We start from the raw sequence: 241,316 nt of genomic DNA on the forward strand, positions 1-241,316 counted from the left end.
GCCAAAGGCCTGCTGCTGAGCCACCCAAGACACGTGTGTGTGTGTGTGTGTGTGTGTGTGTGTGTGTGTGTGTGTGTGTGTGTGTGTGTGTGTGTGTGCGTGTGTGCGTGTGTGTGTGTTCCAGGATCACTGCGGGAGGTCGAGGTGTCGCCTCGGGCTTGCCCTCTCCTACGAGCGCCCCTGGCGACCTAAAAGCCCCCCCCCCCCCAATCTCCCCTGTAAAGTCCCATTTTGCAACGGGTAAGCGTCCGTGAATAAAGTGGAAAGGGAATGCTAATGAGTATGCGAGGGGCCCCACTGGAGACTAAAAAGAGAGACTTTTAAAACGAGGCCTTCACAAAAATGATCTGTTTGATTTTCCAAGAGGTTAGGGGGCTCATTTCCTCTTTCACTGTAGCCGCCTCGATTCTTTTAACAGTTTGACATTGTTAAATTCATCGTTTGTTTATTGGATAGCATTCGCGCATGATTGCCAGGCATCACAAGTTACAAATGTCGATGGGTCAGAAAATGCATATCATAATAAAGTACACGACAGGCATTGATTAACACTCAACTTCTTTTTAATTTATTTTTTCTCGTTAGTTTTAATTAAGGTGGAAAAAATCCTATGTACCTGTTTGCTTGTGTGTGCGTGTGTGTGTTTCCTAAAGCTACATATATTCAACACGCACACAAACACACACACGAAAAAAAAAACATTTGAACACACATGCAGTGGTTTTTGCACTCACACACATAAAATAAATAAGGGTAGCCTATTTGCGAGGCATGTTTTTGCAAGTGCATGGGGAAAATATCACCGGGCAGATGACAACATGCAATTCACGTTTGAATTCATTGCTAAAATAATTTATATTTGCGTAAGTGTGTGTTTGCGGGCGCGCGTTCGAGATGAACTCCATTTTAAATATTCTCACAACAAATTATCTTCCAGGGTTACAGCATTTTATTTTTTCCCCCGGTTGTCATTATTTGCAATGACAAGAATTCATTTATCACGGGGGTGGGAACAAAAAGATTATCATGCCAACCTTTTAAAAAAAAAGGGGGGGGGGGTCGGGAAGTAAAGAAAAATACTGCTGAAATCATGTCTCGTCGGGACACACCAAAACATTTAAATACATTTGTGTTTCAAGCAGCTTTCTCAATGTGAATGACAATGAATTATTGTCGATAGTGTTTTAAAGGCAACTATTGCGTGCCCTTTGCTTTGTGTGTTTTATTGCCATGTAGGTCTTTTTTTGTTGTTGTTTTGTAATTATTATGTTGCAGGATGGTGGTGAGGTTTGTTCCTTTGGTGCTGAATGTGCGTCACTGGCGGCCTGTCAGCACTCAACTTGCTGCTTTTCGACTATTTGCCAAACCAAAGTCGATACATCGACGGTACCCCCGCTCGATATTTGCCATTTAAAGCAAACATCCTTGATTAGATGTTCGACAAAGTGTAAATACCAATCGGGATGGAGGGGGGGGGGGGCACGACGTTTTTCCCCTGAACGCGTCACGGGATCTGTGTCCGTGCATTAAAATGTCACACCTTGTCCAAACTAACAAAAAATACACCACGCAACCCCCCCCCCCCCCCCCCACCGCCACCTATTTTTTTCTTCTTCCTTACCTGCAGTGACACTAATGGAAAAGAGAGGCCTCGACGTGACGTGACGTGACGTGATGAATGCGAGTCTGCAGCAACAGATGTCCATACACAATTCTTGGTGGTCGTACTGGAGTGGACGCAAGAATTGCGTTTGGACAATCAGCCGCTAAAAGACCCCACTTGTCCTCAAGGGAAGGTAACGAAAGAAAAAAAAAGACGTGCTTAAAATATCATTTCAGCTGTTGTGTTTTGAGAAGGGTTTGCTGTCATGTGCATCTTCTCACTAACTCCTCCTCACCCACTCACGGGTTAGGACACTTGAACATATTTGCCTGTCATTACAAACCAAAAACCTATCGACATAAAAAGCAAATTGACCTTTTCGTAACTAGTTTTTAAGTTAACCTCAAGTCAGTCCACATCTCTGCAGCAGCTCCTCAATCACATTCTCCGCTTCATTCAAAATCATAATCATAAAAAAAAAACACCTCGTTTGACGTGAAAAATAAAAAAGTAAGCATTGGTATTAAAATATGCATATTTGACCCTTTCGAAAGTCCATTAATAAGAGGACGCCATTTGTGCACCTGTCATTGGTTCACTTCCAGACGCACAAAGGCTTTCCCATTGGAAGAAGAAGAAGGCGAGAGGGGGGAAAAAAAATCCTTTCCCCGTTTAAAGGAGAATACGCGCTTCAGGTATCTTCGGGATCGTAACCCCAAAACGTCATGGAAAAAAAAAAAAGAAATATCACACTCTTAGCTCCCTCTTTTTGAGCGCGTCCATGCTTCACTTGCCGGCTGCCTTCAAGTGCCCGGTCGTGCGTCGATACGTTCGAACGTCGCCCAGAAAAAGCAAAAAGGTGCAGCTTCGTCCTTGCAGATGCCCCCCCCCCCTTTTTTTCCCCCTTCCACGCCATCCTTCCCTCGTGGGTGCTGAGCTGTGACTGGGTGCGTGTCCGTGTGCCCCGCTGCCTTTTTCTTGCTTTAACAATACGAGGGAGAGAGAGAGAGAGAGAGAGATGGGGTAAAAAAAAAAAAAGACGCAAGGCGCAGGGAGGAGCGCGGAGAAGCCTCCTCGCTTGGTACTGAATTTGAATAACACCACGGGGTGATAAATGTCCATTGTACTGCTTAAGTCATGAATCTCTGCTGTCCTCTGTGACACACACACACACGCGCGCGCGCGCGCGCGAGCCAGCCAACAGCTGCGATGAGAAACCAGCAGCTCCTCTTAAAGACACAACAACCGTTTTCTCTTTTCTCACTGTCTTTGCTCATCCCGATTCTATTTATTTATTTTGGGGGGTGGGGTGGCTGAAGATTACAATTCTGACACTGTTTACTCCGCGGCCCGCACCGCATGACGCGTCAGTGTGCCTCTTGCAGCCAGGCACTTGCCACATAAAGTGGTGCCTTCAAGCGCCATGTGCAGCCATTCTGCAGAGAAGAGAGGAGATTTGTGTACTAAGCAGGGCTCCTTGTTGGCGAAAGAAGAAGTGCATTATGGGAGGTGACAGAAGACGCGTTGGCACACGGGGCAACTTTTGTCTATGTGGATGATTGCGCCACGTGTGCGGCTGTCAGAGAATTTGACAATGCGTTTATTATTGTGGAGCACTGCGCCATGCGTGCTGTGATGTGTTCCTAATATTTTGGAAATGTTATTTGGCTAACCCCCTTACTCTATGTCGGATAGTTTTTCTTACATTTGGTATCGGTGGCTGATATGGGCAGCCTCCACGAGTACCCGATACTTTAAAATAAGGCCAATATTGAGACCTGGTATCCGCATTCACCCATTCTTACTTTTGACACTTAAGTCCCACCTAAGAAAATAATTGACTCTTCAAATATCACCGTAATAACGAACACAAATTAGTGGGTCCAAGTCTTCACCGAAAACGAGGGAGTAGTTGTGTTCCTACAATGTGTCGTGATATATTGAGCCACTGTAATATTATACACAGTTTGAACATTAATATGAAAAATAGGAATATAAAATATGCAGCCTCGTACTAGTGGTATGACGCTGAAAGTGCCTTGCCACTCTATTTGCCACCCCTGTTGGCAATGAATCTACCAATACTAAATTCTACATTTGATCATAAATGTCCCGTAATTGTCTCCATAGTGTGTATAAAAAGTGTGTTCAGAATTTACTCCCACTCCAGCCTCCCCCCTCTATCAAGAAGAAACGGTTTGCCGCTCAGGGCTGTAGTCAAAGTGAGTACTGACTTGGCCGTTGAAAACAAAATTTCCAATTTGAGTAAGAATGTCTCATAGCATATTGTCGTCAAAGGAAAGTTTGGACGGCAACGTGCGTCTTGCAATGCGCATTCAATATGCTTGTATGGGAATGTTTAGCCGGCATCCAGCACAGCATAACACCCTGTGCTGGATGCAGAAAAATCGCCCTAGCATAATCGAGCCTGTGCTCTTTTCTTGGTGTTCTTGATTTCTGCAGGGTTGATGTGGCTTGCCCCAAAAACTCGACGTTTGGTCTCATTTGCTCAACGCAACAGAATCTTTGTGGCTTGTCGAAAAGCCTTTTGGGGAAAAAAAAGGTCAGTTTCACATTATTTTAGTGCCGTTTTCTTATACTTGGAGCAACTCGGCATTATTATGTTTGCAAAGGCTCTTTTTGCACTCGAATGTGGAGGTGTACCTAATAAAGTGTCTCAGCGTTTTTTACCCTGCAGCATTTGTTTGAGTACAAACTTGCCCCCCTTCCTCCCCTGCATCCAACCCCTTCTTCTTCTTCTTCTTCTCTCCTCTCTCTTGTGTCTCTAATAAATCATCCTGACTGATCCCGCCCTGGGCGCAGGGGGTCCTCCTCTTTAAAGCTCAATCCAACCCCCTCCTCCTCCTCCGCTTTTCATCTCTGTGAAGGAACCGAGTTAACCTCTGCTGATCCACGGGGCCCGAGCCCCTCTTCAGCCTCAGCCCGCCTCTTATTCATCCACCCCGGCGCTCATTCATTGCTCTTTTCTTGCAGGTTGCAAAAAGTGGTGAAAAGCAAACTTCGGCGTCCTCGCCTTCCTCGCTTTGCCCTTTTCATGGGCCGACTCGTCCCGAGGCGGGGAAACCCAGTAAGTCAAGAGGCTTCCACTTTCACTCTCACCTTGACGCTCGGGTCTGAAGAGCTTTCGCCTCGTAGCGACGATAAATGTCGGCTTTTTGCACACAGAAATTCCTAAGCATTTCGGTCTTATGTTTACGCGTGGTTTTAAGACCAAACTCATTCAAATACGAACCAGTATGAGGGCCACTCTGAACAAGATTAATCTTGCGAGAGAAAAGTTGTATCATTTGTGATAAAAAGGTGTATATTTTCGAGATTCAATTTGTAATTTAGGAGAATAAAGTCAGACATTTTCGGGAGGAAAAAAGTGTAATCACTCATGATAAAGTTATCATTTTATAGGCAATGAAGTTGTATATTTTTCTGATTAAAGTAGTAGAAAAAAATACATCTTTGAAATGACAACATGCAGATTTTTTTAAAGGTGTACTCTTCCGAAAATAAAATGTATATTTTTAAGGCGAAAGTTGTATATTTTAAGGATTAAAATCATAAATTGGACAACTTTAAATCTGGGCATTTTTTTAAAGACTAAAATGATAGTTTTATGAGAATTAAATTATTATACTTTTGAAATAAAATAACTTTTTTTCCCTAAAATTAAAGATGTATTCTTTTAAGAATAACATCATATTGTCACGATTAAAGACATAGGCCCTATTTTCGTGCCCAATTTTTCCCGGCCAATGGAAGGTGGCTCACCTCATTCCCTTTAAATCCAGCGCAGGAGACGTGCCCACCATCTTTGAGATTGCAGAAACGGAAATAAAACTCACTGCAGTTCAGGCAGAAGATTGAAGCGTGCAAAGCACATTTATAAGCAACTGCAAACAGACCTCCAACTCAGAATCCGTGTGGCTGCACCTGGATTAAACACCTCAAAATGGCGGCACGCCGCCTGCGCCACAATTTAGACCTGCCACCATTTCAACTTTTCTTGTAACTTTAATGTCATAAAATTACAACTTTTAACAATCATATGATTTTCATGTTTATTTTTTGCCGTGCATATTTAGCTCAAATTAATGAGATGAAGAGAATCAAGCATCGTTGTCCAAATAGCTACAGTGACCAAGGAAATGCGAGGGCTCAGTATGGCGCTGTTGAATGAAGGCCATTTGGCTGACTGCCTTTTATGGCAACCGATACTCTCGGTGGTGTATCGTGGCGGTGTGTGTGTATGCGTGTTCACACAGAAGCAGTAGGGGCCAGCCGTGCTCCACGCGGGGACCACTTGTGCCACTCCCCATTCACAAATCAATGTTTAACCCGCTGGCTAAAAGGCTTGGCGGAGGGGAGGCCCAGTCGGCAGGGAGGGTCGGCAAACCACGCCGGTGAGGAATAGAAGGGAGACGGGGGGACAAAGGCCGCATGGGAATTCGTGGGCGAAACCTCCATCGGTGAAGGCATCGCCAACCTGCTGCTGAGGATGAGGTTGTTCTAATACCCTGGCAGTCTGTGCGAAGGGTTTAATGGGCTCTCGGTGCAGTGGTTCAGTGGTTAGCACGGCTGCATCACAACCATGTACTGTAGTTTCTTCCCCGCTGGACAATAATGAATCAATGAAAAAAAATGACACATAAAAGTTACATTGAAATTATGAAAATGTCCTGTACATCAAAAGTACAGGATAAAACAAATGTTTCAACTTTTTAAACCTTATTTTGATATAGGTGATTGGAATTAATTTTCTGAATGTGAATTTGATTTGAAATTAATTTAGTGATTCTTTCGCATACCACTGGTGATAATCGTACCTTGCTTTGAAGACCACTGACATAAAGCGACACTTTTGCTCTGCCACTTGTTGCTGGGCAGACTTCGTAGGACTTCAAACGTAACTGCTTACTAATGGGAAAAAAATGGGTTTTTTTTTTTTAAAACAACAATTACTGGAAAGCAAGACAGCGGCACCTGGTGTCTGCCAAATAAATCCGGGAAGAATCAGATCATGGCATAATGTCTCACATTAAAGGATTAAAAGTGACTCTTTCTTCCACAATCGCCCCCCCCCCGCTCCCTGCCCTCTTCACGCCTCCAATAATCCACACCACACATAAAAACACACCTTCCTTCCCCCTCCCATTCGCATGCCATGACATTGGATGCACTGTTGCCTAGCAACCAGGGCGGATGGACAGCGTCATCCGTGGGAGTAGCAGGGGTAATGTAAAGCTGCTCCCTATACATCAAGTTTATATCTTCATCTGCATTTTATTTTAATTATGTTCATCTGTGCTACATGCATCATTTCAGGCCTTTGCATCATGAATCATACTCTGACCAGCTCGCTTCCAATTATTTTCAATGCATTTTTAATTCAATGAAAGTGCCATCGCCCAGTATATTAAAAAAAAAAATAGCTGAGTATATAAAAGGAGGTTTCCCAAATATCTGAAAAATCAACCCATGGTCTCCACTCTAAAATGGGATGGGTGCTTACTGTCGGAAACCGTGCCCCGCTGAAAAATGTATCTTACTTTCTTTAGAAACTTTCTTGTGCCTACACACCCCTTACGTGTTTGAGCTCAAAAAGATACACGCTTAAAGCCTCCAGTGGCTGGAATATATCCAACCGGTTGTCACGGGGCTTTCAGAGAGACAAGAGCCACCAGCTAGCTTGCGCGCTAACAGGTTTCCAGAGTTCCTCTCGGTCGATAGAAGCACGGTAAGCCCTGTGGGCGGCATCACCTGTCCGCTTGTGAATTCATGTAATTATGCCGAAATGTTTAGTAAATTGTGACATCGAGGAAAGATGCATTTTTTCAGTGTAGGCATAGCTAGCTAGCTAGCTACGTAGTGGTAGAACTGGGCCAAGTAATAATAATTAAATGGCTCGCAATTGAACCAAATAACCACCGATGCAAATAAAAGCGCTCAAATTTTTATATCGTGGCGCGAATGCATCACTGGCTACTGTTTTAGCCAAGTCCCCCACAAAAATCATGAAAACTCAAACTGTGAAAAGTAGTTCAATGTAGTAGTAGTTCAATTCAATCAACAGATTTTGCAATAAATGTCTGAGTTCACTTTACAGCGACTTTAATATGAAACATCAAATCAGTGAATCGTGGGGGGGGGGGGGGGGGGGGGGTTCTGTTTGCATCTTTCACTTGCTCAATTTGCTTTTGGCTTGGCGCAGAGCACCGCAACATGAGCATCACGCTGTGACGCACATGACAAAATTGGACTCAAGTCCTCATGAACGGTGCACTCATACAGTATGTGACTCTTTGAATTGTCCAAACATGACACTACTGAGATGCACGGTGTCCGCGGGCCGTTGGGGAGTGGGTGTAGCCGTAGTAAGACAGAACGAGCGCTCTGTAGCTGCTGAGTAAGAGGGTACGTGCCTCGTTTCAGACCCTGAGTGACAGCTATTGACCCGCCCCGGCCAAAAAGACGTCTCTGTGGGAGCGCTATTGATTATTGCCACAGCAATAAAGGTCCCGGAAGCTCGGGAGAATGTCATGGATCTCAGACGCCCATACGTAGCTGATCTGAACACACACAAGAGGCACATTTGAACCTATACAAAGAAGGTGTATTGGTTGCTGCTGTATGGCGAGCTGGTAAGGTCAGCCAAAACATACCACGAACATAAGCAGTTGCGTGCTAAAGTGGAGGGGGCGATGGCAGCGGTTGGGCGTTTCCGAGTTCCATTTTGGCAACCAAAAAGTTGAAACATTAAGAGAAAAAATGTGATACATAAGATGTCATATTCAGAAAACATATAAAAAGGAATTGATTTATTTATTAGGAAAAGAGACACACTGTTCTGAGAAAAGAATTCCTAAATATTCCATGAAAATAAGTTTTGTTTTTTTTTTAATTTTCAAGAACTAAGTCCGACACTTACGTGGGGAAATCGTATCGCTGGATAATAATCAAGTCGTCATATCTTTTAAAAATTCTATGAATATACCAATATCAAAGTTGTAATATCCTGAGGACATTTTGGGTTTCTTGGTCAGCTATGTAGGATTTCCTGACTGCTCATTTTGTTTAAGCCATCTCAATCTGCAAATGGTGCGTTGTAATGTGCGTCATTTAGCCCTTTAAACATGTCAGGTGAGGTCAAGTGAGCCTGTATACGTTTTCTCTTGCCAAACAATGATGAATTTCTTTTTGTCTTGGATCCTTTCTCCAACGGTCCCGTTTTCCTTATGCCCCGAATTCACACCCCCCCCACGCATAAACGCCAGCGCCACCCTTGACCTCGCTGTGAAAAGTTAGTGCACCCGATGTTGAACTCTCCCAGCTCACTCGCAGACGCCGAACGCTGGGAAAGTGGCCCCCTGACATACGTCTGCGGATGTGTGTGTGTGTGTGTGTGCATGCGTGTGCTGGTGTGTGAGCGTGGCGACACTCACGGTGTCATGAAAGGAAGAGTTTTGACCCTCAACCCCTGACCTGTCCACACAAACGACCCTTTCAATGCCCAACGCTGCTATTGTCGGCCATCGCTGCCCGCTTGTGCTTGGAGCCCGCTAAATCCAAATTCATTCTAAACAACAGTTTTATAAAAAACAATAATCTGGTATTCATATAGGATGACTGTCACTCCCATTCTTAATGTATATTTTATTGAGTCCGGTATTTGAGGAAATACGTGGACATGGATTTTTTTAATTTTTTATCTCACTCGAAGTATTATGACATGAGCCCACATCGTGTTGATCATTTTAGAGCATGAGCATTAGGTGGTGTGAAGGCCTGCTTGGAATTTCTGTTTATTATTTGTATTTCAATGAGTGAATCATCTTTTTGGGGGTCTCAGCATGCCTGGAATCACAAAATAGCGCCCCTCTGACAGGAAGAACAAATTAGTCCTGCGCCGTTTTCACTAATCCCACAAAATTGGGTGGACATGCTGATTATAACAAGATCTGCAATCAGATTTCAGTCTCTTTGTGTTGCCATGTCAAATTTGATCTTTCCAAAGAAATCTCAAAGAACAATGCCTGAAATTGAACAGGAAGTTGGCCATTTTGGGTAACTCCAGGGACTGGTACTTTGACAAACTCTTTGGAGGTAATTTGTCCAAATGAGCGACGGTTGGAATCAGTTATCCTACAAACAGGTCAGATATTTTACTTATTTTATCACCATTTTGCTGTTGACTGAAGATGACATCACAGTGCCGAAGGGCTCGGGTAACGACCAATCATGGCTCACATGTTTTCTGGGTTTTGTCATGCACGTTCACAAACCGAGCCCTGAGGCACTGGGATGTCATTTTAAGTCGACAGCAAGTGGCAAAATGGCTGCCCCTGAGCTGTATCAAAACAGCACCCTAGTTGGGAAACACTGGTTGAAATAGACTAGTGTAAAAATACATGCACTTGTGCTCAGACGTTTATGTAACCTGGCGGAATTTGTAAGATCTGTAGTCATCACAAGGCAATTTAGAATAGCACAACCATTAAAGCAAACATAGCAATAAACAAAATGAAGAGATAGTCCCAAAACGTGCCACTGGTGTATTTCACAAATTCTCCCTGGGTTTTACATTTATGAGCATTAAAAAAAAAACGTTTACATACAACTTATTTTGAACGAATAAATAGCACGTGGTTTTTATTAGTTGTAGCTAAAAACAGAGAAGCGGAAATAAACGCATATAAATAGAATTTATGTCGTATAAAGATATGACAGCAGGCACCGCGTGCCTTTTTTTGGCCGTGTGACGTAATCTCTTAAGAGTCCCATGTCTGGACCGGTTTAGTCTTAAATCGCGTATGTCATTTGTCACACAGCACTGCGGTAATATGGAGCTTTTCAATTGGTCAAATGGCGCCCCTCAGTGGTCAATACTTGCAACTGTTAGCGCGATGTCTAACGTCACGTTAATGAACTGCAGCTTTTCCCCACAGTCGGATTGTTTCCACGTTGCACCATTTAATTATTTTTAAACCAAAACTCGGTCGACGCTAACGTGGACTTTATATATGATACCACAACATTGGTTAGATATTGTCACAAGAGAACGCTTTTATTACATGATTTTTTTTTTTTTTTTAAACAAATCCCATCGTTTTGTGTCTTAATTTTGTGATATGGAATTAGTTGTTACATAGGCGGAAGTTGTAAGACGAGAAGAGGGGAAATGTTCTAACTTGTACTCTGGAAAAGGGAAAAGGGGGCTTGGAAACTTGGGAATGCCCTATTTTTGTAACTTGGACTGCTGACGCGTCCGGCAGCTGCCTGTACTCCTCCTTCCTTCTTTCTTTCCAGAAGAAGACGAAGGAGAAGCGGCATATTCGGAGTTTGTTTCGCCATGTTGCTGCGCTACCCGATTTATGTTTTTGTGGTCTTGCTGTCCCCGACCCAAAGTTATTTCTCCGAGGAGAGATATCCCGAAGAGTCGAGAATGCAGCCCCCGACGGTGGTGGTCGCCATCATAGCCAGGAACGCTGCTCACTCGCTGCCTTACTACCTCGGAGCCCTGGAGAGGCTCGACTACCCGAAAGATCGCATCTCGGTGTGGTGGGTGAATCCGTTTAATATGAGCATAAAAGACACCAAGTCGCATTCTCCCAATACCTCCCGCTGCGAGCTCAACGTTTTACGCAAATCCTTCTGTTGGCTCCACTTTGTCAAACTTCGGTTCGACGCCCAATGTGGGTCATTATTGTTTTTTTTTGTTTGTAGAAATACCGTTAGGATTCGTGTTTGTTGTAAAGTTCATGTCTTTTGTGTTGTCATCAAAGCGCTTTAATGCACAAATCCCAAGGGAAGACACAAAACCACGAGTTTTCCTTTCAGTGTCGAATTTTCTGTTCATATTATACCGTGAGCAGCAGAGTACCGGGTATTCGTCTTGACACTATCGATAACGTGCACGTTCGGTTGACCGATGACTCTTGATTGGCGTGGTTCCGAATGAATGTCTGTGACTGACAACCAGCACAGATTGTACTCCATCTCTCGCCCAAAGTCAGGTAAGCTAGGCTCCAGCTCACCTTTGACCCAATTGAAGGGCCCACACTATAAAAATGGAATGATGTGGGCCAGGCCCGCACAGCACAGTAGTGGCGAGCATGTCTGCCTCATAGTTCTGAGGTTTCCGTTGAGAGTCTTTGCTGTGTGGACTTTTCATGTATTGCCAGAGTCCATCTGTCAAAATGAGTGGCACTGAACTCATCGCTCAGCCGTGAGCAAGCGTGAAAGAAGCTGAATTGTCCGCTGGTTTTCGTGTGTGGTGTTTGATAGAAACCACAAGGAAGGAGTTGGAATTGCTGTGATGTTTTAACCTTTGTTTAGGGGCCAGTTAAGTAGAGTTGTCCGCAGCCCTGTGGCGAGAGCATTGTTTGATTTCTCTTTTGTGGAACCAGCTCGCAGTTTGTTTCATTGAAGTTGGAGCTTGCGTTGTGGCCAATAGTACAGATGTTGCTTTGGGTGATATGTAATTTTAGTTGCCTGAAATTCAAGAAATAATTATTATTTTTTTTAAACTGAGGTGTGTGATTTTGCGCGTATAAAGAAACTGCTTCCATCATTTAAAACATGGCAAATGACAGGGACTCCTTGGACCTTCAGTGGGCACTTACCCGACTTATTCCACCCGTGTCTCATGGCAATTATCAAAGCTGTCAATGTGACACGAAATTGACCGCTTTTATTTTTCAACCTGCCTTTTGGGTGCTCCTCAGGGCAGCCACAGATCACAATGCAGATAACACCACAGCCGTGCTGAAAGAGTGGCTCACCATCATGCAGAAGTTCTACCACTACGTGGAGTGGAGACCCATGGAGCAACCTGTGTAAGCTTTCATTTTCAAAGCACGTTCAATCATCTCGAACTAATTCTGTCTTCAGCCACTTCGATGTCTCACATTTCTCTCTGTATGTGTGTATGATATTTATTTTTTTTGTCCCCAGAAATGTGACTCTATATATATTCAATGCCCCATTTCAGGTCCTACGTCGGAGAGTTTGGACCAAAACACTGGCCGAACAGCAGATACGAGTATGTGATGAAGCTAAAGCAGGCGGCGCTCAACTTTGCCAGGAAACGCTGGGCTGACTACATCCTGGTACGGAATACAACTGCGCCTTTCAGGAGGGAACACACCTCCGCCAAATTTGGGGGTAGTGCGGGGGGTGGTGGGTTAAAGATTCAAATAACTCCTCTAGATGAATTCTTTGTGCCGCTCCCACAATTACGGTCGACCAAACAAAAATAAGGATTATATTCCCCATTGTCCACATCGGCAGAGGTTAGTATTGTATTGAGTTCTGGTCCTTTTTTTTTTTTTTTAAATATTCTCCAAACACAAATTTGACTCAAATGTCATTTTTGTTTTAGTATGCAGACACCGACAACATCCTGACCAACCCCGACACCCTCAACCTGCTGATCGCTGAGAACAAGTCAGTCATAGCCCCCATGCTGGACTCTCAGGGAGCGTACTCCAACTTCTGGTGTGGAATCACGCCACAGGTGAGGCGCAACGTTACACTCATCAGAAAAGTTGACTTTTGTTTGACATTTTTTTCCACTTTTTTTTTTAGGGCTATTATAGAAGGACAGCAGAGTATTTCCCCACCCGCCACCGCCACCGCTCGGGCTGCTTCCCCGTCCCAATGGTGCACTCCACCATGTTGCTGGACTTACGAAAGGCGGGAATGAAGAAACTGGCTTTCTACCCTCCTCACAAGGAGTACTCCTGGCCCTACGACGACATCATCGTCTTTGCCTTCTCCTGCCGAGCCGCAGGTGTGCTAACGTTTTGTGAAAATATTTTGCGTCTACGTTTCTCAGTGGCTCATAACGCAGTTACATAACAAAACAAAAAAGCTCCAAAGTGCAGCATCTTTTCCGTACACAAAATTGAATTACTAGCAGTGATCACTGGCGGTGTAGCGCTTCATTTTCCACTCGGTGATCTCACTGGACTCGTAATCGAGAGGAATAGTGCCATCGAGTAGCATCCTATTGATATTAATGGGAGTGATAAACACTTCTTGTATTTAATGAAATGTGTTGCTTATATTCTAAGCAACCAGACAGTGTTCGTATGTCCAAGTAAGTTCAATTTCTGGTTCTGTGGTGATCATCACAGCATTCTTTGTCAATCGATTGCAGAAATTCAAATGTACTTATGCAACAAGGAGCGCTACGGCTACTTGAATCTCCCGGCCAAACCACACCACACTCTGGAGGACGATCGCCTCAACTTTGTACACGTCCACTTGGAGTCCATGAGTAAGCTCAAAACCGAATTCCTCGTTTGCCTTCTTCCTTCTTTTTCATTACCCCGTCTTTTTTTTCTGCGGTGGCTTTTCCAACAGTTGACGGCCCTCCTATGAAACCTTCCCGATACGTCCACATGTTCCCCAAGCAGAGAGACCTCATGGGCTTTGATGAGGTCAATCTTTTTTTCCCCTCCCCCCACTCTGAGCTTGAAAAGTGGATAATTCTTCTCATTTGTTTAGTTGTGTCCTCCTTTTAAAAAAACAAAATGCATCACAAATTAAAGATTTAACTAAATGCCATTTTGAAAAAAATAATAATAATAAAAGGTGTTTTTTTTGGAGGGATGGAGGTGAATAAACATCCTCGCTGTCTTCCTTAGATTTACCTGATTAATCTGCGCCGGCGGCCCGACCGCAGAGACAGGATGTTGTTCTCCCTGAACGAGCTGGAGATCGACGTCAAGGTGGTCGACGCCGTGGACGGGAAGTGAGTACGCTCTTGAAAGAAATCCCCCAAATCGATGTGAAGGATGGGCAGAGCAGTTAGCCCCGCCCCCTTCCCCCAGAATCAAAAGTGATTCGGTCCCTTCATCTTGTGCCATTTGCAATGATGAAATATTGTCACCTGGAATGTCGTTTATCGGCAAAATATCCCGTTTCTATACCGTGCTGCATTCGTGTGCGTGCAGTGCACTGAACAGCAGCGACATCAAGATTCTGGGGGTGGACTTGCTACCGGGCTACTACGACCCGTTCTCGGGACGTACCCTCACCAAAGGGGAGGTGGGCTGCTTCCTCAGCCACTTCTACATCTGGAAGGAGGTCGGTAACATGAACAAGAACAAAAGCTTCACCAAAATGTGAAGATTTTGGGTCATGCGCCCCCGGGGGTGTGCTCACGTTGTTCTCTCCAGATGGTGGACATGCAGCTGGACAAGGCCCTGGTGCTCGAAGACGACGTCCGCTTCCAGGCAAACTTTAAACGACGCGTTTTGAGGCTGATGGAGGAGGTGGAGCAAGTGGAGCTGGACTGGGACTTCATGTGAGACATCTTTTAGTACCTCTTTCCTAGGCGTGAGGTTTTGTTTTGCTTGCTGTGCAGTTTTCTTAATTCGGAGCATGATGGATGACGAACATTTCCTGGTGCTAAGCATGTCTGCCTCACAGCTGCGAGGCTTGCTCTTGGAATCTCGGCTCCGGTTTCACATGTCCGCCCTGTGCTTTGGTGTTCCGCAAACATCCGTTGCAAACGTGTGTTCGGTTCACAGGTGTGGAGTTTAGTCTGAATGGTTCTTTGTCTGCGATTAGCAGAGATGGGCTTCATGCCAGCCTGGGACGAGCGTGCAAACTGCACACAGGAAGGCCGATTTAACCCCCAAACCTTCGAAAGTGTTCATTTTTCCTTCTCGTTACTTTGCTTGGCCACAGATACTTCGGCAGGAAGCAGGTGAACCCCACTAAAGAGGAAGGGGTGGACGGCGTCCAGAACCTGGTGGTGGCTGACTATTCCTACTGGACCCTCTCGTACGCCATCTCCCAGCAGGGGGCCCAGAAGCTGCTGAACGCAGAGCCGCTTTCCAAGATGCTTCCTGTCGATGAATTCCTCCCCATCATGTACGACAAACATCCCAAGTACGTCTCCAGACTCATTTCGTTCCCTACAACTCCACCGTTGGTCTCTTCTGTTTTCTCATTTGAAGCATAAAATGGATGCCAGTGCTTACTCTTACGTACGTGCGTGTGTGTCAGGTGTTCCGCGATGGATTGTTATTCAATTATTTGAGGACAATTTGTGGCCGCACGTCATCAGACAGGAATTCACAAAGAATCTGAAACGAATCATGGAGCTCAGCTGATATTCACTCGCATGCGTGTTTCAAGCATTCCCAGTGGGAGCTGCTGCCTTTTCCTCCTCCCTACATTTTGTTTTCATGACCCGTGTAAAATGTTTGCACATGTTGTCAATGTGTTCTTCGTCGCTTGCATTTTTTTTTTCTTTTCTGTATTTGCCTGCGATCCCAACTCAGTCGTCGATCCCTGAAAAGCCTCTCTGCCGCATAGTTGGCCGTACCGCAGCAGCGAATGAGATACATAAAGGCCTGCACACCAGAAGGCTTGGCCGTGTCCGTGTTCTCCGACATGTGTGGAAAAATGGATTGCGGCCAGCACTTCTGGGATTCTAATTCAACGCGCTTCACTTGTCCGCCAAAAACTGTACAATGACTACACAGCACTTTGGAGTTCCATATTTGGCCTTTGCGTTCTTGAAAGTAGTATAAGCAGCCACTGCATGAAGTGCTATCATATGACAACTTTATGTCATGGGGATTCATATTTCCGTCCTTTTTCCCTCTCTCTCTCTCTCTCTCTCTCTCTCCCCTCCCAGCGAGGACTACAAGTCCCACTTCCCCAACAGGAACTTACAAACCTTCAGCACGCGCCCGCTCCTGGTGCAACCCTGCCACTACGCCGGCGACCCCCAGTGGGTGAGCGACACTGAGACGTCCACGCTGTGGGACGACGACGCCGTGCGCACCGACTGGAGGGGCTCCCACAAGACACTGAAAGGCGGCGTACCGCCACCTGAGATGCTGTCGGCCTCCTACAGGGACGAGCTTTAGAAGCGTCGGCAGGCGAGAAAGAGAGGTGAATGTCGTCGGGGCAGAAGTGTTTCTCACAATCCCACCCTGTGTCGCGCGGACCACCCTAAAGGTGGGCTTTCCTGCAAAGCGCGCTGCATAGCGATGTCATGACGCAGCAGGACGGTGGGTGGGGTACTGCATTTTTGAGTTTATCAGGGACTGCTTTTATTACGACTTGCACAACAGAAAACATTTTTTACAGAGAAAAGACGTTTTTAATATTCTGAATGTGTGATTGTGACAAACTATTCATTTGTTTGCTCATGAACAAATGTACCTCATCAGTGAACTCAGTAGACATTTCATTAGGTACACCTACACACTCTGAGAGACAATGAAATGAAAACCCCAATAAGAATCGACCGTTACAAGATAATTATGGGGGGGGGGGTTGTTTTGTTTTGACACTGCAGGACAGTGCAGGGGTGTCAAACTTTTCATGACAGGCCACGTCATAGTTTGCCAAAAATCACGTTCTACTACCTATACTGGGGTGTCGTTGGGTTCATAACAGTATTGTAAGGTTACAAACTGCTTATCTGTTGTGTATGCAGACATTTCAAATGAATCGTCATCGGTTTAAATCTTTTCAACATCACTAAGTTGTGTTCTTCTTTGGATATTTCAGATATACATGACCGCAAAAGTAACTGTGTGAATTGTTATGCCATGAAAACAGTGATGATGGCACTGGTTATTACTTGGGCTCTCACTAAAGAGTGCAGGACAGTGCCAGGAATGTTTTTTTACTGTGCGACTTTTTTCTTTTTGTTGTTTATATACACAGGATATAAACATGGCTAGCCACAAGCTGAACTGCACTGTTTGTTTACAGACCACATGTGTGGCTCGAGTACAAGATGGTTGCACTTCCTGTCTCTTACGTAAAATGTTCTGTGTGGGAAGCCTAGTAATTGCCCCAACATGTTGCATAATTGCACCTGCGTTTGATTTTTGATGACTCATAAATTGTTTTGAACTGAAGTCGAGGGGAAAAAGTGGGCAAAATTTGTGAGTGGTGCCGCATCTTGCCCACGGGCTTCACGTTTCACACCCGTGGTAAAGATGCAGCATCATAATCGGACATGTTTCCGTTATTACCCCTCTCATCTACCTAAATAACCAAACTCAGAACGTAAGCTTTAATTTGCTTCCTGTTGGACGACTGGCTTGCTTCTCAGGTTCATCTCGACGGAGTTACAATTAAAGTAACCAATTTATCTTGATGCTCCAACATCGATTTTAAAGACAATCATGGCAATCACGGCTCAATGCAACCAGCAGTTGCATTACTGATTTGTTCATCTCGAAATACTTTCATGTCTTAATTTATTTCTTGTCTCGCAACTCCCCCCCCCCCCCCCCACTTGTCAGTGTCTTCTGAGCCTCGTGCATTTTTTTTGCGATACGTGCTCTAAAGAAAGCAACAACTGTATCATAAATAATTGGAATTAAAACATTCTCATTGTATGACTGCGACTTGATGTTGGAGATGATGATGTGGAGCGGCAGTTTTATCAGAACATGAAAAAAAAGTCATTCAAAGAAGATTCCATCTGATGCTAGAGTACATGTACAGGTCTTTCAAAGTTGCCCGCAATGACACACATTTCCACTCGATGGCGCGTTCCCTTTTAAAAAAAAAAAAAAAATCTGCATATGTATGGTTTTGTGAACAGACTTGCATGTTGCATAACCCTAAAGAGTGTACACGTGTATTTTGCGAGGGGATGACTCAGTCACTCCTATTAATGATCAACTGAAGGCTACATGCCGAATCATGTCCCCATTTATTTATTTTTTTTGTAAGACTCAGTGATACTTACATTCAACCTTGTGCAGGTTGTATCCATCTGTGCATTTCTCCCCCGAGCAGTAGCCCAGCTGCACATACAGCCGTTTGTGTCATTTGCATGACCTAGATTCATCTGGAACAGGGATACCACCACAAATTAAATGAAATTACATATACTGTATACATATATTTTGTTCAGTAGATTTCTGTTTGTAACAATGTTACTCACCAATATGTTTTACACATTGGGGAGAGGGGCGGCCTTATTATTTTTCTTTTAAATGATGCACTGTTTGTAAGGAACGTTCAATCAACAGCTGAGTATGTGCCCGTGCCTTGACAGTATTTCCTTATTTCGCCGAACAGGGACTAGAGATATTAACCAATTTTTACTACATGAATCCCCTGCAAATTCGAGGTTCACTATTTAAAAACACAATTACATTTTTTTTCCTTTGTGGTCTATGAGTTGAGATGTGGATGTTTGTGGTCTTCTTTGAATACCTTAAATTGCCACAAGGTGGCACCAAAGCTAAATCAAATAGGCGTAAAATGATACCTACTATATCTACAGTACAAAGAGGCGAACTGTTTCGGGAAGGAGCTAAGTTTAGCCCGAGTTGTGAGCGGAAGAATTTACAAGAGACGCTTCACGACGTCCGTATACACACGCATACACGCTTGTGTAAGCCTGGAAGTCATTTGTTTTTTTTAGGGCATCGGTGTAAGATAGCTCCATGAGTGAAAAAGAAAAAATTCCATTGCATCGTTAGAATTGATAATCTACCTAACTCAAATGTCCACATTTTTAGTTTCTTGTTTCTCACTCTGTGCACACTTGATATACAATAGTCCAGATTAGATACTGTTATCCAAGACCACGGCTCGGATTTGAAGAAGGCGCTGTTCAAAGGTTCCCCAGGTTAATTTTCACACTGTTCACACGAAAGCGCAAATGCAGGCAAAGATTGTGAGATTCCGCCGCTGTTGTCCCGTTACCTGGCTCAAGGCTGCGCGAACAGGAAAGAGCCACTTTCTGCAGGAGGCTTCCTAAAGTCGGCTCCCCATTGGCCGCTGGCCTGGAGGTGGCGTTTCAGAACGTACAGGCCCTCCGAGCCGGTCTTTTACTACGGTCACATAAGTAGTTGATCTCTGTACACATTTTGGAGCTTTAAATGGCACACCAGCGCACTACATCATGCATCGACTGTCTCTTGACTTCACTCAAGTTACCTGACTCGAAAAAAATATCTGCAGCTCTGAGTTTGGAAGGTTATGATTTCTTCGGCTTTTTCCTTTATTCTTTTATTAGGCGTAAAACATATTAAGTCATGAGGCAGTGGACACTGGAACACAAATTTTATCTGGCATATTTATGGATTACTCCGATTGGCTGGCAAGCAGTACAGGGTGTACCCCGCCTACTCCCCCAAAGAGAGCTGGGACAGGCTCCAGCATGCCCATAACCCTTGTGAGGATAAGCAGATTAGAAAATGGATGGATGGATACTTCTTGTCTGGGGGCACTTTTACAGCATGTGAAGTTTAGTGAATTCATGAATAAATAGGTCATTTTGCCAGTCAAACTGCAGAGAAAGAGAGAGAACATGCGTGACATCTTTGCCACACAACTCGTGTTTACTTATGTTTTGCACATTTGCATGATATAGTCGCACAAGTCTTTGGGATCAACCATTTATGTACTACTTTTTGGGGCTGCCATTTTTTAAAAATCTTATGCCCAAATTGTGGAAGTGTATGAAAAAAACAATTGTCCATCGAACCTTTTGAACTGAAGCTGTTGACTGCATTTTTTGCAATTATTCAGTATCTTAAAATATTTCTAAGTAAGGATTCATTCTCGCAAAGCATGTTCTCTCAGCTCCATATTTTGTAATAAGGGGTTAGGGTTAGGAATTTGACTCCATGACGGGCCGGTCCTGGCACAGGGGCCATACTTTTGCCACACTTGTTTCGCTAGCAGGAAAGGGGCGTGGCTAACGACTAGTCAGCTCCGCGTTGTGTACTGATGTCCATGTGACTTCTTCGTAAGTCTCCCATCGTTTTCCTCGTAATTCATCTACTCTGGACATTTAACTCCAAGCATTCTCGAGACCTGCTTTCTCGCTTTTTTTTTCGTCTTTCTATAATTACGGTAAGTGTTTACGAGTGTCATGGCTGCTGCAACTGTGTGCCACGTAAGGCAATACTGTCGCTGCCTCGCAGGCATGGTTGATCTTGTGCTGCACAGTGTATACTTTTCAGCTACTTTCTTTGCACACATAATGCAAGCCTTTCGAGTGTAACTTAAAAGTGTAGCCAAATAATGATTCAAGCGTGTTTCTCCTCGACAGCATTTTTTCGTTCACAGTTCGGAGAAATGTGACAGCCCCTCCGCACCTTGGTTTGAGATCGTTTATTTCTCGTGTTAGAATGAACAGACAGTCTGCAAATGTCATCTTAATAATGTTAATTGATTTGCAAGGTCTTGTTAGATCTCGGGTATTGCTTGTGTTGCCCCCGTCATTCAATACATTGAAACTTGAGGTAAATGTCACTGCCAAAAGGATTCGGATGAAACCACGAGTGATCACAAACTCTTCGAAAAGTCGAATCCCTAAACCATTATAGTACCTTTCCTTAACCTTTGTTGAATTACATCGTCAGGTCGTGGAGAGGTGAAAAGGTGCTTCTTTTTGAACGTGGGAAAAGGACGGCACAGTTTCAAATTAATTCGACTCCACTTTTCCTCACTGACGTCATCTCGCGACCGTCAGTATTGCTGACGCGGAATTTTACCTGCAAAAGCGTTTGCTAAATAACATGAAATCAATACATTTGAAAAATAACAGATCCTACCTATACAGAGCGTTTCTACAGCAGTTAAAAATATATACATACTGTACATATATATCGAAACTAATAGTTTTTGTCGAGAATACCCTGAAGACTATTCTGTGGCACAATTTCTTTGGGCAACATTATTTTGTGCAGTGCAATATTGTCATCCACATTCATCCATTCGTCATATTTAATGAGAGGTTTCTGTCCCTTTATTCTCCACAGTGGCCATGGCCTCTCTTGGGTGTACGGTTCGGCGGTTGGCGTCGGCAACGCGCCCCCAGCTCACCTCCCCTCTGTGCCGCACAAGTTGTCGGACCTACAGCTCGGAGCCTACCACAGAGAAGAGCGTCCCCTACCAGAAGACACTCAAACAAGATGACACAACCGCATCTGGGCCAACTAAACCTTTACCAAGGTGAGCATACCACCGGATGAAATGGATAAGCCTGGATTTTCCGATGCCGAATGCGTCGCGCTGTGCTTCTGTGAATAGTGACAAGCAAGCAACCCAGCTCAAAATGTGTAAGCACCGTGATAAAAACCCGTGAGCATGACAAAAGTACACATCCAGAACCAGATATTTCTCTATTTGCACAGAAAGCATTTAATCTGATGCGCATCACAGACGAGCTTCTGCGTGATGGCTTAACGTGCCGCATGCCAGTCCCGGTACTTTACCGGAACTTGCGGCAACACTGGGTTATACAGTCTTCAAGCCAGATCTCGGTTAACCACACTTTGATGTCATAAATTGTACCGAACCAAAAGTGCTCGGTAGAAACTACCGGCTCATGACGACACGACCGGCGTTAGCTTCCTTTCTACCTTTTGTTCTCCTGCCGCCTGGTACAGATCAGCAGATGTGGTGGTGATCGGCGGAGGTAGTCTGGGCTGTCAGACGGTCTACCACCTCGCTAAAATGGGCATGAGCAATGTGGTTCTGCTGGAGAGGGACCGACTGACTGCCGGAACCACCTGGCACACGGCAGGTAAACGCGGCTGGCGTAGGCTGCAGCTCACTCAAAAGGATGCACGGAACTACAATTACTCCAAAACATTTCTAGAATGTTTCAGTCCAAGTGTGACTAAAGTGACATCCAAGACATCAACTGTCATTTTTTTTTTTTTTTTTAACTGATTTAGTGATCAGCATGTGTGCCAATTGTTGGCCCTTGGTGCCTCGATGCCTAAAAACCTGCGTGTGCGCCTTTCTGTTTGTCCGTCCGTGCCTTTCGTTGGTTCTTTCGTTCTTCGAGGCCTCCTGTGGCAGCTGCGCCCGAGTGACGTTGAGGTGGAGCTCCTGGCCCACACGCGGAACGTGATCAGCAAAGACCTGGAGGAAGAAACGGGCCTCCACACCGGCTGGATCCAGAACGGAGGACTTTTCATCGCCTCCAACAAGCAGCGGCTGGACGAGTACAAGCGCCTCATGTCGGTGAGAAGCGAGATCGGCCCGGCTTTTTGACTGCCGTAAAGCAATGGCGGCCGTTGTTGCCGGAAGATTAAATTCAGCACTGTTCAAATTTCCCGGATGACGATGCTTTGTTGTTCTCTATCTCCGGGTAGATTGCATTTGCAATGTTATGTCGTGATGAAATTAATTGTTCAAGGTCAGTTTGAGGGCCGTCGTCGTTTTTAAAAATTAAGAAAAGTATTTCTGTCAAACGGCAACATGCCATTTCTGAGGATATATTGATGTTTTGATTTTAACCGCCTTCACGGTCTACTATACATGGTACTTTCCAGCGAAAATGTTTTCGAAGATGAAAATTCCCATCGCAGAGCTGCTAACTCTTGCTTTAAAATATGTCCTGTCGTTGTTGTTTGGCTCCATACTTGAGTAACACACGTTGGTAGTCGCCGCTTTGTTTGCTTTGATTATATCATTGCTAAAAGTCTGAAGTTCATTTTCCTGGAATGTGTGATTTCCTACCATCGAGTCCCTTCTTGCTGATTCGATTTACTGTTGCGAATGTTTCTTTTGTGTGTATGAAATCCCATCCACGAAAGCCCTAACGTCTCCTTTTCTTTCAGCTGGGTAAAGTGTACGGTATAGAGTCTCACGTGCTGTCACCTGCTGAGACGAAGGACCTTTATCCTCTAATGAACGTTGACGACCTCTACGGGACACTTTACGTGCCCAAAGATGGCACCATGGACCCCGCGGGGACCTGCACCACCCTGAGCAGAGCGGCCTCTGCTCGGGGAGCGACGGTAACATTGACTTACCAGTTCATGTGAAATGTGGTACCCATTTAACATCCGTTTGAATGTGTTAATCGAATTTAAACATGTCAGGATTTTAACACAAATTTATCGATAATATTTATTCACTGAAGTTCTTTTACACATTGTATAGGATGCCGATATCCGTGAATAATCCTCAATTTAAAACGTATCCATGCCACTCTGCCAAACCAGGTGATTGAGAACTGCCCTGTCACTGGTATCAAAGTGCGGGCGGATGACCTCGGGGTAAAGAGGGTGAAGGCAGTGGAGACCCCGCATGGCACTATCGAGACTCCATGCGTGGTCAACTGTGCAGGTCAGGCAAAAATGTTCATTTGTGTGTGTGGGGGGCGGGGGGGGGGGGGTATCATACACCCACCACTTTACAAGTGCAGGAAAATATGACAAAAATATTTTCAAATGCCAACGTTAGTAACCTACCCTTGCTTGCTAGATATTCAGAATAGAAAGTGATCGCCTAACATTGCGCTCTTGTGCTCATGCAACAGGAGTGTGGGCCACCAAGTTGGGGGAAATGGCTGGAGTGAAGGTGCCCCTCATTGCCATGCATCACGCCTACGTGGTGACAGAGAGGATTGAGGGCATTCAGGTGAATAACCGCTTTGCAGCCGAACCAACCGTCCCTGCTGGCTGGTAGAAATTCTGTCAAAATTAATATCACCAGCAGGGGGCGCTGTGACCATTGCTATCCAACGTGTGAAAAGCTCAGCTGGTTCTTTCTGTGTGTGTGTGCGTGTGTGTGGGGTGGGGGCTACCTATTCTAATTGCATTAAGTTGGCTGTGTATACACAAGTTCTATCTGAAGTGGCACAACTTAACTCCGTCATGTGAATCAAATTAGTGAGCGTGCACTGAGCCAGTGGGCACATGTGTTAACAGTGCTCATCCTCCAGAGGCTGGCGTTTTTTTTAAGTCAGAACTAGTCTCTCTTATGTAGTTTAAGAGGAGCTTAAAGAGCATTAGAGCTCCATCTCACACACACACACACACACACACACACACATATGCTTCCGTGAACTCGATCAAAGAAGTGGATGAAGGCAGTCGCTGTAAACTGCCTTCTTTCTAATGGCCAGCGACTCAATCTATGACTGTCTGGAAAGAATTATTTCGCTTCTGTCGCACACTTGATTGATGAGAACAGTAAACGTTTTGCTCGTGAGTTTGTTGTTTGAATCACAACACCTTTTTTTTTTTCTCATCCATCGTATCATCAGTCGTAAATGTTGTCACCGTTAAAAAGGAGATGAGTTGTCGCGATGCTGCTGGAGAAAGTCTGTGTAGCTTGTTCTCCAAATATAGCAGCAATAGTATATCACTCATCCCTACTATTATTATCAAGCTGAATCCATATCTTTAGACTGAGCAAGCGTAAATATTAGGATTTTGACAGCAGTCACACACACCCTTGAAATTAGCCCTCACCGCCACAGTGTTTACATTGTCGCCGAGCAATAAAGTGACACTTTTCAGCAGCTAACGCAGTTAGTGCATCTGACAAAACTTACGGCTCCGGTTTGCCTTTTCGTTTTGACATCGCAGCATTGTACCTTGGCGGAGTCCAACTCTTCACTTGAAACAAATACGACACATTGACTACCCGCAGAGAGCATTTTCAAACTCTTTGCTCCTCTGTAGCTCCAATAAATAAGAAAACCAAAAGACAGAAAGTAGTGCCTTACCGCTGTGTTCATGATTTCATCCCGCCTACGACTCGCTGCACTGTCAACAGAACAAGTCGTAATGAAAAGAAAAAGTACCTCACAAAGCAAGTAGAGACGGCACAACAAGCTTGGAGTCAAAACTATTCATTCCGTGCTTTGTCACCGCGCCCCGCTGAGGACGCAACAAGGTGAATACTTCCCACCGTTGTAGTGATGTGTCCCAATATCCTGTTTTTGATCCATCCGTGCAGAATATGCCAAATGTAAGGGACCACGATGCATCGGTGTACCTGCGCCTGCAAGGGGACGCCCTGTCCGTGGGTGGCTACGAAGCAAACCCGATCTTTTGGGAAGAGGTAAACTGTGACATGTCATGTGACTGGTCATGTGTTGTATGATGTCATCTTTGAAGCACTTGCGCGCTGACGTCACATCCTGTGAGGCCTCAGCAATCATAAAATCAAATAAGTCAGGTGTCATCGGCCATTTCATCTGATCGCCTGTCAACTGACTTCATTATTTTACTTAACTTTATTGAGACAAGGTACATATTTTACATCCGACAAAATAAATGTCACTGCAAACCACTCAACACAAAAAGTTAATTATGTACCGCCTGTCATCTGGTGGAAGGGCATTTAATTAATTAATTTATTTTTTTGCCTGTCACTTTAAATTGCTAGCGTGCAGCGGCTAGCTGAACAAAGATAAATTATTTCTCGTAAATACATCAATAATTTTATGACCTGTTAGCGAAATTGGATGAATATGTTATTTCCCACGGCGCACTGGTTCGTAATCACTGTGGTAGACGTGCGAGTCGTGGTTCGCTTATTAATTTAGATTAGATTTTGATGACCCGTTGACATTCCCGCACATATTGGGGGGTTTTTTTCCCCACTACGGTCGTTGTTTATTTATCCTGCACTATTGGAAAAAAAATGAAATTAAAAGTAAATCATCATTAATGATGAACTAAGTTTGTTTGCAGTTTTTCTTGTCATCTGTTATGAATATCTCGTGAAAAAAATAACACCACTCTGACATCGTTAATCAATGTCTTTGTCAAAGCAGACTTGCAGTTCCTTTTTTTTTTTTTTTTTTTTAATCAATTCGTGCAAGTGTACTTAATTGTATGGCGAACCAGAAGTGCAAATGACTTTGTCTCTCTGACGGGTTTCAGGAGTGCCTTGATCAAACGATTGAACGTAATCATTTCACGACACTCTGACTTTGTGTTTTCCTGCTGGCCTGTGCGGCGACGTGATTCATGCGTGTGCAGAAAGCCACTTCTTGATCTTTTTCTCCTCGTTCCGCAGCCGAGTGCAAAGCTTTGATCGCTTTGGAGGAGAAAGAGGAGACGGGAATTAGTCAGAAACGGAGAGAACGCGAGGAGAATAGAGGGCGAAGTAAGAAGGATTGATGTCTTGGGAAGGATGTGGAGGACTGCGCTCAATTGGACAAAAGCAATCTCCACTTTCGGCGTCTTTGCTCCGTAATGACACAAGAGTCCTTGGCAACGTCAAACTGGTGACCGTCACCTTGAATCTTCGTATTAAAACCAAGCCGCTACTTAGACAGCCTGCCGTTATCTTGTTGCATTTTCATGCTTGGGAACTATGTGAAAGTCAGTTGAGGAGCTTTGTGTGGTGCTTTGCTGCCGGCGAATCTCAGCAAGCAACGGTTCCTATTATTAGTGCTTATTAGAGTACAGTGGAACCTCTCTTTAGTTTTCATGATTAATCCGTCCGGAAAAAAAAAAACCAAACTGAATGGAAACTGAAGCAATGCTTCCAATAAGAAATCATGTAAATCCTGTTAATCTGTTCCATACCTCTATCACATTTTTTAATTTGCAGATTTTCAAATAAATACATTTCAAAGGTTCCCTTATGGGACATTTTAAAGACAAAGAATTAGTTTGACCTTATCCGTGGCAAAATGTCGAGTTGAAGAGCGAGGACGGGACCAGACTGATTTGAAGTGCCGTCTTACTGACTGAGCCAGATAAGTGTGGAAGGCAAGAATTTAAAGTTGAAGCATCAGTGACCTGCATGAGTGAGAAGAGAAGAACTAAGCTTGGATCAGGAGAAGGGACTTTGAGATGTACAGCTCGTGAACTTGAGGGGGGCTGGGGGGGGGGGGATCTTGAACTGACAGATGTCAGCAATGAATGTTGTCATGTTAATGATGTTGAGGATTCTGAGTTTGTGTTTTGTTCGCAGGTTTCTGACAAGTTTGCCTTTAGCCTGTTTGACTTGGACTGGGACGTATTCATGCAACATATCGAGGGCGCTATCAACAGAGTACCCGTTTTAGAGCAGACTGGTATTAAATCCACTGTCTGTGGCCCAGGTACACACACACACACACACACGCTGATGCGGAAGCCGTAAACCAATTTTCCATATAAAAAGATCTCACACATTCAAATTTAGAGAGGAATAGAATCCATCTGTGATCCTGCTGGGTCTGATTGCTCATAGACACCTCCGTACTCGCAAAGAAATAAAAAAAATGGAAATATGGAGAAGTTGAAAGATCATATTCAATACAAATTAGTGATGACGAATGACTAATGGCTTTCGTCATATCTGTTTTGCTCGCCTATCTGAATATCAGTCTGTTTCTGTTTTCTGTTTGGTCCACAGAATCCTTCACTGCAGACCATAAGCCGCTAATGGGAGAGGCTCCAGAGGTCAGAGGTTTCTTTTTGGGCTGCGGTTTCAACAGCGCCGGTCAGTTTTTGTGTTTTTATTTTTGTTACGTTTGACATACCCGAGTGGTTTAGAAAACGGGAATTTGTCGTCGAATGCATCACAATGCAGTAAAGAGGGAACAGAGAAAACAAAGGCATATTACATAAGCAAATGATTGCGTTGAACTTGGTCATGAACTTTAACCTTCCTCACTATAATACCGGGACGCTGACAAGCACAAAGTAGTACACAAGTGCCTTGGGCTTCACATGTCATTCCATTAAGTGACTTGACAGCTTTCACCCCTGACTTTAGACCGTGAAGAAATGTCGGCGTCTAAGTGGCGAGATACACAGTGTGGAGGTGGACTGTAAATGTTAAAAGTAAATAGGAGAATTTTTATTTATTTATTTCTTGGTCAGGAGTACACTGCAATACACTGCTGTCTCGAGAATTTTTGATTAACCAAGTAGGCAACCGTTAACTCGTAGATGTTAAACTCAAGGCCCGGGGGCCGGATCTGGCCCGCCACGTCATTCAATGTGGCCTGTGAAAGCGGATCAAACATGTCATCTTCCACGATGCTTTCTAAAACGTCGACCAAAAATGTAATTTCTCATGTTATAAATAACAGAGATATTCTAAGCACATATTGTTTTAAACTGCTGCTCTGCCCCGCCCTGGTGTTATTCTTCTATCTATTTATTCATGTATTTATTTAGTTAGTGTGGCGCGCAAACATCTCACCGACTAAACAGTCCACTGTAAGTCTCGGCTCAAGCTGAAGTCTTGTTATGAAATCCTTGCCCCCTTCCATTTTGCCTTTGAAGCGCACGCCGCAACCCCCCCCCCCCCCCCCCCCCCCTCCCACCACGCCGCCGTCTCATCTCTCATCTCTTATCGCACAAAACACATTCACGTCACACAGCAGCTTACTCGACTCAGTGTTTGGATATGGGAGAAACCACAGGGCGAAAGTTCTTCGCTGGCTTCGAGTGCTTACATTCGGTAATTGGAAGTGTTGCCAGGCAACATTGAATTACCTTCCCCGTGTCACAGCATCAGTCAGAACTCTTAAAGTGTGTTCATTTGCTCTGATGATTATGGGCATGTAATTGCTTTTAACGACTGTATGGCTGTTGCCGTGTCACCCCCCCAGCCCCCGTATCGTGGCAACAGTAAGAGAGCGGTACGCAGATAGCGGAGTAGGGAAAGAGGAAGTGGCGACGAGGAGTCCCGACAAGACGAGTGGAAGCGTTAGCGGGTTCTCGAAACGTCAGCGCGGTTATCTCCAGTGACATTTCTCAGCGCCACCTGGCCCCCGCCGCTTGTCCAAGTGTCTCGGGAGAACTCTATCATCCCGCTTTCCTCCTCCCCCGTCGCCCATCCATCCACTCAGATGTCCACCTCCGGCTGGGCCTCGGAGCAGCGGCGCCTTGCAGATGTGTGAAATGATCCTAGATGGAGGGAGGCGCGACGGACGGAGAAAAAGAAGGAATTCGACTCTGGTGTGGCGGCACGTACACAAACGTGCATGTAGATTTATGGAAATTGCTAAGGACACCCAAGGAAGGGGGTCGCTTCAAGGGAGAAGCTCATTAATGCTGCTGTTTTGGAACAAAGATGGCCGAATTTAGAAGTTTCTTATGTGCCATGCGTATTTTTACGGCGACACACTGGTGTCATGGTTCGCACTTCTGCTTTCAAGTTCGAAAGCGCAGTGTCCGAATCTGTCGTCGAACCTTCCTGGGTGGGAGATCGCATGTGGTTTGTCAACAGAATGCGGAACGGATTCATGGCACTCAGTTCCAATTTTTGAGGTTCCGCTATAAGTCGAATTCTTCAAGCGATATATTTATGTGATGTCACATGCGTAATGTCTTCCAGGTATGATGCTGGGAGGTGGCTGCGGTCGCGAGCTCGCGCATTGGATTATCCACGGCCGCCCCGAGAAGGACATGTATGGATACGACATCAGGTACATGCAAAAAAAATAAATAAATAAAAAAAAAGGTTTCCCGTGGCCATGTCCCGATGTTCCATGTCCATTTTTGAATCGTGAATGTACAACATCGCACACTGATTGCAAATTTAGTTCGACCGGCATTAGATTTGTCTTCGTTACGGCATATTTGTCTCTCAAATAACCTGTCCCGTTTGGCTCATTTAAGCAACTGCAGCCCTTTATAGTTGCGCTAAATCAAAATGAGCTTCAACTATCCTATCAATCCCCGGCAATAAAGAAGCCTTATAAAGTTTAATACGGATCATAGTTGATGAGCCGCTACATTTACGTTACTTGTATAGACACAAAGCAGTATAGGTAAACGCGGGTCCGCTATTTCGGGAGAACGTGGTCACGACAAGTTCTTATTAAATGTCTCAGAGAAAATATTCATGTTATAAAAATGGGACGCTGGTGCCCGATTTATTTATTTATTTGGGGGGGGCATGAATTATTGGTACGTCCTTAGACTAGCATTAAAACAAATACACAAAAATAATTGGTAATTAATTTTTTTTTTTTTTAAACTCCCATGGTGCAGTGAAATGTTTCACTGTAAAATTTTGAAGGCAACCCAAAGATAGTTTTCCGATCTGCCTGATTGCGACTTTTTAATTGTTTGAATGGCTCATCCTTCCCTTCTCAGGCGGTTCCATAGCTCGCTGACGGACAACCAACGCTGGATCCGAGAGCGCAGCCACGAGTCTTACGCCAAGAATTACTCGGTGGTGTTCCCGTTTGATGAGCCGCTGGCCAGCAGAAACATGAGGAAGGATCCGTTCCACCAGGTAAACGGCGGGCTTTGATCTGCGCCTCACAGGTGCTTCGGTAAAAGCTCAAACAATCCCGATTGGACCTTTTTAAAGCCGTTTAATACGTTTGCCTCTTCTAATTTTTTTTTTAATGGCAACTGACTGAAAGACCGAATCTCCGCCTTTGCAAACACTCACAAACGTTGGCCTCTTTAACTCATTCAGTACCAGCCAATTTTGGACCAAGTCTGAAAAGACGTTTAAAAACGTCTTTGGGAGTGAATGAGTTAATTCATTTGTCATTGTGATGACTTGCCCCCACCGCTGCCGTTTTCATGCGGTCAAAAAAACGATTGAGGCTGAGGCAGACGGCAGTTTAGCTGCGTCACTCTTCTCCGCCGGCTCCATTTATGAATGCCGTCCGTGACTATAAATGATACACTTAATCTCCGGTCGCCGGGGCTCGCATGTCTTTCAACTTCTCCTTACGCTCGACACAAATTCCTAATAGACCCCTTGCCCACTGCATTTAAACATTAATGGCCCCACTTAGTCTTCCTTTCCTGTTGCTGACTTCATTTAACTGCCACGTTGTCTGGCGGGGTCCGTCCTTGAAGGTGCTGCCCGGCGCTTTTCTGCACAACAGATTGCGTTGAACAGTTTAGATTGCCGTCAGACTTGATGCCCCCGTGGCACCTTGCTGCCTCATACAAGTTCGATGGCGTAGACCTGTACTTATTTTATTTTTTTTCCCCCAGCTGAAGCGTTTATGTGGCATCGCAATGACGGCACCGGTCTCCCCTCCTAATAGGCATGTTTTCGCAGCTCCGAGAGGAACTTTCCCCTGAGACCGGGGCTGTTGCGACCCTCATCTCCGAACCTTTTAAGATCCGCGCTAATCACTTGCTGAAGGGGCGATCACCTAGCAACCGGCCTTCCTTCAGCTCGCAGAGCAGCGTCGACGCATTTTTAGTGGCAACGCCGGGAAAATAAAAGTCTGTTATTCTCGAAATGATTTGTATGCGTGATACTGGTCTCGCCAGGACCGAGAGGTACTTAGTGTTCGCTTGTCCCTTTGAAGCTAATTAGATGGAGTCATTTTCGGAGGCTTCCTTTTTCCAACACCAAGTGGGGCCACTCTTGACGCGGCTGCTCACACGTTTGCCGGGTGGCGCAGATGGTAAATATAGCACGGTGTGGGAAGGTTTGGCAGGAGACGGCTAGCACAACATATACCTACGGTAGCAACTGTGGGCGACTGTCAGTTCGAACGAGGAGGAGGAGGAGGAAGAGGAGATGGTGAGAGGTGAAGCATCTTCTTCTGATGTTTCATCCCGTCAAGAATTCAGAGACATTTTGGATGTCATTTGGCTGCTCATTGATTTTTGTTGGATTGTAATCATATTATTCGCGACATATTATACGATTATAAGTGACAGCCCATTATTGGCAAGGAGTGAAAAATATTACATTCAGATATGCGGACATTATGATGAGATTTTTTTTTTTTTTTTTTTTGCTTAATTTTACCATGAATTCAAAAACCTTATTGACTAAATTCAGACCAACGAAGAAAGTATGTAGGCGTATCAAGTGTTTCTGCTCAACTAAATTTGGATCATTTGGCTAGTACGCTTCAAGGGTAAAAACAGCCTCTCGGTTTGTGGTTGCGTCCAACCGAAGTGTCCAAAGTCAACACTTGAACGATCTGCGATCTGCACGCTTTTCTTCCCCGTTGACTGTTGGTCTCCTTTCTTTGATTTTGTAGGTGCTGACAGAGCAGGGCTGCGTATTCCAGGAGAGACATGGCTGGGAGAGACCGGGCTGGTTCACCAAGGACGGACAAGCTCCTGTGAGAAACGCACGCATCCGCATTTAGAACGTCAATATCCAAGCCTAACACTGGATGTCGTTGTGTCGACACACCACAGCTTTTTATTTATTTATTTTTGATGACCTCATTTGCGTCGACCTTTGTTGTTGGAAAGGTTAAAGACTACGATTATTACGGCGCCTACGACATCAAGAGGAATCGGCAGTACAAATACAACGAGCTGCTGGGCAAAGAGTACACCTTTGACTTCCCCCCGCATCATGACGTGGTAAGAGTTGAGCCTCGCCGCCGTGACATGACACGAGCGTTTTGGCTATCGACTGCTCACGGTGGATTGGATTTCATGTCAATGTTTTTTTTTTTTTTTTTTTTTTTTTAAATGCAGATAAAGAGCGAGTGCCTGTCATGCAGGCACGGCGTCGCCGTGTTTGACATGTCCTACTTCGGAAAGTTCTATCTCACCGGTCCCGATGCCAAGAAAGCAGCCGATTGGCTGTTCACCGCCGATGTCAACAAGAAGCCAGGTCAGTGGGACTGCCGCCGAAAGCCAAAAGCCTCGCGCGCGTGTGAAGGGAGTGGCGGATGGTCCAGAGGATTGACGGGTTTTGTTCAAGGCGAGCCAGAGGAAATGAGACGTCAAACACACGAGCGGTGCGTTTCCTCCGTCGCCTCCGATGATGCGTTGGGAGCCCGTACGGTGGTGAAATGAGACTTCCTTACTCCATCGCTCGGCCGGGCAGGATCAAGTTCCTCTGTGGTGACAGCGAGATAGAACGGGCCCTTCCACGACTCCCTTGTTCCCACTCTTTCGGTTTGAAATCATCAAACGCGAAGAAATGTCGATGCCCATCATTCCAATTGGCCTTTTGTTATCACACACAGACACACCAGGATGCTTTCATGTTGATCCTACCGTGTCAATCATCTATTGCAGTGCGTGATGGCTGAAGGACAGCCACGATTTTGCATGTCCTCCAGCCAGCCGGGTGACGGACGCGTTATCGTTTTGCGTCTCCTGAAATTATACACAGATGTCATTCGACACAATGTCGCCGGCGGTCCTGCGGTGACTGTTCCTGCCAGTGATGCGCTGGGTTGACATTTCCGCTTTAATGGGGGGGTTCCCGTCCCCGTCCGCGGCAGCTTCTGGAAAAAAAAAAAAGGCCTAGCCTTTTTATTCGGTACATCTTCTGACAGTGCTTGGGGCTTGATATTATGAGCGAAAGCTTTTCACAATGCGCAGACATGCTAATTGTGAAAATAAAGTAAAAGATGCGTGTATGCGTTCCAGGTTCCACCGTGTACACGTGCATGCTGAATTCAAGAGGAGGGACGGAAGCTGACCTGACAGTGAGCAGACTGGAGTCCGGAGCTGCCAACCTCCCGCTGGCACCAGAGTCCAATGGTGAGGAAGCGTGCCAACGTGCTCTGCTCTTGGCATCACATCCGCCCCGATCGCCATCATTTCCATCCCTAGAAAGTTTTCTTTCCGTCATCAGTTGTCATTATGTCTTAAAACACTTGTCGCGGCAAATCGCCGCCCACGTTTTTTTTTGGAAACTTGGCGTCAGGACTTTTTGTGACAGTTAAATTGCAGCTTTCGTGTTGTTGCGCCTGCCTCTGGCTCGCCAGAAAATGGCAACCAAAAAAAATGGAATGTCATTTCCGAATTGAATTTCTCTCCATTTCCCTCGAGGTGATGCGTACTACCTGGCCATCGGAGGCGGTGTTGCCGAGCACAACTGGAACCACATTCGAACGGTGATCCAGGACCAGGGCTTCCGCTGCCAGCTGACGGACTACTCGGAGGACATGGGCATGATCAGCATCCAGGGACCAAAGAGGTAAAGTCGGCAGAAAAAGGATCAACTAAAACATTTTCTCACCTGACAAGTTCAGATGTCCCCCAAATCTGAAAATGGGTTGCAGAAAAAAAAAATTGTTTGTTTGTTGGGGAAAAAAGAAAACGGGCCAAACTTCTTCAGATGTCAGTCGGTCAAAATGACCGTATTTTCCGCACTACGAGGCGCACCTTCCATTTTCTCAAAAGCCGACGGCGCGCCTTATAATCCGATGCGCCTTCTATACGGATCAATATTCCAAATTCTTGGACTTACTATTTTAAATGTTCCGTAAAGCGCTTTGTTGCAGCAGCAGTGGTTGTAAAAGCTCTGTATAAACAAAACTGTATTGTATTGTATTCCCTTTAGCACAGCTCCATCTAGTGGATGCATAACGCAACCGCAGCCACTATTGCAGCTTCTCTTCTATGTGCCTTATACTCCGAAGCGCCTTATCGTGCGGAAAATACGGTACTGTGATGATTCATGATTGAAGCAGGATGTTGAGAAGAGCTCTCTCCAAAATACTTTTCAATTCATGTCGTTCTTACCCATCACAAGACCCCTCCGTCATGCCTTGGGATTCGCATTCCAGTCGCATTCTGCTCGACGCGTGCGTCGTGTTGACGTCCTCCCCTTGAGGAATATTTTCCTTTCCTCTTCTCTTGTTCTTGGTATCCATCGCATTCTTCCCCCGTACATCCATCATTTTCTTTTATCCTCCACCAGCGATTACGTTCTTCTCCCACCCCTCGCCCTTGTCCTTTCCCTCTTGCTGCGAACGCTCGCGTCAAAGCCATATCGAGTGTGTCACTGGCCCCAGGAGCCCGTCGCGCTAAGTGTGTGTGTGTATGTGTGCGAGTTTCACGATAGATTCCTTCAACAGATTGAACGTCGACTCGGGGGGGGGGGGATTATTGAGTGGCTCTTGATGCGTGTCACCATACGAACTAATGAAGGCCTGTTTTAGGCACCGAGAGCGAAATTGTATTTATGGTCATAAACGTGCGTGTTTTTCGTTGGCATTTTGAAGGGCCGTGCTCAGAAAAAATAACTCCCCAGTGATGGGGCATTGTGATTTTCTAGTCATGTTTGTCAAAGTAAGAATTTGAAAATGGAAACACTGGCAGAGATTTCTAGAAATAAATTGTCGCATGTGGATATTGATGTTGCCTAGTTATGAGATGTGAGTGACACTGATAAATCTCAAAAATAGATCATCCATGTATTCTTTTAAATGAGCTCCACACTTCAGCATTTGCCCCCGTGACTTTCTATTATCGGTTGAACCGCACGTGCGCAAGTCCTCCAGGCCTCAACTGGGGGGGGGGGGAGCTACCGATAAGTGGCATGTCCAAGAATGAGATTAGCGGTTGCGAAACCTCACGAACCAGCACACGCAACCTTTTCAACAGATTATTTCAAGCTAATTGTTCCGCCTTGTGTGCTCTCAAGTTCAATGAACAAAGCGTCGCTTCGGGGAAGACGCAAAGTTCAAGGAGAGTGCCGCATGCGCCGCTGCGCCTCTTGCAAGCAAGCGCACGGTTGCGCCTCTTCTAGCAACTTACAGCAACATTGATTTCTTTTGGGGAAAATAGAAAACATGCCTCCCCAACGTCACTCGCGGCTTCTTGACGCTTGTTTTGACTCCTGCAAAGAATAGCCTTCAGAGGCGGCGTTGCGTTCTATCACCGCTACCCTCGCATGCGTACAAGAAGCAAAGTAAGCTAAACTTAGTCCTTTTTTGCCGCTGACTCATTTGTATTTATTTTTTATGTAATATCGATTTTGTGTGCTTGTGGGAGAGGTTATCAGAAGAGCGCTTTTGGTGAGCGATGAGCTTTTTTTTGTTTAACATGTTTTTGGTTATTTTATGAAATAAATAATAAGTAAGACAATATATATTTATATTTTTAATGAGATTTTGAATGATTGAATTTTGTCTTCTTGATGGCCTTGTCCAGTCGGGAGGTGCTACAAGAGGTGTTGGACACAGACCTCAGCAACGACGCCTTCCCTTTTTCCACCCACAAAGTTGTCACCGCCGCCGGCCATCATGTGAGAACACACACACACACACACTCGCGTGGAGCACACAAATACACACTCGGTGACTTTTATTTGGAAGTGATGCGTTTAATGACTTCACTTTAACTAGCTCTTTGAAATGAGTGTCCAAATGTGTGTGTGTGTGTGTGTGTTTGTGAATTATTGCAACTTTTGGTCTTGTGAAACTGACCAGCACAGTCAGTGACCTGCGACCAAAGCAAGCGTGTTGTTCCGGATCACGCTGCGACGAACACATGCCCGAGCTCGCTGTCTTAGTTGCTCTAGCGTGAATTATTCAGGGCACAAGTGACTGCAGACGGCATCGCTCTCTGGTAGTGTTTGCGCGCATACGCAAGTGTGTCGTTTGCGCAGCGTTGGGTGCTGCTTACTGGTCTTTGCCCGGGTGATGTTTTAATGGCTGCAATGCTGCGAGAACACGGCATACTCTGCCCTTGGCTCTTTTCCCGCGGTGCCCCCCCCCCCCCCCCCCGCCAAACTCACCAGAGGGCTTGTACTTGGGTCATTTCAATTCATCTTGATCTATGTTTGCGTTCGCTCATGTGCAGCGTGAGTCCATGTTTGATGCGACGAGCGTATGCATTTCATCTCTGCGGGTTTGTGAGTCTGCAGTTTTTTGTTTTTTTCTTCAAACGTGCGCGGCGGCATGTACAGTACATATGGGGCCCAGGGTGAACCTCGGCCGGCCAGATGGCCCGACCGTCACTGCGCCCACTGGGGGGAACTGTTGGAGACATTTCTCTCTCGTCACTTCAACACTCCCTTTTTTTTTTTTTTTTTTTTTTCCCCTCATTTGCTTCACGAGCTGACTTTCACTCTCCAGCCGTCTTCTGAGCTTTCGCGTTGCTTCCTTGTCAAAGCATTATTCAAATACAGCGGGACCTCGAAGGATTAACACACAATCTATTTTTGGGGTGGCGGATTGGTTCATATTTAATTTCCCATAAGGCGGAATGGAAAGTGAATGAATCGGCTCCAGCGTCAGCGTTTGTTTTGTTGTCACGTGCACAGTGAAATGAAACAATGTGATTGAGTATTAGTCTTAAAAAAAAAAAGATGTTCGCCAATGTTGATAAACTGTATAGCTTTACCGGCTTTTTGGAGACACCATTTGTCAAAAAAAGATCATATTTGCATCTTTTCCACTGGTGTGCTCTGTGTTGTGTCATTTCTATTCATTTTGCTTTTTCTCTTCCTGGTTCTTTTTGTAGAGTCACTATTCAGATCCGGGTCAGTGTGAAGCCTGAAGATTAACCGCGTGCATGGGTGAGGTATGCGTGCGTGCATCCTTTTTCTAAGCCTCCTCTCCTCTGCTCCTCCAGGTGCGTGCGATGCGTCTGTCCTTTGTCGGCGAGATGGGCTGGGAGCTCCATGTTCCCAAAGGCTCCTGCCTTCCCGTCTACCACGCCGTCATGGCCGCCGGCGCCAAGCACGGCATCATCAATTCAGGCTACAGGGCCATCGACTCGCTCAGTATCGAGAAAGGTAACTCGGAATCCGAAGTCTGCTGGGAACCATCAACACATTCTTATTATTGAGACAGAAATCGTTTCAAATTCTTTCCGACCGGGATAGAAATTTTTATTTGTGAAAAGGGCATTTTTTTTAACACTATTGGATGTAACGAGCACCCTCCACCTTTGTCAGGTTACCGCCACTGGCACGCCGACCTCCGCCCGGATGATACGCCCCTGGAGGCGGGGCTAGCCTTCACCTGCAAGTTGAAAGGCTCCACCCCTTTCCAGGGTCGGCATCGGCTGGAGAAGCAGAAGGAGGAAGGCCTGAGGAGACGCATCGTCTCCTTCACCATTGACGAGTCAGTCTAGCTCGCGTCGACACTGACAGAAAATGAACGAAATCCACCTGGATGGTTTTGACTCTGACCGCTTATGTGCACCCCTAACACATGCTGTGAAAATCGAAATACTGATTCTTGTTTCGTTTTTTTTTTTTTGTTGTTGTTTATTTGTTTGATTTATTTATTTTTTTAAATACAGGAAAGTACCAATGTTTGGCCTGGAGGCAATCTTCCGTAACGGCGTCCCGGTTGGTCACTTGCGGCGTGCTGACTACGGCTTCTACATCGACAAGACAATCGGTTACGGATACATCCGTAATCCAGACGGAGGAGTGGTAATTATGTTCTTTTACGACAGGCGCATTCGGTCGAAAAACAACAGCTTCCAGTTGTTCAGTGCTTCCCTTTATGACCCGGTTGTTTCAATTTCACCTCGTTCTAAATTGTCCCCTTCTTCAGGTGAGCACCGATTTCGTCAAGAGTGGCGAGTTCACCTTGGAGAGGATGGGAGTGACGTACAAGGCCAAGGCCCACCTCAGATCTCCGTTCGACCCCGAGAACAAGCGTGTGAAGGGCATCTACGATTGACGCGGACCTTCACCCGGAGTGAAAACCTCCCCCGCTCGGGGCTGAGATGAGCTCCGGTTGTTTGGCACGCTGCCGCAAGATTTCAATCGTCTCAGGCAAATACGGAACATTTATTCATGCTGTGACCGGATGGGGATTTGGTGGGTTTGATTATTCACGTATACGGGGAGGTTCTGATACGAAAACGAATCTGGTTTGAGTGAGGTGCGGCCAAAGGTCCTTTCTGCCCTCGGCTGCATGTGTAGCCGCTCGCGGTGAATAGTGAGTTGACTCGTTCAATTATCTTCAGTAATCGTTTCTAAATCAATCGGGGTAGAGAATTGATCTGGAAGGAGGAAATTGACCGCACGGAATTTGAGACGTTTAGTGTTTCCCTCTCGCTAGTTACCGCAAGACTTAACCCAGCTAAGCCGCTATTGTAGCGCCTCAATTAGACACTGGCATCAATCATTTGTTGATTCATTTGCATCGGAAGCAGTTCGATTCATAGCTTTTAGCAGAAATGGTTTTTTTACAGTTACCTTCAGAAAAATGCCAATATATACAGTACATAGAATTTTTTTTTTTAAACCGGTAATTGTTTTCACTCAGGGCATTTGTAAATTGATCTTGCCTTTCATGCACTGCGGGAAATATTATTATTATTATTATTATTATTATGTGATTTACTAAGAGACTGAGTGCACATGCTAAACTGTAATAGTCTTAAAATGTGACAGAAATTGTGTTTTTATTTTATTTTTGGGGGTGGGCGGGGCAAACACAGCGGCGTCCGTTACAATCCGCCAATTGAATCAAATAATCCACGACAAGATGTACCCTTCTCCTTCTAACAAAGGCCAAATGAAATCAAAATGGCTTTGAAGCTAAACGTATGACAGCTTGTTGCCTCGCATTCTCAATTTGGAGGTCACAAATGATATCTGTTCTCAGTCAAGTGGGCAATTTAGGTTCCGCGTGGCAGGATCCTCCAAAAGTACATACAATAGAACATTGCTAACCTTGTTTCTCAGCTCATTCTATGCGGTCTTACGGTATTAGATTCTCCAGTTAGACACTACCATCCCCGAAGGCACTTTAAGTCACATTACAGATGACTGATGTCTATTATAAGAATCATGACCTATGAAGAAGAAAAAAAAAAAACCTTGTGCAGGATGACTTCAATGACATTGAGCTCAAAGACAAAATCTGAAAAAAAAATGCCCCTACCTTGAGACAGCGCCTTTTCGCGCAGTCGTCATTGATGTTTACCGTTCAGAAATTAGTAAGAGCCACCTTTCTGTGCGTCGAAGCACCTCTTTGTCTCATTACGTGTCCAAATTGTTGAGAAACACAAATGAAATTGTAGCGCGTTGGGATCATTTGCCCGAGGGTCAAGCTGCTTCCATGACTGTGTAGCCGATGTTTTAAATAACACTTTAACTTTCTTAGCATCTGCTTACGGTGAAAAGAAGTCAAAAGCTATTTCGTAAAACGTTAAAAAACGTGCAAAGGGAGACGTACCGAGTGTGAGTTAAAAGCTACAAAGCAGGAAAAGTTCAATAAAATGATTCTCGAATGAATGTTTTAAAATCGACATTTCCAAAAGGTTCAATGTTCATGGAGTAAATTAAAAGTTAAATACAACTGAACTGGAGTAAATCTTAACCACTGTAGCACGATGCACACTTTAAACTTAATTCAGTGATTCTTTCGCACCACATTTTAGGATTGACGCTTTAGATTTAGATGCTTTGTGTGTGTGTGTGGGGGGGGGGGGTCGAGGGAGGGGGGTAGTACTTGCATTGCTTTTTTTCCCAACTTCAGTGGTGTCTTGCAGAATATTTTGGTCAAATTACAAATCGCATAGCCTCCAAGATATTCTGTTTTCAGATGTCCGCTGTATTCATTTTCTAGTAATGACTTCATCCTGCGAATGCTAAATGTGAAGACAACAACAAGACACTGGGAAGGTTATTCTCAAATGCTTTATGACATGAACTATATCCATGCTTTCCACATGCTATGTAAAACACAATTATTTGTCCTCATATAAAAGGAAAACAAAAAGATGCAGCAAGACACATGACTGCAGTAAATATTTCTGTTAAAAAACAAAATATTCATGATTTTTATTTGAACAGTACTCCCCACTCCCTCCCCAATGCATCAAAACAACACTCTGATCCACAAAAGTATGTCTTTAATTCTAGGCGTACAATTAAAATGGGAAGTTGACGATGAACCCGCGGAACCCAGACAATGTCCCTTTGCCCCAGAAGTGGGGCCCTCCTCCTTAGGCTGAAGGGTGCCGTCAAGCCCCCTTCCTGGCTTGGCTCAGACTGGAGTTCCATCCGGGCGACTGGTGGGACGCACTCTGACCTCACAAGGGTAAGGGGGCTTTTTGAGTGGCGAGGTTACCATGGGTAGAACCTGTTTCTCCCACTCACCCTGGAGAAAGAAGCATAGGATTAGAATATAGTAGGAATTGTTTTTGGAAAAAACGATCCATATATCGATATCGATCCATTTTGTAAACCCTATGTCCTCTTGAGGCCCACCTCTTACCGGCGATTCACAGCCACACACCAGATGAATAACCCTCACGCAAATAACCAACCCACCCATTGGAAAAATAGCGACCCCTTAATTACTGTGTTCGTTTTTCAAGATTCCCAAAACTTGTGATTGACAAGGAGGAAGTGGATTGGCCTGAAATGAAATAAAGAGTGGATATTCGAGAAGCTCTTGGCAGCGATCGCCCATTCATTGACTGCACTTTCAGTATCTACTGGCATTTTGATGACGAAGACTCTCCACGCTTTGCTTATTTTAGCCACAGAAATGAATTGGATTATAAATATATATAGTTTAGTATTATTGTAAAACACTAGATATGGAGATACTGCACTCCAAGCCCAGCACCCCTTTTTGGCCCGCTGCTTCATTTTATGTGGCCCATGAATACAATACAGGCACATAAAATGACAATTCGCCATTGAAATGTTGCAAGCATTTTTTTGTGACTAATCGTGTTTTTGAAATTACGAAAGCGTATAGCTGTCACACCAGGGGGAAAAAAACGATGAAAAAATTTGATAATTTCTTTTCCTGGTGTGGCAGCAATACGCTTCCGTATGAAATAACTGAAAATATATACAGTATGTATATATATATATATTTTTTTAACTGCATTTTGATTTCAAAACTAATTATCCGTCAACTTGTGCACATGTGATAATATGAGGCTGATTTAGAGCCTTCAATAAACCTAACCTGCCTTTTTTCTGGGAAGTGGGTTGAATCCAGAGTACCCAAGAAAGCCCACATAAGTGCGGGGAGGTCCTCAAAATTCCACACGGAAGGACATCGACACACGTTTTTTGAGACTCACAGGGAAGAGGCGTGCAGTGGATTGGTTGCAGTGCATGGAGATGGGCGCCGTGTTGTAAAGAGAGTCCAGCACTTGCGTGGCGAAGCCGTCCCACTGGAGTCTGGAGTACTGCTCTGTCACACCCTCGTCGCCACAAACACACTGCTCCTTTCCCTGGAATCTAACGACAAATGGCGCACCTAGATGTCACCGGACCGTGAGGGAAGTTCAAGACCCTGCTGATGTTTGCACGCTACCTGTTAATGAAGCTGAAATATTTTTGCAGGTGTTCCAGGTCCACGTGGCTCTTGCACAGCTCCAGCTGAGTGCGAGGGTAGTAGTGGACGTAGTTGACGCACATTTCCTCCATGATGCCGAAACCACCCTGAGGAACCACCGTCAAGAAGGACATGAAATTTATGAAGGTACTTTTTTTTTTTTTCCAGATTGTATTTGTGTTGTAAATGGCGAGTCACCACGGTGGGCTTGTCCCTATCTTCTGTGTTATAAGTACACTTTGTGATGAGGACATCTCCCTGTCAGAAGACGCACATCATTTAAAAAAAAAAAAAAAAAATTATGAGTTAAATGCACCAAAAAAGACCAACTGAAAAATAGAAAATGGTTTGTTAAGGTACTGTTCCCCTTCATGCCACTAAAAATAGAATCCAGTTTCCAAGGTTGACTCTATTTCATTGTACAGGATCAATTCTCGGGCACCTTCGTACTCACCGGCAAAACGTTGGTCATCTTCCTCAGAACTCTGATAGTCTATAAGAAAAACAAAAAACAAAATAAAGACTAGGAACTATATTGTGTGACTTAAACTAGAGTCAAAATGGATGCCGCACAAGCGAATCACTAAAGAAAACAAAAATGAATAGAATATGACAAAAAAATATTGTGTACTGCTCTGGAATATCTTTTTGAAATCACAGAAACGAATTGAAATGGGGGGGGGGGATCTTAAAATTTGAAATAGGCGTGTGATGTGAAAAGGCTCAAATCTTTTTACGTTTTCTTACTGTACGTTTTACGCATTAATTGGCTGAATAATTCATTTGCGCACCTAATGGTGTTCATCCGTTCCAAGTGGAATGAGAGAGTACTTAAAAATGAATGAGGACCCCCCCCCCCCCATTTCGATATTTCCCTCCGAGCATTTGTTCAAGGCTTCGCCGCCGCTCGAAGAAGCTTTCGTGACAAGCAGCCTTCATATTTCCTAATGAGGCCGAGTGCTTAGACAGCAAGCACCACTCAGGTGGGCTGACGCTCAACAGCGACGGGAGACGTGCGAGGCGGAAGGCAGGTGTTCCTCGGCGTCGCGCTCGTACGTTTAATTCGCCTTGATTGGGATCGCAAGACAAAGAACAGATGTGCGCCGCTTGATGGTTGATGTTGAGAGCAAAAGCAGAAATATTCAAAAGCATCTCTGCATGAAAGTTGACCTCACCACTACGCGCAGTACCTACAATCAACTTTATGAATACCTTTCCAATCATCTCAATGAAAAAAAATGAACCTTTTGATTTTGTTTTCAAAGTCGAGACATATTGGGAGATTGGCACGGCCACGTGTTGTTTGAGGAGTACCGTACGCACGCACACCTTCTGATTGACGTCCTCCTCCACGAGAGAGGCAGAACACATTCATTATCTCCCCTTGTTTGTTTGTCGCCCTCAAACGACACTTGGTGGTCGTTGACAGCTTCAGCTGAGGCAAACCAGCGGGAGGTCTTCACCCTCACAGCGATCATAAGCAACATCGCATGTTACTTTTCATAATATGAACCATGTATTGCCGTGATAGACGTGACATAAGTTGATGATGTATGATATCATTTCATACAATAGAAATTGATATCCCCTTTCACGCAAAAAGGGTCCTCGTCGCTTCTCACCTGGTAGTGTGTGCTGAAGTGTTGGTCCTCCTGCACCACCTCCACCTCTTGGCCCCCCCTCACCAAGACAGTGCGCACCCCGCGGCCCGCCAAGTGCGTGTGCAGCTGGGACGCGAATATGAAGATGCCGCCCCGAGGCAAAGCCTATTTATGAAAGCAGACGAGATGATCACTGATATAGGAATGGATTCTGCTACGCCAGTGGTTCACAAACTGTTTTTAGATAGAAACACCTTTCAGATCTATTCGAAACAAAATCTGGGACAGAACATATACCGTGTTTAGTTTCAATGAATACGTAAATGTTAACATTTCTCTTCTGTTTCAATTCTTTATAAGATACATTGTCCAATCACTGGTGCGCTATTTTTAGAACAGACCAATGGGCTATTAATGTTGCTCTTAGGGCTAACTTGCACCCGCTGGTACCATTTTTTTTTTTTTTTTGAGGCTTTGCACATTAATCAACCGAGCAAAAAGGCATCCATGTTTGCAGTGGCTCAGTCGTCTTGCTCCCTCCCTGTTCCCGCTCCTAAGTGCGTAACTACCCATCCCTCCCCTCTCTGCTCGCCGAGAATGACAAAGACAATTAAAAAATACATAAAAGAACGACATAATTTGATTGAAATTAGATATGCATAAATTTAAATTTGGATTAAAAAAGACGTTTAAGCCACTCTTTCATCATGCACAGTTTGAACACCTAATTTAGTAACTAATACCACCCGTGGCACTCGAACCACACTTTGCAAAGCTCTGTACCACAGCACGCGTCACGCGTTCTTACAGTGCGTGTACACCTGGAGGTGCAGTAGCCGGTGAGGTAGAAGCTGTGTTGCTTAGGCGGGACGGCCATGATGGGCGTGTAGACCAGGCCCAGCTCCATGATCCCGGCGTCGTAGCGCCTCAGACTGGGCGTGTAATGCAACCGTATCCCCGATGAGTCACGTCTGCCTGCACGCAGCGACGTGGCAGATCGTTAATGCGCTTTACGTGCGGTCCATTTAACCGCCTGTAACATATTCACATGCTCGCAGGGCAGAATAATTTCAACAGGATATTCATAAGCATTCATGAGTGAATGATTTAAGGCGAACGTTGTTTATCTCTCAGAGGTTTGTGAGAGGACACTCGGGCAGGAATCAAGATGCCATTGACTCGCGGGCACAAAGCGCAATGTCATTGCTAAGTTCGCTGATGCACGTCTTTCGAGTGAAACACCATCTGGGCCAGAGATGGGCAACTCGCTGGCCACATTCTGAGTGGCCCTTAGATTGATTTCAATACCCACCTACCCCAAATTTTGATTGATGTGTATGTGTTTGCTTGTTTGTCTGTCGACAGCATTCAAACGCCACACTAACATTACAACATAAAGGTTGTAGATTATGCTAACAGGACGAGCACTCCTAAATTCTGAAAAAAAAAAAAACGATAGGATACGTGAACATGGCACGGGAGGTCACATGAGGAGAACACACTGTAAAGTCTGTCATGACGAGCGCTGGCCAAGATGAAAAGCGTCATCTGGAAAATTTGAAACGAATTGCTCAGTTGGAAATTAGCCCGCAGCTTCTCAGGAACACTTTCCCGGTGTGTGTGTGTGTTTGTGTGTGTACCAGATATAAGCAGAGGGTTGTGGTAATGAACTTCCAGGCGAAGGAACCTTGAGGAACCTGGCCCACCAATAGGGAGGCCTGCATCAGGAGGGTAGTAAAACGCCTGGAAACACGCACAGGACTCCTTGTTTGAAAAAAAGGTATTCGCTTTGCTTAAAGCTGAATAAAATGTGTCGACAGCCCAAGAATATTGCAAATATGAAACTAGGGGTCTGTCGTCACATGATTACTCGTATTACATGTCTTGCTCAGTTTGCAAAAACCTGCTTTCCAGGACACTGTGCTTAGTTATTGATCATAAGAGATCCTGTACATTTCCCATATTTGGCTGTCTTTATTTGACTCAAATATTGCCCAAAAACAGATTTTAAAAATTCCCATTCAACACAATGTTAGGTATTTTCTACTCGGGTCCTGGAACTGGAAATGTTTCTGAGTTTGGGGCAAGCGGAATAGAAAATGCAATTTTTCAAAAGCATGAAAGACCGAGACATATTTTGGCAGTGCGCAAGATGGCCTTGTCCATTTGTCTGTGACGTTCAATGAAATAACAAGCCTTTGGGGTATCCGTCTCACTCTCGTCAGGAAATCTTTATGCAATCTTAATTCATCACTTAATCTTGCGCCAGATGCAACCCCGCATGCCTTCTGCCGATTCAATTGAGGAGTGTGGTTATTTTGATATATTTCGTGGATGTTATTTTCCTTGTCGGCGAAGCCAAAACATTTGAGGACTCGCCGTCTCCTCTGTGCATCCACGCGCGACTTTGTGTTTGTTTATTTTTATTTTTTGCAAGGTCGCATTTCTTTGGATGGTGCTGCCGGGGAGAATTGAACAACGCTATTACGAGGTGATGAAAGAGGCCTGAATATTTCCCACCTAATCTCGTCTTGGCGGCTCACACAAGGCAAGGGAGGCATCCTGCTTGTTGTTGTTTGGCTGACACATAATCCAATCAGAGAGCAAGCCCGGCCGGGGAGCACAGAAATATGGTGACAGGCTCCCCGTTCCCCTGTCCTCTTTGTTTTATGTGACACCCCCCTCCCACCGCTTTGCTGGGCCCGCTCAGCCGGCTGCTCTGTAGCTTCGGTTTATTGCGCTCAACTTTTAGCTGCTATCGATTTCTTCAACTGGTCTACCGCCGCAGTTTTCTCACACCATGAGAAAGCGGTTAATTTTGTCTTAATTAATCTTAGTTAATAAATTAGTTAATCTTAATTAATTAGTTAATCTTGCAAAGCCCCCGCAAATCTTGCGAGGCTCCAAAGGAAATCTGAAACAAGCCTCACAAGACCTCAGCAAATCTCACGAGCCTTCAACAAAGCTTGTCAGTCCTAAATCAGTCTTGCAAGACCTGTAAGTCTTGTCAAATGCTGCAAAGCCTACTCATTCCTGAGTGACCAAATCAAACTTGAAAAACTGAGGCGAGTCTTCCTTATGTACTGCTGTAAATCTCGCGAAAGTTTAGCTGCTACGCATCTTGCAAGATCTCAGCACCCTTTGCCAGAATTCAGCAAATATTGTGACCTAAACAAGTGCCGCAAGTATCTCGGCCTGTCATGTGCTGTGTTTGTTTGGTTCCAGCTCTCGCTGGAGTGAAGGGCGTTGCCCTCCAACAGGCTCACCTGTTCCTTGTTGGCAGTCAAAGCCTTGCCCAGTATTTCAGGACTGCTAAATTGTTTACTCTCTGTCGGATTATTGACCTCGCTCGCTGTACTGCCTCCAGTGTTTTATTTTCTCGGACTTCTAGCTCATGCGCCGAGTCGCCCGTGTTTAGATTTTGAAAATAAATAAATTTAAATCCCAAAAAAAATTTTTTTTTTTTTAATCGATTGTGCATTTTTCGGTTTATTGACCCTTGAGTCCAATGGAATGGGAATGAAATGTCCTCTTTTAAAACCTTACTGCTGTATTGGTTTCGGTTTGTTTTTCTCGTGTGCGAGGCTATGCAAGCCATTGTGTGTGTGTGACGGCTTGCATGCGAATTGTCTTCCCACATAGCGACTGGCTGCACACCCTAAATAGACTTTGTGCAGACACTTCTAGGCTTACACATTATTTGAGTAGGAGACGCTCTCCAATGAATAGTCGAGGATTGCACCAAAAAAATAAAAAATAAATCGAACTGAATTCCAAGTCCTCCTCGAATTAGAGGCTTCTTGTGTAAAGACGGCACTTCTGTTGTCGGAAGAATCCGATCTTGGCCCTGTTTTAATAGTTTATCCCTATCCACCATAAAGTTCTGGACATTTTAATTCGCCGAATTACTGTATCAATGAGAAAAACACCCAGATTTCATGGTACCTCTGCACCCATGGCCCAGGCGGCCAGAACGTGGCGGCAGAAGTTGAGATTCGCCGGCACCATCTTATTGTCGCAAGAGCCGCTGTACTGGGGAACGTCACCGTCGTCCGGGGAGCATTCAAACACCTCGATGTGATGCACGATGGCTTCGTTTCCTGGTGTTATCACCGACTCGTACTGATGCAAAAAAGAAAGAAAATGTCACCTAACATAAGCAATAGAATTTCATTAAAATGATAATGTGCACAGGAGTCAAGGGTCAAGCTAGCTTACAAGTTATATGACTCGCATATAAGTATAAAAATAAAATAAACACTGCAACATTAATGCATTCAAACAATATCAGCATTTAGCAGCTGGCCAGCCAACTAGTGTTTCTTTTAGCCCCCATGTTAGTGTAGAATCAAGTTAATTAAATTTGAGCTCGCTTAGATTTGATTCCCTAACAACTGTAAAAATAATAAGATTTTACGTGTATAGCAGTTATCCAGTCTGCAGCTAGCTAACGGTTGATTTAGTGCCACACAAGTGTAGACCGTTGTTATTCATCTTCTTATTATGATGTCAAATTTAAAAATAGGCTAACTACTGACATGACAACTTTAGAAATAAAACCCAGTCCTTTTGATAACGTATCGTTGAGTATATCTGTTAGCCCGATTGCAACAAAGCACAAAGTTACTTTCCTGTCATCAAAGCGTCAGTGGCGTGCGAAAGTGTACAGTGTGTAAAACGCGCAGAATTGAGCAGGAATTCAATTTGTGGAGTTTCTGCATTTGCCTTGATGTATGCTTCGTCCTGCCAAGCATGACAGTCCATCTGTTGTTTGCTTCCTCCAGATGCTACAAAAAAAAAAAAAAGAAAGCCGCGATAATTGCAGCTTGTGCACTATCCCCACCCCTCGGCACCCCCTTTTTACCATGACAATGTGATTCTCGGCCATGTTTTCGGGCAGCTTGTGGATGGAGCACCAGTAGGTGGTTTCTTGAGTGGGGATGACGACGTCGGGCGCCACCACGTCCAGTGTCTGCACGTCGGGGGGTAGCGCGGGGGCCGGCGTGTCGGGGCGCAGCATCAGGATGCGCTGAAGACCCGTGTGGATGCGGGAGAGGTTGAGCTGCTCCGGTGAAGCAAGTGGTTGATCCAAGAGGCCATAAATGATGTGCACTGTTCCCTCCTAAGCATAGCGCATTTATCAGTGCACTAGGAAAAAAAAAAAACCCGAATCTTATCTATTAGCTGCGATGCTATTTTAGTGTAATTTAACTTCAGGACTGTCAACCTTACGGAAATGAGTAATGTTACCTCAATGAGGTAGTCTCTGGGGTCACATGTGCTAAAGGGTCTCTTGAAGAGCAAGTAGAAGCCTCCGGACTTCCATTTGGCTTCAATCAGCTCATAGTTCTGTTGGCTGTCCAGCGTCACCTTGCCTTCGCTGTCGCTCCAAGCGTCCTGAAGGCAAACGTGACAAATGGACAACATTTGGAATGGAGTCAAACGCTAACCACTAAGTCAACGTGCGGCCTGTACAGATAGTCTAAATGAATGTATGTAGATTTGTTTTGCAGCAGCTGCGTCAATCCACTTGTTATCTTTCTCGCGTTTGTCTTCGCATTTTGGTCCAGAATAGCACCCAAGATCTTTTATTTTACCAGTCTCCTCTTACATAACTCTTCTCAAACGTAACAACCTGCTCACATCTCATACAGTGTATCGACTGTTCTATTTTATGTCCACAAAAATGGTATCGTGTACTGTAGTGTGTGAAACAAGCTGTACCAATTGTAAGACTCATATTATCACCTATACACACCACATTGATGGACCATATTTAGAAATCAGAAGCCAGTAAAAAAAAAAAAAAAAAAAAATCAACTATTTTTCAGGGGGGGGGGGTTTTATTGTGAAAATTTTAAAAAATGCTTGTGAAGACAAGTTGCAATTTTGGTAATTTTTTGGAGGTACGTTTGTTTTGCCTTCACAGGCCAGATAAAATGACATAGCGGGCTTTTTCCCTTTGCCCAAAGTCAACTGATATCGACACCAGCTGACACGCAACAAGACAAGTGTCATAGGAAATGGACAGATGGATGGTGTGGGTAAGAAAATTAATCAAGATGAAAGGATCTCATTCAACCATAATTGATGAATGTATTGAAATCGAAAAGGAATGTAACCCCATTAATGTCACTTGTCATCTGTTTTATTATTTACAGTTCCATTTTTGAATGAAATGTTTTTTCTATATTATCCATTGACTCACCCCAAAGTAACTTTTGCTTCCAGAGTTCCAAAGCAGCACCAGATCAGCGTCGGTCAGCTCCCCTCGGTCGGACATACCCAGCACCACGCCGTGCTTCAGCTCGGCCACCTTCAGCTCCATGTAGACCTCCTGGCGAGCGTAGCTGACGTTCCAAGCGAGCTGTAGCCTCCCGAGTGGGTCCAGCAGCACCCGGAAGGGCAGCGGCAGCGCGGGCGGCGTAACATCGGAGGACTTTAAGTCAGGGGGGGCCAGCTCCACCACTGTGATGTGGGACGGAGCCTGGTAGGAGGCCACCAGGATGACCATGAGGGCGGCCAGGGCGGTCAAGTACATGACGGTGACGTCCTGGAGGCGGAATTCTCTGCTCAGGATCCTCATGGCCAAAACACGTGTGAGTTTATTTTTGTCAAGTTTATTCTAAAGTACATTCAACTTGGAAAAAAATATCCTCGCGGGTAACGGAAGCTCAACAGTGTCTCCAACTTGTTGCGAGTTCCATTCCTCGCGTCGTCTTGTGCGCTCGCACCCTATCTGTGCTTTTTAAGAGACTCCTCCCTTAGCGATTTGTCTGTTTTGTTGCAGACTAATGCTATTATTTGTTGAGCGCAATTCAATTGTGTCCGAGAAGGCCCTCGGGTCAAACATGATGTTGCGTGTCTGCCATACTCTAATTGTGTCCAAAACCTACCGTGGATATTATCAATGACAATCATCAGCATCGTTGCTCTGTCCTTTCAAAATAAAAATAAATAAGTGCATTTATCACGTACTTCCTTTTTGAAGAAATCTGACCTTTTGACAAAAGTATTTAGTTAGGCAGCAAGCGTTTGAGGAGACATTAAACAACTTAATGTATTTGTAGCTTTCCTCAAGACGCCTCCTCAGGCTGTGAACAACCTAATTGCAGTGCCAATTACGGCCGGCACATACAAGATGGACACTTGAAAGGTGCCTTAAAAGGTTAGCGCGTCCCCTGAACGAGCACGTGTGTGCATGCAACTGGTGATCGTGTCCTCGAGCTCACATTCGAGTGTCAATTCAAACTTAACTCATTCAGTACCAGCCAAATCTGGACCAAGTCTGAAAAGACGTTTAAAAACGTCTTTGGGAGTGAATGAGTTAAAATAGCCGTCAATACGTCGGGATACTCTGATGGAACCCAATAATATTGAACCACGTCAAAATCTAACAAATTGAATAATAAATATCAGTCTGTCTTATCATTTGTAGTTAACAAGTGGGAGAACCACAATATCCACTTGAGGACAGCACAGTGACGGAGTGGTTAGTAGATACAGTATGCCTAATATTGTAGTTCTGATGTTTTACTACAATCTGGTCTATTTCCATTGCACTTTGCATAGGTAAAAATGTTCATTGTGTATAGTTGATCTGATCAAGTCCAGGTTCATTTTAACTCAGGACACATTTACAAATGTTCAGAATACAGACCTGCCTGCACTTTTTTTAATTGAATTTTCTACATGATAACATTGAATTGTCTTTTCCTGGATAAAGGGCCGGAGTTTCGGTAAACGGCAAACCGAGGGTAGAGGAGATGTGGTTGAGCATCCAGTAATACAATCAAAATGTAACGTCCGAGTGCATTTGTTTTTACGTGTCCTTCGGCTGTCGCGTGACCGGCTCCATTTGTCACGTATGCATTACACGTTGGTCACGTTTGTGCTGATGTGTCAGCAAACGCAAATATGGCCGGACGTCACATTGGAGACATTTTCACCGCAGGGAGCGATGCACAGAGAGAGGGGGAGGGAAATGGGTGGGCCGGGACGGGTGCACCGGAGAAGCGATTTAGAAGGGAAGATGACAGAGCTTTGTCTGCACGTGTGATCATATGTGCGCACGTGCTGATGTTTATGTGGCAAGCCTGTAGGTTTTTACGACTTTATCCTATACATGACATTTAAAGGATACATTTTATGGAAAGGAAATTGATTCCCAACCAGTGTGCAGCTACACATTAGTGAAGGGGGGTAATTATCCAATTTGACTTAATTGGCCCCAAAAATATTGATTTACTACAAATAGTTTGTTTAGCTCTCTATGCCAGTTACCTATTGTGACAGGCCGAACAATTAAGTACTTTCCCATGATATCACAAGGGCCATATTTCACCTTAGTATGCATGTTTGGTGGTTTCCTCTAAAATGAGAGGGAACGGTACCATGTCCACTAAATTGAAGCAAAAAAATAAATAAATCTGAAGACAAATACTGTTTTCTTTTTCTTAACTGTATGTTATAATACAATTACATGATATACTATACCAGTAATATACTAATTTCAATCAAAAGGAAATTGCCAAAGTTTGTTAATGTAGAAGGCTGGCACAGATTCATGATGATTCCATTCATTTCAATGGGGAGGGATGATTTGAGGTACAACCTATCAAAACATACAGAGAAAAGCGAGGTAGGAGGTAAGCGCAATATCTTCTACTGGACATTGTATTAAGTACATGTCCCCTAAAAGGAAATGGCTTAAAAGAACATTTGGGTTCTTAATATGAATATATTGAAATGAAGTGTTGCACTTTGATTGCATTTGCATTTGCAGATTGTTAGCACAGGCTTCATTACGTATAAATCATCCAAAAAAAAAAAATATCACAGAGGATATCATGTTATGCGCAGCCCGGCAAGAAAAGGGAATAAAAGGCGATTTCAGCCAAACGCCACCAATCCAAACGTATTTTATTCTCCTATTCCTTCAATGTTGAATAATTCAAAAGCATACACTCTCCAAATGCACTAATCTTCATGTCTTTGAGTGTGCATAATGGATGCAATAAAAACTCAGACATTCATCCGATGTGGAACACGGCTGGAGAAGGTGGACAGGAGGAAAGTGGAGGTGGAAGCAAAGTGGCGAGACGGTTGAGTATCGGGGGGGGCTGACAGCTGAGGGGGATGTTTGTCACACCCGCAGCTTGAATGCCTGATCGATGTTGTCGTGAGGAAGTGAACAACCCCTGGTGGGGAGGTGGGGGGGTAAAAATAAAAAGTGTAGCACATAACTAACTTGTGTCATCCAAATGGAGTTCAGGGAATATTTTCTTTGTTTTCTACCTCATGCGCAGAGAAGACGGTTAGACTAGTGTACAAAAGGATTTGATCATCTGGTCATTACCCCGAAAAAGAAGTTAATATGGAGTTGCCGCTACGTAGAACAGCTTCCACAATTATGATTAGACTTCCAGGAGGGTGCCCGTGGCAATTTTTATTGCATTCATCCAAAACAGCAAATAGGCAGTGGTGCATTGACATCCAAGTTGAGTTGCTGTCAAAACTCCTAAATGATATGAATTTTTACGAATCCGTTTCCTTGCCTTGCTAAAGTTATCCTCGTCTCGTGTTGGTGAGTAGGTGATTGAATTTATACCCCACTGGCTCAACGGTGTGGTTGACTTTTGTTACCATGACGATACTCACCATGTCGAAACCTGAAACATGCGACTCGAGTATTGAACTATGAGCAGCTGTGAGCTAATGCTAATCTGTTCATCCACGAAATCTTTATGCAGCTCTGTCTACCTTTGCCTTTATGATGTTCTCGTAGGCTTTTCTTGGCCTTTTTTTTTTTTTTTTTGGCAGGCAAGGGTCGCATGTCTTTATATAATTCTGATTGAGTCTTGACTATCTTCCCCTGTTGTCGTTATTTCCTCTGTGCGGTGCCAATTGCTCATGGTGACTTTTCGTTGCATGAGCCTTTCTTTCATTCATTTACTTTCCAGCCACATCCTTCCACTTTGTCAGCATCCAACCATGCGCCGCCTGCAGGCTCAAAGACTCCAAATGGACTTGTACCCCCATTTTTCTTTCTTACCCCCACCTTTTCTCTCTCTCTCTCTCTCTCTCTCTCTCTCTTGCACGCTCTCTCTCGATCATCTCTCAAATCCAATGTGAGGCTGTGACTAAAGCGCCATCCCCCAGGCTGCTCGCTCATTGAGCGTGCTCACTGGCACCACCGCCGCGTGTTTTCAGTCGGCTCCGCAGGAATCGGCGTGCATTCCTCTATTCTCTTGACATAACCCCCCCTTCCCACCCCCCGACACAGTTTATTTTTGCTTCCGAAGGGGCTGCATGGGAGGTAAATAGATTACTGAGCCTCTGCTTTGCCTGGTTGCGGATGAGCCGGAACCAAGAGACCAAGCCGGACCTCCTCGGACTGTTTGATTTTTTTTTTTTTAATGATCATTTAAATGATTATTTTTTTAAATTTTGGGATGGAGGTGTGGAGTTTTGCCATCACGCTGTCTCCGCCTCCATCACATATGCCGCTGAGACTGAGGGGGGTATTTGCGTAGGAGGCTTTTATTTGCTCCATCAGCCTCTCCTGCTCATCTATCGCCAAAAAACAACAGCCGGAGCCGTGAATGGAAGTGTGTGTGCAACACTTTGTAATTGTTTTTTGTTTTGTTTTGTTTTTTGCTTTTGGATTCAAGAGTTTTGCATGAACACAATGTATTTGGGAAGAGATTAATACCTTCTTTGCAACGTTCCTTTTTGTCTGTTTACGCGTCTATTTATTATAAGTGTGGCGCTCGGCTCTTATTTTGACTTACTTTCTTTATTTTCTTTTACATTTTCATCCTATTATCCCGTGACTGTGGTCGACCCGTCAAGCAAAGATCAGGACCTGGCATCCAATCAGCCGCCGCTAGCCTCCATGTGACCTGCTTGATTCATCTTATCTCTGAAGGTGAGGCTGAATTCTCAAGTCGTTCTCTTATTGGGGTTCGATTTAAAATGAACACATCCTCTTTGTGGTTGTGTCCCACATTATTTTCCCCCCAAAGTAAACTTCGCAAGGCAGGGGCGCGTCCAATTTCAAAACCATGGACAGCACCACTGCCTCATTCAAGCCATAATGGGAGACGTCTGCTTTTCATCTCCCCGTACACTCCTCGATTTAATGCATAATTGGTTATAGTCCATCTAGACGGCATCGGGTGCAGTGCCAGTGCTTGTTGTTGCACATGGAGCCGAGCACAAAAGCAGCAAAAGATTGAGATGAGAGCGGGGGAGGGCTGGGGGGGGGGGGGGGGGGTGAGTGAGAGTTGCCACATGCGAGTCACAGCTCCTGCAGACAACTGGTAGCCATACTCCCGTATTTTTTTATTTTTTTACTTTTTTGACATGTAACCCAAAAAGGCAACACTGTTGAAATGGTGGCCGACGCTACTCATCGTCCGGTTTTTGTAACGGATGCAGCAAGGTGGCTTTGAGGACGTTCATGTTGGAAGCGTTAGGGTTCAGCAAGGGGTTCGTTCGGTCAAGTTGCTAAGTCACAAAAACTAACGATCGGTGTCTAAAACTAAAATTGAAAAAAAAATTCATTCACAAAATAAAATATACCGGTAATTAAAAATGCTTTAAAAAAAGTATATGTTTGTAAATCTAACTAAAATTACGGCGAACGTGTCCTTCCTGTTCATCTTTGTTAATTAATATCATAAATGATCCTTCAGAGTTGATTATACTTATATTTATTTTGGTAATGCTATACATAAAGAAGAAGCAAATGCTGTTGTTTGAGAATTGTACTCATGTAGTGTGTATTAAGTGGCATTTTTTGTTAGCTTGCACTGAAAAATTACGCTATGTATTTTAAAAAAAAACTGAAAAACTTTTTTGATGAACAATTTTCAAAAACATAAAAGTGAACAAACAAAAAATGTTTAATTACAAAGACTAACCAAAAAAAAACATCAAGACACTTTCTCTTTTTTTGTCCCTAGTTTTATTTGCTGATTGGCTTGAGGAAGTCACATAATGTGAATTTCATCTCTCATCGTGGTGAAATGCGTGGCATCCATTTTGACTTAAGTGACCAAATGTGTCTGCTTCCAAGCATTTATACAGTCACTTCAACCAACAAGTATATTTTGATGAGATAAATATTGATATCACTTTGTATGAAGTATGTCATTGCCACTCCCTGATCAATTATAGTTTCTTTATTATGAATATAATTACAGCAACGTATCATTTTCAAGGAAAGAATTCCCAAGGATTTTTTTTGTTTTGTTTTACATCTCAAAACAATCCACCCGCCCATTGTGCCTTTTAAGATGGCCTCCAGCAATGGGAGAAAAGGCGGGGCTTGGGTTCCCATGGCGACATGCATCAGTGACCCTCCGAATAACCTTGGCCCCCTGAGAGATCAGTCAGACACACACACACACACACACTGAACCCCCCCCCCCCCCCCCCATAGAGCGTGACTGTGTGTTTTTACTGCTGATGTTTCAGCACGGAGACCCTCGACCATTAGAGAGCTGGAGTAGAGATGGGGAGGTGAAGGACGAGGAGGAGGAGGAGGAGGAGCAGCAGCAGGAGGAGGAGGATTGGAGATATCAAAAGAACTCGATGAAAAAACATGAGGAAAGGTGCGGCGAGAGGAGGAGTGGGAGAGCATATGAGATATGAAAGAAGGAGGGGGGGGGGGATTCAACGGTGTTAGAAAAGTGCAGAGGTATAAATGCAATTACATGTCCACTTGAGTGCTCACACAGTGCGCCTTGATTACCGTTAAAATGCACCATGTGGAGTGAGCATTCTTGCAGATCCACTGTGGGCCACGAAAAGAAGGGAAGGATGCGATTGTGTTAAACAGTCGCCACCCTGCTCCTCCCTTCCTCCAAAACACCCCCCCCCCTTCCCGGCACCCCCAGCACTGACTCCGCTCCACCCTGCCGTGCTCTCTGATGGCGAGTCCTCATGTGCCAGCCACTGGTCAGCTGACCTCATCCCACTGAGTGAACGTGGGGGGGGGGGGCATGGTCATGAGCGGTGGAGGGGTGGGGTCGGGGGGGGGTGTAACAGGAAGTAGTGGGAGAGAAGCCACTGCATTTTATTAGAGCTACAGTGAACAGACTGTACTGTGGTTCATCATTAGCTACCCAGCTGTAGCGCAAATTTTCAAGTGATTTTTACTGTGCTGGCCCACACGGCCAAATGCATGTTTAGATATGTATGTCTTTATTTCAGTTTGAATTATCCATATCCTATTTTCCAAACTTGACAAGTTGCTTCCAGTACAAAATAGGCTCGAACTTTTTAGTGAAAAGCGCCCACTCAAGTAAGAAGAAGGTGATGCTAAGTCAACCAGTAGCCATAGTAACACAATCCCTCTTAAGGTTTTTTTCCCCCTACTTTTTCTTACACTGAACCGTATATATTTGTCAAGGGCACTTGAATATCCATCTTTTCCTCCTCTCTAAGGCTTTCTCCATTTCTGTGTTTTCTTCTTTATGTGGCACTAAACCTTATCCAAGTAAACAGCCATTATTTTATGGGGGGGTCTTAAGCTGTTGCGGCTCTCTTTCAATTCTCTCATGAGCACGTTACAAAATAAGGCGATATGCTGCGCAATACAATACGTTGCAAATTGGGTAAGTTAGTGTACATGTGATGCGTTTATGGGTTACTTTTGCCATTAAAGTACAGAACGATTTTTTTTGGGATGCTTTTTTTTTTAAAATACCCCAAATATCAACAATTGTAGTACACTATAGTCACTTTATTTATTGTCTTGCTGAAATCAGCCCGATTTTGTCCCATGAAAGTCATATACTGCTCGGCCAGTGACCTCTCACTCCCACTGTGTGGACAACTTCACTCAGCAATCAAGTATGTGCTACTTATCAGAGGCTAACGCTAATCCGCACCTATAAACAACAAAACACAACGCAGCTCTGCTTACCTTTTGGCATGATACCATCAGGGGCATCACACTCATGGAGGATATGTGGGTCACTTCATGATTGTGTTTCAGACAGTGTAGTCTGTCAGCTGCGACTCTGGCCATAGCTGTAAAGTGGCTTTGGATATTCACCCAGCCTAGCTGATGCTAGCTAGCATGGGCAGAGAAACTCAATTTGGCAGGGCAGTTCTCAGGACTTGTTTTCCCAAGTTTCACATTCGATGGGTGAGTAGGCACTCCAGGCACACAACTATTTTTATACTAGCAATTAAAAAGCACATCATACTGTATGCCCACTTTGAAGTTTTTATGATGCTGCTGCCTGTCCCCTTGTCCGCCCTCTCCTTGGCTCATATTTCTTTTGCAGATAAAATAACATTTTAGTTATGGTCAAAACAAAGCAGACGTAATAACGGCCTTCACTGATTTCATATGTGCACATTAAGCAGTGCCTGGGTTAAGAACGCACAACGATTGTGGTCATGGTGACAAGAAATTACATTTGACGACTTGCAGCGCTGAGAAGAGAGGCCGTGCGTTGCACAGTGCATCTAGTGTGTTATACACTTGATCATAAAAGAGGCGATGGAAGAAATGAGACACCTCTGCACATCTGGCCAATCGGCGAGTGTGAATGCAACGTGAGACCGCTGTGTTCCGAAAAAAAGAATCCAGTCCATCAAACAAGCCGCTACACCGTTCAATTATTCAGTTGCATTTTTGTCAGTCATCACCAGGCTTTGATAATTTGCAGCCTTTTGTTGGTAAATGGAATACCGAGCACGGTGTTGCATTTCAAGCAGCATTATTGCGCAGGAAGGAGCAGAAGCTGTATTGTGGATGTTATTTTTAATTTTTTTAAATTCTATTCCACTGCCAGATTTTGGTGAGTCACCGTGTCCTATGGTGGGAGCGCTGAGGCAGAGGATGATGGTTGTTGGCAATTTTCTGCCAGGTTCTACTGCATATGGTGGCTGTGGGAGAATTTTGACATTCTGAGTCTGTGACCCCCACGGAACTTTTTTTTGTTGCTGTATTAGCATAAACGGTAATTGCATATCCACTACAGTAGGTGGCAGCGGTGCGCTCATTGTTGTATCACCCCTCCGTTCTGTGCAGCGCAAGCATTGTCTTTCGTGGCTCAGCCGCCGTTCAAAGTCATGTTGAAACAGATGCCTCGCGGCGCTCCCGGGGTCGCGGGCGTCCCGCATCAGCCGAGCAACGGGAGGCAGAGGGGAGGGGAAGAGGCTAAACAGACAGGAAACCACCTACTTAATATGTTTGCAGTGGTAACGCTTTTCCCCAGCAGGAGGTCATAACTGCGCTGGCGCTTTCGCGACAAATGGCGTCCTCTGTCAACACAATTTCTCAGGGGCAAATTTGACTGACACTGAACTTGTGAGCGAGTCCCGGTCATGTTTTTGACATTTCTCACAATATCACGAGATGGCTTCAAAATGTGTCAAATAGGAACAAAGTACGTTGGTGGTATTTTCAAGCGATATATCACAACTTCAGAGACAAGCTTTGTATGTCGGACAGGAGCTAAGTTTAGCCTGGGTTGTTAGTGGAAAAGGTTACGACAGAGTCTTGGGAGCATTATTTCAAAATCAAATCATCTAGAAGCCATTTATTGCTCATCATATTGTTGCGTTTGAAGTGATACCAAATATGTTGGAATGTATAGTCGGTGAAGTAAGGCAGCCTTTAGAGTGACGACGTTGGAGTGTTTCTCTTCTTCTGTGGTCATTCTGCCATGGGCTGACTGAAGAGCTGCAATGAGACAAATGTGTCAAATGTGTCAGTGTCAAATGGGGAAACGTGACACCGGGCCGGGCTAAATCAGGTGACGCTGCAGTCGTGCGGACAGGACGTTGCACTGTGTCACGGCTCAAAGGTGTCCGATTGTCTGCCTGGGCCCTTTGCCAACTCCGCGCAGCGCCTATGCAGATGAGTCCAGATTTTTTTTTCTTTCCATGCTTTACTATATTACAAATCACTTATTCCTTTCAGTGAAGGATTCTGATTATTCACCGGTTTGCCATTCACACAGCCTAGTGGGCATTGAAAATACAAATATTTTCATTAGCCTGCATGAGGCTTATGGGGCCAATCCTGATGGGCCACGCCCTGTGAACTTTGATTAGCATTCGCTGTCATGACAACTGGACGCAATCAGAGCACTGGCCGAGAGTGGCTTCTGCTTGCTAGAAACCAAGTGTAGAGTGGAAAATAAGATAACGACCTTTTCACTTGAGGCGGCAGCCAGTTTTAGGAGCTGCTCATCTGCAGTTCATGTTTGCTGTTAATGCTCATCTTCGCATCCATCAAAACTCATCGTGGCTTAGCTTTTAGCTTCGACACCATGTCGAGGGTTGGGGGTCCTTTTGCGTGCCGCTGTCGCCTAACCCATCACGTCATGGGCGGAGAAACTCGGTATGTGGGTTGTTATTTTGTAAAGGACTCGGCCTCGTCCCCAATTTCAGAACTGGGCGGAGAACAAAACATTTACTTGGCTGTTCAATTTCACACTTAACTCCTGAGACCCATAACACGTCTCCTATAAACTTTCACTCATTTACCTAATAGCCACTTTGCTATTTTATTGATTCATTGAGGACATTGTTTGGATCCTGAACAGGTGCTTCATTAGCATCGACTTATTTTTCAATTAAATAAGTAGCACTTGTGTTGAATGTTTCACGGCGCTAAGTTCCGTTACCCAACTGGAAAGCAGCTTCATTAGTAAGACGGAATGATCACTTGTAGACTCGAGTGAATAATCGGGGACAAAAAAAAAGTTGTTGATTGACACTTCTATTCAAAGAAGTCACAGACGGAAAGTACCAAGCGCGGCGGAAGTTATTCACACAACGCCCTGCCGAACACACACACACACGCGTGCGTGCGTGCATGTGTGTGTTGACAGCCTAAACTTGCAACAGTGTGAGTCTCATTGTTCACCACCTCGCAAGCGTTCCACTTCGCTCCGGCTGAGCGCCTGTCAGCGGCCATTATTTCCAGCAAGACCTCCGCTGTGATCTCTGCCATGTTCCATCAAAGTGTGGCGCTTTATTCCCCGTGTTGTTGTCTGAGCGCGTTAGCGGCGGCCCAGGATTGCCGCCAACCTCGTGTCACGATGGTGGACGAACACCAGCCAAAGCGGAGCTATTACACACTGTGGAGCGTGCATGGGTGTGTGTATTCAGCGCGCGCTTGAATAACGAACACCGCGGTAACACGCCGATCGGGTTAAAGTGGCCTCATGAGAGAATGCTAGCCAACCGTGCACGAGGGCTAAGTGGCATATGCGCGTGAAGCATGTGTTGACAGTTTCGATGCGTAAATATGTATGTGGTTTGATAAATCACATGTGTGAACCAATTAGAGAAGGGGGAAGAAGGTTCAAGACGAGCACCACTCCCCAAGAAGTACAGCGCTAACGTTGCACTGACTAGTCGACTCATGCTTACTATAGTGGTTGTTCGAGCCTGACTAGTTGCTAATGATGTGTTTTTGACTTGAGGGGGCGGAGCAGCCTCCAGCAACAGATGAGTGCCCTGAATTAAATTAGTCCATCCCCTTATTTGATTTAAATTGTTCCCTGTTTCTGAATGTGCAGCTTTGGTAAGTGGGGGGGAGAAACAGTTCAAGGGAGACAAAAAAAAAAAAAAAAAGCCAGGCTCAAGCAGGATTTGAAACAATCAAAGTGAAAGGTGAGCTGGGAATTATTCCGCATTTGTCAGAGTTGTGCGAATGTTACTGTGCTTTGGTTTCAATATGGCTTTTCTGCGTAAATACGGTGCACGAGCTGTTCGTGTTGAACATGTTCGAGGTCATCCTCACCACTAGGGGTGCTATCCAGCAGGCTTCCTAATCATATGCTTGAGCTCCTCTCAACACAGCGGAGCAGCGGCTCGACTTTGATCCCCTCCTGAGATGATCGAGCTTCTCAAACTGTCTCCAAGGGAGAGCTCCAGACACCCTGCGGAAGAAACTCATTTCATCCGCTTGTATCTGGAACATTGTTGTTTCGGTCACGACCCACAGCGCATCACCATCGATGAGGGCAGGAATGTCGATCAACCAGGAAGTTGAGAGCTTCACCTGTTAGCTCAGCTCTTTCTTAACCACAAAAAAAAAAAAACGTATGGGATCCGCATCATTGCAGAGGCTGCACAGTTCTGCCTGTTGTGCTCCAAATGTTTCACTTTTTTCTTTCTTTTTTTAAAATTCAGATGGATGCATCCGCCATATGAGGGTGTGTCCATGTCATCTGCTGTAATGACAACTCGGAGGCTGCAGATAGTGGCTTGCAGCGTTGACTCAAGGCTTAGCAACAAGCTCACAGTAACACCCCCACCCCCTCAACAAACACACACTCATCCTTGAAGATCGACCCCCCCAGCTAATATTGATTTTTAGCAGTTCACGTGCAGCGACTATGTCAGTGCGTTCTTTGCCGTTCGTATTCTGCATGCGTTTGCTTTATCTTTGGGAGTTGACACAAGTGGTTTTCTTTAAAATTGTTCCAGTTCATCGCACACTGTTCATAATCGCTTCTCATTGGATTGTTTCATATGTGTGGCCTAAAAATGGTTTTCCATCCATTCACGCTAATTAGGATTATTGGTTGTGTTAGCATCGGTTAGTTGGCGACGACGACGCCTCCACAGGAATGGAGGACTTCCTTTTGTTCATTTTGGAATGTCTAATTCTGTTACTTATTCTTGTTTTGGGCAAAGGCGCCTTATTCCTAAAATGATAAATCTTGCTCGTGATTGTGGGGAAAATGGCTGTTTTTGTGAGGCTGTCAATTTTTGTCCTCGGGGACAACTAAGTGAGGATACTTCAAGTTTAATTGCCTAGTTAGTGATGAAAATAATGTGTTCTGTTTCTTTATTGATGCCTTCTTTTCATGACATAATCACCCTGTTTTTGCCTTTTGTCAGCATCCCAATGCTCCATTTTATTCCCCCCCCCCCCCCCCCATCCTATTTCACTTCCTCCCAGCATCTTCATCCCCTTCGGTCCTTCTTGTTTTCATTTCATATCCACTCGTCATATCTGTCTCTCATCCTGACCTTTCCCTTCTGTCTCTCTCTCCGCTCTCTCTTTTTTTCCTGCATATCATCTCAATTGCTTGTAATCAAACATCCTCAAACAACTTTTTATTTTCTCCCTCTGCGCCCCAAACGTTTTCAAGTCTGAACCGACACAGCGAGCAGCTCTTGCCAGATGATTCCATTACATTTATTTGTAACAGCTGGATAATTCAATAAGCGGTGCCGAGATGACACGCTGGTGTAATCTACTTGATGGCGCCTCTCCGTTGTGAGCCTTCTGGGCGCTCGTTATTGTCATCCCGCTCTTCACCTATCTTTTTTTGTCGTTGTTGTTGTTCCTCTTTGCTCCACGCAGGCAGTTGATGGAGAGCCATTCGAATGACAGCCGGGACAGTGGTCATCACCGGTGGAATTCTTGCTACGGTCATATTACTCCTTATCATCGCAGTACTGTGCTACTGCAGACTGCAGGTGAGAGTACACGGATTGCGGTCGTCAAGGATCATCCAGCTTTTTTTTTTTTTTTTTGTAATTCATTTGAAGTTGCATCTCGGGAGGACAGTCAGAAATGCATCCAAATGCGATTTTAGCCCAAAGTCATGGCAAGCCGACATCATCGAGAAGGGGCCAATGACATATTATATGATAAAGACATTATAAATAGAGCTTGGATGCGGTGACCCTCCGGAATGGAAAATTAACTTGTACTCGCCAGGTTGTTTGAGGAATGAGCGGACCAAAACTCATATCCGCACTCACCAAAGTGTGTTTGCATAGTTTTCATTTCGCGCCAGCCTCGCGAAGAAAGGAACACGCTGCCGCGACTTACATCAGCTATTCTGCCTCAGTGGCTCTCACATCTGAGCCGCCGGTAAATCATTCATGAGATCCCCCCCTCCTAAATTCCCCTCTCACTCGTCGTCGTACATCAATCTCGTTTTCCAGTGAGTAAGTCCTCTCTTTTTAACAGTGTCTGATTTCATACAAGACAAACCTCAGATTGCTATATCAGGCTGGTGGGGAGTCATTGGAGTTTAAATTTAAAAAAAATAATAAATACATCCCAGAATCACAGTGATTTCCGAATTGGAAACGCTCTCCACCGTCAAGTACAAGAGCACCGTTGATTGAGTGTAAAACAATATTATCGTCTGTATTCAGGGCATGTTACGGTCGATTTAATTGTCAGACGAATCCAAGCAATCTCTTTTATTGTGGTTTGATATTAGCTGGCGAAATGCCCGGGATTCATCTGCAAGCTGATTTTTTTTTTTTTTTTTTTTTTTTTTTTTTGTGAGTAACAAATAGCAGCCGCAAATGTTTTGCTTTGCAAAGCTACAACTGCACTGAGTAGCGACTGTGTATGAATGCTGAGAATTGCCGTCTCTGAGCTGGATACAAAAGGTTTATTTTTTTGATTGTATTTGATTTGTCGGCAAAGAAAATGATTGTGCTTACTTTGTAGCGCAAGGAAAAAAATCTGGTAACTTTGCACAGCAAGGTACTCGATATGGGTACCGATAATATTTGACCCCATCTTATCTCTTCCTCCCGTCTCCAGTATTACTGCTGTAAGAAGGAGGAGTCCGAGTCGGAGGAGGAGGAGCCAGACTTTGCCGTCACCTCGCGCCTGCCGCCGGTCCACTCCAACCACAACATTGTGGCGGCCACGGCCGCCGCCTCCTGCATTCCCAATGGCCCCGCCCTCTTCCCCACACCGCCGCTGGCCCGGAAACTGACCCGCTCGCAGACCTTCTGTCCGTCGTGCACCCACTACGAGCTGCCCTTCTACCTGCAGCCCCCCGCTCCTCCGCCGGTCCACCATCAAGCCGATGGCCTGAGGAACGGCGGCGAGCGGGTCAGCTATCGCAGCATGCCGCCACCCCCGCAGCAGCCGGACATGGAATTGCCCGTGCCCGTCAACATTTCCAACTACCGTAAGCCACACTTGGCCCGCTCGGTCACCATGAGGGAAATGTTCACTCGCAGCTGTAGCATCAGCACTGATGTTTAGCCGGGCCTCCGGGTTCTATTCAACGATGGATGTGTTCAGTGTTAATGTGCTCCCTATCGTCCAATTTGGTATCATCTGATGTGGTCTGCTTTGGACATCCAACTGGCTCTCAGGACTCAATTTGCTACGCTATGTTCAGGTCAAGGAACTCACTTCCACCCGCTAACACAACTATGAGTTGTGACTTGAACTGTTGAAGTGTACCAGTTGTTATATAACTTCTTGGCTTGAGAACACTTTTGTAAAATATTACAAAATGTCATTTCTATAGTCCGGCCCCTTCTCCAGGATGACATCACGGTCAGGGATTTTCTCTCTGCCATCGCTGCTACAAAACAAAGCAAAATATGATTAGGAGCTGCGTTTCCCTGCCATGGAAGGATCTGTCTGCTCCTCCATGCACAGATTATAGAGATTATGAAACATAATTCAGCGCCTGTGGGACGGGGGTGCCTTGTTGTTGTTGGTTTTTTTGCAGATAGATTTAACTTTGGCTGTGATGTCGAAATGACATAAAGGGCTCGCAGAAGATAGAAATCCTCTATTTATTTTCCCCCCCAAATCTTTTCAGTGTGCTTCGTACTTTGTACATGGACCTTCCCAGAAGTAGTGTGACTCTTTCAGTTATACGCTCACATGACTGTGAATGTCTAACTATTTAATCCTTCAACACGTTCTTGCAAGAATTTAGAAGGAAACGGTACAAAAGGCTGCACCAAAAAAAAAAAAACACGTTCATTCATTGGAGTATATTTTTTAATGTATTTTTGCCATTAAAATGTTAATTTCCCAGCATTTCACAATTCTTAGAAGTAAGGTCATAAGAAATCTACATTTTGTACCTCTCTTAAAGTAGGGCATGGAATCACTTTGGGTGTCTACATAGAGCAAGGAACTGCATTTGGTAACATTTTAGTGCAAGAAGCCCCAACTGGTAACTTAAGGTGATTTAAAACAGCAGTGAACCACGTTTGGTCACTTTGTAGAGGAAAGAACAATAATTTGGTCATGTTACCAGGCAAGGAAATAGATTTGGGAATCTTATAGGGGGCAAAAACAAAAACCTACATTTGGTATCATTATGAGGACCAGGATCCCTATTTGAATGTTTCATAATGAAAGGAAACCTAATTTGGTGATTTTGCAAAGGTATGGAACCATATTTCGTAACCTTGCACAAAATGGAGACATACTGTAGTTGGTGGCATTAAAGGGTGAGGAACCATATGTGGCGAATCTATAGGTCAAGAAACCTTATCTGGTGGCTTTTTAGAGTAAAGAACCGTATTTGGTTACCTTATAGAATAAAGGGGTCCTACTTTTTGGACAAGACACTACATTTGGTCATTTTACTTAGCAAGGAGCCCTATTTGGTGATTCTGAAGGGCATGGAGCTGTCACATTATTGAGGAAGGAACCATATTTAGTACCTTTCTTGGGGAACCCCCCTCCCCCACACACGCACACATATTTGGTCATATCATATGGCAAAGAACCAGTTTTGGATGTACAAAATCATATTTACAAACCTGATTGTGCTTGGAACCATATTTGGTGACACGCAATTCCATTTACGAACCTTATAGGGAGTGGAACTATTTATGATCATTTTAGGGCAATACACCATATTGCTAATTGATATTTATTATTTTTTTTGTCACCCATGTACTTATATGCAGCAATAACGCTGAAGATGATTTAGTTCAAGAATGATAGCGGGGACTGCTTTCTGTCAAAACCAAGGACTGATGGTACAACAGGTTTTACTGTCATTCTGGATTATTCCTTTCAAAAAAAAAAGAAAAACAAAAAATTCCATTCTCCCCTCCCCTTTGCTGAAGCTTCGTGGACTCTTGCAGCCTTTTTTTTTCTGTTGTCTTTGATTTGTCGATCGGCGCTGAAGATGACTCAAGCTTTGAAGGCACTTGTCTCAATATTCAACAGGACACTTTGTCTCTCCACTCCTAAAAGGTGTCAGACTTAATTGAGTATTCATTCCCACCACCTGACTCACTTTGCTGGAGGACTGCCGCTCGGACTGAGAATCGGCGACTTTTGAATTTTGATGTTCTTAACTCATTCAGTACCAGCCAATTCTGGACCAAGTCTGAAAAGACGTTTAAAAACGTCTTTGGGAGTGAATGAGTTAATGAATAGAATTCATTCCGGTTTCATAACAAGAGAAAGGGAAAGTGGATGCAACTGCACTGGACGCCCCCCCCCCCCCCTCTCTCTGTCTATCCTATTACAGAGCAAGCTCATTTATTTTTCCAGCGGATCAAACACGGAGTGATTGACGAGCTTTCCCGCAAATACGCATACATACGCACACAAACAATGCGATGTTTTTCTTGTTAATGATGCGACTGGGCGGTCACATGGGGAATTTGGTGCCATAACGAGTGGGGAAAAGAAACTCTATTCTTGTTCGTATTATTCCGATGATAACATATGTATTCAGATGCGCTGTTGCTTTTCCGTCAAGTATTTGAATGACTTCTGTTTATTTCACGAACCAGCTTGTTTTGTTCTCCGAGTGTAGAACAGACACGTTCATGTCCTTGTTTTTAAATGGATAACTGGCTAACAGACACAATGTTGATAATAAAATGGTGTTCAAATTGATGTGATGTCTTTGCACCCGTGACAATCGCATTCCATCAAAGTCCAGTTAGCATTCACCCGCTAAATGTTATTTTCTGTATTTTCTCCAGATTTTTTTTATTTTGTTGGGGGGGGGATACGTGAGTGTATAGTTCAATGCACCGCTGGGTAATGGACCGAGCCTGAGTTGTTTGACCTTAACGCAAGGTACAATACACACATGCCAATAAGCAGAATGAAGATGAGCATTTTCACCGCCTATCTGATCGAAATCAGTGAAGGCCAAGCTTTCTAATGTCCATCCATTCTCTGTGCCGCTTATCCCAGGGTCGCGGGTGTACCGGAGCCTATCCCAGCTGACTTTGAGCGAGAGGTAACCCCCGAATTGGTCGCCGTCCAGTCGCAGTTCTCGGATGTCTCTAAACCTGAACGATTCTAAGATATGCTTCGCACTCCTACTCGCGAGAGAGCGTAAGTGTGAACGTATCGTTGTCTAAAAGAGATCATCTGAAAGGTTTTTCATGTCTGAATGTAGCTCGCAAAAAAAAAAATGTCATCACAAAGCGACTATTCATGTACCGTGCCAGGCGAGGCTCCTCACACGCCTCCCATCTGTCACGGTCTTCTGTGCTAGCTCTCATTCATTAGCTCTGACTCACTTGTGCTAATAAGTGCATCTATTTCCTCACCCGGATCGTTATTCTTTATAGGTTGTATAGAGATCAGCCGCTCCCTCCTGTACAGGTTATGGTAATCATTTCCTCACCTTGCTGTCAGGGTGGTTCATTATCACTCTCGTGCATCTTGGGCAAAGTAAGCGATCTTCACAAACAGCCGTCTTCACTTCAAGGCTGACTGGAGCTGTGTGCAAACGGCAAACTCCATTCCGTCGCTGCTGATCTGATCAGAGCTTTGACAGTCCGCGCTCGGTTCCCGGGGTAACATTTAATTCTCTGCCGTGTCTGCCGTTTGACTTGAAACACAAAACACTCGCCGGATCACTGGTTCCTTTTGTTGAAATATCTCACACGGAACAAACGGCTTGTAGCAGACAGCTGTGAACCGAAGCAAAATAGAGTTTGTTTCTTTCGTGAGGAGAGGAGAGGAGCAGATGGGGTCTCGTTTTTAACAAACAGTGACCAGGAAGCAGAAGCGAACCATAATCAAACACTAGTATGCCAAAACAGCTGCAGGATGCTGGTTTTAGATCTTTACACTGGAATAACAGTTAGGAATGGTTCAGTTTTACTTAATATATCCCCTGTAGAGTTAACAAATGTTCATTATTGGTGACAATTTGACTCTGGAACTTGCTCATGTACAGGAACGTAGCCAGAAAATATTGAGCGCGGTGGCTAGGGTGACACAAGGTCACATCGAGGGATGGCCATGTGCATACACGACCATTTGCATGCTGGGAACACGCATCGTCATTTATCATACCATCCGCAGTCAATGTTTCACGAAAGAAAAATGCCCACGTATCCGCCACATTGCTCAACACACTCCTCCTACATTTTTGTGTTTGTGTATGTTAGCATGTGCCCATTGTTTGTTCCGCTCACCGTATCTCCAACCGTGAAATTTAGATGCTGCAAAGCAGAGTTGCTGGGATGCCCATGAATTATGGAGATGAGACTGTAGATATGAGGCTTTTTTTGCCAAAATATGCTTCTAACCACCATCGCATTGCAATCACTGCCGCTGTTCAAATGGAGATTTTGCACAAAATGCTCAGAAATGTTATGTTGGGTACTTGTCGAACTGCACAGAAACAGTTGTGTTCAGTGAGCATACACTTGAACATAAACAAAGACAGCTGCTCCATACATTTGTTTGGAATGTTAGGGGGCATAACCCCGGTCTGGCTCAGTGCTGCTGCATCAGCTGGGGGATGAAATCTCAGTTGTCCATCTCTCACTAACACACACACACACACAAACACACAAAGCCATGCATGAGCCATTAGCAGCCGGTGTGTGTGTGTGTGTGTGTGTGTGTGATCTTTCTAAAAGGAGAGAAAGGCCATTTCTCCTGTCTGAATTTTTCATTCCCACCCTCTCGGTCTTTGTACAAACTGATAAATAAGCAATGAATCCTTAGGACATAAAACTGAACGGACTTGATTTTATGTCCTCCGTTGCCAGAAGCGGCACGTTTTCTCCATTTTTTTCCCCTCTCGCTCTGGGAAGTCTTTCCTCTTTCTGTTTTAAAAGCGAAATCTTTTACCGTGTTGCTCTTTCTCCACTTACCCAGTGAACCATAGTGAACATCTCCAGCCTCCTGCAATGTGTTGTAAAAGTCTTAGCTGCTGCGCGCGCATGTTGCATACAGTGCTTGACCTTTTGCTTTGTTAATCCACCACCAGTGATTTACTTTGTCGATTTAAAGCAGTGGTGGCTGTGAATCAGTCTGAGACGCAGCCCTGCAGCATGAGATCTCCAGAGAGGCCTGGGTGTATACTAACACATGAATATGTCAAAGTGTCACTCCCTGATAATGCCACTTTTTTTTTTTTTTTTATTGAAGACATGGCGCTGAAGAAGGCAAGGGGAGATGGACTCAAGGATCAGAGGGATATTAAGTGGTAATTTATTGCCATCTGGCGGTTACATAAAAAAGGGCTTTTTAATTCAACGTCAGAAGTCATCTATTTTTTTCCGCCCAAACAATGCTTCTTGCAAGTTTATTCATTTATATTTAAACAACGCCTGATTCCTGAACAGGTGTTCCGGAGACTATCCCAGCTAACTTCGGGCGACAAGCGAACTAAACCTTGAACTGGTCATATAGAGACGAATAACCATTCACACCCACATCCACATTGTCATTGAGTGGGCACCAACTCCACGTTGCTCGCTTATAAGTCAGGTGAGTGTATAAAAAATACAACATCCGCGACTAGGCTTCATCTCAATAGTATAAACTTTTCCTTTTATCGGCCACCGTAGTTGCTTGTCAAACATAAACTTTTCCTTTTATCGGCCACCGTAGTTGCTTGTCACCAAAGCACCGCCTCTTACGTTTTCACAACCAATCACTTTCAGTGTGACCACAACTTCCTGTTCGTATCATTTCAATCGTCACCAAAGAAACTATACTAACGTCAGTGCAAATATGAATTCACAGCAATCGTCTGAAGATATCACGGAACAAAATAAATCAACTAGCCTAATTTCGACACCAGAAGGGAATGATCCAGAAAGACCACAGTTGAAAAGGTCTATTTTATTGACTTTCGCTTGATGTTTAACTCAACCTACTCCTACATTACAATGACTGCCATTTTATTTTCTAAGCTGAATCAATTACACATTATCTCTATATGTTGTATTTTCTGCGACAATATGTAATAGTCGCTAAAACGTTTTTGCTTTCCCGCTAAATTCAGTTCCACTTTACCAGCGACCCTAAGGCAAGCACGATGGAAAATAGATGGATGAATGTTTGGATATGCATTCATTATTTTACCAAGACAATTACTTGTCATTTATCTTACTTGTCACCGTATTTTAATCACCAGTCTTAATTATGCCCTCCCTAAAAATCATTATCCTTGTAGAACTCCTCTATCAAAGTTGAAGAAAGTAAACTCCAACTTCAAATCACCGGTAAGTACCCACTTCAAATCCAAACACATACCTCCAATATAATGTTTTTTTGTTTTATTTATTTTGCATCACAGGGTCAAATAAACAAGCCTTCTAAAGTGTGTCCTGAAGAAGAGGTGGCGGAGCTGGAAAGGAGGAGAATGCAGCTGGATGCTGAGATTGCACAGCTGGAATTCCAGTGAGTACAGCTGCTTTTGTTCCTCTAAGATGAAGTGAGCCTGGAATACAATCAGCTTATTTCAGTATTTATTTCAAGGGAAAGATAAGATCATGAAATCCATTTTCAAGTCTTCATTCTGATAAAATAAAGCTGTGTTTCTCCAGGGGATACAAAGTGGGAGAGCTGGACTGTCATATTGATATGCTTCATGAGTACAATGACATCAAGGACATTGGACAGTCTCTCCTGGGCAGAATAGGTATGAAAAACGATCATGTACAGTCCAGTTTGAATGAATCACAACTAATGTGTATCATGGTGGGAGACTTTTTAGCCACTTTTGCGCATATACACATGTCAAGGTGACCGCTCTGCTTGTTATATTTTCAATTTCACACATTTATTTATTTCCCATGTCTATCTTGACACACTACAGTATTTTTTTCCAAAAGCTTGTTTCTCCCACAGCACAGTACAATCTAGTCACGTCAATACAGTAATGATTCCTTTGTAAACAGAGGTAGTACTTCCCCTCCTGCACAATGGCCGTCCGTCATTTACGACACATGGGCACAATCACCATCTCTGTTCATCATTTACACACATTCAAACACCCAGAAACTTCCTCCCTTCTGACCTCGCTCGCTCATTTTCAACACACGCTTTCACAAAGAACCCGCGCTTGGCCACAAAGTTTGACGCGCTACACGGCGTCAGTCTGGGGGCGGACATGGTTGGGCAGTGTGTAGCGAGAGAATGGTGATGTGAGGAGATGCTCTGTCGTACTCCCCGGGGACAACTGTCACTTTGTCTCGTGCCGTGTTCATCTGTCAGCCACCACTTTGTACATCTCTTGGACCCTTGAAGCTGATTCACCCAGCCCCTGGGGTTCAATGCCAGTGAATTAACAATATCTGCAACAGAATAGTAGTGAACTGTAATACCCGTTTGAGATAGCTACAATTGGATTCTGATTGGTCTCTAAAGGGACATGGAGCTGTTTTTAATTCAGGTGAATTGAAGTTATCTTAAACTGGAATTATGACTCGTCAGAATCAAATTGTAGATATCTCAAACTGGAGTTAGAGATCTGTACCCATTCCTTTTACTTTGTATTGGAGATTAGCCTAATGATTAATATCGTTGATAAGAACAGAAAATCTTGTGGCACAAATTAAGTTTGGTTTGAAATGGAAGAATGGAATTTATAATGTGTACATCACTTTAGTTAGATTGCCTGATTGTAGTCAAAGTATAAAGGACCATATTGAAATTGATCTAAATCAAGCATACCTGGGTATGTTGCTTCATTTGCTTTCAATTGTCAAAACAAAATTGGACATGGACAAGTTTTCAGGAGCATTGTCGAGCACCAAATAGTTGTTGAAAGCCATCAGGTTGTTGAACAGCCGAGACATCGGCCTGCTTAGTGTTTTGTAGTTTGTTTTAAAAAGAAGACAAGAGGGTTTGAAGGAGGGAGGGGGGCAGCCCTGGGAGGGGGTGGGGGGGGCAACCCTGCCATGAGTCAAAGGCAGGTTTAACTCCTCCTCCTTTTCTGTTTCCTGCAGCTGCTCTACGCGGGACCACCACACGAGACCTCTACAGCCACTTTGGTCTGGAACTGGAGGACTGACAGTCAAAATAACTCTTGAAAATGTTTGAACGGTTACTTCTCTGCCATGTTTATTATTTGAGGAAAAAAAAATATTTTAAACGTGTTAAAGCATTGTGTCTTACAGGTTTTACTCTGACTGACCGTTTGTTAGAATATTCAATTAACAGCATCCCACAATTCAGCCGCTTTCGGTTGACAGTACTTCTAAAAAACTGCACAAAGTAATATCTATATATTCTTTTTTGTTTGTTTGACTGAACACACTTTTCAGTATTTCGTTTTGCTGTGCATGTGCACACTGAATTGAGCAATAAAATAGCAAAACAAATATACAAATTATAGTTTCAGTTCACAGTAACAGGAAATGTGCATAGCTGACAAAAACAGCCGCATGCTATTGCCAGTCGCCTTTGTACTGCTGTCAGTGTCAGCGGGGAGGATTTTAAATAGAGAGCCATAAGTGACACTTTTCATTATGTTGTATTGAAGTTATGGAAATGGTAAACGAGTTTAAATTAAATGTTGATTCATATTCATAATAACGAATGTTGAACTTGTTCCCTTGTTAGTCAGTAACCCTCAAGAAGAATTCTAAGGACTATATCTGGCTCAAGAAAGAGAATTTTCTTTTAAATTCGGAGTCCACACACGCGCATTGGTGAGCGCAGGGATTGGAACGCATGCGCAGTTGGCAGTGCTTGTGAATCCTCGTCACAGTTCCGCATCTAGGCCTTTTTCACTACCGGGTACACGAATGTTGTGTGTCGACGAACAGAAGCGGCAGCAGCGGGCGGCGGCAGGCCGCGCCGCATTTTCCTTCCCGTCAATCTACCTCCCCTCCCAGTTGTGACGTTTTATAAATAGAAGGCCGCGATTGGTCGTGGTCCCTGCCAATCACCGCATATTCCCCCCTGCGCTCAAGCAAACTGCCGGCGGTGGGCGGGCGCTTGCTGAGAAAACGATAAGGTCATTTGAATTACGGCTTCATCAGTCACAATGAAGCTAGAAATCATATCGCGGATCGGCATAATGGACGGATGATGCTCGCCGGGTCAAAGTCGAGGCGCTCAGCCAGGCCAGACGCAGTGGAGGCGCTCTGGTATTAACAACAAGAGGGAAGGCGATCCCCGTTACGCGTATCCGTCTCCGTGCGTCTCTTAGCGCCGCGATCAAGCCGAGCCGAAACGGCCGTGTGCGAGGCGGAGAGGAGGCGACCAGCAGGCTGGCCTGTAAGCCGATCAAGGATCTTCACGTCTGGGATTTCTTCTTTTGCACGTTACATGCTGTGAGCGGGCCAGGTGAGAGGCGTTTTTGTCTGTGTGTGTACGCGTGCGTCTAACAAAAGGTTGACGCTGATGATGACCGTGTGCTTGTCCTCTGGCAACCTTATGCGCTAAATCCATTTGACTGAGATCTCATTCGGCCGCTTCACGCAGCTCGGCCGGCGAAAGGCACATCCGCCGTATCTTTTCGTGTTTTTAAAAACGTACCTCAGCTTCAAGCATCCACCCAACCGTACCCGTTGCGTTTAAATTGCGCATGGCACCACCCTCAGGCTGGTCCTCCCCGTTCACTCGGTCTCTCGGGGCCCTGTGTCAAAGCGCACATGGCACACGGTGCCATCCCCACAACCGCAATACGATGCAACGCGCCTTTTAAATTTCCGGGTGAACCAGCAGCCAGTCGGAGACTCTGCTTACCTCACGACGCACATCGAACGCTTAATGTGTTTTAGAAGGAAGGGGGAAGGAAGAGTGCTTTTCTGTGCAGTCGCTCTCTGACTAATATCATAAGAATGCACCCTTCCACTACGCAAGATAACAGATCCGCCGCTGCGTATTTTCTATTGTTTCATGACTGCATCATGAAATCTTAACTTCATCCCGAGGTGTCACCGGACACCTTGGCAGCTGTCACGACACACCCGTGACCTCCAACAAGCAGCATAGGCAGTTTTACAGGTTGGCAAGGGGAGACAGCTACCATCCCCACCTAAAGTTTTACCGCCCCAATGACCAGTAGATGAGCTCCAACAAAACTGGAACTGGGAAACTTTGCAAACAATCAGGAGATTGGGCGTGAACAGAAGGGAAACGCTGGGGAAAATATGACTTCTGTTAAAATGGACCATCCAGAAAGAGGAACCGGTGGTGGCGTTGTGGTCACGGCAGGCCTTGCCTTGACTCTATCACAACAGGGTGGAGATTCACCACTTAATTTTCACTGTGTCTGATCTTTGGCATATTTGTAGTGTGGCCAAGAACGAATTGATGATGACATCACGGCCGGTCATCTGACACAGCGACAGTCATGAAAAAAAAAGTTGTGTAGTCTGACCTCTCGTCAACTTCATCGTATGAGAAAAACTGATATATAAAATAATAATTTGCTGTTCTATCTTCTAGATATTTTCATGCAGCTGCAGCTGCTGCACTTTTTCCTCTGCCTCAAATTATTGTGTGACTTTCGAGGCATATTTCCTCTGCCCGCAAAAATTAGAGAGTCAAATTTCAAACCAGCCTTTGCCGAGTCATTGTTTTCGAATGTGGATGTGGCTGTGTGCGTGTGTGTTTTTCTCCAATGCACGACAATAAATAGCCTTATCTCTCATGTAACCTTTCTTCTCGCGGGTTGTTTGCCCCGAGATCCTTGTCATAGCCTTGACGTGTTGTTGCAGGATGCTGCGTTTGGCGTGCTGCACGGCCCTGCTCTTGGTCTTGAGACTGTTGATGGGCCTGCCCTGGTTCCAGGTCCTGCCAGCCGTCCTGATCTTCTACCTGGGTAGCGGAGGATGGCGCTTCCTACGGATTTTCGTCAAAACAATCGGCAGAGACTTGCAGTAAGTTTTGCTTTCATGTGTGTTATGAGCGTGAGATTAAAAAAAAGGACAGGAATATGAATTTGCATTTTAGTCATTGGCTGCCCAAAGTCTGGACAGAGAGAAATTCAAAACGCAGCAGTAGAGCAGGTTGTTGAAAAATGGTAGTTGGAGTTGGCAGAAAGAGCCAAGCATTCTTCCCTAAAGCTGTCTTCGCTGTTGTCGTCAATCACGCCACTTTGGGAAAGATGAAAGGCTGAACTAAGCAGCTGTAATTAAGCGGAAGGAATTATATGCTTTTTTTTAACCCTTTCAGGGACAGCGTTTACTGCAGCGGACATTTTATCATGTTATCAGATTACAGAATGCACGAAAGGGTTAAAGTCGTGCCGATAATCTGGAGAATGTGTCGGGATCCAGCAAAAGAGTTGTATCAAAGTAATGCCCGGTCTTGACTGATACTGTCAGAGAGGTATTTATTATTATGCTTGCAGAAAGCCGTGGTGTACATAAGATAAGATATGATTATCCTTTATTGATCCACGGGAGTGAAATTTCAAGTGTTACAGCAGCAAAAAAAAGTGGGGGGAGGCGTAGTCTAGCATAAAAATCGAACCTTAAAATCACTATCATCCCTCTCGGGCAGTGTCAATCGAAGTAAATGTAATATGAATAAATAGAACTTCTCCCTCATGTTAAATAACGCTGAATGTATTACTTATTCAAGTTGCAGATATTACACACACGGTATAGCTAAAGAGTTTTTTGCTGATGGTCGCAGGAAATAAACGGCACTCCGTCCATTATCTGACTCTTTGCACCACCTTTGCTCCGTACGTGAAATATCAAATGCAATGATTCCATTTTGCTCCTCGGACCAAGTCTCTCCTCTGCTGTCGCCTTTTACGGCAGGCGTCATTACCGTCACTATCGTTGGTAACGCATGACCTTTGTGTTTGAAACAGAGAGATTTGGAAATGGTCTGGTTTGATGTTTTCGCAATGGTGTACTTTTGTTTTCACTTCCAGGCTGATTTGACACACAAATGCAATTTTACTTGTCGGGAGACAGATTCCTCCCCAAAAGCCCTGAAATAACAGCAGTGTGGCCTTAAGAACAAAATTAAACAGGATTTGTCATGAATGCCTGCTTCTATTTTTTAAAAATCCTAATAGGAAGTAGTTACCGGTACATCATTTTTTTTCCAGTACTTTTTATAACATGAACATCTGTAGGTTGTCCAGCGGGATATATTATGATAATCTAACCCCCCCCCCCCCCCCCCCCCCCATTTCTCTGTCAAAGCAGTACTCACGGAGTTTTTGCTGTTTGTTTTTTTTTGTTTTTGTTTTTTCCCAGCGCGGCAGCGGTGCTGTTACGAGTCAAGATGAACGTCAAACGTCACCTGCGGGAGAAGAACACCATTCCCGCCATCTTTGCCGAGACGGTGCGCCGTCACGCGGACAAAACGGCGCTGATCTTTGAGGGCACCGGCGAGACGTGGACCTTCCGGCAGTTGGACGAGTACTCCAACCAAGTGGGCAATCTGCTGCTCCAGCGTGGCTTCAAAGTAAACCAAATCTAAAAAAAAAATCCTCTCTGGAATCTCCCGGGCGGTTTTGACTCTCACTCCGTTTTGTGCGTCGTCACCTTCCCAGGAGGGCGACGTGGTGGCCATTTTCATGGAGAACAGGTCCCAGTATGTGGGACTCTGGCTTGGCATGGCCAAGGTTGGCGTGGAGGCGGCGCTCATCAACTTCAATTTGAGACTGGAGGCCTTGGTGCACTGCATCACCATTTCCAATGCCAAAGCTGTGGTCTTTGGATCCGAGATGACTGATGGTAAGAAGCATTTGCTCTCCATTGTTTTGAAACATCACGGGGTAATATTAGAGGTGAAAAACTGCAGCCCCGCATTGCAGCGTGCTCATAAATGAATCTTTTACTGCCTCGTGGTGCTTTCTGGGTGACTGCCCAACGTTAAAATGAAGAAGGCGCCTATGTCAGCACGAATCCTCAACCTATTCTTCATGGTTGTATGTATTTTAAAAGGTAGTCGAAGGGAACGCTCGAGCCAGTTGGGGGCAACTTGTTTTTGAAATCGGAAAAAATAAATCAATCATCGGTTACCTTTTTGAAAATTCAGCGTCATGCGTCCGGGCTTTATATGGCACCGCGTGGTGTGGTCTCTCAAAAACATGATAATCACGCCTTGTTTCCTCCAGCTGTCTCCGAGGTCCACGTTTCAATGGGGAAGACGGTGCGGATGTTTTGCTCCGGAGAATGGGACCCCAAACGGGTACCGCAGGGTACAGAGTGCCTGGAGCCGCTGCTCGCCGCTGCCCCTTCGCATCTGCCCAGTCGACCGCAACGCTGCTTCACTGGTAAGAAGGCCACGCCACGGGAAATCTTCCACCGCAATTGCAATTCTAATGACAAAATGTTCATGAAAATTTGCACGATCTGAAATGAACATATACATTTTTAACGGGGAGAAAAACAGGAGCAGCAACATCGAACAATTGGCATCGATCTATCACCAAGGGTAGAAAAAATGTACGCTTGCAGGGGGGAAAAAAACGTTCATGTATTTTGGTTGTTGTGCCTACCTCATTGATTGTCTTTTTATATCCACACAACATGAATAAAAGAATCCCAACGTACTTGTCATTTACTCCCCATCTGCTCGCGTAATTTTTGCGCGTGTAATCAGTGATGGCAACGGTGCAGTTGCAGTGGCAATCAAACGACTGACCTTCGCCCGCGTTCATACCTGGTAAATAAAAGTCACTTGGGCAGATTTAAAAGCAAGAGTCATTCGGATCAATAAGTTTAGGCCTTGATCAGAGCGTCTTTATGTTGCATACACACATTTGTGATTGACAGATGACAAACCGCAGTCAGTTTGTTGAAGGTAGCGTGTGAATCAAAGGGGGGCACATTTTAGTTGCAAAAGGGTGAAAAATGCGTTTAAAAAATGTAAACCCCCCCGCCCCCCCACATCTGACTCCTTTCGACAAAAGATCAAATCAGCCGTATTTGTGATCCCACTGCTTTGTTTTCCAGATCGCCTCTTCTACATCTACACGTCAGGAACCACCGGGATGCCTAAAGCGGCCATTGTCGTGCACAGCAGGTAGGAAGCAAGCATGCTGCGAAGACAGTAAGCTCCAAAGCAATTGATTCACGTGACCTGTCATGCAGTTAAGAGTCATGCGACAAACATCGTTTTGACTTGACTCACCCCATTCTTCTGGTCAAAAGGTATTACCGCATGGCCGCTCTGGTGTATTATGGCTTCAGGATGACACCAGATGACGTCTTGTATGACTGCCTTCCACTCTACCACTCTGCAGGTAAACATGATTCTGTATACCCTTCATTTGATATTTTTGGAGATGAATGCCGTCAGAAAGAGAGGTTTGCGCCATTGTGGGAGTGAACACAGCCAAATTGCTTCCCAGCCAATGAAGACGGCTCCTCTGATTCCCTTTCGATTCAGCGTAGCAGACGCGCATATAATCGTTGATATGGCGGAAGCAGAAATGCGTTCTGTCGAATTCCCAAACACGCTTCACCTGCACGAAAATCAATATCCGCAGTTCACACGCCCGTGCACATGTGCGCTTTGTACTAAAATAGAGCCCCAATGTGGTTCATTTTACTTTGAATTTAATAATGCAAAGTTGTCGACAGGTAACATTGTGGGTGTGGGCCAGTGTATCATCCACGGCATGAGTGTCGTCATCAGAAAGAAATTCTCTGCCTCCCGTTTCTGGGACGACTGCGCCAAGTACAACTGCACCGTAAGCAAGCACGCGAGCGACTTCTTTTGTCTACAATCTTTTGTCACATTGACGTCACCGCCGTTAAGCTACGGTTGCTTTCCTCTCGTCCTTGTCCATCAGATCGTGCAGTACATCGGTGAGATATGCCGCTACCTGCTCAACCAGCCCGTTCGGGACATGGAAAAACGGCATCGTGTGCGCATGGCGCTAGGTAACGGCCTACGTCAGTCCATATGGGAGGAATTCATGACGCGCTACAACATTCCACAGATCGCCGAATTCTATGGCGCGACTGAGTGCAACTGCAGCTTGGGGAACTTTGACAACAAGGTAGGGAGCCACGTTTTTGTACCTTTGGCTCCGTCTAAATGACTTTCCTCACCATTTGATGTTGCAATCTCCTCCAGGTGGGCGCATGCGGCTTCAACAGCCAAATTCTACCCTTCATCTACCCCATCCGACTAGTCAGGGTCGATGAAGAGACCATGGAGCTCATCCGAGGGCCCGGCGGCGTCTGCATTCCTTGTAAGCCCGGTGAGTGGCTTTTATTATTTCTCCATGTACGAAACCATCCTGATGACCACTCGTCTACGAGGTCCTCACTTTCCAACTGTTCATCTGTCTAGGCGAGCCCGGTCAGCTGGTGGGCAGGATCATTCAGAACGACCCCCTACGCAGATTTGATGGTTACGTCAATCAATCCGCAACCAGCAAGAAGATTGCTCATAGTGTCTTTAAGAAGGGGGACAGTGCTTATCTATCTGGTAAGTGTGGACCGCGTGTACAAAATATTGACGGGATTGTCTAAATGTCCGTTTCCTCTTCTCCCCAGGCGATGTGCTGATCATGGATGAGTGCGGCCACATGTACTTCAAGGACAGGACAGGAGACACGTTCCGCTGGAAAGGAGAGAACGTCTCCACCACCGAGGTGGAAGGGACCCTCAGCAGGCTGCTGGACATGAAAGACGTCGTGGTCTACGGGGTGGACGTTCCTGGTAAAAAAAAAAAAAGTGAAATACTCAACTCAAAATGCATTTGTCAGCCGACGCAGTTGGACCAAATGTCTGGACATGAAATCAGAGTAATAGCATAAACCAAATGAAGTCTTCTCCATTTCAAAGATAATCCGGTTGACTCCAGTGGTTCGCCGGAATAATCTTCCTGCGTTTCCCTGTATGTAGGCGCGGAAGGGAAGGCCGGGATGGCCGCCATCGCCGATCCGAATCACTCCTGTGACCTGGAGAAGTTTGTGAAGGATCTGGACAAGGCTCTTCCTCCATACGCCAGGCCGGTTTTTCTCCGCTTTCTTCCAGAAGTCAACAAGACTGGTAAGAGAGCTCTCGCGTTGGAGATTCCCGTGGAGTGCGCGTCGGTCAGCAAGAATATTGCAGAATCCTTCTTTGATGGAAGTGAAGTGAAACTCGGATATCGTGCAGATATTATTCAACTGCAAAGTAAAATAATTCAACTAAAATACCTTTGAGAAGACCGAGCCATACCAAATTTCAATTTGATTCTATGTTGAAATATTTTTTGGCGATTCTCATTTGTTTTGAATTATTTTTCACGCGTTTTCCTGTCATCCCTCAGGAACGTTTAAGTTCCAGAAGACGGATCTTCGACGAGACGGCTTTGACCCCCGGGTGGTGTCAGACAGACTGTACTTCCTGGATTCCAGCAGAGGGCGCTACGTGCGACTAGACGAGGAGTTGTACCGCTCCGTACTTTCAGGGAAACATAAATTGTGATCATGGAGCTTCCCTTGACATCACCACGTGTATGTATACACACGCTCACACACAAACGGATACAAAAACGACAAGGTATTGCGTGATCGAGATGGAAAATTGCAGGAAATGAAATGGCCACACACATATTCCCACTTCCCCAGAGTCCTTTTTGGATCGCTCCGGCACACGCAGCAGCGGTCCCTTCATCCCCGCTGAAGTCTCTCTGGCACCACCTCAGGCTACCTCAGTTAACACACATAATAAAAACACACACACACACACACGCAGCATCATAAACCCAGTAACCAGATCTCACTGGTAGCTTGAAACCAACCATCAGAACCACATCGAGTCTGCACTGGATCATGAAAGCCTGTTTTTGCTGGAAGCTACCCGAGACCGCCCAAAAAGTACAAAGAACCACACAAGTCTTGAAGGATGCTGAGAAGGATTGTGACCCAGAGGAAGCGGTCTGTTTTCTTGTTTTTGTCTTTGGATTTTGTCTGGCAAAGAGGCTCCGTGGGCACTGTAAGCCAAGCGCGGCAAAGCACTTCCTCTGCAACCACACCGTGTGCATTTCAACCTTGGCCGACACGAGACGACACCGTGGAAAAGAATTCATGCCGCTCGAGCGGGACAGCAGTCACTTAGAAAACGCCCCGCAGGAGCTGATGTGAATCAAAGCTTTCTATTCAAATACGTTGCACCAAATGTTAAGTTTGTTTACATATTCAGTGGAAATGGAATTTATTTATGTTCGCCGTAGTTGTGAAAATAGAATTTTTCTTTGACACCTCTCAAGCTTTATTTTTATGCAGAATTGCGCTGCAGAAAAGAATATTACCGTGATTTGTTCCATAGTCACAAAGAAGTCACGGAGACACACTAAAAAGAAAAAAAAATCGGAATAAAACCCAGTCCGAATTTTATTGAGAACACAACAACAAAGTTGTAATTACAAGAAAATAGTTAATTGCGTTTTTTTAAAATAAAGTTGCAATGTTACGAGTACAAATGTACATGCATCAAAATGACCCGAATATCATTACGACTTTTTTCTTGTAACGATGTGACTGTTTTTCTCAAAATAATAAGCACATTCTCATAACAAGACAACTTTGTTAACATTGCGACATCGCCGCAATATTACCACCTTTTTCGCATTATATTGTCAATTAGAGTAACACCGTTAATCTATTAGCAATACGACTGAATTGTCGTAACATTACGACTTCTTCTTCTGTTCTTGTCACATCTCGGCTAATTTCTGGGATCAATATGACCTTGTTCAAGTAACATTGCAACGTGTTTCTTTACACCGGTAACATTCCAGCACATTTCTTGTGACATTGTAGGAGATTCTCGTAAACAGTATGGGTTTTTATTCCTCAGAATTTTATTTCTTTTGAGTGTGGCCGTTCTTTATGCAGAACCGACTCGGGCAATGCAGTGAAGAAAACAGATGTGTTTTTTTTTGTCATGAGCACATTCAAGTGAGCCGAAAAAGATCCAAAGAAGGCCGGTTCGAGTAGGGAGACCTGCAAAACTTCAAAGGTCTTTTTATTGTTTGTTTTATTTTTTGTTTTCTGTTTTCAGTGTCTGGCGTCAAAGTTTGTAAAGGCATCAATGAGCAATGTCAAACATTAGCAGGGCACTGTGCCTTACTGCGATTCACAGGCCTTGGACCACTCACCTCCAGTACAATACAGCAAATATATGAAGTGTGGTTCTCAAGGTCGCTTTCCTTATTCAGTTTTCGTCCCTTCCTCTTCAAATTGAAATCTCGTGAGCTCTGGCTTTTACTTGTGGTACTTGTGCCGGCAGTTGATGCCAAATGAGGCTGCTGCAGACAAAGCTTTAGGCTAGCTTGTAAAAATTTGCTCCATCATGTTTGGACTCTGTCCCCTAAATGTCTTATATCCAAATTACAATTTTTGTTTTGAACCCAACAAAACGTCGGATCCGACGCTGCGCCGATCCAATCGGCAAACTGAACGCATCCGAAATTTTGTGTTTTCCGCGCTGCTTCATTCACTTCTCCGTCCAGCCAACCTTCTTTCTGTTTACATTCTTGCAACCATATGAAAAGAGAAGAGAGCAATCTCATGTGTTTGGTTGTGGTACATTTTGAGGCGTATCACAAGGAACCCAACTGGGTGAAACACCAAGTTGGTCCATCAGCTGAGTGCAACCAGTAGTTGCGAAAGCACCCTTAAAGGGGAAGTCGACCCGATCTATCTGTCTGTCTATAGATATCTATCAATAGATAGATTTTTTTACAATATGTTTTATGCGCCTTGACCAGTCCAAACACTGAATTCTGATCCGCATTGCATTTGTGGGACCAGTTTTTAGCCACATCAAGGAGCGGCCATTTTGCCACTTGCTGTCAACTGAAAATGACATCACAGATGCTCAGGCTTCGGCACTGCGATGTCATTTTCCGTCGACGGCAAGTGACAAAATGGCCACCCCCTGAGAGGAATAAAAAGGGGTTGATTTTGAGTCTTAACTCGTACTCCACACGCACAATATTGATCACAATGCCGTGTTTAGATGAGTGGGGCCACAAAGAACATATTGGAAAGAATTTTGGGGGGGGTCGTTGATGTGCTTTGGTCTGTTTCACCTCCCACTTGTAAAACGTAGCTGTTCATCCCGTTTATCTCATGGGAAACACTTGAGGCCTGTTAATGATGCTTCCAAGAGTCAACTGATCACCGAGGGGGCGCGTGACTCAACAGCCTCACAAGAGCAGTACACTTAAATGAATGGTTGCCATGTTCACTTTTTTTTTTTTAATGATCTTAAATTATTTTTCTGAGCAACTGTTAATTATATTTTGATTGTTCCATCAGTGTTTGTATTTTCCATGTTGCGTGTGAAACCTTTGAAATGTCAGATTTTTTTTTTTAGTTTAAAGATGGGAGGAGTTCATGCCTAAATGGAAGACAATCTGCTGCAAAACATAACACCATTATTTGTTTCAGATTTCTGAAATGGTCTCACGTTAAAATATACGTGATACGCTTTTTAGAAGAGTGTATGGCGACCCTCTATGTGCCCATGTTTAAAAACCAGCTGCCGCCTGTGGTGAAAGGGAATGAGCGTGTTTACATTTTGAGACTTATTGGCCAGAATGGGGTGTTTTTTTTCAAGTACAATCTTGAAAAGAGGCACATGAAGCATTTGAGATTTCAAAATCATGAATTACAGTGCAATTTATAACCACTTGTCACCTTCTGGTTGAAAGGGCATTGTTTTGGGGAGCTGGGGGCAGTTCTCTCTTTCCGCATTCAAATACTGAGTGTGGATTTGTTTTGTTTAAATCATGAACAATTTATTGTGAAAGGAATTTTTCAGACCTCCGGTGCTGATTTCAACCATATACATGCACACATCCTGTTTAATTTGACATTAGGTATGGGTTGGAGACACTCTAGAGACCAAACTATTTGTATACAAGCAATGATTTTTTTTTTAATCAGAATGTGTTTCATTGTGATGCCATGAGTGAATATGAATACAGCTAACAATGATAATTTATTGGAAATATCCCTCTACTGTCTTTCTATTGGCCTTTGAAATTATTCATCTGTAATATATTCATTTTACTTTGTTATCATTACCATGTGAAACACATAAGTTGACATTCTTTAAAACTGAATTAATACAATCTGCAAAACTTCCAACGAAATTCACAATATACATTTTGAACTACTGTACTGTATATCCTAATGTTTTTATGTAGCACTGTTGCGTCCCCCTTCCCCCCTCATGACTCTAATCAACACATCCCAACCTGATTCTTGCACTTTTTCTTTTCTCTTCCATCCGCCGACGACATGAAGCGACGCTAGAAAAGGAAAAAAAAAGTTTATACACGAGTGCTTTAAAGCTTATTTTTGTTTTGTAGTATCATGTCCCTGCGCAGGTGGCAGCTCTTGGCTTATGCAGAGTGTGTGGAATATAAAAGAGGGGAGGTGTGTGAGGTGTGCTGTGTGTCTGACATACACACTGATGTCCTCTGATCCACCACAATGTTGCATATGTGGATTTCAAGCGAACGAGAAAAGCTGTGCTGAAAAATAAATAAAAATTATTTAAATTGTTGACATGGGCTATAGTTTGTGAACTGTACCATGTGAGGCAGTAATATTCATTCCTTTCTCCCATTTCAGTTAACAGCATCACCCTTATGCCCATCAGAGCCTTTGATCATTCATATAAAAAGTCTGCACACCCCTGTTCAAATACTGTACCACTCTTTTGTGAGATGCAAACATGATACAATAGAAAAGAAGTTAGCTGCGTGACCCAAAATCTCATGAAACCAAAGCGTCTGTGCTTGTGAGGTCCCCACATGAACCTCAGCTGATGCTCCAAACCACTAAGCTATGATATATTAACCCCCCCTCCACTGAATTTATCAGAGCCAGACGCTTGTTTTGGCTCCTCCAACTCTTGGCCCCCTTTTCCTGCTCTCTGCTGCTGCTCAGCCGTGATTGGCTGACCACTCGGTGGGTGGATCGTCCGGAATAAACAAATATCGCTGCAGGCAGTCTTCAAGTCCACTTGGACAACAACTCGCTCGCTTGACTTTTTGCACCTCTATCGTTTATTTCGGCCCCCGTCCACGCCACCATGAGGACCGCCGAGGTGGCTGTTGTCATGGTGATGTTGTGTACATCAATGGCGCACAGTGATGTGAAGCCGCAGAGGGATTTCAATTTACAGAGGGTACGTTCAGCTTTGTGTTTTTTTTCCGTTTATCTTAGTCCATTCACCATTTCATTGACTTTACAAGAGTTCCTTGTGTTTCCTAAAACCAAACTTGAAGCATTGACTTTAACATTATCATCTTTATTGCTACACTTAGACAAACAGGCTGTTTTTGTTTTTGTTGTTTAAAAAAAACTAACATTAATAGATCTAGCTAATGTGCTAATTGAAAAAAACCCTCATAGCAAACTTGCTAAGTGTTGTAAAGCATTTAAATTTGAGTTGTCTCATGTTTAAATGTCTTTGAAGGTACCGTATGTCGAACAGGGGAAAAGGAGCATACAAATGCTGATACAGTCACGAATGGTTTATGGCTTGAACTCACGTTTAATATGTGATTAACCTCTTGATTACTCAATGAACTGCACAAAATAACATGTTTTAATTTCCATCATTTTTTTTAAAAACAGGACATGATTTCAAATTGACTAACTTTGATAGCTCATTTTAAAAATGATTTTGAGGCCATTTGTTTTGCATACAATTATTGCTAGGAATTTGTCAAATAAATAAGTAAATACAAATCAAGACCAAAAATAAAAATTATACCAACAAGCTCATAACTAGCTCTAGAAAGCTATTGAGGTAAGTGCGCTTAAATAGTTATAGTGTATTGCTACTGTACCGCTTGCATATTTGGTACATAATAATTTTCCTTTGATTTTACATTTCTAATGAAGTTCTTACTTATTCCACACAGACTACTAAAGGAGGCAGGTGTTTAATTTCCCCCCAAAATATTTCCTTCAAAATGCAAAGTAGCTAGTTGTGAATGGGCACTACAAACTGAGTAAAGCGCAGCAAAAAAAATTGAAAAATGATTTTGGGTCCTGGAGAAAGTTTCTCCTGTTAGAAAAAAAATATTGTTTGATATCGTCAATATAATTTTTGGTCAAAACGTGACCAAACAAACCACTACCCTTGGTGAAAATCCAATTCACAAGTTAACTAACTTCAAAATAGCTAGCTAACATGCTAATTAAGTAATTAAATTAAGTAGGATACGTTTAGCCTGTTATGGTGTTCGATGATTTTTGCTTACCATGGAAATGAATTTTGATTATGTTTGTTTAGGAGTTGACTGAAGCTTGAAGCAGTTTGATGAGTCTGTGTGGCGTTTTGCTCAAGTGGTTTTTCATGTTGTTAATGTGGTTTGCTGACGTTTGTTTAACGGGTTGCTAATTTTAGCTGGCAAGCTGATGCTGACGAAAACTCTGCTGATACCTTCAATGACCTTGAGTGCTATCTTAAAAGATTTGAGAACAGACAAATAGTGTAAACCTATTGATTATTCGTTGTTGTCCACAAATGACCTTTATAGAGTCCTTTTACTGCACTGTTTTGTGTTCTTTTACCGGCAGCAAATGACTCCATGACGTATGCGTGTGTTTAGTTTGCAGGTAGGTGGTACCGCGTGGGCCTGGCATACGACTCACCGAGCTTTGTTCAGTACAGAGACAAACTGAGGGTCTCCCTGGGTGTCGTCACGGCGCAGGCAAGCGGCAACGTTAACCTCACGATGTGGGACGCCACGTGAGTGTCTGTCGACTCTATTGTCTGTGCGAGAGAAGAGAAAAATTTGGACGGAAAACTGATGATGCTTTTTTTTTTTTTTTGTGGACAGCGATCATTTGATAACATGGTTTTTATGTAGTACGTGTGTGTGCGTGTGTACTAGACCTGCAGGGTGTCGCAGTAAAATGTACTATTATGAGAAGACAAACATTCCAGGACAGTTCACCTACTTCAGTACACGTAAGTCACCTGACTAATCACTTTCATAGGGCCAATATTTTGCATTTTCTGCCGATTTCTTTTTATCCGCTCAATGACATCATTGATATAACATTACAGCTCCAAATACGAACAAATGATTTTTTTTGCATTGCTTTCTCTGATTGTTTTCCGGTCCCCCTTATATGCTTAGGTCACAACATGGTGAAGGACATCACTGTCGTCGAGACAAACTACAATGAATATGCATTGGTGCTCAAACACAAAGTGTTTCACAGAGAGTACACCCAGGTGGCCCTCTACGGTGAGGCAGACGACGCACACGTGCACTAGCAACAAACAAGCGCACGTTGTGTCCCGCAGCATCGCATTGAGACGTGCGTTTGCTTGTAGGTCGCACTCCGAGGGTGAGAGTGGAAGTCATTCAGAAGTTCAAAGCCTTTGCTGTGTCTCGAGGGTTTCCAAGGGAAGCCGTTCTCACCCCACCGCCAGCAGGTACGAAATGGAGTAGTTAGTATGTATTTGTATGTATTAAATTATGATTGGCTTTTTCTTTGGCTTTGATGCATTTTTGAATTACGGAAATATGGATTACATTTATTGCATTTATCATTGCGTTCTTTTCTGTCCAACAGACAACTGCCCTCCATCGCCATCTGGATAAGTGAGTTCAATCATAATCAAATATTTAAACCCGTATCCGGTAGGATTTGTCGCGTATCCGGCACCTCTTCACTCCGATGTCTTACATTTCGCAGGTCCCCCTGTCGCTTCTCCCATGTATTCAGTTGGCCTTTTTACCTGCCATCATTTGCTCTCAACTCCAGTCTCTCCTGTTTCACATTTCTACAAATAAATAATTTTCACGTGACCACAATATCCTCCAAACTGTGTGCTGTTCTTGTTTTCCTGTTTTGTGAGGACCACTTTGTGTTTTTAAGATGCCGTCCTGTGACCCTCACACCAAGTAAGTGGAAGAAAATAGATGTTTTGTATTAAAAAAGAAAAGATGTATGCACGATTTTAAAAGAGGAAGTGGTGAGATGAATCACGTGGAGATCTTTTAAATAACCACAGGGAAGCAGAGTTTGTCTCCAAAATCCAACCACGCCGGTGGGGAACCTGGAATTGAAAAGGCCTGAATTGCGTCAGAACAAGTCGCAAATCACAAAAGCAACAACGATGTAATGTAGAACAGAGCTTTTGTGTTGCCTTGGAATTAGATTCAACACAACAGTGGAAATGCTAGTTATGAAATATGACCGGAAGCTATACAATTATGTACAACATATTTGACGAAATTATTTCTTTTAAATTCCGATATCAAAGTGTGTCGTGTTAATGTTCAAAAAATATTGAGGCTTGCGTTCATATTAAATGTCCTTTTTAGGAATAACGTTCTAATGTTTTTGATGACCAGGCGTCTACTTTTTTTCATGTGCTTTAGTACATGAAAAAAACATGTAACACCTGCGACACTTGCCCCTCTCGGGTGTTGCTGATTTGCGACAACTAAATTCTAATCCCCTAATTAATCCACATTCATATTTTATGAGCCTTTTTTGCTCAAAAGTACCACTGCAGACCTTCGTTGTGCATGAGCAACAAACAGTTTCCCCAATATCTCACTCGATAGCGAGTTTTCTCACTTTCAACATGCCTCCCTTCTTGGGTACACATGAAAGGATTTTCTAGGCATCCATTTCATGTAAGTATTACTACCGATCAACTTTATTTTTGAAACCAATACTGTATAAGATGAATCATGACAGTATAGAGATACATTATATGCCAATTTGTAGATTTGATCTCCTCTGGGTTTTCCCCTAGGGTCAGCCGAAATGATCAGATCATCAGCAAGCTCTGCGGAAGCCTGAGATTGAACCTGTTCATTTGAATCATGTGTGTTGCAGCAACAGGGAGACTTGGAAAACATACAGGACAGCGGCCCCCCCCAGGACCTGAGTTTGACGCCCCTGACCGAATCGAAACAAACTTGATGTTGAAATTCATAACGTACATGCAGAACGTACATGCAGACAATGACACTGATGATGAACCTCAGCCTGGCCCAGCTCCACTAAACAAAGTTTGGAGGCCGAGGAAACCCCCAGCAGCTGACATAGACTCTTCATTCCAAGGACCTGCATTCTCACCCCCACCAGATGAAATACCAAGTCCAAAGTGGTATTTTGATCAGTTCACGGATGAATCCGTGTTTGAACTTATTTCTGACCAATCAAACCTGTATGCAGATATGAAGAATGGCCCAGAACTCAAAACATCCCCTTCAGTTGAGGTCAGACTAGACCGATTCGATCATTTTCCCATGCATGCTGATAAACGTGGACGATGCAGAGTGTGCATGAATGGCTACACACAAATGGCCTGTGTGAAGTGCAAAGTACTTTTGTGCTTTACGAAGGACAAAAATTTCCCTTGGACTACAACACAAAGAAGTGACCTTCAGACCTGGCCTTCCCAATTAGGATTTGAGACGTCGATATCGTATTATTGGTATTATATCTCAATATTATTTCATGTCGGTGATGAAAAGTTATTGTTAAGCTTTTGCTAAAAAAAAAAAAAAAAATCTGAATTGTATACTACAACCCCATATGACAATTTTCCCCGAATATCAGATTTTTCCTGTTACAAAAACTTAATTTGAGCCTCAGAGGGTTAAGCATCGCTTGAAGTCAAGAGCTGATTCACTTTTGCGGTGGCACTTGTCAAAAGTTTTGACAAGTTAGTCATTAATCCCTTAAATACGAATTGATTTATCAACTTTGCCAAAATTCTGAAGTCCATCGGGAGATGAGCCACAGAACTTTGCTCCTTTCACTTGTTTGTTTAGGTCTCTCGAGGCACACATATAACGCGGGTCGATGCCCCGGTGGCCTTTATGCTGAGACTTCCGAGCATCGGTCCTCACAGAGACGAACGCGTTGAAAGACTGCGATCATGCGGAAAGTTGCGTTTCTGGCTTCTGTGCTTATCCTGGCATGCATCTGGACCAGCCAGGCGCTTGTTCTCCCAGAACCTACATATCCTACACAGGAGAATTTCAACCTAACCAGGGTGAGTGGTACTTCTTTCTTCAGGGTTGTTCCTTTTACTTACAAGTCAATAATTCCAACACCAAACGTGGAGGCTTGCACTGGTTGAGGTGATGAAGCAGATTTTTTTTGTTTGTTTTCTTGGGAGCGTTGTTGTTACAATTGTCCATCTATTTTCTTCAGCACTTATCCTCATAATTAGAATACTACGATCAAACTTGGCTTTCAATCCAAAAATTGGGTGGGAATTGGCTTTCTGAAAAGTATTTAAATGTGTTTTAATGAATCCATATGATATGTGACTGAATTGAACCTCATCGTTTTTTTGTTTTTGCTCAGTAGTAAGAAGTATTGTACTGGACTGACATTTGTATTGCTACTACGAAAAGGGACTCCTGCCACAAAAACTCAAATATTTCCATACCAGTTTTTAGGGACTTGGCATGATGTTGCTGTGGCAAAGACATGCCCAAATATCGACCACCACAGAATGGACTCTGCAATCGGCAAGCTGGTGTTGCAGAGAGGACCCGCCGACGATAAACTGGAGATGATCAGAACTGTTCTCAAGTCAGTACATATTGTATATCACAGACAAGTAACCGAGAATCAGCTTTGTGCACAATGTGGTTTGATGCCGTACAAACACTTCTACAACATCCGCCATCATTCACAATGCACAGAGCCAGAATCGTTGTGTAATCAATACAGTCGACACACAGGATAATTTGCGCTACATGCTAATGTGTTTGTTTGAGTACACTTTATTCGCATTGATAACACTAGCATACAATACACACTGTATAGAACAGACTTCGGAAACATTATTGACACAACGTCTACAAGCAGACAACAAAACACAAGTGTAATTAGAAAGGACTTTTTAGAGCTAATTAAAAACGGTATATACAATAAAAGAAGAGCGCGAGCTAGCTAGCTAACAACTAGCTAGCTGGATAGATAGAGTAAATAATTTAATATATAAATGTTGACCAATCAAAACCATGTTTTACAAAGTTTTTAATTCGAATGCTGGAAACAGCAAAATTCCTAAATTTTATTTGGAAAAATAATTTACTGATTTGGTGCTAACTACTGTCTTTCTGAACCACCTTTCATGCATCCTGTATGTGCTCGATTGTGCATCGTATGATTTTTGCACGCGTGTGTTCAGAGATGGGACCTGTAAGCAGAAAAGTGGAGACTATCATCTGACTACAACACCAGGACATTTTCATTTTACGAGTAGGTTCTTTTCTAGTCATTCAAAGCACAGTGAGAAGTAGAGTGGGGAAACTCAATATTTGTTATTTTGCAGGAGGGTGATTGAAATGTTCATGGTTGCAATAAAATGATGGAATGGAAGCATTTATACCTCAATGATTTAGGTACATTTTAACTCAGTCTTTATTGAGACCATGATCTGAACAACGCAACACACAAATGGAGTTAGCCTGATCTTGTTCTCACTGGCCCAAATGACAAACACAGCACAACGTCCATTTTACCTGCAGAGTGGGGCACTGAAGTAGACGCCTACGTGGTGCACACGAACTACGAGGAATACGCCCTGATGATATCGGTCAAGGAGAGGTCACCGGGCCAGAGCAGCATCTCAGTGAAGCTTTACAGTGTGTGAACGCTCGTTATGCAACATCACTTTGTTTGCTTATGCTCAGTCGGGTTGTTGCAAACCTCCCACAGGTAGGACCATGGACGTGAGGGACACTGTGCTGGACGACTTTAAAAGGCTGGTCAGAGAGCAAGGGATGAGCGATGACACCATTATCATCAAACAGAACAAAGGTACGGCACACAGCAATGTTGCTTTCGAAATACTCTAGCAGTTTCTCCAGCAAATATTTGTTTGAACGATTATGTCCCCAAATAAATTTGCAGAAGACGGCAGGTATTAGGGTAATGTGATGCATATGAACAAATTAAGGCCAAATCCAGATCATTTAATGCATGACTTGATATTTTTAGCCTCACATAAAGTCAGCCGGGACGCTTTATTTATTTATTTATTTATTTGCAGGTAACTGTGAACCTGAAGAGCAGGTCGAAGAACCGGCAACTGTTTTTGAAGTAAGCAAAGTGATCATTATAAAAATGAACTCTGGTCAACAGCAAATTTGAATCAGATGTGGCTTTATGTGATCCTTGCAGAAAAAAAGTTGACCTACTAGCACAAGTGGTGCAAAAGTTGCCGTGAAGTTGCTTTGTTTCTTTCTTGTTATTCTTCGCACAAGTACGTCAGTATTTTGAGGGCTTTCCCGAGAACCCTTCATCCCGGTCCACACATCTAATAGGGGCAACATCGTCCCCCACACTGGCTGAAAAGTCCATGACTTCTTTTTTGTCTTGCCTATGGTGGTCTTACTTAAGGGCTACGAAAAGTGATGACAGCATTAAAATGTGTTAATATTGTATATGCCTGTGACACAGAGGATGAGGAGGGACGTTGCACCAACTGTGGCTCTGGCAGAAATGGAATTGGACGGTTCTGGTGATAACATGCTCACGTTCAATGGATCGGGTAAGAACCGCAAAAAAAAAAAAAATCGAGAGTCTTCAGACGGTCAAAATCTTTGTCGTTCCCTCAGAGGCGTGCAGTCTAGGGCCGGAACCGGGGCCGTGTTTCGGCATACACCAGCATTACTTCTATAACTCCAGCGCCATGAGCTGCCAGATGTTTCGATACGGAGGCTGTCTGGGCAACAAGAACAACTTCAAGACTGAGAGGGAGTGTCTGCAGAGGTGTCGCACTGAGGGTGAGCATACACAAGTGATGTATACAGAACTGAGGGTTTAAAAAAAAAAATAAAAAATTCAAGTATTGATATGGTGCCGTGTGTTTCCTCCCTTACAGCGGTGTGTCGTCTCCCCCTGTCCCCTGTGGCGTGCACGGGCGAGCCCCTCATCTGGTCCTTCTCTTCCACCCTTGGCGAATGCATGCCTTACAAAGTGGGCTTCTGCCAGACCAACGGCAACAAGTTCTACAGCAAAGCCGAGTGCGAAGAGTACTGCGGCGTAAAAGGTGAGCCACGCGGTATAAAAAGCCACCTTGTAGCACGTTTCATTTGATATTCTTTTTTCCCCACCCCTCTTCAACAGCTCCAAAAATCCTGGAAGAAGAGTGAGGGAACATCCCAGCGCTCACAGTCAAAATACCAAATCTTGACTGGATGTTTCTTGCTGGAAATATCATTATATTAGCATGCCAGAGCATTTTATCAATAAAATGTTGAATCTGTCTCGGCAATTTCTTTTCCTCCTTGAGCCTATCTTCAGCAAAACTTGGATTTTTAAAGGGCATTTAATCCTTCCGCGTTTAAACGTCCTTCAATGAGTGTAAATGACCAGAAGAGGGCAGCATTGCTCTGTTTACAATTTGCTTGACGTCGCTCACATTAATGTATCCGGAACTTTATTGAGCCAGGAAAGATAACATTGATAAAATCTCACCGAAAAATAATATAGTATAATGCTATTCGGAACTTGGATACTTTTCCGCATGTGGGGATGTCAAGCGATTTTATCCATTGCGTCTCAACAAAATGAGCTGAAATTCAGAGCTGTTATTGACTGAGTGGGCGCGTCTTGATCATTTGGTAGCAATTCAAGTTCTTTTTGTTAACTTCTTTTCTTTACATGGTTTTGTTTCAAACTAAAAATGAAAAAAAATTCTCTGAAGGAGCCAGGCTTCCTGCTCTTAGTTCCCAGAGTTCCCAGTTTGTGCTGGTAGAATGCTGGGAATATCCGGAGAGGAAGAGGAAGTGACATCACAACGCTGACCTTCCGCACTGGCCCGTATCACCTGGCGCTGCCTCGACCGCAGCTATGGTAAACGTGCACACAAACACACTTACACACAAGCACGCACACACACTGGAAGAGAGAGGGTGACAAGTTATTGTGTGTAAATTCCCACAGAGAGTAACAGGAAGTGATATCTTGAATTTGGTTGCATGGAAACTTTTCAGTACCTTTGAGCTGGCTAACCACAGCACACTGTACTTGACAATACCTTTATGCCTTATGTTTATTTGATTCAAGTCTTTCATTTCAATTTAATTTTAAGCCAAAGCAACCCGAGATTAAAAAAACATTAAGTACAGTACTGTATGTGGACGAACCCATTTAGAAGGCCTCATTGTCAAGCGGTCTTATTCTGTATGCGTTCAACACAGATGGGCGCCAACACATGTCCAGTTTGGGGGGGTTGTAACAGGGTGGGTAGGAATGGGGGGGGGTGTTTACAGAGTGTGGGCAGGGTCCTAAAGGTTGCATATTTGAGCAGCAGAAGCGGCAGAGGGGGTGAGGGAGATGACGCTGAAGTGGTTGCATGATGATGATGAAGGGCAAAGGGAGGAAGGGGTGGGTGTATGGTGAACATGTCATTATACAATATGACAAAAGAAGAAGAGATCCTTTGGTCAGCTGCTGCTGCTGTCTATTGTTATCGCAAAAGGCCTCTCGACACACACACACCACACACATACATAAACGCACGCGCACACAAGTCGTCTATCCTTCCTTCTAAATATATGAATCGAATCACTTTGGAATCCGTATGAGGTAAAGTCTAAATCTGAAACAAATATTGTACTGTTTCGCTATGCAAAGGAGAGACATCAGCAAAACCAGACATGGAATCATTTGAAACGGCTACTGGCTCGGTATTATTTTTGCAAAGTAAAAGCAGATGTTTGCAAATGTCATATCTTGATTCAGCATCAAAAATAATCAGTCTGCTTTCATCAAGGATGGTAGAGATGACTGATTTACTGTTGACTTGATCGTGAAAATAAGTCGCTTAATTTGGTCATCAATTGTACTGTCGATGAATTGATTCATTTTAAGAACTTGAAATGTGATTACGAAACGCATAAATAATGATGTGAAATATCAGATGTGCTTTATTACAGCCCGCGCAATTGGCACACAGCGCAAACTTGTTCTTGTTATAACGAAGAAAAGCCACAAGTCTGGCGTAAATAAAGCAGTCGCATCATAAATGTGTCTTGGATCAAATCAACTTTAGTGTCTGATTTAACGACGTCTCAGCCAAGGAGTGTCTGCAAAAGCGGAGAGGGCTTTGAATGAATCCTTTTTTTTTTTTTGCATCCACGGAAAAGTCGCATCACTTGTGATGCTTTGAGACGAGGAGTTGGCGAATAGAAGCGTCTAATGAATGAAGCTTCTTTCTCTCCTTTGTGTGCGCGCCATGTACGTATGCGTCTCACGTACTTGCTAAACATGCTGAGCTCTGCACTTCATCGTCTCCCCTTGGCTGTTTTGTTTGCAATCTCTGTGTCATGTTCGACATTGGTGCGTCAATAAATACTCCCCTAAGGCTACGTGTATTTGACAACCAAAATCTACCCGTTTCTATCCATCCCCAGGAGCGGCCATTTTGACACTTGCTGTTGACTGAGAATGACATCGCGGTGCCTAAGGGCTCAATTGGTGAACGTCAGAGGACAAAACCAGAAAACAGGTGAGCCGTGATCTTTACCTGAGCTGCACTGTGATGTCATTTTCAGTCAACCGCAAAAGGCAGTGGAAGGCAAAATGGCCGCCGTCTGAGATGTATTAACTTCTTACAGAAGGCGCAATTTGTCCTCTTTAAAACACTGTGGGCCTATTTTTATGTTTAAAGCAGAGCAGTGATCTGCCCTGTGGTATCTTCTCGGCATATCTGGAATCCCGACTGACCGTATCTAAGAAATAGTCATTTGTAGTACCTTATTTTGTGAATGGAAATGCATCAATGGTGAGCAGGTACCGTGTTTGGGCCCGAACCATTGACTAGACCACTAGGGACTCGCACTAAGGTAAAATAAGATCATCTATGATAAAATGGAATCATCTGAAACCATTTCCAGACAACCAAAATTGATCTGTAGTCATTTTCCCCACATCTCCACTCTACCCATCACCTTTGGCAGGAACGCCTTCATGCCTCCAGCACTGCATCCATCCCGTGTGTGTGTGTGTGTGTGCGCGCGCGCGCGTTGAGCTACTGGTGGGAGGACAATGGGCCGTAAGGGGGCTGGCTGAATAGCACCATTGAGTGTGCTCAGCCAAACAGAAAAGCATCTTCCATCTCACTTCAAACCCCTCGGTTTCACTCTGTACAAGCAGGCCTTTATTCTCTGTGATTACTCCCTGGCACACATGCGCGCGCAGATACACACACACACACACACACACATATAGATATGTACAGTATGCATTGCACACCTTTTTAACTACATCTAAAGGACAATTCTGTACTTGTGATTTTGTGGGAACCGTTTGGGAAGATCCATTTTCTGCTTCAACGTGAACTGAGAGAAATAATTCTCCATTTTCATTTCCCCCAAATATTCAAATATTAGATCACTAAACGTGGTTTAATATGAGTCGAGACAATAAAGGTTTTATGATGGTGACAGTTTGAAGCCAAAACAGAGGTGGTTGCAGTAAGCTGAAAGATAAATTCGAGCATTTCCATACAAAGCCCCGTGGGCCGCGTTGTCTTCGCCACCCGACGGGCGCAACAGATGTGCATCAATGTGATAACAACCTAATTCACGGTAAGCCTCTTTGGGCAAGGCGTATTATGGTAAGCAGGGTGCCAGACGCGGCATCGCCAGCAGGTTTGTCACCATCCCAGTGAGCCATTTAAAGTCGTTAGCCTACATCCAGCGCCATTGTGCTGACGCGCACACTGAATCATTGTGCCGCGGCGTAATCCATCCGGGGGTCGGTGCTGCAGTCCATCATGTGACATGTCTGGATGTTCAGGTGTGCAGCAACAGGGACGAATGACAAATGAGTTACAAAAAGTAATCCTTCATTTAAATTTCATGCACATTAACCAACAAAATATTTTCATCAATTGAATTGTGGCTGGCGTATGCTGCTTGCAACCTCTCCTGATGCTTGTGTGGGTGTTTTTTTTTCCTGCCCCACCCCAGTACATGCTTTTTAGGTTCACCGAAAACTCTTAACTGTCCAAAGGTGTAAATCGGAGTGTGAATGTTTGTTGCTCTACATGTGCCCTAAGATTGGCAGGCGACCTCAGCTTGCTTGCGGCGGGCCTGTGTGCTGGAATGGCATGACATGCAACGACAAAGGGAACAAGCAGCAGGAGATGTGCATGCATGTGTGCGTGTGTGTGCATGTCAGGGTTGGGGGTGAGAGGGGTTGAAGTTCCATATGGGCAACCCCGCAACCTCACCCTCCCTTCCCAAACAAACAGGCAGATGTCAAATGGGACATGGCTCCCCCGATGGGGCACAGGGTCACACTACACAGGCTAAATAACAGAAAAGAAGAGCGAGAGGAATGCCGTCCTGCCAACAACCCTTCCTCTAACTGCCCCCCCGCCCCCGACCCCTCTTTAAAGCCCTCGAAAAGAGATGTAGAAACATGGCTGACACAACACAACATGCCAACACACACTGTGACGTGATCCAAGTTGAGCTTCATTGATTTGAAAACTACAATGCTGTCACGTGTTTTTCAGGAGATTTTTACTTTTTTTTTTACAAATTTCAGTGACCAGGGCTACACGATGGCAGCTTATTAAAACAATACATTCATTTATTTATGTAGATGTGTATATTTATTTTTTATAAGAAGACATTCAATTCACATGTAACACAATTGAGCTGCATGGCCTGTGCAAAAATGTAATCGCCTTCTTCTGACTTGCAGCATGGGACCCCACCCCTGTGACCAGCTAGCTTACTGAGCACAAGTCCCTAAGGGCAGCCGTCCGATGTGAGAGAGAGAGAGAGAGAGAGAGAGAACTTCTCGGCCTCGCACACCAGCTAAGGTTCCTTCCCTGCTAGAGCTTGACATTCCACATCCCAACAGGTCAGGTTGGAAAGCCAAGGTCCCCACCTTGGGCTGCCACCCAGCTCTCGAAAGACCAGAGCCACAGGAAGTGAGCTCATGGGTAGGGGTGTTCTCAAAGAGTTCACGACACATAATGTAAGGAGCTGCTTTGATTGGCCATAAATGATGTTGGCCATGACTCCCCCCAAAGTGGTGCAGACCTCCTTCTCACAGATCCGCTGGTCTGCGTTCATCTGCGAAAATACAGACGTCAGATCTAACCCGCCTCGGTCTGGAGAGACAACACGTGCCAGTCATGAAAAAAAGAGCCCTCTGACATTTTTCTCATGTTAGAACTTTACTGCCATAAAATAGCAAGTTTAGTCTTCTAATAGTTTTGACTTTATTCTCTTAATTTTATTTATGACTTGATTCTTTTAGCCCCAGCACTTGTTTGTCACAATAATACAACTTCATGATTTTAAGAGTATGACTTTGTGCTGATACATTACAAGCCTGACTTTATTCTTAGAAGATCACTTATGTTTCATAATATTTCAAAAAAAATCTTCAGACTTTGTCATCACAGAGAAAGTGCACCATCATTTTGGGTTGAGGGTAAATCAGAAAAAAATGGCCATGTATAGGAAGGCGTTTTTGGCCGAAAAAAACGACCATTTATAGTAAGCCGTTTTTTGCCGAAATTTTTAGCCGAAAAAAACGTCCATGTATAGCAAGGCTTTTTTGGCTGAAAAAAACGACTATGTATAGTAAGGCGTTTTTAGCCCAAAAAAAACGACCATGTATTGTAAGGTGTTTTTGGCCAAAAATAACGACCATGTATAGAAAGCCGTTTTTCGCTGAAAAAAACGACCATGATTAGTAAGGCGTTTTTAGCCGAAAAAACCATGTATAGTAAGGCGTCTTTGGTCCGAAAAAAACGACATAGTATAGTAAGGCGTTTTTGGCCCGAAAAAAACGACATAGTATAGTAAGGCGTTTTTGGCCTGAAAAAAACGACATAGTATATATAGTAAGGCCTTTTTGGCCCGAAAAAAACGACATAGTATAGTAAGGTGTTTTTGGCCCGAAAAAAAACGACATAGTATAGTAAGGCGTTTTTGAGCGGAAAAAAACGACATAGTATATATAGTAAGGAGTTTTTGAGCCGAAAAAAACGACATAGTATAGTAAGGCGTTTTTTTGCCGAAAAAAACGACCATGTATAGTAAGGCGTTTTTAGCCGAAAAAAACGACCATGTATAGTAAGGCGTTTTTAGCCGAAAAAAAACGACCATGTATAGTAAGGCGTTTTTTGCCGAAAAAAACGACCATGTATAGTAAGGCGTTTTTAGCCGAAAAAAACGACCATGTATAGTAAGGCGTTTTTTGCCGAAAAAAACGACCATGTATAGTAAGGCGTTTTTTGCCGAAAAAAACGACCATGTATAGTAAGGCGTTTTTAGCCCAAAAAAACATATATAGTAAGGCGTTTTTTGCCGAAAAAAAACGACCATGTATAGTAAGGCGTTTTTAGCCGAAAAAAACGACCATGTATATATAGTAAGGCGTTTTTAGCCCAAAAAAAACACCATGTATAGTAAGGCGTTTTTGGCCCGAAAAAAACGACAGTATAGTAAGGCGTTTTTGAGCCGAAAAAATCGACATAGTATATAGTAAGCCGTTTTTGAGCCGAAAAAAACGACATAGTATAGTAAGGCGTTTTTGAGCCGAAAAAAAAGACAGTATATATAGTAAGGCGTTTTTGAGCCGAAAAAAACGACATATAGTAAGGCGTTTTTGGCCCGAATAAAACGACATAGTATATAGTAAGGCGTTTTTGAGCCGAAAAAAACGACATAGTATAGTAAGGTGTTTTTGGCCCGAAAAAAATGACATAGTATAGTAAGGCGTTTTTGAGCCGAAAAAAACGACATAGTATAGTAAGGTGTTTTTGAGCCGAAAAAAACGACATAGTATAGTAAGGCGTTTTTGAGCCGAAAAAAACGACCATGTATAGTAAGGCGTTTTTAGCCGAAAAAAACGACCATGTATAGTAAGGCGTTTTTAGCCGAAAAAAACGACCATGTATAGTAAGGCGTTTTTAGCCGAAAAAAACGACCATATATAGTAAGTCGTTTTTGGCTGAAAAGAACGACCATGGATAATAAGGCATTTTTTCCAGCAAAAAAGGCACCCATGTTTGGTAAGGTATTTTGTGAATTGTTCCTTGGTGAGAGTGTGAGCGCGAAGAGGATCATAAAATGCACGGGCACACTTGTTTTTGAGAACACACAGGAAGGCCTGAGCAGGATTCGAACCCTGCGCCGCTGTACTGGTATGCTGACGCACTAACCATTCGACTACCAGGCCAGGGAAGAACACTTCACATTTTTATGATATAAAATAGTTTTTTAGTCTTTTTTTTTTTCTGTGTAAAGTATTTTTTAAGTATCGTAAGGCGTTTTTCACAATGAAAAACGACTATGTATAGCAAGTTATTTTTAGCCAAACTGTTCCTTGGTGAGAGTGTGAGCGCAAAGAGGATCAGAAAATGTAGGGCACACTTGTTTTTGAGAACACACAGGATGGGCAAACTAAGATTCGAACCCTGCACAGTTGCACTGGTAAGCAGACACACTCACCATTACCTTACCATGCCAGGCATGAGCATTTCACATTGTCCCTCTATATGACAGTTTAAAAAAATAAAAGCTGAGTACTGCGTTTTTCACAGCCAATAAAAGCAACTATGAAAAGTGAATCGTTTGTGAATCTTTCCTTGGGGTGTGTGTGAGTACGAAGAGCATCAGAAAATGGGAGCAACATTGTTTTTGAGAACACAAAGGAAGGGAAGAGCAGGATTCGAATCATGTACCGCTGCACTAGCATGCAGATGCACAAACCATTACCCTACCAGGCCTGTTATGAGCACCTCACTTTGTCCCTCGATATGACAGTTTTTAAAGAATAAACGTGTAGGAGGGCGTTTTTTACAGCCAAAAAAGGGAACCATGTTTCGAAAGGCATTTTGTGAATTGTTCCTTGGGGTGAGTGTGAGCGTGAATAGGATCATAAAATGTATGGCCACACTTGTTTTTGAGAACACAAAACAGTGCTGAGGAGGATTCGAACCCTGCACCGATGCATTGGGACGCAGATGCCCAAACCAGTGGACTATAAGACCAGATATGAACTCGGCACATTGTCTCTATATTAGAAAGTTTAAAAATAAATGTGTAAGTTGAAAAAAACGACCATGTATAGTAAGGCGTTTTTAGCCGAAAAAAACGACCATGTATATTAAGGCGTTTTTAGCCGAAAAAAACGACCAAGTATAGTAAGGCGTTTTTTGCCGAAAAAAACGACCATGTATAGTCAGGCGTTTTTAGCCGAAAAAAACGACCATGTATAGAAAGGCGTTTTTGAGCCGAAAAAAACGACCATGTATAGTAAGGCGTTTTTAGCCGAAAAAAACGACCATGTATAGTAAGGCGTTTTTTGCCGAAAAAAACGACCATGTATAGTCAGGCGTTTTTAGCCGAAAAAAACGACCATGTATAGTAAGGCGTTTTTAGCCGAAAAAAACGACATAGTATAGTAAGGCGTTTTTTGCCGAAAAAAACGACCATGTATAGTAAGGCGTTTTTTGCCGAAAAAACGACCATGTATAGTAAGGCGTTTTTAGCCGAAAAAAAACGACCATGTATAGTAAGGCGTTTTTAGCCCAAAAAAACCCACCATGTATAGTAAGGCATTTTTTGCCGAAAAAAACGACCATGTATAGTCAGGCGTTTTTAGCCGAAAAAAACGACATAGTATAGTAAGGCGTTTTTGAGCCGAAAAAAACGACCATGTATAGTAAGGCGTTTTTAGCCCAAAAAAAACACCATGTATAGTAAGGCGTTTTTTGCCGAAAAAAAAACGCCATGTATAGTAAGCCGTTTTTGAGCCGAAAAAAACGACATAGTATAGTAAGGCGTTTTTGAGCCGAAAAAAACGACCATGTATAGTAAGGCGTTTTTAGCCGAAAAAAAAGAAAATGTATAGTAAGGCGTTTTTTTGCCGAAAAAAACGACCATGTATAGTCAGGCGTTTTTAGCCGAAAAAAACGACCATGTATAGAAAGGCGTTTTTAGCCGAAAAAAACGCCCATGTATAGTAAGGCGTTTTTAGCTGAAAAAAACGACCATGTATAGTAAGGCGTTTTTTGCCGAAAAAAACGACCATGTATAGTAAGGCGTTTTTAGCCGAAAAAAACGACATAGTATAGTAAGGCGTTTTTTGCCGAAAAAAAACGACCATGTATAGTAAGGCGTTTTTAGCCGAAAAAAACGACATAGTATAGTAAGGCGTTTTTTGCCGAAAAAAACGACCATGTATAGTAAGGCGTTTTTTGCCGAAAAAAACGACCATGTATAGTAAGGCGTTTTTTGCCGAAAAAAACGACCATGTATAGTAAGGCGTTTTTAGCCGAAAAAAACGACCATGTATAGTAAGGCGTTTTTAGCCGAAAAAAACGACCATGTATAGTAAGGCGTTTTTAGCCGAAAAAACCCCGCCATGTATAGTAAGGCGTTTTTAGCCCAAAAAAAACATGTATAGTAAGGCGTTTTTTGCCGAAAAAAACCCGGCATGTATAGTAAGGCGTTTTTGAGCCGAAAAAAACGACATAGTATAGTAAGGCGTTTTTGAGCCGAAAAAAACGACATAGTATAGTAAGGCATTTTTGAGCCGAAAAAAACGCCATGTATAGTAAGGCGTTTTTTGCCGAAAAAAAACGGCATGTATAGTAAGGCGTTTTTGAGCCGAAAAAAACGACATAGTATAGTAAGGCGTTTTTGAGCCGAAAAAAACGACATAGTATATACTAAGGCGTTTTTTGGACCGAAAAAAATGACATAGTATAGTAAGGCGTTTTTGGCGGCCCGAAAAAAACGACATAGTATAGTAAGGCGTTTTTTGGCCCGAAAAAAACGGCATAGTATAGTAAGGCGCTTTTGGCCCGAAAAAAAAACGACATAGTATAGTAAGGCGTTTTTGGCCCGGAAAAAACGACATAGTATAGTAAGGCGTTTTTGGTCCGAAAAAAATGACATAGTATAGTAAGGCGTTTTTGGTCCGAAAAAAACGACATAGTATAGTAAGGCGTTTTTGGCCCGAAAAAAACGACATAGTATAGTAAGGCGTTTTTAGCCCGAAAAAAAACAACATAGTATATAGTAAGGCGTTTTTGCCCCGAAAAAAAAGACAGTATAGTAAGGCGTTTTTAGCCCGAAAAAAACGACATAGTATAGTAAGGTTTTGCAACACACCTGATTGAAATGATCTGATCATTTCAATCAGGTGTGTTGCAACGGAGAGACTTGGAAAACATGCGGGGCAGCGGCCCTCCAGGACCTGAGTTTGACACCTATGCTCTACATGGTCGTTTTTTTTCAGCGAAAAATGCCTTACTATACATGGTTGTTTTTTTTCTGCCAAAAACGCCTCACTATACATGGTTGTTTTTTTAGCAAAAAACAGCTTACTTACATGGTCGGTTTTTTCGGCTAAAAATTTTGGCAAAAAACACCATACTATACGTGGTCGTGTTTTGGGGCCAAAAACGCCTTGCTATACATCGTTGTTTTTTTTGTCTAAAAATTTCGGCAAATAACTTTTTTTCTGCCAAAAACGCCTCACTACACATAGTTGTTTCTCTCAGTGAAAACCAGCTTACTATACATGGTTGTTTTTCTCAGTGAAAACCAGCTTACTATACATGGTTGTTTTTTAAGGCGTTTTCAGTCGAAATCTTTTGCCGAAAAAAACGACCATGTATAGTAAGCCGTTTTTCGCTGAAAAAAACGACCATGTATCGTAAGGCGTTTTTGGCTGAAAAAAAAAACGACCATGTATAGTCAGGCGTTTTTAGCCAAAAGAAACGTCCATGTTTCGTAAGCCGTTTTTCGCTGAAAAAAAACGACTAACGACCTTATAGTAAGGTGTTTTTAGCCTCATTGACAGGATTTTTCCTCAGTCATTTCCTTTCAGGGCCACCCACATCCTGCTTTGCATGTTACCTTCAGAATACCTGCACATTGAAACGTGTTGCGTTATTCGTCTATGCAGGGAGATGCAAATGAACTGGAGGACAGGTGTGTGCTTGTGGAGGTATGGGGCACAGTCCAAGACAAAGCAAGGGAATGGTGTTGCGCGCACCCACACGCACACACTGCTTGAATGGCTGCGCCCGCGGGGCAGGAGTGGGGTTACTTTACATACTGCACTTACAGCTGCCTTTACCACTGGGGTATAAAATGGATTTGAATGAGAAAGAGGGGGAACAGAGGAGGCCGGGGGGAGGGTGAAGAGGGGGTGGGGGTTCCCTTTGTGTAACAGGAGGTCTACTGCTGCTCTGGCATGGCTATGGAGATGGAGGGAGCGAGGTCACTCTCTCTGCCCCCCCCCCACCACCCCCCTTTTACTATAGGCTGGCTACTGTGACACAACCCCTTGCACACCACACCGCTCCCTCCAGCCGGGGTCTACCTCCCTATTAGCATAGCAGCTGCCTGATGCAAGCTTGCAGGGTGGGTACTGGCCAGGTTGCTGTGTGCATATGTGTGTGAGGGGGAGTTGGGCGGAGGGGGACTGGATGGTGGTGGGGGAGGGGGGGTGTCCAGTCAATGGCAGTCCGTCTGGTTGGTGAATAGCAACTAAAGCAGGCCCCTACCAGTGAGACAATGGAGCTACCAGGGAGGTGGGGACGGGGTCGGGGTGCACCGGGAGGGGAGATGGGGTTCTGGGAGGGGAGGGGGGGGGTAAGAATTGAGGCCGTGAATGGAGCGCCTTGTCACCGACGCCGTGGAGAGAAGCACAGAATGAAGTGCGAGAATGAAAGAGGAGTTCAAAAAGGAGCGAAGGGGCGAGGGAGAGACCATCCTGACCACCTGTCTCTCCCGCTTTATGTTTTTACTCCCAGTCTTACATCCGAGCAGACTGTGGCAGGGATGCTGGTAGTTGGGTGGGGGAACCACAGACATGTTTTTGTTAGTGCAGAGAAAGTGCACCATCAGCAAGTTCATTACGATGCAGTGGGCATCATCGTTTGTGTGATAAATAGAACCGCTGAGGATTAGTGGACTAAATCAGTGGTCCCCATCTACCGGTCCACGGACCGGTACCAGGCACGGTCCATTTGGGAGCGGGTCGCACTCATTTTGTCGTGGGCCATATTTTAGTTTCCCTTGGAGGGCCGTTATGACTGAAACCATATAAAGAAGTCAAGAATTACTGTTGATTCAACTCTTATTTAAGTTACTTTCATGAGGCATTTGGTCACAAGAAAATGCTTACAATATCCTTCTCATTAATTACTGATGAGAATTTTTTTTTAGTGAGCATCATGGAAGTTGACAGGTTTGATTTGCTTTTCCGGGCCACATAAAATGATGTGACGGGCCGGATTTGGCCCCCGGGCCTTGAGTTTGACTTCTGTGCTTCGCTTGCTTCACCCAAATTTTGCTATGGTACAGACTTATCGTAAAATGAGTTACATTTTTAAATTTACTTATTTAAATTAAGTTGAACTATTATAACAACGTCCCCCTAAAAAATCTTGATCCTTGGTGTGACATCCAGTACATGTTATGAAAAGATCTCTGAACTTTTTCAAAATGTGAAGAAATGTGCATTAGGCCCCATTTAAATCAAAACAACGCATGATTATCTTGGTGGAAGCACAATTGTCGGTGCAGCTCTCATTCGATTGCGCAGGGTCACCGAATGACCCCGATGATGTGTAACTGAAGCGATGAGAAAGATTTCATTCGAGTTCCTCCTTGCGGCTTTCCACTACACTCTCGCACGACTTCGCCAACCGCACACTTGCGCTTTTGTGCTAACCGTCAGTGACTTTGAGGAAGTGGCATGGGGGATCACGCAATCAAAGCAGGGACTGAGCTTGACAAAGTTGAACGGGCGCCGTTAGAAAATGAGGAATTGAGTGTTCATTTGCATGTTACACTTATCATGTGAGATGCTTTGAGCGCGGCGATGAATATTTTATGAGGGGGGGGGGCCCGACGATGACGCTGGAGATTATCACACACTTGTTTGCAGCTGCTGCGGCAGCATCCATCTCACCAGTGGCGGGACGCCAGGGCCAGCGCGGAATTGGATTCGTTTATTCCCTGTAATCTATTGTCTGGTGGGGGTCAGCGGGTTTTTTTTTTTCGTCCAATCAGATTTCAGCCTTTATATGTTGCCATGTCAATCTAATCTGCCCAGGGGCCTTCAGAATCAGTCGTGCTCACCGATGTACTTTAAACTCTATCATCAATGGGGCTGTTTATTTAACCAGTCGGGTTTCAAATTTGGCTCACAGGATCAGCGTCAGCATTTTTCATCCTCTGACTGATTGATTAGCACAAGCCAGCAACTTGCAAAACACGTTTAAATATTCACATATCTGGTGACGCTGATGTATTTTATTTAGGATGAAGTGTTTTTTTGTGTACCACTGACAATTCTGTGTACGATTGACGATCGTCGCATAAGTAGTGGTGGTATGAAAAAAAGCCCACCGCTTACAGTAACTTCATTTTAGTACAAGAACTTTGCGGCGCTGAGCTCACCCCTGTTGATCTCTTGATCTACTTTCAGCTGCTTCTTCTCTCCCGAGATGCTTCACGTTGTCTGTCTGGCTCACGCAGGATGCACAAGAAGAAGCCATTAATGGGGGGGGGCTAGAGGAACTAGCAGCCAGCAGCAGCAAGCAGCAGCCGTGGGAGGCCAGCCAGCCAAGTTGCTATGTGGACAATGAGATCCCAGCTCAACAAAAACATCCTGCACAAGTGAGAGGGAGAGAGAGAGAGAGAGAGAGACAACAGCGGGCTGCAATGTCAAAATAAAACAACGTTCCTGCATTTGTGTACCTGTAGCGCAGCAAGAGGCATGACAGTCGCATGTTTGAGGTTCAACTGCAGGTCAAGCCGCTTAAGAATAGCTCAGGATGTCCTGCACTGTCCCTGTAACACTTTTTTTTTTTAGCCATTCCACGTCCTCTGGGGGCGGGCTGCTCCTGAAATTCAAATGATTATTGAGAGTGGAGCACAGTTCAAATCCAAGCTCAGGCTTTCACGTTTTGATTTTTTTTTCTTCTTCTTGCCGCGTTTCCTCCCACCTTGCACAAACTTGCATGTTCGAGTCGATGGATGACTCAAAATTGTCCTCAGGTGTAAATGTGAGGGTGAATGGTATATGTGTGGCGGGCCGGATCAAACGCTGACTGTAAACTGCTTTACTGTAAACAATATCAAACAGAAAGCCGTCAGGCTCCAGATGTAACTTTTTTTTTTTTTTTAAACCGTCAGTCAACGCCTGCGCATGTTTTACACCACTAACGGGTTCAACGTCTAGACGGGTGCTTTGTCATGTTGTCTTTTTTTTCCCCACGGCTCCCCCACACATCACAGAATTTGTCATACTGAGCTTTCATTGGGAAAAGCGATGAAAATGCTTCACTTCACACCCCTCACGCCCACGTTATACCTTCAGGTCTAAAACGCATGCCGTTTTAGTGTGACAAAATCAGGAAGTATTTGCGATAGCTGTTCAGTCAAGGTTGCAAGTGTAAGCTAACAACATCGGCTGACGAAAAGCCACACAACCAAGAGCATGAACAAGGCATATAAGGCAATAGATTCGGAGAAGCGAGTTCGTATGAATATTCGTGACCCATGACCTTATTGAAGAGAATTGTTTGATCCTGTCAACTCCGAGAATGATTCTTGGCAAATGCGTCGTCTCTCGTGCTAGCTTAAAAGCGACAAGCTTTTAGCATTCAAATAAGGGATGGCATTCACATCTCCGTCGTATCAACGTGGGGGAGTGAACATGCGCTCAAAGTACAACAAAATGAAAAGGAAGTTTGCAAAATTGGGCTTCTAGCCACCACTCAGTGAAAAATCACGTCACTCTGGCCACTCCACTGAAAGAAATCTATGGCTACGCTTCTGCTCCAAATAAATTATCTCATAAACGAGAAGCAAGTAATAATCCTTCAATGACTGGAAGGCTTAGTTCAGAACAGAACTTTGACAGAGCGCACAAGGGGACATATATGTGCGGGTAACATAAAACCATCCCTCCCAAAGCACAGGCAAGGGAGGGGAAACCTACCCAAAATGCATCAGGCCCTTTTATGCTAGCAGTGAAAGGATGAAGCCAGATGAATGACAAAAGGGAGAGAATGGCGATCTGGGCTGGTCCTGCTTGGTTGGAAGACAAGGAGGGAGACGGACGAAAGGAGTGTTTGTGTGTGTGTAGGGGAGGTTGCTTTCTGTGGGAAAAGCGGACTACTTTTGTACATTCATGACAATAGAAAAAAAATGCATACACGGAAAGTTTGGGGTTTAATGTTTTCTTTACTGGCTTGTACACAAACGTACAAAAATAATACAGCACTCCTCTCCACGTGACATCACGTCATCATCACAGTGTTACAAACATTCAAAATAAAATTCAGGAAAAAAAAAGGGTCAATCAGCCTCGTCCTCTTGCTGTAACACAACTTGCTCACCCGCCCCTCCTCCCCAAAAGAAACTCAGCACTTTTTTTTTTCTTCACAAAAAAAGAACAACACACTCCTCTCATGTACACCACTCCGGCGGCTGGCTCATTACGTCATAAATGTTATGACTCTGATAAGCCTGACAACCACACAATCGTGCAATTTTTAATCACGTTACAATGATCTTACCATCAAATGTATTATTCCCCTTTCAGAAAAAAAAACAGGAAGACAGCACTTCAGAAAAGAAAGTGCCCCAAGTTTTATCATCATCAGATCCGATACACGCACGTGCGCGCGCGCACACACACACACACACACACACACACACACACACACACACACACACACACACACACACACACACACACACACACACTCAATCGCATATCTTTGCTGGAAAAGCAAGTTTCCGCAAAGTAACATGCACGTTTATCACCTGGAGCATATATTTATACAATAGTATTTTGCTGTTCAATATTTTTTTTCTGTTCAGAAAAAAAAAACCTTAAATGTCGGCACATAAAAAGCCAACCTCAACAGCAGTCATCAGTGCAATATTGAAACAAACAAAAACAAAAGAAACATCAAGTTTAAGACAAGCGATGCATATTTCATGTGTTGCCTGATACCAATCCAATCGCTTTAGTTTACTGTATTTTGTGTGTGCGTGTGTCTTTTTTTTGGGGGGGGGCCTCATGAGAAGCATACACTTTCAAAGAACACACACTCTTCCCATGAAGCTGCTGTGTGAAGCCTTTGAAAAAGAAAAGAAAAATTATGATAAATTACAAGCAGCATTGATTCAAATGTTAGGGTGCCATGACTTTTTTTTTTTAAATGCAGCAGGCAACTTTCAGGATTTTCTTTGTAAGTCCCTCAATTGCCACATGTTGCGATTTTGTGTGTGTGTTTGTTCAAAAAGTCAGTAGTAGTAACTCTTCCATCCAAAGCCAAGAGGCGCTCAAGGCTCCGTGTATTTGTGCAATTCAAACTCCCTGCATTTAGAAGCCATTCCACTTGTTGCCTTGACTGAAAAAAACCCCCACCCCCCACAGACCCCACAAAAAGGAGGGATTGCAGAAAGGCACACTGATGCTTAGCTTGTCTGAACTGGTTTGGTTGTAGTGTGAAACAAACTGTCCCAAATGAGGGTGCAAGATCGTTTTTGGGGAGTGGAGGGGTGGGGCAAAAAAAACCACAACATACTGGCATAAGCACAACATGAGAATACTTTAAAAGTCGAGGTAGCTGGCAAAAAGGCAACCAATCCTGATGGGAGGAATGGGACAGGAGGGGTGGGGGGCACACACAGAGGGGATACCTCCACATGGGCCAGTTTCCGAACCGCTTGATCCTCACTAGGGTCGCGGGGGGTGCTGGAGCCTATCCCAGCCGCCTTCGGGCAGTAGGCGGGGGACACCCTGAATCAGTTGCCAGCCAATCGCAGGGCACACAGAGGCGAACAACCATCCACGCCCACACTCACACCTAGGGACAATTTAGAGCGTCCAATCAGCCTGCCATGCATGTGTTTTGGAATGTGGGAGGAAACCGGAGCACCCGGAGAAAACCCACGCAGGCCCGGGGAGAACATGCAAACTCCACACAGGGAGGCCGGAGCTGGAATCGAACCCGGTACCGCTGCACTGTGAAGCCGACGTGCTAACCACTGGACTACCGGGCCGCCTCATGGGACAGTTATTTATTTTTATTTTATTTTTTTTAAAAACTGAAGCAGCTTGAGTCATCCTCTAACAATTAACGATCATTTTCTCTTTTTTCCCCCCGATCAAAATGTACCTTCATAAATATAACAAAACAAAAAAAAAAACAGCCTGCTTTCACAGTGAGGATGTTAATAGAATACTGAAATGAGTTGATGAAGTGATTCCAATTTCTCATTTTATTTTGTTTTAAAACAAAGCAGCTGTTTTTTTTTGTTTTCCTTTAAAGAAACAGCACAGTGACCGTTGGCAGACTGGCTTGAAAAGGTTGGACGCCAGCGTGGATGATGGCGAGTTGAATGTTTTGTGTCTCTCTTCAAACAATGACAGAAACAAAGTAAAGCTATCGTGTGCAGTACTTCAGAAACACAATGAAGCCATTTGTTGTTACAGCATGACGGTTAAACAACAACAACATAAAAAGCATGATGCCGCTCTTTGAGTTCAAAACAATACATCTGCCTTCTCTTGCTTTGTGTTCTCTTCCCTTTCAAATATTCCAGCATCAAGTGCCCTCATTCACTTTAAATAAGTTAAAATGGCTGTTTTAGTGGACAACGATGAGCATCATTGAAGATGGGAGGGGTGGGGGCGGGGTAAAAACAATGAGGGGAATGCACCATCTACAGTAGACACATTCAAGAAGAAAGCTTTTAGGACAGGGGTGGGCAACCTACGGCTTGCGGACCCTTTAGCAGCCAGCCAAGAGCATTTGAAGAGTATCTCATAATAATCATGACATTTGCATGACGCCAGGAGGACTGATAGGACAAGTGCCCCCCCCCCCCCCCCCTGCTTTAGTACCAAGAAACTAAGTGTATGATGTTATTGAAAGATTCCAATGCAGCCCAATTGATGTTTGGCACGTGAACGAGACAATGGAATCGAGAGTTTTGTTGCCATTGCATTTTTTTTTTACCTGACACACAGCAGAGAGAGGGGAGGAAGAAGGGAGGCAGGCTGGGAGTGAGCGATCACCGGGCCCCAGAGGAGTACTTGGCCTTGGTGATGAGGTATAGCACAATGTCCTGGTGGCCCCCGAAAGCGGCGATGTGCAGTGCGCTCCAGCCCTCCCTGTTGGCGAGCCGGATGTCCGCGCCGAACTTGACCAGCAGCTTGACCAGCTCCAGGTTGCCGTCGATGACGGACTGATGCAGCGCTGTCTGGCCCTCGGGTCCGAACGAGTTGACGTTGAACTCGCAGTTTGTCATGTTCTGCAGCAGCGAGTGCAGCTCCTTGGTGTTTCCCCTCTTCACCGCCTCCTGGAAGACCCTCTGCGGGGCCGAACATGTGGACACGTCCGCCTGGCTCATGGCTGCGTTGGAGGACAAGGGAAGGGGGAGGGAGGGCGCCCGGTAATCCCGTCTAGAAAGGCACTCGCGCTTGGCCACACTTGTTTGTATATCCCCCAAAAAATGAGTGAAAACACACAGATCCTCAAGGTAGATGATCCCGTTTGCTGCGCGGAGTGGCGGTCCGTAGTTTCCTAGCAGCGGCGGATGATGTTCTTTTGGGACACCTCGGACCTCTCTCCCTCTTTGGTTCCCCCCACGTCCACGTCCGACGTTGATACAAGAGTCTGCCTGTAAACGCGGGACACACAGACGCGCACAAAGTCCAACCTAGATCAGAAAGGGGACCGCATTCCACCACATCCAAACGCGTGCGCAAGGCTTTTACGCACCGAAACTTTGGATTCGGAATGAATTTTACGGGCTTACCTGTGGGACGGACTGTTCTTGGACGCCGAAAATAAGAGGAAAAAAACTAAACTAAAACAAACAAACAAAAAAAAAAAGATAGAAAATCCACCAGCGTGCTGTTTGCTCGGCTGCGTCCTCAATGCGCTCTGGCCGGCTGGTGGCTGCGCTCTGGAGGAATATTTTACGCGTCCTTTATTTGCATGACAATACAAAGGAGGAGGGGGTGTGGGTGGGAGAAACAAATGTGGAGGAATGGGTGGAAACCCGGCGAGGTTATAGGCTGATGCCAGCTCTCCAAGTGGCGAGGCGGGCGGGAGAGGCGTGGTCTTCCCTGTCTGAGACCCCCATGACCCAAAACGCTGTCATGTTAAACGATCTATCTATCTATGAGCCTGTCATTTTTTTGTTTTATCGTTTTACGGAAGTTATAAGTGCTGTAAAACATTCTAATGTATGTAACTAATCGATATGGGAATATCTACTGTACATCTATCTCGCAATAAAGAACTCGTCGCTATGATTTCTTTTCAAGGACCCCAATGTCAGTAATACTGAGAAAATCATCATACGGTGACGGTCTAATAAATATTAATGAAAACATATAACCGGGTAAATGCGTATAAAAATATGAATCGAATCGGAATTAGAGTGCGAATATGCGGGCATTTCCCCCATGACAAATGACGCGTTTAGTGTTGTTGTATTCCGGAAACTTTTCCATTTTGTACAAATTAAAAGTTACAAGCAAACGTCGAATTTCTTAACTTTTGAATCACTTGTTTACACTATAAAGTTAAAGGTCGTTAAATGTTCGAGGGAGTATGTTCCAATGCACACAAAACCGCGTGTGATGAGGGGGGGGGGGGGGGGGAAGCAAATGGCACCACAAATGTCCCGCAAACGCAACCCGGAAGTCTGTCCCCTCATTTAGAACAACTGTCGCGCAGGAGATTAGAGTCGGCTTCTTAAATCATAAACTGCGGATATATTGCAGTTGTTTTGAAACGACTAGACTGTGTGGGACTTGACATAACAAAAGGGACCGCTCTACTTCCTCTTTTTTTTTTGCGAGTGAAAAGAGGTGACGCTGTGCGGGGATTGACACGCCGCTCGGCCACCCCCACCACCGTGGGAACCGAAGCCTGCGTGTGTGTGTGTGCGTGCGTGCGTGACTGACACCTCGCGTAAGAGGTGGTGAGAGAATATTGCTGAAGTGTAACAAACGTATGGATGGAGGAAATGAGTGCAAACCGCACAAAGGTGTATGTGGGCCGTTTACTCCGTTGTGTGTTCTTTCCCACACTCTCAACTGTACATTTGGTGCACATTTGCGGCTGCAGGTTTCAACCTAATTTGCCTGCTTTCAAAATAAAAAAAGAGCCTGCAAAATATACAGATATAGAATTGAATTACTTTAGCATGATCTATCTCTGTCTATATATGGGCGGCACCACGGTGGGGCAACTTATTAGCATGTCAGCCTCACAGTCCAGAGGTGCAGGGCTGCGGAGGTTTTCTGCGGGTACTCCGGTTTCCTCCCACATTCCAAAAACATGCACGGCAGAGTAATTGGGCACTCTAAATTATCCCGAGGTGTGATTGTGAGCACGAATGGTTGTTGGTCGATGTGTGCCCTGCGATTGGCAGGTAACCGGTTCAGGGTGTCCCCCGCCTACTGCCCGAAGACAACTGGGATAGGCTCCAGCACGCCCTGTGACCCCCTTTGTGAGGATCAAGCAGAGAGAGAGAAGGTGGGGGGAAGGGAGAAAAATTGGGTACAAGTCCATTTCGAGTCTGTTTGTGTCGATTCATCCAAAAGAACAATTGTAAGGTTCCAGTTCATCCCAAAGGGTATTCAGATGTGATGAAAGTCAGTAAGGTATTTATCCAAGAATGCCTTTAAGGCATGGCCAATGTGCTCAAAGTAACGTAAAAAATTGCGGAGGTATCAAACCTGAATGTGATTCAGCAATGCATTTTCATGGGCGCGTCTGCAGGTGTCGGTGAGCTTCTTTATTGTTTGTTCCCACAGCTGCAAACGTTCAAACACAAAGCTCTGACTCACTCCAATCAATGTGGTGAGAATTTGACTCTGATCTTTTTAGGTCGTATTCAGAAACAGATGTGTATTCCTTTTTGCCGCCGTCACTGACCTGCAAGAGTGCACACGTATTGTACTTCAAAAGTGGAACGCAGCTCATGATTTTTTTTGTGTGTGTGTGTCAATGAGATTTGGATCTACATGTGTTTTGCTCATGTTTATGTGTGTGTTTTTCAGCCTCTCTCTTTGACTTGGTGAATGGAGGAGAACTTGCGGAAAATCTGGAACATCTGTCCACCATCAGAACTTGGCTTCAGTGCGTGTGGACACTTGGAAAACATTTGCGCAGACCGCAGCAGCAAAATGTTTCAGCGTTTCTTCCGTTTAATTCTTCGTAATAATTCTCTGGGAAGCGGCCAAAACCAGATAAACAATACTTTGGGAAGTAACAAAAGGATGATTGGGTTCAAACAGTTATTATCGTATAATTGGGACTACTAAATCATCCATGGTGGAATGAACTTTTAGAATGATCGCAGAAGTCAATTGCGGTTCTATTATTGGAGCCCTATCTCCATTGGATCAAAATGGTGTTGATAAACAAGGCGTGCTTTTTCCAGAGTCAAGACAAAGAGCCCGGAGCCCGAGGTGACACGTTGTAAACCCACGGGCCGGACGGAGCAGGGCAACTTGCTGCGCAAGGCCGAGGTTTGGCGCCGAGGTGTGCGGGGAAAAGACAGGAGGGGTGGGGGTGGGGGGGGGTGTCCCGGGAGAGGGTGGAGACGATATGCATGCATGCCCCCCCCCCCCAAAAAAACGAGGAGACAGGAAAACCCGTGGAGGAAATACGTGTAAAACTGTCATGTAAAAATCTCAGTTAAAAATAAAACAAAACACCCTCACATTGGTAACAGTGGCATTCTTGCTGAAAAGCCTGAAGAACCCGCTAGTGTGTGCGTGTGGGTGTAGAGCAAGTGAGCGAGAGCGAGAGAGAGAGAGAGAAAAAGGAGGTGACGTGGTACTGTGGAGGGAGGGCCTTCTGCATCCAATTCATTCCGGACACCACGTGTCCTCGGAGCGTGGGAAAGAGGCGAGCTTTTCTTCCCAGCAAAGAAAGAGCAAGGATCAAATAACGTGGCGCTGCGGCAGAGATGGCGCTCGGTGCACAGGCAGCAAGGTTCACTCTCGAGGCAGGAGCTTCTGCCTGGAGAGAAAGTGGCAAGTTCGGCAGAGAGTCGAGGCGAGATGAGAAGCGGCTGCGTGCTTTGGTTTCAAAGGCAGGAGGAGCCGAGCACAAAGACGCACGCCGCCGTGGCCGCCTGAACGCAGGCGGAACGGAGCGTCGGGCAGTGCGCATCATAATCATTTCAATCAGTTGGCATCGAGACAAAGTTGGTCCCGTCTAGTTTTATGGTAATCCTCGTGTTTAGTTATCCAAAATACTGTTTATAGTACAGCAGTGTTTATTTTAAAACAGCAACACCTAACAAGATATCATGTTGAACGGAATTGTGTCGACACAATTCCAGAATGTCAGACTTGGGACTTTGTCACCTTTGTGCGCAACAGTTTCTTGTTAAATTCCACATTCAATTTTCCACATAGAAGAAGCAAGGTCGGTTTCCGCGACACCCGCAATGAACAGATCCCCTCCATTATCCTTCAAAAGACACAATGCCTTACAAAGTCCCGACAGACACCTGCATTGTGCATGGTGTAATCTTACCATGACCGACAAAGCCTCAATCTGCGGAGAGCGAATCTCTTGAAGTTACGCAATTAGCATGATGGCATTCGGTGACATTCAAGAGGGAGTTCCTCAACTGTCAGTTCCGCAAACTGAATGGAATGCAGGATGATTCAGAACAGTCAGTCATGTGTGATTGACAAACACATTAATGAGTCCCAGCACAACATGCCTCAAGGAAATCACTGTGAATTTTTTTTTTTTGGAATGCCAGCCATCAATCAAGGAAAGTGGACAACTGCCAAGCGTTAAGGATAGTTGTATTTTACGAGTGAGGGAAATGTATTTGGATCTCTTAAAAACAGTCTAGGGGCAAGCACAAAGCCAATGAAGGATCTACAAAGAGAGGAAAAGAGGTTAAAGACGAAATGTGAAGGAATTCTCACCGCACGTGTGGGGCTACTCTTTCAGGTCAGAATCCAACCGGCCCCCATTCCCCAAGCTGTTCATGTTACACCTGTGCGGCCTAAACCTTGCTTTTTTTTCTCCTTCATTTTGTTTTTGTATAAAAAACGCCAGCAGGAACGGCATTCTCACAATGCTGCAAAAATTCAATTCAAAGAATCACAGGGTTTTATTAACAAATGTTGAATGTACAGTTCTACAATTCCCAAAGAGCCCATGTTTAAAAAGTACAAAATAAGACCTGCTTTTGCCCAGCTTCTTAAATAGAGAAATTAAAAGAAATAAAAGCATGACAATTGGAACTTAAAAAGTTCCAAGCAAACTTTGACGTCATTGCTAACATGGCGAGTGTTTTCAAGGTTTCCATTTAAGTGACATCACTTCTTTTTAAGGAACATTGGACAGATCAAATTGTGATACAAATGTTTGGTTCACTCCAATTTAAAGCCTCAATAAACAAACAAAAAAATGCTTGCTGAAATGTGATGACAAATGTTTACATTTTAACCTAAGTAAAAATAAAATCAATTAAAAAAAAAAGAGAAATCAGGTCACTTTTTTTGTGTTGCTTTAGGCAACTTCCTGTCAGTATCGCCCATACAATAATGTTTGGTGTTTTTTTAAAATTGTATTTTTACATGTATTTTTTTTAATTATTGTACATCTTCATCTGTGATGTGCATGACCCCCTTAAACATGGAGAGAACGCGTCCAAAGTGAGAGCCCTCCCAGAACACCTTTCCACATCGGGTACAGACAAAGTAGTGTGGTACCCTGGGCACCAAGGTTGGCGGGACTGTGTGCAGCTGTATGGGCGCCCCCCCGGGAAAGCTCAGAGTCACGGGGTTCAGATCTGACAGGGAGGCCCATTTACATTGAGGACCATACCTGGGGAGTTCAAGATAAAGCGGCTCCTCCTCTGGTGGTGTCGGTGACGTGTAGGTCGCCTGCAGAAATCCTTCAAAAACAAAGAAAGAAGCAAAACAACTGATAACAAGCAACCTGTATACACACATTAGCATAATGCTATGCTAGCTTTGAGGTGCTTGACTTACCTTTCTGTTTAAGCATCCTGATCATGTCTTGTCTGGGCAGTGCCACATACTGATCACTGTTACACGCCTGTATTAAAAAAAAGTTGAAAAATATACACCAGGAGTTAGTTAACCTTAGAGAACTAATTTTGTAATACAAAAAGGAAAACAAAAAATACACCTGGAACAATGTTTGCAATTCGTTCATCACATAAAAGGTGTTGCTACCGGTGACGTTTAACAAGACCGTATTACGTGGAACAGTGCTTTCAATACACATGCCAAAAGATGATCTTCACTTTTTGTTTTGGCTAAACCGACAAGTGAATTGTCTCACAACTTGTATTGGCCGGCGTCCAAGAAGCAGACATTTTTCCCACCTCGTTGCTTTGGTGGGAAAGGAGCAACACAGATCCCGATCGATGGGAGCGTGTGTGTGTGCGGGAAGAGCGTCGACGCCTCTGTAACGTTCACACGTCCGTGCCATCCGATCCTCGACGGTGGAGGACACCCATCCTCCCCAGCAGGACATTCGTGACCTCTTGCTTGACGACCCCCCCCCCCCCCCCGACCAACGTTCGCACGAGCGCGCGCACATACACACGGCGACTCACACTCACAGACACACACTTGTCTGTTGGCCATCCTGACAGCATGCGAGCGCTAAAAGCCTTATCGTCACACCTGAGCTCCACCCAGCAAACAAAAATTCGACTTAAGTGCAGGGGGCTTTAAATCAAACCCCATTCAACACATCTCACTCAAGTAAAAGTATTAGCCATGACTAGACGGGCACTTGGGGGAGGCCCTCATCCCGACTCGGACAGGGCACTCCAACCCTTTTCCGACTGAGGATCATGGCTCTGGAGGTGCCGATTTTCCGCTTTACACTCTCACTGGCAACGAAATGGCCCACAGGCTGTAGCTTCGGCCGTCCCTGGCTTAAAGGCGAGCCGTGTTTGCCTCTGTGGTGACTGAGGTCAAGACACGGGGCGAGCGGCTAGACAGTGGAGGTGTGGGAAGAGGCTGAGGGTGTTAGCTTCTGTCTTGTCTGTGGGAATGAGACTCATCCCTCCCGTTACGCCGCCTTCACGCTCACACACATACGGAAAACATGCATTTGCAGAAAGAAAATTCCACCGGCACAGACAAAACACTCGCGGTGCGTGCAAAAACCGCGCGCATTTGAACTCCCGCAGCTCACATATACGAGCGAGGCGGCAGCCAGAAAAACAGAGGGCTATTTGCTCAGCTCAAAAGTTTCCCAGAGCGGAGCAAGCCAGAACCTGCAATGAACTCTCAAGGCTAAGCCACGCACAAGGCAGGCACACACGCAACCTGCATGGAAATCTTTTTCCTGATTCATCCAAACACAGCGACAAGTGCAGGTATGCTGTGAAAGCGGACGGCAAGGCACACACACAGGGTGATAAATCGGTACGGACAGATTTGTGGAGCGCTTTCAATGAATTTGGGGTTCCAAAATGGAAATCAAGAGCAAAATGAATGTAGTCAAAGTGGGTGGTTTGTGTTTAAATAAATACAGATGGCAATGCTTCCATCTCACTGCCTGAGACCGGATGATTTTTTTTTGCTGCTTTTGGCTGGCCGAAGCACATGAAGACTAGACTTTCCACATCAATATATTTAACTGCTGGACTTTTTTTTTTTTTTTAGAAAGAGCGGAATTAATGCCAAACATGTGCATAGGTGATTGTACAAAGATCCAAAGGTGACTGCACATTATTGTTGTACAAATAACAATCTGTCGTGTCGACATCAGAAAAATAAATAAATAAAGAAGAATACATATAATTGCAATGACACAAAGCGGATTAACAACCTACAGAAATTATGTTACAAAACGTGGACACTAATCCTCCTCTTCTTTTCAGAAGTTCTGAATGAGCCGCAAGGGCCGAAGTGAAAGAGCGACAACACGAACGGAGAAACCGAGTGGTGACCATCAGTCGGTCGGTATCGTGTGAGCACTTCAATCGTTAGCTTTGACTTCCTGTCGCTTGTGATCTACTCATGCTTTAAAAGCAACACTCGTAAAAAGGGCACGCCGGATGCCCGGCTTGAGCAAGACGGGGCGATGTTTCGGCTTCTAACCACAATGCTCATTTCAATTAGCAGGCATAAAAATGACAGACTCGAAGAGATCAAAAGGACGGCAAAACATTCAAACAGAACTTTGCTTTTTAATTGCACTTTTTTTTTTCTAATTTTGGACACTTGCGACACGTCGTCTCCTTCTTTTGTTCCTTCAGTGTTTTCCAGGGAACCTCGGGCATTCTCACACTCCGTGTGGCCGTGCCAGAGAAAGAATGCTTCTTGCTGTGACAACAAAGGCCATCTAAAGTGTGATACTGTGTTTCAAAGGATGGGAGGTGGTGGAAAAAAAAAGGGGGGAGAAAGGGGGATATTGGAGAGGAGGTGGGAGGGGGGACATCCCCCCCCCCAACCCCCCACCCCCCACCGACGCGCTCACACACCCTGCGCTGACTCCGCAGGCAGCTCCCATGGGAAAATCCTACACCAATCCAAAAAGGCGGCACTTTTTAGGGCCGATGTAGGTCACATGCTCCGGGCAGCCAATTGCGTGGCGGTGAATTGGATTCAAATTGTAGCACGTCAGGTAAGGAGCAGCGTGGGAACTGGGAGAGAAGACGCGTAAAGTGGGGAGCACGATCGTTTCCCTTTGAAAATGTTGCCTTTTTCCATTGGGATGACTTTGGAGTCCAGGGAAAGGTTACGAACACTAAACGCCGCTGTCCAAGAGTGCTGCGGTCTAACGCATGTGCACAATATTTATGAAAAGTACATAACTTTAACCCTTTCATGCACCCTTTAACCTGATAACATGATAAGCTGTCCACTGTAGTCGCCGCTATCCGGAAATGATATGTGACATGTTCTGCAGTCTTTGACATTGATGAATTAAAAATAACAAAACAAAAAAAAAAAACACTGAGGTTCATAAGTTCCTTCTAAATGCGAATATATGGCACACTGCAAAAAAGATTGACAAGCACACTTCAAAACCCGCTGAAAAAGGCTGACCTAATTTTAGCATTTACCATTGAAATACATTCAAAATACAATCGGCACACGCTGTGTACAATATGAGGTGTTTTACAACGAGAGAGTTCCGAGGAACTCGGGAGGGTTCGTTTGAGAGGAACTACCCGCTGCGGCGGAGGTTCCTCAAGAATAACACAAGCCTTCGAAGGGTTTATTTCTATTTGTATTCACACCGCCGGGAATGTCCAAGTGACATAAGCCAATGGTGAGCATAATGGGGATTCGATGATGTCACTTGCCAACCGGGATCACGCTTCAAGACAACTTACAATCGGCCACGAAAGTGACCTTTGTCTGCAACGTGTCCAAATCGGACTACAATCTGCAGACAGAGCTCAGCATTTGGAGTCTCACAAGACCGCACTGCGAAAATGCAACATCGTGAACACGGCCCTGCGTGACGTCAAATCAGATTTTAGAAGCACATTTTTTCTGAAAATAATGGCTGACCTTCAAATTGTATGATTTAAGGGACACTAAGCATTCAAGGCCAAAGATCTTTTTTTTTTTTGACTTACGAAAAGAACATTCAAGCAACATTTTGATGGCAAGGTAGTGAATTCTTGACACATGAACAAAAAATACTCAACAAGCACGCATAAAACTTCATTGAACTTCGTCGACTGAAAATCTGATGACCCTTTCTAAAGTCAGGTCACATCTCTTTACAAGTCACACTTGTCTTTCGAGGCATTTAAGAGGAACTTGAAGACCACATGTTGAAGTGACCCGCATCCGGTCTGGAAAAGCTCAGATATCGTGCGGTTTGTGCTTCTGGCATTGCCAAGAAAAAGTCACAAATGAAGAGGGAAGGGGGGGGGGGGGCGCGGACCTGGGACTCATTTTTACTGCGGTGTGAAGGTAGCGCCAATAACATGATAGAGGATGTCAGGATCTTAGCCTGTGTTTCTGGGAGAAAAAAAAAAGTGACACTTTAAAGTTGTTTGAACTAAGAAAATAAATACTGTGGTTTTGGAAGTGGCTGTAATCAACACCAGACTTAAACTGGAACCAAACATGTCTGTCAAGCGGTAAACAGAAATATTTTTATTGGATCACACTGTGCAAATGAAAGAGTCACATTGGCCTCATAGTCATTTTTTTTTTTAACTCATTCACTCCCAATGACGTTTTTAAACGTCTTTTCAGACTTGGTCTAGAATTGGTCGGTACTGAATGAGTTAATTTGCAGGCTGTAACAGTTTAGTTTCTCTCTTAATGTTACCTACAACATTTCATTCAAAAAAAAAACCCCCAAAACAGTTTCCTTTAACCCTTTCAGGGTCAGTGGTCACTAATACTACTAATGCCTTTTTACTTCAGTAACATAAATCTATTTTGAGGACAATTTTTGGCCACCTGAGTTCAACATTCCGATGCGGAAGCGAGGCAAATTCAGCATAAGCGCTGAATGTAAATTCTCTGCGTGAAAATATTGAGTCGTCCACACTCCACTAAAGCTGGATGGAAGCTGCGGGAAAACATACCGTGGACTCGTTTCCCACATGATCCTGAGGGGATCTGGGCAGTGTCTCAGATGCCCGCGTCTGGCGTAATTAGCAGCTCTGGTAACTAACCACGACCACCTGACGGCACCCTGAACTTGGACCACAGCAGAGCTTGTCTGGACTTGACATCGCACACTCCTTCTGACTCAACTCGCTTGCGTGCACACGCGCACACACACACACACACACACACACAATCCCACACAGGTCAATGCATAAACTGGACAGATGTAAAAATAAACCTATAACAACCATAAAAGTCGTTCTGAATATTCCCAGTGATGCGTATTTTTGGGCTGTGGTGCAAAGCGCAACATTTTGCTAAATCAAATATATGCTATGTTCAATCTTCTAATAGCTATCAGGCAAAAACGGGCAAAAAAAAAAAAAAAGGAATTTGGACAATGGACAAGATTTCTTCCTCGTCTTCCTCCTCCCCGAGACCCTTTTTATTGGAGCTCAAACGTGTACAGGAGATGATAACGGTTTATCGAAGAGAAGATAACAGTCTGGCCGTCACACAAATAGCACCGATGCTTTCCCTCATCTTGGCATAGTCAGTTAATTCTGTTTTCTCCCCACTCAACCTTCAACCCCAACCTCTTTCCCTCTCGCTCTCTCTCTCCAAGTGGACCTATGTTGTCTCTCTTGCTCTATGTCTCGCTTAGAGCTTCATCTACCCCCTTCCAGGGTTCCCTTCAATCTCCCTCGCCACTTCTCTCTGGTTGTCCCTCACCTCTAACCTCCTCCTTTCTCTGCTTCTCTGAGCACTCTTTCTTCCCTCTTCAGATGCCAGATAGCTGAGGCCAGTCCTAAGACAAGCAGCTCAGGAAAAAAGCACGGCGCTGAAAAGGTCCATTGACAATGCCGTTCGCTCGGCAATGTGTTTTGAGGAGGGATAAAAATGCATACAAAGCTGGATTAGACAACCGCCCTTGCTCTATTGATGGGTAGCTTTTGGCATTATGGGTGAAAATGGAAAAAATAAAATAAAATAAAACGAGTGGAAATTGAAGGCTGGCACTGCAAACGGGTAGCAGATGACATGCGACCGTTGGCACGTTGCTGTTTTACAAGTGGAGCCTCCTCATTCCTGAGCTAACGTAAGGTTGTTGATGCTGCGACACCCATTGCTCCCCCCCCTGACATGCGCAGACAGCTCTGAAACCGTCACGACCCCCGCACTCTAAAACCGCCAACCTGAAGCAAGCAGCGTGAACATCACATACGCGCACTTATACAGAAACAATAGGCTCGTCTTGGGAGAGCCACCGGCAGAATCCCGTATATCAGCGCGGCTCACCCTGGAGCGCCCCCGACTTTTACTTTGTTCTCATCGGTTCCCGATGCCGAGGCACGCGGGGAATGTTATTGTAATGTTGCGTGACTCATCCGAGACTGTAAATATTGACGATAGCGGCTGCAGCAAGCAGAGCCGCTCTGTCTTGAGGACATGGAAGGTCACCATAAGACGACACCGGAGACATGCCCTTTGGCAAGTGCCCCCTATTTGGAAATGAGAAAGACATCAGTAAAAGCCGTCCAAGTAGACAGTATCGATATTCTTCACATCCACGGCTGCCTTCTTTTTTTTTTGAAGTCATAATTCCTTGATTCACATCTGAACGGGGTTGTTTTCAAAGTCCGGCCTCCCCACGCAGGCCATTTGTCTTGTTGACATCAAATATGTTATCGGGATGAAAGCAAATGTGCACTGACTATGGAAAGGCGAGATAAAGGCACATAAAAGAGGGAGGAACGCGGGGTTAAGTGGCAATAATCATGCGGGATAAGACGTCAGTGGGTTCGTGCGTGCACGCGAGTTCAAACTCACATCAAAGTGTTTAAGGGCGACTTGCCCATGTCAACAAGAGACGCAGGAGGGGGGACACGAAGCTTTAGGCGGGAGGCAGAGAGGAGCTTGAAAAGGGAGTACATAGGGGGTTGAAGACGGGTGACGGTACGCCATCATGAACAAAGACAGCAGGCGAAGGAGGGTTAGGGAGAAGTGAGGTGAGCGATTGATTGGGCTATGTGGGTAAAAACCGAGAGAGTGAGGCTTCCAGCGGAATAAATCACCCCAACTGCGAATGCGGCCAGGTAAAAGCAAGAGCGGGGAGGATGGAGAGATTTTTGTCTGCCTTGCACACGCTTTAATTCGACTATTCCTGATTTCCCTGCGACGCTTCTGCCTCTCCGCAACCGGCCCCAGCGAATTCCCTCGGGCCAGGGGCAGTCCCCTTTCAGTCTCCAGTGACACAGTAATTAGAAGTGTGGGAACTGAATCCAACCCTCTTTCTGAGCCCCACACTCTCCCCCAACCCCCCTCCCCCCACACTCTTCCTTCCCTCCCAATGCGGGCTTGCTCCCATCCTTTCACTCGTCCTTGGTCTGGAGGTAGCTTCAGGCAACCTAGCCTTTCTCTCAACTTCCTGTGCCACCTTCGTCACCTCACCTTCGTTCTTTCGCGCTGTTTTTACATCAGGGTTCACTATATATAAGCTCAAGCCCCAAACTTCCTCATATGTTTCCTGTATTGCCATAACAGTGACACGTACAGTGACTGTAGATAAACCAAATAACCAGTGGTCAAACTAATGTTTTAATTTCTGGGGGAGAAAAGTGTCTATACTTGTTGCATGTCAAGTTAAGTCAAGTTTATATAGGCCTCAATTACAAGAGGCTCAAAGGTCTTCACAAGCCCACAGTTTACAGAGATTGACAACATCCCCTGGTCTAACCCCCCCAGCCCCACCCCCTCCGCCCCTCCATCCGGGCAAGGAAAAACTCCCAGAAAATCCATTTGGGAAAACGGAAGAAACCTTGAGAAGGGATCACAGATGGAGGATCCCCCCTTCAGGATGACACGGCCGCGGTGGATGCACGAATGAGCAAGCATGAAGCAATGGAAAGTGGTCACAAACATTTTTTTCAATGTCTAAGTATACTTTTTGTTGTCGCCGGTAGGTGGAAACATCATATTTCCAAATTTGGTCAATTTCCTATTTTTACGTCATTAGCCAGTCCAAAGTATTGGTGTGCTCTCTTTAATAACAGTGTTTGTTAAACTCCCTCCAAAGTTTTTTGTGTGTTATTTACTCAAAAATAATCATTTTGGGGAGCCGAGGTTTCCATTCAACACCAACGTGATGTAACATTCTGCAAAATGCAGAATCAAAGAGTGACGTTTAAGGACACCGAAGTCAAGACATGCGATGATCTGTCAATCTTTTCAGCGCCCTCAATGACACCAAGTTGAATGTGAACAACTCGTGACTGACTTGTGTAAACGCAGTCGGTTAAATTAACAGCCCTTAACCACAATTTCAGAATTTGTTCAAGCAGGCTCCAAACATTTAGATTCAAATGTGTAAATGTGTGTACATGATGCAAAAATAAAAATAAATACAAGTCTTGAAAAACGAGACTGTAGCGGTGTGAACAAAGGGCAAGATGAATTTTGACCTTATATTGTCATCTAATTTGTTATTAGATGTTAATATTGTCATAAAGTGGACTGTATCGTCCGTACCGAATATGATTGATGCCAATTTCACGGATGGGGCAGCAAAGCCCGTCAACAACTGGTAATTCAAATCAAAACATTGTATCGCGGGGATCCTGAATCCTTGTGGGCCACCTGTGAAGTTCATGGGAGCTACATATCACACACGTTCACACACACACACACACACGCTCTGGACCCCTTACCCTCCATTCACCCCCACCATAGCCATAGAACCACCCCCCCCCCCCCCCCCCCCCATCAACCCACCCCAACTCCCCTCTCCAGCCAGGGTCCCCAATCCCTTGGAACAGAGCAACGCTGTCTTTACCGCTCTCCATCAAGCCCAACGCCACCGCCCCAATCACCACCCCCCCCCCCCTCCCTTCGCTATCTCCGCGGCGATAACCATGGGAACAGCAGCACTGTGGGAACGGGCCACTAGTTGACCAAAATAGACAGCAGGAAAATGAAGGGAACGAAAGAGCGAAAGATAGAAATGACTCCCAGGATCCAGGAAGGCTGCACGTAACAAGTCCAGAGGATCATCACGACAGACAGGTACTCGGGCAATTGCAGTCACCTTTGGTTTGCTCCGGCAACAGAAGGGGACAGTGAGTGACTTGACCGCGGCATTTATTCTCACCTCAACTGTATTGGGATGAGCCGCTGTCACTCACATTTCTTACAACTTAGCACTCTCCACCACAGAGACCCCCCAACCGAAGCAGACACTGATGCCGCAACCGCACTGCCCCGAAAACCACACGAGCGAAGGCATGTCTGAAAGGTGACCCAAGTTCAGAGTAGACACGAGTGGAATAGTTCGGCCGTGGCGATGCGCAACTTACTGTATGTCCTTATAGTGCTATCTTTTTTGTGGAAATCGAGCCATTTTGGTGTTTGTTTGTGTTTAAGTTCCATAGGCAATGCTACTGGTCTCCAGAGAGCATACACAAAAATAGTCACATGCAAACACACTTTGATGACGCAAGATAAAATACCGGAATTAAGTTCCGATGAGAAACACGGACACTCGGCTTCCTTGGTCTGAAAGGGGAGGAGAAGGAAATGGGGGGTGGACATGCAAATGCATACCATCGTCATGTTTTCTTTCTTTTTTTTTCGGCAAATATAATTTTCCATTCCATTTACAGTCCAGTATAGCCTCCCAATCCCAACATACAAGTTCAAGAAATCTACTCTTGCTTCGGTATCATCCACATTACTCTCAGTCCAATGCATGCGCTCGCTGTACATTTCAATTTGGCCACACTCATTGATGTCACGTCATCCTAAAGGGGATTAAGCATTACATTCCATTTTATCTTGCTTTATCTTTCATTTAACTCACCATTTCTTTCTCAATATCATTTTTTTTTAAATTCAGCATACTTATCCCCCTGTGCTCATCCAGGCCTTTCCCAGGCCAAGCAAGCCTGACCTCCCGAGACTTCTACCTCTCAGATCCCTTGGGGGTGAGGGGGGATCCGCCTGTGGCTATTCCCACCCGCCAAGCGCATTCACTTTAATCCGACTCTGTGTAAAAGAGTCGGAAACGAGAAGGAAACTAAGAGGTGCCCGCGAAGGCCGTGCAAAAATCTTTGTCAACCTTGTCACCCCGATGCCAAGGTTATCTTTTCACACTCTTCCATCTGTCGTCGCTATTCTCACAAATCGGTCTAGAATGCTAATCCGAATGGTCGCTCCAGCCAGTCGGTTTTTCTAGTCAAACAAAGCTGATCTGTTCCCAAGATAAGGCCCACAATTTTAAACAATCAAAATTCACTTGACCAGCTTGGCAAGCAGTAACTGTCCCACTTCCCCAAACTAACCACGAAATCTTAATCATCAACCAAGATTTACAAAAATCGGAGGAAAAAAAGTCACGCCGACTGTTTTTATGGCACATTGCTGGCTTGACAAGCGGAATACGATATACAGTATTCCAATAACGCTGTCGTGAAAAATATTCTTTATCCAAGACAGTACATGATTTGCTGCTTGCTATAATGCCTCGTTGAAAGAAAAACTAGATCCTAAACTTGAAAAAAATCTGCAGACAAATAACGTCAGGTGAGCCTCATTGGTGAATTGAAAGAAATATCGTTTTTAAAGGCGGAGGATAAAAAAAAGCCGATTTGGCTGAGACGGCAGCATCTGTCGCAAACACATGATCGCTGTGGTATATACTCTCTTAGAAGTCACATCAACAACACAACAAACAAGCCCCAAAAATGCGCTCCTGACAACATTTTGTCAAGTCAAAGCAAGAGCAAACACGACATCAAACGCATGATTACATGTCGAGGAGACACGCCAAGGTATCAAAGCAAGCCAGAGTGCCACAGAGTCAAAGATAATAATAAACTAAACAACCAAGCTCCCCGCTGAGAAGGGCGGGAAGAGTTTGTCAACGTGCGAGCTTGTGTTGCGGCACAGGCAGAACGAGCTGCAAAAAGAGCTTTGCTATGCTGCACTGCCACTTGAGTGTGGGAGAATGCGTTCTGCTTCACTAAGCTGCAAAGGCCCAAGATCACATTTCACGATCGCAAGGGAAACCATTATACCATGACCGCAGACACAGCAGCAGTTATCTGGGGAGGGGAATGCATGGCTGCTGGGACTCGTCCTTTTTTTTTTTTTTCACTTATATTTCATGAGACAGAAATTTGTGGCAACTTTTTAAGAGTTGAATTTGCAAACGTTGTACATCACGGCTGCATAACGGCATTAAGATGCTCGTGAAATTTTCCAACCGAGACCAATAAAATGCAGAACCTTTTGAAAAGGAAGCCGTTGGTTCTGCGGTTTAGTGGCAGTTTCCCCCGACAACGAGCATTTTGGAGCCTGAACGCATCCTCGTGCTTCACCGATTTGCTTTCATGAAAACGAGAGATGGCGAAGGCACTAAATTTCAACAATGGGATAACTAACCATCAACTGATTATTAGCTAACTATTTCTGATGGGATGGGAGAATTATCTTCATGTTCTGAACTTAGGACTTATTGAGCAGAATAATGCTGCAAAGCAGTTACCGGTACTATATTTTTGCAGGCTGTTGATCATTTCGACATTGTCGTCACTGCATGAGATTAAAAAATAAATAAAAAGAAAACATTTTGTCAGTTTTTCTGTGTGATATTGTTGGCATTACTTGAGCCCGGCCTGGCTTTGTTATTATGCAGCATAGATGTGTCCCTCCCTTAGGAGACCAGGAGGGCAATCACTCACAGCAGCAGTCGGGCCATGCAGCTACTGTGCTCTGCAAAACATGAGAAACTTCCTCTTTCTGTGAGGACGTTTCGATGGGGGAAAGCATCACTAAGTGGTTCCCTTTTCCCGAGCTGCGGGGGAAAGTAGACCCTCTCGAGTGCCTCTCGGCTTCCCCTGCCTCCCCCGTGAGCCAACAGTGTGGTCGGACACACACACACACACACCGTGTGGTTTCTCCTCAGGAGGGGAACATAAACAGGGCTGTCTGTCTGCAAGCGCACAGCTAGTTCTCATGACATCACCCGCCCGTCAGGAATGCACCGCTCTGCCCTGTCGAAACCCCTCCATCGGCCAGGAACTGGCACGCACCAACACACACATGCACAAAAGCACATGTAGAATGATTAATGTACCGCCACGGGCAATTTTTTTTCCAGGGAAATGTATAGTGTACACAACACGCACGCAAATGGCATTTGAGTTATTTTCTCCCATTGCATTCCATTTCCTCAATGGTGGTTTTTAATTCATGTTCTCCCCCTGCATGCCTTATCATTTAGCCCCATCGTTCCTCACCACTTATATACGTGTGTTGTCTCAAGACCACCCACACACAAAGACTCATCAAGAATGGCACAGGTGTAGGCCTCCTTGCAAAAGCGTTTTAACGTTAGCCAACTGACTGAAGCCGTGTTTCCACCAAGTGCTTGCTACCGTTCAGGTGGTTTGCCAGGTGAAGGCTTGTGTTTCTGTGGTTGTGTAGGCGGGATGATCATAGCGCCATCAGCAATGTGAGAAGCCTAACATCAGACGACACCAGCAAGATGGGTTTCACTGATTAATTAGGCAAGGAACACAAACAAGACACGGCATGGTGCAGTTTGCCGAAAGTACCTGTAATAAGACAGCTTTGAAAGTAACTTTCATGCATAATCCAAGACTAGCAAATAGGCATCTGGGGCAGGTGTCGGAGTTCCACTGTTCCTGGTCTCTATTTTTGTCAAATAAATTTCCCCCCAAAAATGCAACTTATATTCCGGATCGACTTGTATATATATGTTTTTGTCTTCTTCAAGATGCATTCTTGGACTGATACAACTTTATAGTTCGAAAAATAGGGTAACTATGAAAGCATCAATCAAAAGCTAACCTCTATGTTTTTCACACTTGACAAAATGAACTTTGGGTTGCCCAGCCCAGCACAGATGTGACCAGAATGGATTCCTGTAAATGGCTGAGCAACTAATTCAATATGCAGGTACTATCGCCAAACCACCATGGAACAGCTGCATCATGCATACTGAACAATTTGGTTTGTAATCCCATTTATGCTGGGACAGGTCCTATTGCCTTCTTTGTTTGGTTCTTGGTGCATTTTTATTCAACCCTTGACAGGGTTACTATAGTGGACAGCTTGTCATGCTATCAGGTTACAGGGTGCAGGAAAGGGTTAATATACAGAAGAGTGAGGCGCAACACTGGCTGCGCAAAAGGGACTTTTGTGTTTATCAGCAAGCGTGTGTGGAAAACAAGGGAAATTACGCATTACTTCCTTGTATTGGTGCTTAGAGGAAAAGCCCTGTTGAGGCTCTCTCCTCCCTTCTCACCTCTCTTCCTCCCTTTCCAACTCCCTCCTCCCGTTTCTGTCCCTTCCATCACCATCCTCCTCCATCTTTCTTCTCTTACTCAGCTCCAATTATCTCCCAGTGGTAATCCCCCCTCCCCATCATATTCCATTTTACATGCCAACCTCCAGCTCACCTTGTCATTGTCATGGACACTGGCTTCCTTCTCACACTCTCTCCCTCCCCACCTCTTTAAATCCACTCCGATTCTCACAGGCTCGGTGACAGGAAGCAGCTTGGCTCTCAGACAATGGAACACATCAAAACCCGCCACCAGCCTCGCCAACTTCACGCACACACACATGTACACAAACAGAGCAAGACAAACAGGACATTCCAGCTGCCGGCTGCACCGGATTCCTCGCCTTTGCTATACTGAAACGGAGAGTGAGACTGAGGGTGGGAGTGGAGCAGCGAGGCAGGGGGCAAGGAGCAGATGGGGAGACGGGGTCAGACAGCGAGAAATAAAGGTAATCTCAGGCACTCGAGGAGAAGAGCAGATTTAATGTCAGGGAGCAAAAGATACGGTCTCATTTTGTACAATGGGCCATTAGCGGAGAGGATTTTACATCCGTCCGCAGCAGTGAAGTGGAATAAAATACTGCGGCTCACCAGAGAAATCATACCTTGATGGATGACGAAAAATTCTGAAATACTGCACTCACCGCAGCAGAGTTGGCATGTGACCAGACTTTGTGCAACTCTAACAGTCATTGTTAACTACACAAGCTGTTCCTATTTTCATGGGGGAAAGAAATTCAAGGGCATCAATAAAAACATATATAGTTGAAAGATATCATTGATATTGAAAAATGCTGTTCATTTTTAACCAAAACCGGTACCTCAATATAGAGATACTTAATATTTAGTATTTTAATACTGGTACCGATATACATTTTCCAGGTATAGTACTGCAGTTAAAATGTATACCAGCAACTTGATTCTTCAAGTAGGAAAGCTATTTTCGGAATACCAGCCTTCCACTCATTTTTCAAACTACTGGTAATTATTATTGAATGTGTCAGCTCCTGTTCCACTTCATAAATCATTTCCACATCATATGACAGTTCCTGGACAGCCAAGTGAAAGCTACATATTAGTGGTCCATTCATGGTTTGCACAGTGGGATTTCGTCCTGGTTTGGCTCCAGGCAGACATACAGACGCAGCAGGTTTCCCTCCACATACACACATGCCACACAAAAAGTCAAAGATTTTGGTTCTTCAACTTAACAACAGCATCCAACTGTAATAATGTACAGCATCAGTCAGATGTAGAAAATGACCACCCTTGTGCGTGTGCACCCTTGTGTACTTTCTCAAGCCCTGCGTGTGTGTGTGTGTGTGTGTGTGTGTGTGTGTAACAGGAGATGCGAAACACTCACCACACACAGTGGGAAATATTTGGGATGGTTTCCCTCGGAATGTTTTGGCATGCCTATGGAATGTCGTACCCCCCCCCCCCACCCCTACTTTTTAACCATCTCTAACTCCCTTTTCTTGCTGTTGCTGCTCCCTGTCATCTCCTGAAAGCATGACCAGTGAGAAACGCATCAATCTAACCTTGCAAATCGTTGGCATGGGGCGGAATCCTCAGACCTCCAAACTCAGCATTTTTTAGAAGACCCCAAAAATGGGCTGTTTGTTCCACGTTGCATCATCAAAGACAGCATGCCATTTTCAACATTTGAAACTGGTAAAAATAAATACGTTAAAATATTTTTAACACCTACTCGTATCGGTTCATCTAGTCGGATGTGCAACTTTGAGCATGAATAAATATTCATTCTATATTCTCCATGAGGTACCAAAATGCAACCAGACTATCTGCATACTTTTTTTTCAAAATTAAACTCTCCAATTTTAAGTGATCAAAAGCGATCGCTCTCTTTGGGTCTCCTGCAAAGTGATGATTTCGAAAGTATGAGGATTCCGCCGGACGGCGGCAATATGGCAGCAAAGCAGATAAATGCGAGCTATTGGCTAGTGCTAGAACTTTGAGTTCCTCAGTGGTCCTTCCTTAAACATGAAATGTATGACACCAGAAACAAAAGAAAGATCCAAATAAAAGTCCTTTGTTCATAAAAAGCTGGTCAATACTGAGAGTCTGGTCGAGGAAACAGAAAAATCTGAACCTAACCCTTAATTCAATAATTCGGAATTATGAAGACCTGATGTGCAAGAGAAAAAAAAAAACGGTCAGATTTTGAATCAGCCCCAAAAACTCATCTTGAAAAGTTTATTTGCAATCTCTGATTAAAAGATTTTTGTTTAAAAAATAAATAAATAAAAAGTTGCCCGGTGTTCTCGGTTTCTGATATAGTGGTGTCAGAAGGTCCGCGTTCATTTGCATTGAATGTTGGTTCTCAGGCTTGTGCTTCTCATGGGAAGATTTATATGGACCTTTTAAACAATACTGCGGTTTGCAGTCGGTGAAATCCTTGAATTCTTCGCAACGCTGCGCTGCGAGACATTGTTTGAAATTACAGATGCGTGAGCATATTTGTGGTGGTTTTGTAGGGGGGGGCATGACAAACATGAATAAGAAGTGGCCAATTTGCATGTTCTCTCTTCTACTAGGGAAACACGGAGTGTCTTACAACATGTCGAAACCTTTCACATTCCTTCTGATTGTCTGCCCACGGCTCTTTGCGGATCAAAGTAGACACAGGTTGCCTCATTGTCATCCAAGCCTCCCCTTCCTTAAGTGGTATCTCCCTCATAGCCCCCGTATGATCCTATATTTTAGTCTCTCTTTATCTCTTAATTCTCATTTACTTTCACTAGTTCTTTGTTGCCCCCCCCCCTCCCCTCCCTGTCATCACCTCTGTTCTCATTTCTCACCCTGCCCTCTGCTTTTCCTCTCGCTAACCCCACCATTGGGCTGACCCCTCCCTCGCGTGGTGTGGCGGTTCCTGTTGCTCTTGTTTTCACTTCCCCAGCAGTCTGGTGCGTGGGAACCAACGTCGCTGCTGCTGCAGCAGCGCTGTCTATGACTGACTCTCAATTCCTGTCTGCGTGTCTGTATGCATGCGTGTATGCGTGTGTGTGTGTGTGTGAAAGGTACTCAGGTGTGTGCGTGCGTGAGAGTGCCAGGAAGCGTTTGAGGGGGTTTTGGGATTTTGCGTGTGTGAATCTCACGCTATATGCGAGATGTGTTTGCTCGATCAACGTCTGACTCACAGGCAATCTGTGCAATTTCAACATGTCTATAAAAGGCTAGCGAGGGGACATCTTATGGCACCGAGCATCTGAACGGAAGTTTATGTCCGAGCGTGTGTGGCAGGAAAGTATATTAGTGCACATGTGGCACATTAGTGGTAAGGGTAGGATATAGCCGAGTAAGTGGAGTGTAATGAAGTGTAAAGCACTGCCAACTCCACCCAGGAACCAAACCCTTGGCAAAGATTTGAAAAGGATGAAATTTAAGAACAAAGGATGACGCCACAATGTGGTCTTTGAGGAAATGAGAAACGGTGTATTAGTGACAGTGACAAGTCATGGTTACAAGTTTACAATCTGTGGACCATAAGAATTTATTTCACCAACTTCATATCAGAACCCAAACTGGGACGACGGTCAATTGCATTATTTGCTAATTGTAGTGATCATCAAGAAGTACAATAACAGTACAGTGTATGCCTTTTTTTTTTTTTTTGCTGCATCATTCACAAACATGTCTTGATGCCGAATAAAATGAGTGTGACGATGTGATGGAACCACACGTTTTGTGCAGTGTGCATAGAAATGGCTAAAGAAATTGTTGCTAATTACACTAAGAGAGATATTTCCATACTTATTCGAGCGTGGAGGGCTTTGCCCACTCTCGCCACCTAATCGCAAATAAAAGCTACATTGATAGTCTTGAGCAGTCGTAAGCATTGTATCGTCTTTCTAATGACGTCGTTGTATACACGCAGGGTCCTTCTCCAACTCTCGCTCCCTATTGGGATCTCTACGGTGAACACAAATTCCTACGCCTTCAAATTTGTGTGGCCTATTGATGCACACAAACAAACATGAACCCTTTCCGAGGCACAGAGTCTTAAATCTCTTTTTCTGTCTTTTCGTGCTTATCCTCCCACATGACATTCAACCGGCGACGTGTGTTCATGACTGGAGAATCCCAGAGAAACAAAAGGCTAACAAACCAATCCAGTGCTTTTCAATCAGATAACAAGGGAGCTAACTTTGCCTGGGTGGGCTGTACCAAAGCACCAAGGCCCGGGTCTCTCTATTAAACTGCGGTTATTTTAGCATCGTATTCACTATTCCCAGTTGAGCTTTAACCATCCGACCACATTGCCGTTGTTAGGTTTTTACATTTTGTATAAATAGAGGGAATTTCTGACGCATTGTTGTTCGTCTTTAATTTTTAATTACACTCGCCCGGTGGGACGCATTGTGACAGTTTGTAATGTGTATACTGGGGTAGTATGCAGGTGGTTATAAAATGCTAAATTATTATACAAGTTACATTTGGCTCTCCTGTGGCCATAATATATCAAAGTGGCATCCCTTTGACCAATAAATAACTTAAGCAGGAGACCATATGGTCACTGGTTGTTCAGCTCATTTTTGCTTTGAGTGGTTTGCTGTATTCTCCTAACTTCAAGACAAGGGGTGGTCCAGGTTTGTCTTCATATTGGGGGCCTGAGAAAACAGCACCAAGTGGTGTATCTTGACACTTTTGGGGAGAGGGGGGGAAGGGTGGGGGGCAATGGTAGGAGACTAGAACACCCAAGTTTAGGAAAAGCTCTGCAAAGATACGCCCTCCCAGTCATCAGCACACATGGCAAACACAGCACAAACAGTTCTCGACACAGCCACCCACAAAGATAGAAGGGTCATATGCCATACATCAACTCGAAATGCATGGCACCCAACAACCACAAAGTATCCTCCCCTTGTTCAATTCTGTGACCTCAAGCAATTTCTGCATCACAAAAGTCGATCAACCCAATAACTCTAATCAAACTGTCGTCAAGAACAGGATAAATGAGTTGAAATAATGATGAGACGTTACACCGACCTGCTTGGCTGGCCGATGATTTGTTGCATTTTAGGCCCATTTTTTTTGATCGGCCGTAATGTTTTTAATTCAGTGATTGATCTCTGATGTCACTGAACGTCAAAAACGTAAAGGCATTTAATCTGAGGCCAAATGACCACGAGAACAGCATGTTCCAGACACCTTCAACATTCTTCCTACCTGGCAGCGACTGAATATATCGCAAGGAGTTGGCCGGACGTTGAAGTGTCGAAGCACTCGGATAGCTTGATCTCTGGCCTTTTCCGAGCAGTCCAGGGAGAGACAGCGGCCCTCGCCCACCTGAGAGCGCAACTGTGATGATGCAAACATAAGACACCAATGAATCCAAGTCAACTAAATATTTGCAAATAGAATTTAGAATGCGTGCCTTACAGTCTGGTATGGTTGTCCGCATGTGAGTATAACACGGTATTCGGCTTGTGCCAACTGGAAAAAAAGAAAGAAAAAAAACGTGATTTAACAATCAGAAACAGCTTTTCTGAACAATTATATCAACAGAGTTAAGTACCGGTATTTGGTTGTGGTTTTTAATTTGTCTCTTACATAAATGAGGGTTGGGGCTATTTCAAGAATCGATAACGCTGGAGATGACTCCATACTTTTGTCCGCTTGAAGTCGCCAGTCTCATGTTGTATACTGTAGTATACTTTGATTTGAATGGACAGCTGGGCATTACAACTACATGAAGTTAAAACGGAAGAAATATACCTGTACATGTGATGGGAAAATAGGGATGATCCAGAAATTAGTATTGCCTCATAAGGGAGAAAGAGAGCCTTGACAAAAGCAGGTTTACCTGCGTTTAACGGTATTCTGCAATGCCACCACCGGGGCGTTAAGAATAACACGTGAAACTCAGCGCCGCCGACCTTTTGTTTTAATATTTTATCTGTTACACAGACTCACACCAGGCGTGGTTGCCGACACATTGACTTATCTGATGGTGCGGTGCTGTGCTGCTGACACAATGACTTATCTGATGGCGGGATGCTGTGCCGCTCTGTGGAATTGCACGCGGTTATGGCAATATCACAATTTGCAGAGTCCTGCTCTGATACTAACATTTTTGTGAGGTTTCTGTTTAAAAGGGGCTTGTTTCGTTCATCTCAAAAGGTGCTTGATAGGGTTTAGGCCTTGGCTCTCAGGTTCTGCCACACCAAACACATCCAACAGCACTGCTTCAAGAACACTGAGCATAATTATTTAATTATTGAGCCTAAATCTTTTTGATACATGTGCAATTGCTACCTTTTCGACTAACGTACCTTTGCCGCGACTCTGTGGTCATCATCATTCTCCAAAATGACCACGTCGACTCCCAAACAGCGCAAGTACCTCCCAAGGCCTTGCAGCATGTTGTCACACACCACCCTCAGCTGCTGGGGGGCCAGCGGAGCTGGGGGGGAGTCTTCAGTGGGCTCCTTGCCACACAGGAGGCCTTTCTCAGTGTCAGAGCAAGGGGGACTGACCCACTGAGCCCCCTGACATTCCTAAATGGGCAGAGACAATAATGCGATACTTAAGTGAGCCCCACGGGGGGATTTTCTTTTCACTTGCAGAAGAGAGCTGGGAGGTCAAAGCACAGGGTGAGCTATACAACCACCACCCCCGGCGATGCTAGAGTGTCTTGGTCAAACACACATTGTTCCCACCCGCAGGTTTGATGCCTCAACCCAGATTCTTTACTTGGGATCTTTCCATTTTGTGTCACTCACAAGATAGTAGAAGTAGTACAAGTACCGGTACATTATTTATTACCTCTGCCAAGGGAGTTGTTTTCATCTGTGTTTTATTTGTGTCCAATTTTTTTTTTATTTTTATAAATACAAAGCTGGATTGAATGTTAATGTTAATTGAAACAAGACTGGAAAAAAAAAGAACAATAATAGTGATCTCACTCAACTTTGTGCCCCAGAAATGGGTCACAGACTCACTCTGGGTGGGTCACAGACAGCTCGTCAAAAAAACAAAATAACATTATTTCATGTATTTCATTAGGTCAAGATTTTAGGTATAAACATCAAATCCATGATCCACCCGTTGTTTGGCCTCATTAGGATGGCGAGAGAAAAACAGCCAATTTCAGCCGACTTTGGACAAGAACTGGGGTCGTCACAATGTCTGTGTGTGTGTGCAAGAGTCCTACAAGAGACCAATTGAGACACCCACCCAGGACATCTTCTGAACGTTCTCATACACTCTAATACTGAGTGAATGAAAGCATTAAGATGGGAGTTGCTCTACTTATTTGTGGTTAGGTGTTTAAAAAAAATGGGGTTTGTGCGAAAACATGAAATCGTATGGAACATATTTCAGAGTTGAGCCCTGACCTCTTTGCTGCTGGTGGGATTCATCTTCTTGTTTTTTTTATCCTTCTGCTTCGCATCTCCGATCTTCTCTGTTTGTGTGAACGAGCGCAAATCGCTCGGAAGCCCAAAGTTGGCCGGGTTACCAGAGAGCACAGAATACACATCCAACAAGCAGTAGGCATCCGTCACTGAAATGAAATAAGAGTGAGAAAAGAGATGATTTCAATTGCAAGCAGTTATTTCAGGAATACGCCGATAATCAGTCATTATCGAGTGTGAGAATTGGGTGTTATTGAGCAACTCGCCCGCATATCTGATTTGGCTGACACGCAGCGGCCGCTTTTTCCAGTCGGACATTTGCTCGGTCTTGTCGAGGGCCTTTCCCAGGACCTGTTGCACGAGCAGACTGAGGCCTTTCTCAGCAGAGTCCTCTCCCACCAGCACCTCCTTAGGGCCACACTGAGCGCTGTTCACCTTGCCACACTGGATCTAATCAAAGCATTGTTTCAATACAATTAACATTAGATGATTATACTAGTTTGAATTTGCAGTGTGTAACTTTTCCTCTTCAGTTTTTGGTGGGATGACGTGATAGAATGACCTTTCGGTGTACGTTGAGAAGATCAAGCAGCCCCTCTGTTTTCAATGGATCCTCTACAAATTGAGGCCAAGTGGACTTGAGACACTTGAGATCTCCGGTCATGCCATAACCTGAAGAGGACACATGGTTGCAGGAACATTTGCACACATGCCTCAAATGAAAGCATTTCCATTGTCCACGTTTGTTGCTTACCCAGTTTCAGCACATTTTGTTCAGAGAAAAAACTTCTAATGAATGCAGTGGTCTCTGGATGCTGACAAAATCCATTTGCACAGAGGTCCAATAAAAACACGGTGTCAAAAGTAGCGAGCTGGATCAGGGCAACTTGCTGAGCTGAGCTGCAGCCAAAATTGGGCTGCCACTCCATATCTACTCCTACTACACTCCCCTTCTGAAAATGAGAAAAGGTAAATCAATTAATCACAGGTGTTCTTTATTGTTCCTATATTATTATTTTCTGTCTTCACCTTGAGGAGAGCGTCACGACAACTTTGAAGGGCTTCCAGGGTATCCACGTACTGAACCTTCTCTTTGGAGAGCGGTGCCTGATAGAACTTCTGGCAATGAGCTTCAGACGGCATCCACTCCTCGCTGTGAGCGGAGTTGGTTGCATGTCTGAGCAGATGTGACAGATGTGTATCCTAATGAGTGTGTTAATTAGGAATAACACAGAGAAACGTTGTCATTGCAATTTTTTCCCCCCACAATGGTCACATGTGCTAAAAAAAAGAATAAAAAAAAATGCGTCATTTCCTTAAACCGGTTAGTCCAGCGGAAAAAAAAGACCTTTTGTAAAAACTCTTAAGATGGATGTCTCGATACATTTCTCCATGATGTGTCATTCATCTAAAAGACAGTTGAATCATTTGGATTGTGAGAAAACAGCGATGTGGTCAAACAAACTGAGAGTGAAACTATTCTTTTTCACAAAATCGGTTCCTCATGTGCTCGCCATAATTTGCATAACAGATGCAGAAAAACCTCCCAAAACAACATTTCCCATTGAGAGTGATCATATTGGGAATTATTTGTTCCAAAGAGTTTAACTAACTGTACGGGCTATGTTTTCAAGGTCATACAAAGTGTAGGTTTAACAGTACAAAACGAAATCAACCACTACTAGCATGTAAAGTATAACACGCATAGAACATCCATCCATCCATCCATTTTCCGAACCGCTTGATCCTCACTAGGGTCGCGGGGGGTGCTGGAGCCTATCCCAGCCATCTCCGGGCAGTAGGCGGGGGACACCCTGAATCAGTTGCCAGCCAATCGCAGGGCACACAGAGACGAACAACCATCCACGCCCACACTCACACCCAGGGACAATTTAGAGCGTCCAATCAGTCTGACATGCACGTTTTTGGAATGTGGGAGGAAACCGGAGCACCCGGAGAAAACCCACGCAGGCCCGGGGAGAACATGCAAACTCCACACAGGGAGGCCGGAGCTGGAATCGAACCCGGTACCTCTGCACTGTGAAGCCGACGTGCTAACCACTTGACTACCGGGCCGCCACGCATAGAACACTAACTTTTAAATCACAAGCGACAAGCATACAGTATGCACGAGTTAACATTATCTCTCAGTGCCCCTGTCGCGTAACAGTGCCAACACATATGGGCAAACGCATAACCACAGCCGTAGAGGTTCCAATTCAAGGTTCTTGGTTCACAAAAGATGGTCAGCACCTGCTCGAAATGATATTCAGGCGATCATTTTTCTCATTTTCGGCAGTTGACTTTGGCGGTTCCACAGCATTTCCAAACGATTTAGCCGACTCACTGTTGCTCAGGTGATAAACTCCGTTGGGTGTTCCAAACCACAAAGGGGAGTCTGTGCCTGGGAAGGTTATATCTCAGCGACCACCGAGCAGCTTTTTCAAGGTCGCAGTACTTCAGCAGCATCTCCACCAACTGGATCTGGAGCTCACGGTCATCTGCCACCACCGTCTGGATGTTTATGGCGCACACAAAAAAATTCAGTTGCGGAAAGAATACCGATCCGCGTTTGTTTCTTTTTGCACATATTTGAAGAGGGCTCCTACCTGCACGTGGTCACTCCAATTCTCGTCTGTCATACTTTTCTAAAACAAGAACAAGAACCGCAGGCAAAGCCGTTTTTGAGTGACAGGTTGCAGGAATGAAACGAAATGATTCCCGTACAAATTACAGCCAAAATAAAATTGTCTTTTTTTCCCTCATGGAAAATTGACAGCAAATTGAAATCAAACTAGTCTCTTTTCGAAAAAACGAGTAAGATGGCGAAGTCAGAATACGAGCTACAGGTGGTTTGATTCTCACTTACATTTACAAATCTCTTGAACATGAGGAACCGAAGTGTATCCTGTCTCCTCTTGTGCAGGGCATTAGGAAACTGCCCTGCGTCAACGAAAACAATCATGTCTGGTGACTACATAGAGACCAGCCTGGGCCAGCCTCATCGACACGAGCACAGTCACTCACCTTGATCAATTTTAAATTTTTCCGCAAGTCGAAAAACGTGCTTTGTCAGCATTTTGGGCTGGGTCTGAGCAAGGCTGCGTTTGGATAAGGAGAGGTGAGGAAACCGCCTGAAGAAACACACAAATGCTCAACTTTCGTCCACATTTTGTCTTTTTAGACTTTGAAATGTGCACCGTACTTGCTGATCATGTCTTTCACTGAGAAGTTGGGATGGCACCACGAGTCAAGCAGAGAGACCAGCTGCTGTTCTAAATGAACGTGACCTGTAACAAAGGCCTCTGCTAAGGACAACTTGTCCTGAAAGATGAGTGGCACGCATACCTGCAGAGGACATTTTGACAACGCTCGGTAAGTTAAGACATCAAATATAAAAGGAATGCATAGAAAAGGGTACAAATAGTTGGATGTCTGTCGTGCCTGCCCAACAATCAAGTGTAAAACTAAACAACCAAGTAAATAATTTATCTGCCTGCCTGCATAATAACTGCCCGCCCCCCCACACACACACCAAGTTTGTTTGCCCTTGAAATAACCAACTATGTTGTGTGTGTGTGTCCAAATGACACAGAAGGGGGGAAGGATGAAAACTGTACACGTAGTCGGCGTCAAGATCCAGCCTTATGCATACACATGCGGGCGAGATACTGAGACAATGGCTCCGCCCAGAATCGTCATGCAATGAAAGCCTGACTTGCCATTGGCTCAGCAATATACGGTGCGGGAAGAGGGCTGGATCACTTGCTAAAAGCTGACTGATTTCAGCAAGGCAAAAAAGTGGACTGTGTCGAGTTTACGATAAGTGATCCATGAGGTATTATGGCAAAAGCCTGTTATAGAAATACTGTTTTTATAGGACCTTTTTAAGGCTGCCTCAATCAAATATAAGAATGTGACGTGCGACTCACCTCCTCCAGATTTAGTTCATTCTGCAAATTCAGCTTGATACCAAGCACTGCTGTCTGTAAGGCGACAGAAGAGTTAATTTGATGTATCGTTTAAATCAGTATGTATTGTATACTGTATTGTAATACGCTTTTGTGGAATTGCTGAAGATTTTCATACTAATATTGATATGCGACACGCACCTCTTTGTAGCATTTGAGAGGCAGCAGTTTCACGACGTGTAGCCGCAAGGTAGCTGCATCCAGAGTGGTCAGCTGGTAGATATTGATGAGAGCTTCAACAAAGCTGGTCTGGTTGTCAGTAAGAAGGGCAAGAGCCCGATGCTTGAGGGCTGTTGCTTGTTGCTCTGGAAGTGAGGTCAAAGTAACCTGCGGTGATGATGCACAAAAACAAACAAACAAACAAAATAAAACAATCAAGAAACACATTAAATGAGGTTAATTAGGAAGTAAATTTAAGTGGTAGAAAAAGGCTTGCTATCTATTACGGTACTTTAATGAGAAAAAGAACAATCTAGAGAAACTTAAAATGTACTTAAAATGCATTATTCTTAAAAGCAAAAAGAAAAAGTAAATTAGTAAAGAGGAGCAATGTAATTAGAATCTCGTCAACCTGCGGATGTTCTTTTAGCCAGCTTTGGAATTCCTTCACTATGTGGACCCCCAAGGTGTGGGCCCGAGCCTTCTGTTTGGACGGCGCGCACTCTAGGATTGTTAGAAAGGCCTCCAGGGGATCATTCAGATCTGAAAATCCCTCCTGAGCTGCCAAATGGAGCTGAGGGAGAAAAACACCGATCCAAAGAAGGGCAGAGGAGAAGTCAGATATAAGAGACAAGCAAAAGTCAAGGAGACATTTCAGATTTAAAGACTAGAGCCACTATGTACAATATTCAAATATGAAAACTTTGGCATATAATGGAAACTCCAAATATGAAACCCAGTAAATTTTACTTGAGCTGTTTTTTTTCTCTGCTGCCATAGCAGAAGTGTGCAGGTGATGGCACAGAGAAGAAAATATCTGTGTCTGTGTGTGCGCGTGCTCACGTTAATGGCCAGGGGACGTACATATATGGGGTTCCTACTTAAAAATGCAAACTTTGGCTTTAGAAACTTCCTTCTGGAGAAAATAATATCTGTGTGAGAATGTCTGGCGCTGCCTCCTAATTTGTCCAACAGATGTCATTCACTCAATATCCTCCTCACACAGATCTCAAGTTCATTCAGTGCAAATTCCTTCCTTCCTACTGACAGCCACTCTGGTTTCCTCATTAACGCGGGTGCACACACACACACACACACACACACACACACACACACACACACACGGGCGTGCGCACAAATGCACACATGGGTCACAGGTGAGTTTCATTTAGGTTCGAGTTCCGCATTATTCTATTGACTGTTCATTCCACTTCAATTGGTGCTTGTAAAAAAAATTAAATACATTTTAAAAATCCATATTTTCACCTGCTTAATATTTCACATGCGGAGCTAATATCCAGCAAACTCTCACCGTCTGCAGGTCGTTGCTGTGCCACAGTTTGAAGAGTTGCTCTTTCAGCACGGCCGGGTCAAGACCTGCGGGGATAGCACACGTGAGGTGGGGTTTCACTCTGAACCTTGACCTCCTTCAACCTGTCAAGGAGCGAAAACAAAACGAAGCTCTAGTTGATATTACTGCCTTCCAATTCAACCAAAATGGTTTTGAAAAAAACTATGCCTTGAAAGTCAAACAAAACTTGGGATCTCAAACCGTCATTGTTTGCGATATCCGGTCATCACAGAATTTCCTGTGCCATAAGAACGGGTGTTCAGTAAAATATGTGCAGCACAATTAATTATCATGTGATTGACATTCCCACAGACCATCTTAAGCTAACAAACAGACATATTAAACACTCAAGACTTGTTTTTTAAAAATTACTATAAAACAGCACTTGGACTCAGCAGTTCACTGCTAACGCATTCAGTGCTTACTTCATTAACAATCCTTATTTTTTTTCTTTTTTAAAAATATTGCTGTACAGTTAAATATTTATTGGAAGGGAACAGAAACACATTAGATTATTTCCCACAGGAAAAATTGCATTTGAAAACAAGTTGTCAAGTCAACCAGGATAACTGAGTGAAAAATAACGTATCATTCCTTTTTACTGTGGCCTCGATACTTGTAATACGATACACAGAATTTTTGGTCAAAGCGGGCATAGCAAACAAGCTTTGACATCAAATATTATTTCTTTAATACGCAAACCGGAGCCACCATAACATTGAAATAACAGCTGAGATAGTTGGGCAGTCAAGGAACCTGACATCAACTCTGCATTCCAAACGCATGGGCAGCTTAAAACGACACTTTTTTTTTTTTTAGGCCACAGACGAAAATAAAAACAGGGGAAGATTTGTCTGTGCAATTACATACTGAATAATCTTTTTGGTCTCCTCAGTTGGAGCTCCTTTTCTGTTACTTCACCACCATACCTGCTCCCCCTACCTCCCTTCCTCCTTCCCAGGGTTCGTTTTCCTGTCCTCCGCACCCTCCCCGCAGTAGCCTCTCTCGATTTTGTCTCGGATTTCCCCAGGAAAGGGCTATGTACTAGTCATAGTGTAAAAAATAAAAGCCTTCCTGATGCACAGCCTGGGAACGTAGACTCCAGGAGACCTCTCCCTCCTCTCCATTCTCACCCCTTTCTTTCACTGTATGTGCCCAACTTGCGCACCCCGTGACAAGAAACGGCTTCAGTTATCTGAGTTGTTCGCCTGTATTTCTATTTTGACATCAAATCCAATTAATCATCATCAATGTGCATCCTTTGTTTGCCTTCTCAGAGGAAGTGCTGCTGCTAATATTTAATCAACTGTGCAATTAAAACATCCAAGGTTCAACTCAAAAGAAAGCTAGACTTAAAATAGAAATTTGGGGTAATATATTACAATCAGTTGAGCAGTATCGAAGGTGATTATACAGCATGTGTTCTATAACAGTTCTCAAAGGCCATATATGGAGCGCGGGCCGTAGGTCAGTTTTAGAATGTGTTTTGGTCAACCCACATGAGGCAAACGCTCAAGACTTATAGAGTTCCGATGGTTTTGACCAAAATGACTCAAAACAATAAATAAAAGTAACACTTCCATCTCAATGAAATTCAACGCACGAGCTGCACTGCCACCGTGTTGCCAGGGAGCTGCCAAAATAAAGGCAACACAAAGATCAAGTGTCCAAATGAGGCGCTTGGTGTCACTTCAGCCACCAGAACAGCTTCAGTGTGACTTGGCAGAGAGCGTCGGCGAGTGGTTGAGCCCTGCTGGAAAGATGCCATGACATTCCTAAACAAGCACTTTTGTATTTGTTGATGTGCTGGATAAACCTTTCAACAGGTGCCATTGTAAAGCATGGAGGAGAAGATTAGGAGCACTTGCTGAATCTGAACCCTTATAAAGCAATGTTTGCATATGAATTACTCTGGGTTTGAGCCTCAAGAGCACAATTTTTGAGCCTATGTATAAATAATGAACATACATGTGTACTTAGGCTCTACAATGATTTGTCACCATATTTACAAGACAGTACTTCAAACAGGGAGCCTGATAAATTCGGTTTACACAAAAATGATGATTTTTTTTTTTTACTGACGACATTTCTGAATACACAATAAAAACGATGAGATCAATTGTGTACTAGTGGTTGTTGTTTTATGACGGATTCCGTTACTCGGGCAGAGATGTAACCTAAATTTGTACGCAAGTTGGATCACTAACACTCAAGTTATACTGACAGTACCGTAAATATGTATATGGGAAAAGCCCTACTAGTTTAGAAATGTAAAACAATCAAATCAGCAAGTACAGTCTCGCACACCATTCATAAACCTTGAAATGGCTTATGTACTGAACCATGATACAAACCCTTTGAATCTGGAATCGAATGGTTCATTTCGGTCCACCAGCTGGTGAGTTTCTGTCAATCTGGGGAGAAGATGAGAGAAAATGTGCTCATTGGACAATGAGTACCAAATGAATAGTGGTCATGTTTATGAAGAAGGGGCTCAGACTCAAAAAACACGTTAATATTTGTTAAGAGAGGGTTGAGAATTTTTTTAAAGGTGCTTTGAGGCCTGTTATGCTTTTTTATTGACTCAGAGTGCAGCAGCTATGAGTCAAGAAGTTTCATTTCATGGTTGTTCGGAAATGCATAGATCATCTTACACATATAGCCAGATCTCATGGATGAACAATGACTTTTCATTCTATATGGACAATTTGCAAGTATAATGTGTTGACTTTGTGGCTAATACCAACAAGTTGCACATAGACATAAAACCTGTTCTATTCCTGCTATGAAAGCAGCCTCCAAACAAAAGACCTACCACGTATTTAGCTAAAGTGTCTCAAAGTAACTAAAGTGTCTCTTCAAACACATCCATGAAGGCACCATTAGTTTCATTTTCAATTTCATTAGAAAAAATATGTACCTTGGTTTGGTGTTTGTCCACTTCATGTGAAATAAATATTAACCTCCAATCATCAGATTATAAATTACGTGTGTTCAGTTTCGTCTACTCACCTGAACTTCCTTGCCGTGTTGTTCCCCCTATTTTGGTTGATATACAGGGTCCTTGAGGGTTATGAGAGGCACTGGCGCTTATTATTTTTAATATTAGTAGTAATTGTAGTGTATAATAGTCGTCATCTGTTTCCTACACGTGTTAAATGGGTGTATATTATGTTTAGGATAAGGCAAATGTTTTGCCACGGACAGATTTACCACATCAAACATGGCGGACGCGCTCGCTGAACACAGCAACTGGCCAACCCGCGACATGAGGGATCTATATCCTGTATTTCAATGGGTTAGCACGCCACCTTCAATTATATCTTATCATCTACCGCCACCTACTTTTAAAGCTACGTTACCCATTTACGCGATGGAACCCATTTCTACAAAAACATTAAAAAAACATCACACGAAACACTAATTCCGAAGGCAGTCGTAATACTGGGTTAATTTCGAGTTAGCTCAACTATTAGCGTTTTAAGACCAACAATAAATTCATGGTTTTATCACATCTGTCGTACCCAATTTTAGCCAGTTCAAACAGAGTTTTAATTCATGATAGCCCTTTTAGAACACTTGAGTACAATTGTCGATTACAAGTAATATTCATCAGTTTTGTTGTGTTACGACAATACAACTCACCAGATGGGCATTTTGCGCTGTTCGTTTCAGCTACTTCTACCTTTGCTTGCTAACACATAGAATATAATTTGCCCTCAACGTGGTTTGAAGAAACTCGTCATCTCGAATTTATGCTGTCTTCATCAGACTGTAAAGTATATATAACATATAACTGACAAATATTATGTAAACAGTATAGACATTCGAGAAGTGTGAAAGAAAGGGGATCAATTAATCGGAGTATTTTTACCTGCAACCAAAGACTCGGGCATAGGTAATAATATTTACTTCCCGGTTTTGAAACCATAGTTCAAATGTTCAACTCGCTAATGGGTCACGTGAGAAAGTTTAAAAATAGTTCGTTCGCCAGAGAGTTCATATTTTTATTTTTTTCTTTCAACATAAACAACATTATGGCTAATAATCACTGTAAATGATCACTATCTGTTGCTCGGCACATTTTGTTTTGTTGATTGTTATTCTGTGCAAATTGATTTAATTTTTTGATTTAACGTGTTTTAATTCCAATACAGTAGTTAAACACCCTACCCCAATAGTTTAACACCCCAAGTAAAAAAGCATAGTCTTTGAAAGTAAAACTCAAGCAGTGCATTTATGTTGAACGACTCGTTTTAATTAACTTTAAATAATAAACGTTTTATCTTACCCGACTGATTACAAAACACGACATTATCATATTTTATATTTGGATTTTAAAAAAAACCCAAAACGACGAAAAGTTCCTAATGTATCACGTGGGTGTTACGTCGTCGTTCAAGAGATTGTTTAGGCTCATCCATTTAGTTGCGGTAGCCTGTAGCAGCAGTGTCAGTGAGTTTAGGTTGTTTGGCCTTGTTTACTGCGGGAGCTGCTTTATCCCTTTTCCACTGACAATTCCATCGTGAGAATGTAGTGCGTCACATTGACGATTAGATTAAGCTCCTCCCTAGTTGATCGATATTAATCCCACATTGGCAGAGTGTTTTCAAACGGGCTAGCTGCTAGTTTAGCAGCGATGGAGTGGCGAAGCAACAACGACGGGCTGTCCGACAGCGAGTCCCCTGAAACGGACACACGCTGCCCCTACCAGCAGGTAAGTAGCCCCAGCAAGCAACCCAACAACCACCCCGATCACTTTTAATTCAAGGGATTTTATAGTTCGTTTTCCCTGATATCTGATACAATCAAGGCAAAAGTTAAAAGTGGGTGACATAACGGCTAGCCACATGCTCGTGTTTCGGATTCGCGTTTGCTAAACCTCGTCGCCATATAGTGACATACATAGATCATTAATATATAGTGAGAACTATGTGTACGGATGTATCTAATACCTATCTATGTTGTGTAACTTGGGGAAAAAAATCTTGTGTTGTTTTGTGTCTGGGAAGATACATTTTCCACTCGCTGGCCCCTTAAATTTCCCTCAGGGCTCCCCACATTTCCCGACACAAACATCAGACTGTTAAATAAGATGAAGTATTTTTAGTGCTCCCATTCCAAAAAAACAAGGATGGGAGTGATCATGAAAGCCCAAAAGCCTTTATGCCCCAAATGTTTTTGTGATGAGGCAGAGCACAGGTGTCAAATTGAAAGCCGGCGGGATAGACCTGGTCCACTACATCAATTTATGTGGCCTGCTGACGCATACTGTTTCCACTGAAGACAAAAGCGGTGAACAGAAAGGAGCTAAGGAGACATCAGCTGTTTCACAATATGAAGAACACAGAGTACAGTCTTCCCTAAAGATGTACAGGAGAATGTTGTTCCTGAGATTGCAAGTCTCTTTGTAAATTAGAACAGCTGTGATCTTGTTATTCCCCCGATTCTTTTCCACCTATAGCAGCCCGAAATGCATCTTGGGGTATTTTCCCAGCCAGGCCTCCACAAGTATCCAAGTGATGCATTCTTGGATTAAGATGTCTGACAAAAATAGCATCCAGATATTCCGTGCATTATTTATTCGTACTTTCTATGCGAACAGTACTTGGGCCGCGACTGATGACGTTTGATGAGATCACAAGGACGTAAGAACGGACAATAATGCAAATTGAGAATCAGTTACCGTTTTGTCAGTCATCTGGTATTGGTTTGATTGGCAGCCTCAGACAGTGAGCAACAGGCAGACTATTGAATGTATGATTGTTGAAATCAAAGCAAGAAGCACTTGCTAAGAAACAGACAATTCCTAATAAAATAGACATTAAGCATACCATCAACATATTAAAAGCTATGATTCTAATTCTGATCTTGGGGGGATGAAAGTACTTTCGCTATAAATACAAAACAAAACAAAAAAAACTGATGTTGACTCAACCAGTCAATGATTACGTCCCTTTTGCTTTCATAAGACATCAACACAGCTCTGTAGTTGTGCCGAGGCATCCCTGTGCCAGGACCAGCAGCAGGGTTGCTCGACGACTTCCATGGTGTCCAGCTGGATGCTGGCCGAAGCTCAGGACCGCCTGTGTGCTTTAAGGTTCCACGGCTCCGAGTCCCTGGAGCAAGAACACGCTCGGACTCGGGCGAGCCCCACGGAACTGACGCACACTGAGGAGGAGTGGCTCCGTAAGGAGCGCATGCTGGGAGGTCAGGAGCCCAGTGTAGGACCTGTGCTTGGCGCTGACGGAAGTTGGGATGTTTTTGATAAAGTGAGTGTGTGCTGAGTTGTTCATTTATTCAACCAGAGTACCGACACATCTTGGGTGTACACTACCTCTCACCCTAAATCAGCATGGGCAGGCTTCATTTCATGAGCATAAGCGCTATAGACAACAGGTGGATTTATATATAAATATAAATAGACAAATAAATGGAAAACTAGATTTACAGACGTCTGCTCTGAAGCCGGTGTGTTGTGACAGGTTATGCCATGACCAGGTGCAAATATGCGAGGGTTCATTGTAGTCGCATTACATCATCTGCTTTCTATTCAACGTTATCTTTGCTGCCAGTCAACAAGCATCAATGTCCTCTTGTCTCCACCAGAGTATCATCAATATCCAAAATGAAGCCGTAGAAGCAGAACAGTGCAAGGCATCACTCCACAAGTCTGAGCAAGACCTCAGGCACTTTGGTAAGTGACATTCAGAAACAGGAATAAAAACGAGGAACCTTGTCAACCTCATTTTAATGCTAATGTTGCATTGTTGTTGCCATGTGACTAACTACATTTTTTTTTCATACAAAACGAGACCACAACAATGAAATGTTTTCCAAAATGAATGTGATCTATAACCTCTGCAAATCACTTATGCTTATAACTGGCGCTGTTGCCGTGTTCAAATTTAACAAATCACATTCAAACTCATGTGAAATGGGGGTCAGCACACCTGCTAACATTTAATGGCTCTGATTAGACCACAAATTAAGTTCAAATGTTTTTTCAGGTATGTTGCGGCGATGGGATGACAGCCAGCGATTCCTGGCAGAGAAGCCTCAGCTCATCTGCAACGAGACGGCCAACTATTTATATTTGTGGTGCATCACGCTCCAGCAAGAAAGGGTAATGTTGAAATGATGAGCTGCATATATGTTTGGCATTTTCACTTTGCCAAAAATTTGGGATGATGAAATATTGACCTGAAGCAATTTTCTACAGAAAGAAGCGCTGATGGAGCAGGTGGCTCACCAAGCTGTAGCCATGCAGTTCATCCTGGAGATGGCATCAAACTCACGGCAGGACCCCAGAGCTTGCTTCAGGCAGTTCTTCCAAAAAGCCAAAGTAAGGCACCCACCTAATCCTAATTTATTGAGATGCACACCACCTGTCGAAACCAAATTTAAATTTAGCTATTTAATAAAATCATCAAATAAAAAGTAATAACTCCAATTTTATTTGGAGAGCACTTTTAAAAACAACCACATCTGCATACTAAGTGCATTTTTGTAGATTTTGTAGCCCCTTCATGCAGCACACTAGTTGGGCATGAATTACTCTACTGGTTGCTGGCTACTATTCGGTCGTTCAAATTTCGTGTTTCTTCTCTTGCTGTGCAGGAAGGACAAGATGTCTATTTGGAAGTCTTCCACACCGAGCTCGAGGCCTTCAAATACCAAGTGAGAGAACATGTGGTCAGGTGTAAAAGCATCACATCCAACAACACAACTCAACAGCCGAGCAATGGCACAAACCTCCGACTCGACCCCAAAGAATCTCAAAGCTCTTTAACACAAGTAAGTTTTTTTTTGGTCTGGTGTGAGTTGTACTTTGTGGTTTTGTCTTGTGAGTAGAAACACTCCTCAAGTATTTCACTGTGACGGTTTCCCAAACTGGGGGTCGGAACGCAACATGTGTCAGTGTCCTCAAAGCTTTCTGACAGTTTTCCACCCGAATGGACATCACGGAGGATGTCCATTCGGATTATGGATCCTTTTAGCACGCTTAACGTCTACTGATCACATTCTGGTACCAATCATGCCATTTTGGTTTGAAGTCCTATTCCAGGCAAATGCCGAGTGCCGCTTTTGTTCCCATGGCGACTTGAGCAGAGCTAGGATATGAAATAAAGCGGGCAGCTACTCTGTGTTGCCAGTTTGGCAATGTTTGTAGGAGTCACTATATTTAGCGACTTTTACAACCCCCAAGTAACTATCATTGACTGCTTAATTTTACGCTTGATTGATGGAGAGACCAGACACTGTACAGGGACCCAACTGTTCATACGCAGGACAAGTACCAGTAATGTGTGCGTGTGTGTGTTTTAATCACTTTGAAGCTCCTATCATTTGGTCATCAAGCTGGTACATAATCATTTTAGCCTTGTTGATTGTCTTTGGTTTGTTGTAATATGACATTTCCATATTCTTTATTATTACTTTGTATACATAATGTAATACGTGATATATTTTTGTAAGTTTGCACCCCAGTGTTCCAATGTGTGCGTTAAGCTAAAAAAGGGTTGGAGAAACGCGCGAATCCGAAATACAGATAATTGCTGTACTCGGATTAAACGTAAGGTGGCGCCATTTGATCATATTAAAAAAAAGCAGTTGTTGCAGTTGAGCAACACATGTATAAAAACCCTTTGAATGTTCCTTGGAGAATACGCATGACTGTTGTTTGTTCCATGTCATGTGCGGGTTCGCTCTCGTTTCAAAAATCTGTGAAAATGTTCAAAATCGCTAGGACCATACTCGGCGTAATTGAGTTGTTCTAATTTGTATACGCGTTAGAAGTGGGATAGTTTCCCTCTGGTCGGCTGAACTCCAAACCCCGGATACTTTCACAATCCCGTGTTTAAGAAAAAGGAAACTTCCTCCTCCCCCTTTGTTGGCCCCTCGCTGCCGGAGAGGCTTGAAGACAACTTGCTGCCGAGGAATGCAGCGCAGCCTGTTGGAAGTGAAGCTGGAATCTCCTGGCCCTGCCTCCTCGTCCCGAGTGTCATTCTCTGATTTCACATCTATCTCAGCATCAGAGTAGCGCCTGTCGAAATCCCGTTGGTCGGCACATGACCTTTAAAGAGGCAGAGGGCAGTTACATAAACATTGACAATAATCCTCTAACAAGGCAACTGCTGCTTAATCCACCCGCGTCTTTTCCTCTCCCATGTCGCTCTCGTTGACATTCTACTGCACGGTGCTGATACTGTGGTAGGTGTATTGGGCCCCCACACAAAGACGAATACGAGCAAAGAGTATGGGTGTGGCTCGAAAAACAACCAAGGGCCACTGATGCCACTAAAGCCCCCGTGTTTTATCCTCCAGCAGGTGGCGGAGTACCCTTCCAAGCGCTGTTTAGAAGCTGGATTGTTGATAAACACAGGGAGACGGACAAAGGACGATGCCAATGAAAGTGACGATATACGCATGATGGAGACCTCTTAGGAATCGTGGCTGCCTTTTTACTATCTTCACCTTCTCCCCATGTAGGAACACCTTGACTTTTTTAAGCCCTTCTTAACGACACTCGAGCACAACAGGAATAAAGACCAGCATGATTAGCCCTTAGTCAGGTCTCGACTGGCGGCCTCTAATGCCGCCATTCATCATCAGAGAAACAAGAGTTGCTTTAAAATGATGACCTGTGTCTTCGTTGTACCTGTACTATGTAATCACAGTTTGCATAAATTCAAAATAGTTCGTCTTGGCACAGCAGTGGACCTAATGGCAGGTGTTCAAATAATAATAAATGTCAATTCCTGGACTGTAGCCTACGAGTATGCATTTATGGCATGACCGAGCACTTTGTATTTGAATGCATTGTGAGATAAGTCAAACCGACGAGGATTCACACTCCAGAGTCACACTAAGATATATATTTAGATATGCAGTATTTCCTCATATTGTGGCCGCCATTATGGATGAATAAATGTTAATTTTGAAATGTGATTTAGAAAAAAAATAACGCTGGTTTAAATGTTTTTTCTCCTTTTCCAAATGGTGACACTAAAAGGAGATATGATGCCCTTTGATTTTTGTTGGTACCACAGATATAACTAGGTGTTTCAATTACGTGTCTGGCATGCTTTTGTAAAATAGGATCAGCCAGTATAGTACACTCTATAGACACTAATTCTTGCCTTACCCAAATCAGCCCGCTTGACAGAGAAGCTCTGTCATCCAAATACTGCCGGGCCAATAATGAGTACAGTAGACATGGTTACCATGACAACCAGGCATGGGCTCTTCATACGCTACACAGTGTGTATGTGGCTCTTGGCACATCACACCCACGGGCTCATTTTAGGGAATAAAAAACGAAAAGGTCTCTTTGAGATGCAAAGTTGATTTGTTCGAATGCATTTCGATTAATCAGCGGACCGAGGTCTGTTTGCGGCGGAGGCCGCTGTCTGGGGAAATAGTCTTTATGTTGACGAGGTAGTCTTCTGCCACTGAATAAAAGAGCATTTAATCGTTCGGCCTGTTGATAAATGTTGCTGTGTGGGAATCGCTGGAGTAGACGACACAAAATTCAGTGTAGCTTCGCCAATCAAGTTTGACACCATTATTTCAATGCATGTTGCTTTTCAAGTCTTTATCAATGTAGGATTTTAGTTAATGTTTTCATTTCTACATCTCCAGTTGACTTGACATTATGGGAGAAGGTGGAGAGATCAAAAGTGCCCGTTTTCTTTTTGAGTACGTTTGTCTGCAGAAAGGAGGTCTTTGCATCCGAATGTGTACTGCACTTTAATATTTGACTTTTTTTGAACTCACACTTTACTTTTTATGTTGAAGCCTTAATCATGCCGACTTCTAAACTTTTACAAGCGGGCTTGTGATAAGCTTTTCATTGGAACTGTGTGAAGTTTTTTTGTTGTTGTTGCTGTTTTCACATTTGAATGACTAATTTTGGTCACTGGGCCAGTTTTCTCAGGCTTCCAGCCACCTATCTGCTCTGTAAAAAAATTCAAGAATATAAATATAAAGTGATTTTCTGCTGCAGAGTGGAATTGAGTAGACCAGATGGTGCATTAAATTATATTGTATGAAAAAGCCTTGCGTTGTGGATTTTATTTTCAAAATGAGGAGAAAGTAAAGTGACATAACTATCCACCCATCCATGTTTTTAGAGCACTTGTTCACGGTTCGGCTTCACGACAGTTTTGAAAGAGAGACCCACTCATCCACAAGGATCTCTACTCTTAATTGTATTGATCTACTTTTTATGACGGCGGAGGGGAAAAAAAACTTGGTCATGCTGTATGTTGCACCTAAATGGTTAATGTAGCTTAGCATCTCACATTTCTTGTTCATGTTTTAATCCATTCACGTTATTACATGAGGCGCATTTTCCATTGCAAGGCAGCTTCTCACAAAACGGCACACTGGTCACAGCACGTGATACTGGTCCTGTGTTGTGCTTTTCTAAACTATGTAGCATTTGAGGAAAAAAATTGTTCTCGTGCTAATATTTAAAAAAAAAAAAGCATTTTGAAGGCACTGGAGTGAAAATGTGAATTTATTAGATCACTATGGTCGACCATTGCACATTCCCTTTTGAATAGTCATAATACTACAGGAGAAACAGTCCTAATGCCAAAATATACATCAAACTATTTTGGTTTAGTTTAGGAAGCTTTATTTGGACCCTATGGTACTATCATCAAGGAGTGTCATCTGAATCGGATGAATTTTAGAAAACAAAAACACCTATTGTGTTTCTATTGGTCTCAGGCACAATGTGGAATGATGAGAGCCAAATTCAACCGCTCTAAAAAGTCCCATGGTTGGCACGGGTCCTGGATGGTCCGTGTATTAGTAAAGACAATTTAGCTGGTAAATTTTACAAGGCAGTCTTCTCTTCTGCTATGCAACACTATGATTGAGCACATAGAGTTTTTTGTGAAGGAAGGTCTCAACGTGGGGCCAGATCTTGTTAGTTTCTGTGCCGGAGAAGGTCTCAAGCACACCTTTACTCCTGAAACACAAGCAGAGGACACTACGTATAACAATTATCATGAATATATATTTTTAAACTGACTTCAGAGATGATCACATTGAATGTAATGTGAATGGAAAATGGTATGACTGCTAAGCGCACTATGACTTCAGTGACAATTACGTCCATGCATCCATCTTTTGTACCACTTATCCTCATTTGGGTCGTGGGTGTGCTGGTGAGTAAACTTTTTTTTTTAAGTTACACTATAACCCTGGTTAACTTTTTACCCTTGTAAGACGGTTACAAATATTACACATAAAGTCAACTCGCCTTCACTGAAAACCTCCATAACCACTTAAAAATCTTCAACTACATTCTCAAAAGGTTTCATAATTGTTTTTTTAAACTTTTATTTTACAATGGTCAAATACCTTCAGTAAGTTTCTATTTTGTTATTCCCTTTCTTGCATATGCTGTATTTCCTTGTGAGCCCCACCAAGCTCAGATTGTATTCTCAAAGTGATTCCACAACTTAAAATATTGTCTCTTTTTTCTTTTAAGACTGTGCCATTTTTGGACCTCGATAAAAGGTCAAATCTGGTTCCACCAGCCTCAAGGAATGTGGCTCTGAAGCAATCCTTTGGTGAAATAAACACGTGAGGAATGTGCATGAAGGTACAAAAAATGTGCTCTTCACAAACATTGCGGTGTCAGAGGAAGCTGGCTGTAGTGAGAGGCTGAAAGGAGAAATACGAGCAACCATCTGCCCATTTTCACTTAATTATTTCTCTGCAGAGAGGCAAACTGAACACTTGTGATGTAATAGCGGGACTGACACGCAACACCTCAAAAATGAAAGTTGAAATGAAAAGACATCCACTAAGGAGGTTGCGTTTTCACCTTTGTGTGGGTTTGTTTCTATGTTGCTTGTGATAACAGTTCCTAAATGTGAGGTGCACGGATGTACCTGTAGTATTCTAAGACGGGCTCCGTCTGGGTTTCGTAGGCTTTCAGTCTCCTCGTGACCGTATCTGGTGTGTCATCATCCCGCTGGACCAGAGGCTCCCCTGTGACATCATCGCGACCCTGAATGATGAAAGGTTGAAGGCGTCGGTTGGATGATCAAATTACTTAAAGCAATCAAACTCAATGTGGCGCATGTGAGCTAAGTGGATTTATGCCTCACTGCAAAGTACCGACACACTATTGAATCATCTCGACAATACGATTTGAGTTCTTTTGACCTTTGCACCAGTGACTATAGCGATAGAACTGAGCGTAAGCAGATCACAATCGAGCCAATTACAGAGCAGATAACGGAAAGATGTTCACAGCACTTTTGTTCTCTTGTATAATCCCAGCGTGCCATGAGATAAGACTTAGAAATGTGGTCACCTTTTGTTTTATTTCCACCTCACTCATCGAGTGGGACGATTCAACTTTGGTGGAGGTCAGTCATTCCAATTTATGCTTTTATTCGTAACCGTTTCCCCAACTTCAAAGTGTCTGGAAAAATATGGTCATCATAATAATAAGGCATGTATTTACAGGCACTTTAGGTGGGTTGAAGTCAATGTTGTACACTCTGCCGCTGGGAAGATGAGTCCAGCGAGAGGTCAGTCTCTCTCTAATGGTGTGGAAAGGAACATTGAGGTTAATGACTGTGTCCACACTGTAGACTTGATCCAGAGAGTCTGCTTGGGTGACGGTTCGAGGGAAACCTGAAGGCGAGACGATTAGTCATATGTCAGAAAATTTTCATTTTATTATGATTCATTTTTCCAACTCTCTCCTTTTCAGCCTTTTGCAAAAATCCTTCCATAAACTTCAACTGATCCATTTTTTAAAATTCTGGTATGGAATGAATGCTTCCTTCATGACTCAAAAAGAAAAAGCTGAATTTGTGTTTTTCCACTTGCCACTAAGCAGGCTATTTCCTGGTTCACGTAGAAAGACATTAGACGTGAGGAGGGCTTGTTCGATTTGCATTCTGGGTAATGACTTGCATCATAACTCAAACAACAAAATCTTAATGGCTTCCTTTGGCAGCCTTTTTATCCAGACTGGCTAACAAAAACAATGCTGTTACAACCATATGAGGAGAAATGTCTTCTAAGAAAAACAGAACAGTCCAGATACGACCATTTCAATGTCCCGAGTTTACTTCCTGGTTCGTAGTGAAGGGTGTAAAATGTTAGAAATAGACAGACACGCCTCGAGCATTTGCATTCTGGTTTGGGGGGAAAGTACCTGGCCAACCTATGCATGTCATGTCATTCATGTAACGACAGGATGACTGCGGCATGTAGAAAGATTTGCAGATTTGCTCGAAATGCATGAGTGTGTCGAGCTTTCTTACCGTCGAGCAGCCAGCTGCTCTGCTCTATCGCTCGCAGGTCTGTGAGGATGAGGCGAGACATGACGTGATCGGGCACCAGCTGACCTCTATCGATACTCGACTTAAGCAGCAGTCCCAACTCTGACACAAATAAACAGGAAGTCAAAGAAAAAAAAAAAGCCGCCAAAATGTACTTTTTCTTTTTCATGACAGTACATACAGTATCTTCACCAGTGATGGGACGTTCTCCAGAGTGTACTTGTGAGCATAACCGGGTCAAGGATGATAGAAAATGAATGGCTGGGTAACATATGCCTAAAAAAACTCAAATAGTCCCTTAATAAGTAACTGTATGAGTGACAGAGCGTCATTCAAAGGCATCTGAAATGGATTTTTTTTACCTTAACCGAAATATTGACTGCATGCAAGCATGTGGGAGGACATACAAACAGCATACAGGAAGGCCGTGCAGTAGAAATGGTAACAATTAGCCCAACGAGCTTGCCCTTATTGAATATCTTCCATCCATTCCCAACAGTGCCTGTTCACTTTAAGGTCACGGGTGAGCTGGAGCATATGCCAAATGACCTTGGGGGAGAGGCAGGGTACACGCTGGACTGTTTGACAGTCAATAGCAATTCACAGACACACACAAAACCATTGACGCTCACATTCACACCTATGGTCAATTTAGTCTTCAACGAACCGAACGTGACTGTTTTTGGAAAGTGAGAAAAGGTCGAATTACACGAGGAAAAGGCCAAATTTGAACCAATAACCCCAGTCAGGACTGTGAGGTGGAGATGCTAACCACTTGGTCGCCCTGATGCATGCAAGTGCAATTAACGGCATTTATTATTTTATAGTCGATGCAAAATTGTTGCAACACCCTTGAAAGGTGTCAAACATCTGCCATCATGATTTGCTCGAGGCGATTCATTGCAACCAAACTAAGTGTGTACAATAGTTATGTATACTGTACAATACTTGAGTAAGTGCGTGTTTTGATTGTTTTTCACGAAGAAAAGAACAGTTCAAATCCAAGGCAAACTCAAGCATGGCCAAAGATTATAACAACATGTTTGACTGCTAAGTGCTCCACGTGAAATGTTTTTTCATGGTTTAGAATTGTGCAGAAAGCAGCACACTCAACGTGATACCACCACACACATATCGAATTCCGCTCACGGAACGAATACGTGCATTGTCTTGCTTATCTTTACAGCTCTTTTAATCATTCCGTCAAGGTGATGCCGAGGGGGCCTTCTTCCAAAGTTCGGTCAAGCCATATTAGGCCAAGTAGTGTTTCCAGTGCAAACATGAAACTACTCCCAGCACAATAAGAGGCTGCGAACCAGTTTGATGACAACTCCCTGTGTATGTTACAGATAAGCAAGGAGTGGTGGTCTTATCAACACTGTAGACTAAGTACACCCTATTTATGTGTGCACAAATTAATGGTGTTAAGGTTCCCTATTCCTTTCATGCATCAATAAGCTTACCAGTTTTAGCGTTGATGTTGGCCCTCAGAATATCCCCACTGGAGATGTGTTTGAGTCCAAAACTTTTGCTTATCCGCCCAGACATCGTCCCTTTTCCGGAGCCCGGGGGTCCCATGATGACTGCACGGAAAATCCTCTGGAGAACCATATCGGGAATGCCGCCTTCAATTTTCACTTGCACAAATCGGATTAAACTCCTTCTGGATGCTCGGTGAAGCGAAGAGTGGCCGTGATGGCAACGCAAGTCGGTGACGTCAATGAAAATGGGCGTGGCTCGAAAACTGGACGAACTTTGTTTGGGGTAACCTGACGAGCAAGAGGACGAGGCAAATTTTTTTGAAGAGATTTATTAATTGAGGGATTTATTTGTTCATAGATGGATGCATTTTTGCATAACGTTTGCATATGACCAGTCACGTCCCTAATGTGGATGATATAACACACGTTAAATTGATAATTAGTTTAATGATGTAGCAAACAGAGACATGTTCAAACGAGATTGCAGAATATTATATTTTACATGTGTCGCATTAGATTAGTTTGTCGTGGCAATCTGGTTTGTTGTGTTCCTTCACACAAAAAACGCTCCCGGCAGGGCGGAAGTGGTACTGCAAAACTTGTAAATGTATGTCCCTCCTGCTTTTCCGTAGCCTTTTGCCGTCAGCGTCTTCCTGGAAAAACACACGTGGATTTCCACTGACTCGAGCCAAGCAAGAGAAGCGAGCCAGCCACAACAACATCACTATCATCATCATCATGGCAAGCTACGGGCTCGACTACGACGGCTGTAACTTCTTCAGGCAGCGCCTCGTTTTGTCGACGCTGAGCGGGAAGAGGGTTAAAATCAGGAATATAAGGTCCAAAGACGACAATCCGGGGCTCCGTGGTGAGTGAGTTGGGAAGTCAAAATTCATGTGGCGTCGCAGTTAGCTTCTATGCTAACGAGCTAGCTCCTACGCAGTTGGGAGTGAGTTTGGTGAGGGTAAGCAAGGGGGGAGAACGCAAGAGTTTGTGACTCTGATTAATTGAATAAACATGGATATTTCTCACTGTGCACTAGGCTTTTGATTGTTATAATTTGAAGCAGTTAGTTACTAATAAATTTAATTCAAACGCCCTTTAGTTACGTCAGGATTGCTTACCCTCATGTCTTGTTATGGTATGCGAAAACTTCACAGTCACGCCCTTTTCCAATATTTGCACAATTTCTTAAATCTGGGGGGGCCGGGGGGGGGGGGGAAATAATATATGATAAATATTTCAGTTTTATTGAAAGATTGCTTTTTGAATGTTGTCCAGATTTTGAAGCCAGCTTCATCAGACTTCTGGACAAAGTGACCAATGGTTCCATAATAGAAATAAACCAAACAGGTGAATGTTTGTTTTGTGTTTTCAATTCAGGAATGTGCTACTGACAAATGATGCCAATTCCCCGTTTTTTTTTAATGACATGCCTGAGCAGCTGGGCGAGCCAATCCAGTTTTTATTGAATATATAATATTTGCCAGGTCTTTTTTCCCCCTTTCCTTATAGTTACCTGTCTTGACTGATTTGGACTGCTTACATGAACAAAATGGATGCAAACAAAAATTTGATACCTTACAAAACAAGTCACCTAAAAGTCAGTTGTCTACCTTTAATCTACTGCGGGGTATTTTGGGGTCCAGGTTGTACACCGCCTTTGGCCCAGAGGTCAGCGGTAAAAGCCTATGGCTCACATGATCATGATGAGGAAAATCCTGATTGAAAAGATGGGTGGATAAGTATAATATTCCTACATAACCCAATATTATACAATAACAGATTTCAAATACTGTATATATTTAAAAAATGCTAATGAATTTGCTGAGTGTATTTTTTTCCCCATGCTTTTAAGTTTCCATATTCCTTTCTCTTCAAGGTGCCGTGTTATTCTACCAGCCCGGTTTACTTTACGGGGGCTCAATAGAACATGACTGTAATCTTCAGCGCTCCATCGGTTACTACCTGGAGGCCCTGCTCATGTTGGCTCCCTTCATGAAGAACCCACTGAAGGCAACCCTGCGTGGCATCACCAACGACCCCACCGACCCGACAGTGAGATAACACGCTTCACTTTCATTCTAGTAAACTTTTATCATCGGTTGTGATAAATGATTCTACCTACCATAATTCCGCATGTTGTGACGAGGGACTTTTATTTACTCCACTGCAGAAATTCCCTGGTGCCTTCTGTGTGAAGTATTTGTTTGTCGGAAAGATATTGCTCTAAACATATTTTTAAATTGTTTTTAAAAATATTGCACGGCGATACTTAATCGATTCATTATTTTGCACTATAATAAGATTTTTTTTTAACTGCTCATGGTTTGCTCAAGGCATACGTCTTATTTGTGGGGAAATTTTAATCTGTGTAAGAGGCACACCTGCAGCAAAACAAAAAAAAAATCCCCCACCCCAAAATAGTCTCAGCAGTATTATTAGGTGTTCTTTCTGATGGTTTTCAGCAGATCTTGGTTGAAAACTGTGTGAGCCTGCTGACGTCAGCAGCAGATGAGCACATTTCCCTATATTGGCACATGTGGGTTCATAAGCACATTTTGGGAGATGGATGTTGTCAGGGCAACAGTGGAGCAAATTTCCCGATTCTTTGCCGCTGCTTTAACATCTGCCTTTTCTCTAGGTTGATCGACTTAAGTCTACGGTTCTTCCGTTGATGAAGAAGTTTGGCATTGAGGGCGAAGGCTTTGACCTTAAGGTGGCGTGGAAACCCTCTTTGAACATTCAAATTCAGAGATGAAAGCCCAAGGCTGAATCTTTCTCTTTCCGCGCCCTCAGGTGATGAAGAGGGGAATGGCACCCGGCGGAGGAGGTGAGGTTGTCTTCACATGTCCCGTCCGCAAGACAATCAGGCCGGTGCAGCTTACAGACTCTGGGAAGATTAAGAGAATCCGAGGAGTAGCGTATCCTTCTAATCATCTTACTCTCTGATTTATTTGTGCGTTACGAGCGCCGTGGATACTCGACATACAACTGAATGTGTCATAGCATGCTTGGTGTGCTATGAGAACATTTTCATGGCTCAATAACGGTTGAGAAAACACACCACGAGATGACCGTGCTTTGCCAGTGCACACATCACAACATTATTTGTTTCAATGAGCCTTGAAGGTCTAAACTCAGATATTCGGTGAGAGTTTCCCCCCAAATGGGCAACAGGATTGTGGAGTCGGCGCGGGGAGTCCTCAACCAGTTCATTCCAGACATCTATATCCACACGGACCACATGAAGGGAGCCAACTCTGGCAAGTGAGTATGCCCACCGCTTTGCTTTGCCTTGCCTTGCGCTGCGCTGCGACAGACCCAGCATACACTGTTCCGGAAACAGTTTGTGCGGGAGTGCAAGACAAAGTTATCACGCGGCACAAGACATGTTTTAGCTATCGCAATAATTAATGTTTTTCATTTGGTTGTTTATATTCATGGCTTTAAAGTATTTTGTGTAACCCCAAGTTAGTTGCTACATTAATGTAGATTTACGACAGACTGGTGCCATCGTACTCGCATACAAATTAGGGTTGCATTGATGCTGCAGGGAACAGAACTTTATCATAAACCAAGGACCCCTTGCACTTAGGGCAAAATCGGACTTTTTCCACCGAGACGTTTGGGGGAAACTGTAATGTACCTTCTCCACCACTAGGTAGTGCTACACCACCTTCAAATCTGCCAACTGAATAATAGGCGTTGACACGTTGTGGCGCAGTTACATTTGAACACCCAAAAGTTGCCAAGTAAATATTTTGATCATTCTTCGAAGCATAACTTGTATAACTGGAGTGCATTGCTTTCAGCGGGATTGGCACACAGTCATAGCCATGAAAGCAATTGGGTGTCCAAACTCGGTCCTCGAGGGCTGCTGTCCTGCCTGTTTTCCATCCGATCATTTGAATAAGGTGTGTTGCAGCAGGGAGAGATGGAAAACAAGCATGACTGCAGCCCTTGAGGACCGGAGCTGGACATGGCTGCCCAAAAGGAATGAAATAACAACACATTTCCATTATATAATGATTATACAGGGCCAGTGTCACTTCTGACAAAGGTCACCATAACTTGGCTTGTCAGGCCACCTCCCAGAAAGCGTTCATGTCCAAAAAGTACTTTTGTAATATTAACTTGAAGCCCTATCTGTTGTTATCACAGCACAATCGGGGAGGGGGGGAAGCAAGATGCTGTAATAGCATAATATTTCCTAATTTGTCTCGCACAGGAGGTGCTATGGGGGTACATTGTGGTTGCTACTGTCATCTTCCAACGGTCGTACCGGTTTTGTTGCAGGTCACCGGGTTTCGGCCTGACACTTGTGGCAGAGACGCTTGAAGGCTGTTTCCTCAGTGCCGAGATGTCTTCCACGCCACAGGGGCAAGGAGACCCCGTTTTGCCCGAGGATCTCGGTCGCAACTGCGCCAAGCTGCTGCTGGAGGAAGTTTATCGGGTAAGTGTTGTAAAATTCAGTTTTCTTAAAAAAAGAAAAACCCAAAACGTATAGCGTATTGTTTTGCGTTTATCTTTTCATCGTAATGTCAAACGACTCGAATTTGGGTTTTCAGACCATGCGCCGCAAAACATGATTTGTTTTATTTGTGAATCAAATTTCAAAATTCTAAGCAAGTGTTATGCAAACAAACAAGCCCTTTTATTTGGATAGCACCGCCACACTGGATGGTTGTACAGTCATGTGATCTGTTTCAATGTGGCATGGTGAAGTAGTCCAATGCAACAGTTATGAAGCCAAGGAAGCGATGTTGCTGTACCTTACAAACCCCAATGTTCGTAAAGGCGGATGCCTCGGACACACGCTGCAAGCCGATATCAGCACTACTCTTGGAAATGCTGTTGTCAGTCTGTCCTCAAGACAGTATTGTATTCTCTGGCTGATTACCTGTCGTATGACATGAGTCAGACGTGGTGCAACGGTCACACACAACTGCCCTTGTTTGCTGACATTCCCCTAGGAATGTCAGTCCGGGATGCAGCTATGATTTTGTTTCTATACACAAAGAGCATGTGGAAGGTACCTAAAGGGCATATATGGCACAGACACATTCAAAGTCTGGGGGTATGAAACTCAATCATAACTGTTTGAAACCGCCCCATTGAAAATGTTTGTAGACAATCAAGTAGTTTGCTGGTAGGCAGAAAAGGGCATTTTAGAAATAAAATTGTTCAGAGTTCAAGTTACACTGTTGGAGCGAAACTTTGACTTTATTTAGTTTTAGCGTTCCAGATGTCTGTCTTTTTCAAGGACAAATACGGATTCCTGCTTTGCACTGCCACCGAGTATTATATCCACTCGACGTCCATGTGGAGCAAGCCTCAGCCGCTGTGCAGCCTTTCGGGTGACACCTCATCCGGCCGTTTTGTTTTTGCCCCGTTGCAGTAACTCAGGCGACTATGTTTGTTTGTCGCTATGAATGAATGTCTCATGGGGAGGAAAATAACAGTGTGAACTTGTAGATTTTGTTTCCGGAAGTGTGTGTTGAGCGCGAGTCCGCCTTGGCTTCTTACTGGTGCCATGTGAGCCCAGTTAGCTGGTCAGGGTATTGCTGATTAACTCTGAAAGAGCAATATTGTTGGGTGCATCATCCTCAGTGGCAGCAGCACACGGTCTGGAGCTGATGTGTCTGCCCCAGAGGCTCCAAGTATGGGTGGCGCTTTTCTTTAAACATGTTTTTTTTTTTTTCCTTTTTTTGGAGGCAGAAGCATCTGGCAGATCAGGTCCTTTCAGAGCTGTTTATTTGAATAACAGCTTATTTTAATAACCCGACTGCCGTTGTGGAGTTGGTTGCAGTCGAGAAGGAAACGGGAACAAGAATATTGATTCGCCAGATGGAATTGTTGCGATTTATTTATTTTTCTTTCTTTAAAAAAAAAAAAAAAAAAAACGGGTGCTCTGCATGTTTGCGCTCTGGTTAATCAGTACAGTCAGCTTGTAGTAAAGCAACCTCATTCCATGGACATTTTGTTTTTGGACACAACATCAACAATGGACTGGAGCTGATGTAAGTGGTCCTCGACAGATTCTGTATTGAGTTTGGATGCTTGCTTGTTCTTTGGCGTATTCTTATTTACAACTAACTGTATAAACAATTGTAGATTTCGTATTGCGTGCTTAGAGTTGCTGTTTTTGCATTGACAGTCCTGGAAGAACAGAGGATTCAACTGTTTTTAAATGTACTACTAAGAATGCCTTTTTTGGGAAAGGGACTTGGCATTCGCTGTAAGCATTCAAGGGACTTTTCCAAATGGCCATGTTGCGTTCAGACACCAATAATTTTTTTTTTTAAATGAAACAGACGTTCTCTTTGTATTACTAGAAGAAAGAGAGTGAAAATGAGATGATTGATTAGAGAAAGCGTGAGTAAGTTTTAGCCGATCTAATCAGCACTTGGAGGTAAGACGTGCAGTTGTCGAAACGATAACGAATATTAAGGTCACTCGAAAATGATTAAGAAAAAGTCAAATTGAAGAAAAATAGTTGTAAAGTTAGGAGAGTAACAAATTGTAACTTCGGAGTCGTGCAACTGCACTCTCAAAATTGAAAATGTTTAACTTGTTGACATAAAACTTGAAATCAGACATGTTCTTGTACAACTCAAAATTCAGAATTCATTCCTGTAAAATTATAACCCCCCCCCCACGTGAGTTCACCACCTTTTTTTTTTTGTCGGTAATTCTTACTTTCATTTTGTTGTAGTCTGACTTATGTAAACATTTGCGGCATTGCCAAAATTACATTTTATTGTAAAATTTGCACTCAATTTTTTTTTTTTTACAAATTTCTCATGTTTTTGAATAAGTGTGGTGGAAACAATTTTTTCAACAGAAGATTCTGCAATGAACGAACAAAATAATTATTAAAATAATCGCTAGTTGTAGCCCTATTGTCTATGTTTTAAAAAAGTTGCAAACTCTAACCACTGTGGGGTTGTTTGACTTTTTCCACTGTTCAGGGGTGATAAGACTCGCTGCGTCGGAGTCGCCGCTCCGTCACGGGTCCAAACATCTCCGTCTCTGTGACGTACATTACGGAGTCGACAAACACGCGGTGGTCCCCCTTTGTGTTTGCAGGGCGGCTGCGTTGATTCGTCCAATCAGAGCCTGGCGCTGCTCCTGATGACCCTTGGCCAACAGGACGTGTCGAAGCTTTTGCTCGGACCCCTCTCGCCGTACACGTAAGCCATTCCAACACCCACCGTGAAGACGAGCTGGCACTCGGTTCAGTCATAAACATTTGGATGGCTTCAGCACACTTTCTCATTTAGTTATTATTCAACTATGAGACACCCAAAAAACTCCGTAATGGTGGAAGCGTTTCAGGACTGAACCATGAACTGTCCATTTTCAGTTATCATGGTACCGGTGCTGTGTTGCTCTCAAGTACAGTACTATGATAACTGAAGATTGGCGGTGCCATCGCTATACACGCCACTTCGTCCAGACGCCTGACATCAAGCTTCAATTTGTATTTTTTGACAGGAATATTATGAAAGAATTACATTTTACCCTGTGTGTTATACTTCCTAAAATACTAGCGTCGTCACTAATATTGGTATCGACTGTGTTGCTCTTTTTACCACACCACACCCTGCCTGCACGGGAGACGTAGCGTCGGTAAAGCTTGGCGTTTAAGGTTTAATAGACAGAATTATGATTGAAAATGTATTCTGATATTTGGATGTGACTGAAGCCCATCACAGCTGATTTTGGGCGATAGGTGGGGTACACGCTCGACTGGTCACTAACCAATCACCAATTTCTGCGAGCAGAGAGGGAAGGGGTGAGCAGTTACGCATGGAGGAGGAGGAGTGGTGACTGAGGGAGGCTTAAAAAAAATGGGGCCAGGGCCATGTTGCACAAGTTAGCCCAAAAACGATATGAGTATTCTGTGGGACTGTTCTGAAAAAGAAATATAGCATTTAAACTCAAGACACATGTAGCAAACATTCTAGATTTTGTTAAAAAATAAAATAGGTTGTGCAACACTTCTCCTTCCCTAGTTAATGATCTCTTTGTTCTCTCTCCACAGGATTGAGTTTCTGAGACACATCCGAGATTTTTTCCAGATCATGTTTAAAATTGAAGTCCGCAAGCCTTTAGAGGATGAACGCAAAGGCGGAGATAAGGTCCTGATGACGTGCGTCGGCGTCGGTTACAGCAACTTGAACAAAAGCCTTAAATAAAACATTTTGTACATAAATGTCTTGGTGTAGTCTTTATTGAACCGTTTCCACAACGGACAAGAAAATAGTGTTCAGTACCAGTTGTGAGTCACTGCAACGGGAAATGCACTGAAGTTCTTGTGGTTTGTCGGGCTTAACAAAATACCTCAAATTCCACATTCCTTTCGTGTTGTGGTCTGTTGGACGATTCCTTTTATTGGAAAAAGTGCCTTATCGTTTCCCAGCTGACTGCTATTTGTCATTGCTGGAATTTTGAGGGCGTTAGTCTTGGCCACACAGATGTTTCAGGGTGTCACCATAGCTGCCTGACACTTCACTCTGATGGACAAAAGCAAAAGTAAGGAAAGTTCAATATCAGTCATCTTTTTTTTTCTTTCTTTTTAAAAATATTTATCAAGATTTGGCTGTGGAATGTCTCCGTATATATTGACCTCCAGTTTCGAGTAGAGCGAATATCCAAACAGCTTCTTGAACTCCGCTCTAATGTCCAACAAGTCTATTTCGGAGCGGCTGACCAGTATCCGGGTCAGTGTGGACTCTGTGGTCCCTAAACCCTAAAAACACACATTTTAGAAAATAAAAAAAGGGGTTAAGTGATGGCAAACATAAGCAAATCCGTCATTCTATTGTATTGGCACTTGCAACCTTTATCACCCACTGTTACATTTCAACCAACGTTGCACAACGCCCCCTCGACCCCGACAGGCTTAACATTCCTCTCGATGCTTCTAATGACAATGTAATCGTCCACTATGGCAAAATTGAACATAAAGGCACTGAACAATGTTTTGGGGTTCTCCTGAAAGGGATGCTGCTCACCTTCATGCTCTCGAAAAGCCTCTCTGCGAGGTACGCCGGGACGTTCTTCACGCATTTGACTAGATGGAACAAACTAAGTTAACACAACAGACTTATTTAAGATCTTCTAAACTTAAACAACAAAATGGAACATCCGTCATGGCTTCCACGGGGTCCACAGTTCAACCAACGTCAGTGTCATTCTCACCTACAGCCACCAGAAGCTCCTCGAGGTTTCCGGACATTTCACCCTCTATGCTCTCCTGCAGAGTCTTTTTGCTTATGTTCTTGTATTCCACTAGAGCTGTGCAAACGCAATAACTGATGTTACGTTACTGACGTTTATCATGTAATCGATTCCCAATCAGTGCGCCGACAGGCAGAACAATTTCATGCACTTCCACTAGTCGGCAGTAAGTACACCTTTTGTCACATTTTTTTTACTTGGTGGTGTGCCGTGATATTTGTCCTCTGATGTTTAACATTTAAAAAAAAAAGGTACTTAAATAAAAAATGTAAATTAGTTTGGCCCCATCTACCATTTCAGTACTTTTTGCAGAATTGCTGTTCTCTAGTAAGGTGCTGAAATGCTACTTCAAAATAACAGGCCTTTCCTCCATTCATATTTACAAGGTCTTCTTGGTTTGATGATGTCATTGTGCACATTATGTAGAAGACTGTCGTCATATCATTTCTAATGGAACCAAAATATCTCGCCCATCGGTCCGTTTGAAAAATCATATGTGGCCCTTAAGATAAAAAGAGAAATGACTCACTCTGTCTTAGCTGAGGCACACTCCTGTGGCACAAGATGTCGATGAACCTGCCCTCGTCGGTCCCCCACTTCTTCTCTCCTGCCTCGTACAAAGCCTGGCGGGATTCACGACGGTGGGAACAAGCCCTTAATTTGTGTGTGTGCGCGCGCAATTGACAATTTTATGGTAACCGTGGTTGTTATCTGTTGAATCCAAATTAGCTACTGTACTTTTTAAATAATGTCACGACGCCGTTTTTTCAAGGTAATGGTGGCAACATTCCTCACAAATCTATTGCCTGGGGAGATGTGAAGTCATGAGGTCTATTTTGGGTGAGTGAAGGTTATGCATATACTGCACAGTACTTTGGCATCTGCTTTGGCCTTGGCTGCATCCACAAAGGAGCTCTCGTCTCTCTTCCCCTGTGAGGATGAACCCAACAACGCAGTTAATATCGTCACTTTTCATTTCATATATGATCAGATTTTATAGTGATTTGACCCCTAACTAAAGAAAGTATCAGTTGAATCCAAGCATACCTCGGCCAAGATAAGCAGTGCTTTGCCGTAATCTCCAGACACCTCCGATTTGAGGTCGTGAATTAGGAGTTTTCCCGTCTCTACAACAAACATTTTGCGTCGTGAACTGCCGTGAAGCAATTGCTAAGCGGCGGAATCCAAACCTCTGAGGTGTAGGACGCTCACCTGCCAGGTACACGTCAGATATGGCTTTGATCTGCCTGTTGGATCTCGACGCAAAGAGTTCAGTCAGTGTGCTCTCGGTGGTCCCTGCGCCCTGGAAAGGACATATTGTAAAACATCTTTTGGGATGCGTCAATTACGCACAGATTTTAGCAATTTCCCTTGCGAATATCGGGGGGTTACGGTCCAATTTATTGATCTATTTTTTGTCTTTCTAGGCTTTTCCTGCAGTCTGGCTGCCCTGTGGCACCATACTTCCTTTCACAGGTCAGTCTTGGTACTACGCCACACGTTTGGCTTGGCAGACGGCCCTCATGATTGTCACGTGTGTGTGCTGTGTTGGTCATCTCAACTACACTACACATTGTAAGAGCAGTAAAAACACATATGCTGTTTTTGTCTCGTCATGTGTGAGGTAGCTTACGTTTTAATCAATGGTTTAAGATACTGTATGTACTAAACCTTAGACCACAGTGCACCTGCTGTGAAACGAGCGCTTCACCTCACCTTAATGGCTTTGATGACCTCATGGCAGTCGTAGACGGCAGGAGGTTTTACTAAGGCCACCAACAAATCCTCAAAGTCTCCGTGGGTGTCGCCCTCCAGGTCAGCTATTAAAGCCTGATGCGGGCCGCTTGGCATTAGTCCACCGCGCGCAATCACACAATCACAATATTTCACACTTACCCTTCCTGTGGCTTTCTCGTAGGCTTGAGCAATAAGCTGCCGCTGAGCGTTACTTCTTTTAGCCAGCACCTCAATCAGGATCTTTTCTGTGGTGCCTGCAAGAGAAGAGAAAACAGATACATCAATGCACACACCAAAGATTAAATATTTGCAAAATAAAGAAAAAAAATGGCTATAACAAAGATAATAGTCTTACCAATGCCCTCTATTGCCTTTCTTATAGCAGCCACATCCTCTTCCACTTTAAAATTGGCTTTGTCCTTCACAGTCCCCCTTGTGTTGGACTAGTAATAACAATAAACACACAACTAGGAGCATTACACTAGGGGTAGGTCACGTATGGTATTTTCATCTGGCCCACTAAACATATACAGTAAATGAGTAACACTCCTGTAGTATTTGTCACTTTCTTTTTAATTTTTTAAATTTTTTTTGCTAAAATATGATTTTTTTTCCATAAACGTAATAAAATAATTGGGTGTTCAATGTAGGTTCAATAAAAATATTAGTAAAATAACTAATAGTACATATAATTTGTGTGCATTATATATAATTTGGTTTAATAAATAATTGATTGTTTATTATTCATTATACATACAATTAAAACATGAACTGTTGGAACTCTTAAACATGTATGGACAATGTTTCAAAACCTGTTTGATATTTTTTCAATGTCTTGAGATGTTAACTTTTGAAATGTGATGCTATAGATAAACACAAATAAATTGAAGTGAGCTTACTGTCACACTCAGTGAGGAAGGGGAATCCAACAGCAAATCCAAATCATCCTACAGTTAATTGAGAAATAAAGACAAAAACGTGATTCTATTCATTTCAGTTGTTTGCGCCCCCAAACTTTGCATGCAAAATTTCCCCCCAAGCACTCACCCAAACGGACATGTTGGTGCTGGTGGATTGTAAAGTTTTGCACTACGGTGAAAGAGCAGAATGCAAGAGATCATATTTCAACTCAACTTTATCACCACCAAATCTACTTCCGCAAACTTCCCATATCCAACGAAATGTTCCGACTACGTAAATCAACGATACCGTTAACGCGCTAGTCCTGAATCAAAAAGGGTATAATGTACATTGTACCTGTATAAAATTTAAATTGATTGCAGGATATTATTTTGATTATTACAATAAAAACTAAACAGCGACACATTGCTTTTTATTGAGCTATAGAAGAGAGCTTTAACCTTACCTAAATGCGATGACAGGCTTGACGATCCCGGTGGTGAAACTCCAGAATGTCACACTCACCCTCTTTTCACGGATGTAGAAAAGGCAACGCCCATCAGAAGGAAGAGTTGAGTCATCTTTTTTTCCCCTTATTTGTGGCAGCCAGCCAACATTTTTTTTCGACGAGTAACGGAAATGAAGTTAGAAATCAAAAAGAAAATAATTAAAAGAAAGTAAATTGATCGAATAGAAGAAAGGAACCCTCTTAATCCAATTGCTTCCAATTGTCTAAAATGCTCTGAGGGCTGACACTTTTAGAATAATAATAGTATATAAAATAATATAGTTTTATAATTGTAAAAAACGATACAGGATTAGCCACGCAAAATAAGAGTTCCAAACAAAGTGGACTTTCAATACAACTTGCGACATCTAGAGGTCAATTTGGAACACAACACTCGTGTGGCATTTATCGTGCAACCGTTGAGCGAGTTTTCATGGAGACTAAAATCACAAATTTCCCACCCATGTTGTCATTAATTAAGTTAATTCACATGTGTAAGACGTTATAAAAAGATTATTTTTTTTCTCGTGATCTACATGGATTTTTACGTTCATGAAGTGACGTCTCCAACCCAAAAAATGTGTTCGCAAACAGATTTCCAATTTATAAAACGCTTTAAATCAACATTTGTACAAGCATGATAATATGTAGAATAATCGTATAAAATGACATTTTCTAGATTTTGTGGAAGGACGTAGAAAGAGTGTGGTCAATAATTTTTCTAATTGAAAACTGGACTGTGTAATGAAATTTGCGACACCGTGTGGTCAATTCGTAACACTGCCGTCACACAGCATAATGATCCGTTTCAGTGAGTTTTGATGGAGTTATTGCTTTTTTTCAACCTCAACATAAGGACAAAACTTAAAACGGATTGCAAAGGTAAAGTCAACCACACTCAAGATTTGGGGATTTACAACAGTGACATGGAGGAACGTGAACCAGAACCTGATTCAGAGAAGCAAGATATTCCCCACCAACATTCTTTTTTTTAAGAGAAAATACCAAGAAGTACCAAAAAGGCATAAATATCCAACAATTAATTGTTGTGTAGATTATAATAATTATAAAGAAATATAATAATGTAATTTGCAGGGTTCTGAGTATGCAAATTCCTGACTCAAATGGGCATAGCAGGGGCAGGAAAGAAGAGGTCCATCCGAGGCCCATTCCTGGCTCGGATGCCCGGGTGAGAATGTAGGTTGTGAGATCTGAGACAGTCCCTGGTCACAAACTCACACCACCAACGATGCATCTCAGTGTATACTAGAGATGTTTATTGAATAACTATCCTCTATAATTTCACATTACCTGTGGACGGGGCCAGAGTGAGTCTTTTTCAGCCCTGGATGGAGTTTCATTGCTCAGACCGGCCCACTTTAGTTCTCAGTAGTCTTAATGAAGATATGCAAGTTTACTCTCATTAGTACACACACTTTCAGCTCTCAACATTCACCTTCGCACACTTTAACAGTTTTAAAAAATGTGAACCTGGAGGGCTCAAAACAAATTCGAATGTACCATGTCACTCATATAGGGACCAAAGAGTAAAGTTTGGGCAATGCACATGACGAGAGAAAAACAAAACAAATGAAACAACTTTTGGTGTTTCTGTTGCTCAGTTGTTAATTACATCCTTGTGTAAAACAAAAATATTACGTTGTCATAAATATTTAGTATCGAACTTTACGTAGATAAAACCGAGGAGACCCCTTCAAGTAGAAAAGTCCATTGGGCAGCGAATGGACGATCCGAACATTCGCTGCGAGGGGGCAGAGACTAGCGAAGCTAAAGGTGGCGTGACAGCCCAGTTTACTTCAGCGTTTTCTTTCCAGTAAACGATGTGACAATGCGGGCCGAGAAGACGAACTCGGCGGCGAAAGTCAGGAGCACACGACAGCCAACTTCGGTTGTTTGACAATCTGGAGAAAGAGCGGTGCACGCCATGGCAACTAAACCGAGGTAGGCGCATTCAAAGGCGGCTAGCCTGCTAGCAGATTGACGGGGGAGGGTGCTGGTCGTCTCGCACTTGACAGGAGTTCGTTCCTCGAGGCTGTCAAAATGTCAAGACAGGCTGTTCGCATTGGCTTTATGACAATTAAAGTATTTAAAAGTATTTTCCCTGCTCGTTTTAATTAGAAATCAACTCGGGGAGGTGGAATGACGTTTTGATTTACCAGCTGGGCTGCTCAGATTGTTGACGCGATTTTACGATATTAGGTTTATATACTGTACATATTTTTTTTGTTTCCTTTTTATGGACTTGACCTAAAGCCTCTGGCGTTCCTTTTCAACATCGGGAACCCCTATAAAATAATCAATTGTTATTTTTTATAAACCATTTTATTGACACCATATGACAAAGTTTGTAGCGAAGGTGTGTAAATTAAAGTCTAAATGACTTTCGGCCCTCAACTCTCTTCATGCTTAATTCAAAGGATGTGCAAAATATAGTTTAAGTCGACTTGAGTGGAAATTGCTCTTGCTTGAGACCACCTGCTTTCCTCAACTTGGTACGGTCTGCCGTGTGAAGTAATGAAATCTAAGATGAGCATACTTATACTGACATGTCCAGTTCATATTTCTTCTTTGGGAATGGTTTGGCAAAGCTGTTTGTTTTAGGATATAGGGAAATATAGCACACTGTAAATTGACTTGCAAAATAAATAATCCAATTTCCATTCATTTTCACTATATTACTGATAAATGGGCTGAAGTGTGGAGCAGACGTTTCTCAGCAGCAACAACAACAAAAATAACCTAGAAGAGTAATTACAAAGAAAAGGTACATTTATTGGTAGCATTCCTGCGTGTAGTTAAAAATTGTCTCAAGTTTTAGGGGCAAAAAAAAAAAAACTACACCTGAAGTCTTAAATGAAAAACTGAATTTTAGTACCATAATGTTAGGCCTTCAGTTCCAAAGACAAAAAAATATATACTTCATACATGCAAGGCTGTATAAAGTATTCGGACTAGTGTTATGTCATACCAGAGTTCTTAAGTGGCCCAAAGCTAAGGTAGAAGGAATTGGTATGAGGTTTTCATTGCAAATTTATTTTTGCTTGCCCCCAAGTCACACCTTGGGGACCCCTGGTGGTACCCAAGCCGAAATTGAGAACCACTGCTCAAAAGAGTTCACATGGGCTTTATCCATCACTGGGTATATGGAATTGCCAGAACCCCATTCTGGTGTGTTTATCCAACAGAGCTAGCACGGGAAGATGGATAATTGAGCTGAGGCTTTAAACTGTGCAGATTCCTGGAGGCTCAGATGCTCCGGACGCTGTTGTCTTTGGCCAGAGGCCGCACGCTTTCCCTCTTACACTGGCAAGCATGTGGCCATGGGCCTCCTTAATGGCACGCTACTGTAAGGTCTTGCATTTGAATTATCCATTGGTCAGTGTCAGCGCTGCCCGTGGTCATGCACCATTCCCATCCTGATTGGAAACAAATAAAAGAGGGCGCGGCTAGCCGCCTTCGCTTATGATGACACCTGTTTGTTGTCGCTTGCGAGTTGACGGTGACCACCCGATGACAGCACAGCCTTGGTGTGACATATGGTTTATTGTTTATATATTCCAAATCCAATCACAATAAGTGAAAGTATACCAATGTAAATAGACCAAAAAAACAAAAAGATGTTGACAGACAGTGATGGAAGGGGCACACAAGTTAGTCTCCAGTGTGAAATGTCAAGTTACACACAGCTGCTCTCCCATAAATCCTCTGATCGTATCTATATTGGGTGTCAACTCCCATCACCAAATTGCGTGTTGATACCTTTCACACAGAACGGCAAAGTCAGGAAAATGACTGTGTAGACATAGCATGTGAAATGGGCTTGTATTTCATGACTTTTGACACAAAGCGGTGGGCAAAATGAGTTTCTTGATCGGTGTAAAACATTGCACGCCAATCGTGGCTTTAAGGATTCATTGTCACGGATCCACCAGCCAGCCTCAAAAGCTCTTGGTCGACTTCAGCCCTCCCCAGTTACATATTTGTATCTTTTGCGCAGATCAAGCCTGAAAAAAAAAAGCCTCTTGTTTCATCATTTTGGAAGATTGTGATTTGACTGAAGGCCCACCTCCCCAGGGGAGTGATCCTCGCAGGCCGTGCCATCATTCTCTTGGCTTTCTACCAAAACGGTGCTGCAGTTGCCATGGAATTAACTCCAGTGGGGTTGAACATCCACCACGCTCCAAAACGTTGACATACAGTATGTTCAAGTCCCACAAGAATACCCTTCATGACACCTGCCGTTGTGCAGCTTTATAATTAACGGCCGTATACCAATCCGCAAGAGCAGCTGTAAAAGTGTCCCAACCTCACCTCTTGCTATACGCCCTCGAGTGGGGCAGGCGCCTTCCCAGACAATGGTTTTATTCTCTTGAATGTCTCTCAGTGTCTCGTTACTGTATCGGTGCTCTAAAATCGGTCTCTCCTGATGATGCTCTACAGCGTATACGATGAAGAAAGGAATCGTCTCCGCCTCCGAGCCTGGGAACAGAGGAACCAAGAAACCAGCCAAGCCAAAGAACTCGGCGCTGAGAATGTGCCGCTTTTCGGGCAGCCGTACAAAGTATGTGCCATGTTTACTTGACCATGTTTTTTCCGTCGTTGTCACAACTTTTCATCGTTTACTAATGATTTGCTTTGGGAGTCGAGAACATCTCAGTTGCTTCACAATAGTTGGTTTGAGTTCAGCCCAGTTTTCGATGTTCTTTCAATCTTTTAAAAATCTAATTTTGACGAGGTACCTAAACAAGTGACGCTCGTTGTCCGAATGAACACGGCTCAGTGCAGACGCTGGCCACATAGCGCGTTCAATTGCTCAAAAATCAATGATTCCCGTCTAGGTTGCTTTTCCTTGTTTGTTTTTGGGGATGTTTGATTAAGATAACCTTGCCAACAACTGTCAGCGTTTTCGATCGGAGGTGCCGACTTAACCCATTTCAATGCTCAATTCAATATTCCTCAGATAATTCTGTGATATGCACTGCGTGTTTACAGTGCTCTCCCGCGCTATGTCACTGTTTATTGTTTGCGCACCTCGCGCGTCAAGTTTTGCTGTGATGCCCTTACATGAAATGTTTTCGCCTCTTGCTTTTTAGACAAACAAAGGTGATGAGCTTTCCAACAGGATTCAGAGAATGCTGGGCAGCTACGAAGATGTCAACAATTCCCCACAGCCTCCGGCAGCTCCGACTAACTTCACAGAGTCTGATCGAGGGCAGCCGAACACGAGTCGGCCCAGTACATTTCTCGTCCAAGACCCGACCCATCACGTATCTAGCCAAAACCGTCAAAGTAATAATTACCCCTTTCAGACGACGAGCGACATCTCCACTTCCTCCGCAAACCACAACGGATGCTCGCTCACCATACCAAAGGCTTCAGTTGATGATCAAAAGAAGGTTGCAGCTCTGTCGGATCTCAGGGAGAATGCTACCAGTCCTCAGGAAAGTTCTGCTCAGTCTCTGGACGTCAAGCCGATACCTTTCCTACATTCCAGTGAGGCTAAAGGCACCTTTGATTCACGCCAGGATTCCACAGACACCCCCTCTGCCAATGTGGCCGACGGTTCCGCGTTAAACCTCAGACACTCGCCAGCGGACGCTTCCCTGCATCAGGCCGGCAAAAGCGGCAACCCCTTGCTCTTGCAGAGCTTGCCGCCGCTGCCCTCGTCAAAGCAAGCCAGTGTTGCCGTGATGCAGAAGCCCACGGCGTACGTGAGGCCCATGGACGGCCAGGACCAGCTGCTCGGTGGCTCGCCTGACTTGAAACCTTCGCCAGAGTCGCACTTACAACTGCAGGAGATCCAAAAGGCCGACCATGCAAAGGCCAAAATGTTGCCGCAGTATCTGGAGGTGAGAACTCCAGTGCTTGGTTTACAATGGTACTGACAGCTTCATGTTCGAAATAAAAATGACCTCAGTTGTCATGTTTAGTCTTCATGCTGAAATCATTTCAAAATAACTTTTTCCGACTTTTTGTAGACAAAGACCAATGAAGCGGTGTGTGTGGAAGACATCTTGAAGGTATATTTTACTTTGTTGGTACGGTAAGGACTATTTTAAACGTTCTTCAGATTATTTCCCCCCCCCCAACACCACCATTGTTTGCTGTAGGCTCATCATTATAGATGGAGACTTTTATATTTTTTTCCATTTTATGTGTCTGTAGGAGATGACTCACTCCTGGCCGCCACTCCTGACCGCCATACACATCCCCAAGTCTGAAGCAACCCCTGCAAAGGTAACATTGATCAACTGGTAGGTTTGTATGCTGCTACGGATGCCAACTTGACTTTTTGTACACGTTTTAGAGCCATGTTTTCCCCCCATCCTCGAGATCCCAAATTGTATGTCCACAGTCTTTCGATGTTCTTGTTCCACTGTATCGTGTATCACATGTAGTAATAAGCTAGTTTACCAAACTATTTTTAGTTTTATTTTGTGTGTGTGTGTGTGTGTGCATGCATCTCCTCACAGGAAGAAAAGCAAGCTTCTTCATGTCCAGGGCGGCAGCGTGAGTCAATAACACACCCTTGATACAGTACAATGCAGTAGAATAACGGGTCTTGTTCCAGTACATTGTGGACCATGCAAAGTAGAAACTGCCATCTGTAACTGACACACATAAGCAGATTACTTCTATCGGGCAATTGACATGAAAATACAGAAAGCTAAGTGAATGCTGGTTGATAAAACAAAATGGATTCTCGTGTTCGTTTATTACACTCGATCGAATGTTGTTGTTTTGTTTTGGGTATTTTATTTTATTTTTTTGGATTGGGACACATCTTTGCTTTTGTTTATTTTCCAGAAAGCCACAATGGTTCCCCTGGAGATCCTCACCGTCTCGACGTGCAGAACTCCCGACTATTGTGAGTCCCAAATTCTTCCTTAGACAAGTATGACTAAAGATGGTGATGAATCTGTGTGAGCGGCAAGCGTTTGATTGAACTCGTGTGAACCCGCTGACTAATCCTTCATTTTCAAAATAAAGCTCTGCTGTGATTAAATCCAACTGTTCACTTGGTGCCTATTATGATCGGAATGTGGAAAAACAACCCATCTCGTGAAGGACATGAAATTGTCGTAGCAGCATAAACACTGACTTAAAATACCACGCAACCATTAAAGTCGAACAAAAATGCAGGATGAATGAAGAATTCAATATAAAATGTCATCTGAACAAGAAAACACAGAAGATTCAGACGTTAATGTATATATAATATTTGTAAAATTCCTGCAAAGTGTGAAGTATTATCATATTATCAATGATATCTCATCACATGGATTATTATAATATACCCGGAGTTTATCGAACATCTGTTGATGTGCACATGTATGTCATTTAAAGATGTCAGATTAGAATAATGGATGGTTCCATGGTATCATCACTTCATGCTTTGTTTTTTAGTTCGCAGAAAGATGCTCATTCCAGCGACGTGGAGTCGGCGAGTTCCAGTGACTCTGACAGCAGCTCCCGATCTGAGTCGGATGACGACAGTGAAGCCGATGAGCCTTGTGGACTGACAGTGAGCCGCAAAACTGAGGCAAGCAGTTTTTATTTAATGAGAACTGATAGACTCCACCCCTCCATTAATTGCAAAATGCGTTAACCACTTGACTCAGATAACTCAGATACTTGATTTCATCATATTTATGTATTTAATAATTATCTAAATTCCAGTCTAAATGATGTCATTAGATTAAAATGCACATATTTTGGTGTTGTAGCTAAAAAAGTCTGAGTGTATATTTTGCTGAATTGCGCTTATGTATGCCATCTCTCACTAGACTGACGCAACGGCAGGACGTGGCGACTGGCAGTTGGGCAACTGGATCCAGTCCACTCAACAGAACTCCGGCAACGAGACCCGAGGGGGCCCCAATGTCGTCTGCGAGAACCCTACCCCCAAACTGCAACGCGGTTCCAAACACCTTACTGCCGAGGCGACAAAATCGGCTGAGCGCGGCGGAAAGCAGACAAGAGTGCAGCCTTGCGATGACCGTTCTCACAAAAGCTCTCTTAACGACGGTTCTTTGAAACACCCGGGCGTCACGTGCAAACCGCCGAAGGACTATGCGTTATCTGGGGATGCTTTAGCAGATAAAGCACCCCCTTTCTCAGACAGACCCAAAGTCAAAACGAAAACAGAACACTCACACAACTCGAGCAGTAGCCCGAAAAGAAAGAGGACTTTTAAATCAGCAGGCGTGCAAAAGACCGAATCAAGGCTCGAGAGGGTCCAACGGGATGCTACCTGTCGGTGTCCGTCGTCTCCACTCAGCTGCTCTTGCCATATTTCTACCCACACCCCACCAATCAAAGTCAGCAGTCACAAAGCTGAGGTGGAAGTTGTCCGACAAGCCAAAACCATTCCCAAAGCTGAATCCTCCCCTCCCCACAAGTCCTGCAAGAGTTCAAGCCGTGTGCCTAAATCTTCTCAGGACATCCACAACAGGCCCGAGGGAAGCCTACTGGTAAAGATCGACCTCAGTCTGCTCTCAAGAGTCCCTCGAGTGACACCCGGGAATGTCGAGACCAAAAAACACCTCAAGGCCAGCAAGAAGACTCTACCTCAAACCGTGAGCTCTCGTAAACAACATACTAGTCAGGAGTTTGGGATATTGGGCTTCTGAATACAATTTCAACTGTTCCTTTTTCTTTTGTCACATATTTTCACCGGTCAGGTGTTCTATTTGTGTTTAAACCTGTGTTTGGCAACTTCCAGGTGGAGCTGGATGACAAGAGTCTTCCCAGTAAGAAGCGGAAGCTGGAGAAAAAGATGACATCATCCAACAAGGATTCTTCTGTCAAAGTGGAGTAGGTTCCACGAAAGGCGAAATTCCCAGCACGCGGTGCCGTAGGGTTTAGTTTGGGGCGCTGATCTCGAAGGATGGCGACAGCTGCGTTTCTTCCGTAAATGTCTGTCACACAACAGCCCCTTTCACACTGGCCAACGGAAGCCAGCTCTTACCTGGCTCATTGTTTGTTTGTTTGTTTTTTAAATGTTGGGTACCATGGTGTGATTGAGCGGTTGCACTTGGAATGCAAATGCTCTTTTGACGCAATAGCCGATGTGTAACGGGAGGACAATGACAGGAGTGTGACTGTTTACTTTGTGCCGTCATTTGGGTTTTAAACGGCATTTGTGCGTTGTGTCCAGTAACCACTCAACATTTTGATCTTCTCACCCTTTAGGGGTTGTGCCACCCAACCAGGCGAACAGGAGCACAAGAAGGCGAAGAAAAAGCAGGCGCACTTGGAGAAGCCCACAAAAGAATCGACTAAAGACCCGAAGATGCACAAAGGATCTCATGAGAAGATGCTCAAGAGCAGAGACTCCTCCAAGCATAGGAGCAGCCACGCAAAGAACATGCACGCAGAGAAGGTAACATTCCATTAACGCAGTGGTTCTCAAACTGGGGTCTGGGAGTCATTTAAAATAAATAAATAAATGTCAGTAAACTTAAAGGAAATGCAAATGTCAAGTTTTTAGTTCCTCTGCCATTTAGTGGTACACGTGGTTGTTTATAGTTTAACTGCAGTTGGGATTATGAGGGCGTTCTTCGAAAAATTTCACCGGTAAAGGGTCCATGGACCACAAACGTTTGTGAACGCCTCAATGAAAGGATGCAATGGGGCACCTAGTATTCTACTTGCCCTTTATTTTGGTCTGCCAGCAGAAGCGGTCGTCGTCCTTGCGGCCCCCCAGGGAAGTCGACACCTCTCGACACTCTCTCAAGACTAAGGACAGGTGAGATTTAAATGTATCAAGTGTGTTTTGTCACACGATCAGTGAGGTTTCGTCATCCAATGACTTCCCGCAGGCAGTATCCGGTCAAGCACTACATCAAGGAGGCCAAGCGACTGAAGCACAAAGCAGACGCCGAGGTCTGACACCAAATCCTTTCCATCTCTTGTTTTTGCGTTAGTTGAGGAAGAAAATTGTCATTCCAATTTGGTTAGCTAAGTTGCCATAGAAATCCTGTATTTCAGCCTCTCAACAGTAGCTATTGTCGACGTTCATGTAATCCTCCATGAAAGCAGACTGACTACCCTTTTGTCAGCTTTGACCTCAAACGTCCCTGGTGTGCTTCCTTTTAGTCGGACAAGCTCAGCAAAGCCTTCAATTACCTGGACGCTGCCATGTTTTTCGTGGAAAGTGGCCTCGCCATGGAGAAGGACCCGCAGATTTCCATGTCTTCCTATACTATGTTTGCCGAGACGGTGGAGCTCCTTAAGTGAGAGCACGAGTGCCTTTGCATTACAACGGACCCCTTTTTGTCACGCCTGATAGCCGGATTGTTACAGATCCACATGAAAGCGACCACATTAAAAAAAAAACCCAAACAAACAAACTTCTTTTGGTTTTACACTTCCCACATGCTTTGAACACACTTGAACATATTTAACACACTGTTTAAACGCTTTTCCGTAGCGCCTGCTCTCACACTCAAACATCAAGCCTCAACAGGCTTCACTCCCATTTGAAGTTGACTGGAATAGTGGCCAAAAAAAACAAAACAAGAGAATTGAAATATTGCTGATTTCCATTCACCCGTCTTGTATACCAATTGGGCTCGCTTGGGCAATACAGTTGGGGTTCACTGTACTCCTTTGGGTCTGGATCTATTTTTGTTTTGTTTTGTCCCCCCCCCTTCTCATGTCAATATGTGCTCTTTCACAGGTTTGTGCTGAAGCTTAAAAACTTGGCGGACACGTCTGCTCACCCCTCAGAGAAGGATTTTGTAGCATTATGGTAACGGTCACTATCTCATCAGAAATCTAGCGTTGTTTCCGCCAAGCAGCATACCGATTGCGATGAGCAAGGTACCATTTCAGGGACATGTTCCCGTAACACGACATCATTGGAACACAACTTTTCTCTCATAGTATTACTCTCTCCTGAGAAATAAATACAGGAGACTAGTCAACCCCATTGCTTGGTGGAAACATACCTTCGAGATGCACATTTCCAGTCATACTTTGAGCTTTTTGTCTTGATGAAGGTTGAAGCGCTCTCTCATGGTGTGTTACAGTCTGAAGTGCCAGTCTCTCCTGCAGATGGCGATGTTTCGCCAAAAGCATAAAACTGCGCTCAAGTACTCCAAGACACTCACCGAGCACTTCAATGTCCGTATTTGTCGTCACGTTTGAATTTCCGTCACTTTTCGCCAGCCTTCTTAAAATCTGCCCAAATTATCTTCCAGAATCCCGCACTTGAGTCTTCCGTTTGCGTCGCAAAGTGAGTCAGCAGCAATGCACGCCACGGCGCCGTCACACGTTCCTTTCCTCTCGCATCTTCATTCTAGGGGCCCGAGCACGCCGTCCCCTATGGCCAGCATCCCGTCCCCAGCCTGCGGAAGTGGCAGCAGTGTGGCTGTTCCCGTCGCCGTGGAGCAGGTGGCGCTCTCCTATGTCAACATCACAACGTTATTTCTGAGTGCTCACGAACTGTGGGAGCAGGCGGATCAGATGGCAGGCAAAGGCAGTGGTAGGGTGGTGTTAAAATTTCAAAACATATTTAGATATTTTGGTAATGTGTATTTATTTAGATTTATTTAAAATATTGACAAACATCTACATTTTTCTTCCAAGGTCTTCTGGCAAAGCTGGATGCCGCGGTCGGTCCGCTGAGCCTGACTTCTAGCGTGAGCGCCATGGTGCGCTACACCCAACGGGGCGTGGCGTGGCTGCGACTGGACAACTCAAAAACCCAAACGAATGCCCGCTGAAGGTACCCGAAGCCTACGATCGAATTCCCGGTATGTGGGTCACATGTTGAAAATGGACTCTAGAAATGTGGGTTATGTGGATTCGCCACAGAGTTTGAACAAAAATTGCACTTATAAGAAAAGGGCAGGTGGAAGGCCCAGACAACAGCCCAAGTCATACAATTGCTTTTTAATTCAGGATCATGGTGATTGATTTATTATCTCAACTTTTGTTCATACTGCTATTTCTGTTATCTGCATTGTCTTATACAGTGTTCCTCCGCCGAGTAGTGATATGCGATTCGTAAATTCACCTATTTGCAGATTTTTGGGGGGGAGTAACCCATCTTGTGTTAGTCTCTGGAAAAACTTTAAAAACATTTTTTTTAGGTCTGACAAACACCTGTGCACGAAGCTCTCTATCAGAGAAAAGTGATGCTTTGGCAGCATCTTGTGACCACTGAACTATTTTGAAGTGGGAGGAGGAGCTTCTTTGAGACATCCAAAGCACTGTGTGATTTAAAAAAAAAAAAAAAAGAAAGGAGTGCTTTGGTATTGTAGCATCTGGAACACCACAAAAACATTTTGTGCCATCTTCAAACTCCCCACCGCAGATCGATACCTTTCACACATGACAGCAAGCCAGGGAGAGAATGCAAAAAGCTGCCATTGATGGTCAGTGTATAAGGGGCTACAGACTCCTCTGATAGTGGGTGAGAAAGTCTGCAATAGTTTTTGGTCACCTTTAATTGTCAGACCTGCTCTTGGAGCCGTGACCCAAATAGTAAAAATCAGCATGTAATTGCCGGTAGGTGCCACCGGATAGCGACAAAGGACTACTTTTCTATTGTACTGTACAAGGCTTTGGTCGACCGAATAAAAACTACTCCCCTCACTTCAATGTAGTTTATTAACGCCATGATGGCGCAAGTTGGCAAAATTATTCATTTCCCATACCATTACTGTAGTTTGATGCCATCTTGTGGCATTTGAGGCTGAGCATTAAACGGGTAAAAAGAAATCCACGACAAGGCAAAGGGCACTGTAATAACGTCACCATTTTCTGAGAGAGACCTCAAGTGAGACAGTTTGTTTTTTCACTGTTTATCTCGATCAATGGCATCATCATAAAGAGCAAGCACAAGCTCAAGTGCCTTTATGCTCTCAGCGTTCTCTTGGCGATGAGGACCATTTCCCTAGCCAATCATAGCTTTCAGCACGTTATTTTTAAAATTTATTGTTGTTGCTATTCCGTTTTTTTTTTTTGTAAAAGATGTGCACTTTCCGAAAATGAGTTTGCATTAGGAAACCATCTCAGCTCCAGAGGGCAGCTTGTCGCTTTCCTTTCCTTTGGTAAAAAAAAGTGGCAAGTTGGAATATTGTAAGGTTGAGTCAAGTTTACGGTTTTCTCTTGCGTTTCAGTTAACGGGGGAGTATGACCAAGTACGTTTCTTTTTTTTTTTTTTCACACAGCACCAAGTGCTAACCTGCACTTGATGAAAGTCTTTAATTGTGAAGCATTTGTTGGTTTGGACCTGTGCATTAACCCCAAAAAACGTACGAAAAATTGTGTGAGTGGCAGCAGAGCCTTCAAAGGTCATCTCACCCCGCCATTAGTTTACTTTTTTTCTTGGCCTCGTCCAAACTGTAGCAGACGTTAACGATTGACATGGCGATGATTTTTACACGTCCTGGCCCAACTGGTAATCACGATTAAGATGATGATTATGAGGATGTATTGGAATTGTGGAATGTGTCGGTTTTTGTGTTTCAGTGTTCAGATGAAAATAAACACTGGAAATCCATTTGCCATTTACATTTCATTTTCGGGGGGTTTGTTAATGTACAGTCGATTACACACAATATTACAAAACAAAGGTACTTTGACTTAAAAGTGTAATTGGTCAGTGAGTGAGCCGACGATGTTTGTTCACTGCTGCCATTTAGCATTCTGTTTTGGCTGTTTCATCACAACGTGGGAAAACATTTGCCACATTGTGAAAGTTATCTGTCCACATCATCCACAAAGTTGGGGTTGCTGAATGCAGGCTGCAACAGAAAAGTGAATTGTTAGCATGTTTAATTGGTTTAATAAAAAAAAACAAAAAAAAAAAACGAAAACAAAAAAAAAACAAGTTCTCGGGAATTGATAACTCACAATGTCGACGTTCGTGGTCGCCCGCTTCGGGAAGCTTTGCCTTAGGCTGCTCAACTTGTAGCCTCGCACGCTGAAGACGTAGAAGAGGAGTCCGGCTGTCAGGCTGACAATGACGACAACGACTGCAGCGACGACACCGACGTTCACGCCACTGTCTGCAAGTTAAGTGATAAATATCCGGGAGAAGTTAAATAACAGGCAGGATTTTTCCTCTCACTTTTCACTCTCATTGCACTTTTTTTTTTTTTTTTTGGATCAGGTTGCATTTTGCAAAGAGTGGTACCTTGACATACAAGTCTGTCTCTGACCAAGCTTGTAAGTCAAATGACTCCAATAAATAAATTGAAATGCCATTAATCATACATCACGAGCATGTTCTACTCTGATAAGTCAGTGTCACACTCACTGTCAACATTTGGACCGTCTGTGGGAAAAACGGGGTTTCCGCCATCGTCGGTGGTGTAGTCTGATGACAAAAGACAACAAAGATCAGTCTTGAGTGGTTGCAAGGAAGCACTCGCTACTCTCGACCTATGGGAATGCTTACATTGTCTGTGACGGCACACGAAGCCTCTTTTCTGCAGACAGTCGTTGTCGTTCCAACGTCCGTCGGAGTACATCTCCACGCAGTTCTCCTCGGCCACTTGGCCCGGGTGAAAAGCCGCATTGGGCTCACCAGGAGCCCAGTTGAGGAAGCCCAGAGGCGTCTTGTCCGTCCAGCTCCAGCCAACTGTAAATGGACAAGTAAGCAAGCACACGCTGGTGGGAAGTTAAAAAAACCTTTGCCACCTCTGAAAATTAGCATGTATTTGAGCTACAGAATACCCAAAAGGTAACTCAAGTTGGCTCACAGTTGCGATCCCTGGTGAGGCCGATCCAAAAGTTGTGATATTTGGTGTGGTTGAGATTCCTGATAAACTCCAACTCTGCCCTACTGTGGAAGGACGCCAGCTCAGTCTTCGCTTCTTGGCAGTAATGTCGCGAGTCGGGCCAGGAGAAGCCCTTCTGCTCATTGTAGACCCAGTAACAGTAGCGACCGTACGGAATCCAGAGTGGTAAGCACTTCCCGTCGCCGGGGGCGGGAGTCACCGGTGGTCTCTCTGAGGAAAGATTGAGTTGAGTAAGTGAAACTAGATGGCTCTTTGCAAATCAACCCGATGAACAGCGAAGGCGGGTGGGGGGGGTGGGGGTGATACCGGAGGAGATCTTGCAGATGTAGGGTTTGGCTTGGTCACACCGGGTGTCGTTCCAAGTGCCGTGAAACAATGGCGAGCCTCGCATGCTGACACAACCCTCGTCTTTTAGGTTGTCGGGCTCTCCGGGACCCCACTGAGTGAAGAATACTGGCCAGCCATCTGTCCAGGCAAAGGAGCCATCATCCTGCAAGACCAGATCACACGAGACTAGAGTAGTATTCAAAAAAACAGTGCATGTGAATACATGTGTGCTATTTATTTGTGGTCTCCCCGCCCCGCCTGACCCAGCACCTTGAGCTTCAGTCCGATCCAGGCATCAGCTTTTCCCTGCAGGACCACTCCGGCGACAAAGGCCTGGTCGTAGCTCATGTCGATGCTAGCCAGGTTGGCACCCTGCTGCTCGCAAGCCTTCTGAGCTGCATCCCAGGTCGCCGGCTCCTCCACCAGCTTGTAGCAGTTCAGGTACCAGGATATGTAGCCGGCGGGACAGGGGCTGCTTGTAGGATGAGGCGGCGCGACACTGCTCGCTGAGGCGGAACCCGCAGAACAGAGTGAGTATCAGTATGTTGAAGTTGTCCAATCGCATTTGAGTGGCCCCGCACTTACATTTCTTCCTGTAGCAGACAAAACTGTGCTTTTTATGACAAGCGTCGTCATTCCACTTCCCGCTCACAAGTACACTGTGAGTTATGCTCACACAGTGCTCCTGGTGACAACGGCAGGATTTTGGGAGTTCAAAGTCATTGCGATGACAGATGGACAGACGGCCGAAGGGAGTCAAGGGTAGCATATTCTCACCGTCCCCCCTGCGTTGTTGGGCTCTTTGCCGTTCCAGTTGGTGTAGAGGACTGGGCTCACGCCATCGCTCCAGGCGTACTGATTCTCCACCAGGATGTCGGACAAACCGATCCACGTGGGAAGCTCCATGTCTTTCAGGTAACTAGACACAAAGTCTAAGAAGAAATGCAAATGTTTTTTTTTAAGAGGGACAACACCAGAGTGTAATTCTCACAGGCAAAGTTCCCATACTGACCATTTTCATACTGGTTGTCGATAACGGCCAGCTCTCCTCCTTGGTCTTTGCACCAACTTCGTGCGTACGTCCAGTTGGCTTTAATATCGTTTTTCTTTCCCTTGAACAGGAAACATTTATCGTTGAAATGCATCCATCCTAAGTGGAGGGGAAAACAAGACTATTTTATGCATTCACATTTTTGTAACAGTCCAGCCAGAACAAAGCAGACAAAAACATGCAGACCACAAAATAAGAATAGTTGTATTCTTCCCAATTATAGTCAAATATTGACAAGAATATATGCTTTTCAAAAATAGTATTTTTTTTCTCCAAGAATTAAGTCATATGCTTCAGTTCAAGAAAAGTTATATTTTTCCAAGCCAATGAAAACATAGTCCAGCCTATTTGTGAAACAAATAGACATGAAGCATTACCGGCTGGGCAGTAGCCCTCCCAGGGTTGCGTGGGGGGAGGAGGAGTGTGGTCGGTTCCGGGAAACTTCTTGCACACGTACCCAGCTGCGGCTCGACCACAGTTCACGTCGTTCCAACCACCTTGAGTGTGTCGGGGTTCAGAAAACATCAGCTCTGGGATACATCTGGCAACTTTCCAGTCAGAGCAACTCCAGTACCTTGATGTCGGTTCATCTGAACACACTGTTCCTCCCCGTTGGCGTTGTTGGGCTCACCTGGACTCCAATGTGTGTACGAGACGGGAGAATTGTCTTGCCACCTGCATGAATTAACAATCAAGAACTTGGAATTGTCGGATCCATCAAGCGCCACGTTTTAAGGCAACGCTGCGAGATGACGCACGCATATTGTCCATCTGCGATCCCCAACATCCTCAGTCCAATCCAAGCAGCAGAAATCTGACCCGTTCCCACCTGGAGGAAAGGGCAAAACATAAATCACGCAAGATCAGCCATTTTCACCCTGGAGATAAAAATCTACATCATCCTTTCAAGAGCTGTAAAGTCCTACCATGCTGTTGACATATGCCTGTTCGTCCTTGTTCAGGATGGAGACGAGTCGGGCTTTCTCGACCCAACAGCGGTGCATAGCCGTGTGGAAGTCCACGATGTCCGTGTCGTTGTAGTAGTAGCACATGTTGTTGTTCTTCCTCCATCCGGGGTTGCTGCCACAATCAGGAGCTGCGCAAGGACACACGAGGCTTTATTTTGACCAAGCATCAAAGTGACCTAAACCCGACATGGGGGTTTTGTTTACCCGGTACTGGCGAGGGGGGCACCGGAGGCGGGATGGGGTTCTGTCCTTTGGCAATCATGCATATCCAGTCTTGGTGGGCATCGCAGTTGAGATCGTTCCACCAGGAGTAGGTGCCGTTGGTGCTGCTAACCATCTCCACGCACTCCTCCCGACCCTCGTGGTTGTTTGGCTCGCCGGGACCCCAGTGGGTGTGCGAGAGCGCTGAACCATCACTCCAGGAATATCCTACCATGAAGGGGAGTTAACCGGAAGTCTTCCTTTGGATCATGGTTTCCGGGGACCTTCACCATGGGCGCACCTCCTTCTGTGGGGTTGTTCCTCAGGCCAATCCACTTGCTGCTTCCTTTGCTGTAAAGGGACAGGAAGGCCTCCTCCTCCTGACTGTGGATGCTGACCAGGTTGGCCCCCCTTGCCACACAGTCTTCATGCGCAGCCCCCCAGCTCTTCTTCAGGGACCAGTCCACATTGTGGAAGAGCTGCAAGACATCAACTATCAGCCACATGGTCATGGGACGTACCAAGTATGAATGGATTCATCAACCAAGGTTAGGGGCTCAATTGAAATTTTTGTGCAGGTGTGAAAGCTATACCCTGTAACAATTCCTAAAATTGGGCTTGGAGGTCCAGCTATCAACGCAGTCCTGTGCGGGAGGAGGGGTTGGGGCCTCGGTGGGCGGGGTGATGTCTGGCCGGGGTTTCTCACAGACAAAGGCAAATTTCTCTGAGCACTGCTTGTCATCCCAGAAGCCCCCGACTTGACCGGTTGTCATGGCCACGCATGTGCCATCCCCGTTATCTGGTGACATGTGACCATAAATATCAAATGACGTCATGTAACTTTCTCTCTATTTCTTTGAAGGATCACTTCTGTACCTGGCTGGTTTCTGTCCCAGTGAGTGAAGGTCATTGGGTAGCCATTCTCCCAGATATACTGCACCCCTCCGCCGGTACCCCCTTTGGCTCGCAGGCCAATCCACCACAAACCTGTTTTTCCTGACAGCACCACCGTAAAATGTGCTTGCTCGTATCTGCAATGAAACATTAGTTGAAGGAAGCCTCTCGATCTCTACATTGGCGGTAGTGTGTCCTTATCTTCACAGTGACCGACAAGCTTTTTCCACTAAAATGAATTCGGTGGACATACAAGCATAGTTTTCACAGCACCGAAACTCACACACTCACATGTCTCCAATGTGCAGCAAAAATGCATCCTGCTCTTTACAGAAGGCCTTGGCATCCGACCAGCTCCGACCCGTCTCCTCCATCCAGTAGCAACCGTAGCCGTAAGCCTCCCAGCCCTGACGCATAACACCCAGCAGGGGATGCGCAACTTTCATACAGTACAAAAGGCGGTAAAAAGTGTCGAGGATGTTTTGCCTGTCCCACCTGCGGGCAGCCGTACACAGTGGGCTTCACTGAGGGAAGCTGGTAATGCCCCTTGGGCATTTTACACATGAACCTATTGAGTTCTGTGCAGGACACGTCGTTCCATCTGCCAGTCTGAAAGTAAAAAAACGAATCGCTGTCAAGAGATTTTGCAGGTGTTGTTCATAAAGTGGTGGATGAGTACATCGTTGCTATGTCACCGCACCTGGTGTAACATCTTCACACAATCGTCATTGAAACCGTGATGGTTGTTGGGTTGTCCCGGGGCCCAGTAGGTGAAAGTCACCATGTGGTGGTCTGACCATACGTACATGCCGGAAACTAATAAGTCATTCAGTCCTGTCCACATGTCACTGGTGGCTGCAGAGGATGGACAGGCACAAACATTTTATTCAAGTATTAAACTTTGAGTTCTGATTGGGACCGTTATGTATTTGAATGGTGTTACGCACTAAAGTACAGGTAACTTTCCAGCCAGCTCTGCTCCACCATGGAGCGGATGGACACGAGTTCAGCACCGATACTCCTACAGGTGTCCTGAGCATCGGCCCATGTCTTTTTGTCCTCAAATGATTTGTAACAGAACTCCCCGAACTCGTACCAGTCAGGTCCCGAACATCTCAACTCTGAAGATGAGATCCCATGTGAGTGTCGCAGTTGTGAACAGTTGATGTTGTAACATGGAAGAAAATGGGAGTACACTTACCTCCATTGGCAAAAGTATAAGACAGAGGATATTCGCCGTCATATCTGCAGATATGATCGTCATAATTAGCTCCGCTTCTTCATTAAACTTAGCGATGTTATCCTAGCCACTCACTGTGTCGAAGTAATCCCATTCCTGGTTGAGCCGGCATAGAAATTCTTTCCCTGAGCTTTCAGCAAAGTACAATCTCCTCCGATTTCACTCAGAACGACGCCGGCGTGAATAGCGGCTGGACAGATGTTGGAATCCTGTCCCAATCGAACCAGAAAAAAAGTCTCGGTCGTAAATAAAACTCAACGGGTGGTCGTTGCAATCTCATACCGCTCGATAGATGTCAGTTCCATAGACAGTGTAGCTGGATTTAGCGCAGCCCGCTGGACAGTGGACCCTGAAGAAGACATGGGTTGGATTAAAGTGGAAAACATGTCACACGGAAAATATGTCAAGTTTAACTCACGTCATTTGATCATTGCCGAGGTCGAAGTTAGCCTTGCTGGCACAGGTGATCGCATCTGTCAAACGTAAGGTTGAATTCAAAAGCATGCTTTTAATTCTGGCGGCGGAGTGTTTTGCTCACAGTCAGGCGTGCATCCCAAGACCTCAAAGCGAAGGCCGACTTGACCGCTATATTCCAGTGGCAGAATGCGAATGTACTGAGCAGAAACAGGCGTGCCGAGGAGTTGAGTGTCAGCGGTGTTTCTGTCTGTTGATCCGGGCAAAACCTGCAAATAGAACATGTCTAAGTTTGCATTTTATCAGGTTGGAGTCTTATTGACCGGCCGCCTTGCTTACCTGCCCATCAGCTGTGTAGTCCGTCCACGACTGTCCATCGATACTATGCTGCATCTTAAACTTTGTGACCCAGTGATCACTGTTAGGACAACCTTGTATCACGATCCCTGTCACCTTTCTTTTCTGGCCAAGACTTGCCTGGATCCAGCTGCCGGTGGCTGCAAGACATTACATTGGCCAAAATATCAGTGTGTATTTGAACGCTCGATGGTTGTGAGCTTTCTACTTACGATTTCCGATTGGCTTCCAACAGGAGTTTCCGTTCAGGCGGGCTTTGTTGGGGGTGAAGCTGCTCATGGATGAGGAGGCTGAAAGTTGGGAGTCTGTGATGTTCCTGTCCTCCATACCCAGACCGTGAAGACACACTGAGAACAGCCAAAAGTCATTGTTGGGGCAGGTTGTTTCCGAGGGATTAAATCATCTGTATTTATTTTTTTAAACCGGACTAAGCTGTAAAGCCCACCTTTCTGTTCGCAGCTGTAGACGATCTCGAGGTATTTGGAAACCGAGGGGCAGGGGTCCATCTCGGCGTATGCGTACGCAAAGCAGAAGGGACGGTTGTCGCAGACTTTCCTGTAGTACGGGAGGACGCCTTCCACCGTGCAGCTCCCTGCAAGTGATACCGTTTGCTAAGATTTCCAGCGATTACGACAGTGGACAGCTCAGCATGTTATCAGGTTACAGGGTGTATGAGGGGGTTAAAAAAAATACGACGACTATGGATCAAAGTAGCCGGTCGTGGATTCTTGGATCTTACCATCTGACCCTCCCAGATGTGGACAGACGTCACTACTCTTCCGTCCGTAGAAAGCCGACTGGATGTTGATGACACTTTCTTGCGGACAATGAAGGACAACGGATGTTTCCTGGCAAGCGATTGCCGTCATGAAGCCTGCGAAAGCATGATTGCGTTATTTTTTTTAAATATTTTTTTTGTCCGCTATTTTTTTAAGACTTAACTTAAAGGTGACATACCATCATGAGGGGGTGGGGGTTCCGGTGTCCTTCCTGCAAAAGAATCCCAGAGATTGAAGCGATGTGCAGCAAGAATTGGAACATTGCATCTTACCTCTTCTCTTGCAGATGTACCCTCTCCTGTTCTCACAGTTATCGTCATTCCAGTAGCCGTTGTTGATGATGATGGAAAGACAGTCTTCGCCAAAGTAGTTATCGGGATTACCTGTAAGGAGAAAGATCTTAAAGCACTGCGTTTCTCAACATTGTAACCTAAAAACATGACGGAGGTTTGAAATGCACCTGCACTCCAGCGTACGTATCTGAACGGGGATCCATCTGTCCACTCCCAGCCGCCTTCAGTGATGGAATCATGGCCGCCCATCCACAGGGAGATCCCGGTTGGGCTCACCTGAATCACACCTAAAAGGGGACACTCATTTAGGATTCCCCAGGGACGCAAAAACATGCAAACTGGACACCAGAAGGCTATATAGCTGAGAATTGAACCCAGAACTTTAGATCCGAGACACGAAATGGTTGGTGCACCTTGAATGAAGGCTTGTTCATAGGGGTCGGTGATGCTGACCAAGTCTCCTCCCTGGTTGACGCAGTCGGCTCGCGCCTCAGCCCAAGTCCTCGCCGACAGGGAATTGAACAGGTAGCAAAAGTCATTAAAGGGGTCCGCCGTCCACGAGCTGCATTTTTCATTCCAGCCTGCAACGAAAATGCTTCTTGACAACCAAATCGTACGTGTAAGGAAGAGTGATGTTCACCGCGCTGTGAGTTTGTGAGATCCACCTGGTCCTGATGTTGGCGGCTGGGGAGGAGGCCCCTGGCCCTTGGCTGCAGGGATGCCGTAAGTATGAAATATGAGAGACCACATTAGAATACATGCAAAGAAAGAGTGAATGACTTTTGGACCTTTTTTGCAGATGAATTCATTGGTGGCTGTGCAGAAGTCGTCTTTGAGTTTTCCCGCTTCTGTGTGCATCGGGCCTTCCAGGTGAACGCAGTCCTCGTTGTTCTGCCAGTTGTCTGGCTGGTTTGGTGCCCACGGGAGGAGGTTCTGTGCAAAACATTTGGAATGTCGCTCACTTTTAATATGATGATTATTTTTGCATTTCAAGATGTGTTTTCTGAATTTCTTTCAAATGAAAAACTTTTCGGGGAGACTAATAAGTGTAGGTGTTCCACTTACTGCAGCTGTTCCGTCAGTGTACACAAACTGGCTTTCGATATTAATGTCGTTGAGTCCCACCCACGCCTTTCCCGGCATGTGGGCTTCAGGGGGGAAACAAACAAAAAAAAAAGGGGAGAGCATCAGCTTTTTTCGAATTACAGAGCAAAACTTGAAGGATGTTATGATGTACAGTGGGATGATTCTGACGTTGCAACGAATCCCCAAGTGACAGTTAGTCTCACCAATCAAGAAGCTGAGCTCTTCCTCCGAGTGAAAGCTGACGAGGTGACCTTGTTGTGCGACGCAGTAACTCTCTGCATCCTGCCATGTTTTCACCAGTTCCCCCTCGAAATGGTAGCAAAAACCACCATACAGCAAATAGCCGGGGTCGCAGTGGGAAGCTTAGTGGAGAAACATTTATTACAAAACCTTGAAGGTATTGACGATAAGGGGAGCGGGGGGAGCAACTGTGAGACTCACTCGGCGCTGGAGTCGGTTTGGGGTTTTGACCTCCCGTCATCTCACAAATGTAACCGTGCTTCTTGAAGCAGCTGCTGGTTTCCCATTTTCCTTCATAATTTCCTTTTTGCGGTCAACAACATATACGTGTTGGGGCTTGTGATTTCATTTGGTAGTCAGTGTTAGGGTAAGGCGCACGCTACCTGTGAAGATCATTCCGCAGTCCCAGATGTTTGCAGTGTTTCTGGGCCAACCGGGTCCGTAGTTTGTGTAGTTAACGGCGGTTTTGTCCACCCAGCGGAATGTCCCATCCTGGTCCTTATCTGGAACACCAATGATGGTTAAATGTTCAGTATATGCGATTCATTGACAAAGCCAACGCGTCCAAAATTTGAAAATACCATTTGATCCCAGGACTGAAACTAGTCAACTGAAATAGCTTACAGCACCTTGCTTTGGTCAATCAGCCAAAACCTATTTTGGGTCCAAAGTTTGGAGGCGTTTGCTATCTATTACCCAAAAACTGGATGGATGGAGAAGAAAATCAAACGGTGTACCTGATAAACCAATCCAGATGTCGGGAACATCCACTTGGTGAAAGTCAGGAAGTTTCCCATTAATGAAGAATTGTTCATCTTGGCTGCAAGAAAAACAAATAAAGGTTGTGTAGGTTAAAATCAGACCACCATATGGGACCACAAAATCCATTCAAAGTTGCAGAGGTTAAAATACGACTGCCAGAAGTGCCCCACCCAACCCCCACTAGGTATTATTGTTGCATACGAAAATAAGACGATTGTAACAACAAAATTAGTTCGATTTTTACACTTTCTATACGTAGGAGCGAGGAACCTTAAGACGATAAGCCATCTTACCCCCCGAAGCTGCAATGGTGTCCAGAGTTTACCTGTTGATGACGAGCAGGTGAGCCCCCTCATTGGAGCATGTGGCGAAGGCCTCGTACCAGGTGGTCAGCAGGTCAGTGTTGCTGACTAGCCAGTAGCAGCTTCCGGAAAAACTCTGCCATCCGGCAGGGCAGATGGCTGAAGCGGGGATGCGATGATTGCGCGTTTCTCATATTTCAAGTGCAGATAAATGACGGCGTCGCTCACTGTTCACTGGCCGTTTGCACATGTACGGACGCTCGTGACGGCATAGGTGTGACCTCCACTTGCCAAACTCATCAGAGTGATCTTTGATGATCGCCGTGCAGGAGCCCACTTCGCCGTTGCTGTTGGGAGATGTTGCGGAAAGCGGGGTGTACTTATTCGGGTAAGCAGGCCTAATTGGAACTTGATGTCTGTCCTATGCAATTATCATATGGTGTGGGGTCTTAGTGTTTTTTTTCCCCCTTCACGTTCCTGATCTGATGATTTAACGGTCGGAGCAGAAGACTGGAAATTCACAATGCAACAGTGAGATTTTCTTACATTGTGGGTTCACCCGGTGCCCAGTTGGTGTAGTTTATCGGCAGGGCGTCGGACCAGTTCATGTGAACGCTTCCTTCTTGGAGCTGACACGAGATCTTATTGCATTTCTGTGGAAAACCAATCCAGGTTCTCAATCCAGTACCTGGAATAGTTGCCGCGGTTGCAAGCGATTTTCTCTTACCAGATTGGAGAGTCCGATCCAGAGGTCGATCCGGAAAGGATCCAGCATCCCGGTCACGTACAGCTCTTCCCGCTCGGAGGTGATGGAGACGAGGTCGCCGCCCTCCACGATGCAGTCGTGACGGGCCGCCGACCAGCTCTTGGCGGTTCCCGACTTCAGCTTGTAGCAGTTGGAGCTGTACCGGTCCCAGCCATTGCTCAGATCGCACTGTGGCCCCGGATTGGCTGGGAGCACATTTTGAGGGATTTGTCTGGCTAAGTGGTGGAAGTTCAGGAGCCAGAAAGGCCTTCGGTAGGACTAAGCACTACAAGTAGCACTGGGCTACTTTTACAACCATTTAGCCTCTGTGTTGCCATGCCAATTTAATTTGCTTATGTTCTTCAAAATCAGTCACGCTAACCAAAGGAAGGTTTCTCAGCAAAATACAGAATCTGGAGAGGCCTGTCCTCTTAGTATTCGGTGAGCATCGTCGCGCTGCAGCTGTACTGCAACAAAATGCAGACAATGGACTCACAGTTGGCATGCTTGCAGATGTATTTCCTCTTGACGTCGCAGTGCTCATCATTCCAGCGACCCGAGCTGCCGCCCACCACCTGACCACAATCCTCACCCGGCTCGTCACCCCAGTTGTCAGGCTGACCTTGAACCCAGTACCTGGTGAAAAAAAATATTGAGCCATTGAAATCTACTGGGACCAGGAAGAAGAATCTAGACTGACCAATTCTACTGGTCCTTGTTGGCCCATGTCATGACCTGATTTTAACGCTTCCTGATTGGTACATACGATATGTATTGTATGAAAGGACTCCCATCCGTCCACTCCCACACGCCCTCTGTGATTCCGTCTGTCAGGCCGATCCAGAAGATCTCTGTGCCGATTTGCGTCCTCACCCACAACTGCAAGAAATGGTCCATGGAAATTAACACAGAACAAATGACCAAGCAGCAGAGGTGACAACACCACTCACACTTTGAACTTGCTGAGATGGACATATTGAAATTATTCAACAAAAAAAAGGTTTAGGTCAAAGTACAAGAGAATACAGTGACAAAATTGTTGACTGGTTTACTTCATATCACAGTTTAACGATGTAGCGCCTCACCCTCTCGTGGATGTCCTGAATGCTCATCAAGTTGCTATTTTGTGATAAACAGAAGGTGTTAGCCTCCCACCACGTCATTGTGTCAGCGGAGAAGTAGTAACATTTGTGGTCGTTCTCTCGCCAGCCTGCTTGGCACTGACACTGTCCTGGAAATACAACACAAATACGGGTCTTTGCCGTCTTGATAAATGTGACAAACAGCAATACGTGTGTGACTATTTGAGTTCTGGAGAAGCCACACAAATCGGCAAATAGATAATTGAACTGGTTGAAAGTGCGAAAATAAGTTGAATCAATTGTTGTTGTTGAAATTGTGACTCGTGTACAGTACAAAGAGATTGTCGTTGAAATGCACAAACTGTAAAAGTCTCATGACTTGAGCGCCTCACGATGAATTTTAGATAATGTTTAACTCCCCCATCTTCATTATTACATCACATGATCGTAATGATCCCAATCATGTTTTGGGGGATGAACATCAAACACTAGTTTCATCTAAAATAAACAATGACATATTTCAGAATGCAAACCTTAAAATTACTTTTTCACCCCCCCCCCCCCCAAAAAAATCAAACTGTGAAAATAAATAGACACATCTTTGTATGCCTTGAGCATTTTTTTTAATGCGAAACAAAACAAAAACGTATGTGACGGAGTGATACAATAAGATTATTAAATTATGGCGGAAGTGACGCAACAGCGCACAGTCTGGCACCAGCTTCCCGCCGTAGCTCTGCCCGAGCTAACAAGGAAGTCCCATGGTAAGTCCAATGTTGGTAATGGTCCGGATTCATTTATAATTTTATGACAATATTCAACTTTCTTTTTCTTTTTCTACTGTGTGGTGTGTTTAATTAGTTCCCTGATTTGTTCTGAGCCCACATTATATTGTTATTTAAATTCTATTTTGCCGAGTGAAGGTTTTTACGTTGAGTTGACAGAAATTGCTTGTCTTTTGCGCTGTTATTTCCGAGACCGAAACCCAATGCGACTTCACCCATCCCTCCTGCCATAGTGTGTTGCAGGTAATGTTTGTTTCTCTTCGGTTTTACTGTATGTAGTTGTTCGTGTCGTTTTTCTTTTGGCCACTTGTACTACTGGTGTGAGCTCGCAGTTCGTCGCGGCCGCCATTATTGTTCGTTGCGCAGCCGTTTCTACTAAGTGTGATGCGTTTAGTGAAATCTTGTAAAAAAAACACAACTCACCGAGGTGTCTGGTGTTATTGAGGCGTCGTAGTTGTGACCCTCCGTCACACATACATATATTTCTTTCCGATATGAAGGAAAAAATTTGCGTGGACGACGATGCATTTCATTTAATTCATGTCACAAATAATGCGGCGTGGTTGAATGTTTTGAATTTTTGATGATTGGCTGACCCCAAACATAAACCCACTTAAAACTTACCGAGAGCAAGAAAAGCGGCCAAACAGACGATCAGCAGCATAAGTGATCTTCTCGCTCTACTCTTCATCTTTGACTTGTTTTCTTGATGCTCGCCTTTGTCGCATACTGTGAAGGCTGATGCTTCTTCTGAGCTCAATGTGTAATTCGTCTGAAGGTTATCAAACTTCTCATTTGCTTCGCGCGCCCAAAGAGTCCAAAGTGTACAAGCAGTAAAGCATGCACATCTCATCATGAGTCATACATGTTAGGGTGTAAAATTTAAGGGCACAAAATACTGTAATGCAAAATACACACGTTTATTGCGATTAAAAGACTGATTAGAATTCGGATTTTTCTTGATACATTTTATACATGCTGAATAAAAATGCCCAAAAAATGTTCCAACTGTTTTCACATTTCAGTTTCCTGATATTTTTAAAGTTGTGTGGTCACTGACTTTTTTATTTTTATTTGTTCCACTTCACAAAGTCCAGCACTTTATAACAAGCGCATGTCTTTACTTCAATAAACGGTCACTTTTTAACTTTATTCCACCACGTCTTCAACAGCAAAGCACTGCTGCATTTGAAAGAAACCAACAACAATGTATTTTTGTTCTACAGACGAGAACTGAAAATACGTGTGAAGTCGAGCCTATCCCAGCTGACTGGACTGGACTCGTCGGCAGTCAATCGGTGGGCACACATCTATAAATATATTCACATTAAACAAACAAAAATCTTGAAATTTCATAAAAATACCTGTTTCTTGCGTTTTATGACTTTTTTGTTTGGGGTGACGCTTATTTCAAGTTTGTTTCCCCCTCTAACAAAAAATATTTAAAATCTTTTTTTATCCACATTCTAGGACAACTAATTACAGACAACAGAACTCAGTAATTTTCCCAAATTTATTGAAACAGTTACAAGAAAAGCACTGTGGAAAACAACACAAGTGAACAAATGGATATATTCAGGCTCAACCTTTTGAACCAGTGTCTTTTCACTGCGCCGTTTGACCAAATATGAAAACAAGGAACTCAATATTTGTAGCCTGAAATGCCACATAGGAAAATGTGAAAGATCCAATTTTATTTCGCTGAGAAAGTTGTAGCCCAACTAAAGATTGTAACACTCATAACAGCTTTGATACAGCGATGTTTGTATATTACAAAAGTGTCCATAATATATTAAAAAATATATGTATCTTTTTTCATAGGGACTCGGAACATTGTGTGTGATTTAGCTTCTGACAGTCTGCTATCAACATCCCAAACCGCACAAAAAGCAGTCCCAGACACCTTTGAATGCATCTGTGCAACACAGCAACCAGTTTTAATTCAAAAACTTATCAGCCATGATTGTTCAAGCATGATGATTGATGCGGTTGAAAATCTCTTGGAATTCACTGACACAAAGCATGTCAACCTCGTCAGACACAAGATTAGCGAATTTGAACCGCGTGAAAATGTTATTTGAACCTGGTCAACTTTTATGTTCTTTCTAGCTAGTTTTCCCACCAAAAATAGTGTGTAAATAAAAGAAAAATAAACATAAATATTATGCTTCTGAAAAACGATGACGCAAACAAATGATCATGATCAAATATTGTGCTCGTTAATCTGTGAAATGTTTTTGGAGCTTTTCATAAACGTCCTCTTTCGATATTTTGAGGATTAACGTTTCCCTCGGTCATACCCCTGTTCACAGACTGGCCAAATCACAGCGGTTCAAAAGTTCTGGACTCTGGGTAAAGCTATGCAGTCGTCCTCAAAAGAAGTTAATTTACTTTAAAAACAGAACAAATAAAACAAACTGAAAAAGAAAAGTGCACCTGGGTCTGCTTGATGTTAAGTAATGCACTGGTCTCTATGAAATAATGCTGTTCTGCTGTTAGCTCATGACCCAAAATTATAATGCCACGCCGCCAGCGTGAGGCGTCGTTACTTAGTCGACGGTCAATTCCTTGGATGAAACGAGCTCGTGTGACATACATGGTCATAGAATGAACAAAATGGATGACATGGAAGGACGATGACAAGAAAGAGCACCAGGAGAGATGGTGTGCGCTTACAGCCCGCCGTCACATGCAGTTGACGACGTTGTTCGATCCGTGGTCGATATCTCGGATCTGGCTCACGTGCGCTGAGCAAACGGCCACGCCCGCTCCGGCTCGGCAGTGCGACACGGAGCCCAACAGCTCCCACCTGGAAGGGGTTGGGGCGTTACGCATCGATACTTCATCCAAGGAAAAAAAAAAGATGAAATCCTAACCATGTGTGCCTCTCACCTGTTCATACGCGGCTCGAAGGCCTCCACCGTGTTCAAGTAGATGTTGCCGTTGTGGCCGCCCACCGCGAACACGTGGCTCATCACCGTGGCGACGCCCACGCCGCCGCGCGGGGTGGTCATCTCAGAGACGAACTCCCAGCGGTTCATTCGCGGGTCGAAACGTTCCACAGAGCACAGAGGCGAGTTGTCGTCAAAACCACCTAGATCACACGTGCAATTTGGATGTCATATGAAGGTGTCCCGTGATTGGCTGGCAACCAGTTTGGGGTGTACCCCACTTCTTGCCCAAAGTCAACAAAGATGGCTTAAATTCTCATTTCCATTGGCAGTCCCCAAGTGGATGAAAGTGTCAGTCGCTACTTACCCACAACGTAGAGGCATCCGTTAAGATTGCTGACCCCATTCCCGGCACGCCGCTGGCCCATCTCGCAGACCTCGATCCACTTGTTGAGGTGCGGGTCGAAGCGCTCCACGCTCGACAGCGACGCCCTGCCATCGTTGCCGCCCACCGCGTACACGAAAGTCTGCCGGCGGAAGGACACAAAGCGGTGAAGAGGGGGGGATGGGACCGAGCGCGGGCGCGCGCGTATTTAGCATCTTACGCCCAATGCCACGGAGCCAACGCCTCCTCTGGGCATGTTCATGTTGGCCACGTTGCTCCAGCGGTTGCTCTCGATGTCATAGCGCTCCACGTCGCTGAAGCACGAGTTGTCGTCCAGACCACCGATGGCGTAAATGGGACCGCCCAGTGCGGCCAGGGCGATACCTCTCCTGTACAAAAACAGGTGCACCTCAGGACATTCGAATTGAACTATTTTGAAAAAAAATCCTATAGCGATGGTGATTTAGTCTGTGACCACTCTCGCATTTCCAGAAGGCAAGTAAACGTAGCACTTAGCATGAACACAAACAATACATGGCAGGCAAGTACCTCTTAGTGTTCATGGGGGCTTTCATCATCCATTTGTTGGTGAGCGGGTCAAACACCTCCATGCTGCCCAGGTGCTCGTTACCATCGTGTCCACCCACGGCGTAAACCTTCCCTGTACAAACACCACAAAGTGAAAAAGTGGGCGGGGGGAAGCAATTAAGACGAGATGTTTTACAGACGGATTATATGGAACATACATTCAAAAGGTTGCACGTTGTTCCTGGTTTGTTCTTACTCCTGCTAGGAACAGCGTTAACATTCCGGCATTGCTAGCATCTTGTTACGTGTGTATTGTAAACAATTTTTTTTCCGAATACGTTGTTTGTACGGTTTAGAAAAGTTGTACAATGGCAGCAGTTTGACCCCGGTAAATGTTACATTTCTGTCGAGCTTTCACTTTTACCTGCTACAGAAATGACTCCAACATGACGCCGTCTGCTGTTCATCTCAGGGCCCTGGAACCAGCTGTTCTTACTAATGGAGTAGCACTCGATGCTGCGAAACGGGCCACCAGAACCGCCACGTCCGCCCACACAGAACAAAACCCCTAAAGCAAATACTGGCATTACTCTGACAACTGCTCCAAAACGCAAAAGGACACACAAGAGTGTAGCAAGCACCTGCGGTGTATTTTCGGGGCACGGTGCGGTCCGAGTACTCAAAGTCAGGCACCTCCTTGTTGCTGATGTGCAGGTGGTAGTTCCGGGCCTCGTCCATCAGGTCGCGGCAGCTCAGGTTGCCTTTGATCATCTCATCCTTGGCCACTGTGCTGGTCAGGAAGTCCACAGGGAGCAGCGGGAGGCGCAGCTGGAGACCAAACACATTTAGGCAGGAGTGTGTGTAAACAACAACAGCGAGCCATAAAATGACGCAAACCTGAGAGATGATGTGGTCCAGCCAGTCATGGTGGTGCTGCGGGTTGGCTTTGAGCCACTTCATGGCCGCCTTGTAGACCTGCGTCTCTGAGTGGACGTTGAGCTCGCTGGAGGCCAGCAGCGTGCACATGTGCTGCGGCGACAGGCTCGTAAAGTCGTCGCTCTCCATCACCTCGCTGAAGTGCTCGAAGGCGTAGCGGTCGGCCATGTTCATCAGGTCCACGCGGTTGTGGGTCTCGGCAAAAGTGCGCACCGCCAAGCAGTTGGTCGGGTGGAAGTGGGTCGTCATGTACTCGCAGCAAGCCTGCGCCACCAGCTCCACCTGCGACATTCCGTCAGTTTCGTTAAGACACTTGACGCTTTTATTTGGAGATGAAAAGTGGACTTTCCTGAAAATTCCGGAAAATACAAATGCGAGATAACTTGGTGCCTCGAAAGACACTTTTGTCTCTTTATAATCAACATTTGCTAAACCCCAGTGGAACGACAAAAGACGCCGTGGACAAGACAGTTATAATAAAAAATAGAGATATTTGGGCAAAGAAAGCTCACAGATTACCAGTACAGCGTGTCCGTCTTGCTTCGAGCGTCGTGTCGGCTAGACTGGCTAAGATGTTGAAGTTCAAAGCTTCTTTGAACTGTGATGTCCGTTGCGTCGGCGCCGATTGGTCGAAGCCAAAAGGCGTGCGTACGTGTACGCGCTGACACAGTCACAGCAGAGAGCAGCGGCCTATCAACTGATGAGGCGCGCTTCGCTCGAGTGCCGTCGCTACACCTCAACATGGCTACCCTCGTGAGAGCAAAACGACGACCTCAAACGCGTGTTCGTTCAATGTTGTCAACTAATATCCGGATGAATTTTAGGCAATTTTCCAGAGGAATTTTCATGAAAATCCGGAGGACTTTCATCTCTATTGCAACGATTCCCCATTACCGTGCCTTGAAAAGATCTGGTGTGCGTTGGAAAGATTGCCAATTCCATCTAACTGGTACAAATATTATTTAGGCACTACAAATAATGTGTCTTTGTTCAACTATCAATGCCGGTAGAGTGACAAGGTTGTTCCACAAACTGGCAGAAGATAAAATGGACCTGCGTCACCTCCTGTTGCCATTCACAAAACTGAATAAGGCATGGCTTCCTGTTCGTATATCAGCTTTGTGTTCATCTTAACAAGCATGTGAGAGTTTCCTCAGGTAAAATATTAAAGTTGGAAGACACGAGACTCGACTGCACATCTGTGTTAACCTACCTGAAGGATGCAGGCAGCATAAAGAAGAGGGTGGACATTGTCTACTGTGAGCGTGAGCTTGGAGGAGTAGGCGAAGTACACCAGTTCCTGGATGGTATCGCCATCAAAGTCCTTGATTTCGACCAGTTTCTGCTTGGCCTCTGTCATATCCGTCAGAAACATGGTCCTGAGGGAATAACAGAATGATGAACTAGCATGTCTTTTTTTTAAAATTATTTTTAATACACGTCTGTAAATTTGTTTGCGAACAAGTGTGCACACCTGAAGTAGGGGATAACAGCAGCCAACACAAGCTTGTGACAAAGTATGAGCCTGCTCCCGACCTACATGCAAAACATCCTGATTAGAAGAGACATCACCACCATCGTCTGGCAATGTAGCGTCCACACACAACGTGGAAAACATTTCAGAAGGAAGTTTGTAGATGTCACGCTCATTTAAATGATTGGAAATGGTTCGATTTAATATTTGAATTTTTTTATGCATTGTTGTTTCAGAACGACACACGCTTGTAAGACATCTGACCTTAAGCGTGACGTCGCAGAACTCTCCCACTTCGTAGAAACGTCTCAGTGACTTGTGGAAGTCCTTCCAGGCCTCCTGGGCCTCGAAGACGAAAGAGCCGTCTGACTCGATTTTGGGTAACTTGATGGGGGTGGCGGCAGCGGAGGGCTTCTCCTTGGACTTGGGCTGCTTGACATGCGGCACCACATCCCCTGGTGCCATGGCGACCTTACCTTGACATAGAGGACACGAGTTCAGATACAGACAGCACTACCCTACCCAAACTTACTTTTTGGGGGTGGGGGGGTCATTACTATACAGTTCACTTCCCTAGATTGCATTTGAGAAAAAAATAACACCAAAATACTCAAATATTGCTGAATTCCGACAGCGCAGAGTTCCAGGCATTGTGTTGTGAGCAACGGCGACGTTATTTTAGAGCAAATATCCAACCACAAGTGTCAACAAAAGCAGAATATTAGATTGGGGATCTTCTCTGCCAGCTGAGCAAGTTTGGTCAGTCCGACCCCCCACCCCTCACTCCTACCCCTCTTAATTCCGCTTCCCTTTTAATCACCCAACACTGACTGCAAGCAAAAGTTGCAAATAAAAGTCTATTTTAAAAGACAGTTTTTCCACACAGAACACAAAATCCAGCGCGAGATGGAAAATAAAAATCCTACTAGTGAGGATAGAAGGTACAAATCAGCCCAGTCGACTAAACACCTTATAGACAAATGATGCACTGTCTTCTCGTCTGAGCTGATGAGACTCAAGTACCACAACAGCCTCATCGTCACTCTGCTCAGGTTTAGTTTGATATTTCAACAAAAGAATCACGGCTTGGTTTCACTTCACTTTGGACAGACCGAGCGTAAAATAAAGCAGAAATCAGTTGGGGTTTAAAGATGAAAACAGCTTCAGTTTGTGTTGTATTATTCATTACTGGGGGAGGAAAGAAAGCTGCTGGTGAATAATTTAACAGCAGCAGAACTCAACCTCAAAATCTTGCACAAATAGAACCACCTTTCTTTCAATAATCAAATGTATATTTGAAGTCAAGGGCATCGTTAAATTGCAATTCTAAGAGTAATCCGACAAATTTAATTTATTTTACGTGATTATTTTCGTTCAGAACACACACTATTTTTACTTCGTTATATTGAACTACATTATGCTTTTTACTTTTACGTAAATCATATTCACCAAAATAAAAATATTCTTTGATGAGCACAATTTTTGGCTAATCTACCCACCACTATCCTTAGGGTAGCAGCTTGTCACCACTCCCCCTGAACGTTTGCAAGCAGAAATATGAAAACGGAGCAAAGCATGCACAGTGTTGCTATGCGTTAACTTTTTTACAACATGTGTTACACATTGGCAGTTGGCCTCAAGTTTGGCGTGTGAATTTGAAATGACCCAAACAGGTTCAGATCATTCGCCTCCAGAAAATACAGTGCTGCTACAGAATTGCATTTTGTATTGTCATTTTTACTGATTCTGAAGTACAGTACTTCCGGAGGGGATCACCACCAACTTTCCGAACCAGTCTCAATTTATCCAATAAGTGTAAAACCTTTGTAGAACGTGTGTCCTAACTTCTCAAACGGATTAATTGAAACCAGCATGATTACCTTGCAGAAACACATCACAAATGTCTGTGACGAATTTCTCTGGAATTGACTTGATACAAATATGAACATATCATTCATATTTTGTCAAGATCGACAAACATTATAAGGTAAATACGTTATAAAGCATTTTTATTTGTAATGACGCCATACTGGCAACATGTAAACACCTACAAACGTAAATCTTATTTAATAAAGCGAACACGCTAGGACGCTATCATCTTATAAACTTGCTCGACGATTTAAAAATACCAAATCTCTCGATGCATGAAAGTAAGACTTTAATGTGTGGTAGGCCATCTACATCTTTGAGTAGGCACAGCGCAAGTAAACACTCAACGAGACGTCTTTACCCCCGAAACTGTCGGTTAAATTGCCGCATATTTGAACGTGGCCAGCACACACGCAATCCCATCAAATTAAAAATATACAAATGTATATAAATACAAAGAATGGCAGTCAGTAATCCATCTTGTTTGCAACAGGAACCGTTAGCTATTTAGCTAGCATCGACACAAGAGCTAAGCTTGTCTCAGCGCAAGAGGAAAAAAAGCCTAAATGTAATGACTAACTCGACATAAAGAACAGAAATGATCAGGAAATGATGGCATATGCCATTCAAAACAAGTCGATTTGGCTTGCCTCGTATGGTAGGAAGAGTTGAAATGCCGGCTTTTTCTCAGGCGAATTGTTGTGATTTCACCTAGTGTATCTTGGGTATTGTGGTTTTCCCACTCGTCATAGAGGACTTTCCGTGTCACCACACTTTCGACAATTTGTGCTTTTGATCTAAAAGCACCCATTGTTTGTATATTTATTTCACTGTGTAAATACATTTTAGTGCCTTAGAAACACTCACTGTTGTTGTTCCACCAGGCTTTGTAATTTTATCTCGATCATAAATACACCTAAAAATGTGGTCGCGCACACACACGCACTCACAATAAAAACAATGGACATGAAAGTAATTTCACTACCAAATATGATTTATTTCAAAGCAATGTTGGAAGTGATACAATAATAATAGCATTTTTATAAATCATAGCCATGATTTGATGCAGCCCCGAGGTGACCGTCTTAACATTCACTACTTGTGCTGCTTCCTCCTTTTTAGGAGTGCATCCCGGAGAGCAATCTGCATTAAAAAACAAAATAAAACAAAACAAAACATATTTATACGTACATGGAGGAATATACAGAACACGCTATTGCAAAAGTGGCCAACATGGTCCACTCACCTGCTTCTCTCTGAAGGAACGTTTGCCTTTGGTTCGGACGTTCTGGCTGTGTCTCATCATCATGAAATTCTTTGTGCGTCTCTTCTCTTTGTTGCTGGTGCTAGCGTGAGGATTTAACTTGGTCTTTTTCTTCACAAAGTCCTTACGGTCCGTTCGGCCCGCCTACAGGTCAAACGCAAAACATACGGTCAAGCGTTGTGTGAAGAATTAGGAATAAACGTGCTTTTCAAACCATTGCTGTTGCCAGACGGGTCTCCTTGTCAGCTTTTGGTTTCTTATGGAGCCTCTCAATATCCCTCAGGGTCAGCAGCTCCCCTCTGGAAAATCAAATGAAACAGTTAGCCAGTGTTAATTTTGACAAGAAGTTTAGTTTTCATTATAGTCTTTAGACTAACATTTAAATTGTATTCATAATTTGGTCCAACAGAGCAATTTTAGTCAACTCAAGCATGGTTCAAAAATGTCTCACCTGCTGCGGCCTTCGTCATCGTCGTCCGCTGCTTTCCTCTTCTTCCCTGGTGCGCCGTTGACCTCCTTAGCCATCTGGGCCAGTCTGATCTTCTTGAAGTCGTCCTGCGTGAGGAGACGGCTCACGCTTACCGCCGCCGCCTTGGCCTCCCGTTCTTCAGCTGGTAAACTCTTCAGCTTCTCCGCCTTATTCGTACAATACGACAAAGTGTTAAACTAACATCGTTTTACATTCTTTTTAAAGACTGCTCTTAAACCTACCACTTCTGTCGCGTCTTCATCGGACGAGTGGTGGACGTCCACCCACTCCCCATCCTCGTCCTCGTCGCTCACACTGGCGCTCTCCCAGCCGTCTGTTTTGGCAGATGTCATTTATTCGCCTGATCAATCTATGGTAGCTGACCGATTACGGACTCGTGGTCCGCTCACCTTCTTCACCCTCTTTGACTTCCTCCTCCACCTCCAGCACCTCCGCTCCAGGAATGTAATCTTTAGCTCCCAGCTCGCCGTAGTCCCTCACCCTGGCCTCCGACAACGCCTCTGTGGGCCTTCCCTGTACACAAATGCTTGCATTCATTGGGCGAAGACAGTTTTTAGCAAGTGAGTTAAAACGAAATATATATATAAAGAAATATAATAATAAATGACCTGTGGTTTCACTTTTGATGATTTTTACAGTGGTATCTGCCTGCAAGCCTCTTGACAGAGGCAATTTTGTTTTCTTCCACTTAATGTAATACCCACTCATGTTGTGCTCACCCTGTCCTTCTTGTGCAGCATTTGCGGGTTGAGATTCCTAAAAAGCTGGATGAGGCCTCTGGAGGACATCATCACATCTGGGAAAACAAAAACGGAAACGCTGTCAATGTCTGGGACACCAACAATGATAACGGTAAAAAGTCTCACTCTTGTCTTTGTGGGTCTTGTACTGGGCCAGGTCCTGCAGCAGGTCTTCGTTGATGCTGAGTGGACAACGGGCAACCACCTCTTTAATGGCGTTGATCCTGAAATGACACGATCAGCTATTAAAGTATTTTGCTTTTTAACCCAAATAGTAAAACATTGTCGGCCGCTCACCCCACAGTCATGACCTCGCCAGAGTTTCGATCGGTAACAAAGTTGTTGGCAATCGTGCGGATGACCGACTCGATGATCTGCGTGTGTTAGCGGGTTATGTTATTAGCATGACGGGTAGACACTTTCCAACAATTGAGTTCAGAATTGTACCTCAGGCGGGACGAGTTGGTGGGAAGACTGTGCGGCGCACAGGAGGATCTTTGTCACCTCTACGAGACGTATAAACAAACATTGTCATTAGAAGTGATTATTTGTTTATGCTAATTTGACAAGCCATATTATGTCATGCAGCGAGACAGATTATTTGGTTGGCCCAAAGACCCATCAATCTGATCCATTTCTAATCGTCATGGTTGTGACATATTTTAAATGCAGCAAACTAACACTGTCTTATATTTAAGACATAAAAGAAAATGTAAAGAAAGAAAACACTTTTATAAAGTGTAGGTATTGTACCTACTGTTGTATCCGCATTTTGGATTCGTGCCTTTTAGGAGCATGGCTTAGGTGATGCCTTCAAGGCAAATTAAAAAATACTTACAGTACATGCCAAAAAAAATGCGTTTGACCTCTTTGATGTGGCTGAAGGAATCTCTGGATGAATGGATAATAATTGAAGAGGAAGAGCTGAAAACAAAATAAAGACCTGTGAGTTTTTAATTTAATTTGGTGATTTTTCGTGAAGGTCTGTGTCCGAATGTCGTACCTCGTGGATGCCGACCAGTCTAGAAATGAGCTCCATCATCATGATCTTGACCTCGAAGCGCTCTTTGGAGTTTTCCAGCTGCTTCAGGAGCTTCTCCGAAAAGTCTAACCAAAATGTTTCCTGTTAGTGATGACAAGCCGGACGCAGAACGTTGACGAGGGAGCCTACCTTGGGGATCGTGAATGAGGTGAAGGGCGGAAAAGTTGAACACCTCGGCTTTGTTCTTCTTCTTGTGTTTCTGCATGCAAGAGCGCCAAGCAAAAAAAAAAAAAAAAAAGCTATAGGGCAAGCATAACAAGAAATTCGAGTTGAAGCTCAAATGGGGATTACCTTGAGGACTTTCATTGCTTTTTCCAGCTTCTTCTTGTTTTTGGAAGTTTTCTTCCCAGTGTTGAATCTTACCTTCAGGTCGCGCACTGTTGGTCCCTCTGCCTGGAAGATGATGAGAAAAAAGATGAAACACTCATGCAACGTCTCACACACACACGCACAATCAATTCAGGGATGCTGCAAATATTTGCACATTAATTTGTTCGAATCTGTCCTGACCTAACACATTTATTCAATGTATCATTGAATTTTGGTTTGAAGTCTGTGCACTTTTTCCCCACGCCATTTGTAAGCATAAATACTCACTGAAATGATTCAAATGAAATATCTAGATCAATACAATCGTCAGTACTTTCCTCTGAGTCTGAGTCGCTGCCCTCGTTCTCTTCATCTGCCCCCAAGAAAAACTTGAGTCCGGCCACCATGATCTGCCCGGCAACATAGAAACACGAGGCGTTGATTTACAATACATCTTCATTCATATTCCACGAGTGAATAAGAAATAAAAATCAAAGTTGGAAAAGCACACCTTTGTCACATTGGAGAAGCACGCTGTGGTGATGACATTGACCGTTTTGGTGTCGTTCCTGCAGGCACATCCGTTTGAATGATCACAATATAATGGTGCCTTGAAATTGGGAGTTTAATTAGCTCTATAACCAAGCTTGTCAATCAAAACGCTCATATGTCAATTTATCTTTCCCTCTTGAAATAAATTCAAATGCTATTAATCTGTCCCAGCCAAATTAAAATTGTTGGGTCATTCATATCTCAAAGTACAACTGTAGTCAACTAATTCAAGAAAAAAAAAACTGTACCAAATGTTCCTCTTGTACAGCTCCACCATCACATCTAAGGATATCTTGGCTGCGATGGGATTGCGGTCTCTTAGCATAGTGTACATGAAGTTCTGCAGTGACTATGACACAAAAGAAAATGAGAATATAATAACCGCATTGATTTACAAGAAAGAAAATGTGTTAAATGGTTTAAGCAAGTCCCTTACCGAGTTCACCTTGTTGTTTTTGTGCTTGGCGTTGATGTTTTTGATGTCAGCCACAATGTGTGTGTATAACGTCTGTAAAGACAAAAGGCACATTTCAAATGAATTGTCTTTTGTGCGGCTGACTTTTTCTACCTGTCTTTTTTTTTCTTTGCAAACCTTCCGTAGCAGCTTGTCGTGACATCGCAGCAGCTCAAAGAAAAGCTCGAGCAGGCCGGTGGGGTCGATCAGGTCCTTGTTTCGCAAGAGAATCAAAGCCTTGCAGAAGGTCTGAACGTAACGCCAAAGAATAGTTACTTTACTTTTACACTGCAGTAATAGAATACTGTATAGCGACAGTGTACCCCCGCTATAACGTGGTTCATTGTTCATGCCACATTGTAACTTTTCAAGATATTGATGTTCATGTTTTTTTAACCGTATACAGGCATGCATGAAGAGGTAGCTCCTTCAGTGTCATACAGTACAGTACCATGTTTTCCCATTTTAATAATTTTTTTGTTCCCACAGAGCAGAAATGCCTCTGAGTAGTGTAGTATGCACTGACCGTGTTGCTGCTCTGTGTGTTAAATTAATCAGAGACGGGTTTCTCACCATTCTTAAGTCTGCCTCCACGACTGTGTGGTGACTCAGTAACAACTCAGTCAGCTCTTGAGGAAAAGTAGACAAATGCTGCGGATAACAGTGGGCCACCTGATTTGACGAGTCAACAACCATTTTAATGACAATTCACAAGACAAAGAGGATCGATTTACGTATGACGTTACCTGAGCAAGGAACATGACAAGTTCCGCCAACTCCTTGTTGGGTTTGTCGGGCTGCAGTTTAAAGATCTGCACATTGGACTGGTAGTGTCTGTACTGCTGCAAAAACTACCGAAGCCACATTGACAGCCGTTCTTGTTAACAAATTGGACATTCACCAAAACAAAAACGCATGCTAGCTTTTTAGCATTGAAAGCGTGTAAACACTCACCTCTGTTACATAAGACTGGGGGTCCCGCTTGATTAGATTCTGCAGTTGCGGCAAATTGTTCGGCAACTTGTTGTTGTGTCGCCCCGACATGGTGAAGATTTACTACTTACAATCACGCAAATACGGCTGCTCAAAATGGTTTTCACAAGGAAAGCGTGACGACTGCGCACGCCGCCATTACTGTGTTGTCATTTGCATGAGAGTGACGACACATCCGCTAGAGTCTGCAACGTAGGCATGAAAGTTGTTTACAACATAAAGAAAACTGTGTTCATACTGATATAATGAGGGATATCAATAGAATGAAACCCACAAGATCTAATCATGATATTTGTATTTCGGTGATTATTATTATAGGGCCATCATTCCTCCAGGTGATTTTTGACATTCTACTGCTGTACTTGTGGGTTGTTGTAATAATGATAAAAAGTATTTGATAGAAGCCAGATAGAAATTGTTCAACATTCATATCATGGTGAAATACGGGGTAATACTGAAGAGAGTAGTTGTATGGTTTGATTCATTTCACTTGAACTGATGCAAAGATGGGAGATGGCGGCAGGGCGGTGAAACAAAGTTCTTTTCTGATTGGACCGCAGATTTTCCGCTTCAACTAGCCAATCAATGAGCAACAGGGCGGTGAAACAAAGGTCTTTTCTGATTGGACCGCAGATTTTCCGCTTCAACTAGCCAATCAATGAGCAGCAGGAGTGTGTATAAAGGTGACTGCTCCCAACTGAAGACGTTAATCCATTTTTAAGACGTACACGGCGCATCTTGTTATTCCGAATATGTCTGGGCGAGGAAAAACCGGCGGCAAGGCAAGAGCCAAGGCCAAGACACGTTCCTCTCGTGCTGGACTTCAGTTCCCTGTTGGTCGCGTCCACAGACTACTTCGGAGAGGTAACTATGCCCAACGTGTTGGCGCCGGTGCTCCTGTCTATTTGGCGGCTGTACTCGAGTACTTGACCGCTGAAATCTTGGAGTTGGCCGGCAACGCTGCCCGAGACAACAAGAAGACCAGGATCATCCCTCGTCATCTGCAGCTGGCCGTCCGCAACGACGAGGAGCTCAACAAGCTTCTTGGCGGAGTGACCATCGCCCAGGGTGGCGTGTTGCCAAATATTCAAGCAGTCCTTCTGCCCAAGAAGACTGAGAAAGCCGCCAAGGCCAAGTAAAGCGAAGACATGAACTACAACCCCCAAACGGCTCTTTTAAGAGCCATTCACCCGTGTCATCAAGAGTACAATTCCATATTCTAGCCGAAGGGAAAATAATTTTATTTAGTTAGTGCAGTATACATTGTAGCTACTCACAAAGACCTGGCGGTTGCAAAGCAATCAGTATTCCTGGACATTTGGAAGTACATCACGCAGTCGTCGATGCCAGCAACTCTTGTATTGTTGTAAAGAGCTAATTAAACTCTAAATCGTACTGTCCACATTTCCACCATTGAACGAAATACAAATTGTAGTGGTTAACTAATTATAAAACGACACATTGCATCTATCAGGAATAAAACTGAAGACTGGTGCCACATCTTGCCAAATTACATATTTCAGGCCCAGTAAAAGTATACATACGTCATTTTATAGATACAATACATATTTATATAGCGCTTTCACAACAGCTTCAGCTGTAACAAGGCGCTTTACAGAACAGCTAACAGAAAATAATACAACACGTAAGACACGGTCAGTTATGCAATCTTAACCACTTTTCCTGCATACACTTAGTTTGAAGCAGTTATAGATGAAAGAGGAGAGAATCAGTGTCATTTCACCAGTGGATCAGAGACACCATGCTGAAAATGTGCACACGTCTGCTACATACTTCACCAAACATACTTGAAAGGCATAGTCAAAACGTTTGGTGTTGTATGCTGTCAGAAAATGCGCCACAAAACAGTTTTCACTTTTAAGATGAGCTGTTCATCTAATAAGTCGATCCATGTTTACGTTTTGAAACGCTTCGTTTCGTGTGAACAGGGAAACTCAACGTATAAAATCCACCCAATAAGCACCATGAAAAACTGGGTTTTATTTAAAATTCACACCAGGTAAAGTGGAACGCCCAATTAGGGATTTTTACGGTTTCTGTTGATAATAACAGAGGTAAAATAGTGTTTTGTCAAGGTGTGGGGGAAGGGCTGCCGAGTGACGTCCCACGCGCTGAATTGGTTCAGCTGTCCTCTCTCAGGTCCGCAGGGCTGGTTTTATAACTGTCGACTGGAACGCGCCATCTTATTCCACGAATATCTTTAACCAAATCACTATGTCTGGTCGAGGTAAGGGAGGCAAAGGTCTGGGCAAAGGAGGCGCTAAACGCCACCGCAAAGTCCTTCGGGACAACATCCAAGGCATCACCAAACCCGCAATTCGGCGTTTGGCTCGCCGCGGCGGAGTGAAACGCATTTCCGGTCTTATTTACGAAGAAACACGGGGTGTACTTAAAGTGTTCCTGGAGAACGTTATTCGTGACGCAGTCACCTACACTGAGCACGCCAAGAGGAAGACCGTTACCGCCATGGATGTAGTGTACGCCCTGAAGAGGCAGGGACGTACTCTTTATGGCTTCGGCGGTTAACTCGTCACCCCTCTAAATTAACACAACCCAAAGGTCCTTTTAAGGGCCAAACACTGCATTCCGTAAGAGTACATGTTCCCAGGTAATCTGTGCGGTGAGTTAGTTGATGTGATGATGTTTGCGATGTATTGAATGAATTGTTGGTGCTACTGGCATATTTTTCAATACTGACATCTGAACCTTAAAACGTAATTGAAGGGCCATACATTTAATATGCAGTATATAGTAATATTAATCGTAGACGCTACATTACAGATTAAGAGTCAAATCTCCAAAATCTAAATCGATCATAATGTTAAATGGGGTGCACTTTAGTACCACACACGATATACAGTTTTGTTCAAAGTGCTTTACCAAGCCTCGGATACTTTTTTTAAAGGACTGCACACTCATGTACAGTAGGTGGCGGTATGTACCAAAGAGGTCGTCTTCTGACGTCACAATGATCTGCTTCTCCATGCAAATCTTTGACGAAGCTAACACGGGCGCTTGACTAAATTGGTCCTGAATTAGTATTGAATGTCTCTGGAGCAGCAAAACATGACGCCCGTCACTAATTCGGTGGAATAATATTTCATCCGCTAAATCGTCGTGCCCATTTCATCTCGTCATAGTGCACGTTGAAGCGTCACGGCCCGTTTTAGCTTTGGCTACCGTAGCTTAGCTTACTTTACGAGCTGCTAACAAATCGAAGCGTTTGTGAGCAACGCATCGCAAAGCGGAGATCGAATGGTCGTAAAATAGTTCTGAGTTTGGTGTGAAAATGTGGCAAAGTAGGACGGAAGAGGACGAGGAGGATTTTTGTGGAACAAAACGGGAGAGCGAGCGACAACGTCAATGGCTGGATGGAACTTTCAAGAAGCCTCGAGTAGGGTTACACACCGCAGGTTTGTTCACGTCTCACTCTTGTTTAGGACATATACTCCAAGTTTCAAAACCACTCCTGTGTTTACTTACAGGCACTGTGTGACGTTATATTTAATATCACATGACACTATAATGTATACAATGTGTCTGATCGTATTTTGGATTCGGGGGGTGTAGCCCGCATTTCAGAATATCTGAAAAGGTTATGGACAAGATACCATAGTTTCACTCAGTTTACATGGCATGTTTTGAAAATCTGAGATGACGATATTTAACTGTTCCGTGCTTGTTTAGCTTGGGGGTAAGATATGTAAAAGGCAATTCTGAAGCACCGGAATTAAGTGTTTGGATGAGCGAGTACACTTTTTATCGAAGTCTGAGTGAAATCCCGTTGAAGCAGTTACAATTTAAAGGCAAAATAGCAGACAAACTAATAAGTGTCTGGAGAGACAGTTATTCACCATAATACTACATGCACAGCTACATATGTCAGCCGGGGGACTGTAAAAGTATATAAATGAAGTCTACTGATTATTTATTTATTTTTTTTGCAATTCGAGTAATGTTATTTATATTTTTACAACAAATGCCTCAGTTTGGATTTTGATTCTTGAGATCTGCACAATGAATGTTCCCAAAATTACATTACTGTAATTAATTTTTTTGATCCTTTTTTGACTGAAAACTTTTTGACTTTAGTTTGAATATGCAGTCTTAAAATAAGAACCAAAATCAAAACACCAATCTACACAAATATCCCAAATGAAAACATGTATTGCAAAGGAATAGGACAATCCTTTTTTGACTGAAAACTTTTTGACTTTAGTTTGAATATGCAGTCTTAAAATAAGAACCAAAATCAAAACACCAATCTACACAAATATCCCAAATGAAAACATGTATTGCAAAGGAATAGGACAAAGTCAAACTTATTTAGATCTTACCTCTTCACTATTATCAATGATATCAAATGATTAATCAAAAATGGCATTATTTATATTCATGTTTTGTGCTCTTTATTATTGTACATTTCATGTGATAAATCGGGTTTATGGTGCATGTGCATTTGTCTTATTGTGTCTTGCAGACATCAGCGGCGATCTTAATCCATTTTCATCAGACATTCAATCGAAATCCCTTCACATTAAAGAGGAAGTGGAGGATAAAGAGCCCCTCAAAATCAAAGAGGAGGAGGAAGAAGAGTTTCTGCACATAAAAGAGGAAGTGGAGGATAAAGACCGCCCCCTAATTAAAGATGATGAAGAAGAGTTCCTGCTCATTAAAGAGGAAGAGCAGGAGGATATCATCAAGGTCCGATTGACTGGTGTCCCTTGGAAGACTGAAGATGAAGGTCTCAGTGATGAAGATCTAAGTGAGGAAAGCAGAGTTGTGGAACCACCAAACAGCATCTTACGTCAACCCACGACAACAGAGAGTGATCGAGACCACTGTGGAGGATCACCAGAAGACGAACTCTTGGCTCCACTATTGGAGAGTGACGACGCAATGTCACACTCTCGTGATGAAGATGATGATGATGACGACGACGAACGCTTTGTGAAAAACGTAGGTTATGAGTGCCATTTGAAAAGTCATGTGATGAGCCATACTGGTGAGAAACCTTTTGTCTGCCCAGTTTGTGGCCAAACATTCTCTCGTAAACACTCTCTAACGACACACTCAAGAAAACACACTGGAGAGAAACCTTTTGCCTGCTCAGTTTGTGGTCAGACATTCTCACGCAGACATGTTTTGACAGTACACAAAAGAACACACACTGGAGAGAAACCCTTTGCTTGTGCAGTTTGTGGTCAAACATTCTCTGTGAATGGGAGCTTGAGAAGACACATGAGAACACACACTGTGGATAATCCCTTTGTCTGCTCAGTTTGTGGTCAAGGATTCCCTGAAAAGGACCAATTAAATATGCACACAAGAACCCACACTGGTGAAAAATGTTTAACCTGCTCAGCTTGTGGTCAAACGTTCACTCAGAGAGGAGCCTTATTATGTCACATAAGAACACACACTGGTGAGAAACCTTTTGCCTGTTCAGTTTGTGGCCAAAAATTCTCTCATAAGCGAAACCTAAAAAGCCATACAAGGACACACACAGGCGAGAAACCGTTTGCCTGCTCAGTTTGTGGGCAAACATTCTCTCGTAAACAAGCTCTGACAACACACTCGAGAAAGCACACTGGAGAGAAACCGTTTGCCTGTTCAGTTTGCAGTCAAAGATTCTCCCGTAGGCATGTTTTGATTGCTCACAAAAGAACACACAGTGGAGAGAAACCTTTTCCATGCTCAGTGTGTGGTCAAAGATTCTCAAAAAAGGGATCCATTAAAAGTCATATGAGAACACACACTGGTGAAAAACCATTTGCCTGCTCAGTCTGTGGTCAACGATTCTCTCTCAAGGGAAACTTAACAAGCCACACGAGAACACACACTGGCGAGAAACCTTTTTCCTGCTCAGTCTGTGGTCAGAGATTCTCTCAGAAGGGAACTTTAATATGTCACACGAGAACACACACTGGAGAAAAACCCCATGCCTGCTCAGACTGTGGTCAAAGATTCTATCAGAAGGGTAACTTTAAGAGACACAAGTGTGCTGGTGATAAAAGAAGTGATACGTAGAACTGTCCTGATATTTATCAGGTTGTTGATTTGATCGCAGCTGGACTTGTGGTTCTGTCAGACTTTTCAACCATCATCCGAGCAGGCTTCACCAATTAAGGGGTTTGATGGGGCAGCTCAAACTTTGGGCTCAAGCCATCCAGTGTCACCTGTCTGACTGAGAGGGTGAAAAAAAGTGACAATTTTGTATTCTACCTAGCTTATTGTATTTTATCTACCTTCTTATATTGTGTGTACCTTTTAAAAGTTTCCCATGGGCATGTGTTGTGAATGAGCACTTGTGTTAAAACCTATCAAGGAATGCATCTGCCTTGCCCACCGTTTTCATGTGCAAATCCAAGAACTAAAGGATTAATTGAAATTGTGTAACCCCAACCCTATAACATGGTTTATTTGCACTGTATGTATAAATTAAACACCTTATAACTGAAATGTAAATAAAGGGCTGAATGCACAACTGACTCTCCACACTCCCATACTTGGGCATCTCAGCACTTGTGCCTAACAACCTCTCTCGACAATACTGAATGGCTTGCAGTTCTCGAGAATGTTGAGCAGAATCTCAAGCAATGCCTTCCTAGAAGCTAGTGATGTGTCGTTCGCGAACGAGCCGGCTCTTTGAAGTGAACGATGGGAGCCGGTCCGAATAGGAGCAGACTTTTTTTTTCTCCTGTTTTTTCCCCCCTTTCGGTTGAAGCCGCACGTGATTGGTCAAGATCCGTGGTAGAAGAGGAAGGGAAGGGCTTTACACACCCACACCCACACACACACACACACATGCTGCATTTTAGAGAAGGGGGAGGGGTTAGAGAAGAGGCACACAGCAGCACACTGAGCAGCACGCAAACAAGACAAACGAGGAGACGAGAGTTAGTTAGCGAAAAAAACAACACGGTGGAAAGCGGAAAGGTGAGAAAATGGATAGGAAACGCAGTGAAATTTGGACTCATTTCAATTTAATTGATAGTTCAAAGGCAGCGTGTAGACTGTGCAAGGTTAAAATATCCCATCGATCAGGCTCCACAAATAACCTGCACAGGCACATCAGAAAAGTCCACCCATCAGTACAATTTGAAGAGAAAAGACAAGCAAGGGAACTAGCTATTAATGAAGGTGCTAGTGTGTCTGCAACTGTTGCTGCAATGTCACAACTGCCTAGATGTACAACCCAGAGCTCTATGAGCCACTTTATGCAAATGGCTATAAACCAGCAAAACAGAACACAATTGACGAGGAACTGGGTAAAATGATTGCAAGTGATTTTCAGCCATTTTGTTTGGCTGTGTGTTGTCGCAACATCTGTCCCCTCAGAGAGAATCTTCTCCAAAACAGGGCAAATATTAACAGAGAGGATAAACAGGATCAACCCCTCAAAGCTGAGGCACTTGGTTTTTCTTCATGCCAATCTTCGCGAAAGTCAAGTTAAAACTTTTACCTGGGTGCTGCTTTTTTGTTTTACAAATTTTAACTTATAATTTTTTGTGTGGTATTCAAAGCTTACTTATGTTGTTTTACTGTAAATAGTTAAAAGCTTATAAATATACACATTCAGAGATTGGAACTTTTTGTTGACCTTGTTTTGATATGGGTCTTTGTACTTTGTTTTTATTTTTGTAGCACTCCATGTTGAGTATGTTCAGAAGAATATACATAAAGCCATATAAATAATAAATATTTGATATACGGTCTAATTTTTGCATTAGTAATTCATTTTACGCATAATATTACATTATTTTTGGTAGTAAATTAATTTAAGCAACAAAAAAACTGAGGAGCCATTTGGGAGCCGAAAGAGCCGGCTCTCTAAAAGGAGCCGGAAATCCCATCACTACTAGAAGCTTGCTTGTTAAACACGAAGTTTTTAATTTTGATTCTTTGCACGTACAAGCATTGGCTGTCGGACGACAAATCATGTAATGTAGTCTGGATGTGACTCTTTTAGTTGTATGTGTGATGGCCCTTAAAAGAGCCGTTGGGGTTGTATCAAGAAAGCTTACGCCCTCTCGCCACGGATGCGACGAGCCAGCTGGATGTCTTTGGGCATGATGGTAACCCTCTTGGCGTGGATAGCGCACAGATTGGTGTCCTCGAATAAACCGACGAGGTAAGCCTCGCTAGCCTCCTGCAACGCCATGACGGCTGAGCTCTGGAAGCGCAAGTCGGTCTTGAAGTCCTGAGCGATCTCCCGGACCAATCGTTGGAAGGGCAGTTTGCGGATGAGCAGCTCGGTGGACTTCTGATAACGACGGATCTCGCGAAGCGCCACAGTACCGGGCCTGTAACGGTGAGGTTTCTTCACCCCGCCGGTGGCCGGGGCGCTTTTGCGGGCAGCTTTGGTAGCCAGTTGCTTCCTCGGTGCCTTACCGCCGGTGGATTTACGAGCTGTTTGCTTTGTTCTTGCCATAGTCCTCGAGCGCTAGTTTGCAACAAGTGTGAATGCCCAAAGGTTCACGAACTCCAGGTTTTATCCAGGCGAGGCAACGCTGATTGGTGCGGTTTGGAAGAGCGCGCGCCAAATCTGCTTGAACATTGGAAGGACACAAATTTAAATTGAACCAATGGGCACTCAGTACAACTGACCAACGGCTAGCGAAACAGAATGAAGGAAAATGCGTTTGGCGTCTTCATTTGTGAGTTGATTTGAAATGTTTCATCTTCATTAACTGAACGTTTTGGAAATGTGTGAAGTGAGAAAGCAATAATTATTATACACGCATTACCCAGATATTATTTGGGGTTGATTATGTTCAAAGAGGTGTTGTTGAAAAAACGAATATATATCAGTCATTCTATAAGGAACGGAATCAGTACAGAATTGTACCAAAATAAACTTTATTAAACAACAACAAAAACATTCACCTGAAGGCGTTGCTTTAAAAAGAAATATATCTGCATCATTTATTAAAAACAAATGTGACCTCCTGACTGCAGACCAGACAATCAAATGTACACCCCAAAAGCCCTCAGGAGCAAAAATGGCTGATAGAAATGACTTATTCGTCAACTCAATCGAGCAATGACTTCTTAAGAGTTCATGTTAATTTTGCTGGATGATTTTTAGTATCCAGTAATGCATTATGTAGGACGTTTTGTCCCAACTCGCTACTATCAGAAATCTGATATATACAATAAAACAGATTACTGTGGAACGAAATTAGCGTATTTCAAAATTAAAGGACACCAAAATGTTTTGAGCCAAAACAATCAACCCTGCAGTTATCATTGAACTATAGGGAGTATTGATAAATGGAAGGCTCTTTAAAGGTGTGGTGGCTCTTAAAAGAGCCTTTTGTATTAAAAGGTATGCTGAATTACTTCTTCGATGCAGCCTTCTTGACGGTTTTGGGCTTGGCGGCCTTTTTGGAGGGGGCCTTCTTCGCGGCGGCAGTTTTCTTAGCCGCAGGAGCTTTTTTGGGCGTCGCAGCCTTCTTGGTGCTCTTGGCGGGTGTCTTCGTTTTCTTGGGCGACGCAGCCTTCTTGGTGACCTTCTTGGCGGCGGTTTTCGCTGGAGTCGTTTTGGGCTTTTTGCTCGGTGCGGCCTTCTTGACGGCAGCTTTCTTAGCCTTGGCCGGGGATTTCTTAACCTTTGCGGGCGCCTTGACTGCCTTCGTTTCGGTCTTCTTGTTCATCTTGAAAGAGCCGGAAGCACCGGTGCCCTTGGTCTGAACTATTGCTCCCTTCGCCACCATGCTCTTGATGGCGGTTTTGAGGCGAGCTTTGTTCTTCTCTACATCGTAGCCTTTGCTAGCCACATACTTCTTGAGCGCGGCCAGGGAGACGCCATTGCGCTCCTTCGACGCCGCGACGGCCTGGAGGATGAGCTCGCTGGTGCTAAGGCCGGACGACTTGGGCTTGGGCGCTGCCTTCTTCTTAGCGTTGCTTTTCGCCGGGGCTGCTGGAGCTGGAGCGACTTCCGCCATCGTATTAGCTGCCTGCTGTCCAACAAAAAATGTTTATGTTCGGCTACCGCGAGAGACACTATTTAAGTACCACATGAGAACCGTAGAGAGTCAAGCTATGGGAACCAACGCGGTCAAAGCGCGTCGACTTGTGTTTTCTATTCACACCTTGAACGGTGAAAAATCACCCTGGATATTATTCGAAACAGTCAGATTGATTCGAAGTGATAGAAATCACATATTTCTCCACATCGAAATGGTTTCCAGCTCTCTGACTTGCTTTAGTTTTTTTGGAGAGCCTCCAAACGGCACCGCTTCACTGGCGTGAACGATGGTTGGAGGTCTTTCCTCACTCGATAAACCGCTAAAAGCTTGAAAATTGCTCACAGGGCACTAAAAAATATTTTACAGATGACAAGGCATGCTTGTCCAGAAATCCAAAGGGAAAACAGAAATAAGTTTATGATTATTTTAGAGAAAGAAAGGGGTTTTTTGGTGGCAGCAAACACACTGAAGTTTCTCAGGTACTGCTTACAGTTCGTGCTTAAATATCATTTTGTATGGGAAAAAAATAATTGAAGATTATTCTGCTTTACTCATTCATATATTTAAATGCTAACGAGAAGAAAAAACATGCACGTTTCTAAATTGTAAAATAAATCTGGCGCAATGAAGCCATCATGCACTTGTGCATATATGTAGATATGTTTTGTAAATTATTGATTTGTGATGTGATAATGCCATGACTATATGTTAACCCAGGCGTCTCCATTATCATGCATTTTGTGAATAAAATACCGTTTTGCTTTCCCTTGATGAATTTGCGACATTTAATTCCATTCTATTATCATATATCATTATTGTACAGAGGGAGAGGGAATTTGGTCAAAATTATTGGTCCAATTCTGTTAATGTAACAATACCCCACAGTGGTTCAAACACACTGGTTTAATACATTAAAATGGCAAATGTAATGATATATGAAAAATGACTTTAAATAAATGAATATGTCCCAGGTGGTCAATTCATTGTCAATCTTTTTACCCGCCGTGATTCATTAGTTCGCTTTTCTAAATGAATATTTTGAATCTTAATTGTTTAATGGTATCACTTGCTCATTCCCTTTCATCTTTCTCCAGTTTTTATTTGGCATAAAAAGCATTGCTTCATGCTTTGTGATGTGGAAATACATAGAATAAGAGACTTTATTCTTGGTAGATTTTTATTAGATTACAGAGGAGATAGTTATAATTTTATATACTGCTATTACACTATTAATTTTATATGGAGATTTGAATACCATAACTGAATTAGAATGACGGATGGGTTAATTTTGTAAAATTAATTGCAACGGAGCTCCATCCAGAGAGCCGATCCTCCTGTTGAATTTGGCCGTTTGGTGTTTCATGTAATGACCTAACAAAAAATTCAGTTTACAAAGAAGAGATACATTGTGTTCACATGTTGGGGATTTAATTTGCTTTAATTTAAATTTAATTCGTTGCTGGCTGCGTGTAGGTATATACGAGATTCGGGGTGTATTTTCATTGGCAGAGTAATAAGATAAAAATCATTATCATTTTCCACCTTCGTAAAAAGTATTTGCATGGAACTTTGAGCTCTTTCGGGTTAGTATGTGGCCCTTAAAAGGACCTTTGTGTTGCCTCGGCGCCGGATGGAGAGCTCAACCGCCGAAGCCGTAGAGAGTGCGTCCCTGTCTCTTGAGAGCATACACGACATCCATAGCGGTCACCGTCTTCCTCTTAGCATGTTCCGTGTAGGTTACGGCGTCCCGGATGACGTTTTCAAGGAAGACCTTGAGAACTCCGCGTGTCTCCTCGTAGATGAGCCCGGAGATGCGCTTAACCCCACCACGGCGAGCCAGACGGCGGATGGCTGGCTTAGTGATGCCTTGGATGTTGTCACGGAGAACCTTACGGTGACGCTTTGCACCCCCTTTACCCAAACCTTTGCCTCCCTTGCCTCTGCCAGACATTGTGTCACGTCAGCGAAACTCAATCTACCTGCAGCCTCGCGAGGAGACCCTTATTATGAAACAGCACTGCGGACCTGAGAGAGGACAGCTGACCTAATCGTGCACCAGAAACGTCACTCGGCAGTCCTTCTCCCATGCCCCGTATAAACATATTTACCTTTATTTGTCGTGACAGGAACAACTTGTGCTGAAGGTGTTCCTTTGGGTGATGAGAATTTATACGTTGGCAATTTTCCTTGTTCACATTAAAGGACGCTTTCATACTTGAAACACGAGTAATTAGTTGAACCTTAGAGATACCAAATGTGTCCAATGCTTTACGAACATAAGCTGTCCATCTATCATTTTTACAAGCGATAATGTTGAAATAAGACTATTTTAAAATTAATTTATCACAACCGCGTTCTACTTATGATACCGAATCCGTATTTAGCGTCAACGCCTGCCATCAGGGATGGCAAGCAGTTTCATCATAAGTGGGCCACATAGTATTTACGATTTCTCGAAATACCCTCCTGAACTAAAGTAAAGTCACTGACTCATTTCTACCTGTACTTCGCTGTGAATGCATATATTTTGGGCAAATTTAAATTTGGGGTTGATCAAAACCTATTTTGTTAGTATTTAACGGCCAAGACTTTTCGTTTAGATACACACAGGATGGTACTCTTCATGAAATTGGTAGGTGGCTCTGAAAAGAGCCGTTTAGGTGGTTGAAGTAGACCCCTTCCATTTACTTAGTCTTGGCTGGCTTCTCGGTTTTCTTGGGCAGAAGTACGGCCTGGATGTTGGGCAACACACCACCCTGGGCGATGGTCACTCCGCCCAAAAGTTTGTTGAGCTCCTCGTCGTTGCGAACAGCCAGTTGCAAATGACGAGGGATGATCCTGGTCTTCTTGTTGTCGCGAGCCGCATTCCCAGCCAACTCCAGAATCTCGGCGGTCAGATACTCAAGTACGGCCGCCAGATAGACAGGAGCGCCCGCACCTATGCGCTCGCCATAATTTCCTTTACGGAGAAGCCTATGTACACGACCGACTGGAAACTGAAGACCAGCTCGGGATGAGCGAGTCTTGGCTTTAGCTCTAGCTTTGCCACCGGTTTTCCCACGTCCAGACATAACGAAAAAGTTATATAACTGTCCTGTGTTTGTGTAGTACACAAGGTCCTGCCGACTCATGAGTAGCCTTTATATGGAGGCCGTTGCAGGTCAGTCATTGGTTAGCTGAAGCGGAGATTTGGTCATCCAATCATCAGTGAGATGTAGGTGCACTGTGAGCAGTTTGCTTTTTTACAAAGCCCTCGTTTTCACCAAGAGAACCTTTTACAAGTCACAGTGTCTTTGAAAAAAGGTAACATTTCATCATCATAAAACGTAGTTTGGTAATGCTTCACATATCAACAAAGGATCTGCCCACGTGATCAGAAACCGGTATTTTAACTGACCTATAAAACTTCCCGGTGAGCGATCCAGATTCCAGCCAATCAGAGAGTAGCGTTTGCACAGCGTGATTTGCAAGACGTGGTCTATAATAACACCCGTTCCTGCTGTGCACCCTCACTCTCGAATCAACATGCCTGAACCAGCTAAATCCGCACCTAAGAAGGGGTCCAAGAAAGCCGTCACCAAGGCTGCCGGCAAGCCGGGACGGAGGAGAAAGAAGGGGAGGAAGGAAAGCTATGCCATCTACGTCTACAAGGTACTCAAGCAGGTTCATCCCGATACCGGGATATCTTCCAAGGCGATGAGCATCATGAACTCCTTCGTGAACGACATCTTTGAGCGCATTGCATCTGAAGCATCTCGTCTGGCGCATTACAACAAGCGCTCGACCATCTCGTCCAGGGAGATCCAGACCGCCGTACGCCTCTTGCTGCCTGGCGAACTGGCCAAGCATGCCGTGTCTGAGGGTACCAAAGCTGTCACCAAATATACCAGCTCTAAGTAAATTAACTAGGACATCAACACAACGGCTCTTTTAAGAGCCACCCCACTTCTCTTAAGGGCACGCTTTCCTTTATGCTACTCTTGTGAAGATCGACGCTTGTGGCTGGCGGAACGAGTTGGTATTTGCTACAAGACATTTCTGATCCGAAAGCAATTATGGCCTAGCCCGTTATTAACTGATTAAAGAACAAACTTTATCCTTATAATCCATTGTCTGAGTTAATCACACGATTAGAACATTGGAAGATTAGAAATGTTTATTTCCAGACTGGTACAGTTTCGCAAGTATTTTCAAAACCACACACGTGAAACCCAATATGCCATGAAATTATGCTGAAACTCCAGCCTCTGCCCTTAGAAAAGTAGTTGTAACTATTGTGCACGGTGCACGATGATACAATGTTTCACCGTGCAAGGCAGAAGACCAAAATATGTTCTGATAATTGAAGTCCTGGAAATCTTTTTCCAGCCAATTCGATAGTGACCCTTATAAATGAACTGATTGCTTTATTCTTTCCGTGGGTGTCTTGAAAGGTGCTTATAAATGTATTAATATAAGCGCTAAGTGAGATATGCGCGTACAGCAGCTTTTAGGAATACAGAAATATCTCATTTGGTTGCAAATGTGGTGGCTCTAAAAAGAGCCCTTGTGTCAAAGCTTCAGCCCTCTCCACGGATACGACGGGCCAGTTGGATGTCTTTCGGCCTGATGGTGACCATTTTGGCGTGAATAGCGCACGGGTTGAACGAATGACGGAGCTCCCTTACGCCAACCAATCCTGATTGGTGCGCGGCTCGTATTGGAGGTCAGCGCCCCGCCCCACGCCCCCCCCCCCCCTAAGAGAGACCTCCTGCCACACGGATCGCTGCCAATGAGGGGGGGCTTCTGTTCAAATTGAACCGCCAAAATACGAAGTCCCTCCGCGCGCTGAAAGCCTCTTTCCTGGTTGGTCGAACTCAAACGCCCCGGGCATTCTGCGGCTATTAAAGCCGGACTTCTACCGCCGAGGGCTACATTTTCTTTGATTTGCAGAGAAGGACAGAATGAGCGGAAGAGGGAAAACCGGAGGCAAGGCCAGAGCAAAGGCTAAGACCCGTTCCTCCCGTGCCGGTCTGCAATTTCCAGTCGGTCGTGTGCACAGACTGCTGCGTAAAGGTAATTATGCCCAGCGCGTAGGTGCTGGTGCCCCCGTGTATTTGGCCGCCGTGCTCGAATACTTGACTGCTGAAATCTTGGAGTTGGCCGGCAACGCTGCCCGTGACAACAAGAAGACCAGGATCATCCCCCGCCACCTGCAGCTGGCCGTCCGCAACGACGAGGAGCTCAACAAACTCCTTGGCGGAGTCACCATTGCCCAGGGCGGCGTGTTGCCTAACATCCAGGCCGTTCTTCTGCCTAAGAAGACCGAGAAGGCTGCCAAGTCGAAGTAGAAACACACTTCACAACCCCAAAAACGGCTCTTTTAAGAGCCACACACTTTATCTCTGGAGAGCCTTACTCCCTTGAACAATTAAATGTATACAGGTACATACATACGTGGTGTTAAACGCGCTGCATGTGGTCATCTGGATGACATCAAAATCGAGAAATACCCAAAGCTGCATCTGCTAAAGAAAAATAAATATATAGATAGACAAATAAAAAGGCAATTAAATTTATGTTGCGGGAAGAAATTTCATCTGTGCTGTATGTTACAGCACATTTGACAAAGTTGTATCCAACGCAAATAAGCATTCATCTATCCATGTTCTTATCAGCTTATTCTCACAAGGGTCACGGGCTTTCACCCAGTCACAATCTAAGCAGTAATTGAAACCTCTTATCCTTCCCATCTTGCACAGACAACTGCTGCCTAGCAGTGCTCCATTCTTCTGTGATTGAAGAACCGAGAAGGAAGTACACAAATTCAAGAGAACAAAAAGAAATGCAGGTGCTTGCCAAATCCACCATGGGATAATATAGTTATATAAGCTTACAATAAATACAACCGTGAGCACAATAGAGGCGGTGGGCATTGACGCTGCAAAACAAAGGACCAACCGCCAAATGACACCAACTGTCCTCTTTTAGGTCCTGCCAGGACCCCCAAGAGGGGGTCTTTGTATGCACCACTAAACCGAGAAAAATTCAGCCAATCGGACCGCGGCGCTGGCACACCGTTCTTTGCAGAGGTTTTCTATAAGAATACCAGCTTTGCCATCAGTGCGTTATACTGTGTCTGTAGCTTGATTCAGATACATCAATATGCCCGAGCCAGCGAAGACCGCCCCCAAAAAGGGTTCCAAGAAAGCCGTCGCAAAGAGCGTCAGCAAATCCGGCAAGAAGAAGCGAAAGACGAGGAAGGAGAGCTACGCCATCTACGTGTACAAGGTGCTGAAGCAGGTTCACCCTGACACCGGCATCTCGTCCAAGGCTATGAGCATCATGAACTCCTTCGTCAATGACATTTTCGAGCGCATCGCCTCTGAGGCTTCGCGCCTGGCCCACTACAACAAGCGCTCCACCATCACTTCCAGAGAGATCCAGACCGCCGTTCGGCTCCTGCTGCCCGGTGAGCTGGCAAAGCACGCCGTGTCTGAGGGTACTAAAGCTGTCACCAAATACACCAGCTCCAAATAAGGTGGCCCTCCTTCAGCCCAACTAAACGGCTCTTTTAAGAGCCACCCACTCCTTCTGGAGAGTATTTTTTCCAATCGTAATTATGTTGTTGTCCTGTACTGATTGCTTCATTTGTTTAAAAAGCAGTATATATATTTTTTATTAGTAGGGAATGGAGTACTAGTCAACAAAAATACTATATTAGAAGTACGGAACCGTCTCTCTCCCGTGTGCGTTCTTGTGTACATATTTTGGAAGGCAACAACGTACTGTACGTGTATTTGATGCCTTATTTGGTCTTTGTGTTGTCCCGTAGTCAAATATGGCCGACTGGCTGCGCATGCGCGTCGTTAGTTAGCTGTAAAATTTACGCCTCAAAGCTATTTCCGCATACGTCTGTCTTGTGCCACCATCGCGGCCAAGCGCTTCTTTTAACCTTCATGAAATTGTTCCCGAAGTCTCGACACAGTACGCCCGTCATTTTACTGGACGAAACCGTCGTTCTTTAAGTCGTCCGCATTCGGATACACTTGTCTCGGTGCACGGTGAAGCTTTGTAGCCTTGCCTAGCCTGTGTTAGCTTAGGATAGCTCATCTTGCTACCCGCTAACAAAGAGACGCAACTGAGAGCAACTCATCGCAAAGCAGAGATCAAATGCGAGCGTCAAATGCTGTGACTGTCGTGTGAAAATGTGTGCAAGAAGAACAGCGCAGTACGAGGAGGAACTTAATGGTACCAAAGAGAAGAACGAGCGACTGGACGCTGTTTTCAAGAAGGCTCGAGTTGGCTTTCAAAGAGCAGGTTTGTTCACTTTTTGCCCTCACAAACGAATTTTATTTGTAAACAATATTCTTGTTTTTGTACATTTACCCGGGTGCTCTATACATCACGTTTACTGTGACTTAATATAACATTAACATTAAAAAACAAAGTATGTGGGTGCATCTGATGCTATCATTCTCTCATTGTTTTCGAGGAGTAATTCTGAACGATAACGATAAGAAAAACAATAAACTAAATAAAAAGCATGACATTTCTAATAATTACTTTAAATATGAACAATAATTCTAAATCACAACATCAGAACTGGCATTTCTAAACCATGTTTTTTATTATATTCTCCCATCTTGCAGATGTCAATGTCGATCTTCATCAAAAGCCCCTCCGCATTAAGAAAGTAGCGGAGAACAAAGTTCCCCCCCACATTAAAGAAGAAGAGTGGGAGCAGCCAAATCTCCCTTATGTTAAAAAGGACACAGAGCACCCCCATGTTAAAGGGGAAAGGCAAAAGCTTCCAAATATTAAACAGGCACCAACACATTCTCACGACATAGAGGAAAAGCAACCAGTGTCTGTCTTCATTAAAGAGCAAGAGGAGGAGGAGGCTCCCCACATCATAGAAGCGGAGGAAGTGCCTCACCAGATTAAAGAGGAAGAGGAGGGCGAGGACGTCGCATTGATGAGTGTTCCTGTAAAGAGTGAAGATGAAGGTCAAACTGCGGACAACAGCGAGCCGGAGTCTCCAAGCAGCACCTCAAGCCGACACATAATAGAAGGTGATGGAAACTACTGTAGAGGATCACAAGCAGACAGCCTCTTTGCTCCACTATCAGATAGTGAAGACGTGAGGTCGAATGCTTCTCACACTGACAATGAGGAACAGTCTGAATGTGATAAGACAACTCATATTGACACCAAACATTGGAAATGTTCTCAATGTGGGAAAATGTTTGCTTATAAGTGGGATTTGAAACGACACCAGCGAACACACACTGGGGAGAAACCTTTTGCCTGCTCAGTTTGTGGTAAAAGATTCTCTCAAACAACCCATTTGGCAACACATACGAGAACCCACACCGGAGAAAAGCCTTTCGCCTGTGTGGTTTGCGGGAAATCGTTCTCTCAAACAACCCATTTGACAACGCATATAAAAACGCACAGTGGCGAAAAAGGTTTTTCCTGCTCAGTTTGTGGTCAGAGATTTACCAGAAGAGCCAATTTGACAGCACACACAAGAACACATAATCTCTTAGGTCCGTTATCGGATAGTCATGACAGAACATCACAGTCCCATATCACTGACGATGATGATGAACAGACTGAAAGCAATAAGGCGTCCTACAGTGACAACAAACCGTGGGAATGTTTTCAGTGTGGAAAAACGTTTACCTCTAAAAGCAGCTTGACCAAACACACAAGGACACACACTGGGGAGAAGCCTTTTGTCTGCCCAGTTTGTGGTAAAAGATTCTCTCAAACAACCCACCTGGCAACACACAGTCGAACACACACTGGTGAGAAACCTTTCGCTTGCTCAATTTGTGGTAAAAGATACTTTCAAGGAAGTCATTTGACAACACACACAAGAACTCACACTGGAGAGAAGCCTTTTGTATGCTCAGTGTGCGGCCTAAGATTCTCTGAGAAGGGAAACCTAAAATTACATGCCATAACACACTCTGGTGAAAAATCTTTTGCCTGCTCCGTTTGTGGTCAAACGTTCTCAAGAAAAGAGAGCTTAAAAACGCATACAAGAACCCACACTGGTGAGAAACCATTCGCCTGCTCGGATTGCGGAAAGACGTTCTCTCGAAAAGGAATTTTAAGAATGCACATGAGAACCCACACTGGTGAGAAACCTTTTCCCTGCTCAGTTTGTGGCCAAAGATTCACTCAGAAGGGTTATTTAAAAATACACAAAAGAATACACACCGGTGAGAGACCTTTTGACTGCAGGGTTTGTGGTCAAAGGTTCTCTCAGAAGGGTCAAGTTAAGAGACACAAGTGTGCTGGTGAGAATAGCACTCATCAATGAAGCGTTGAATGAAATGTGGAGTAGTGAATGTCGTTAGATGACACCGACTTTGAACGGCCTCGTTTCTTGTATTTTGTGTGCCTTCTGGAAGGGGAACTGAAGTCCAAGATGTCAAAACTTTGTTTTATTATAAATCTAGGAGTAGACAGACTTGCACCGCCAATATTCAGCATTTTGGGTCATCTGCCTCAGCCTGCTGCCATATCAGACACTCGTGTGGAAATGTATGTTCATGAGGTGTTCAAAAATAAAGCTCTATTGTGAACAATTCATGTTTATATGTGTGATATGAATGTGCAAGTTAAAAAAGTGCTGAGACATACTGTATCTCGCTAAATTCATAGCTTTTGCTTTGGGGAAAAAAGAGATCATTTTTGCATATTTTCTGACTTGTAGACCAAATCAGTAATTGATCATGTTTGCATTTTCTGCTTGGTCAGTTTGAAATAATGTCCTATTTTTAATAAAATAATGCATATTTAAGCATTTTTAAAGATATTTCAGTCATTAATTGACAAAATTCAGTAATTGACAGAGCAATGAATTATTCAAATAATCATTAGATGCAGCCCTGAACTCCTCTATCACACCCACAGTACACCTCACCACCGTTCTGCATTCAAACCTACAGTTTGGACTGGTTTCTGGCTCCAATGGAGGTGCATTCTAGGGTCACCTTGTACTATAAATACAACGACTATCCTTAAATATAAACGGTACTACAGAACATGCAAGTCACAGCGAAAATTTACAAGACTAAACCATGATTATTTTCTATTTTTGTGTTTTGCAGAAATCAGTGAAACTCTTCATCCTGGCCAGAATGAGTCAAGTTCCCCTCACATCAAGGACAAAATAGAGGACAAAGAGCACCCAGTCATTAAGGAAGGCGATGAACCAGAGCCACTTCACATGAAAGAGGAATTACAGCCAGAGCCCTTCTACGATAAAGAGAAAGAGGAGTCAGAGCACCACCGCATTGAGGAAGCGGGAAAGCCCGTGCACATAAAAGAAGAGGAGCACCCGGCAACCCTTCATAATATGGAGGAAGGGACACCACGGCCCCTATACATAAAAGAGCAAGAGGAAGAGGAAGAAGAGCCTCCACACATTAAAGAGGAAGAGGTAGAAGAGGATCTGACCGAGATGCCATTGACTGGTGGCCCTTTGAAGAGTGAAGCTGAAGGTCAATGTGAAGAGAACAGAAGGGCGGAGCCTCCAAGCAGCAGCTCAAATCAATACATGAATACGGAAGGTGATGGAGACCACCGTGGAGGACCACTAGAACACAGCCTCTTGGCACCACTATCAGATACTGATGACACATTGTTACACTCCCCTCACACTGATGACGAACGGGCTGAAGGTGATAAGACCTCTCACGCTGACAGCAAACGCTGGAAATGTTCACAGTGCGGGAAAACTTTAGCTTATAAATCGGATTTGAAACGACACATGAGAATACATACTGGAGCGAAACCATATGCATGCTCAATTTGTGGTAAAAGATTCACTCAAACGCAGAATTTAGCCGCACACACAAGAACACACACCGGAGAGAAACCTTTTGCCTGCTCTGTTTGCGGTAAAGGCTTCACTCAAACACAGCATTTGGCAGCACACACAAGAACGCACACTGGAGAGAAACCTTTTGTTTGCTCGGTGTGTGGTAAAAGATTCTCAGAAAGGGGAAACTTAAGAATGCATGCAAGAAGACACACTAATCAGAAAACTTTTGCCTGCTCATTTTGTGGTGAAATATTCTCTAAAAAGCAAAATTTAAGAAGACACATAAAAACACACACTGGAGAGAAACCTTTTTCCTGCAAAGATTGTAGTAAAAGATTTGCAGAGAAGCATAATTTGAGAATACACACGAGAATCCACACTGGTGAAAAGCCTTTTACCTGTCCAGTTTGTAGTGAAAGATTCACTTACAAGGTAACCTTAACACGTCATGTAACAACACACACTGCAGCTAAGCAGTTTTCATGCTTAGTTTGTGGTGAACGATTCACTCGAGAGAGACTTTTAAGAATCCACACGAGAAGCCACCCTGGTGAAATAATTTTTGTCTGTTCAGTTTGTGGTCAAAGATTCTCTTGTAAGGAAAGCTTAATACATCATACAAAAACACACACTGTTGAAAACCCTTGTGAGTGCACAGTTTGTGATCAACAATTCTCTGATGAATTAAGCTTAAGAAAACATACAAGAACACACACTGGTGAGAAACCCTTTGCCTGCTCAGTTTGTGATCAACGGTTTACATTTAAGGGGAGCTTAAAAACACATCTAAAAACGCACTGTGGTGAAAGGTTCACTGGTCTATAATTTCTTTGTCACAGTTAGTAACAGTGTGTTATGAAATTGATAGAGGGGTGCGGCGCTTGTAATAATAATTACAAGTGAGGCAAAATGCCATGAAAAGAACAAACCTATTTTGCAAGAAAACAAATGGATGCATTTTAATGACTTTAGTGAGCCACATAAACTGGTGCAGTGAGCCAGATCTGTTTCCCGGGCCTTGAGTGTGACACTAATGCTTGAACAGTATGTGAAAGAATCACAAAATGAATTAAATGTTCCAACGGTGCCTAAACTTGCAGTGGCTTCATCCTATTTTATTATTTATTTTAAATCCAGCCTAGTGACTCTCCCGCAAATGGACACTGTATCTTCAGTCCCAAGACTCCCACAGTGATTGAAGTGTGATTTCATCCTTAAACCTTTTGTCCAAGTGTAGTTGCCGTAGTCTGCTAAGAAAGATGGCCGACCTGTTGCGCATGCGTAGAGAAGATTGTGCTTTGACACGCCGAACATGTTAATTTTACGTATCAGGTACTCTTTCGTGCACACGCTTCACGAATGTTTATTATTATACTACGGACATAATTCTCCACATAGTCCGCCCGCCACTACTTCACTGGACTAATACAACATTCTATAAATCCTCGTTTTTGGTCAAATTCGTCTCTGTGCACTTCCAAGCATATCGGCCTCGTTTAGCTTAGCCTAGCGTGCTACCCGATACGAACGACTCGTTTGTGAGCTACACGTCGCTAAACTAAGATCAAGTGTGAGCGTAAGGTGTTGTGATCTTGTGAAAATGCGCGCAAGAACGACAGCAGAGTACGAGGAGGAACTTTGTGAATCCAAAAAGGACAACGATCGACTATGTCATCAACAACTGGATGGTGTTTTCAAGAAGCCTCAAGTCGTGTCACACACGGCAGGTTTGCTCACTTCTCACTCTCACTTAAATATTAAAACCTGAACTATAATCCCTAGTTTATCTACGGGCACTGTGTGGCGTTATGAATAACACATTGGAGAAAAAAAAGGCGTCTAAAATGTTAATACACTAGTAGCTCATTCATTATAGTTTGTGTCCCAAATATAAACAGCACAAAGCATCACTTCTCTTCACATATGTTCATATAAATTTATGTTTGAGCGTAACTTATAGACATCATATCCTATATAGACACTATTAAAAACAAAGAACAGTGGCAATACATTATTAGCATTGTTTTGATCCTTTTTTAGTTTAACGTGACCCCAAACCTTGGGCATCTTCCAAGGAAGTCCCCCCTGACTGAGTCCGTATGCTGCAACAAATGTTTGTGTGTTAAACACTGCAGTGGCCAAATATTGTTCCGGGCTGTGATAATAATTCGGAACCTGAGTTAATTGAGACACATCAGTGATGTGGCATCCATAACTCCATGGAATGGTGGCATTGAGTTTTAACTTCTACAATTTTCACTCTTTGCTCCAAGCTTGAAATGCAAGAAATGTGATTTTGATTTAGCATGTTTGTTTTTTGTGTTTTGCAGATGTCAATGAAGATGTCTATCCATCTTCGTCAGACCTGCGATCCGAGTTCCCACAGATTAAAGAGGAAGTGAAGGATAAAGAGCCCTCCCAAATCAAAGAGGAGGGGGAAGAGTTCCTTTACATTAAAGAGGAAGAGCAAGAGAACGTCATCAAGGTTCTATTGACTGATGTACCTTTGATGGGTGAAGATGACGATGAAAGTCAAAGCGAGGAGAGCAGAGGGTCGGAGCCTTCAAGCAGCAACAGCACCTTGAGTCAACACATGACAACAGAAACTGATGGAGACCACTGTGGAGGATCACAAGCAGGTGCACTCATAGCGCCACTATCAGATAGCGATGATGCAACACCACACTCTCATGATGATGATGAGGAGGAAGATGGTGATGACAATACTAATGATTATGATGATGAAGAAGAGTCTGAAGATGATACGAAATGGCACAGTGACAAGAAACGCTGGAAGTGTTCTCAGTGTGGGAAAACATTTGGTTTTAAGAGCCGTTTAAAAAGTCATATGATTAGCCACACTGGCGTGAAACCTTTTCCCTGCTCAGTTTGTGGTCAGAGATTCTCTGAAAAAGGAAACCTAAGGAGACACACGAGAACACACACTGGGGAAAAGCCTTTTGCCTGCTCAGTTTGTGGTCAAAGATTCACTCAGAAGGGACCCTTAGTATATCACACAAGAACTCACACTGGAGAGAAACCTTTTTCATGCTCATTATGTGGCCAAAGATTCTCACATAAGGGATACTTAAAAAGTCACATTAGAACCCACACTGGAGAGAAACCTTTTGTCTGCTCAATATGTGGTCTAAGTTTCTCTGAAAATGGTACTTTGACAAAACACACAAAAACACATACTGGAGAAAAACCATTTGCATGCTCAGTTTGCGGTCAAAGATTCTCGCACAAGGGAAACCTAATAAGTCACACCGCAACCCACACTGGAGAGAAACCTTTTGTCTGCTCAATATGTGGTCAAAGATTCTCTCGTCGCCATGCGTTGACAACACACACAAGAACACACACCGGAGAGAAACCTTTTGCCTGTTCAGTTTGTGGTCAGAGATTTTCTCGGAGACACGTTTTGACATCACATGTAAGAACACACACTGGGGAGAAACCTTTTGATTGCTCAGTGTGTGGTCAGAAATTCTCGAAAAAGGCATCCTTAAGAAGTCACTCAAGAACACACACAGGTGAGAAGCCATTTGCCTGCTCAGTTTGTGGCCTGCGATTCTCTCAGAAGGGAACCTTAACAAGTCACACAAGGACGCACACTGGTGAAAAACCTTTTCCTTGCTCAGTTTGTGGGCAAAGGTTCTCTCAGAAGGGAACCTTAACAAGTCACACACGAATCCACACGGGCGAGAAACCTTTTGCCTGCTTAGATTGTGGTGAAAGATTCTATCAAAAGGGCAAAATTAAGAGACACAAATGTGCTGGTAACTGTAGAAGTGATCGTTGAAACTAGTACATCCCGACAATATATCTTAGGTCTTTGAATTGTTCGCCATGAGATTGTTCTGGTTGTCCTGCAAGACGCTTCACATTTGTAAAATCCATCTCCCTTCTTGCGTTTTGTATATCTTCCTGTATTTTACATACCTTCTCAAAAGTCTCCTGTGGACAAATGTTTAGATTTACGACTCATGACAAAACCCTTAATATTGCATCTTTGTCCAGTGATTTTGTGGTAAGCATATCAAATAAGGAAATGAGTGATAGAAATAGACTGAATAAACGTTGACTTCTGATTTTGAGATGGAATAGTGTAAATATGATACTGAATAAAATACAACTCTTCAAAAAAAATGAACTACTCAGTTTTTCAGGTTGGATTCATGAATTATGCTTCAATCGATTCCACACTGTTCAACAATGTGATATAGTAAGAAAAAAACACTTAGTTCAAGGTCAAGTTCATTGTTGTTGCTGTTTATTTTATTTTCATTTTTTTGCTTCTGAACTCATTTTTTTTAATTAAAAAGCATTTGGTCTTACCGTTATATTTAATTTTGAAAGTCCCTATTATAAAATTACCCACGTTTATGGTATCCTACCTGTATGTCAGATGTTTCCAACAAACCAATGTGAAAAACTGCGTCAAGAATTTGCAGTTATGTAATTTCACTTGCGGCCACAGGGTGAAAGCAGAGTATCACATAAAACACTAAATTTGAAACCTGAATTCGAGATAGAAATGTCAGCCTCATTTTTGTTGAGGAGATTATAAATTATTATATTAAATCGTTATTGAATGTCTCAAGCAATCACTACCATTTTTATGTATGCAGAAAGCAACTGCTGTATGTTCATTTTAAAAAGCAAACTTTGTGCAGGCTGGCATACACGCAGGAATGTTATTAAAATAACTGCATTTCCGAAACCACTGAGTGTGAGCAAACCGGCGAGGTACAATGCAGTTCTGGGGTCTTGAAAAAAAAAGCGTCCAGTTGTTGACATTGTCGTTCATGGTCCTCTTTTGCTCCACAAAGTTCATACTCGTTTTCTGCTATTCTCCTAGCACACATGTTGACACACTTGACTAAACATGGTCGTTTTTTTCGGCTCAAAACGCCTTACTATACATGTGTAACGGAGTGACATGTTAAGCTTGTTAATTTATGACGGAAGTGACGCAATAGCGCACGGTGTGGCACCAGCTTCCCGCCGTAGCTCAGTCAGAGCTACAGGGAAGTCGCTGGGTAAGTCCGATGTCGTTGATGGTCCGGACTCATTTATAATTTATTACAATATCTCACTTTGTTTTTCTTTTTCTACTGTGCGGTGTGTTTAATTAGTTCTCTGATATGTTCTGAGTCCACATTGCTTTTTGTATTATTTAATTTTCGTTTTGCTGAGTGAAAGTTTTTACTGTTTCAGTTGATTACAAATTGTTTTTCTGTTGCGCAGTCATACCAACGACCGAATGCGACTTGACCATAACTTCAGCCACACTGTGTTGCAGGTGATGTTTGTTTCTTTTCAGTTTTACTGTATATAATTGTTCGTGTTGTTTTTCATTTGGCTGTTTGCGTTACTGGCGTGTGTCTGAAGTTCGTCGCGGCCGCCATTATTGATCATTGCGCAGCTGTTTCTGCTGCTTGTGGTGCGTTTAGTGACAACCTGTAAATAACTGAGTGAATAACTTGTGAATGATTTTAACTTTATTCACTTACGTCCTGGAGAACGCGGCACTATCTTAAAAGCAGCACCGACTCGACATGACCGAAGAAACGTGTTCGCTTCGCCGTTTTCATTCATCAGATTCGAAACGAAGACATGTAAGCGACTTTTTATTGGCGTGCGTTTTACTGTAATTGCGAAAGATTTTAACTTTATTCACTTACGTCGTGTAGATCATCGCATCGAAACGTAGAAGAACTGTAACGACTGGAGCGGAGCGAGTGAAATGCATCCGTTTGAGCGAGGCTGGACACAAAGTAAAAAGCATCCAGGATACACTTGGGAGTCGGAAAGATGCAAATCTACGAAACTTTAAAAAACAAGGCATCGATTCAACTCTTGATTACAAGCCACCATCCAGCCAATGCCAGCGGCAACAAAAATCCTTCAGTATGCACAAGAATTACCAGACATCAGTGATCAACGGGACAGTTACTTGCAACTCGCAAGAAAACTGTATGACACACAGGCAAACATTGTCATAAAACAGCCCAAACACGAGTCAGTACTAGAGAATATTTACTGTATATAGATGGTCGGGGTTTTTTTTTTGGCTAAAAGAAAACGCCTTAGTATACATGGTGGGGTTTTTTTCAGTTAAAACGCCTTACTATACATGGCCATTTATTTTTTTGGCTGATATACATGATCGTTTTTTTCGGGCTAAAAATGCCTTACTATACTATGTCGTTTTTTTCGGCTAAAAACGCCTTACTATACTATGTCGTTTTTTTCGGGCTAAAAACGCCTTACTATACTAGGTCGTTTTTTTCGGGCTAAAAACGCCTTACTATACTATGTCGTTTTTTTCGGCTAAAAACGCCTTACTATACTATGTCGTTTTTTTTCAGGCTAAAAACGCCTTACTATACTATGTCGTTTTTTTCGGCTAAAAACGCCTTACTATACTATGTCGTTTTTTTTCAGGCTAAAAACGCCTTACTATACTATGTCGTTTTTTTCGGCTAAAAACGCCTTACTATACTATGTCGTTTTTTTCAGGCTAAAAACGCCTTATTATACTATGTCGTTTTTTTCGGCTAAAAACGCCTTACTATACTATGTCGTTTTTTTCGGCTAAAAACGCCTTACTATACTATGTCATTTTTTTTCGGGCCAAAAACGCCTTACTATACTATGTATAGCGCCTATGTCGTTTTTTTCAGCTGAAAACGCCTTACTATACTATGTCGTTTTTTTCGGCTCAAAAACGCCTTACTATACTGTCGTTTTTTTCGTCTAAAAACGCCTTACTATACTATGTCGTTTTTTTCGTCTAAAAATGCCTTACTATACTGTCGTTTTTTTCGGGTTAAAACGCCTTACTATACTGTTGTTTTTTTCGGGCTAAAAACGCCTTACTATACTATGTCTTTTTTTTTCGTCTAAAAACGCCTTACTATACTATGTCGTTTTTTTCGGGCGAAAAACGCCTTACTATACTATGTCGTTTTTTTCGGCTAAAAACGCCTTACTATACTATGTTTTTTTCAGCTGAAAACGCCTTACTATACTATGTCGTTTTTTTCGTCTAAAAATGCCTTACTATACTGTCGTTTTTTTCGGGTTAAAAACGCCTTACTATACTGTTGTTTTTTTCGGGCTAAAAACGCCTTACTATACTATGTCTTTTTTTGCGTCTAAAAACGCCTTACTATACTATGTCGTTTTTTTCGGGCGAAAAACGCCTTACTATACTATGTCTTTTTTTTTTCGGGCTAAAAACGCCTTACTATACTATGTCGTTTTTTTCGGCTAAAAACGCCTTACTATACTATGTCGTTTTTTTCAGCTGAAAACGCCTTAGTATACTATGTCATTTTTTTTCGGGCCAAAATCGCCTTACTATACTATGTCGTTTTTTTCGGCTCAAAAACGCCTTACTATACTATGTCGTTTTTTTTTCGTCTAAAAACGCCTTACTATACTATGTCGTTTTTTTTCGTCTAAAAACGCCTTACTATACTATGTCATTTTTTTCGTCTAAAAACGCCTTACTATACTATGTCGTTTTTTTTCGGCTAAAAACGCCTTACTATACTATGTTTTTTTCAGCTGAAAACGCCTTACTATACTATGTCGTTTTTTTCGTCTAAAAATGCCTTACTATACTGTCGTTTTTTTCGGGTTAAAAACGCCTTACTATACTGTTGTTTTTTTCGGGCTAAAAACGCCTTACTATACTATGTCTTTTTTTGCGTCTAAAAACGCCTTACTATACTATGTCGTTTTTTTCGGGCGAAAAACGCCTTACTATACTATGTCTTTTTTTTTTTCGGGCTAAAAACGCCTTACTATACTATGTCGTTTTTTTCGGCTAAAAACGCCTTACTATACTATGTCGTTTTTTTCAGCTGAAAACGCCTTAGTATACTATGTCATTTTTTTTCGGGCCAAAATCGCCTTACTATACTATGTCGTTTTTTTCGGCTCAAAAACGCCTTACTATACTATGTCGTTTTTTTTTCGTCTAAAAACGCCTTACTATACTATGTCGTTTTTTTTCGTCTAAAAACGCCTTACTATACTATGTCATTTTTTTCGTCTAAAAATGCCTTACTATACTGTCGTTTTTTTCGGGTTAAAAACGCCTTACTATACTATGTCTTTTTTTTCGTCTAAAAACGCCTTACTATACTATGTCGTTTTTTTCGGGCGAAAAACGCCTTACTATACTATGTCGTTTTTTTCGGGCTAAAAATGCCTTACCATACTATGTCCTTTTTTTCGGCTAAAAACGCCTTACTATACTATGTCCTTTTTTTCGGCTAAAAACGCCTTACTATACATGGTGGGGGTTTTTTGGGCTAAAAACGCCTCACTATACATGGTCGTTTTTTTCGGCTAAAAACG

At 43.9% G+C, this 241,316-nt stretch overlaps 30 protein-coding genes and 3 long non-coding RNA genes across 50 annotated transcripts; 20 read left to right on the forward strand and 13 right to left on the reverse strand.

The window, feature by feature from the left end:
* The first annotated feature begins 10,823 nt into the window (after positions 1-10,823).
* cercam (cerebral endothelial cell adhesion molecule) lies at positions 10,824-17,997 on the forward strand. The gene is made up of 12 exons (XM_086135553.1): positions 10,824-11,173; positions 12,340-12,450; positions 12,606-12,723; positions 12,996-13,130; positions 13,202-13,406; positions 13,776-13,895; positions 13,982-14,058; positions 14,266-14,372; positions 14,575-14,707; positions 14,800-14,927; positions 15,314-15,517; positions 16,272-17,997. The coding sequence occupies exons 1-12, from the start codon at positions 10,965-10,967 to the stop codon at positions 16,504-16,506; spliced, it is 1,782 nt and encodes a 593-aa protein (XP_085991679.1). The 5' UTR covers positions 10,824-10,964; the 3' UTR covers positions 16,507-17,997.
* A 2,298-nt stretch (positions 17,998-20,295) lies between these two features.
* On the forward strand, positions 20,296-41,389 carry sardh (sarcosine dehydrogenase). Its single transcript, XM_086135307.1, has 22 exons — positions 20,296-20,476; positions 21,388-21,580; positions 22,018-22,154; positions 22,422-22,600; positions 23,200-23,379; positions 23,587-23,710; positions 23,904-24,004; positions 25,331-25,435; positions 27,305-27,434; positions 27,731-27,817; positions 29,666-29,756; positions 30,430-30,571; positions 32,304-32,387; positions 32,524-32,637; positions 32,755-32,893; positions 33,661-33,774; positions 34,066-34,213; positions 36,175-36,268; positions 37,600-37,762; positions 37,925-38,093; positions 38,275-38,410; positions 38,535-41,389. The coding sequence occupies exons 2-22, from the start codon at positions 21,393-21,395 to the stop codon at positions 38,661-38,663; spliced, it is 2,754 nt and encodes a 917-aa protein (XP_085991433.1). The 5' UTR covers positions 20,296-20,476; positions 21,388-21,392; the 3' UTR covers positions 38,664-41,389.
* On the reverse strand, positions 40,983-50,592 carry dbh (dopamine beta-hydroxylase (dopamine beta-monooxygenase)). The gene is made up of 12 exons (XM_086135316.1): positions 50,106-50,592; positions 49,148-49,294; positions 48,762-49,019; positions 47,843-48,019; positions 45,538-45,640; positions 44,706-44,872; positions 43,919-44,062; positions 42,751-42,789; positions 42,495-42,554; positions 42,276-42,403; positions 42,040-42,199; positions 40,983-41,096 (listed from the first exon to the last, which is right to left on the reverse strand). Exons 1-12 carry the CDS (start codon positions 50,481-50,483, stop codon positions 40,983-40,985), a joined length of 1,875 nt encoding a protein of 624 aa, XP_085991442.1. The 5' UTR covers positions 50,484-50,592.
* LOC147191631 (protein FAM163B-like) lies at positions 50,347-67,538 on the forward strand. Of its 2 annotated transcripts, none has more exons than XM_086135311.1 (4): positions 50,347-50,496; positions 54,752-54,827; positions 63,255-63,370; positions 64,461-67,538. In XM_086135311.1, the coding sequence occupies exons 3-4, from the start codon at positions 63,278-63,280 to the stop codon at positions 64,911-64,913; spliced, it is 546 nt and encodes a 181-aa protein (XP_085991437.1). In that variant the 5' UTR covers positions 50,347-50,496; positions 54,752-54,827; positions 63,255-63,277; the 3' UTR covers positions 64,914-67,538. The 2 variants fall into 2 exon arrangements, with proteins under 2 accessions (XP_085991437.1, XP_085991438.1); XM_086135312.1 differs by lacking the exon at positions 50,347-50,496 and adding an exon at positions 54,009-54,509.
* On the forward strand, positions 64,692-73,445 carry swi5 (SWI5 homologous recombination repair protein). 3 transcript variants are annotated; one of them, XM_086135315.1, is made up of 6 exons: positions 64,692-64,836; positions 67,845-67,988; positions 71,080-71,128; positions 71,203-71,306; positions 71,453-71,547; positions 72,857-73,445. In XM_086135315.1, exons 2-6 carry the CDS (start codon positions 67,960-67,962, stop codon positions 72,919-72,921), a joined length of 342 nt encoding a protein of 113 aa, XP_085991441.1. In that variant the 5' UTR covers positions 64,692-64,836; positions 67,845-67,959; the 3' UTR covers positions 72,922-73,445. The 3 variants fall into 3 exon arrangements, with proteins under 3 accessions (XP_085991441.1, XP_085991439.1, XP_085991440.1); XM_086135314.1 differs by lacking the exons at positions 64,692-64,836; positions 67,845-67,988 and adding an exon at positions 70,244-70,738; XM_086135313.1 differs by lacking the exons at positions 64,692-64,836; positions 67,845-67,988 and having other exon boundaries at positions 70,113-71,128.
* Positions 71,168-74,639, reverse strand: LOC147191633 (uncharacterized). Of its 2 annotated transcripts, none has more exons than XR_015103539.1 (2): positions 74,394-74,639; positions 71,168-71,346 (listed from the first exon to the last, which is right to left on the reverse strand). It is a non-coding gene; the product is annotated as an uncharacterized LOC147191633 (long non-coding RNA). The 2 variants fall into 2 exon arrangements; XR_015103538.1 differs by having other exon boundaries at positions 71,168-72,202.
* Positions 73,696-85,354, forward strand: slc27a4 (solute carrier family 27 member 4). 2 transcript variants are annotated; one of them, XM_086135310.1, is made up of 15 exons: positions 73,696-74,201; positions 75,581-75,742; positions 77,081-77,291; positions 77,380-77,563; positions 77,947-78,105; positions 78,788-78,857; positions 78,986-79,077; positions 79,418-79,527; positions 79,630-79,839; positions 79,917-80,043; positions 80,136-80,273; positions 80,342-80,506; positions 80,693-80,839; positions 81,102-81,288; positions 81,403-85,354. In XM_086135310.1, exons 2-14 carry the CDS (start codon positions 75,582-75,584, stop codon positions 81,257-81,259), a joined length of 1,932 nt encoding a protein of 643 aa, XP_085991436.1. In that variant the 5' UTR covers positions 73,696-74,201; position 75,581; the 3' UTR covers positions 81,260-81,288; positions 81,403-85,354. The 2 variants fall into 2 exon arrangements, with proteins under 2 accessions (XP_085991436.1, XP_085991434.1); XM_086135308.1 differs by having other exon boundaries at positions 81,102-85,354.
* A 441-nt stretch (positions 85,355-85,795) lies between these two features.
* ptgdsa (prostaglandin D2 synthase a) lies at positions 85,796-88,634 on the forward strand. The gene is made up of 7 exons (XM_086134241.1): positions 85,796-85,981; positions 87,417-87,556; positions 87,702-87,778; positions 87,951-88,061; positions 88,151-88,252; positions 88,393-88,421; positions 88,516-88,634. The coding sequence occupies exons 1-6, from the start codon at positions 85,886-85,888 to the stop codon at positions 88,419-88,421; spliced, it is 555 nt and encodes a 184-aa protein (XP_085990367.1). The 5' UTR covers positions 85,796-85,885; the 3' UTR covers positions 88,516-88,634.
* A 2,013-nt stretch (positions 88,635-90,647) lies between these two features.
* On the forward strand, positions 90,648-94,072 carry ambp (alpha-1-microglobulin/bikunin precursor). Its single transcript, XM_086134240.1, has 10 exons — positions 90,648-90,838; positions 91,244-91,386; positions 91,991-92,061; positions 92,331-92,447; positions 92,521-92,622; positions 92,855-92,904; positions 93,265-93,355; positions 93,423-93,590; positions 93,689-93,856; positions 93,934-94,072. Exons 1-10 carry the CDS (start codon positions 90,722-90,724, stop codon positions 93,957-93,959), a joined length of 1,053 nt encoding a protein of 350 aa, XP_085990366.1. The 5' UTR covers positions 90,648-90,721; the 3' UTR covers positions 93,960-94,072.
* Positions 94,073-94,603: 531 nt separating this feature from the next.
* LOC147191637 (uncharacterized) lies at positions 94,604-98,664 on the forward strand. The gene is made up of 3 exons (XR_015103409.1): positions 94,604-94,662; positions 96,225-96,319; positions 98,527-98,664. It is a non-coding gene; the product is annotated as an uncharacterized LOC147191637 (long non-coding RNA).
* Positions 98,665-98,773: 109 nt separating this feature from the next.
* nrarpa (NOTCH regulated ankyrin repeat protein a) lies at positions 98,774-114,316 on the reverse strand. Of its 2 annotated transcripts, XR_015103408.1 has the most exons (4): positions 112,656-114,316; positions 111,854-112,517; positions 107,271-107,716; positions 98,774-98,903 (listed from the first exon to the last, which is right to left on the reverse strand). XR_015103408.1 is itself a non-coding variant. In XM_086134242.1 (2 exons), exon 2 carries the CDS (start codon positions 112,245-112,247, stop codon positions 111,909-111,911), a length of 339 nt encoding a protein of 112 aa, XP_085990368.1. In that variant the 5' UTR covers positions 112,248-112,517; positions 112,656-114,311; the 3' UTR covers positions 109,042-111,908. The 2 variants fall into 2 exon arrangements, 1 of the variants encoding a protein (XP_085990368.1); XM_086134242.1 differs by lacking the exons at positions 98,774-98,903; positions 107,271-107,716 and having other exon boundaries at positions 109,042-112,517; positions 112,656-114,311.
* A 2,659-nt stretch (positions 114,317-116,975) lies between these two features.
* On the reverse strand, positions 116,976-147,463 carry exd3 (exonuclease 3'-5' domain containing 3). 2 transcript variants are annotated; one of them, XM_086135421.1, is made up of 21 exons: positions 147,334-147,463; positions 146,043-146,102; positions 143,650-143,714; positions 142,750-142,911; positions 142,320-142,505; positions 142,140-142,193; positions 141,413-141,555; positions 141,235-141,341; positions 141,077-141,150; positions 140,817-140,855; positions 140,555-140,721; positions 139,237-139,384; positions 138,962-139,160; positions 138,770-138,879; positions 138,474-138,657; positions 138,190-138,356; positions 137,125-137,349; positions 136,232-136,285; positions 136,019-136,150; positions 117,886-117,952; positions 116,976-117,788 (listed from the first exon to the last, which is right to left on the reverse strand). In XM_086135421.1, the coding sequence occupies exons 2-21, from the start codon at positions 146,068-146,070 to the stop codon at positions 117,484-117,486; spliced, it is 2,616 nt and encodes an 871-aa protein (XP_085991547.1). In that variant the 5' UTR covers positions 146,071-146,102; positions 147,334-147,463; the 3' UTR covers positions 116,976-117,483. The 2 variants fall into 2 exon arrangements, with proteins under 2 accessions (XP_085991547.1, XP_085991548.1); XM_086135422.1 differs by lacking the exon at positions 147,334-147,463 and adding an exon at positions 146,701-146,940.
* Positions 147,464-148,112: 649 nt separating this feature from the next.
* Positions 148,113-154,746, forward strand: cdc37l1 (cell division cycle 37-like 1). 3 transcript variants are annotated; one of them, XM_086135530.1, is made up of 7 exons: positions 148,113-148,405; positions 149,661-149,960; positions 150,298-150,385; positions 150,699-150,814; positions 150,911-151,033; positions 151,309-151,485; positions 153,016-154,746. In XM_086135530.1, the coding sequence occupies exons 1-7, from the start codon at positions 148,328-148,330 to the stop codon at positions 153,133-153,135; spliced, it is 1,002 nt and encodes a 333-aa protein (XP_085991656.1). In that variant the 5' UTR covers positions 148,113-148,327; the 3' UTR covers positions 153,136-154,746. The 3 variants fall into 3 exon arrangements, with proteins under 3 accessions (XP_085991656.1, XP_085991657.1, XP_085991659.1); XM_086135531.1 differs by having other exon boundaries at positions 153,019-154,746; XM_086135533.1 differs by having other exon boundaries at positions 149,673-149,960.
* A 448-nt stretch (positions 154,747-155,194) lies between these two features.
* On the reverse strand, positions 155,195-159,689 carry ak3 (adenylate kinase 3). The gene is made up of 5 exons (XM_086134336.1): positions 159,476-159,689; positions 157,995-158,114; positions 157,184-157,356; positions 156,603-156,721; positions 155,195-155,671 (listed from the first exon to the last, which is right to left on the reverse strand). The coding sequence occupies exons 1-5, from the start codon at positions 159,621-159,623 to the stop codon at positions 155,560-155,562; spliced, it is 672 nt and encodes a 223-aa protein (XP_085990462.1). The 5' UTR covers positions 159,624-159,689; the 3' UTR covers positions 155,195-155,559.
* Positions 159,690-160,087: 398 nt separating this feature from the next.
* rcl1 (RNA terminal phosphate cyclase-like 1) lies at positions 160,088-167,714 on the forward strand. 2 transcript variants are annotated; one of them, XM_086134331.1, is made up of 9 exons: positions 160,088-160,361; positions 160,775-160,846; positions 161,376-161,551; positions 162,138-162,212; positions 162,293-162,417; positions 162,638-162,763; positions 163,793-163,949; positions 166,586-166,689; positions 167,544-167,714. In XM_086134331.1, the coding sequence occupies exons 1-9, from the start codon at positions 160,103-160,105 to the stop codon at positions 167,695-167,697; spliced, it is 1,248 nt and encodes a 415-aa protein (XP_085990457.1). In that variant the 5' UTR covers positions 160,088-160,102; the 3' UTR covers positions 167,698-167,714. The 2 variants fall into 2 exon arrangements, with proteins under 2 accessions (XP_085990457.1, XP_085990458.1); XM_086134332.1 differs by lacking the exon at positions 160,775-160,846.
* anxa3b (annexin A3b) lies at positions 167,715-171,931 on the reverse strand. The gene is made up of 14 exons (XM_086134335.1): positions 171,846-171,931; positions 171,527-171,568; positions 171,379-171,426; positions 170,835-170,922; positions 170,639-170,733; positions 170,459-170,572; positions 169,955-170,045; positions 169,790-169,869; positions 169,616-169,672; positions 169,272-169,365; positions 168,704-168,799; positions 168,517-168,575; positions 168,129-168,251; positions 167,715-168,015 (listed from the first exon to the last, which is right to left on the reverse strand). The coding sequence occupies exons 2-14, from the start codon at positions 171,536-171,538 to the stop codon at positions 167,959-167,961; spliced, it is 1,014 nt and encodes a 337-aa protein (XP_085990461.1). The 5' UTR covers positions 171,539-171,568; positions 171,846-171,931; the 3' UTR covers positions 167,715-167,958.
* Positions 171,932-173,640: 1,709 nt separating this feature from the next.
* On the forward strand, positions 173,641-185,424 carry aff1 (AF4/FMR2 family, member 1). 2 transcript variants are annotated; one of them, XM_086134713.1, is made up of 19 exons: positions 173,641-173,849; positions 176,349-176,469; positions 177,002-177,757; positions 177,887-177,928; positions 178,074-178,145; positions 178,382-178,418; positions 178,716-178,776; positions 179,316-179,451; positions 179,696-180,487; positions 180,634-180,725; positions 181,104-181,293; positions 181,586-181,659; positions 181,733-181,796; positions 182,010-182,146; positions 182,593-182,664; positions 182,945-183,038; positions 183,116-183,150; positions 183,218-183,399; positions 183,504-185,424. In XM_086134713.1, exons 1-19 carry the CDS (start codon positions 173,833-173,835, stop codon positions 183,638-183,640), a joined length of 3,111 nt encoding a protein of 1,036 aa, XP_085990839.1. In that variant the 5' UTR covers positions 173,641-173,832; the 3' UTR covers positions 183,641-185,424. The 2 variants fall into 2 exon arrangements, with proteins under 2 accessions (XP_085990839.1, XP_085990840.1); XM_086134714.1 differs by having other exon boundaries at positions 181,589-181,659.
* Positions 185,425-185,535: 111 nt separating this feature from the next.
* LOC147191645 (uncharacterized) lies at positions 185,536-198,884 on the reverse strand. Its single transcript, XM_086134711.1, has 50 exons — positions 198,818-198,884; positions 197,412-197,557; positions 197,093-197,205; positions 196,823-196,962; positions 196,309-196,532; positions 196,128-196,234; positions 195,810-195,928; positions 195,605-195,740; positions 195,255-195,337; positions 194,901-195,020; positions 194,719-194,820; positions 194,481-194,639; positions 194,257-194,339; positions 193,980-194,124; positions 193,857-193,901; positions 193,605-193,772; positions 193,359-193,478; positions 193,171-193,281; positions 193,077-193,109; positions 192,859-192,993; positions 192,565-192,711; positions 192,332-192,466; positions 192,102-192,259; positions 191,887-192,031; positions 191,767-191,821; positions 191,631-191,697; positions 191,424-191,557; positions 191,310-191,353; positions 191,056-191,229; positions 190,809-190,963; positions 190,604-190,717; positions 190,400-190,515; positions 190,091-190,245; positions 189,808-190,013; positions 189,516-189,693; positions 189,218-189,442; positions 188,972-189,141; positions 188,804-188,874; positions 188,620-188,720; positions 188,423-188,542; positions 188,007-188,144; positions 187,772-187,926; positions 187,580-187,679; positions 187,265-187,500; positions 186,974-187,157; positions 186,629-186,877; positions 186,325-186,507; positions 186,184-186,243; positions 185,778-185,932; positions 185,536-185,668 (listed from the first exon to the last, which is right to left on the reverse strand). Exons 1-50 carry the CDS (start codon positions 198,882-198,884, stop codon positions 185,624-185,626), a joined length of 6,531 nt encoding a protein of 2,176 aa, XP_085990837.1. The 3' UTR covers positions 185,536-185,623.
* On the forward strand, positions 187,377-197,967 carry LOC147191646 (uncharacterized). Of its 4 annotated transcripts, XR_015103476.1 has the most exons (8): positions 187,377-187,524; positions 187,809-187,909; positions 193,772-193,914; positions 193,991-194,061; positions 195,539-195,675; positions 195,789-196,599; positions 196,699-196,767; positions 196,840-197,967. It is a non-coding gene; the product is annotated as an uncharacterized LOC147191646 (long non-coding RNA). The 4 variants fall into 4 exon arrangements; XR_015103477.1 differs by having other exon boundaries at positions 193,991-195,969; positions 196,312-196,599; XR_015103475.1 differs by having other exon boundaries at positions 193,991-195,675.
* An 808-nt stretch (positions 198,885-199,692) lies between the features above and the next one.
* Positions 199,693-207,010, reverse strand: klhl8 (kelch-like family member 8). Its single transcript, XM_086135489.1, has 12 exons — positions 206,927-207,010; positions 204,672-204,883; positions 204,408-204,469; positions 204,147-204,312; positions 202,895-203,215; positions 202,639-202,825; positions 202,422-202,565; positions 202,019-202,130; positions 201,690-201,858; positions 201,452-201,611; positions 201,086-201,287; positions 199,693-201,002 (listed from the first exon to the last, which is right to left on the reverse strand). The coding sequence occupies exons 2-12, from the start codon at positions 204,870-204,872 to the stop codon at positions 200,879-200,881; spliced, it is 1,848 nt and encodes a 615-aa protein (XP_085991615.1). The 5' UTR covers positions 204,873-204,883; positions 206,927-207,010; the 3' UTR covers positions 199,693-200,878.
* Positions 207,011-207,249: 239 nt separating this feature from the next.
* On the reverse strand, positions 207,250-212,266 carry sdad1 (SDA1 domain containing 1). Of its 3 annotated transcripts, none has more exons than XM_086135814.1 (22): positions 212,082-212,266; positions 211,874-211,978; positions 211,701-211,778; positions 211,266-211,376; positions 211,110-211,181; positions 210,922-211,022; positions 210,633-210,690; positions 210,459-210,531; positions 210,104-210,204; positions 209,942-210,011; positions 209,774-209,877; positions 209,637-209,694; positions 209,218-209,276; positions 209,068-209,144; positions 208,897-208,994; positions 208,750-208,826; positions 208,420-208,543; positions 208,252-208,343; positions 207,992-208,176; positions 207,755-207,839; positions 207,523-207,684; positions 207,250-207,419 (listed from the first exon to the last, which is right to left on the reverse strand). In XM_086135814.1, exons 1-22 carry the CDS (start codon positions 212,169-212,171, stop codon positions 207,372-207,374), a joined length of 2,028 nt encoding a protein of 675 aa, XP_085991940.1. In that variant the 5' UTR covers positions 212,172-212,266; the 3' UTR covers positions 207,250-207,371. The 3 variants fall into 3 exon arrangements, with proteins under 3 accessions (XP_085991940.1, XP_085991938.1, XP_085991939.1); XM_086135812.1 differs by having other exon boundaries at positions 211,701-211,799; XM_086135813.1 differs by having other exon boundaries at positions 210,104-210,201; positions 210,456-210,531; positions 211,701-211,799.
* Positions 212,267-212,849: 583 nt separating this feature from the next.
* LOC147191649 (histone H2A) lies at positions 212,850-213,520 on the forward strand. Its single transcript, XM_086135834.1, has one exon. It carries the CDS (start codon positions 212,873-212,875, stop codon positions 213,257-213,259), a length of 387 nt encoding a protein of 128 aa, XP_085991960.1. The 5' UTR covers positions 212,850-212,872; the 3' UTR covers positions 213,260-213,520.
* Positions 213,521-214,355: 835 nt separating this feature from the next.
* On the forward strand, positions 214,356-214,723 carry LOC147191650 (histone H4). Its single transcript, XM_086135165.1, has one exon. The coding sequence runs from the start codon at positions 214,356-214,358 to the stop codon at positions 214,665-214,667; it is 312 nt and encodes a 103-aa protein (XP_085991291.1). The 3' UTR covers positions 214,668-214,723.
* Positions 214,724-215,067: 344 nt separating this feature from the next.
* Positions 215,068-219,862, forward strand: LOC147191651 (uncharacterized). Its single transcript, XM_086135822.1, has 2 exons — positions 215,068-215,554; positions 216,622-219,862. Exons 1-2 carry the CDS (start codon positions 215,431-215,433, stop codon positions 218,169-218,171), a joined length of 1,674 nt encoding a protein of 557 aa, XP_085991948.1. The 5' UTR covers positions 215,068-215,430; the 3' UTR covers positions 218,172-219,862.
* Positions 219,863-220,129: 267 nt separating this feature from the next.
* LOC147191652 (histone H3) lies at positions 220,130-220,584 on the reverse strand. Its single transcript, XM_086135832.1, has one exon. The coding sequence runs from the start codon at positions 220,573-220,575 to the stop codon at positions 220,165-220,167; it is 411 nt and encodes a 136-aa protein (XP_085991958.1). The 5' UTR covers positions 220,576-220,584; the 3' UTR covers positions 220,130-220,164.
* A 408-nt stretch (positions 220,585-220,992) lies between these two features.
* LOC147191653 (histone H1-like) lies at positions 220,993-222,107 on the reverse strand. Its single transcript, XM_086135830.1, has one exon. The coding sequence runs from the start codon at positions 222,089-222,091 to the stop codon at positions 221,483-221,485; it is 609 nt and encodes a 202-aa protein (XP_085991956.1). The 5' UTR covers positions 222,092-222,107; the 3' UTR covers positions 220,993-221,482.
* A 1,214-nt stretch (positions 222,108-223,321) lies between these two features.
* On the reverse strand, positions 223,322-224,067 carry LOC147191654 (histone H4). Its single transcript, XM_086135844.1, has one exon. The coding sequence runs from the start codon at positions 224,064-224,066 to the stop codon at positions 223,755-223,757; it is 312 nt and encodes a 103-aa protein (XP_085991970.1). The 5' UTR covers position 224,067; the 3' UTR covers positions 223,322-223,754.
* Positions 224,068-224,781: 714 nt separating this feature from the next.
* On the reverse strand, positions 224,782-225,209 carry LOC147191655 (histone H2A-like). The gene has a single exon (XM_086135835.1). It carries the CDS (start codon positions 225,184-225,186, stop codon positions 224,800-224,802), a length of 387 nt encoding a protein of 128 aa, XP_085991961.1. The 5' UTR covers positions 225,187-225,209; the 3' UTR covers positions 224,782-224,799.
* Positions 225,210-225,635: 426 nt separating this feature from the next.
* Positions 225,636-226,220, forward strand: LOC147191656 (histone H2B-like). Its single transcript, XM_086135840.1, has one exon. It carries the CDS (start codon positions 225,641-225,643, stop codon positions 226,013-226,015), a length of 375 nt encoding a protein of 124 aa, XP_085991966.1. The 5' UTR covers positions 225,636-225,640; the 3' UTR covers positions 226,016-226,220.
* An 838-nt stretch (positions 226,221-227,058) lies between these two features.
* Positions 227,059-227,445, forward strand: LOC147191657 (histone H2A). The gene has a single exon (XM_086135833.1). It carries the CDS (start codon positions 227,059-227,061, stop codon positions 227,443-227,445), a length of 387 nt encoding a protein of 128 aa, XP_085991959.1.
* An 814-nt stretch (positions 227,446-228,259) lies between these two features.
* LOC147191658 (histone H2B 1/2-like) lies at positions 228,260-228,634 on the forward strand. Its single transcript, XM_086135839.1, has one exon. The coding sequence runs from the start codon at positions 228,260-228,262 to the stop codon at positions 228,632-228,634; it is 375 nt and encodes a 124-aa protein (XP_085991965.1).
* A 358-nt stretch (positions 228,635-228,992) lies between these two features.
* LOC147191659 (uncharacterized) lies at positions 228,993-231,696 on the forward strand. Its single transcript, XM_086135819.1, has 2 exons — positions 228,993-229,414; positions 229,747-231,696. Exons 1-2 carry the CDS (start codon positions 229,303-229,305, stop codon positions 231,426-231,428), a joined length of 1,794 nt encoding a protein of 597 aa, XP_085991945.1. The 5' UTR covers positions 228,993-229,302; the 3' UTR covers positions 231,429-231,696.
* A 530-nt stretch (positions 231,697-232,226) lies between these two features.
* Positions 232,227-237,074, forward strand: LOC147191660 (uncharacterized). 2 transcript variants are annotated; one of them, XM_086135824.1, is made up of 2 exons: positions 232,227-233,346; positions 235,826-237,074. In XM_086135824.1, exons 1-2 carry the CDS (start codon positions 232,341-232,343, stop codon positions 236,740-236,742), a joined length of 1,923 nt encoding a protein of 640 aa, XP_085991950.1. In that variant the 5' UTR covers positions 232,227-232,340; the 3' UTR covers positions 236,743-237,074. The 2 variants fall into 2 exon arrangements, with proteins under 2 accessions (XP_085991950.1, XP_085991949.1); XM_086135823.1 differs by lacking the exon at positions 232,227-233,346 and adding an exon at positions 234,240-234,664 and having other exon boundaries at positions 235,268-237,074.
* Positions 237,075-241,316: the final 4,242 nt, after the last annotated feature.

This window comes from Hippocampus guttulatus, chromosome 17 (assembly GCF_054856545.1).
Source record: "Hippocampus guttulatus isolate MCC_2025c chromosome 17, RoL_Hgut_1.0, whole genome shotgun sequence".
Classification (NCBI taxonomy): Eukaryota; Metazoa; Chordata; class Actinopteri; order Syngnathiformes; family Syngnathidae; genus Hippocampus; species Hippocampus guttulatus.

Bases quoted from the DNA above. Each gene is read 5' to 3' on its own strand.
- cercam (XM_086135553.1), top strand. From the start codon at position 10,965: ATGTTGCTGCGCTACCCGATTTATGTTTTTGTGGTCTTGCTGTCCCCG. The intron at 14,059-14,265 runs GTCAATCTTTTT...TGTCTTCCTTAG, and splicing joins ACCTCATGGGCTTTGATGAG to ATTTACCTGATTAATCTGCG. The intron at 15,518-16,271 runs GTACGTCTCCAG...CTCCCCTCCCAG, and splicing joins ATGTACGACAAACATCCCAA to CGAGGACTACAAGTCCCACT.
- sardh (XM_086135307.1), top strand. From the start codon at position 21,393: ATGGCCTCTCTTGGGTGTACGGTTCGGCGGTTGGCGTCGGCAACGCGC. The intron at 27,818-29,665 runs GTCAGTTTTTGT...AATGTCTTCCAG, and splicing joins CTGCGGTTTCAACAGCGCCG to GTATGATGCTGGGAGGTGGC. The intron at 29,757-30,429 runs GTACATGCAAAA...TTCCCTTCTCAG, and splicing joins ATGTATGGATACGACATCAG to GCGGTTCCATAGCTCGCTGA.
- dbh (XM_086135316.1), bottom strand. From the start codon at position 50,483: ATGAGGATCCTGAGCAGAGAATTCCGCCTCCAGGACGTCACCGTCATG. The intron at 49,295-50,105 runs GTGAGTCAATGG...GTTTGCCTTCAG, and splicing joins GAAGCAAAAGTTACTTTGGG to GACGCTTGGAGCGACAGCGA. The intron at 44,873-45,537 runs GTACACACACAA...CGCTGCGTGCAG, and splicing joins CAACCCTCTGCTTATATCTG to GCAGACGTGACTCATCGGGG.
- LOC147191631 (XM_086135311.1), top strand. From the start codon at position 63,278: ATGACAGCCGGGACAGTGGTCATCACCGGTGGAATTCTTGCTACGGTC. The intron at 63,371-64,460 runs GTGAGAGTACAC...TCCCGTCTCCAG, and splicing joins TGTGCTACTGCAGACTGCAG to TATTACTGCTGTAAGAAGGA.
- swi5 (XM_086135313.1), top strand. From the start codon at position 70,961: ATGTTTGGATATGCATTCATTATTTTACCAAGACAATTACTTGTCATT. The intron at 71,307-71,452 runs GTGAGTACAGCT...GTGTTTCTCCAG, and splicing joins ATTGCACAGCTGGAATTCCA to GGGATACAAAGTGGGAGAGC. The intron at 71,548-72,856 runs GTATGAAAAACG...TGTTTCCTGCAG, and splicing joins GTCTCTCCTGGGCAGAATAG to CTGCTCTACGCGGGACCACC.
- slc27a4 (XM_086135308.1), top strand. From the start codon at position 75,582: ATGCTGCGTTTGGCGTGCTGCACGGCCCTGCTCTTGGTCTTGAGACTG. The intron at 77,564-77,946 runs GTAAGAAGCATT...TGTTTCCTCCAG, and splicing joins TGGATCCGAGATGACTGATG to CTGTCTCCGAGGTCCACGTT. The intron at 80,044-80,135 runs GTGAGTGGCTTT...TCATCTGTCTAG, and splicing joins CTGCATTCCTTGTAAGCCCG to GCGAGCCCGGTCAGCTGGTG.
- ptgdsa (XM_086134241.1), top strand. From the start codon at position 85,886: ATGAGGACCGCCGAGGTGGCTGTTGTCATGGTGATGTTGTGTACATCA. The intron at 85,982-87,416 runs GTACGTTCAGCT...GCGTGTGTTTAG, and splicing joins GGGATTTCAATTTACAGAGG to TTTGCAGGTAGGTGGTACCG. The intron at 87,557-87,701 runs GTGAGTGTCTGT...CGTGTGTACTAG, and splicing joins CTCACGATGTGGGACGCCAC to ACCTGCAGGGTGTCGCAGTA.
- ambp (XM_086134240.1), top strand. From the start codon at position 90,722: ATGCGGAAAGTTGCGTTTCTGGCTTCTGTGCTTATCCTGGCATGCATC. The intron at 90,839-91,243 runs GTGAGTGGTACT...TTTCCATACCAG, and splicing joins AGAATTTCAACCTAACCAGG to TTTTTAGGGACTTGGCATGA. The intron at 91,387-91,990 runs GTCAGTACATAT...GCGTGTGTTCAG, and splicing joins ATGATCAGAACTGTTCTCAA to AGATGGGACCTGTAAGCAGA.
- nrarpa (XM_086134242.1), bottom strand. From the start codon at position 112,247: ATGAGCCAGGCGGACGTGTCCACATGTTCGGCCCCGCAGAGGGTCTTC.
- exd3 (XM_086135421.1), bottom strand. From the start codon at position 146,070: ATGAACCATTCGATTCCAGATTCAAAGG. The intron at 141,342-141,412 runs GTACGGTGCACA...GTGTTTCTTCAG, and splicing joins GTGAAAGACATGATCAGCAA to GCGGTTTCCTCACCTCTCCT. The intron at 138,880-138,961 runs GTAAGCAACAAA...TGTCCTCTTCAG, and splicing joins ACAAAATGTGCTGAAACTGG to GTTATGGCATGACCGGAGAT.
- cdc37l1 (XM_086135530.1), top strand. From the start codon at position 148,328: ATGGAGTGGCGAAGCAACAACGACGGGCTGTCCGACAGCGAGTCCCCT. The intron at 148,406-149,660 runs GTAAGTAGCCCC...TGCTTTCATAAG, and splicing joins CACGCTGCCCCTACCAGCAG to ACATCAACACAGCTCTGTAG. The intron at 150,386-150,698 runs GTAAGTGACATT...ATGTTTTTTCAG, and splicing joins GCAAGACCTCAGGCACTTTG to GTATGTTGCGGCGATGGGAT.
- ak3 (XM_086134336.1), bottom strand. From the start codon at position 159,623: ATGGTTCTCCAGAGGATTTTCCGTGCAGTCATCATGGGACCCCCGGGC. The intron at 157,357-157,994 runs GTAAGAAAGCTC...TCTCGCCTTCAG, and splicing joins GAGCAGCTGGCTGCTCGACG to GTTTCCCTCGAACCGTCACC. The intron at 156,722-157,183 runs GTAAATACATGC...TTCATCATTCAG, and splicing joins TCAACCCACCTAAAGTGCCT to GGTCGCGATGATGTCACAGG.
- rcl1 (XM_086134331.1), top strand. From the start codon at position 160,103: ATGTCCCTCCTGCTTTTCCGTAGCCTTTTGCCGTCAGCGTCTTCCTGG. The intron at 161,552-162,137 runs GTGAGATAACAC...CCTTTTCTCTAG, and splicing joins ACGACCCCACCGACCCGACA to GTTGATCGACTTAAGTCTAC. The intron at 163,950-166,585 runs GTAAGTGTTGTA...TTGTGTTTGCAG, and splicing joins TGCTGGAGGAAGTTTATCGG to GGCGGCTGCGTTGATTCGTC.
- anxa3b (XM_086134335.1), bottom strand. The intron at 170,923-171,378 runs GTAAGCTCACTT...TGTTATTACTAG, and splicing joins CTTCCTCACTGAGTGTGACA to TCCAACACAAGGGGGACTGT. The intron at 170,573-170,638 runs GTAAGTGTGAAA...GGCCCGCATCAG, and splicing joins ACGAGAAAGCCACAGGAAGG to GCTTTAATAGCTGACCTGGA.
- aff1 (XM_086134713.1), top strand. The intron at 179,452-179,695 runs GCAAGCAGTTTT...ATCTCTCACTAG, and splicing joins CAGTGAGCCGCAAAACTGAG to ACTGACGCAACGGCAGGACG. The intron at 180,488-180,633 runs GTGAGCTCTCGT...GGCAACTTCCAG, and splicing joins AGAAGACTCTACCTCAAACC to GTGGAGCTGGATGACAAGAG.
- LOC147191645 (XM_086134711.1), bottom strand. From the start codon at position 198,884: ATGAAGAGTAGAGCGAGAAGATCACTTATGCTGCTGATCGTCTGTTTG. The intron at 195,021-195,254 runs GTACACCGTTTG...TTGGTGTTCCAG, and splicing joins CATCTGGATTGGTTTATCAG to ATAAGGACCAGGATGGGACA. The intron at 191,230-191,309 runs GTAAGTGTACTC...TCTCATCTTCAG, and splicing joins TTATACTTTTGCCAATGGAG to AGTTGAGATGTTCGGGACCT.
- klhl8 (XM_086135489.1), bottom strand. From the start codon at position 204,872: ATGGCACCAGGGGATGTGGTGCCGCATGTCAAGCAGCCCAAGTCCAAG. The intron at 202,826-202,894 runs GTTTGCGTCATT...TTTGGTCTCCAG, and splicing joins TGGACCACATCATCTCTCAG to CTGCGCCTCCCGCTGCTCCC. The intron at 201,288-201,451 runs GTAAGTAGCGAC...CGTGTGATCTAG, and splicing joins CGGATGCCTCTACGTTGTGG to GTGGTTTTGACGACAACTCG.
- sdad1 (XM_086135812.1), bottom strand. From the start codon at position 212,171: ATGTCGGGGCGACACAACAACAAGTTGCCGAACAATTTGCCGCAACTG. The intron at 209,878-209,941 runs GTAGGCTCCCTC...CATTTTGGTTAG, and splicing joins CCTCATTCACGATCCCCAAG to ACTTTTCGGAGAAGCTCCTG. The intron at 207,420-207,522 runs GTGAGTGGACCA...TTTTTAATGCAG, and splicing joins GTTCCTTCAGAGAGAAGCAG to ATTGCTCTCCGGGATGCACT.
- LOC147191649 (XM_086135834.1), top strand. From the start codon at position 212,873: ATGTCTGGGCGAGGAAAAACCGGCGGCAAGGCAAGAGCCAAGGCCAAG.
- LOC147191650 (XM_086135165.1), top strand. From the start codon at position 214,356: ATGTCTGGTCGAGGTAAGGGAGGCAAAGGTCTGGGCAAAGGAGGCGCT.
- LOC147191651 (XM_086135822.1), top strand. From the start codon at position 215,431: ATGTGGCAAAGTAGGACGGAAGAGGACGAGGAGGATTTTTGTGGAACA. The intron at 215,555-216,621 runs GTTTGTTCACGT...TGTGTCTTGCAG, and splicing joins AGTAGGGTTACACACCGCAG to ACATCAGCGGCGATCTTAAT.
- LOC147191652 (XM_086135832.1), bottom strand. From the start codon at position 220,575: ATGGCAAGAACAAAGCAAACAGCTCGTAAATCCACCGGCGGTAAGGCA.
- LOC147191653 (XM_086135830.1), bottom strand. From the start codon at position 222,091: ATGGCGGAAGTCGCTCCAGCTCCAGCAGCCCCGGCGAAAAGCAACGCT.
- LOC147191654 (XM_086135844.1), bottom strand. From the start codon at position 224,066: ATGTCTGGCAGAGGCAAGGGAGGCAAAGGTTTGGGTAAAGGGGGTGCA.
- LOC147191655 (XM_086135835.1), bottom strand. From the start codon at position 225,186: ATGTCTGGACGTGGGAAAACCGGTGGCAAAGCTAGAGCTAAAGCCAAG.
- LOC147191656 (XM_086135840.1), top strand. From the start codon at position 225,641: ATGCCTGAACCAGCTAAATCCGCACCTAAGAAGGGGTCCAAGAAAGCC.
- LOC147191657 (XM_086135833.1), top strand. From the start codon at position 227,059: ATGAGCGGAAGAGGGAAAACCGGAGGCAAGGCCAGAGCAAAGGCTAAG.
- LOC147191658 (XM_086135839.1), top strand. From the start codon at position 228,260: ATGCCCGAGCCAGCGAAGACCGCCCCCAAAAAGGGTTCCAAGAAAGCC.
- LOC147191659 (XM_086135819.1), top strand. From the start codon at position 229,303: ATGTGTGCAAGAAGAACAGCGCAGTACGAGGAGGAACTTAATGGTACC. The intron at 229,415-229,746 runs GTTTGTTCACTT...CCCATCTTGCAG, and splicing joins AGTTGGCTTTCAAAGAGCAG to ATGTCAATGTCGATCTTCAT.
- LOC147191660 (XM_086135824.1), top strand. From the start codon at position 232,341: ATGAAAGAGGAATTACAGCCAGAGCCCTTCTACGATAAAGAGAAAGAG. The intron at 233,347-235,825 runs GTAGTGAAAGAT...TTCCCTGCTCAG, and splicing joins GCCTTTTACCTGTCCAGTTT to TTTGTGGTCAGAGATTCTCT.